We start from the raw sequence: 288358 nt of genomic DNA, 5'->3' as shown, positions 1-288358 counted from the left end.
ATTTTTCCACAGAATCATGTAAATAATTGCCATTATTTGATAATTTTGGTGAACAAATGCAGAATAATACAAGAGAGCAGCTTTAGTTGGATGTATTTTTATTACATTTTATTGTTGATTAGAGGTTGTTTTGTCTTATCTTTGTACAAGCTGCAATTTAAAATTCCATTTTAATTTGAAACAATTGCATGTTAATAACTACAATAACATTTTTGTCTTCAAAAATGAAAAATAAGAAAAAAGTTTTTAAAGTGGCAGAAGTCCTTTGTCCTGTTTTCTTTCGTATAATGTGAAAGAATGAAATGCTATTAATAAAACACGCCTTCTGTTAAATTGTTACAAATTTTTTCAAGTGTGTACTTCTTTAAGGAATAATAGTAACAAGATTTCAAATTTATTTATCTTTAATCGGGATCTTTTGTTAAAACATAATTCTGATTATAAATGCATTTTATCCTTAAATATCCTTAAATTGCCTGTAAATATAGATAAAATTTATGTTATGTTTTTTTTGTTTAGCACCTGCAATTCTTTTATTTTTTGCAATTCTTTGTCTTTTTCATTTTTTTCAAAATTTTTTCAAATAATTTAAATTATATTTATTTCTTATTGTTTAAGAATTCTTATTTAATATGCTGTAAATTACTTACTTATCCTCCTTTTTTCCTTAAATGTGCTGCAGTTTTTAAAATTGAATTAAAAATTTTGATTTGTGTGCATAGTTTCTCTTTCTACTTCATTAAAACTTTTTTTCCAAAGAGAATCGATTTCTTTTATCCGAAAACTCATTCTGTACAAAATAAGAGCTAAATTAAAATTGCAGAAAATAAAGAAAATTTGTTGTTTGACTTTTAACAATAGGAACAGCATGATTACTAATGTACACGCTTATACATGTAGTTTTGAATTTTTTTTTTAAAGAATTGCCATATATGTATACTTATTGTACATTTTAGTTTTATTTCAGTAATAAATATACAGTTATGATTGTAATTTTGAAACTCTTTTTCTTATTTGTTTTTGTTTTGCATTCTTTGTTCACCACTTGAAAATTTCATTTATTTTGTATTTAGTACAGAAATATTAGATCAATATGATTATTGTTTGCTTAATATTTAAGTTAAAGAAAATAAAATTTTTCACAGTGTGTTGAAAAAATACTCGTATATTTTAAAAAAATAAAGCGAGAACGAAAGGAAATGAAGCAGAAAAGCATCTGAGAATGAAACTGAGATACGAAAGTAATGGTATGGCAGTTCGTCTAATAAAATAGACTAATGGCAACTTCCAGTGAGCCCATGCTTTCGAATAAATGTCTTTATAAAACAATCTGATCTGTCTTTTTTGATTATAAAACGATAATGCTGTATATAGGATATGCTTATCGGCTCCTATTGCTAGATCTCAGAAAGTAAACTGATTTATGTAAACGTTAGCGGAATCCTAATTGATAGTTAGCACTAGAAAAAAGAGAATGTATATGCAAAGTTAAGGCATCCGGAAGGAATAAGAAATAACGAGAGACAATTTAGTTAAGGTGTTATGTTGGATTAATTACTGTGACACGTGGACGTCGAAAGTGATTATTGTACATGACATTTATTTTTGATATAGATATGTAAGATTAGATGACATACAACATCGCACAGTTTGCCGATCCACGGATATTTTGGGGCCGATTTATTACCACGAAGAATAGAGTCAAGAATGTAGAATACAACGCGAGGAGATTTGGGAACAGAATCACAATAGCATAGAATATGATCAAAATAATTCAAGAGGACGTATATAAAAACAGTGTTACAGAGCAAGAAGAGGTTCAACTACTTAGGCAGCCTCAAGGAATTGAAACGGTTTAAAAGAGAATCTCATAAGAACTGATGTAGGAAGTGTATTTTGAAGTTTTTCGATGGAACAGAGAGGCAATTCTTCATATTGTCTATTTGAATAAAAAATAATGAGAAAATTTTTATGCACCATTGTTGTTACACAAAAACATTTTTAGAAAATTTCACTTCAATTTCAAATGTATTGCCCTTGTTTTTTTTTTCCCCTAAATATCACCTGGATAATTTGTTACTCTTTAACAAAAATGATTGCAATATTTAAAATTAAAGATAAATCTTAAAAAAAAACCAAAATAAAAAAATTTTTTTCTTATTCAAAAGATTCAAAAAAAAATCTCGTGCATTTTTTCTTTGTTTGTGTTTGTTTCTTTTTGTGTCGTCGTTCTCTTGTGACTTTAAGAAATGTGTGTGTTTACTGACCTATAAAATAGCAAAAGGTAACAAATCTTAAATAAAAGATAAAGAAAAAAAATTATAATATTGAGAAGAGAGAATAAGGAACAGCAAAAAAAAAAGTCTCAAGGTCGGATTCAAAATATTAGGAAATTTCTTCTTAAAAGGTCTCTCTGCATCTATAGTAAAAGTATGGAAACAACAAGGCAAATTTTTTTTTTTTGGGTGAAACAACACTACACATTGATCTCGTGCCGTTTATGACTATGAATGCGGGGTGCCAAGATTAAGAAAACAAAAAAAAATTTCTTATATTTTTCTTTTGTATTTTTCCTGATTATTTTTATTTTTTTTATCAAAACAAAAAAATGCAAAGCAACTAAAATTAAAAGAAAAATTAAGAAAACAAAAAGTTCAAAATCGGATAAAAACAATGTCGACCAGCTGTTAATGCGCTGCTGTTATAATGTTTTAAATATTGTCGAAGAAAATAATAAGAAAAAATAACAGTAACAACAACAACAACGACAAATCACAAAAGCAATAAGAAATTGCTAACAGCAACAAAAGACCTAAAGTTGCAAAAAAAAAAAAAATTATAATATTTTTGTTGTTGTTGTTAATTTTTGAGTTCCCATTTTTCTCTCTTTTGACTAAATACTTTTAATATACCTGTTGATTTGTATAAATCGGATTTACCTGTGAACCGGAGTTTACCAAAAGAAAATTTGATGTTTAATTTGACATTTGCTCAATAAATTGGCTGTTGCACTGAAGTAACGTTTATAATGTTTTTGTGAATTAAATGTGAATATGGCTGTCATCGTGTTCTCGAAAGAGAATAATTTTGAATAAAAATGACAAAAGAGAGAGAGAGAGTATAGAAAATTTAAGACGGGTGAGGTCATTTGCTAAGTGCTTTTTATGACTTGAAAAACAATTAAAACTTCAAAGAATTGTAATTAGCGACCTTTGATTCCAAAACGCATGAATCAGTTAGGAAATTTAGTTTTGGGACTTTTTCAAAACCTGACTTTGTGACTCTTTAAGTTCAAAGAAAGTTAAAATTAAAATCCTTAAAAAAAGCCGACATAACATCGAAAAGTATCGGAAAGTTTTACAATTTTTTTTTAAGAAAAATTTTAGAAATCTGTTCTGTCAAAGCCTTAAGGTCGTGCTATCGTCGCAGATGCTAAAAATGTTCGGTAAATTCATTTTAAAAGCAGATGGAATTCATTGGAATTTGTAGGATTTTGTTTAAGTTAAAAAGTGTTTTGACTCGAGTTTCGGAAAAATGTATTCACCGGGAACATAAAATGATTTCTATGATAAATAAAAAGCCTTGTGGACTACTGGTTATGGGGTCAACTTTACGTGAAATTTTGTGACCGACGTCCTATAGTCATCCGTCCAACTAAATTTAGTGAAATCACACAACTGATACTCATATTATTCAAATTAACTCAAAAAGAATAACCGTTCTTACATACATACTGACATTTTATCAGTCGAATAAAGATTTATGAGAAAAAGGATATAATTTTCTTAGTCTTTCTTACAAAATTTTCCAGGAATTTTACAGATTTTTTTTATGTTTTTCTTTTGTTTTAAAATCAGTTTTTGTTAAGTTTTACCTAACAAGGTTAACTTTTTAGTAAAATTTGCATTCCCTTCTCTTAACTTCCCTTCGAATTTGAACAACTCTATATAAAAATCTTAAAAAAAAAAATGTTTTTAACTGACATGAACTGAATATGCCATCCCGCGAGGAATTATGATTTGTATATAAGTAGGTACATGCGATTTTTAAATTTGGGATGCAACAAAATAGTTACATAGATCTTTTTTTAGATGATGTTTTATTGTCGAAAAAAAAAAAAATACAAAAATTTATCATCAAGATGACCTTACAGGTGATGATGAAGTTAAATGTAAAATGTTTTACAAAAAATTAACAAAATTAAAAAAGAGAAAAAAAAAAATAGAAATTAAATTAACTTGTTAAGGTCAGACGACTAAATAGTTGACTTGTTGTTAAACAAGCTGTCATAAAAATTAACATGATGACTAAAAAGGTTCTTATTCTATGTATGTTTGTAAGTAATTTTTAGCACAATAAAATAATAAAAATAGACACGAGAGTTTATTCTTGTTTTAAACTTGGAAGAAGACCTAATTTAGAAAGTAAGAAAAACAAAAAGGGATGACTGACGGTGTGTTTGTGACAGTTGATATTTATACAATTGCCTTGTGTAATTGATTCGAAATATTTTATAAATTTATGCCATTTCCAGCATTGTTTTAGTCTTAATGAATAAATGTACGAGTATAATTTATGATTTTACTTGTGTAATAATTTATTTTTGTTTTTTTGTATCCTGCATGCTGCTAGGTACACACTGTTTAGATTTTAAAACATTTATTATTAAAACTTAAACAGTAGCATTTTTAAATTTCGGTGATTTTTGTATTATGATTTGTTGATAAAAGAGAGTTTATATTCAATTACTTGTATTGCTTTTAAGTCAAGTCACACTTACATATTGCAAATAATTGATATTTATTACGTTTTTAAAGAAGTTTTAAAGGTAATCAACAAAGAATCTGAGAAACATTTTACGATAGAAATTTTCGCAACAATATGTTAAAATATATCTGCTTTTCATATTTGTTTGACTCAAAGTAATATTTCAACTGCTGGACTGGGAAGCATCATGAATGCAATTATTGCGGTTTCATTAGAGTTTCTTTTTTTTCATTTTATTGCTCCCATTTAGGAGCATAAGTTTTCCACAAAGCGTCACCATCTTACTCTACTTTGGACTAACGCTTTATCCTGGGCCCATGTTTTTCCTACTTCTGCAATTTCTTTCAACACACTTCTCTTCCAAGTATTTCTTGGTCCCTCTACACTTCTTGATATCTGGGGGTTCCATTTTATTGCCAGTTTTGCTATGGAGTTTTCAGGTCTTCTTAAAATGTGGCCGATCCATCTGTATTTTCTTTTTTTAATTTCTTTCTCTATTGACTCCTGCTAGCATACTGTCCACGAGTTAATGTTTGATATTGTATTTGGCAAGAACACTCTACATATGCCAGAACACTCGCCTAGCCAGGTCTCTCTGCCATATAGCATGATGAACTTAACACAGGCATTGAAAACTCTAATTTTCCATAGGCTTGTAAATGCTATCCTGGCTTTGTTCAGCTTGTCTTCAATATCAACTTATGTGTCTCCATTCAAACTAAGTATGCTTCCCAAGTAATTGTTTTTCTCCACATTTTCTATTAGTGGGTTCTCCCTCTATTTGAAACATTGACATATTCGTAGAGTTAATTCGCAATATTCGTGTTTCATTTGGGTTGAACTTTCAATATTAATATAAAGAAAATACTATGACAGAGTAGTAAGAAAAATAAGTGGAAGGTTTTAATACTTCCAAGTGGGGTAACTTAAGAATAAATATGATTTGTCGCAATTTGTCGTAATATGTCGCAATTAGTAAATATCAATTGTTTGCAACTAATAACATAGTTTGGTCTGATTTATTTGTTGTCATAAACAACTAAATTACAGCTTGTTTGTGCTTGAGATTTATTCACTTAAGAAACTATTCCTTCCTCTACACAAAATCCTTACCTGCATTGTTATATCGTTACCTGCACATTTATTAACTGTCTTATATTCTTTACTTTATTTTTCATTATTTCTAATATCTTAGATATACATACATAGATAATAATTTTTTTCTCTGTAAATTAAAATTAATTATATGCTCGTTTAACCTATATAAATCATAATTTTTTATTTATAATAAAAACTTAATTAAATTTAAATTTGAGGAAGTAAATTGAGTAGAAAATATTATTTGGCATATTATGTGCTTAGTTGGCTAAGCAATAATTAAGAAAAATGCCACCCATTCAATAAACCTCTTGTATAAAATAAAATAATACAACGCTATACATACATTCGTGTATCAATATACTAAGAGTTTTATTCAGTACTTAGTTAAATACGAGTAAATATACTTACTATAAAAATATCAATAACTGTCATCTAATATAACAACCCTGATGTCACGAAAATATTGTTGTTTTTTCTGTTGTGAAATATTTGACTATTTTTAGTAATTTGATTTTATTTTGTTTTTTTATTTTATTTTCTTTCTCTATTTCTTTATTATTAAAATAACCAACACTTTATCATAATAATAGACACATAAAAAAACTTTTAGTGTCATGGTAGTCCAATGCAATCACTACTCTCTCAGAAGTGTTGTAAATTTTTAATTTTAAATTAAATTTTTGCTCAAGTTTACAATTCTGCACTTTGTATTGCTCTCAAAAATTTAGCTTTTTGCTTCGATTCCGTTATGATGACGAATAAATAGGTATAGAAAATCTTCTGTTACAGCAACAAAATGAGAACTGAAAGAGACTTTTTGTAGCTACTTGAGCATTACTTACAGAATTGGTTTCCGCTAGTTGCAATTAATATTGCAGATTGAGTTAACATACTTGTATTCACTATATCTTAGGGGAAGTCGACTGATTATATTTGATATTACTTGGAAGTAGCGAAGTAAGTGGTAAAAATGTAAACAATATGACGCAAGTGGGATGATAATAATTAAATAAAATAATTAAAAAATTTCTTACATATTCAATTATTTTTTTCACAATTTGCGAATTCACTTTTGCAAGTTTATAAATTTATCTTAAGAAATGAGAGTTGAAATCTTAAGAATTTTAAGAAATAAGAGAGCACTGAAGCCACAAATGCTCCATAGACTGTCAGTCATATAAAATCGCATAAGAGAAAACAAACGCAGTTATGTCGTTACCTCTTCGTTTACTTTTTTCAATAATGTAATCATGAAGGGAACTTGAATACACGCGTTTAGAAATTTTTAACAAAATTGAGTTATTGATTGTTCAACCAATTTCGGGAATTCAGTTTAGTATTTAAGGAATTAAGATTTTTCGGCAATTGGCAATCATTTAAAAAATATTTTGAAGCTATTTAATTTATTTCAAACGATTGATCAATTTAAATATAGATTAAATTACATTCCCTTTGAAAATTACAATTAATAACAATAAATGACAGATTTTAATACCTTTTATTTTTTTCTCACTAACCAAAATTAACTTTCGGAATATTATAACCGCTGTGAAAGAATATTGATCATTAATAATTTTGCCGTAAACATAAAAAAAAAATTTGTGATATGCATAAAAAACACAAACTTGTGTGTATGAATGTAACATTGTTCCGAAAGGATTTTTCAATATGCATAAGCATTTTGATTGATTATCGAAATCATATCAGTTAATCTTTGTTAATGGACCGCGCATAAAAATTTTTTACATGAATCTTGTATAATGCAAAAATTTCCGATTTCAGATGATTTCAGAACAACGTTAGTCAATTTCACTTGTACCGCCGCTTTTCTACAAAAAAAAATTTTTATAATATTTCAGTGTAATGGCAATAATATGCGAATAATGAGAAGGAAAACAAAAACAAGAAAAAAAAAATTATATAAAATTAAATTTGATATCAAAGATAAAAAAGTTCATTTTTTATGAGTAAATTTTTTTTTTTCATTCCTTGAATATTTTTTTTTGTTTTTTTGTATTTTATTGTAGTTTAATTAAAATATTTTGATGAAAAATCATGTTTGAAGTGAGCGTGCAGATTTTTGTTGTTTTTCTTATGATTTCTATGCTTTCTATAAGTTTATGTTTTATTATTGCTATTTTTTTTGATTATTATTTTATTAAAAGAATTATTTATTCATATAGATTTTAAAAAAAATTGAAAAATTAAGCAATTATACCTAGTTAATCTACATACCATTGTTGAATATTATGAACGGATCATTATCGTATATACAGCGATTTTGCGAAAGCGAAAATTGCCATAAGCAAAATATTGTACATAGTTGGTGGTATTGGCTGGCTGGTGTTACTATATTTTGGTATATTTATACCAGTACCCGATGCAAGGAAATATTATAAAATAATCATTCCGTTTGCAACACTAAAGTGATAACCAAAATTAACACGTCGGAACGTACGTTACATTAAAAATACCAACATGAAAAAAAAATAAATGTATTCAACTAAAACGAACACGTCATAGAAGAGTAGATAACTTGGTTAAGTTTTGAATTGTCATTTTAAATTAAGAGTTTATCAAGACACCCCAATACGATTTCATTTGTACTGAAGGGTACTTTAAAATAACAAATATACTGAAAGAAAGTATGAGGTAATCTAAAATTTTAAACAATGTGGACGCGTTTATTGTGGTCGGTATGACGAAATTTAATACAAAATGTCAAAACTTAGGTTCCAGACAAGTTTGGGAGTGGTCTTAACATTTTTATTTGGTTTAGCACTTGTATAAGATTTTGACATATGTATGTATGTTGTTTACCTCAGTTTTGAGTTTTGATTGATTTAAATATTTGGGTTATACCCGTCCTTCACTGTATTGAGAAATTTACCAACTTCCGACGATGATAACAACGCATTAAAGTAGGTATATCAAGACTTTATTTATTTCGATGATAATAGCGTTACCGTACAATATGAATTCTATTTTATTTGAATTTGATTGCTTTCTATATCTGTCATATAATCCATGTAACTTCAAAAATGACATACTCATATTTCGAAAACTCTATAAGCTACATACATAGATCAAATTTTGCATAAATAAGTTTAGTAATAGGGTAAATTATTATAGGGTAAATTTTGATTTGGGTTCTGTATGTTCTTCCAAATACCTGACTCAGTAGTGCTTATTTTTCGAACTTTCAGGAAACAAAGTACTTTTCGAAAAAAAAAATAATTGCGTTATAAATCATCTTATTTGATATCTGTGTTGAATAATAATGGAGTCAAGTCCCGGTATTTTTTGTGAAATTGATAGTCCACGTTCATAAGAGCAAGTTTAGTAAAAAGACTGCCATTTCAAAACCAATTGCTCATATTGCTCATATAGCTGTCACAAAACTCTCACATTTAACTGTCATTATAGTTATTGAGAAACATTCGCGCTGTTCACAGAATTGACACGGTCAACTCTATATTTTTTTCTTCTGTTGTTTCTTTTCATAATCGACTATCATTATAAAGGTTATAATATAAATTTTCAATTATGTTCCATAAGTCAAGTTATATAATAATATTAAAATAAAAAACAAGTACCTACATATAAAAATATCAATTTAAAAATATTATAAAAAAAAATTTAGAGCGAATGAATGAACCAACATTTTTTTGTGTATGTAGCAATGACGTGTTGTAATATGTGCAGTGCGGGTACACAGCGCACCTTACTTATTATTTTGTATCCAGTGCATATGAATATTTAATGTACTAACTTTTAAAATATAAATATATATATTTTTGTTAAATTAACGTAATATAACAATGTAGGTATGTATGGCAGTGTAAGTACAAAAGCACAATAAAACAAAAAACAAAATGGAAAAAAACGCTAAAATATCTTTTTAAAATGATCTTTTTAGCGATAATAAACGAAAAAGTTTGTTATAGGATTTGCTATTTTTATATTCATACACACATAGGTAAATAGGAAAATTAAATTACTATATAAAATATAACAGCAACAATAATAACAATATTAAAGTAAATTTTAAGTATTTTATTAATGTTTGTAAATTGTTAAAGTTTGTTTATGAATTTATTTATGTGTTGCCGTTTTGTATTTATTTATATATAGAATTTAATTTTATAAGTATATAAAAAAAAAGTTTTTGAAGCGTGGGAGTTATTTTTTTCGTTTTTTGTATTCCAAGTCATTTTATTATCTTTAAATCCTGCTCTATTCTATTCATTAAAAATGAAAATTATAGCAAATTTATATATAAGTACCTAAGCGTTATACTAGATGGCATAATGATAGATATACATACATGCATAAGTATGATTGTGTGTAAAGCAAATTAAATATTGAATTAGCCATTGAGATCGCGATCGCGCACAAACATTCTGTACTATAATATTATTTTTAGAAAAAATACCTAATTTTAAATTTTATCTATGAATGGAATTTTTAGAAACTCATTATTGTCATGTCGTAGACGTGAATATTGCCATTATGTAGGTATTTATGTAGATAAGTAGATATACATAAATGTTTAGTATTTAGTATGAGATAATTGTAAAGAGATAGTATAAAAGATATAGTTTGTAATCGCAGAATAACTTGCACATTTTGATATCGCATAGTAAAATGGTGATATTTTTTATTTTTCATTGCTTTTCATTTATGTTATTTGGATTTTGGACTTTTTTGAATGGCATAAGAATTTTCATTTTAATTTGATTATTATTGTTGTTATTGTTATATAGGGTTGACGTTGTGATAATTAAAAGTATATTGTTAATGAAATAGAACGTTAACAAGCACAAATAATTGCTATTTGGTTTGTTGAAGTGATTAGTGTTGCTTAGTGGTCATATATTAGTAAGTATGATTGTGTCCTTTTTCTTTCACTATCCGTGTATGTCATATAATTCTAGTTTTATATGAGATTGTAGCTTATTCATTCGAATATTTTAGTTCCTTTCAGGAATCTGTTAAATTTCTGATATTATTTATGAACAGAACCATCCAAGTAATCGGTTTGTGCCTTTCATGATACGTTTCTGTGACTTGTGCATTATCATACTGTTCTAATGCACCAGTCACAGTATGATAGTGTGACGAACATATACATGGTTGTGAATATAGTCCTATATTCACAACCAGATTTTAGAATATTTTTAGCAATTTGTCACCTGGCTACACGTTACTATTGTAGTACGGCAATATGGTATAACTTCCAAATATTGAGCACTTTTGGTTGAAAAACACCCCCCGAGGCGGGGAGTCGATGATATCCCATGTGTTTGAATGAAGCCACGTCAAAATTTCTCAGCGAAATTTTTCTTTGCATTGACCATGAAAAGAAAACTCGATAAAAAGGTTTTTACCGAAATCCAATCTAAGAATGCAACAGTCCGTGAGCATATAAGCTGTTCCTTTGAGAAATGATTCAAAAATATTTTTGCCGTTGCAAATTTTGCATTTCAGCATTAAATTTCGCTCAGTTTGACAATACAAATCGTCGTCACCAATATGAAATTCCGTGCGAAGTAAAGTTTCAGAAGAAAAAATTTAAAGAAAGCAAAAATTCAATTGACTAATATTTAAATTTTTGGGACTAATAATAATTCGCTAATTAATTCAAATATAATGCGTTTTAATTTTATAAATAGCCAAATTTTCCTAAAATTTTTCAAATGAATTTTCTTTGAAGTTAATGCTTTGTAAAATAATAAGGTTAACTTAAATAACTTTTATTAAGTTTGCTTGTCCTACAAGGTGTGTGTATTAACTAATCTGTAAACGTAAGTGCACAAGTATTGTTCTACTGCAAATGTTGAATTGTAAAGCGAGCTAGTAAAAAAATTTCAATTACTTTCAATTTTTACCACTACTCTTTATCTCTCTCTCTCTTTCCTTTTTCATCTTTCTGATTTCCATTTAAAAATTTAAAATCATGTAGATTTTGGTAATCTTTAACATTAATGAATTGTAAATGAAAATTGTAAAAATGAATTTAAAACAAATTTAAATTTGATTTTTCACTAAAGATATTACAAAAAAATATATGTATATATATTTTTTCAATTGAAGATTTTTCAATACGAAATCCCACATTTCTTATTCTCCCTCCTTTTTCCTCAAAGATTAAAATCGTTTTCATTGTAAAATGAATTTATGAAATGAAGATTATCTTTTGAAAGAAAGTTAAATTATGTTTGTAACTGTGCATAATTGTGTTCACATCAATTAAGTCAACTATTATACAAAAAGTAAACTATAAAGTATTATACAAATTGTTATATGAAATTAATTTTTTTTTTTTTTTTTGGAAAATTAAATAAAAATTTTCTTATCTTAGAAAAATTTTATTAAAAGTTTTCTTTTTTTAAATTCAAATAGAATTTAAGTGAGTACTTTATGTGTGTGTGGGATTTGTTTTTATTTTATACTATATAATTAATGTGACCATTTGCACATTTTTGTCAAAGTGTGTCCCCTTTCTTGGTTTATTAATTTTTTTTTAGAAGATTATAAATACACCCGTGAATTACAACTTTCCAAAAATATGTTTGTATAATTTTCGTAATTAAAGTTTACATTTTGTATTAAAAATAGCGTATAATAGAGTTGGATGCAAAGTATATTTTGCAGCCTTTAAAAATAAAACGTGAAATTGAAGAGTGTTAAGCAATTCAATTCTAGAATTCTAATGTGATGTGAAAACGGCAGCAATATAAAAAATGGTTTGAATTGAATTTCATTTTTAGTACCAGTTATGTTCTTAATAATGTATATTGTCACCATAATTTGAAATTAAAATGTTGTTGGGACATTTTTTCTACTAATTGTTTTCAAAATAAATTTTAAATAACAAAATGAATAACAAAAGAAGCCAAAATGAAGATTTTCTGATTTTCAGTAAAAGTTGGTACTTATGTGAGTATGAGTTCTACTACTGTTTTGACCGGATATAAATTGGTCACGATTAGTCCTTTAAAATCTCATTAAAGCATTTCTTTAAGATTTTCGGAGTTATTATATTTATTCAAGGAAGAGCTAATTATGCGTATTGCTGTTTGGACGGCATTTATTGAAAACGTATTTAGGATTCGGACTCGCACATTCACAATTTATTTACTCTCTTTTGGAAGTTGTGAACCCCAGTTGAAATTCAAATATTCTTAGAAAAAATTAGAATAACGTCGTTATAATATTGCGGAAATTTTCTCAATTAATAAAAGTATTTTCTCAATTCCCGAAAGGAAATTTTTTTTTAAATTTCCTTTTTCTTTCCGAAAATTTATATTTCCTCCTTTCAATTTTTTTTTTAATTTACGATGATAGTTTTAAGTTTTATGACACATTTATAATTAAAAATAAAAAATTTTGTGTTCCATAAAAATTTTCTTCTATCCCAATCAAGTTATGCACTTTAAAAATTTTACCAAGTTTTCGAGAGGAGTCCATTTTCCAAATGTGAAAGATAACAAAAATTTTTGATATTTTTTTTTTTATTTTTTATTATTTAATTAAAGTTACTATATTCTTTAAAATTCTTTAAACTTTTCTCTTTCCTTTAATTTTATTTAGAAAAAAATTAAATTTATAACAAAATCCTGATAAGAAACACGATTTCGCTTACAACATAAATTCAATATTTGAACTAGCTATGGTTAACTAACTAACTAGCTAGTTAAGCTATCAATATAGATGTATGTACAAGAGTATAATATGGGGGAAGCGTTATTATTGATTACAATGTGTATACATTCATACATACTTTGTATTAAGCAAGGATATAATCAAAAAAATGATCTTTATGGGAGCTCATCTTTATTAAAAAATAAAAAAAAATTCATTTTTCATTTTATCATTAACATTATTGTATGTATGTATGCATGTCTGTTGTATTTGTTTTTATAAATGTTCACTTAATCGCTCATACAAATAATTTCTTAACTTATATAATATAAAATATATTGTATTTCCGTTTATTATTAACAAAAAAAAAACAAAAACAAAAGTAATCAGAAAAAAAAAACTATAAAACTAATAGCGGCTGTCGGTCGATGTAACTCTATCAATAACGCCGGCAAATACCCTTATAATTTATATTATTATTATTATTAATATATGTATGTATACACGTCTGTAGTCAGCGCATGTGTATATAACAGTTGTAATAAAACATAATGTACACAGTCGAACTTGAATATTAAGGATTCTCTTAAAATTTTCTGAACGCATTCTAAAATCAAGTTAAAATGCAGCTCTTTTTGTTAAAAATTAATTTCTGTCTAAATTGCTATGTTCAAAAAACTCAAATTGACATTTCACCTAAATGACAAGGAACGACAATAATCACAGAAAACGAACATTTTGTCGGCAATTTGTCAACGACAACTAATTACTACAAGGAGGCGGGAAACAAGATATTTAACTGACCACTCAAATTTGTTCGGAAAATTTTTTTGAACCGCTTTTACACCACAACAATCAGTGGTTCAATCAAATATTCTATAAATTAAATTTAAATGGAAATTGTATGTACCTCCTTATCTCTGCTTCTAAACTGAAATGTTTGAATTACCCGCAAAGATCTCTTACAGATGGATTTTACTGTATATCTCCGCGTATATTTAAAAACCGCGTATACTTACATCTAGATGCGCGATTAATCCCGAGAAAAAGATAGCGCAGAAATGAAAAAAGAAAGAATAGAATTAAAAAAAAAATTAAATTGAACCGCGATAGATAAGTATTCGGATATTTTTTTTTACAGTTTCATCCTCTCAACCATATACAATAATAATGTAAAAAAAAAAAAGTAATAAAAAACCGCGGAAAAAAAAATTCCTTTTACAATCTTTTTTTAGCTCCTTCTTTATTATTATTACTTCGCTTGTTCATTTTTTTTTTATTGTATATTCTAGTTATAATTGTGTGTGCATTTGTAGCTGAAAAAGCAAACAATAATAATAAAAATAAAGAACAATAATAAATAGTTGCGGCTTCTTGTTATCAACTCCCTCCATATGAAACGGAGAATATTCATTTTACCATAAATCTCCTCTCTTTTATATTACATTTTTTTTTCCTCTTCTGCTTTTCTTTCTGAAATCTAACCAGATAAATCCTTCATTGTTATAAAAATATAAAAATAAAATATACTTATTAATAGTTGCACGCGGAATGAAAAATAATCTCTAGTTCTTCTAGTCTTTTAATATAAAAATAGATAGAAATTTATTATAAATGTAGAGAATCGAATTCGTATATCTTTTGATATCGCAATTAAAAAGGAACGCGAATTATAAACGAATTAACAAACAAACAAAAAGAGAAAAAAGTAGGAAAAAACAAAAAGAAAAGGAAAATATCAAAATAAATGAAAATGAAAAATTAAAAACAATTTCAAATATTACAGTTCAGTTCTACCGATTTGTAAAATATGACCACCTAACTGTTATACATATGTATATAGTTAGGCAAGCGCATCTCACTTACATTGTATAACAAATTGCTTTATGACCATAAAAAGAGAAAATATTTAATTATGATTTGAAAATTCTCAGACTTGCTTCATTTCTCATATTTTTTCGATTGAATAAATATTTGAGTCGTTCTGATACGTACCTCTTCATTCTCCTTCGTTACTGAAATGGAAAAAGCGCCGTATTGCCATAAGGAACTTCGAAAATATAAAATGCAAGATTGTCATTACTCATTATCTTATGTGAACAATTGCTCGGTTGCTCTTTTGTTGTTAAACTTATGATTACCATTTTTCTCTTGTTTTCAGTGACCTGTAATATGTTATAATTTTGTCGTTCAAAATTGAGGAGAACCTTTACATCAAACTGAAAAGTTAGGACTAGTTTTACGATGACAAATCTTTAGGTTTTTAAACCTGAAAGCAGTTGGCTTGGCCGAAAAAAGTTGAAAAGAAGTAAAAGATGCAAACTAGATTGTTCCATTGAAAATATGCTTTCCTGTGTAATGGAAGTTTTAAGACAAGTATGTACGGTTATATAGAAAAAATTGCCGAATACCGCCATATTTTGAGCAACTTTATATAACAATTACAAATTTTAAGTCAATCCAACTTTTAATGACTTTATGGGTTACTAATAGTTTATGGGCCAAAATAGTTTTTACAAAATAATCTTAAAATAATTGTTTGAACAAACATTTACCTTAAATTGCACAGCGCAATTATAGTCTTTCTTTTTATAAATACTTAACAATGCCAATATTAATTAGTAGTTATAGGAGGTTGATCATGTTCAATATTGACTTTGAAATTTTAGAAAGGAAAATGTTCTAAAAATTTGTTTTGAAAATTTCTTGAAAAAATATTTCAAATTTATTTTTTAAAAAAGAAAAATATTTATTGTTCTTGTAGTGAAAATTTTATGTTTCATAATAAATATTAAATGTAATCTTTAAGAAATATCAGAAATTTTTCATATTTCTCAGGAAAATATCAGAAAAAGTTCTCATTCAGAAATTATTATTTTACTCACTTTCTATTTGTAGCGCGGTAGTGTATTAAATTTCAGAAAAAATAGCAAAATGTCAAAATTATTGTTGTAATATTGTCAAAAAATCTGACATATTTTATATTTAGCACATTTTGACATTTGATTACTTTTAAAAAGTAATCAAAAATTTTGTTAAACAGAATTTTAATGCACAAAACTTTAGTAATTTTATATTTTGTTGTCCCGTTTCGCGATTTTAAAATGCTTCTGTTTTGAAAAAAAAATGTGCAATATAGAAAAACGCGAATTGTTTTCATAAAATTTGAAAAGCAAGAAGAAGCAGAAGAGCAAGAAAATAATCGCAATATCTTTTGATTTACGTGAGCATCTATTAAAACATTTACAATTACTTGTTTATACTTATTTAAGTACCAATTTATAAAAATTTTAATCATAGATCATAAGAAGTAGATTTTTAATTTATATTTTACGTTGACGATGTTTTTCAAACGCTCGCATACTAACAATTTTACATACTAACGAAGTGCAATTATATATTTTATTTTTTACCAAAATCATTCAGTAAAATAAGGGAGGTATTGTGATAGTATCAAATTTCAAATGTCGATTTTTCTTCGTAATAGGGAAACGAAAACAAGAGATGTAGTTTGCTCTTTTGGAGAGATTTCGTTCTGTCTATTTGTCTGAGTATTCGTGTATTCAACTCGATGGATGTGATTTTCTATGTGATTTCGTATGTCAGATTTCAACCAATTTTAATTAGACTACGGGCCAATTTTGTGATTTCTTATTATTTCGCCGAAAATAACGAACGGATTTTGTTGAAATTTTATTTACAACCTGACGTACAACCAGTACGACGTATCAAATAGGAAATCAGATTCCAGCAACTGCAGTTTTACAACGTATTTGCATTTTTGTCCATATATAGAGATATAATTAACCGACTTCGTTGCAATGTTTAGATTGTGTTTGGTTGAACAACGCATCAGTGAATTTTTTGTTATCATGATGTTAAGGCGCTGGCTTATAAATTTTTTAGAAAACTTGTACACTACAATGAATTTGCGGGAGTTTTCATCACAACCTCGTTCAACGGTTTCGTCAAATTATACATTCTAGTATAAGTTCATAGGGGTTTGTCAACAATATTTAGAAAATATTAATTGCGGTCGATTCTATGCTGTTCACATCCACATAAGACTTTTTTTTTAAATCTTTTAAATTGATTCTCTTATATTTTTCTTAAATAAAAAAAAAAAAATTTATTATCATTTTTATTTTATTGTAGAAGTAGAACTCGTTGCGTACGCGATTAAATTTCAAACTCTAGCGAAATTATTCAGAAGAGGAAAAGAAAAAATAGAAGACGAAAAATCAAGTAGAAAAAAAGCGCGTCTTCGTTTATTTTTGTTTTTGTGGTACCAAACCTATTCGATTTTTTTCTCTCCTTACATAACATGATTTCTATACGAAAGCTATTCTTGGGTACGAGAGAATGTGTGCTATATTTAAGACCATCATTGTTTTTTTTTTGTTCTTCAAACATTCTTTCTCATATTTTTTCAACTAATTTTTTTTTTTCGTTTTTTTTTGTTATCTTTTAACTGTGCGCGGCTATCTTAAAATCTAATTAATTAACTCGCGATGGGAATCTTTATAGGTTCTTTATTACATTATAGAGTATTTAATTCATTGATGATAAAGGCAGGCAGGCGCATGGTAAATGATCAGTATTAATTTGTGTATTATATTTAAAAAAAAAAATGTTAGGGAAATTAAAAACAAAAGAAGAAAAGCAAAAAAAAATGAAAGAGATCAATTCCAACTTAAAGTTCTAAAGTTAAAAAAATTTTTTTGTGAAAAAGATGTGGGTTGGTAGTGCCGAAACAAAACATTAGCCTAATATTGATAATCAAATGAACAACGATGAAAAAAAAAAAATAGGCAAAGAAAAGGACCAATGAATTACGAGTTGCGATATATGCGTAGTCTTACAGTCATATATTTAAATAACTTGAATATATTAGTATTAATATATGTGAATTAAGGTATAAAGTTTGAATTTAATAGAGTTGTTGCATCACGGGCAAAAAAAGCCGAAATTTATGAAGAATTAGAAAACCGAAGATGTGGCAACTTAGTTTCTTATAATTGGTAGGATCAGCTTATATAATAGTTTTTGATATATAACACTTTTGACGTATAACAGTTTTTGACATATAACAGTTTTTGATATATATAACAATTTTTGACATATAACAGTTTTTGATATATAACACTTTTCCAATATAAAAATGTTTCTGAAATCTTTTGTACTTTTATTTTTACAAAAGTAAGTTTTCTGTACGTTTTTCGCACAAATGAAATTATAATACTCTGAGAAGAGACATGCTTTAGAAGAGGTATTTTTTGCTGAGAATTTCGTGACTCTCTTTTTTAAAAACCCGGAAAATTTTTTTTCGAATTAATTTTTAATTTGAAATTTACCCAATTTTTTAAGTAATTATTAATATTTGTAATTTATTAAGGCAGTCTGTTAACCTTAACATTTTTCTCGTTTCTATGCTAATAAAAAAAAACTCAAAAAAAACAAAATTAAAAAATGGTCGCGCGCGTTTTGCTATTCCTAAAAAAAAAAAGACTTCGTAAAAAATTGAAAGAATTGTAGGAATAAAAACGAAAAATTCACAAAAAATATAACGAAAAAACTAAAAAGTATAATAAAGATAAAAAATTATGATAATGATACCTAATTAAGTTAAACAAAATGTAGGGAAAAAAATAAGAAGAAAAAGGCAAAAAGCAGAAATGATTAAAATAAACGCAGGCGAATTTGTTTACGAGAAAAGAAAAAAATCATTTTTTATTCGTTAAAAAATAGAAAGAGAAGAAAATAAAATTTTTATATCATTTTAATTTTAATTTTTTTTTTATTTTTAACATTTTGGGTTTGTTGCTTTAACATAGACCATAACAATCATCCAATAAATAGTGTAAAGTGATATTTTATTAACCCATTTAAAGATAAAGAGACAATTTTTGTTTTAAGTACCCTTCGTATGTACACTAAAGCATAAAGATAATTTGAAAGAGAGAAAAACATAGTATAACAATAATTTTTTTCTAATCTTAAAGGAGATCTCATTCACGATATTCAAAAAAAAAAACAAACTTTGGGGATTGTTTTAATCTTATAAGAGTAAGTATAGGAGAGTGAAATATAAATTGAATATTTACACAAACACACATACAAAATACATAGGTGTAGATTTGGATTATACATGTTGTATGCTTGCATGTAAATGTATGAATAAATTGGCGTATATTTATTATAAAGTTCATGTTAATGTTGTGATAACTTTTTAAGTCTCTATGAAAACAAATTGATATTTTTATCAATTGATTACCTATATGACATTTTTATCACAGTCACTTTTAATGATAAATTTTTTGAAAATTTATTTTTTTTAAAGATTTCTTTGGCAAACCAATGATTTTTTTTTTTTTAATTACAGTTTTTGATAATGGGAAATTATTTAAGAGATTATGTGTTATTTAAACGTATTTTGGAATTGAAATTGAAGAACAGAATTTGAAATTATTTATTGAGGGGGGACGTGTCCAATAGTGTATTGGTTTTAGCAATGGTTCATCAACTGTAGAGTCTTTGTTTCAAATCCGGGTCTAGTTAATAAAAAAAGTTATATTTAATACTTTATAGTTTAACATACAATATGAAAGTACAATATATCTAAATTATTTGATATTAATAGGGAAGTTCCTATCATTTTGTTTTGTCCTATTGTAACAATTTTTTCCACCAAGCACACACAGAAAAATATTTTGTCATTTTTAGTTACGGTAAACTTTCATAATTTTAACGTAGTTGTTTTAATTTAAATATAACTGTTGAAGTTTTATATAGAACTGTTACAATTTTAATATAACTGTTATAATTTTAATATAACTGTTATAATTTTAATATAACTGTTATAATTTTATAATAACTGTTATAATTTTAATATAACTGTTATAATTTTAATATACCTGTTATAATTTTAATGTAATTGTTGTGATTTGAATGTAACTGTTATAATTTTAATATAACTGTTATAATTTTAATATAACTTTTATAATTTTAATGTAACTGTTATAATTTTAATGTAACTGTTATAATTTCAATTAATGCTAAATTTTTTGAACGAGTTTCTTACTTGAGTCTTTTGAATAGAATAATTCTATTAATAATGACGTTCTACAACAAAATTTACTGTGTGTGGTTTACTGTGTTAGTCTCATCCTTCACAATAAATTAAAATATTATAAAATACCAAAATCACACCTTTTATATTGCCTATAATTATTATTGAATTCTGTGCACCTATCTCAAAAAATTTTGGACATCTGTTGGAACTAACATGATATATTGAATACCAAATGTTTTCCTATAATAAAAGTGTAGAAGATTTACTTTTAATACGAATTTTAATATTTGTTTAGTTGATTAAATATTGGGTATTTTATTAATTTCACTTCAAAATCCTTTTGCTTTCTTTTATTTATTCTACTACATCACAATTATTGTATTTATTCTACTAACCCATTGATAATATTCAAAAGGGAAACAATAAAATTCCACTCAAAAATTTTAAATACAATAAAAAAAAAGCAATATTTTGTCTGATGACCCCTTTAATTTTATATTCACACAATAAATTCAGTTATTTTAGCACAATAATTATAAAAATACTTAAAATTTATTTGAGAAAATCTATGATTACACTTATACAAACATTGTATTACAAATATATATTAAATGAGATTTTATTTTTTCAAATTTGTCTGGGAAATTTTTTTTATTTTGGAAAAGATTTTTGCATTTTTTAAATTTCCCATAAAATAAATGAAAAGTAAATTTTTTAGTGAAATTCAATGAAATTTTTTTTTACAATTCCTAAATGAAAGTGGACTGTAAAACCTTAATATATATATATATATATACGAGTATATATATGCTTATGGAGATACAAGGGGAAAACTCATTCAGCAGATCAGATTTATTGAGTATATAAGATCAGAAGGAAAGTTGAAATTTCGCTGAAGTTTTGCAATAATTTCTTTATAAAAAATAGTTTTCATTTTTATATCATTTAGAAAAATCGTATTGAACCTTATTCGAATTTCTTATTTTTTTTAAATAATTCAGGTACAGAGTATTCCAAATTCTCTGCCTGACATTTAAAAATATCAGAGGATTCCACTTATCTTATCACACTCATTTACACTCGAAATCACAAGCATTTTCAAATTTTCAATCACAATGATGAAAATAACTTCATTTCTAATATTTTTAGCACTCGTATTTCAGTATGCAATCAGGAGATTTTCATTTTTATTTGATACACTCTGTGTATTTTTCATTTTAGAATTTCATTTTGGGATTTAAATTCTCAGTTGTGATTGCATTGCTAGAACATTTTTTTTCCGGTATTGAAGATTATTAAATGCACATGTCTGTTTAATAGCTCCGGTCTTGGAACTTTTTATAATATTTTGAAAGAATTTAGATGACAAAAATTGAAGAAAAGAAATTTATTACATTACATAAGAATCTGTCAAAAGACAACTACTTACCATTTATGGCCTTTCGTGTAGGTTTTTTTATTTCGTCTTTTTAGATAACTTTTATTTTAACTTTTATTTCAAGAAGAAAAAAAGCATTTTTAACTTAATCATTTACTTATTTTGCCATCGGAATTTTCTTTTATGATGTTTTTTTTGAAAGAAATTTAAGATTAGAATTTATGACATTTTCACAAATAATATAATTAAGATTTCAAAATAGAAATGATATTGAATTTTTGCGGATTTTTTTTTTTATTGCATTTTCAACAAAAAAAAAAAAGTGAAATTTTTATGTGAAGGCATAAAATTTATATTTAAAAATAAAATTATATTTATCTCGAAAGTTCTTTTATAACATTCTGGACGCTCGATATCATAATTTTTCATACGACTTATGGCTGCAGTCTATCACGCTTACAGGATTTACAGGACAACTAGGCGTTCACACTTCCCCTATTGTAATATGTAAAAAAAAAGAAATTCGCCTCGTATACGCATTCTACAATATAATTTCAAGCAGTTATCTCCCTTTATCTTTAAGCTGACGCTTATCTTGTTCTTTTCCTCTATTCTCGAGTTTTCAATCTTTTCGGGTTATACATGGTATTACAATAGCATTTAGCTTACAATATAAATTTTTGAATTAAATGATTATAATAGTGCGTGCTATTTGGGAGTAAGCGCTTGTGTTGAATTTCCAGATTCATAGCCGTTATAAAAACAAGGAAAATATGATAAAAGTAATATAATTTAATATTATCCATCAAAAGCAATGTAATCTATTCAACCCTCTACTGGTAAAAATAGCATTTTTGACATTTTGAATTTTTACATTGTGACAAAATTTTCACTCTTGTTACATAACAAAATTTTAAACAGGATGACTGTCTCTTTATTATAATAAGATAATGGAACCTTAAACAATAAAATTATTTTATGATCACTTTTTGACATTTGAATGAAAATTTTTTTTTTATGTATTTCTCCTTTACATACTCCTGCACATAATGACAATAATTAAAAGTTATCGCATGCTTTATATCCCCTTTTGTTATATAAACGCGTATAAAATTATTACATAAACTATAACTATCAACCAGTATGACAAATAATATGAGTCAATTGAGTACGAAAAGACCATCCAAGTAAAACAAGAAAAACAATAAGAGCCAATAAACAACAATAATAAATTGGTATATGAAAGAGAAAAATACCACCTAATAAAAATACCACAAATTGAGGAGCAAAAAAATAATAAAAATAAAACTTATAAGAGGAGAGACCAAAAAAAAATGACAATATTAAAATTATTACTTAATAAATTTTCTAAATATAAAAATATTAAAAATAAAAAAAAAAACGCTCACATTATTCTCCGTTTTTTCTTCTCATTTAAAATATTTAACAAGGTTAAAATTTACAATTTATACACAGAGAAAATATTACGAATTGATACGCCTAACTTATGACTTAAAAAATGCGGACATTAAGAATATTGTGGTAAAATGCAGAACAACAAGGCAACACATAAAAAAATACAAAAAAAAAAAAATTTAGCAATAAAAAACAGTGATAAAACGGAAAAAGTCTGCACAAAATATATGAAAGAATGAAATATAATCTTTTGGTCAATATGTAGAGTGCGCGCTCATATAGGGCACATATTTAGTGAGGGTATCAAAATGTAATAACATCGCGCGCGTCGACATATTTTATGTGCTCATTGAAAATTTATAACTTTAAGATAAACATTAGAAGATAACGAAAATAAAAAAAAATAAAAGTAAGAAAAAATTTTCGGGGGGAGGGGGAAATTATTAAAAAAAGAAGTGTTTAAAAAAGAGAACTGTTTTGAATTTAATTCTTGTGTCGTTCTTGTTTCTTTGAAACAGAAGATGAAGAAAATGACTGAGAGGAAAAAAAAATTGAAAGAAATGTAAGAATTTTAGGATCAACAGTATTAAAGTATTGCAGTTTATCGAATAATTGATTTGCAAAGGAAACTAGCACATTTCTGTTAAAAAAATTCTTTTAAATAAATGTGGAACCGAACACTTTAAAAACTTCAAAAGTCGGGGGCTTAAACTCAATGCAATAAAATCTCAGCCATATATTGCCCATATGCTCTTATTATTGTATCTCGTTGCATACTTTTGGGCGAAATTGATGTCAAATGAGAATTTGATAACGATTAGAGCTTCTATTTTGCTTAGACATACAAATGTGATTGTAATTAAGCCGATTTCCGTGCTCCTCCAGTACAATTATTTGGAAATTAATAGAAGGTAGAAAAACTTAATTTGCTCACATAGTCAAATTTATTTGTTGACATCTATGTATAAGCGATTGAATTTCAATTTTCCCCAATATATTCTTTAGCAAAAATTTAAATAATCTAAAGTTTAAGGTGAGATTTCAATGTCAAAATCAAACATTTTTTGCATTTTTAAATTTTTCATAAAAATTTTGCGTTGGCAATGTAATAAGTTGTCAAAAATTGACATTTTTAGGACTTGGTGAGACGTACCGTAACTGGAATGGGTTGAAGTAATATGAAGTAAAATTTGTTGGCATAGAGAAATAATTTTTTCGCTAAACTTTAATTAACCATAAAATTTTAATTTCAGATGATATGTGTCGAAACGGACGAACGGATCGAAGTTCAGAGCAATTTCCCAAGACTTTTTTTTTTTAAATTGGATTAAACACACATTGAATACAAACTCATATGTGTATACGATCACAACATATAAAAATTGTTTTATTTTCAAAAGCGATAAATTCCAATTCATTGCACTTCCATTTTAATTTAATTTCTTCGATTGTTAATGTCTGTCCTCCTCTTCCTTGAATTATTGCGGTTTTATCTTTATTGTTTTTTTAATGTTTTTCTTTTTTTTTTTAATTTTATATACATACATTAATTTTTTTTTTTATATTTTTGCGATACATTTTAAATGAAACTGAATATGTTTTCAATTTTTTATTGCCAATTCGGAAATGAAATTTTGGGGATTGTTATGGTATTGAGAATTCGATCTTTATTTCGGTTCTTATTTCTTCATATTTAGTGTTTAATTGCGTAAATTTTTGAAAATCTGAAGATCAAATTTTTTTTATATCGAATTTTAAAACTCGTAATTATTCAATACTTCGCCAATTTGCATAAAATATAGGAAAAGATGTAAAAGCCATCTATAATTTTCTGTTGAAATTAGAAAAACAACTGTCAATTTTTCTGAGTGGTCAGAATTTTCGGTAGTTTTTCTTCAGTATTACCCAATTGAAAGTTGAATTGTAAATTGAATTCTTGACATGCTAAAATTTTTATTATTAGCAAATGTACTTTCAAACTTGCCATTGATGTTGGATACCAGAATGTTCCGTTGTTATCATATTATTAAACTAATTCCAACCAAGTTTTAATACTCCTATATTGTACATAAACTCACATTTCCTCTAATATTTCTTCCGAATTTCTGATATGCTCTATTATTTAGTTGGACAACGTAATTGTTAAACATAATCATTTCTTTACGTCGTTACATTTTATTGATTTTTTTGTTTCGTATTCCTACCAATAATCTCAACTCTTTCTTTCTCTCTTTTTCTTATTTGTACAATTATATGAGCTATCTCTCTCTTTAAAATAATAATATATTTATATTAATAAAAATTGATAAAAAGAAACAGAAAAAAAATTAATTCTTTCTTAAATACTTTGATAATTTAAGTGCTAATCACCTTCTCTTAACTTTAGTCGCACCAAATAAAGATAAAAACGACAAAATCCAAAAAACAAAAGTAAAATGATACGATGAAATAATCGCGAGACTTTGTCTTCATTTGATATAATCATAATTGTTATAAACTTGGTTTATACATGCATATGCATGCACAAATATACAGGTATATACTCGTTCATTCGAGAATATGTTGTGTGCGATTTAATCTTCCCTTGCGTTACGTTTCATTTCGATCATCGTCGTCGTCATCATCAGCGGTTCTAATATATTCTTCCGTTGTCTTTATTTTTTCATATTCTTTACTTTGTATATTTTTTTGTTGCTACTTTTGAAAAAATTGTATACAAGAATGGAAATTGTCTTGCATAGAGTGCTGCAGTGAAGTTAGACTTAGTTTTTAAGAACGTTAGTAAAAGGAATAGAAACTGAATAGAGAAATAAATTTTATTTGATTGAAAATGGAAAATATGCTAAAATTTTTGAATCATTTTATGAAGATTCATTTAATAAAAAAAATTTGACAATATATCGATTGTCAAGTTTTTGACAGATCATCACTGTAAGACAAAGTAGAGTTTAACTAAATAAGGCGGGCTAAAATTTTGTTGTATGAGAATTTCTCTCTTCGTTTTGCCTATATAAAATACTCTTAGTGGATAATACTCCCAATTTAAGGCGGCCCTCATCTTGTTCAACAGGAATAGCTGCACGCTGATTCCGCTAGATGGCTTTAAGTTTTTATAGGAAGTGATAGCCAAGTGTTTGCTTTTATTAGTGATTCGTTCAAAAGCTACTTTTAATTACTCTGGGAGCTGTTAGTGCTCTTAATCAAAGAACTATAATCCTATAGCAACTTCTTACGTTTTCGAAAATACGGTTAGAAAAAGCATAATTTTTCACGAAATTTTATTAATATCCAATTTATTCGATTTTGAGCAGATCACATTGTACGTATGTACTTATTCACACATTATACATGCATATAAATGTATATAGAAAAGGTAAAATGATTTCCCAATAAAAATTATGTTAAAGTAAATTAAAGAAATAACGAGCTTTAAGACAAAAAATAACCAAAAAGCGCTTAGAATACGAAACAGAGACACCAAAAACACAAAAAATTAATAACAAAAAAAAAACAGAGCAAAATTAATAAATTATTTCAAACAAGATTTGAGGTTAGGATTAAATCTACATCTTGTAATAAAATGAAATTGGAACGATGGAAAAACATTTGTTTCGTTTTCTTATTTTTCTTTTCTCTCTCCTTTTTGTTATTATTGTAGTTTTCTCTTCATTTTGAGTGAACAGTGATCAAAGACAAACACTTCCCTACTGATTATGATGACGTTGAATGCAATTCAAATGAATGTTGCTAAAAAGAGACACAGGGAAAAAAAAGGGATCAAAAATTTTTGTTGTTGTAATATTGAAAGGAATATTTGAATTAAATTAAGAAAAATTAAGAAAAACAAAATGAAAAGATAGAGAAAACGGAAGAACGGAAAAGATACGTAAGTAGGATGGAAATTATGTACGTACTAAAGAAATTATAACATATAAGAAATAAGAAACTCCTCAAAACCCATATAATTTTGAATGTTAACAACAGTGATGATTATTATATTTTACAGATATAACGAGGTAGGTAGGAAGGTAGACCAAAAAGGTAGATGATACTGTAAATTTCATTTATAATATGCTGGTACCTGTACTTCAATAAATTATGTTTCCCCTTTAGTTTTTGCTTATAAGAGAATTTTTGCATCATCCGTCAAGAAGAGCAAAAAAGAAACAAAGCACTTGTTAAAATTCGTACGTACTTGTTTTAATAAATTTTTCTTTGAAAACAAAAAAAAGAAACTGATAATCACAAAATGAATGAAAGAAAATTAAATTTTTTTTTTAAATGAAAAAATTTTCTGTTTAACAAAAAAGTAGGTTTGAAAAAATCCACTGATCATAAATTAAAAAATTTCAAGTTTTTTGAAAGTTTTTATTGAAATTTTTTTTATGTAAGGACAATGAAACTTAAATTTCTCTTAAGAATTTCAAATTCAGATTTCGGTTTAATTACTAACTATGTTATAGTGTGAGTTGAATTTAGTACAACTTGAGAGTAATCAGATAAGCCTGTAAGAAACATTACCTTAAAATATGAGCTTTTCTCAAATTTCTCTCAAAATTAAAAGGCACTCAAATATTTTTGACACTTTCTATAGATCAATTGTCTAATAGCGATATTAGAGCTCTTAAATTTAAATAAATCAAGTGATTAAATCACAATTACAGTTCTTGTAAAGGAATTGAATATTATATCATAACCTTTTTATAGTGACCGGAGTTTATTAACACATAAAAACCTTAATTTATTCATATAAAATAATTTAGGAAAAATAAGTAAACGCCTTATAAAATGGAACTATTTTACCGTTTATATAGATATCTAACACTTAATATTGAACACCTTATAACACCCTCTTTAATCTCCCAATTTTGATGTTAATAGCTTTATTACACAATTTTAAATTGCCATTATTCGATGACAAATTTAGTCATATTTAATTTATAGAAAAATCCAAATTTATTTTTTTAACTAGATATTTGATTTATGAGAAATTTAGTATTTTGACTCAAATTTATTGAGACTCAATTATCAAAAGGTGAAAATTTTAGAGTTGATCATGCTAACTATAGTATAATTAGGAGAATCAAACTAATTACGAAAATATTGTTGTGATTTTTCATAATAAAATTGGGGTTTGCCTAAAAATATGCAATTTATGCTTATTTTAAGAATTCATTTTATTGTGGACCGCTTTGTAAATAATAAAGGTATTATTATTAGACCACATTTCAACCAGCAGTTCTTCAACAAAAATACTTTTTTCCGGGTTACAGCAATCCTAAAAAATCTCATTTAACAAAATTTATGTTGATCTGTCGGCTCATATTTTGAACAAATTGAACAGGATGATTTTCAACTCTCAGATATCAATTTGATAAAATTATGATAAATTTTCGTGATGTTCTGTAGATATTTTGTGATTTTTGTGAATTAGTTTCGTAATGCAATTAAAATGCAACATGATCAGAATTGGGGCCTCATTTCTACATTCCCTTTTCTAAACTGAATATGTTGAAATTTAGTGTAATTGTATTTTAGTTCTGTTTGCAAACAGAACTAAATGATAACTTTCCCAGGAAAATTCATATTTTATAATTTGAAATAAGTGTAGAAATTTTGCATGTTGGAAAGTCAAATTAAAACTCATTCCTCGTTAATTCTCTCAATAATCCTTCCCGTCGTATTATAAGTGAATATTCAACATTATTGCTAAGTTACAAATCGGCTACAACATTCATCTTATGAAATAATAAAAAAGAATATTAAATTGCTATAATTGAAATAAAAAGAAAAAAATTTCTACTCATTTAAAATTTTATTAAATCGTTTAGTAATAAAATTTTTAATAGGATTACTTACATATGCATTTTAATTTAATATATACTTACATTATGCAACAATATACAATTTACATATAAATATATACCTACATCATATGTCCATTTAATATTAAAATGTACGCATAATATTATTCAGAGAACTAGACTCGACATAATTGACAATATGAATGATGCTATAAAATATGTTATGGGTTGACTTCTCATATTTAAATTAAATTAAGAAAAAAAAAATGCTAAAAGCTTTTGCATGTTTTCTACCATTTCTCACCAATAAAATTGGTTCATTTAAAAATAAAAAAGTCGAAAATAATGATCATGCAAGCATTTTTATAATGAGCAATATGCACGGTTTTCCTTACATACATTTCTTACTTGAATCCATGTGTTTGTGTGTGTGTTTGTATAATTTATTAATAAATGCAAATTAGTTGTGCATATATATGTGTATGTATGTGCAGTGGTAAAAGTTTTTACCATATTATGTCATGAATTGCAAAAAGTTGCTTGATTAGAAACTGTTTTTTTTAATATTCGCGAAAAGTCCTTCTAGGTGAATTTTGTGTATATGCTTGTAATTTGAATAAATTGCCATTTAGAGAATTTTAAATCAACTTAAAATCTGACACACCTTATATATTATATATTGTATGTAGATATGTGTGTGTTGTAAATTATTATTATTATCAGTCAATTATCAATATTAGATAAGTGACTTGGTTTATCTTATTCATTTTTTTTTCTTAATAATGTTGTGATAATTTTAATGTATTTGACATCGTTTTTAATATTTTTTATGATCGCATTTTGTTGAAATATGACATTTGACAGATTTAGTAGGTTAATAAAAGTGTTTACATGTTATGATGAATAAGAATAGTGAGAAATAAGAGTTATTAAATTGTTTTGAAATTTTAAATATAAAATTTAAACTATTTTATATAATAATTTGTAATAAGTGTTGCAGCATAGTGTTTAACATTTTTGTCAGTGACACTTTTAATAAAGAATTGTAAAACAATTTGTCTGTATGGAAAACAAAATAAAGTTGACATAAAATTTGGAATTCCGCCACTAAGCACCAAAACTGAAGTTCTTTTATCTCGAGGATAGTGTTTTTCATAAAAATTTTAGATGACAACTTTAATGTGTTAAGAGGATCCGAAGCTTAATATGGAACCTATCCAGCGGCTATTCAAATCCTGACTTTCCTCCCACAAAACTTTATAGATCCACTTGTGTCAACTGCTGGTCGTATGATGAAAAAAGCTGTTGAGGTTGGAGACAGTGCAAACATCTTGTTCCGCTTCAGAGATAAGGTTGTCTTTGAAAATATTAAGCAATACCTAGCCTATTTACACGATACAGTAGATAAGGTGTATCATGACCTTAAGACTATCATTTGTACAAAAAATTCCGTTGGGAGTGAAGGTCTCCTCTCTGATTAAAATGTTCTCTTAAAATTATGTCTAAAAGTATCTATAGAGACTTATCGTAATTTTATGAAAAGGATTTGTTGAACGATTCTTTCAAGAATGAAATAATACTTGATAACACTTGATCTGTATATAGAAAGGATTACGACTATAATTCTACAGGTCAGTCTAATGCCGGAAGAGTTTTAATCGTTATCAAGAGTAACTTAGTAAGTTAATACTTACCTGTTTATGCACTTAGGTGTGGCACACTTTTCTTCAAATTCTGATGAATCCTCTTACATTAATACAATGCACCACATTGAACGCACGTCGTTCTCAACAGCACCGACGCATTTTTCTCTCAATTTCTTAAGTGTTTCCATATTTGTTTAAACTTAAATGTCATCTAACGTGTCATGATAGTTAGATACGTCAATGTTGTCACTTAAAAACAACACTTTATAAATTTGAAAAGAACTTCACTTAAAAATTTAATTACAAAATAATTTTGTAATAAGACATTTAAGATTTATCACGCATATTTGAAAGCCGTGTATTTAAAATTTTTTATTTTAAAATAGAAAAGTAAATTTTTTTTTATTATGGTCGTTATTTTATATCAAATCTTTATTAATGTTTACATATTATGTGTCAATATGTATGTGCACACACGTATATATTTTAATAATGTACGTAAATATGTTACAAATCCTAAAATTTATTTCCTCAATTTAGACATAACTTCAAATTATCTTGGATAAACTGTTTGGATATTAAAATTATACTGGTATCGTGTATGTTTGTATGAATGTGTAAATAAATTTGCATCTCTATTAAAGAAAATTTAAGAACCGAAAAGTAACAAATACGAAACTCATTAATTTTACTTTCGAGATTTTTTATTTTTTATATTTTTCGTTTTAAATTTAAAATTCCAATTTATTTTAAACATTTTTGTTACTTTTTATATTTCGTATGGATATCAAAAAACCATTTATATTTTCATTTTATTTTTTTTTTCATTTTATTTTCATATTATTTCTATAAAAATTAACTCACCTTTTTATCTTTTAAATTTAAACTCTTTGATTATTATAATATTCTGTGTATTATAAGTACATACATATGTGATTTATCAGGGTCGGCTTTCATGATTGTATTTTAGGATTTTGTGCGAGGCAACATTTGCAGAATTTTCAGTCAGGTCAAGTAATTCATTTGCACAGTATCTGACTCAACTGTTCGTTAACAAAATGTTCTTTCACTTACTTTCGGTTTGAAATGACACATGGCTCATCAAAATTTCACCTTTCCCAAATAGAGAGACATGAGGGCTTGAATTGTGAACTATTTGCGAGATTTTTCTGACTCTGTAGTATTTAATAAATTTTAAATAGACAACACTGTTGAAAATTTTCAAAAGAAACCTATGGCTCCAGCTATGCCTGAATGCTGTTATGAAATTTATTCAAAGAAAACTTTTGTCTTCAAAATAATCACTTCATTTTAAACTCTTCTCATAATTGAATGCTTGCTTATAACAAAAATTTGCAATATAAACAAAATTGGGCGGCATTTCTGAAAAATTTGACATTTGTCAAAAAACAAAGTAGCGTCTAGTTTATAAAATCGCATACAGTGAAAACTGCAAGCGCAAAATGCAACTTCAAAACCATTTTCTATTTCTGTGCAGTTGTTGTCTGCCGTTTTTTATTAATTTTGATAGGAATGTTAAAATTTGACAGCTATCATCTTTGTAGGATTCAGTTTCTAGTAATTTTGAACTAGGGTTTCGATGTATTCAGTATTAGGGGTGGGTAATGAGCAAGTTAGAAGGTGCAAACTTTTGATTTGTTTAGAAGCTGTCGCTTGTATATTAAAAACTGTAAAACCCATCTCTGGATGTGATTGTGCATTATATGCTTGTTTATATGTTTGTATTTGTTTGAATCTTTAGGTTAAATATGAAGAAAAACATATCCGTATTTTTACAGTGTTCTCTACAGTTTTTTTTCTCTTTTTCGTTTTTATTTCAATTTTATTTTCTTTTCCGTTTTAATTTTCTTTTAACTGCGATATTTTTCTTTTTACCAACATCATCGCACATAATAAGGAAGGTTATGTGATGGCACTAAATTTCGTATGTCGAATTTTCGGTGGGACCGCAGTTCTCTATAATAGGGAAACGTAAATAAACTGTTTTTAGAGAGATGTCGGTTTGCCTCTGTTTCGGTCTCTTGGTCTGTCTGTCTGTCAATCTGCCGGTCAGTAAATGTACGCGTCTGCCTCCAGCTTAGCTAAATCAATTTTGATAAAATTTTATACGAGTTTATTTCGGCCTCATCACCTTTTGGGATTTGTCGTGCCCCGGGAACTGGACCTTTCTGCGGGCCGATTTTACCTCTTTTACGCATATGAACACAAATAATCAATCAATTTCCCAAAGTTTAGTGTTTAAATTCAGGGTGTTAAAAAAATTAACCTACAAATTTTTTTCGGAAAGCATGGCAAACCGAACTACGGGTCGATTTTACTTCTTTTTTACTATATCTGTGAAATTAATAATTGAAATTTCTTGGAATTTAATATTTGAGTTCTGGTTGTTAGCGAAACTAAGAGGCGAAATTTTCAGTCGGATATGTGCTTACCACATCAGATTTTTTGAGTTTGGGAATTTAATGTTTTCTTATTATTTTTCTTTCTATTCTTTTACTTACTTATATTTTTATAATTTTTTATTCCCGCGACGCTCATAACAACTTTAAATGGTATTACAATAATCGCGAAATGAGAGCTTATTTATACACACATGCATGTTATACGAAACATAATATGCACACATACGTGATTATGTAGTTATGGATACACAATAATATTTTTGTAATTTTTGGTTTTCTTTTTATCAAAAATATCAGGTAGTAAAGGTAGTAAAATGTAACATCTCCACTTTTTTTTTTTTATTTTTCTTGTTAAGTATTTTTAATTCTTGCAGTTTATCCAATATCCGTACATAACTTCTAAATACCCGTACTTACCTACCATGATTTCATTTAATTTTCTTCTCTTTTACTCGCATATATGTATGTATATGCATGTATGTTCATATGTGTATATTCATTTTATATTTTCATCTTGTATAAAATGTCGTTCATTCGTTTTACGTAATTCAATGATAATAACAATAATAATAATGTTAGTTATATGATAGTTATGATGATATTTATAATGACTGTAATGATGATGATTATAATATTGATATTGATAATTTACAAACGTTTACATTTATAGGATACAGGTACTTGTTGCACGTACATATAAAAATCTATACAAAAATATAAAACAAAAACAAAAAAAAAAAATTATAGGAAATAAAGAGTAAAAATTTTATAATCAGGGAGAAAAAAATTGAAAATTTTTTTTTTTGTTTTTAGCTTTTTAGTTTAAGTACACATTCATCGATCGATCGAAATTATCTACTAAATTCAGAAACAAATACGTACAATTAGTTGCCAATTTGTTGAAAATTCACCTACCAGTTCCTGAGACTAGGTCTGGTTTTGAATCCCAGTAAATTTTGTGTGACAATCGAAGAATTCGGTAACAGTTTTAAGAACTCGATTTCCTTGTTCCATCACTGAGATACCTTATACCCTTGTTAAGTTGAAAACAGAACCAAAACGATTTTCCGTGGCTGAAATGTCAAAATTCATATTGAATACCCATATTTAAATGGGACTATACAGAATCAAGCAAAATTACCGTCGCGAATTTAACCGCCAAGGTTAAAATAACCGGCATTCATCGCTTTTGTTCTGCTTTTACAATTGAATTTATTTGTATGCGTAGTCAAAAGGTTGTATAATGCTAAAAGAGGACTAATATTTTAAATTTTCGGTTCATTTAACTCTTTTTCACTACTAAAAATGAAAAGAATCGCTACTGAGTAGGGAACTCATTAATTTGACATTATTATGCATCAATAACTTCAAACCCATCTAATACAATAAAACATGAAACAAAATGTCAAAACAATTTCTTTCTACAATTTTTTGTTCCAATATTTTGAGTATGACAAGTTTTTCAAATTTAAAAAATAAGAACAAATTTTTTGTTTTAATTTTACACTCTCCAGTCTCGCAATAATCAAATATAACAATTTTTTTGTTTAAATGACATTTACTTGTGTCAAATCTAGACATTCCTACACATAATGACAGCTGGCAAAAAAAAAAGAACTGGTATGTTTACACTTACCGAAAATTTTTTGTGTACTGCGGTTAAATTTTTATTAGAGATAACGTTGAGCGCATGATAAAAATCTGCATAACTAAATGAACGTTCAAAATTGCAATCTAATCGTTAAAAATACGTAAAAGATTTTTCAGTTGATTGACGATTTTTGTTCTTTTTTGTTTTCTCTATACGAGATCGAACTTATTTTAGAAAAAGAAAAAAATAGTGAAAAAAAACAACAAAAATAAATTTTTTCTAAATCGCGAAAATAAAAAAAAAAGCGCATTTCATGTTAGCGATGCATACAAGTTTTTTTTACCTTTCATTTCAATGTTTTTAGTAGTTTTTACTTTTATTTTAACATTTCTATCTTAAGAATGACTAAACCATTTAACTACACTTTGTTTTCTTGTTGTTGTTGTGTATTTTTTTGTTGAAGTTTCTTTAACAACTTCTGTGACGTTCTAAGCTACTTTTGTTTCTTTTTTTTTTTCTTGTATAGCTTAATTCTTCACGTGTGTTTTTTATTTTCTTCTTATACCAAAGATTCAAGATTTGAGAAGCAGATAGGTCATTCACTTGTTAAAGATTCTGTTTGTAAAAAAAATTTTTTTTTCTTAATTTCGTTTTTTTCTCCATGTTTATTATTGTTGGTTTGGATTTGAAACATTGGTTCAATTTGATGGTTAAATCTGTTACTTTGTTTTTTTTTCTTCATTTTTGTTGGATTTTGGTCTAGAAATGAATGTAAGAACGAATGTAAGAAAGGTAAAGAAATGAAGCGAACAAACGATTGAATCATGGGTGATGAAGGCGACGGAAGGTTGCATCGTAAATTATGTATCATGTACAAGAAAATTGAACCTCCAAACATACATAAACTCATATAATATACATATACGTACATACATATATGTATGTTACATGTATTTAAAGAAATAATTTTTGTATGCATGTTTGTATGGGTATGCATGTTAATATGACAATCATTTTGGTTTAAGGAAATTAAAGAGATATGCAAGTATAGAAAGTGTTTAAAATTTATCTTTAGATATTATTTTTGGGCATATATACGAGTACATTATATAGCATTGGTATAGAGAGGAGATATTATATTGAATGAATAAAAAAAAAATATTCAAGACAAATAATAACATTCATTTGCCATAAATTTTGAATCACATTGAATTAATTTATGGAAAGACTATTCTTTTTTTGGCGAATATAAAAAAAAAATAATTTTACTTGTACTTTCTCTGAATTTAATTTTATGTATGAAATGTGATTAACACTAATTAATTAAAGTTTAAGGGTTCCTGTTTATTAAATTGTTATTATATTGCAGCGACACGAGACTGATTTTCTCTCACAACATATCGTATACTACACAAATTGTCAAATAATTTATTCTCCCTGTAACAGAAATGACATTTTGTTGTGGTATCAGTTTTGGTCAGTGAAAAAGGGTTAAAAACAACAAATATCTATTGATAGTATTGCAGATTAACTCATTGAAGAAGTCAATCTGTCAAATTGTGTTTTCACAATTCTACATTCATCGAATGAACGATTTGATTTACTGTCTTTTTCTAAACATTTGTTATCAAACCAACTTGCTTTTCAAGATCTACATTTGTACTGTAAAAAATGTAGCCTGTTAGCATATCATTCGGTATGGCCGTGTGACACTCTTTACAGCAACATTTTTTCCAAATGGGTAAAAAACAACTTTGCAAAAATATTTTATGCTTGTACTGTACATAATTTTTGACCGTATTACTGTAGGTATGTGATGATGCCTACGTACTTATATGCTTCATGATCTTTTGGAGATTTAAAAATTTTTGTGTTGCTTTTTGTTTCTTTTTTCTTAACTTTTATACAACATTTTTAAACATTAGCCCATTTAAAGTTATAAATTTTTTTTTTCATTTTTTTTTGGTTTTCTTTTTCTCTTTCTTGTTTTCTTGCATTTCTTTCGCTCTTCTTAATTTATCGTAAAAAGAACGTAATCTTGTTATTTAACCAATTGTGTGCCATGAGAATGACATTAATTTTAAATGGGTAATAAATTATGAAAATTTGTTATATTGAAAATTGAAAAATTAATAAAAAAAGAAAAAAAAAAATATTGATAATAAAAATTTATTTTCTCTTTCTTTTTATTTTTCTTTTTGTACTTATTTAATTCATGTTGTTCATTCTTATTTTAGGTTAGTAAAATTTCTACTATTGGGTAACTTCAAGAATTTTATTTGAGGATCATTAATTGTGCAATTTTATTTTGGAGAAAATATGTATATATAAATAAATCGAAATGCGTAAGTAGAGAAATTTTAGTACAAAAATTCATAGGTTACCATATTAAAATTTGTACTTAACAATTCGAAAATCCATTCGAAATGCTTACCAAATCATTAAGTAGTACACATATCAAACAATGTTGTCGGATTTAGTTTAATTTGTCAAAAAATCGGGAAAAACTTCGATGTGTAAATGCTCATTAAATTTGTTTATTAGGAGAAATACAATGCCATCCAATTCTTATCAAACAAAATTCATAAAACATGTTTGATGGGTCTATATTTCAAAATAATCAATTTTTTAAATTTTTTACAAAATGTTGCAATCAAATACATAATCTCGATAAATAAAAAATGTATTGGCTATTATAATGTTAATTTTATTATAATTCACAATTTCAAAGACATTTCAATTTAAATTTTTTCAAAACAATCAAACATGTTGTAATTTGTTGCATATCAAAATTGAATCTCTCAATTAAAATTTTTAGATCATGAAATGCAATTATTATAATAAATTATTGTATTAAACAAGAAATCGATAATATCAGAATTACAAGAAAATCAAATTTAATTATGTAACAATGCATAAATTTACTGTTCATCGTATTTTATATGTAGATGCGATAATAAAAATTGCAAAAAATTGAGATTGTTTCGATTTTCTATTGTTTTTTCATTCAATCATTCGTGATTTTCGATTCGACAATTCAGATTTTCTGTTCAATTCAATTATTATCGAAAAATTAAAAGGAAAAAATTGTATTTTTTTTTTAATTGATTACGTAAATATTTTGCTGTGTCAAACGAAACGTGTTCAACGTGATCATACATTATAGCTTTCAATATTACGGATTTCAAACATGGTTGTTTTTTTTTTTCAAACTTTCTGTATTTTTCTGTACGTTTATTTTGTTTGATATCTTATTGTGTATCTGTAATGAGAATTGCACCTAATAAATTTGTCGAAATTTTTCATTACATGTACACGCACACACGTAGTCACATATATAATACAACATTTATATAAAATATAGAGAAAAAAAATGAAAAAAGGAAGAAAAAAAATTTAAAATTGAGAATTAGAATTCGAATTTAAAGAAACAAAAAGAAAGCACAAACCACAAGAATAAGAAAGAATAGTTTATAAAATGATAAAAAATAAGAAAAAGAAGAAAAGATAAGCAAGGAAAAAAAATGAATAAAAAATTTTTAATATGTTCGATTGTAAAAAATTACTTTTTGATTAGACTGATCAAAAGGGTGAAAAATGAGAATGGTAGAAAAGAGAAAGAAGATGAAAAATAAAAATAATTTTATTTTTCTTCAACTCTTTTTCAATTCCAAAATGAATTCTATGATGCTTTTTTTTTGAAACTTTGAATTTATTGTTCTTCTAATAGAATTTTGGAAGACAATAAATCCCTTTTGTAGCTCTAAACAGTAAAAGAGTTCGTGAACAAAAATTCACTTACAAGACAAATTCAATTTTTTTTTTTTGTTTGATTGTACCAAAAATTCCAATATTTAATAGTCGTGTGGTTTTTTATTTTTCTTTTACGAAATTTTAATAAAAGTGGACAACAATGACGATCGTTGATGATGACGAACGACTTCACATTTAATTTCTTTTCATTTTTTGTTCGCATATACGTTTAATTTCCGATTTTATTGTAAAAATTTTTTTATTCAATACTAAAATAAATTCTATAACGGTACCTAAATAAAATTAATAATTGCCAAAATTATTTTGGTAATGTAACTATGTTGAAAACAAATTACCATGTTTTGTAAGAAAAATTCTATAAGGTTCTAATTCATATGTCTTAATACTAAAGAATCTTTACAATTTTAATACGCGCTGTTAGGAAAAATTTAAAATTTTAATGAGAAGTTTTGAGAGATAGAAAAATATTACGTTCTAAGAAAATTGATCGTTTTCTAGAATTATTAATTCTAGAAGCTGTTCAAATTTTAAAAATTCTATTGTATACCATCTAAGAGCAAAATCATGTTACGAGCGAAATGAACTCAATATAGTCGTAGATTTGAACGGCCATTTTGTGATTGTGCCCTTTACTCATATAAAATTTTACGTTAAAAGAGACAAGTGCCTGCCTAGGTTTTTATATTTGCGCTTACCAAAAAGTATAGAATTTTCAGAATTTCGAGCGGGTATAATAATTTACTAAGGGTTATCCGCTCACTAAGAGTTACGAATAACGAAGAAAGAGAGCGGATAACTCTTAGCGAAAGAGAGAGAGAGCTCCTATATCTCTTAAAGAGGTAGAGTATTAGGAAAAAATTAAATACGTATATTTTTTTTTTTAAAAAATTAGTTTTTTGCTCTAATATTTATTTGTGTATTAAATTTCAGCTTTCTATTTTGAAATGAATAACAATTAATAAGTTTCTAATTCAAGATTTGTAAGCTATACCTTTTTTTTCTTAATTGGGCTTCTAACAAAACGATCGTCAACCTAAATATCGACTGACATTTTTGATTTAATTGCATCTTACATAATGTTAACGGAAAAAATTTCCTTACACAAATCTGCTGTTCTTATATGCAACAGTCTCTTATTCTTAATGCGAATAGAAATTCACTACAATTAAGCAATTTAACAAATTCTAGCAGCACGTCTTTTACTGCATTTAAAGCACACCTCCATAATTAACTTCGTTCAACATTAAATGCTCTTGCAGATTTTAATTCTTAATCATTTATTGCAAATTGAAACCTAAGATTCATTTGGACACTAATTTTCTTTCGTCTCAATAGTTAAAATAATTGGAAAATGATCAAAATAATGAGACAAGCAAACGAGTCCAAAAAAAAAAAGTGTTATTTCCATTATTTTTTTTATTTTTTCTTCTGCTCTTGTTTTTTTTTTTTTGGAAATTTTTGTTGAATGATTGATTCCGACACCTAAAACGTGCCAAACGTACCATGCTATTAAATTCGGATTTATGTATTTTTTTTTTAAAGAGCTTTTTTTTTTATTACTTAAAAAGAAAAAAAAAATTTTTTTTCCTATTAATTTTTTTTTTTGTTTTTGATTTTCTAAAGCGTCGTGACAAAACGGGAAAAAGAAGCGCGTCGTTGTCGTCGTCATCGTCTCAAGAGATCATATTGAATTTTTTTTTTCTGAGAGAAAAAAAATTACAAAAGACAATAAAATAAAAACAAAAAAAAAAAATTTGTGTGAGATAAAGAAATTATTAAATGAAAAGCTATTGACGGCGCCCTAAGAATCGTGTTAAAAGTTAATAAAACATTTCATATACAAAAATACACACACACATACAATTAAAATAAAACAAAAAATTCCAAAATTTGGAATTTCATGCTATGGTCAAATAATAATATAAAAATCAAATGTTATACAAAAAAAATTAGTACAAAAAAAAAAGTTTTTTTTTGTCTTATTACCTAGTTTTAATACTTGTCCTACAATATAGTTTGGTTTCATTGCTACATGCTCATATGGGGGGTATTTAAATTTATAAAGAAGTAATAAAAATTTCTAGTAATAAAAATGAAAATTTCCTCAATTCAAATTAATAATGTGCTTGAATAAGCTAAAAATAATGATCTTTTGCTGAAAATTTTGTGCTGAAAAAAAAAACTCATTTACATGTTATCCAATTTGTAAGTCAGGATTTACACATCAAACTTTGTTGGTGGATTTAGTTTATGATTTAATTTTGATTTAAATTTGATGAAAGTTTGGCAGGTTTCAAAAATTCATGGATTTTAATGAATAGGAAAAAAAGAAAGTCATTCAATTTTCAGCAAACAAAATTCATGAACAATGTTTGATATCATAAAGCTCATACAAGAGATTTTTGTTACCTTTTGTATTAATAATTTGTTATAAGGCACCTATGTATTTTAAAAATGTAGATCAACCATAATCATATAACACTGAAACGACATCTACCATCAAATTATTTAATGTTTTTATATAACATATGTATGTTTTGATTATATGTATATGAAACTTTTTCCGTTTCCTATATTATTATTGTAAGGTAATTATTGCATTGAAAAGTACGTTTCTGCTTAGAATAACTGTGGGTGTTAATTATTTTATTAATTCTAAAAGATCTATAATCAGCAACAATTTTTACGCTACATTTACGCGCATTATATGTCCATTCGTAAGTTTTTTATAGTCTTCGATATTCTTAAATTTAATTGTTAAGATTACAAAACGAACCCTTGGTCGAACATTTTCTAATTTTCTCGGAACAAATTCTTTCATATCATTCTTATTTTCTATAATAATTTCGAATTTCTTCCTATCTACATATTTCAAGTTTCCCTTCGCAATTTTGAACTTTCTTTCTTCAATTTTGAGCTTCCTTCTCTCTATTTCGAGCAAAATAACTGTTTAGTCTATTATATTGTCTAACTTTGTATTCGAATATTCAAGACGTTCCTTTTATTCGTATTAATATAGCTTTACATTCTCGCAAGTCCCAAAAACGAGTAAGTTATGTTGAATTGAGGCCCTTATTTTATTTACAATTAAATGCAAAAAAGTTGAAATTGTTTGGATAGTATTTGAAGTTAATGTTGAAGTTCATTATAATTAAGTATTCAACCATTTTTAAATAGTGCGTCGATGTCCGATAGTGTTTCGACTTATTCTGCTATTCAGTTTGGTCTTCGAATAATATTTCTATAATTTCCTTTCATACAAACGGTTAATTCTCTCGGTTTGATTACTTTTAATACTCGTGTAATAAAATTGATGTGAACTGAAAATAATCAAAAATCACTGGTAAATAAATACGAAAAAAATTCAAATGTGCATTCAAAGATTTGTTCAAAATTGCTTTTGTCTTTTTTGCTTAAAAAAAAAAATCGAATAATAAAAAACTAACACTAAACATTAAACTATTTAAATTTTTGTCCATTTAAAGATGAAGATTTTCTTTTCTAAAAAAGGCAAAAAATAGTTAAAAAAAAATTTTTAATAGTTTTTTAAATGGCATAACAAGCATAAATAAGCATTAAAGAAAGTAGAAAAAAAAATCGAAAGAATTTTCAAGTTTTCCTGCACGACAAAATACTAAAGCTCACCATCATCTCATTTTTTTTGTTGTTGTTGTATTGTTTTTGTTTTGTTTGAATTCTTATTGTTTAAAAGTGTTGTTCGAACGTCATATTTATTGTTTGGTTGAAAATTTGGAATGTTTTCTTTGTTGCTATTATTACTATTATTGCTATTATTATTATTACTGTTGTAGTACTGCTATTCATGAATTTTATTGAATTATTTCGTTGCTTTTTCTTCCGCTCTACAAGAATTTTTGATATTCTCTTTTTTTTAATAATAGCTTTTACAATTCAACTCTTCTTCTCAATAGTATGTTGACTTGATTGTGTTGTGTTGATGTTGCTCATCTGAGTATCAATCTAAAAACAAATGTTGTTGTTAGTATAAAAAGTGTCATTCCATATAGTGCAGAAAATCTGAAAAGAAAGCATTAACACGAAAAAAATTTTATTTTTTTTTAAAACTCCCCTTGCTTCTCTTCTCTATCTGTAAGATGAATTTTCAGTAATTTTTTTGGTGAAAATTGAAAATGAAATTTGCATTATTGTATACTTAAGGTTTTTGTTTTTTTTTTTCGTGTAAAAATTTATGTTTTAAATGTCACTTAATAGATGGAGTTATGTTATTTTTTATTGTCAAAATTTTTTTTTTCTTCTCTTTTACATAATTTAGTTTGATTTTTTTTTTTTTTATTTTATATTTTTTCCGTTTTATTTTTTTTTTTTGTAAAAATTGGGTGTTAAATAGTATTATACTAATTTAAGAACTTGATGTTTATGATTTTGTTTTGGGAATTAAGAGATTTTTTTTTTAGTTTTTGTAGTTTTGTGTCAAAAAGCAATAATAAAAAAAGTACAGAAATTGAATATTTTTGAAATATTTTTTTTTGTTTTTTTTTTTGACATAAAAAATAACATACCATTAGAGTAGGTTTGGAATGTTTATGCCATAAAAGTAAATATGATTTTAATGTGAGCTTAAAGGGGAAAATTTCTGGCATATTAAAAATTTTTGTTTTTTGTTTTTTATAATATTACGTTACATTACTCTACTGTATATGAATAGCCGAACCGTACATTTTGTATATGAAAACTATGTGAAAAATTACTTATAATCAGAGACTATTTTAAAAAACCTATACTACATACGTTCATGTGCCGCTATATGTTCGCATTCACCATTCACAAACGTGTAATATTCATAAAATTTTAGGAAAAATAAATTTTTTTTAATATATCAATTTGAATGAAATGATATGAGATATTAATGTCTAATTTGTAAATTTATGAGATAAGAGGAAAAATATATTTATTCTTTTTCCAAAATTAAGATGGTGTTATTTTTCTTACATCATGAATAATAGGTGATCATTATATTTTTTCTTTAATATTTATTCTTTATCTTCTTCATTTTCAATTTGTATCAAAATTCAATCATTTGATATGGGATTTATTTTATTTATATACGTTAATTAATTTTAAATGAACAAAAGCTCATTTTATTTAATAATAATTATGAGAGAAAAATGAGTAGAAAAAGGTTTTGGGTTTGATGTTATTTTATAATATTAGGAATTATTTTATACTTTTAAATAGAATATTTTTGTCTTATTAATTGAGCACTTTAGAACTTTCTATTTATTAAATTTTTTAAATATATTCTATAAAATTCTATTAACAGATGCTTATATAGAAATTTTATTGGTGTTATCAGGGATTATGAATTATTTTCAAATGAAAAATTATTTTTAGATAAAATAAAATTTTTTTTTAAAGTTCAAAATGAAATTAATATTTGTGTCAAATTTATAGAAATACGAAAAATAAAAAAAAAATTACAAATTTTTCAATAGATCCAATAAATTCCCTAAGAGAGTGTTGAAAAATCCGTTAAATTACAGACCAGAAGCTGGTTAATATACCCTGGAAGCTACTAAAAACAACCCAAAGCTGCTGGAAAATTTCGGTTTACATAGTTGGGAAAATTGGAAGAGGAAACAGGACGTTTGATAGGAAGTGTGGAAGGAATTTCGGGGAGATTATGATTAACTGTAAAAGAATGGAATAATGAAATGAAATCATTTGACAATTTGCACGGATCATTTGATGAGATATTGTTGGCTGAGAGGGGCACGTGAGGAAATTATACTTGTTAAACAAATGCAATTTTCTGTTTTATACATAGGCGAGGTTTCAGTGCACCATCTCATGGAGCGCCCGTTCTACCACAGAAAAAGGAAAGAATTGCGATTAATTGAACTCCATTTGAATCATATTCTAATTTCGACTTGAATATGTCAAAGAGTCTCTTTAAGGGTCACAATTTATTAAGAGCCTCAGTAGATTTTTTCTTGAGCCGGTTCTGTTTAGTTATATATAATATAGTAATTTTACATTTCCAAATCTGTTGTAAGTAAAATGAATTTGTATCAGCGTTTTAATTCTTAATATAAAATTTATATTGCTTAACAGAACACAACGGAATCAAAGGTCTAAAAATAATGTGAATGTATTAATTGAAACGCGAAAGAAGAATAATAATTTTGAAAATTTCAAAATTTTTAATTCACAAAAAATTTCATTAATATTCGAAATTCAATTTAAGAAGATTCTACAAGATTTATGTATTTATTCTCATAAACATAACCTAAAAATTAAGAAAAATTAAAATACATTAACATAAGTAAATATTTGTAATTTCACAAATTCTGCATATGAACAATTCATAAAAATGAAATTTGATCACACGACATCTAATGTTTACTTTAGGAAACGTACTAACTAATTGTTCACTTAACAAAATAACAAATTTCTATGTTTACAATTTCATTTAATACGCCGATTTTTTCTAAATTTTTATTATTTTTTTTTTGTTAAATTAAATATTTGTTTTTAATAAAAACCGATTTTCTATTTAAAAAAGACTCATTTTTTTTTATATATTTTGTGTATTTAAGGAAAATAATACAAAGTTGTTAAAAAACCTTAAAAAAATATTTATAAACTTTTCTCATATTTCAAGTCTCTTATGTTGTTTACACACAGTGCTTATGCTGATTATGTGTTTTTTCATTATTGTTGGTTTGTTTGTTTGTTTGTTTACTCTTTCGTTCGTTTTAGCATATTAAAACACACCTTAAGATGCTCATTTTAAGTTTTTCTTTTTGAAATAACCAAAACCGAAATTTTAACTTTTAGAAATACAAAGTTTATTTTAATGGCCAAAACTCGAAAAAAGGCAATTTTTTTGTGTTTTATTCTTTGTCTTTTCTTTGATTTTTCAAAATGACCAAATAAACTATAAAATGCGCTCTAAATATTTTCGATTTTTATTATTTTCACGCAGCAGCTTTGCTTTTTTTTCTCCTTTAATTTTTTCTCGTTAAAAAATAAATACAAAGTATTTAGATTTTAGTTAATTTTTGTTTTCTTTTTAAATGATTGTAAGTTAAGTCAATACCAGAACCCATAAATACCTAAATTTAACTACCATTAAATTACATAAAAATACAAGAATAATATAAAAAAAAGCAAGAAAGTAACATACTTGTATTCACAAGGTATAAAAGACCGATTGTCATTTTAAAAATGTCTCGTTTTTTTTTTTTTGTTTTTCTTATTTTAATTTAAAATTATGCAAAAATAGAAATGTTTTTTTTTTTTATTTAAAGGGAACCAAAAAAAAAAAAACTTTAAAATCAAACTAACAAATAAAACACCAAGCCAAACTCTATTCACATTCAAATTCAATCCGTCCGTAAACATCATGACTAAGAAAGAAAATAATCAGAATTAAAAGGAAAGAAAGAGAAAATAGAAAAAAAAATTCACTAAAAATTTACTGTCAATATAATAAATTAAATTCAACTTAAATATATGTATGTATATGTAAGTATATGTATAAGAGTGTATATACATATATGTAAATTTACTTTTTACGACAAAACCATACAAGAATTCAGACGCACGAAAATCTTGTTGTGAAGTTTATACTCATATACAATGCAAATGTCATTTTTTTAAAGCTCATTTAGTTATTTAAATATTTTTTTTTTGTAATTTTTTATTTTGTTCGTAACTAAAGTTGATAATACACTGGCAGTGATTAGAATTTTTTTTATATGCCTTTGTACACACTGTTCGCGAAAGATTCCTCATAGATTCTCCCATAATACTCTGTTTATTGCTCATTTTTGTTGTGTCCAGATTTGTGCCCAGGGTGTGACCCCAGGTCATTTTTGGCCTTCTGTCCGCGTTTATGTCTGAAATTTATTGTGATTTCCGCGATTGTATGTCTATAAAATAGTTAAATATCCTTAATTTTGTTCCGTGTCCAAATCGAGTGATCTCAATGCCGACCAAACTCTTCTGAATGCTAAACCAATTCCATTCAAAAGGTTTTCTCCCGTGGTTTAACCTGCAGTCGTTTTACGTTCAAGTCAAAGGTAAATTAATCTTGTTATGTTTTCTACAGTATTGTGCTAATAGAAATTTGAAAATTGTAGAGTACGGCCTGACCTTTAAAGAATTACTAAATTGTTGTTTTATAAATTCTAACTGTAATAATTTGTGGCAATACACTATTAATATTCCATTCTACTGAAATGTATTGAACTCTTAAGAACATTATACTATACTGTTTTGCTAAAGGCAAAAAATAATAAAATTAAAAAAAATATAGAAAAAAAAACCATAATACAAATTTTAAATCTAAGTTGGTTATAATGGGCTAATAAAAATGATAATTTTGAACTCTTTTAAGCATTAAATTTAAGATTTTTAATGTGTCATTTTAGTAATTCTTTAGAAACATTGAATTCGAATATCCACTCCAAATCATTTCCACCTGCACTGCATTCGAAAAATAACAAAAGAAAAGAGCAATTCTTTTTTATTTATATTATAATTTTTATATTCTGGAAAAGAATTAAAATAAATTTTATTTTAATAAAATAATCAAAAAGAAAAAAAAATAAAATGAATAAAAATTTTTTAAGTTAAAGTTTTTTTTTTTAATTTAGAATCATGAAATTTTAAACTTTGCATGCATGCACAATAATTCTTTGTTTACTACCGTATATATGAAATGTGTCGTTTTGAAGTTGAAAGGCGTTATAATAATGTCAATTCGTTTTAAAACACTTATAAATAGCGATTGTTGATTATAGATTACTGAAAAGAGATATGTGATATGTGTAATATTCACAGAACTGTCACATTATAAACGTGACAGCGGCAAAATTCACTCTGCCATAAAATTTTTGCGGCTGAAGTTGAAAAACCTGCCCATTTCTTCTCAGACAATGCCAATATTTTATTTCTTCTCATCATGCGAAGATTTTGTTATGTTTTCGGAAGTGTCGGAATTGCGAATTTTTAGACGATGCAATAATAAAAATGTTAGAGCAATTAATACTGTTAGAACGTCAGTAACACTTTAATCAATGCTTATTAATTTTAAAAACGTGTTAAATAGTGCTCAAGAAATTCTCACCAATAAATCAAAAATTAGCGGGAACCGTCTAATAATACGTACCCAGATGTTGCGTTTTAGCTGTATTGTTTTCTACAAGACATCAAATTATTAATATGCGGCTTTAATAAACTCTCCTCATAACTTTGATATTAAATTCTTTTTCAATATCCTAAGATTAACAAAATCAAACCTTCTCAATCCTCGTTTCGTTTCTTGTTTTTTTTTTATAGCTTCTGAATAATTGATGAAATTCAAATTCATTCCTTATACCTTGTCGTTCTTTCTTTCCTTTTTTTTTTTTAAATTACTCAAAGGTAGAAAAAATCTAAAAAGAAAAGAGAGAAAAAAAAAGAGAAATAAATAAGAATTTATGGCGTTACTAAATGCATTCTAATTTACACATTTTATACCAGTTAAAATACTTGGACATTACTGTAATGACAAGTAAATTGTGGCGTATGTGAACGGCATTTTAATTTTTATTTAATAAAAAGAAGTTTAAATTGAAAGAGAGAAACACATGAATTAATTAGAATTAAAAAAAAAAAACACTCGATTTTTTTTCTATTATTATTAAAAATACAGTAAAATTTCTACTTTATAAGACAAACACTTTTTAAGTATAATTTTACACAACTACTTTACTTTTTCTTATTACAAAAATTTTATGAGAGAATTTTAATCAAGGTCTTTTGAAAAAAAAAAACTGGGTACGTCAATAGTGTTATTTTTAAAAAGATTTATTATTGAAAATGAATTTAATTTAGAGATCAATTATAGTTGTGTTCCAATATACCATATAATAAGAAAATGTGGATTATTTTATCGTTATATAATCACGAGGTGATAATTATATTTGTTGTTGTGGCGATTATTTTTTTAGAGATTTTTAAAATTGATTATAAGTGTAGTGGATCTCGTATAAATAATTATAATTTCAAGGTTTCTCATTGATTATATAGCCACATAGATTGCAAAAATATATTATTTGTGCAGCTAGTTTTAATATATCTACTTATAGTATATTTTTTTTACTGAATTTTAAATAAATTTTAAAATATAATTGTATTTTTTAGTAAGAAGATGCAAGAACAAACTGTTATAATATGCAATTATCGATGGTATATTAGACCGCTCAATGCCAATTGTATATTAGTCGATGATACGAATCTATACTGCAATTGTGTGTTTCGTTTGGAAACTGACTAATAATGTATTTGTTATGACATCTGTCACAAATTTGTGAGCTGTGTTAACTTTGTGTCATGAAATTTTACTGTAGCAGAGAAAGATTGATTTTCTCCAAAAATGTTAAAAAAAATTTTAAATGAGCAGGCTGAAATACACTTTTTTTGTTTTTGGTTTATTTTACGTATTTGACAGTTCTATTTTAAAATTTCGATAAAAGTATAAATTATTACGAAAACAGGATTTTTGCTTAAAATTTTACACACATATTTTTGAGTGAGTGATATTTTTGAGTGCAATTATATCCGTGATGTTACCTAAATGTTTCTGTTTCATGACACAAAACTGTTGATTTTGTATCAGTAATGACAAAGCTCTTTTAAAAAAAAGAGAAATCTTGTATACAACATTAGAATAAAATACGATATGGTTTTGATTATTCAATTTTCTGGCATTTTTCAATTTGTTCACAAAATTTTATATAAAAATTTTTATAAATTTTTGTTAATAAGATATCTTTTGTTTGCTATAATATTTGACAAGAAGATTATATTTAATTTGTATTAAAATAAATCTATTGAGCACGATATAACAGTTACGATATAAGATGAAAAAATTATTACAATTGTTATAAAATTCCGAAAAACAAGTAATATTTGACAATGTTATGATTTTAACATAAAAAATATTTATGTGCGTAATGTCGACAAAATCAAATTATTTATCACCAAAAAATAAAGAAGTACTTATCTATTGTGTTGGTAATGTGATCCATTTAATGGTATTTTTATATTGTTTTGAAAATTTTAATTTATAATTTTCAATTTGTAAAGTGATGAAATCATTTATATTATATTTTGATTATTAACAAATATATAATCTTGAATTTAAAACAGTTTGATTAACAATTTATTGAAATTCAATTCAAATCATTCACATATAAGTCCAATTATTACAAATTTCAGAGAAAAAAAAAAAATTGACATAAAATAAATAATTTATTGTTTTTGAAATTTAATATAGTCTACATAATAAAAGAAAAATTTAAAAGAAATTTACTTAATCCGACTTTTTGTGTACAAATTTATATTCTACTATTACAAAAAACTGTTATACAATTTTAAACAGTGTTAAATATCTTTAAAATATAGAAGATGTAGGCTGAAATTTTTCACCAATAAAATGTATGGAATGCCTATATACACGTAATATCTTTAATTTAAACACCTAATTTATTTTTACCTTCTATTTTAATATTAATTTAATTGAATCTAATGAGCTTAAATTTTTATTTTGTTGCAATATATGGAATATTTAACTTTTATATATGACCAGTGTAATTGATAGTTAACGACATCTACCACCAAATTCATGAAGTAGTTGAGTTATTACCAAGGCTGAAAATAAATTCATTATCTAAAAATAAAAAAAAATCAATATAACGAACCAAACTCTTATACTCACTCTAAAGTTTGCATTCCAAAGGAATATCAAATTTTTTTATTAATAAAAATTTCATTTTCTTATTGCATCTTTTACAATTTATTTGACATGTGCTTGGAAAATCTAGGTTTGAAAATCACTTCGCCCTTCATTATAAGAATAAACGGCTTTAACGGATGTGATAGCTGATTTGTCAAAATATCGGTACATTTTGAGTGCTATTGGAAGTCTACAGTGGCCCTCATTATATTACACGAACTGGAATTCTGTTAATACAAAATCCCGTTAAGGATCGATTTTGATGATAGTCCGATAACGATCGATCTATTAACGACTTCAATGTCGTGAAGAAACAAGATGTAACTATGTCGCTACAACTCATTGTCTTTATAAGTTCTGTCCAAGCAAAAGCTAAACCTGTATAGTATGAAAGAAAAATTAAGTTTAGTTAACTTTCACCTAGAATATTTTATTCAATCAAAACCTATTGTTATATTAATTGTCATAGTTCGGTGTATCACAAATAGAAAATTATAGTGTCGAAAATAAAAAATAAAATTCGAAATAGTCGATAAATATTTCTTGTTATTCACTTTATTACTATGTTAATCCAATAAAACATCATTTTCTAAAAAAATTTTTATCTAGTATTTGCAAACATTCCACTCATATTTAAAATTAATTAATTCATATTGAAATCAATGAACTATTCAAATTAATGAAATTCTTATTTTAAAAAAAAAAAAAACACATAAATTATTAAAGTTTGATTTATAATAGGTTTACTGTAACATTTTTATGTCATTTAAATGTCTTCGTTTTTGTATGTATGTATATAAGAGAACCGACAATAAAAATGATACCTACATAATAATAAATTTTTATTTATGTATGTATAATGTTGTATGTACTATTTTGAATTCTGATTGAAAAATATCAAAAAAAAAAATTCATAAAAAAATTTTTATATTCTTGTTTAATTCGCGTTTTGTGGGAATTTTTATACGCTTTTAATTAATACATTATTTTAATATTCCTATATTTATATTTAAAAAAAAATATTATAATAAATAAAGAATAACACGAAATTCTCAGATATTTTAATATTAAAATTTCACATTTTTTCTATTTTTATTTGATTTTCTATGTATCGTATGAATAAATACAATGAAACGCCAGCCAGGATGATTTATTCATCATAATATTTATTCATAAATCATATTATTGTATTGAAGACATAAAAATCCAATTATGTAGAAGTAGGTACTTCTATAAAAAATATTATTTTCTAAAGGAGAAAATAAAATATACCGATGACACAAATTTATTGATATCCTTCTCGTCAGTGCGTCTATGATGTTAAAATTTTCATGATTTTAGTTTAAACGCATTTTGATTTTATAATTGAGCTATAGTAAATTGTTCCTGTAATTCGTTTGTATTCAAGTTGTATCTATTTTAAATGTTGTCTATATGTGTTTACAAGAGTACATATGTGTAATTAATAATGTCTGTTTAAGGATTTGTATGAAAAGTAAAAGTATGGTTATTGATATATATTCAGTATAGGAAGGAAACTATAAATTGTGTTTCTGAGATTATGTTCTTGATTAAAAACGACCATTAGTTTGGGAGTTGTTGAATTGAATAAGATATATTGAAATTATAAATCGAGTTTTTTATATATACAAATAATAAATTTTTATGACTGCGAAATTTGACGACTATATAATTCGAGCAGTCAAATTTGCTTACTCAGTAAGTCAAGTAAACTTATCATATAAAACAGTTTAAGTGCGATAAACACATTTTTCGCAAGACTCGAAGTTTCAATTTTATGTAAGTAATTTGTAAGTGATGTTCGGGCGCCAGTATTTTTTTTTCCAATTCATTAAATGCAACAATAGTTTCAATAAATGCTTAAATTTAATGAGTACCTTTGATTATGCACTCACTTAACAAATCACATATATACTGTTTGGCGTTTCTCCGATGTTTCTGATATAGTGCATTTATTTGTGAATTGTAATACATTTAATTGTAAATTTTTATAAACACGAAATGTTATACTTATTTATGTCAATTATCTGATTAATAAAAAAATACAATTTAATCATTGTTTTTTCTACAAGTACGAAGCTTGAAGCTGGTTTTCAACAAGTAGTGATGAAGCTGATAACACTTGCGACTCGTTTGGTTTAAAATATTAAATTTTTGTTTTTGACATTTTTATTACCATGAAAATTCACCGACACTTTAATTATAGGTAGATAATTAGAATTAAATATTCTTTTATACGCTTCTCTATTACGATTTGTTTGTGATTTAATTAAAGCAATTTCTTCCATTTTGTTTATTTTGTTAATTTTCGAGAATCGAAATCATTTTTGTTTTCCTTTCTTTGTCCTTGCGTGCCCATCAAAACAATTTTATGTTTTACAATTATTATGTCATTCAGAAATCACTTTTATCAAATCATTTGAACTGATGGTTCACAAACAGACAAAGAGAGATTTTGTATAATTTTATTTGCCATCATAAAATCAATCTTTATATCGGATTTAGTATTCATAATATGTAAGAGTGTGTACATCATGTACACAATCGAGTAGCATGTCTTTAATTATCATAAAAACTTGATGAATAATTGGTTTATATTTAGCTGGACCCTTAGGCATTTCATCCTAGTTAGATTATATGATAGTCCAAAAAAATTAATTAAGATGCCATCGTCAAGGCAAAAATACTGGAATTATTTTCTGACATAATGAAAAATTACAATATTTTTATAATGAAATGAGTAACCTTTGACAAACGTAACCCTGCTTACATAATATTGTGATTAAGCAGAAAAGCAAAGAAAAATCATCATTTTTTTTAAGTATTTTAATTAAATTTTTATTTTTGTTTAATTTTTTTGTTTTAATTTTTGTTTTTTTGTTTCTTTTATGATATAATAAAATTTTTGTTTTGTTTTTTCGTTATTTTTTAATATAACAATTTTTTTTGTGTGTGTTTGTTCAAATTTTTTCTCTATATCCAAACTTTTTATAAAATAATATCAGTCACTATAAATGATTTACATAAATTCATTTAATTGTTTAAGATTTCCTTTGATTTTTTTTTTGTTTTAATAAATATTTACATAAAATATAATTTAAATTTATTATTTCTTCTTCTACTTAATATAAAAATTTTATAGACAACGTTTTTTTTTTAATTATAATAAATCTTATAATAAATTCATTTAATTTTTATTAATTTTTTTTTTTTAATTTTTTTTTGTATTTTTTATAATTTTATTAAATTAATTAAGACAAAAGAGTTTATGACTTCAGATAATATAAATTATTAATGTAAAAAGTGTGTATTTTAATTAGAAATTTCCTCAATAATTTTTCACATATCAAATTTGAATTCCAAATGAGTTTTTGTTTTATTTTCTATTAATATTTTTTTTTTGGTATTTTTACCATTGATTTGATTTTATTTGTTAAAGATATTATGTATTTAAAATGTAACAATAAATAATGGGTGATTTCTACTTTTATTTGTAACATCCCTGTCATTTTTGACGATTCTTTACTGTTGTTAATCGATTCAATTTGATTTTCAATGCTCTCAAGTTGTTATTACTTAACTGGCGCCTGAATAAGGGTCTCAAATAGCATTTAACTATTAATAATAGTGTTTTGGGTTCTGTTTCAAACTTTATACATATTTCTGTCGAAATCGTAGCCGAAAATCTGTCAAAATCTGAATTACATATATTCGCTGATTCGATGAATCGATTGATTTGGATCGATTAATTTACCGCACAAAAAAATACAATTAAATTTTTGAAAATTATCTGATGTTTTTCTTAAAATTTCAACAAACCCAATGCTTGGAAAATCACCTATTTTATTTGAAATAAAAATTTTTATTGCATATATATTGGCGTTCTATATATGGAATTTTAATCTTTTTTAAATGAAATTATGTATGTTAATATGGTGTTGAATATTTTGTATTAATGTTTCCTGTCTTTCGAATTGCACGTATACGAATATAAAATGCCTTATGCATAGGCACATCTATACATAATTATTATAAATGCTATATATTTTGAATTAAAATTTAGATTTTTATATAAAAGGGTATAGAGGTCAAATTATTGTATAATAATTTAATTAAAATGTAATAATTTATAAATGTGATCTACCTACTGATTTTGTCACTACTATATACGAATAAGTGTTTAATATAGTAGTAGCATTATGTAAATTTTTATAAATTTGAAATAAAAGAGAAAATAACATATATTTTTTTTTTCAAATTCGTGTATAACACACACAAAATTGTGCGTTATAGGAATATTTTAATTTTTATATAAAATAATTGGATATTTTTGATATGTCAAAGTTTTTAACATTAAAAAAATTATTCAAATATTAAATTTTGTGTTATAAGATTGAAATTAAGACACAAAATAAGTATGTTGGTAATGTAACAACTAACGAAATGTCAAAACCCCAATATGGTTTTGAAAAAAATGACGATCAATACTATCTAACAAAATTAATATTAATTGAATTGTACTGAAAATTTTGTATGTATTTCAGTGTTATTTAGAGCATTTTAATAAGTAAGATTCAAATGCTCATTTTTTAGTTTGACTTGTACTTAATTTGACATATTTTTTTATTTTGACGGTTGTATGTTCTTTTATAAAGTGATTGTGAACGTGCATAACAGACAAAATATCAAATTTGACATGAGGAATAATATTGAAGAATAATTTAATTTTTAAATTTTTTATTATTTTTATTTTTCTCTTACATTTTTGTTTTTCATTTAATATTTATTTACATTTTTTAAATTTTTAATTATCATTTTCATGAGTATTTTATGCAGAATTTTGTTATTTTTTTTGTAGTAAATAAACATTACTTATTTACAATTGAATTTAAGTTTAAATTTCATTCTTTTGTTTGTTTTTTGTTATTCTGTTTAATTTAAATTTAATTGCTAATTAAGTATTTTAGTATATTTATATAATTTTTATATCACAAATCTTATTTTTATTAATATTTTATTTACTATAGTTTATAGTGATTTTTAATTCTAGTTTTATGAAATTTTTTTTTTCAATAAACAAACAATTTAAAACATTTTTATTATTAATGTCAGTTTATAATGTCAATTAAATATATAGTAATTGTTGATTTAATTGTGAAATGAAGACTTCATATAAGTGTGATTTGAATCCTTCAATATTAATTGAAGGAAACGTAATAAATTTTTGACATATAAATAAAAATACAATGTCAAATTTTATAAAAATATAATATTTAATTTTGACAAATAAATTTTCACTTTAAAATAATCTTGAGTTCCATAATGCAATTATATGATTTTCAATTCAATTTAAAAATTAATTTTGACACCGAATATATTTAAAGTTATTTTACTTCCATATACAGCTTTGGAAAATCTATAAAATTACTAACTATTTTTAAAACCGGAACCCAAATACAAGCTATAATCGAAAATGCGAAATAATTGTTTTTCGGTAGCAAAAATAATTTAAAATAAATTTTAAACAAATGTCTAATATTATTACGTTGCATATACATACAGTTCACGTTACAATGAGTGAAATCATTTCGGAATGCAAATAAGCATAAGCAACCTCTCAAAACTTATGTAGGTAATTATTTTTTTTTATTTAAACATTAATAATGTGTTCAAAATATCTAATTGTTTTCACTAAAATAAATAAAAATTGAACTTCTATGCATGCATCTGTATAAAGGAGAAATAATTACATCAAATTTTAAATTGTAATTGACATTTCACTGACATTTATTTTGTCAAAAAAAAAAATCATTCACAGTTTGCTTTCTTTTTAATTTATTTTCTAAATAAGTGAAAATTGCCTACACTATGAATAATTTTTTTCTTGTTTAGATCGAAGGAATAACAAAAATTGTTTCAATTTGTTCTTTTTGTTTTCATAAATAAATCTTATGTGTCTTTTCTCTTTATTTACAAAATAGTTTACATTTAAAATAAATGTTTTTTCTTTTAATATTTACATAAATTAATTTTCCTACATTTTAAAAATATACAAAAATCGAATGAAAAAAAACAAAGAAAAAAATCACTTTTTTCTTTTTGTTTTTGAAAAAAGAAAATTGAAAAATTCAATATTCATTTTCATCTTAAACTTATACAATAGGAAGCTAGCGCCTAAAAAGTCTTTTGTTTTATTTCTTTTCTTATTGAAATTTACATAAATTCCTCCATTGTTATTATTTCTTTTTAAATAAGATTATAACGTATGAAAAATTGTAAAAATTTCTACAATAAATATTTTTCGTTTCTTTTCTTAAATTTTAATTTAATTCTATTTACATACCAAAGGAAAAAAAATTTTATGGATATAAGAAAATTTTAAAAATAAATTTTCCTAAAAATAATTTTCCCTTCGTTTTCACAAAAGAAAATAACAGAAATGTCCCCCGTTCTTTCTTTCTGGTATTCCTGTCTTTATAATTTTGTTTTTATATATGAATGGCAACTGTCCTGGGTGATGATCTTGTTGTATTATTTGTTGTCCCCCTATTTCCGCCTACTAAAAGAGGCTCTTGTTGTGGCTGCTGTTGTTGTTGTTGTTGTTGTTGTTGTGACTGTTGCTGATGCTGTTGTGATGAATGCTGTTGTTGTTGCTGCTGATGCTGCTGTTGTTGTTGATTTGTTGGATTATTTATATTACGATTAATACTACGACGTACTGATGCAGAAGGAACATTAATTAAATTTGATATAAGTGGTGGTCTATTTGTTATCGGTGGTACTGCTGGTGGTATAATTTGTCCTCCACCTCCTCCTAAATTACTATTTAATTGTGTTGTTGTATTGTTACATTGAACTGGACTAGTAACATGTTGTTGCGAATGTTGCATATGTAAATGATTATGATGTTGATGTACATTATGATGGTGATGTATATTGTTATGATGTTGATTTATATGTGAATGATGTTGTATCATTGGAAACATATTTAAACTATTATTTACATTTGGATTACAATTAATTGGTATACGTTCATGATTACTTTGTACATCGGGTAATGCAAAACGTAATTTCTCCCAAAATAATTTATCACCCCATTGCAAATATGTATTAGTTTTTAAATATAATCTTAAATCGGGATCTAAATCTTTTAATGGTGGTAATTCACCAATTAATATTACAATTAAACGACGTTTACGATCTCTTAATACTTGATGATGTGCTGTTTTAAATTCATAACGTGACCATTCGGTTTTTATAAAATTTTCCGATAATATCATTATTGTACGCCTTGAATTATCAATTGCATGTGTTAAAGTATCAGGTAATGAATAAACACCATTTATAGGAAAATCTCTATAATGTAAACATAATTTATAACGTAAATCACCGGTTTCTTCTAAAATTGGTGCCAATTCCTCTAAAACAAAATGTTCATCTTTATTACTATATGAAACGAATGCATCGAAAATTTTTTCTTTTTCATTTTTGTCAACATCCAAACTTGCATTATAAAATAAACGAATACCGAAACGTGAATGAAACCAAACACGCATTTCTTGTCGAAATATAAATATGAATAATATTCCAATAATAATTAATAGGAAACTACCTGCTATCATAAAAGGTATATATCCTTGAACTCCTCCTGTATACGGAGTTAAAATTAATTTTTTTCTTATGGTATTATTATAAAAATTCTCATTACCATAAAACATATTTTCATCGTTACCATCGTAGACAACATTGTTATTACCAATTATATTATTATCATGATCGTTACCATCTATGTTAACATTCAATTCATGCTTGCATATTAATGTTCTATGACTATTATTCCCAGTTGCATTTATCGTTTTTGGTGGATACAATAATGCATCTATCGGTTCAATTTTATTAACAATTGTTTGTAATTGTTTTGGATCTTCTGGAGTTAATGTTATTGTACAATAGATTTCTTTAATATCTTTAATATTATTTTTTATTTTACTATATTCTCGGAATATTGAAATAAATTTACAATCACATTGTAATGGATTACCAGCTAAATGTAAATCATTAATATATGGTGGTAGAAATTCCCATAATGTAAATTGATTCATTTCATTATTATCTAAACGTAATACTTTCAAATTATGTAAATTTGTGAATGCATAATTATTTATATATGAAATTTTATTATTTTGTAAATATAATTCTTTTAAATTTTCCAGACCATGAAATTCATTACCATTTAATTTTTGTAATTTATTTTCATTTAATTGTAATATTTCCAATTCTAATAGACCGTAAAATGTACGATTTAATATTGTTTCAATATGCGAATTATTTAAATATAAAAGTTTTAAACGTTTACGTCCCAAAAATATATGACTAGTTAATTCAGGAAACTTATTACCATCCAAATATAATTGTGTTGAATCCATTGGTATATGATTTGGTAATTGATTCGTATAACCAGATTTTGAACAATCTACAACATTTGTTGTCCATGTTTGATCATGAAAACATTTACATTTACTTGGACATTCCATTTTACAATCACATGTACTAAATTCACAGCATTGGCATAAGGCAAAACAATGTGATTCATATTTGCATAAAAATTCATTTGATTTTGTTTCAATCAATGGTACATGCATACGATCACGTTTATATGATAATTTACATTGTATATTCTGTAAATCCATTAATTTTGGTTGAGTTCTACTAGTATCACCAATATTTGATGTCTTTTGTAACCAATCTAAATTGCAATCACATTTAAATGGATTACCACCAATATAAAATTCAGGAATTTTTTTATCATCTTGTATTGGAGATAAACGTAATGCATTCGGTTCCAATGTTGTTAATTTATTACCAAATAAATCTACTCGTGTTAAATTGGTTTTCTTAAAGAATGTATACGGTTGTATTTTTGATATTAAATTATCATTTAAATATAATAATGAGACACTATTTGGTATTGATGTTGTTGTTATTTCGGTTAAACTATTTGAGCTAGCATCAAATGTACTTAAAGAAAGCTCCGATTCAATTTCAAAGTAATTTCCTAATTGGGATATTTTATTTGCATGTACATCAAGCCATTGTAAATTTGTTGGTATGGTTGAGTATTCAAATTTTTCTAAATTATTATCAGATATATTCAACCAAACTAAATTAGGTAATTCCAAAAATAATCCGTTTATTGACTCTATAAAATTACCATCTAAGCGTATCGCTTGTAATTGTTTATTTTTATCAAATGAACCCGGTTCAATGAATTTTATTTTGTTTTCTGATAAATTTAAAATTTGTAATGATTGCATTTTATCGAAATAACCTTTCTTAATACGTGTTATTTGATTTTCAGTTAATCGTAATCCATATAATTTTTCCATATATAAAAGACTTGTATTTTCAATAGTTGAAATAGTGTTTTCACCGATATCAAGCGTTTTTAACCATGGTACAAATTGTAAAGCAGTCGGTATACTTGCCAGTTTATTACCATTTATATGAAGATCTTGTAAACTAGAGCAGTTTTTAAATGCTAATAAACTTATAGTTGATATTTTATTGTAATCCAATGATAACACTAATATCCCATATAATCCACTGAAGGTAAAATCACTAATATGTGTGATACGATTATTTGATAAAGTTAAAGTATGAAGATTTGATAATTCTGAAAAAGTTTCTTCTGGTATATGATCTATGAAATTATCTTGTAATCGTAATACTTGTAAACTTCTTAAGCTTCTAAATATAAATGGTTCCAATTTATTTAATCGATTATTCGATAAATTTAAGAGCATTAAACGTTTTAATCCAAGAAATGTATGTGAATTAACCCATTGTGAAGTTAACTCATTATTTGATAGATCCAAAACTAAAAGTTCTGCCAAATCAACAAATAGGCCGGGTGCAATAACGTTCATACTATTATTTTGCAAATATATTTCCCGGATATATCTTGTTTCAGAAAATAAATCTGGTGGCAAATTTTGTAATTTGTTTTGACTTAAATCAACAAAACTGAGTGACATAAGACCTTCAAAAGCTCGATCAGCAATAAAATTTAATTCATTGTGTTTTAAATTAAGCCGTCTTAAGCGGCTCAAAGCTGACAAAATAGAAGTTTGTAAACTAGCAATTTTATTATAAGATAAATCAATTTCTAACATTGATTCACCGCATATTTTTGATTTTCGCATTGTATTAACATTTCTCGAACTGAAACGAAAATTTGTGATATCTTGAATTAAATTATTTGATATATTCAAATTATTAAGAATTTTTAATGGACAAAATACACCGTCTGGTATTGTCCAAATATTATTTTCGCTCAAATCCAATACTTGTAACTGACGGAAATCATTAAATACATTTGCTGACATTTCCATGTTCATTGATGACCAATCAGAATTATGAGTTTTTACAGTTAAATTTCTTAAGTCAGATAATCCACGGAATGAACCTTCAACCAAATTACCCAATTTACAATATTCGATTGTTAACGCACGTAATTCAACTAAATTTTTGAAGCTTCCCGGATTCAAACTACTTTGAAAAAACAGCGTATCGTTACATTCTAAACGTAAACGTACCGTGTTTTGCGGTTGTATAACACTAAAATTCGTATTTTCAAGTTCACTATTTATTGTTCGTAATTGACAAATTAGTGTTATATCTGTTTCAAAATCACCGGCCCAACGACATTCATCCGGCGCTTGATATAAAACGACTTTACTTAATGCGGCGCCGAGTACTGTCCACGCCACCGTTAAAATTATGGTTAAAACGGAATATTTTTTACCAGAAAACATTGTCGCTTTTTTTTATAACAGTTTCTTATGTTAAAATTTATTTTTTACTAAATTTATACTTATTTGTTTTTATGAAATTTTTAAAATATATTCCATTTGAATTATCGAAAAAATCGTGTTTTTTTTTTATTTTTATTAAAATAATATTTTTTCTCGATATTTTTACTTTTTATTTTCAAATCATTTTATAACTTTTTTCCTTATATTGCCACTTTATATTTTTCAAAATATTTTCAATTTTTTTCTTTTCAAATTTATTTAAAATATTTTTTCTTCATTTTAATATTTTTTTTAATTTATTTTTAAAGAAACTTTAATTTTCCAAAAAATTTTATATGGATAAAATTAATTTACAACCATTCTTATTATTTTATATGAATAATATTAAAGTATTAAGTTATCCATTAACTTAAAATGAAAATAAAAAAAAATTGTAATCCAATTTTGGTAGCGAGCGCATGCGTCCCATTCGAATGTTTCTCAGTGACTGAAGAAAATTATGGATGATCGCTCTTGAAATATACCGCAATACAACTGTAAAAATGAAGAAAAAAAAACATGGAGTTTGATCGATTTTGTTATTGCTACGTTTTTCTTAATGTTTTCTTCATCATTTCTCTCTTCGCTTTAAATAAAGTAACGAAAATTCATGAAATAGAGAGAGCATTTTTGGATTAATATTTTTTGAGTGTTTTTACCTGAAGTAAAAGGCATTAAAATTATTGCTGATGAAGAACGGAAGGTGCTACCGTTTTTATTCGGTTGTAGTTTCATTCAACTTCCCTTTGGAAATATAAATTATTATCCGCTTGTTGTATTGTTAAAAATTTAAAAAACGTGTTATGTAATATCTCATACGAATCATTTTCATCTTAATTTTTAAATTACGCAAAAAAATACTTTTTTATTTGAGAGTGTCATCTCTCACTTAACCAGTGAGAGATCATGCCATTCTTTTTTTTGAGCAAACAAGGACAGGAGACCACTGGAAATGTTAGATAATCCCTACGTAAATAAGCAGTTCATCCAAACCCATAAAACTGTTGGAAGTTATTTATACTACTCGCGGGTCTCAATGGTTTTCCTAAAGCAATTAATATGGGCATCTACAATGTTGAAGTGCAAGTAATAGTAAGCTTTTCATTTAGATACATATGTAGGAGTTTCAGAAACCCATATTTTATACACGAGTTTATGTTTTTACGATTTTATGTTTTAATTTTTCTAACCCTACCTTAACAACGTTACCGATTCTAGTTAAGTTTTTATTTGTTTTAATTTGGCTGTTGTTTTATAAAAATCTATAAAAATTTTGTTTCTCTTATGAAAATGACGTTGAAATCAATTGCTTTAATTTACAAAGTCGAAAGTATGTAAGTTGAAAATGCAAATTGAAAATCTAAAACCACAAAAATGGAAGAATTTTCAAAACTTCATTGCATCTATCCGTTTTGTGCTACACCTTTTAAGGTAGAACTTTTGATTGTTATAATTTGTAGTACTTGAACTTTTGTCAACTCCATATCCGGTCATGTGTAAACTCCCTTTTATTAAATTCAAACGACAACATTCGTACCTGTCCAGATAAATAGTAAATAAATGAATTAAAAAAACATAAAAGGAAAATATCAGAAGAGAGAATGAGAAAAAAAACTATGCTTAAGCAAAAAATGCTACGGGCTTAAACTTTGTTTTTTTTTATACAATATTGTTAATTAGAAATCTAACTCAGTTCTAAAAAACTTAATAATGAGAGAGAGAGAGAGCATTTTTTTTAAAGAGAATAATTACATTTTCACTTATACAAGCATAATTTACCATCGCGGTCATCAATGGTTGCACAAATTTGTTGCGTTTATTTTAAAAGAATTTTGATTAAAAAAAAAAAATTTTTTTTAACTAAAGACAACAGTTGTTAATTTTTAACCATGTTCTTTTTCTGTTATTGTGGTAGTATTTATACTCATTGGTTTTTATTTCATCTGTTGATAGTAAAAAAAAGTAAAATATAAATTACTAAATGAATAATATTGAGTGAGAGAGAGTAAATTTTATTAAGTTGTGCTGTTAAAATTGGAGAGAAAAAAAAAATAAACAAGAAATTTAAGTAAAGGAAAAAAAAAAGAGAACTAACTGAAGAATTTGTTTTTTATTTGTTGTTGTTGTTTTTGTTATTTTTATAACTGAGCAATTATTATATTTTTTACATATGTTTGTATATAACTTTAAAAAAATTAGGTGATTTTTTCCTTAACAATGCACAAAAGGGTTAAAGGTAAAAAGTTCTAAATTAAAATTTTCTGCAAAATTAAGGAAATTTTTTACTGAAATGTCAAAAAATTTAACAGATCACGTAACACATTCATTATTAAGGAACAGAAATCAATTGAAACTATTAAAAAGTTGTAAATTAGAAGGCCAATTTTCATTGTAGAGTGCAATGAACTTTCTATTAGTGACATGACAGCTGTCATTGATTGTAGTATATCCAAAGTGCCTGCACTTTAAGCTTATATATAGTATATCAAACATTATCAAATTACCTGTAATGATTCAAGAGCTGCTGAATAAAATAAAATAAACCAATTTTGGCCAAATATATATTTGCAAATGTTTAAGATCCGGAACGTATCACATGGTATCCTCTATTGTAATGCACCAATACATCTTATTTTGTGGACCGTATTATTGTTCCTTCTCTTCAAGCTTATACTAGTTTGAAATTTAAATCTAAGTACGAGTATGTATATATTTTAAAAAATTTTTGAACTAACCGATATTACGAATCCCGCGACCCCGAGTGGGTAATGATATTTGTTTGTGAATTCCCCTTAATTTCGAAACTTTTATGTGTACTTGTAAAATGTAGATAAAAAAAATTTTTATTAAGATTTTTAATTTTTGATAATTTAAACCTTCTCCGACCATCGTTTATCATAATCAGTTGCGCGATTCCTTACGTAGATTGGTAAGATACTTTTCACACACATAAAAAGAGTTATGAGGAGAATTTTTGTTATTATAGTTTTTGTTTTTTTTTTTTTGTCTACCGCCTTTGGGTATTTTTTCATAAATTTTATTTACTTCAATTTTAATACAACATTTGTTCTTTTACGTTAACGTTAACGTTGTTAAGTTACATACATGCATATGATATTGTTTGTTGTTATATTGTTATTGAAAAAAAGAAGAATGACGGCTGCAGTTGCTAAAAGCAGGTTGAGATTTTTTTCTCTTTTTTTTTTTTTCTTTTTTAATTTTTTAAAGTTGTTTTGAACGCTTATTGTTGTCAATTTTTTTGATTTTTAAGTTTTTCTTCTTGTATGTTTTATTTACAGATGATGGAAGTAGAGCTATCATACCTGTTAATAGGGTTTCTTAAAATTATTCTTGTTTTTTTTATTTTAAATAAAAAATTACCTTTTTTTATTAATCTCTCCTGGTTTAGAGCAATAACAACCCATGTGTATGTTATAATTTTTTATGTACTTTCAATGCAATTATTATACAAACGTGCATATTTGAGTTTTCACAAAAAAAAAAAATGAGATATGAAAACTCTTTCGGAATAAATCGTGTTCGTATTTAATTCAAAAATTATATTTTAGTGAGATTTTATTTTGAGATTTACAGAAAGAAAAGAAAGCAAAAAAAGAGAGTCGACTCGATGATATTAAGAAGTAAAAAATTTCTAATTTTTATTTTATTCTCAATTACAGTGAACGGGATCTTAATTGAGAGTATGAAAAAAAGTGCTCTGTCCGTGTACTTATTTAAGTTCTACTGTACTGTAAAGTTAAAGTAAACTTTATTGTGTCTCGTTATAATAAATTTTAAAAATTAAATTTTTTAATTTTTCCAAAAAAAAAAAATTGCATACACAATTTCCCGAATTAATTTCTTGTACCTAAATTCTCTCAATATTAAAATTATTACTGTTCACTAAATGTGTTGATTTGTATGCATGTATGTATGTATGTATGTATGTATGCATGTACGTAAGTAATAAACAAAATTGTTGATTAATTTTCTAAATTTTTTAAACAGCTGTTGCTTTTTTTAATTCATTTTTCTTTACAATTTTATTTGGTTTTTTGAAAAAATCATACACACATACTTACATGTACATATGTGCTTCTCTATTACATAATACGCACAAACACATATGAAGCGAAAAGAAAATGTTTCATGTTTAATTTTCATGTTTTCTTGATGAGTATAGAATTGAGAGTCGTCCCTCTTCAGAAAAACTTCTACAACAAAACCATTATGAATTGGTTTAGTACCTAGAATTTCATTTCATCAATAGATTAAGTATTCCGTTGGTTCTTTTTCTGTTTTTGTTTTTTTTTTTTAATCAACATTACAGCATTTTTGTTGCTGTTGTTGTAACTGCTCGCTGCTGCTGCTGTTGTTATTGCTCCCGTACTACTATGACTTGGTAAAAATATTGAAAATTTCTTTTTTTTTTTTATTCTAAGAAAAGAAAAGAAAAAACTATAAAAATTTTGAAACAAAAAAAAAACAAAATTAAAAACAGTAAAAGAATCTGTTATATAAAATTAAAAAACAAAAAAAAACAAAACTTAAGAATAAAGAAAAGCAAATCAGTTAACGAGGATAAGAAAAAGAAAGAAAAGAGAAATGTCGCAATAAAACATAAAGAATCTGTGGGAGAGTTTATGACCAATTTGGAGAGTTTTAATGATGCAAAAATATTATTAGGCGGAACATGTCATGAATATAAATTAGGAGAAAACTAGATGTAGTTAAATTTTAACTATAAAAAAATAAAAAAAGAACAGAATAAATTTTAAGAAAAATCTGAAAATAGAAGAAGAAGGAAAGAGCACAAAATTATTTTAGGTGAAATTATTATTGTGGGGTACGCGTTTTTTTTTTAAATTTATACATTTGATGGGTGGCATTTGATTTTGATTTGTTTATATAGTGTTGGCTATTGAGATTTTAATAAAATACTACTTATATTTTGTAGAAAATTTTTTATACTCGTGATTTTATAAATTACGTTACGTTTTACCCATTACGTTTTGTTAACACATGCGATTGTGTAGAAAATTAATTATTTTTAGATCAAATTTGCAAATTTTTCAATTATGAAGAAAATTATCTAATACTTAAATTCAGAAAAGCTTTAATTTTCTAAATCTGATCAAATATACTATAAATTTAATAAGAATATGCTCTCGTACGTATCAACTTTTGCGGCGCTACAGTATTGCGGTTGCGGTGATAAACCTTTGATGAAAATTATATTTAAACATTATACTCGTATGTACGTTTTTCTACAACAGTCCTTGCCCCTATATCCCCTTTCAATTGATTAAAATCAAAAAAATCTTAAATACCTATATCATTTTTTAATTTTAATTAAATTTTATTTGAAATTATTTTTAAAATTTAATTGTTTCACTTATACCATTCATTAAATTATACGAGTATATTTTATTCAAAAACCTTAGAATTAAGGGCAATTAAAGCAATCGAAGATCTTATTCCCGTTTTTTCAAATTTTATGCAATTGAATTAAAAATTTAATCTTATCTCTCAATATTAAGGTTAATTTTAAAAACCGAGATTGAAATATTTCCGCATACTTACCGCATACCTGTACAAACATAAAATATAATAACAAGCTTAATTGTATAATTAATTAATTTCTTTTAATGAATTTTTAAATTGAAAATCTCATAATGTTCAATTTAAATTTTAATTTTTTCGTTGATTGAAATTTTTTCCTATATAATTACAATAAAAATTTATTAATTTTAAAAATGTTAACGATTCATTTACTTTGGTATTTCATTTTAATTTAAATATCACGTAAATTCATAATTATATTCTTAAATCATTATTATCCTTTTCTGTTAAACATTAAGACCGTGTTAAATTACACACTTATTCAAAGTATTAAAGTTGTTTTCCACGTCTGTAATAGATCGCTCACAAAATGTTGGTAACCAACTATAAAATACCTAGTATTTTAGAATCAGAAATCAAAAAATTATAAGAGTTGTAAGTGAAAGAATAAAAATATTCAAAAACTGAGTTAACGGACGGAAGGGAATCAGAAAAATTAAAATATAAAAAAAAATACATTAATTTTTTTCCAACTTTTTGGAAAAAAAAAAAATAAACACAAAATGAAAATATCATAAAAATTTGTAAATTTTAAAAGTAAATCACGTTTCACAAATGTTTACTGGTTTTACAGTGATTTATTTAGAGTGATTTTATCGTTTTTATTTCGAAAAAAAAATTTTTTTTATGTGTATACCCATTTATGTGCTATTATTATATATATATACAAGTACATTTATATTGTATTGTTATGCTTATATGTTAAAATAAACACAAGCTTTATTTGAAGTGATTTTCCCGACTTACTTATTCGGCTTCGTATTAAAAATATTTTTAATGTTTTGTTTGAATTGATTTACGTGATTTTTCTTGCAAGATCACTGAAAAAATTTAAGCATAATTAAAAAATTCTAAATTTTAAAAATATGCAAACTATAGGCAAAATTTTAATTATACTACATTATTAGAACTGAGTGCGTTCAATATGTAAGATAGTGTAACACTCAAAAACTGCTATTCATTAAATTTACGAAGAGTTCGTATAAAATGAAGTGTTGTAAACGTGTAAAATCTAACCTGTAAATTAAATAGTTCAAATATTAGTTTTTCACAAAAAATGTAGAGCCATCTGTCAGAGAATTAATGAGAGTAATTTTTAGCTACTGCATACTGCTTTTTATATAGTAGATAATGTTATAGACGTTGAAGTGTTATACACATGCATTTTTATATGTTTGAAGTTTTAAATACTCAGGCTATAAGCATATTTAATCGGAATTCATTTCAGAACTTGACAAATACAAAATTTTGAATGACTTTTCCTACTGAATCATAATCAAAATGCAAAGCAATGCTTCAAAATTTAACAATATTATTTATGAAATATTATATAGTGAACTAACTATATTTTATATCTACTGTACAATCGTCCAGACAACAGATGCAAAACTTTTGACAGCCAATATATTTTAAAATTAGAAAATATACAGTGCTACTTTGTAGTTGAATCTTTATTTTTTCCTCTTCTCCCGATCTTAATCGAAAATGAAGCGTATTTTATTTTTTGCGGCTGTCAAATTTTGAAGTTCTTAAACCGAACGCATAATTTATTTAATTTTCATTCTCTACTATAATTAACAAATTTTTATTTAATTGCTTTTAAAATTTTTATTATTTGTGTTTGCGGACCCGATCACACAATTTTCTATTTATTATCGGGACAGTAACTATAATTAGTATTATACAAAATAATATTTATAACTTTTGTATTGTAGTAAATTTGCCGCAATTTCTGTTCAACTTACCGCTCAACTAACCAAATATTATACTTAGGTACACCGCTCTCAAAAAAAAAAAAAAAGAATACATTATAATTTTATGTAAATCACGTTATAGAAATAAAACGAAATTGTTTAAATAAAAGCGAGTATTAAAAATCATAAAAAATTTTTAAGTAGCTGTTAGAGTACTCCAATTTTGTGTTTTTCATAAAATTTACTTAGTATTGTGACTAGTATATAGAAGTAGTAAGTATAAAAGGTAAAAAAGAACAGAATAATAGAAGAAAAAAAGTGTATGAATGAATTTTAAAAATTTTTAATGTTTTTCTTGTTTTCTACCGTTTTTGGAATTTTAAAATTTGTAATTTTTTTTTATTTGGAATTTAAATTTGGTTTTTCTTCATTTTTGTGTATAAATTTTGTGTAAAATGATCACGTCAATTTCAAATTTCTTAGATCTTAAATCATGATCTGTTTGTATATTGGATGTTTTTAATTTGTTAATATTTTATTCATTTTATATTCTTGAATTTTCTTATTATTCTTCAAAAATAAAAAACATGAATTGAATATATTTTTTTTTAAAATGAATTGTGAAAGATTTATTTGTAAAAAAAATTACATAAACCTATTATGAAATTTAATTAAATCTTTTTTGAAAAATGACTGTGTAAAAGGTTTTGTTTAATTATTCACAAAATATTTTTATAATTGCACGAATTTAAAAAAAAAAAACATTAAGCAATTACAGAAAAATAAATTTTCATTATGCAATTTAGAATGTAAAATTGTTTTCAAATTGAACGCAAAACCTGATTTGCCAAAAAAATTTAGTTTGAAATTCTGGTAACACTATGATGCCACGTTCAGAAGTTATTAAATTAAGAAGACTTGCAATATTTTTCTAAATTTTCCAGAAATTTTTAAAATTTCGAATATAGTTAAAATATTACTATCAAAATTTGGCAGCACAAAAATTTCTAACTCAGCAGTTACCAAAAAGCTTTCAAAATGAAGTGACATCCGGGAATAATGTCAACGAATTTTAAAGAATAACACTCACAAATAATAATAGTGAGCAACTAAACAGTAGAAAACGTCAAAGATGACATCACCACATCAGGAATTTTCAAAATTGGAAGAAATAAAGGTGGGCATTGTTAAGTAGTGGAATAGATAGTTGGAATAGTTCGCCGATAGAGGAATAGTTGGCCAAATATTAATCGAATCATAAGCCGGCCAACTATAAAGCAAAACATCTGTCGACTAACTATCAGTCGAACATTTATAAGCCTCGAAAAGAGGGAATGTAAAATAATGAATGTAATGGAGTCGCATTGCACTATTCTAAGCACCAGGATTTGATCATAATATTTTGTTCAATAAAATTTCAATGTAAACTTTTTCAAAAGGATTAACATCCGAAAAACCTATGTAAATTTAAATCTAGCAAATCAGAATTATTTTTAGTTGAATCAGTCAATTGTTAAAAATAAAAATAAATTTATACACTAAAAGATAAAGCATAAGTATGAACGATCGTATAGAAGTGTTTCATCTTCACAAAAAAATTTTTAATTCAAATTCGTATATGTAGGTATGATTTATCTAAATGAATTCATAATGAAGTTCATAGTTCGCTAATTATAATATAAAATAGATTAATTATATGGATAATAAATTGCTTATTTCAACCAGGATTTTCTTCTTTTCAACAATTTCCGTTTTTCTTTTGTTTTCTAATTATCATTCAACTTGTATGTACATGTGCATGTGTAATAATAAAAGTCAACTATATACTGATTTTAAAAGAGACAGAAATTAGTTCATACAATATGTGTGTATGCATGTAGCAGGCATTAACATACTTCATTATTGTGCATTATTTAACAACACCGTCATGTATGTATTTAGTTTAGTTCACCCTCAGGAATTTGATTTCTACATGTTAGAATTGTTTTTTTTTTCTAAAAATTAATTAACTTCCAAAAATGACATAAGTGAAAATGAATTTCCGTATAGTAAAAGCTCCCCAACCCATTAAACACCCCATATACATGTATGACGTTTTACAAATACATGTGTGTCATAATATTCAAGATTATTTATGTGTATTATATAGGTATATTAATTACTTTTAAATATACTTACATTCATATTAGATATGTGTACAAGTTAATGTTCTGCGTATAAATATGTTTAAAATTAATTTACTCAAATTCACCTGCCAGATAATTTACCTTAATTAATTTGGTATAATTTATGACTTTTATGCCCTAAAAGCAAAAATAGTTTTTCGTTTAACAAAAAAAATTCATACTAAACAAAATTTTACAAAGGCTCATAAAAAAAAAAATACAAAAATAAAAAATCTTAGAAGAAAACAAAAACAGAATAGAATGACGTGAAGCATGACGGTTCAAAATGTCACAAATGAGATAAAGTTTGACTGGTTGGTTGAAGTTTTGAGTTATTTTGAGAGTTTTTTTTGTTCTGTTGTCCGTCTTCTCAACATTGTTTTTATTTTTAAGAACATTGTTTCAATTTTTTTGCTAAAGCTAGAGTAATTCAGAAAATTTTTTGATAAATGCGAAATAATTTCATCGCTTTTAGGCATTTAGGTTATTATTTTGGCCGCGTTTATTGACAAGCAAATTATTATTGTTCTCTCTTTTTCTATATCCAAAAAAAAAAAAAAATTTAATTGTGATTTCATTAAAAAAGGTAATTATTTAGAATTTCGTTTTTTATTTTTTGTTGTTATGCCATTTTTGTAAAATTATTCAATTTTGCTTTTTCATAGGAAATCAATTTTCAATAATTTAATTTTGAAATTTAAAAATGATCAATTACAGTGACTTTGTATATGGTTTGTTTAATAATTTAAACTAGAAAAAAGATTATTCATCGTTTTAGAACCATTATTATTACAATTTCAAAGTTATTAATAAAGTGGGGGAAAAAAATTAATTTACAAAAGAAATTTAATAATGAATTTTTAAATTATTTGTAGTACTGACAGCAATCAAGAACTGAAATAATTTAGTGTAAGAAATCGAATATAGAGTGTTAGAAATATTAATTGGTTTGCAACTTATTAAATTAATTTGCTAACAGCATGTATGAAAGAGAAGAATTAATAGAACAGCAAAAATCGAAATTTTGCAAAACTATTAAAAATCGACTAACTTCGATTTCGATTTTAGTAATTTGTTTCTTATAGAATTAATGATATCGCCGTAAATGCTATTAAATAATAATCTGAATAAAATTCGAAAAATAGAAATTTGATTTTTTCAAATTTTATTTCCAACTTAATAAATTTTGATTATATAATAAAAGTGAAAAAATAAATTTCGAAAATGACTGACTACGATTTTTCAAAAACTACTAATTCATGTGGTATTTAATTTTAATTCGTACAATTCTACTAGTCACCAGGCTTCTTTTTATTTAAAATAAATTTAATAAGAAGTCACATTAAAAATTTGACATTTCATTGAAAATAAATTCGCAATTTTCGAAAATATAAGCTTGTCTTTTTCTTATTGGACAAAGATATGACATAAATAGTATTTAGTGTGGTCTTTTTGACTTTAATATGAAGTATTCAGTGTGGACTTATTTATTACGTTATTACATGAAAATAACACATTGATTTCATTCAAAGGTCTATTATTATAAATTAAAAAAGATCATAAAGATTACACAAAATCGGTGTTTGAAAGAAGGTGAATTCATGACATATGCGCGCCTTCGATACGGTTTTAATCGTTAAATACATTGCTGGAATTACATTCTAGTGGCGATGGTATATTTGAAAATTACGAAAACCAAATCAATAATTAGGCATACAAGATATTCCTTTATTTAAGATATTCTTTTAAAACAGAAAATAAATATGAGTTCTGCCGTTCTACCATTTTTATAATGTTTCAAAATTAGTTCCCCTAGCATTAAATTTATTATATAATCATTTCTAATATTAATCTTAAATTTTAAATTTAAACTTCATGCCATCAACTACAGAAATGTGATCCATTTTTTATTTTTTAAAATCATGTCATAAATTTTCTATTGTACATACAAAGAACCATAAGCGCCTCCTTGTTCTAATGTCCTTTTTTATTTTTAATATCCATGTTTAATTTGTATAGATTTGTATTTCTACTTAATGTTAAAATTATTGTACTTATAAATAAAAATTTTATATTCATTTTCACAATATAGAACACTATACCATGCACAATCGCATGTCGCCAACTTAAAGAAAATATCGAAAAAAACACAATTTTTTTTAATGATTCTTTTCGCTTTAATTTTTATTAACGATTCTATTCATAATGTGTAACCAAAAACAAAATCCCAATCCCAATTCCAATCCCAATCCCATCATCTGGTAAACTAAAATGTTTTTTGTTATTTGATATCCTAGAGAAATAAAAAAATAAAAATAAAAATCTATCATAAATTATTAACAGAGTTTTTAACAAAACAAGACCAGAACCTTTTATTTTAAAATAAACACATGGTACAAACACACATCAATACTTACGAAATATTCACGAGTACATAAAGATAGGTGTATCCTTTAATTTTGACACTTACAAAGTTACTTTTAATATCATGTATCAAATATTTTACAAAGGATATAGATAAAAGAAAAAAATTAAATTAAAAGGAATGTTAGTTAAAAAACAAAATTAGAACTCGGCATTTTAAGTATAAGAGTCATTTAGAATGAAAACAACTATAAAATATTAGCTAGCCTTACTAAGGGATACTAGAGTGCTTAATTCAAATTTGAAATTTTAAAGTTGTTGAATAATATTGAATTTTAAAGAAAAATTTGATACCTATTTGGCAAGGTTTTGGCAAGAAGGCGCGGTAATTGTCGGTACTAGAGCCTGCCCTACGATGAAGAGTTATTGCAAAATGCACGTGATCTGGAATCTCGGTACGCAACAAAAGAATATGTGATATGAACTAAAAAATATGTGATATTGTCGCATGGTTCAATTTCAGAAACCTGCGACTCTTATATAAAACTTATTCTGGCCGCATACCGCTTACGTGTCGGGTAAATAAAATTTAATAACTTTTAATTCAAATACCTTTTATCCTTTTCACTATTACAAAAGAATTCATAATTTTATAACACTTTTTAACGAAACTATTTCGTACCGGCAATAATAAGCAAAAATAATAATAAAATAAAAACAACTTCATAATTTTCAGGGTTCAAATAATTAATATACGCACATATGGTGTACTATGTGTGGTGAACCACTTGATACACTCATTAATGCATGATTGTGTGCATGCACACATTAGATATTCTTGTTATCATGCCTATGCCTTTGAGTATATATAAGATACTATATATAGAGTATAGCATTATGTAAGTGTATAAAATGTGTTATATCCCTCTGTTGCGCGTAATATGGTAGAAAAGGTCCTTTTTTTTTCTTGATAATGTTATACAAATTTAAATAATTAAAAGAAAAATTTTTCGTTTTGGGTAAGGCCTCTTAACAAAATGTTACCTATATTATATTATAACTTATGGTGCATCTTTATTTTAAATTTATGTATACGTGTAAACAGATAATAAAGAGGAAACAATTATTGTTTAACGTAATTTTCCCGACCTGGTACATTTCGGCTGAATTCTGATGTGGTGCCAGTTCATTTTATCATAGATGATTTTCTCCTGTTAAAACAAGAATAATAACAATGTATTCATGTACGAGTATCAGAAAAAGTTTTTCTTCTTTGACATTTGAATGATTATGCAGCTGAAAACTGCCTTTTGAAAAATGCCAGCTGAAAAATCTTTTGCTTAATGGAGTTGCAACATCTACGATGCATCTTCATCTTATTACCTGTTCTCAAATTCTCACTATACTGAACCCAAATTTTAAATCATTGTATCACATGCTGCTGCATTTGTTTCATTGTGTGATCGGGAAAATTTAGATTTTAGGTCTTCGAGGGTTTTCAAGTGCCTTTTCTTTAACATAACATGAACCGTTTTAATGATGTAATCATTTTTATTTTGAAATTTTGTGGAATGTTATTCTTAGATTATATAGGTTTTATCCTTATTTTTCTCCTTTTTATATTAATTTTTGTTACAGTTATTATTGTTGCGCACTCTTCTCCTTCTTAACAATGAGTAGAGCGCGGCTGTTTATTATAAAATTTTTGTTTATGGAATGCAAAAAGGGTTCTCTTGTTTTTTTTTGTCTTATTCTTGTTGTTGTATTTTCAATGTTTTCTTTTTGTTATAATCGAAAATTGGAACGAACGTCAGGATTTTTAAAAAATCCTTAAATTTATTTAAGTGGCAGTTGATTGTTAAATTTTTGACAAGAAATCCAGAAAGAAAAAAATTTTATTTTAAAAATTTTCAAATTTTTTTTGAAGTGGATTTATTTGAAAATATTTTGAAAGTAAAAAGTTTCTCTCATTTCAAGTGATATAAGAGACACTTTAGATTTTTGTTGTTTTTTTGTGATTTCTAACATGGTTGCGCATAAGTTGTAACCCGTTTTTTAATATAAAAAGAAATCGTATAAGGATAATGTCCGTCCTTAAATAATCTTTGATGTAAAAATCAAACTATAAAAATATCGTAATAGATCTTTGTTATCTTAATTCCCCATTTAATATCGAAAAGATCTTAAAAACGATGATTTGAATTTAAAAATAATTTTTTTTCTTTACTTATTGGCGTAAGTTATTAATGGGTAGATCATACGAAATGAAAAATGTTACGGGAAATAAAGTAAAATATTTTATGAGAATTTTTTAAAATCAGAAAAGAGTTAAGTATAATGACGTAACGACAATTGCCGCTAACGTTCCGAAAAAAATTTCGGAACTAATGTTTTTTCGCAAGACCCAAAGTTCTGTGCCAAATCATACCATTAACAAATGCCGCATATTATACAAAGCTGATCAAAATGAATCGTCCAAACTTGAAATTAATTATTGGATTACTTACTGTACCTTCTAAGCCTGGGTAAAGAAGAGACGGTAGATCACCTACGGTGGAAATGTGAACCCGCTTAAGACTAACGAACTTCGAAAGGGCCTTTGTTGCGCCTTTTCAGTTAACACAACTCCGCGCAGATGCAATACTTAAATTCGTCCGGGGCCGAAAAGCCGAAATGAGATGAGGCCATCAAAACATCGTACGATCGCAAAATATCGTACGAGGCCAAGGTCATAAGGAAAGATAGGTCCCGGTTCTTCAGAAAAAAGAAGTGTGGGGTTTGTTATGAGGAGAGCTAGGATATTTACCGATTTTAGATAATGTTTTGAAGATTTGAAAATCGTGCAACGATTGCTATTGATGAGTTCGATTTTATTTGATCTTTGTTTTTTGCGTCAATAAAGTTTTTTCTAATGGAGTTAGAGAGATTACATTAGCATAGTATTATTGCAGATATTGGATTTATGCATTAGCAGCAAACTTCTAGGTTATTGTTATTTGAATGTGCAGTCGAATCAGTTGTTCAATGGTTGTCATCGAATCAGCAATTATGAGACAAACTAACTATTAAATATCGGATGCAATCAAAAATCGTTTTTCAGTTGGGCTTTCCAGAAATTTGCTATTAATCCCGATTCATCATTTCTCCTATTAAAATGACGTTGCTGCTTAATAAGTAACTATAGTTGTAGGCACATTACTTATTAATTAACAACTACATGTTGTATTGGTAATTCCATGTGCTAGTGTAATAGACACAATATCTATTTATTTATATATGTTCTTGTGATTTTGTGTTTCAAATAGTAGATTACATGTAGCTTTTCAAAGTAAACAATACTTAGTAATGATGTGGATTACAGTATAAAGCAATGTGAATACCATTTCGTCGGGAATTGCTTCATAATTTTGTAGCTCAGTTGGTAGAGCGTCCGCCTAGAAAGCGGTAGGTCACTGGTTCGAGTCCAGTTCAAGGAGAAATTTTCTGCCTTTAACTCGTTCCTTTGATTACGTGATGCATCTGTTCTGTAGTTGTATGAAGAAATTTCTATTAAGTTAATATAAACTTGTTGTAACTTTAACTATTTACAAGTACTCGTATTATCCGAAATTTACGCCTCTTAAAAATTTGATCTAACTTAAAGAAAGAGTAGTTCGACAGTATTGAGACAACAAAGTTACAGAAGAGTATTACTCTCATCTCGTTTTGTCGCTGAGTTAAAAATGAATTTTAAAATGTGAAAGTAACTTTACCCTTATTTTAAAAATAATTCCAATTTTTATAATGCCGGTCAGACTGATCCACACTTATTTTTATTAAAATAAAAAAAAATTTTTAATTTATAATAAGAAAAAATTCCTTTTTCTATGAAGCACGTAATTTTATATAAAAAAAAGAACTAAAAACAGAAAGTAAAACGCATTTAAAAAGGCGTTCAGTATACAAAAATACAATAATTGGCACGAACATTAATTGGAAGTATATAATAGCGTATAAGTAGTGTATAGGAGGACGGTTTTAAATTTATATGATAGGTTATGCGCCACATAATAAATTCCACACTCTCTCTCTATACTCTATTTAATTTATTTATTTATTTACAAAAAAAAACAAAACTGAATAAATGGTAAGAGGGTTGTTTGTGAATTGATTAAAGACCTATATAACATGCCAAATGTTTTGCATATGGGTTAATTGCTATATTGTATTTAATATTGCATTCTAAAAATATAAATTATAATAAATGAAAAGGGTGTGTAGGTTGAGAATTTTTTTTATTTATTCTAAAATTATATTTAAAGTTTTTTTTTGTTTTCCTTTGATTCACATCCAGATTTTAAGGATCCTTCTTCGTTTATTATCACAAATAGACTATATATAAATATACGGTTGGTTGCAATAAACCTCGTTTATTAAAATGAATAAGATTTTTTTTGTTTTTGTTATTTTAATAATCAAACTCTATAAAGTGATCCTTTTTAATTTATTCTGGTGCTACTTTATTCATATGCTAATTAAAGTGAACGATAATTGACGCAAATGTTTAAAATATTCGCTTTTATTATAAAATTAAAGATCATGGATTATTATTCGTTTATTACTTTTTATTTCGATTAAAATTTTATTTTAAGAGAAAACAAAAATGTTAATGAATTTCACGCAATATGGTGTAGAAGTAGCAGAAGCTATATAAATTTAAATGACTATAAGTTTCACTAAACGTTTTTCAAAATAAAATTCGTAATTTGTGGGTAGGTTATTAATCTTATATTTTACCGGAAGTTAAAATTTCGCTTTTCTATATTTCTGTTTTTACAATATAAGCTTGTAAAGTAGCATTTTATATATATATACGAAAAGTTAATTAGTTTCTTTTAAAAGTGTGTGATTATGAACGTTTATAAGCTGCCCAAAAAGATAAATTCATATATGTATGCCCTCAGGAGGAAAATTTAATTTGAAACCATAAAATTATAATATTCAATGTTGTAGCGATTAACCACAAATTTTTTAGTATATTTATATAAAGGTTATCCATTAATTTGGATAATTATTTTTAATACCATAATATTTTTTTGAAATAGAAATTAATATAAGTGTATAAGAGAAATTTAATACTAGTATAGAGTCATAGATTTTGAAAATTCCGTTTTATATTTGTTATAAAACGAAAATTTGTTGACGAAGTAGTGAAGGTGAAATTGTTTAGATAGAATCTATGACATATGTCTTATTTTACAATGATCGTATGACTGTTTACACGTTCTAAAAGGAAACTATCTTCAAACTGAAAATATATTGAAGAGAAAATGTGTTTGAAGAATCGGCATTCGGATAGATTTACGCTTTCCCCGATATTTTAAGAATTTTTTAATTACTTTTTTTTATATAAAATATAAAAGACACAAGCATTTTTAATTATTTTGAAAGTCAGGTAACTTCGAATTTGAAGACTTTATAGAGCTGACACCCCTAAACTGTGTCCGAATAATTGTATCGTAGAGCTCGATTTAACGTTTTTTCACATAAAAATATTTTTTTTTATAATATTTTGACGAGAAAAACGCATCTTCCGCCTTTTTAGGGTATTTCGTGCTTTTTCGGCTATTTCGGCCTTTTTCGGGCATTTCGGGCTAATTTTCAAAATACAACAGCTTTTTCTTCTTTTTTAAAAACCATGTCAGAAATTGGTATGACGGTTATAGATGGTGATTATACCCACATGTAATTTTATTAATTACACTTCTGTTAATTTTAATCTATTTTATATAAATTCGGTTATTATTTTAATTATAATTTTTACATCACAAATTTATTTATATTAAAATTAATTATTTATTAGAATTAGAATCGTAATAACTGGTGGCACTTCACGCTAAAATGTTGCACAAATAATGAGAAGGATAAGAACGAAGCATATAAGTAGAAATTAGCATAGGCAGTCGTATTAGCAGGGATGAAACAAGAATATGATTAGGATATTAATTACAATAATGATCACTAAATTATTCTCCTATGAGTAAAATACACAATTTAGTAACGAAGAATATCGAAAATAAGAATACTGTACAGATATCCAAATTTAAATGTTGTACGAATTCAGTGAGTGTTGATAAAGTGTGCGTATTTATGCACGATTTAGTGCAAATGTTATATGGTTGACCTAGTAATGTAAACTCTATGTGCGAACTATTTGGAATTTTTTAACAGTTTTTGGTCAACAACATCTCCTTATGAGTTATTCTAATGTTTGTTATTTTAATGTTAAAGTGTGTTCCAGTTAAATATTCACATCACTCATATTAAAAAAAAAGTATTATTATCTCCGAATACTAGAATAGTAATCGATAAATTTTATAATTTTGTACACCAGACTCTTTATTGCCAAAAATTTTTGTTTTTCTCAATTATTATTTTGTTGTTCACTTATATATAGAATAAACCTCATGTACACAACACACTAATAATATGATTCTTCACCATTGTTGCTATTTTCTATTTGCATTCATTGACATTATACTTTTACATTGTATACTTAACTACTTAACTACTTAACATTAGACTACTTGTTCTCACTGCCTTACTTAATATACAAAAAGAATAACCGAATCATTATAATTGAATGAAAGCATTTTTTGTTCTAGTTATACCACAAGAATGAATCTTAAAATTTTCAATTGTACAATAGGTGCACAAAAGGAAAATTTTTTTCATTTTTGAAAAATATTATGAAAACAGAAGCCGATTACAATGAAAATTTTTAATAATAAACAAAGAGAAAGGAAGTTTCTAAACCATCATATACAAAAAACTGCTAGCGGCATTCTAGAAAAGATACAAGAAAATAAAAATTACTCCAAATTTCTAAATTTATGGGATCATGTTCTGAAGCTGTTTTTTTTTTTTTTTTAAATGTCCAAAAAAAACAAAAAACTTAAACAAATTTTTATTGAAATTCAAAAATTTTATAATTTATGTTATGCACCTGTTTAGCCAAAAATGGTTTGAAAATTCCAAAATAAATGCTTTGTGTTTCTTTTCTTTTTTTTTTTCAATTACCTTTAGGTTAACTGCAATTTTTATTTCCAATTTCCTTAATATTTCTGATTTAAATTTCTAACCAATATTCAAAAAATTACAGTTAAATTGCATACCACCAATAAAGTAATAACAATTTTATTATTTTTTTTTTTTTGCCATAAAAATCATATTAAAAATTTTTATTTGAATGTTTGCTTTGTTTTTGTGTGTGTTTGATGTTCGAACAATGAATTTTATGTGTTTTGTGTTTTTTTTGGTGAATAATAAATTTATTGTTCCGTTAATAATGTTAAGAGCATGACATGGGGGAAAAGAAAGATGTGGGCGAAATGTAAAATATTACTTTGTGTCTCAAATTAAATACAAAAGTATTGCATATATTTTTATAGTTGAAAATTAAAGAAAATTTATTTTTGGATGTTTTATTCGAAAAATTGTTTAATTTTTCTGAATTTGTAGTTTTGTGTGTTTTAAATTACAAAGTAATAAACCTGAATTTTCCTTGACAATGTAAGAAATTCTTAGTACTTAAAAGTGACCAATTTTCCTTAATATTTTAGTAAACAGTAAAATGTCAATTTTAGATATAAGTAGTTCAAAAAGTACGATACATTCAATAAAGTCCCATATTACATGGCAACTAAACTCTTGTTAAAATATTTAATATTAGTTGTGTTGTGTTCAAAATGATTTTGTTCATTAAAATACTTCGTAGTTCCTTACGAAGAAAGGATGAATAGGAAAGCTAAAGTAATTGTAGCCATAAAGACGCCATAAAAGGAATTATAAAGTTCTTGTTTTAACACGGCGATAAAATTTCCCAATTTACGAACAAGTTCGGCTCTAATCTTACATCTATGCCAACAATAAATGTAAATTTTTCGTTCAATTCGTTAAATTTTAATTGTGTCTTTTTTGTTTAACGTATTCGGTTCAAAGAAGACATTTCAAGTTTGATATTTGACATTAAAATATGACATTTCAAATGTTTTCTTTTTCGGTTTGTTTTAATTTGAAATTTTCATTTTTGCCATTTATGTCGCTGCGGACGCTTAATACTCATATTAACGAGTAGATTATGGCTGTTAATAGTAAAAGTTGTATTGTTCAGAATAATGTCAAGTTACTTTTGTACAATTATAAAATATTGCACTTCAGTTACCATACTACATATACATCAAGTCGGAACAAAAAGAAAATTTAAAAAAACGCTACCATAATATTGAAAGGTTGTCAAGTTGAGACTGAAATTTCATGATTTTCTAATAAAAAGAGAAAAGACCTTTGAGATTCTTATCAAAATCTTTATGAAGCGGTTGCTGTTATCCTATAAAGTTGCGACTAAAATATTTTTCATATATTTCTTTATTTTTGCTGTGATTTAATTTTCTTGTTTTCCTGCAGTATAGAAAAAAAAAATTAATAAAATAAAAGTAAATGGTCTGTCCTAATTTTTCTCATTTTCCAATTTAAAATAGTTATAAAAACCAATTGAATATTAACTATTTTCTATATAGAATGGCTGTACATATATACATATGTATAAACATGAGTGTTTCTATTATGGAAACAACAATAAATAAATATATATTCTATTGCAACAATTGCTTATTGCAACACTTTCATCAAAAAGAAAAAAAATTGCATTAAAAATCTTTTTGAATATTGCAAAAATTTTATTATAGTTATGAAATAATCATTTTTGTTCTCTCTCTCTCTCTCTTATTGTTTGAGACCACATAAAGTTGGGCAGCTTATAATGTTAAGCATATATGATAACAAGGTACCAATAATGTACCTACATAAGTACACACATAGGCAAAATTCCAGCATAAAAATCAAACCATTTCAATTGTAAGAAAATGGTTAGAAAATATTTTTATGAGGCCATAAGAAAATAAGAACAACAACAACAAAACGAAAAGTTATAAAAATGGGGAGTAAAGGTAAAAATGTGAGAAAATTTATGAATCATTCAAGGCTGGAGTACTTGTGTCTTTTATTTTTTATCGAATTTAATTTTATTTTTTTTTATATGTCATTATTTTTAATTCAAATATTATTATTATTTTTTTTCTCCCTCAGTCTCTCTCCTTGCCTGTATGTGTCCCTCATTGTAGTTTCGTTTGATTAAAATCAAAATCTATTAAAAATATTTGGCGGAATAACGAACTGCAATGCAACGCAACGAAGTAATGTTTTCGTTGTTTTTGTCGTTTTTCTTTTTTCTGAAGTCTCATATAACACACCACACATTTTTTTATGGCGATAAAATTGTTGCTTTTCCTTTTTCTTTTTTTGATTATTGCAAAGGAATTTTAAGAAAAAAAATTTTTTTTTTTTTTGACCAAAATTTAATTTTTTGATTTTCCTCAAATTACTGTCAGTCCAATTTGTTTTTTGATTTGGAATTTTTAAATTTAAATTGTTGAATTACGGAAAATTTAGTATTTGTGGAACTCTAAAAATAATGAGAAAAAATATTTTAACAAATTTTAATTTTATTATTCGAATTCGTAATACGGTAAATATCTGTATGTAAATAACGTAAGAAACGTAACGTAAATTTTTATATGATAAAGAATTGTATAATCTATTTGCATTTATTTAAATATGAAACAACAAATTATAGATAAAGTCAAGAGAGTACAGTAATACCTGCCTAAGATGGAATGAAACGGGGCAAAAGAAAACTATTCTTTCTAAGACATTTTTACGTCTTAAACAAGTTCGTGACAAACCTTTGACATGTTGGTGACAGTAAAAAAAAATTTTTTATTTATTTCATTTGAAAATTGCACATAACGGAAACTAAAATTACTAATTGTTATGTAAGTACACTCCAGGCTGCATATAGATAAATACGTATAATGCATTGCATAGATGTCTATTTATAAATTTAATTTATCATTTCTAAATTATTTTGTTGAAGACCGAAACTTTTTAAATTAACTAATGAATCAACTGCATTACTATGCATCATGGTTGGTTCTTCAAAGTTATCTATATTATCTACTGCTTTATCAACTTCCATATCATCCATTCTGTATTCGCGGCAGGTCATCACTATCCTCATAGTATACACTTCTTTCTCCATATTTAAAAAGTCTGATTGGCTAAATATTAGCAAAATTCGTTTACACCATTACAATGGTACTATTGTTACAAACTTGGGGCAAAAATCAAAACAAATTTCTATTTTTAATAGTTATTCGATAAACGTTGAATTCGTGTTTGCAGTTCTAACAAAGATCTGCATTGGCAACAAGTTTTTGTAGGTTACTATACGAAAAGCATTCTGTTTTTATTGGTAGAACTGCAAAAAATTGACACCATCAAATTTTTTCTCGTTTTATATTTATAGCCCCAAATTATTAAAGAATTCATTATAGAGAGAGAGAGAGAGAGAGAGAGCAGTTTAGCGCTTTGTTGGCAACGCTGCTTTAGAAGTTCGATTGCTGTGCAGAACTGCAAACAAGAATTCAATCGAATACTGCTATTTTAAGTACTTTTAGTAAGTGATGGGCTAATTGGAATGCTCAATAAAATTTTAAGTGTCATTTCGGACAATTTTGAAATTGTTATAAAAATTTTTTTAACACAGTCGTTATTTAAATTTTATATTTTGTGTTTCTAACTATTATGTCCATAAAATTGTAAGCGTTTTTTTTTTTTGTTGCTGTTTTTGTTCTTATTTTTGTTATACTTACTTTATTTAAAAATTTTGTTTGTATGTTTTTTCTTTTCTCTTATATTTTATCATTATTTTTGTGCATTTGATTGTGTTTTGTTTTTCTGAAAAAGTTGCGAGAAAAAATATTTATTTTTATTATTTTTTATTTTTATATACAAAATAAGAATAAAATAAAAGGCATAAATAAATAAATTGTATAAAAGAAAAAAATAAAATAAAATAAAAGGTACGAAAAATAAATAAATTTTTTTTTTCTGTTTTTTTTTTTTATTATTTTTGAAAATGCGTTTTTCTTTAAACTTCACACCTTTATCTATATGGTGTCGTTTTTAGTTGCGACTCCCTACAACGATCATAAATTTCGCCGGCAATTTGAATTCAAATTTGTATTCTTCCTGTGCAGTGCTCATTCGTTCGTTCATACTATTAATCTCTATTCCATCTTAACATAGATAAGCATAGTTAAAAAAAAAACAAAAAAAAAAACAGTACTTTTTTTTTTTGTTGTTTTGTCTTTTTCTTACATATCGATGTATTTTTGTTGTATATGCGGTTACGTAATTTAAATTGTAAATATGTAGGCACGTACATACAATTTTTACATAAATATTATATTGAATATGCAAGTTGTTGTGTATACATTTGGCTACAAGAATATACGGTTGTGTATATCTCGGTTGTTTTTTGATTGTTGGTTAGTTAGTAAGTAAGTTGATTTGTTTTGGTTAGTTGGTTGGCTGCTTATAGTTTTTCGAGTTGATTCGAATTGAATAACTTAGTTGGATGTTAGCTAATTTTTTTTTTTTTGATAAAATGTTTGCAATGAATAACTTTTAAAATTTTGTTTGGAATTCTTATGTATAAGTATGTAAAATAGAATTTTTTTTTTTTAAAAACTCGCATAAGTCTAGTTTTTGTATACATGTATTTATTTTTAAGTTGTTGTTTTTGTGTTCTTATACTATACTTATTTTCTTAGCATAATATTATCTTTTAATGTTTTTCATCTTCTTCTTCTTCGTTTCGCCCTCACACTTCAATTTTTCATTCTTTTTCTCTATTATTTTTGAAATATCACGTATGTTAACGATTTATAATAAATTGTGGTAACACTATTTTTTTTTTTTTGTTATTTTCAGAATAAAAATTCTACTCTAATAAAAGTTATATTGTGTATCTTTAAGAAGAAGTACACTGTATAACAAACTACTTATGTATATAGGAACAAATAGATTCTCTTAAGATAGAAGAATAAATAAGTATGTAAGTTGAATATGTGAGGTACACAATAAATGGCATAAAAAGTGAATCTAAATGAAAATTCTATTGAAATTAAATTTGATATAGAAGAATATTGTAAGTAAAGGTTCTTTTTGATTCGAAACAAAAATAGTATAGAAATAGAAAAAACACCATATAAAATTATTTTTTATTTTTCTTTTTGTATTTTTTTTAAATTGATTCAAATTTACGCGGAAATAAAAAAATTTTTTTTTCGGGTAAATTCCATATATTGTATAGGTACTTTATAAATGTTTATTTTAAGAGAGAAGGTGTTAAAATTTTGTGCAAACGATTAGAAATACTAAATAAATAATTGTAATGTTTATGTAGGTTAATTCAAAGATATTTTTTAATACGTGTTTTCGAAAATTATTTGGATAAATCGGGTTGTATGTGACCGGGCAAATTGATATTTGGAAATAAAAATTTACGCATTGTGCATACAATAATGTGCATGAATAAACAAATATTTTATGAGTTTGTTACCAGATTTTAATAGATTTCTAATTTTGTTATTGAAAATTGCTTTCAAATTTTTAATTTTTCTATTATATGCAGTAGATCTAACATAGATCCTTTTAGATTTTCTATTTTGTAAGTATTTAGTTCAAATTCTCGCAAAATTAATCTTCTTCAGGAAGATCAGTAAAAAAAGAATTTATAATTAAAAATTATTTATGAAATTTTCAAAATGTCATCGGAAAACTCACATCATACTGGAAGAACTGCAGTTAATGTTGAAGATTCCTGTTGGAGTCGTAATTTTACTGCTATACATTACAATAGGCCTACAATTACTAGTAAACATTTGATGTAATTTTGCTATATTCAGAGTTTTGAAAGATTAAAGCCTCCCTGAACGTTTGGTATTACACTCAGTTTAGCCAGTTAGTTCTTTAAGAGCTTACCCAGTTCGCTGCAAAGGGAGTGACAATCCCGCACTGACAAAATTTAGTTAAATTTTACCGAAAATTTTAATTTTTACTGGTTATTGATGGAGATAATAAAGACCTGTATTTTTTGTTTACACTTCATAACAGCAACAGCAAAATCGTAGTAGTAGCAACAGCAAAAGAAGTAGTTTTAATCTATATAGCTACAGAATCTTTCCACAAGTTTTTTTCCATGTGCTATGCACATATTGTCAACAAACTGGCTATATTTTTTGAAAACATTGCCAATTATTTTGGAAATGCACCTCTATTAAAAATTTTGTTATATTTATAAGTATAAATTTCATATTTCAACCTGTATAAGATTAGAACTCTTTCTATTGTGAATTAATATGACAATTCTACTGTGAAACTTAATTATGACAGTTTTCGAAGATTTATTACCTTACTAAAGAACAATAATTTTTGCAAAATATGAGATCTTCTCATCAATTCCATCATGAGATCAAAATGTTTCCACCATTTTTTTTTAAAACAATCATTGAATTTTGAAATTCTCACCGATATTTCAAATAATTTCGATGTTTTTCAATCTGTTTATATAAAAAGTATGGGGTGCAAAGTACTGAAATACTGAAAATTTTCAAAATTTATTAATAAACTACACAATTAATATTTAAAGTTTCAGTTTTACTATATTTCAAACTTTTGCAGTATAATTTGCTAAAACTCACCACCATTACCTTCTGGGTAAATTTTCCCCTAGAAATAATAAACAATTTTACATTTAAAATTTTTTGATAAAATTTCTCATACCCTTACAAAATAAGTACTTATGAACTGAAAAATTTATTTCATTAATAATTTACAATTTAATTCCCTTGATCTTTTTTGTAATTTTTAACCCTTTAGAATTTGGTAAATAAAAAATTTTAAGTAACAATTTTTCTTTTGTCAATTTTATTTTTGTTTTTTTCTTTCAAAAATTTTTCCCTTTTATTTTTATTTCAATATAGTCACTTATTTCTCATCCATATATGAGAAGCGCGGTAACAAAAGATCCATTGCTTACATTCAACTCAATTTAACATATTCCAGAAAAGAAAAAGCAAATTTTAAGAAAAAAAAGTACAACTTTGAAAATTTGATAAAATTGAACAAAAAAAAAAAATTAAAGTAAAATAAATTGTAAATGTACGTAAAAACTGTAGAATCGCGATATAGACGAACAACAACAAAAAAAAAATAACCAACATTGAAAAAATGAAAACAACAACACAATTCGCGGTTGTTAAGTTTTTGTACATGAACCGCAGTTACAAGAACAGAAAAAAAAATAAAACAAACGACACACATACAAAAATTTTAGAATAAAAATTTAAAAAAAAATGTTCTAATTCATAAGGTTGTGACGGCCATGTGATCAAAATTTTTGTATCAAATACGCATGTGAGTAATTGTGAATTTCAGCGTATTGTAAAAAAATTCGGAGTACTTTAATTTTTTATTATTAAGAACTCTAAGCATACTTTTGAAATATCATATGTGATGCAGATGCCGTGGCACAGATCAAATCAAACATAGCCAATTTTTTCACCAAAATTTATAAAATTTTATATAAAAACTCTGGGTTTTTACAAAATTTTGTGTAAAATTTCCAAATAAAATCAACAAGTCTACTAAAAAAAAAAACAGCAATATTTTTTATATGACAAATGACGTATTAGACCATACGTCATTTTAATCAATATTATACTAATACTATATTTAGTGTAATATGTCAAATATGTGACATATATATGCGTGTATATATTGGAATATGAAATATCAAATTACACATAATCCCGGTGATGTAGGTGGCATTTTTACTCAATATTACTTATAGGTAGTAAATTGTTTTGTTCTGCAATTTTTTTTTGTTTAAAATCCAGGAGAATATCAAATTAACAGGTGATCCTTGGTCTGGAATAATCGAAAAAAAATAATGAACCACATAAAAATTGTATGTTTATAAAAAAAAAAAAATTTGTTTGAATGTTGCTGCAGTAACCGCAAGGTGCCAGTTTGTTTCAAGTTTTTTGTAACAAAGTAACCGGAAAAAAATACTTGTTGTATTTTGTAAACAATGTGGTGATAATTACTGTTATATATATTATGTAAATGTGATCAACGTACACACATGTACGATGATTGATAAATGATGAGAAGAAAAAATCAAAAAATGACATGAAAGAAAACTTTTATGTTTTTTGTTTTTATTTTTATGGAGGATAACATTCGTACTACTGTGATAAAAACCTGATTTCTACTGTATTTGCTTTTAGAATTTAAAAAAGGGAGAGTTATTGGATTAAAGGAAATAATATTCCATAAATTTCTTGTGTCTATAGTAGCTAGTACGACGGGAGTGACATCTAATCTCATTTAGTATAATTGTAAAAAGATGTCAATTTTTAATGGGGTTTCCATTTAAAATTTCCAAAATCAGTTTTTCATAAGCTTTAATAGAAATTCGAATAAATACCGAAAATTATTGTGTTACACACCAATGTAAATCTTATTTATACGGGACAGTGGTATTCCAAAATGCAGTGCAAGTGATAAGGTGTTGAAAAATTACCGTTCTGACATTCCGAAATGAATGTCAATATAAAATGTCCAACAATATGCAGGATACAATTCAACAACTAAATTCGAATTGCAGTTAGCATTATGTCATTTTGACAATTGTTTGTATAAAATTTATAACTGAACTTTTTTTGACAATCTCACATTGACAATCATCATTCACAATTCAATTATTCGATTTATATTGTAAAATCGCAACTTTTACAATTTTATCATTTCAAACAACTTGCGTTTTATGCAATTTCAAATTACGGAATATAAAAATTTTAAATTTAATAAAAAAAAAAAACAAGAAAAACAAAAAAAAAATATTTATATACATACGAACAAACAAACTTTTTTTTTTAATAGTTTTTTTTATTTTAACATTGCGCTCCAATGATCGCTGGTTATTGAGAGAAAATTTAACGAATGGAAAACAAAAAAACCGAACAGAATAACTACTTTAAAATAACAAAAAATAACAGAAATAATAACAGTAACAAACAAAAAATGAAAAATAAGAGAAAAACAAATGAATTGAAAGAAAAACAAGAGTAAGATAAATTTTTTATTTTCTCATTTTTTCTTTTCATTTTTTCAACATTATTCTTCGTGTCGCCGATGGTTGAAATTTAATTTTTCGTTTCGGTTTTTCTTATTTTAAATTTGAGTTGTGTTTTTTTTTTCTCATTTACCTTTAAATAAATCTACTATGGTCTTTTTTGTTTTTTTTTGTATATACTTTTAACTCTAAGTAGAAATTTTTGTATTAAACGCTCTGGTTCGCGTTTATTTTGTTACTTTGCTTTCCCTCAATAATTCTTTTTTACAATAATATTTTCCTTCCCGTAAGTTTGTTATGTGTGTGTGCGTGTGTGCAAATAAAATTATTTACCTACCGGAGTAACCTACCAGTATCGTTGTTTTATGTTTTTACTTCGTACTTATATGAAGTTCGTATGTTTTGAATGTTTGTGTTGTATTGTGTGTTGTGTGCTGGTAACAATTTTATTTTATTCAATATTTTTTTTCCTTTTTATTTGTTCTTACTTTTAATACTAACTAACTTAAAAGTCTTATACAAATCTTGTTGTTATTTTTTTGTTCTTTAGTTAGTTTGATTATATTTTCTCTCTTCTCTCTCTCTTATTTTTTTTCTTTAAACGAAATAATTTTTTTTCTCTTTCTTTCTTAAAAATTTATTTTTGTTAATTTTTCTTGGTTTTTTTTTTTTTATTAAATTTATAACTAGTTGTTGATAGGAATATTGATATGCCCATTTTGCATGGAAATTTAAATAATAATAACAAGCCTGCTAATTGTTTAACAATTTTAAGCTTGTTAAAGGTAACTACATGAAAAAATATGTTGGTAAAAAGGCAAACAGAAAAAATAAACAAAAACAGAAAGAAAGAAGAAGAAAATGCTAAACAAAAGTAGAAAATAAAGAAGTACACTACAAAAAAAGAAAAATCAGAAAAAAATAAAATTTCAAAGGAATCAAAGATGAAAAACAGAAGAAGAATCAGAAAAAAAAAATAACAGCCGAAAAACAGTAAAATTCGCATAGCAAGTTATAAAAACCAAAAAAAAAAAATATTGATGATGAAAAACAGTGAGTGGTGCGAAGATCTAAAAATTTTTTCGTATAGAATTTTAATTCTGAATTTTTTTTTTTTTTCTGTGTATATTTTTAGAAAAAATAATTTACATTTTAGGTCGTATATTTTAATCTTCAATTGTTTTTGATTATTTGTACATGTGAATACTTGTTAACAATATAAATATGTGTATGTATGTATGTATGTACCTCTAGAGTTCTTGTACATATCCATAATAAAGTACCATCATGTATAACATACGAGTATTTCCTAGGTATGCGCGCATATATTACAAGAAATAACAGAAAAAACAGAAAGCCAACAAACAAGCATAATAAGCAATGGTCATCGTCGTTGTCGATTTAAGAGGATGTTATTGAATTTATTTTTTCTGTTTTCCTTTTTCTCCTTGACTATTCAAATTAATCGAAATAAATAAATATCCTGTTTATTTAAAATCGAAAAAAAAAATATTTGTAAGTAATTTCTTTGCATAATTTTATATTGTGTAACATTAAAATAAAAAAGAAAAAAAACAATTCTTCCTGATTTAAGGTAAACATTAAATTGGTTTTTTTTTTATTTAAAAATTTTTTTTTATTCCTATTATTCAAAGGAAAAAAATACGGCCATTATTCAACCATTTCCATAAGAATAATTTCAATTAAAAAAAAAAAAATAAACACAAAATGACAGAAAAAGATAATAGAAGCAGAAAAACAAAAACAAAAACAAAAAATGCAGACTTAAGGCATTTTTGTGACAGCCAAAAATATTTTTTTTTGTATTCAGTTTTTGCACTTTGCAAAATTTTCCGAACATACGATTTTTAATAGCAGGTTGATTTTTTTTTTTTTACTGATCAAATTAATTACGTAAGTGGATTTAATTTGGAGCCAATTAAATATTTTTCTTTAATTATAAAATTTAATTTAAAATTTAAATGTTGATGAAAATTCTCTAAAGAATCCTGTGAAATTATTTCTTTTGCTTGTTTTTGTTTCAAATTGTTACTAATTGTAAGAAATGTGACGAACTTGAACAAAAGACTTAAATGAGAAACTTAAGTGAATTATTTATGGCCATCTATTATTATAAGCATATGACAATTCTGTGTTAATTTGATTTCCATTTGACTTCAGAAGAGCCCGGTTGAAAACAAAGCACCGATCGAAGAGCTTTACTTTTAAAGAGATGAAAGACACCACATCTTATCCGCTCCCAAGCAAAGACGACACAATTCCCCGTATACCTTGGTTATCCTTTTCAGGTAAATCATGAACAGACAATATCCAGTGAGTACTGCAACCGCCATCTACAAATATAGACGACTCAATCCTTATGTTACTGTAGTCACAAAATTTCTTTCCTTAGACTACTAACCTCGCCATCGAGGACCGTCGTCCTTGTCTATTTCAAAGCAAAACTCACGCCTAACATATGGGATTTCCGCTCCCCTAACGAGTAAGTTCATCAACTTTCTCTCTTTGCTTTCCGATTCAATATAAAGTCTTTTAATACACTCATGACCACATAAGTTAATGACGTGAGCTTTTGCCTGCAAAATCAATGCTAAGCGTCCGGGGGTAATTGATACTGATACCTCTTGAAATATTTACATCTTTGCTATACCTCCCAACAACGATTCTACTGTTCAGTTTCGACCCGTCGGTATACTAGTTTCGTTCTTATCGGTATACTAATTCTGCTCTTATCGGTATACTAGTTCTGATTGCTGTTTTTTGAGTACTATTCATTTATTATTACGACATCTGGAGCTTCTGTTTATAGGCTAACTCCCTGGCTTTTGGAAATAGTCTAATTTTCTGATCCAGAGACACGATCTATTTCTAACCTCCCCATTTTAATTTTGTGACAAAAAGGCGTATTTCAGATTCTGTTTAAAATTTTTCGCATTCCTTGATTTAATTTTTATTTAAATAACACTATCACACAGTAATTAAATTAAGAACAGGAAAAATTATGTTCTTCAGTTGCAATATATTAATAAAGTAATTGTATAAGTTGCTAGATGTCATGTTTACTATTATTTTTCTAATTTTTCTTGTATTAAAATAAACTATAATTAAAATCTATTTAAAATTTATTAAATTCTAATGTAAAATTACTGGTGAAATAAAAATGTTTTGCTCGCGTTTCTTCCCGCGTTCAGATTAAAAGTTTCCGAATTAGGTATGTAATAAATGCTTTAATTTGAAAATTTATCAATTTAGATTAAAGCAATGAAAAAAAAATATTGAATAATAATGAAAAATTGAACATGTTAAAAATTCCTAATAAAATGTTTTTCACTTTTAATAAAAAAAGAAAATATTTTATTTTTTTGTATTCTAGTATCACTGCGCTAAGAATTAATTTTTCTTGTTTTACATACACGTACACATAATAAAATAAATTTTAAAAAATTGTGAATATTACAGGATGGGCTATAAATAATAGAATAAATTTGATATTCTAGAATCTAGTTCATAGTAGAGCGGACAGATCAGTGAAGTGACGATTTACAAAAAATAAATATGTAGATGAATATTCCACAATTATTATGTAATATTTTTATTTTATTTTCCAGCTCAATTAAGGAAGTTAATTCAGAATTGACGTTATTCGTCAATTAGATCCAAAGATCTTTTCCAAAGGATTCGAGGCATTTCTTAATTGTCTTCTATATCAATTGATTTGCGATGTTATAACTCTTCATATTCGTCCTCTAGCATTTCAAAGAAAAATCATTTTCTTTCAACTTATCCTTTTCATTCAAACGAATTAATTTGTAAATAATAACAAAAATTTTAATATGACAGTTAGTTGACATTTTGACAGTGAAGATTTTTTTTGGATATGGTATTTCTTATTCATGTCGGTTAATATTTTCGGACTCCTGCGATAGCGAAACTTTATTTGAACGACTTTAAAAAGCCGAGTCGGTTAAAATTACCCTATTGTTTAGGCCAATAAGGGTTAAGTCTATAAGGGGTGCTAGAGGCTCCCATACATTTGCAATTTCTATATTGTCAATTTTGAATACTTCATTGTAGAGGTAGAGAATTGGAAATCTATTAAGCAAATCTATTGAGCCTTTCACAATTACACGGCTGTTTTGAATCGATTTTGAAAGACAAATCGATTTAATTACGATCGACTTCCTTAGTTGAGCCATTATTGTTTGCTTTGAGTAAACATTTTTTTTGCAGTTATTTTATGGTCCACCCTCTCTCTCTCTCTCTCTCTCTCTCTATTTATTTATGTTACGACTTACAAGAATAGTATAAATATTTAGGAAAAAAAAAGATAATAAAATAAAATTAAAAAAAAAAATTCAAATTTCAAAACAAAGAAATGAAAAATAAAATCTATAAAAGTTGGATATAGCGAGTAATAAAATAGAAAACGTGTAGACTTGCTCAATTCATACCAAAATACCATAAAAAAAAATGCGACAAAAATTGTATTTAATTTTTTTTTTTTGTTTCATTTTCATACCACCAACAATGCAAAAAGGGTGGAAGATAAATTATTCTTTAAATATAAAATGAAAATATAAAAATCGAATAATAACAATAATAATCTACTTTTTCGAATACAAGTAAGTTTTTGCCGATAATTTTTTGTTACACAACATAAGAAAAGGTGCTTTCGTTTCTAAAATTTATTCTGGGTACTGTGATGACTTGTGGTGTGCGCTGCGCGACTTTATATTTTTTCTTCTTTTCATTTTATTTGCATTGTTTTCATGTTTTTGTGTTTTTATTATTCTTTTTTTCGCGATATATTTCAGCAATTAATCAACGTTGTAATTATCTATCATCCTTTTAGATATTATTGTGAATATATATGTGTGTCCGTATTTGTACATTTATTTATACATAAATAAATAACATATTTGTATTTTAAAATTTTTTTTTTTTTTGCTTGTTAATTTCAAAACAAGAGCGCTAATTTTAGAGTTTAACGACGACGAAGATTGTTGTTACAATCTGGATTGGTTTGCTGTGTTTTTTTTTTTAACTCTTTGGTTGAATTTGATTTTTGTTCTTGTTTTGGCTTGTTAGCTGGTTGGCTGGTTGACTGTTTTCTTACATTATTTTGTTATTTAATCTTTAATTCTTAATTTATTTTATTTTTATTCAGAATTTTTTACTTTTTAAATATACTTTATTTTTATTGGAATAATTTTTCATTTATTAAAATTTTACAATTCTTAACTAATAAAAAGGCAAAAAAAAAAAAGAATGGTTTTATTATTCACCCATAGGGTATTTTTATACAATGACGTCTTTATCAATGACAGTTAAGTTGTAGAAAATGTTTGAAAAAAAACTTACATATATATTTTTAATTGTTACATTTTTTCTACATAGTTGAGTTGTGAAATTAATTATTAGAAATCTTTTTCTAACCAATAAATGTGTGCTGGCATACACATGATCTCGAGGTAAATACTTCAAGTTATTTGATGGGTCATTTTGTAAAATGATATGTAATTAAAAAGTCGGAAACTTCCATTAAAAATTCTTTTAAAAAGGTTGGATTCATTTTTGCATAAATTTAAAAAAAAAAAAAACACGAAAATTCATACTTTTCTGGTTCTGGTTTGTAGTATTAACATTTGTAGAATTTTGACATAACTGATGATTTGACAGCTTCTTGACGTTTTCTGTTTTTTCTCAATTTTTTATATTACAATATTTAAATATACCGCAAATTATTATTAAATTCTTGTAATTGACTTGGAATTTTATAATATAAGTTTTTAATTAATAAATTAATTAAAGTAATTGTTAACCCTTGACAAGTGCCGAAGGATCTTCAGCAAGACTTGAAATTTTCATGTTATATTTGCCATGCTGTTCGATAAATTTCAAAGTTGATGAACTCATTTATTTAAAAAAAAAAAGACATGAAACTTAGTAAAAAACATTATGCATATTTTTTTTATAAAACAAGTGTAGGGTTAAAAAAATTTATGAAAGATTTAAGAGAAAAACTTTTTTTTCTTCTAAAATCTTACCAATATGATTTTGAGAATTTTGAAATATTTTAAACTCAATTCTTATTTTCATATCCTGAATTGAATTTTGTGCAAATTTCTCCGTTAGAGACTGCCTTTAACTCGTTCCTTTGATTACGTCATCCATTTGTTCCGCTTTTTGGTTACATGCTTCGGAACAGATGGGTTCGGAGGTATGAAATACTCCTAACACTTCATACTTGTACATTTTATTCCGGCAGATGGCTCTTCATTTTTGTATTGAAAACAATTGTCAGATAAAAAATATTTCAGTTTATAGGTTATTTTTCGCAAACACTCCCAACTACCTCATGTCTTGGTTATAGCCCTTTTAAAGAATCACTTTAGCATTTTTCTCTCTCAAATAGAGAAGAAGTCCTCTCTCTCAATTATTATTTCATTTCAAATGAATATTTGAAATCATAATACGTCTGTCTGCAACAAAAAAATTCAAAAATTAACATTTTAATAATAATTGAAAATAAAAAAAAGAAAAACAAATGAAATAAGTTGCCTACAGCAGTATTGATTATGACGACGACGAATTGAGTTAGGTGTTTAGTAGTTGCATATTAAGTGCAACTTGAATTAAGACATCGTTTTCAGACTATCGATTGCCGTTTAAAAAAGAAAAAATTTTTATTTCGATTTTATTTTCCCGTTTTTGTTTTTCTGTTATCTTTCTCTTTTTAACCATCTTTTTTTTTTTAATTCTCTTTCTTATTAATTCTTTAAATATTTTATTTTTATTTTAATTTCTTTATTTATTTTGTTGTTGTTTTTTTTTTTGTACTTGGTGTAGCGTGTAAGCATGTGATTTGAGTTGCTTTTAATGAAAACATTGAACATCTTTTTCAATTAGAGAATTTGCCATTTTATTTTAAACTCATTGCTCTTCGTTGTTGTTGTTGTCGTTGTTATGTAAAATAATTATTAATTCATCATCATATTCAATAGTTATTCACATTCATACATACATTCATTTATATGTATAAATTAAAATGTTACAAGCTTCTGATTTTTTAAAAGAGAGAAAAAGAAAAAAATAATTAAAATTAATGGGAAAAAATTAAATAGAAAAATTTAAATTAAAAGAAAAAAATCGTTCATGTGTGGCTTTTGTTGCATTTTTTTTTTTATTATTGAAAAAATTTTTTTTTGATTAAGTTGTTTTGAATTTTTATAGAAAATTTAAAGAAACAAGAAAATCATTTAAAATATTTAAACGACTAGAACTATTTTGCAATTTTGTCATTTTAATGTAAAAATCTTAAACCTGTAGGTATTTTAAGTTTAATTTTAAGCAATTCAAATGAAATTTTATGTATTAATTTTTTAGGTATGGAAACATTCTAAAATTCTAAAAAACATTCTAAAAAACTAAATTTAAATATACGATGGAAAATATGGAAGACTATAAAGATTACATGAAGGCACTCACGGCTAAATCAATGAAGTAGCGCGAAAACACAAAGAATCTTCATTTGTAGTTATGCAGAAGATCATCTAAAATATTTGAGAATTTAAAATGGGAGATACCAGGGTGGCGATTAGTTTTTTTACTGAACATTGCCGACTTGCCTATTATATACACTTTTCTGTATAGATTTTGCCATGACTGAAAATATTGCAGTGAATTAAACGAAAATCGATTCGTACATCAAGAAGGGATATTTGTTATTACCTTTGAATTTGTTGGAATTTCAGTAAATCAAGGGCTGTAAATGAGGAATGGAAAGGTTTTATAACTGGTAGAACACGCATTAGGAAAATTTTTTAGCTAGCTGAACGTCATAATAGGCAAATACAATGGGTTTTGCTGTGGCTTGTTTTGTGGTCGCGCCCCCCCCCCCCCCCCCCGCACCGTCCCACAACTATAATGAGTATCTAACATAAGTTAATAGCAATATTACCACCATTCCAGCTCTAACCCGTTCTACTACTCAATTACTTTCAATTCATTTGTGAAAGTATTATAAATTCATATTTATAATTTAATTATTTCCATAATTTTTAAAATTTTTTCTAAACATAACGTGCGTATAAAGCGTCAAGCAACAAAAACAAAAACGCTTCCCATCTTCAACTTTATTTTTTATGAAATGTCATTAAAAAAATTTTTATTCTTGAACTTTTAATGGCAATCCAAAAAAAAAAAAACAAATATTTTTTCTACATAAAATTTAATTTTATAGAAGTCTGCCTTGTACTCTTTTAAAAAACCATAAATCGTTATTTTTTTTATAAATTGTTTTTCTTCTCTTTTGTAAAGTCTAGTAGATTTGAAACCTTTTTACCATAATTTTTTTTCCTATCGCGATTTAATAACATTAACGAATTCATACCTACCTGTAATTACCTGTTTACATCAATATAAATGCAATGGAATATTGTCAAAATTCATTAGATTGCTTCAAAATACAAAAACAAAAAAAAGAAAACTATTTTTCCAGTTTTTGAATTCTTACAGTTTTTGTTCTCTGTTTTTGTTTTTGCTTAATGTTTTGTGATATCTGAAAAACAATATTTTGACAAACGATCTGCTAACAAAAAACTTTACTCCATAATTCACAAGAGAATGCGCCTATGTCAAACTACTTTATGATCGACTAAATGGACATTTTTTCTCGTTAAAATATAAAGCAAAATAACAACAACAAAAAAAAAAACTTAAAGTCTAGTAAAAAAATATTCAAGTTAAAAATAGAACCACAACTTTAATTGCATACAATTCCAAAAAAAAGAGCAAAAACTATAAGACAGAATGACATTTTAACGACTGAAAGCTATACAATTACAAATAAAAGTTGACATGTGTTTCACTTTGAGTATATTTTTTCGAAAATTCACTATTCGAAAGAGTGTTCGAAAAATGAGCAATGGAATGGAATAAATGAATTTGAATACACATATTCTCTGAAAAGAGAACCTCTCCAATTTATCATCTCTATGTGGGACGACAATTGAGATTTTTGAGTGCAAGAAGCCGAGCTGCCAAATAAAAATTGCTTTAAATATTATAAATCTTTATTCTACTGCTATATGTCAGTGATCTGTCAAAAAAAAAATTTTTATTACTTGTTATGTGTGGGATTCGAATGTCTTTTTTAAATTCGAATATTTCTATTTTAAAATTTTTCATGAATTTTTCAATTTTTTAATCTGAAATATTGGGGTTAATAAAAATTTAGACGGAATATTTTTTTTTTAAGTTCATTTAATTTTAAAAAAATTTTTAACTACTATTTATTAATTTACTAAAGATATCATATCGCAGTTAACATTCAATTAAATTAACCAACATTTCGGAACATGAATCCATCGTGCGATGACAAAAATGAGAAAAAAAAAATTAAAATATTAACAGGAAAAAAACAAAAACTTGTAATAAAAAAACAAATTCTTTTTCATGAGAGGGCAGCGCCATCTTCATGTTAATGTCAAATTTAATCATAAAAATGAAAGAAAAACAGAAAAAACAAAAATGCAGACAACAACAATTTTTGATGCTTGATGGATTTTATGATTTAGGTTTACAGATTTTATTATAATTTTTGTTTTTTTTTTTTGTTATTTTTGTATATACATACATGGGCAGTTAACAGTTTTAAATTATGGTGCCTGTTGACGTTTAATGGTGATTGTGGATAGATAGTGGTGGAGAAAACTTTATTTATAAACTATTGCTATATTAGTGATATGCAATGCAGAAAAAAAAAATATTTCTTAAGCAAGTTGAATGGGTTTAAAAAGATCATAAAATATTTTTTTTTTTTTTAATGAAAAGATTCAAATTTGCGATAATTTCAAAGTGATTATGAGCGAATAATTTACGTTTATAATAATTTTTATGAAGTGTTACCATATAGTGCATACGGGTTCCCGGTTACAATGGGATCTCAGGGAATTAGAAGGCGGATGAGCTTGCGAGACATGGAACGACCCTCGGAATTCTACCTGAAAAGGAGAACCTGGGCATGCCTCTAAGCACTCACAGCTACGCAGTGCAGCGGTGGAATGTACCAATCACAGATGGGCGAATAGAACTACGTGTAACGCGTCAAGGAAGTTGTGGCCAAAGCTAGACTTGCGTCGCGGGATATTGGCGCGGTGATAGAGGTTTTAAGTGGACACTGTCTCATTGGCGATCATGCCAGGAAGATAGGCCGCCCCACAAACAATCCCTGTAGGAGTTGCTGTGACGAGGAGGAGGAGGAGGAAACGGTAACCCACCTGCTATGCTCGTGTTCGGCTTTGGCGATCTCCAGGGATCTGATATCTCTCCGACGGCGTTGGCGAACTCCAGGTGGAGGTTTCTGGGGTCCCACTTTTTTGGGCGAGCTACGGACCTAGCGAATGTAAATGCTAGGGATCTTGGCCGGTTTCTTAATTTAATACAATTCGGGGTTTCTGTACTTTAGTTTACACATTTTGTCTAAATTTTGTTAATAAACTTCAACTTCAAGGTATATGCTTCCAGAATTATGGGCACAATAATGTAAAAATTTACAATATTGTGTTTTATTGGAATTAAATATAAAATTTGATTTACACGAAGCAAGTTTTTTGAAAACAATACATTTTTTTCTTACAACTGCAAAATTGCCTAAAATAAGTTATTCACACGTGTTATCTTATGCCTGGTTAATTAACAATTGTCGAAATTTCTGATTTTTCAGTGTTGCCGTTTAGTATTTTTGCGATGTGACATGCGTAGTACTCCAATTTTTGATTAATGTTCACGAAAATTACGCTTCCACAAAATATGCCAGATTACGTCAAATCAAATTTTTATGTCAAATTATTAATTTTTTGAAATGCATTTTCGAAAATCATAGACTGTTCTTTGTATGCATATCCCAGAGTTAACAGAATCATTGTTTTATTTTTATTTAATTTTAATTTATTTTATTATTTAATAGCTCTTTTTCAAAAAAAAAAAATATGGAATTCTGGTATCATCAATTTCTTGTTATAATATTTAGCTACTGTTTTTTTTGCCTTTCCTTTTCTTTTACTCCTCTCTCTCTCTCTACTCCTCATTTGTTTTCATTTTCATTTTTTTTCAACTAATATTCATACAAACTGAAACATATCATGTTTTAATCATTATTAAGAGTTATTATTTATTTTTATTAACATTTTGATGAGTTCTTCTTCTTTTTATAATATATTTTGTATATATAGTAATACAAACAAACAAACATACAACAAAATTAAATCAAGAAGAAAAAAAATTATTAAATTGGAGATTGGAAGATGAGAGATCGAGTAGAAAATAAAAAATTATTTAAATAATTTCAATAATATTGGGTGTAATTAAGTGCATATTATGAGTTTAAAGTTTAAAAAACTACTCTGGACAACTAAAACATAAAAAACCAAAGAAAAAATTCCAGATTTATGATTAGATATGCATCGAATTTATGAATTTTTGTGCGTTCATTATTATTAGCAGGTATATGTAGATTATATTTAAAGGTATAGGCAATGATAAGGCCCATATCATCGACTATAAAATTATAAGTTTATTTAAGTTTTTTTTTTTGGCTCTTTTTTAATTTTAGATTTTGGATCCGTTTTAATTTTCATTGTGAATTCAAGAAGCTGTAAATTGCCTCAAGAGTAAATTCCAAATATTTTATTTTGTTTATTTTTTTTCTCTTGTTTTGGTTTTAAAAAAATTTTTGCCCCGTTTTATTATCCAAAAAGGTTCGTTTTTGTTTTTTTTTCTGGTAAAGTTTTGGAGGTCATATTTTGTTTTTTTTTTTTTAACTTTTATTTATAGGAATGTGTAATTCAGGGGTTTTTGCTTAATTTACATTCAGAGACAACATCAATTATAAGAATTTTATAGTCCGACCACAGAAAAAAATAAATAGAGTTGGTAATTAAAACCATCATTATTAGAGGCTATACCTTAAAAATTATCACCGTTATTTTTATTATATTAAAATATTTTGACCTTTTTTTTTGGAATTATAATTAATATAAAATCGATGTTACATAACTTCGATTGATTTTAACACTTTTTTTTCTTATATAAAGGTTCGCTTATTAATATTAAATAAATTAATTACAATCGAAAATAGGCAGTCCTAAAAAAGTTTGATGAAGAAATAGAGAATTTTGGAAAAGAAATTAAATTTTCAGATTTATTAAAAGATTATGTAATTGTGGCATTTGGAATAGTTCTGTCTGGAAAATTCATGATTCCGCCCCCGTACAACTTTTGATGTTTATCACGAAAAACTAAACAATTTTATTGTCTCGTCATACTTAATAACTTATACGGGGATGTAACATTCAATCCCAACTAAGCTCCAACATTTTTTAGCGATTTACCAATTCCAATTTTAGTCTATCATTACCGTGATAAAAAAATTTAAACCTTTGCTATTCACCAATTCTAGACATTTTTCGTTAATTGCTTCATTCAATTTGTCTAGTTGTTGATAGTAAATATCTGAATTGATCATTTAGTAGCATGTGAGCACTTCAAAATATACCACACCCTTCCAATCCCCTCAAACTGACAGCAAAATCCTGTTATGGTGAATATTAGCCTTTGATGTGATTTATAGTGATTCATTATATGTGATACCCTCGGTACCTTTCAATTCATATGCTTGTATGATCAACAGCACCATTTAGGGACACCTTATTCTAGATTCTAGATTCTAAGAGAACCGAGTGGGACAGGAGTAACCCCCCAAGCCACGGCAGCCATTTTTGACTTATTGTAGCCCCCCGACTCTCCCGTCTATAATATCCCCGTCCCAATCACAAAGCCGGAGATATCCCTAAGGGAGTTGGACAACAGTTCCCGAACACTTAGGGACCCATGTCCAAGACAATTGCGGCGCTGAACAGAAAGTGCCGAACAGTCGCAGAGAATGTGCACGGCGGTCTCATCGCCACCCCCACAAAATCTGCACAGGGGGGAGCCCGCCTTCCAAGCTATGCAGATGGTACTTCACTGGGCAGTGCCCTGGAAAGAAATTCGCAATAGTACGAACCCGACTCATCCCCAGCAACTCTGCGGTGAATCCGCTGGAGCACGCCGAAAGAAACACTTTCGCATCACGGCACCCTTTCGTGTCCCGCCAATGACGGCCGCATTCCGCCGCGAGCAGGCAGGCAAGCCTGGCCCCCACGGCGGAAGAAGGCAAACCGCAGAAAGGCAGCGGCTGCACAAAGTCAGCCCCAGATCCCCTCCGCGCCAGCTCATGGGCAACTTTGTTGCCCGTATGGCCACTATGGCCCGGCACCCAAATGAGCATCACTCTGTTCTCCTATGCCAATTCCATAAGTGCAGCAAGGCAGCTCCAGACCAGCTTGGATGTAGCCTGAGCTGAACGAAGCGCCAGCAGTGCAGCCCTGCTGTCTGAGAACACATAGATGGTGCGGTTTCTATACCCCCTTTCTAAATTGATTCTCAGACAGATCTCTATTGCATGTATTTCGGCCTGGAACACTGTGCAATACGGGTCAAGGGTTGCATATACACGCGTATCCGGGCGGACACCGTATACGCCCGAACCCACACCCGACTCCGTTTTGGACCCGTCCGCATACCACACGCTCGAACCCGACCTAAGCACCGGACCACCCCGATCCCACATCCATCGATGGGGAAACAGAACCCCGTACCTGTGGTCGAAGTTGTACCGCGGCAGACAGGTATCCGACATGGTTATTCTTAGAATCGGATCGCTCTCAACCAGCTTGCTTAGCAGGTAGCTTTTCCAGCTTGGCCCGCACACCCGCCTGCTGAGCCTTACGGCACCATACAATCGACGCATAGGTGGAAATGGGCCTAGCAGGGGCGATAAATCTATCTATATGGGTATTCCAAGAGAGACGATCATCCAGGGTTACTCCCAGATACTTCACCTCCGTAGAGTAACTGTTATGTTCACCAAACAGACTTGGGCTTGTTAATGTGTCCCTGCTTCTGCGTTTGGTGAAGGCGACTAAAGTGCTCTTGCTTGGATTTATATTTAACTCAACGCCTTTGCACCACTTTTCCACAACACGTTAATTTTGTTGTAGAAGATCAGAAATAGCGCTCTCAAATTTTCCCCGCACGACGAAGGCCACATCGTCGGCGTATCCCCAGACACGCGCCCCGGAGGACCTGAGAGCAGCGATTAGATCATCCACTACAATGGACCACAGGAGGGGCGAAAGAACCCCGCCCTGCGGACATCCTTTTGCAGCGGAGATGAAGAGTATATCGTCAGCTGTGCTGGACTTAATAATCCTATCCTGTAGCATCCGATTAACCCATCTGCTAGTTGTCGCATCAATCCCTCGTTTGTGCAACGACTCACAGATGACATGATATGAGGTGTTGTCAAAAGCTCCCTCTATATCAAGGAAGCAGCCAACTGCCACCTCCCGCACCTCCAGTGAGTTTTCGAGGACCCCACCAGACTCTGCAGAGCGAGTACAGTAGACCTTCCCGACTGATAGGCGTACTGAGATTCATGCAAGGGATTGCTTCCCAGTGCATCGTCCCGTATAAATGTATCAATCACTTTTTCCATTGCTTTCAATAGAAAAGAAGTAAGGCTGATTGGTCGCTTACCCACCTTCGGAATATACGTCACTTTAGCCACCCTTCATGCCTGAGGGATGTAACCCCACGCATAGCTGGCACGAAAAATTTCCAACAGTGCTCTGGCGATATGTTGGAAACTCTCTGCAAAAATGCAGGATATATCCCGTCATCAGCTGGAGATTTGAAGGGCCTGAAAGAGAAAACAGCCCATCTAATCCTGCCCATCGTGAAGACTAGACGGGATCGTTGCTAGTCATCCCTCCTGGGCCAGGATGCCCTCGGTTCAATGACCGCATTTGAGTGATTCCGAAGAATCTCCGAGTCAGGAAAGTGCGTTGACGCCATAAGCTCCAACGTCTGCTTTCCGTTCTCAGCCATGGAGCCATCAGGACGTTCCATTAGGCCCAACCCGCTAGCATACGTTTTGGAAAGCACCCTGTAAAGACGCGCACTGCTGGAGAGTTCATCAATGCCCTTGCAGAACGCCCTCCACGAGATTCTCTTCGCTTTCCTAATTTCTTTATTGTATTTTGTGAATGAGTGTTTACACTTCTCCCACGAACCCGACGCCTTGGCCTTATTGGGTACCTTTCTGGTCTTTAGCCTTGAAAGCTCTTCATTCCACCACGGGCACTTCCTATTGCTCCGCCTCGGCTTAGCGCGGCAGCTCCCTTTGATAGGCATTAGTAATAGACGCTGTCAGGGCCTCGCTGGCCAGTTCGATATCCATCACCGTTCTGACAGAAGCAGGAACGAATCCAATCCCATCCATGAGGAGCATTTCGAATTGACTCCAATCTGTGGATTGGGGTACCCGATATATTTCTTCTGCCAGGCCCCCGGAGACCTTGATATCAAACCTAATCTGCCTATGATCGGACATGGATGTCTCATTTGAGACATGCCATCCACCAACCCTACTGACGATAAATTTAGTGCAAAGGGTGATGTCAAGGACCTCTTCCCTAATTGCATTTATGAATGTCGGCCTATTGCCCTCATTCATAACCATTAATTTATTGCTATATATAAATTCAAGTAGGCACTCACCTCTTTTGTTTATATTGCTGCTTCCCCAGACGGTGTGGTGGGCATTGGCATCACTTCCTATTACAAGTCAGAAGTTCCTCCTTCCACAAAAGTCCACTAGATCCTTCAATTGCTTGTCCGGGTGGGCACAGTCCCCCGGGAGGTAGGATGAGCACACAATGAACTCTGTCCAGCCCCCGGAGGACTTCACCTTCACCAACGCAGCTATCTGATTCTTAGAATAGTAATCTGGAATGGGAAAATACGTTAGCCTTTTAATAAACAAAATGCAAGCCCTAGGCCTGTCCCCAATTCTATTATCATACAATAGCTCATCTGTTAGGCCCTTAACCTGATCCTTCACTATGTAAGGCTCTTGGATAAAGGCAATATCGAGGTGATCCTTCATAAATCTATGAGCTAGAACATCAGTAGATGCCCTAGCATGCTGTAGATTTATTTGGATGCACCTCACAGCCATATCATTTCCTCCGGCTCTTGTCTGTGGGCTTTTGCCCTTTAGACAAGGCTTTACATGAGCCTTACCTCCCATTGCCGCCTTTTTACATATCTTGGTGGGCGCCTGCCCTGCCACAGCCTCTTTTGCCGTCCCAGGTGCCACGCTAGCCCCTCCAACAGCAAATACCGAAGCAGTTCCGGGCTTCCCAATGGGGTTGAGCCCTTTTGGTTCACCCGGGACGCTTGTATTCGGCGTGCTGGTCGATGGTCCTTCCGTTTCCCTTGCCGCCATTTTCGGAGCGACTTCAGACTTTCCAATGAGTTTTGGCTCTTTTGATTGGCCTGAAATGCTCGTCGTTGTCGCGGTGGGCATTGGTTTTTTATTTTGTCCTGCCCTGCCGCCAGCACCTTGAGAGGATTTTCTTCCTTTAAACCGAACGGTAACACGAAAGAAATTCAGGAAAAGTCGGAACTCCGCTTTCCGTAGATCTTCCAATCCGGAATCATCCACGGAAAAAGTGATGGAGCAGCCCCCGTCCTTTTCCTTATCCATCCTCAGCACCCTCCAGGAACTTATCTTGAGGCCGGGATTTTGCTTCCCTACCCTACTTTGAAATTTGTCTCTGGAGAGACTGATGGTTGTCTCGTCCTTTGGAACGTAGGTGACGCAGACATGCTGTTTGGGTATGTCGTCGCTATCTAGTACCACGACGTCGCAACCGTCCCAAGGCTTTATCTTCCTGCAGATACCGGTTATCCACTCCCTGGTGTTTTGATTGTTGCATGTTACGGATATCCATCCGTCCCTTTGCAGCGCTGTAGTGAATTGTGGATGAGAGTCCACAACTTTATCCATTTCATCCATGATGGCTACTTTGATTTTCCCCATCTGAACTTCGGATAGCCTTTCCTCTGGACGCAGTCTATGAGTGATGGCCACCTTGACCTGTGCTACTGCATCCCGATAAGAAATCATTTTCGGGTTTTGTTGAGGAATGTTCCCAGGGACCCTTTCCTCAACACTGCCCTTCATCGACATCTTTTTTGAGGGCCCTGCATCAGGGGTGTTGCTTTCCGATCTTTCCCTCTTCTGGGGATGGTCGGCCACAACACCCGATCCGCAGGCCTTCAGCTTTTCCAGCCTTTCCTTCTCATATCTGCGAGCTTCCTCTGGGGATATGCCATCCCTGATGTAAGCCGCGATACACACCTTATTCTAAATTGCTTAACCATTATTCACCTGTGAATTTATTTTTCAAACAGTCGATTTTTTGTCAAAATACTTATTTATTAATTTAAAATTAGCAAAAACAAAATTATAATTTATATTTGCTGCCACCAATCTTAACGTAGTTCATTATGCGATCAATCATTTATAATTGCATTTAGAAAGTGTCTACACTTGATATGCAACTTTTTGCAATTATCCTTTTTGCTTTAATATAATTGTAACTTTGTAACAATTGGAACAAACAAGCTTTGATGTACGTGGAGTTGACATAAGCTCAAATATCTTTAAAAATTTTCCCAATCATTATTGAGAATTATAAAAGTGATCACATTTTGTACTTAATCAATTTATTTTAAAAAACCGAATTTTTCATTTTTCTGAATTAATCAGGCGATGAAATTCAATAAATTCCACAAAATTGGTTAAACAAAATCAATAATTCCAATTTTTTTTCTTTAGTTTTCCTTCACTAATCCTAAACTATATTCATTTTTTTGGTTTTTGCAATTTAATTCCAAAAATGATGCAAAATTATGCAATATATTTTGTGTACAAGTGTTTAGTGCCCGTTTAAAGGTAAAATTGAATTCTTTAGATGCATAAAAATATTTTCAATTGCTTACTGAATGTAATCATTTCACTACACTTGCTTTAAACTTTTTTAATAAACTCTGATTTGTTTTTTATTTCGCACGCTCATTTTGTTTCTTTTTTTTTGCAATGTTTGCCTGTTGCCTTTAAAGTAAGAAGTACCCAAATATGGTGCTTTGTAATTTTTATTTTTTCAATTCATTAAGCAATTCACTTGCATTTTTAATAATTGTTAGTAAATAAATAATGGAAGTATAAAAGTAGTTAAAATTACTTTATGACTATATTTGTAATATTGCAATTGTAAAAATTGCAATGAATTGTAAACATTGTTGTTGTTATTTCTCTAATTTAGTTTTTCAACATTATTTGTTACAAATTGCTATATAAAATGTTGAAGATTTGATTTAAAAAAACAAGTAATCTTGAAAATTTACTCATTTAATAGTAAAGTGCTTACATACGATTGGTGATAATTTCTGTAATTAACTGCTTCAGTATACTACAGTGTTCATTATACTGAAGTGATTTTATTCAGCTTGTATAACTTATAAGTAGCATAAGCAAACTAAAATAAAAATATTTTGTGTATAGTTGATCAAATTGTTAAAATTGTGTTAGATCTTATGATAATCACTTTCTTTTGAAATGACAGAATAGCAAAGTAACAAGCTTCCTGAGACCCGTTCATCTTGAGTTATACGCAAATTAATTTTCAGGTAATCGTTCAGTACCAGCTATATAAACTATGTATGTGATCAAGAAAAGTAGGAACTTGTGCATATAGACGCCTTGGTAGATGTTGAGAAGGACATTTTATGAGAGTTATCGGAGCAACTGTATATGATAAAGAGAAACTTTATACGTTCCCATTTACCTAAAATATCTCACGTCCTAAAAAATGTTTTACAGTATTGAAATTGCTCATGGCTACAAAAATTCATTTAGCCATCTAGAGTTAAAACCTTATGAGTTTCCTTTTGCGACTGGATGTTAGTGGCACTGATACCACAAAGTAAACACTCAATTTTTGTTTCAAGTACACTCTTCCCTTGTTCGGAGAAAATCAATCATTAATTGTTCGAGTTGTTCAACGATTTTGTGAGAGCATAGATTTTTCTTACATTTTGTAGCCGATTTGTTCTAATATTCATTGCTGCTTTTTTTGAAAAGCAAATCTAACCTATCCTGTGCGTAATCTTAAAATGATTTATTTGATAACGAAATTTCATATTATGATTCAAGCTCACCTGTACAAATTGTCAACTATTTTTGCTAAATTCCTCATACAGTTTCCTTATATTACGAATATTATAATATTATTCCCATTCCCGGTATTTAAATTTTATATAGTTCTTAAGTAATTCTTCCTTTCGAAGAAAATTGTAATTGTATTCCTGCTGATAATCTTCTTATAAACTGACAAATAACCCATATAACTTAAAAATTTCGAAAATTTTATTTAAAACCAAAGGGCGTTTTTCAAAATAAACTTTATTATTTTCATAAATTGCCCCCTTATAATACCAATGATTTATTCAAATATTTTCCAACAATATTTTTACATACGCATACAAAGTTACTCGTCTAAATCTTTTGAAATTCTTCCCTTCAAAGGTTTCTGTTTTCAATTCATAAATTTCAAATTAAAAAAAAAATTTAGATTCTAAGAGATTTGAGCAAAAAATATAAAATTTTAGTGTCGATTTTTTTTAATGCTATTAACAATTTTACGGTAGTAGAGAAAAAAATTGAAAGGTATAAAAATTTAGATCAAAAATTTTAATCCTACCCACAATGTCATCACATTATTTAATTTATTTTCATCACTCTACATACTGTCTACATATTATAATTATTTAGACATACCAAATGTTATGCTCTTTTTTTTTGTTCTCTCTCTGTATTCTTTGCAAAATCATATCTTTAGTTACAAATTAATTAACCCGTATCATACAACCATTTCAAATGTATATTGCTAACTAAATGATAATTTAACACAATAAACAAGAACCTACAATTTCCCTTTTTTTTTTTTTTTTTGAAAACTTAATTTTTTAAATTTCACCTGGTTCTGAGAAACTAATAACGATAATCATTACCTTCGATTGAAGTTGAAGAATTTTTGCATTTTGCTTTATTTGTTACCTTTATGCTCGTTGCTTCTTATTTCTTTTTTAATCCTATAATCTCTTGTATTTATTTTTTTGTTTGTTGGTTTGCTTTCTTCAATTTTGATTGCAAATTTCAGAAGCCAAAAATACTGGAAAAAGAATAAAATAAGGGAAAAACCAGAAAATTAAAAGAAATTTGCATTAACGAAAAAAAAAGCAAAGGAAAAACCTACACTAAAAAATTTGCATTTACCCACATATAAAAAAAAAAATAACAAAACAAGAGAGAAAAATAAAAATAAAAAGAGAAAAGAAAAATAAATCCCTTTTTAAAAGAATTCCTCCCAATTTGATTTTTATGCTTTTTTTGTTTCTCTGTGATTTTGATGAATTTCTACATAAGAAAACACAAGAATTTTAAAATTTATTTGCATTTTTAAATTATTTGTTTGCCTTTATAGTGTAGCATAGCATATAGCATTTACTGATCCTTTAATCTTTAATTTTTACAAGTTAAAAAAAAAATAAGAGAAAAATTTGAATAAAAACTCAGAAATTTGTTTATTTTTTTTTCTCTTCACAATTCACTTTTATTTATTTAAAAAAAAAAAACAAAAAAACATGTAAATCATCCAAAGTTCCGAGATAAAATGGCAATAAAAATAAGTATAAAAATTTATATAAATAAAATATATAAAAATAATTGTAATTCCGTCAAATAAATTGCATAAAATATGAAAAAACAAATCGTACAGAATCGGTGCAATAATCAAAAATAAACCCGAAATCTATAAGCAATAATAACTTTGAGTGACATTGACAAATGCATCTCTTTTCAAGACAATATCACTCTCACTTACTCTCAAGTCCATTATTCTCAAAATCGCAACTCAACAAAACAGTAATTTAGAAAAATTAAATTAGAGAGAATAATTTGGAAACAATTATTCCGTTCCGATCCGCTAGATGTCCTTAATATTTTTTTTTATTAAAAATAAAAGTAAAATTCTTCTCATTTAAAATTTGTAGGTTAGCTTTTTATTTCTATATCTAAAATGAAATTTATGGTCTATGTACGAATTACGTATGAAAGCGAAACTACTCTTTGTTGCTTCATTGTTACAGTGTTTGTGATTTAAACTTACGAAATATTTGCTGGCAACAAAATTGAAAGCTTATTGTCATTTACCATTGCCAAGGAACTTTTATTTCTATATTAATTTTTCTAAAAATACCGTTCGATTTTTATGACAGAGACAGTAGTTTTGCCATTTCTCTACAACAATATCAACTGTTCGGTTATTTGACAGAGAGAGCTAAAATTAACTATGACATATTCGATGATATTATTTTTAAACCAAAATATAGCTAAATTTTGAAAATATGCTAAAAATAGAAAAATAAATTTGATTTATACATTTATTTTTTTTTTGTGAAAATCCTAAAAGAAAAACCATTCGTTAGGCCTACATTGGCTTGAAACGATCAAAATCAAAAACTAACCACATATCAATGATTACACAGTCATAATGATGATCAACTTTAAGTTGAAAACGTGGACAATAGAAGGATTAAAAATTTATAAAAATAACCGTAATGTAGCGTGTTCCTTTTTTTGATTTTATTGTGAATTTTTTTTTTTTTAACTTTAACTCAATTTTAAATCTCTTTTTCTGTTTTCTTTTTTTTTTTCATTTCTTTTAAAATTCAACAATGAGAAAGAAATGTAAGAAAAGCAAAAACAGAAAAATAAAAAGTTGATCCCTATATCTTACAACAATAGGGATTAATTATTTTTATTCTACTTTTTATTTTCGAAAAAATAAAAAAAATTTTTAAAGAAGAATTCACAATGAATTCACAATTTTCAGAGAAAAAAAAAATATTTTTTTTTTTCTTTATTTTTGTCGCTCCTTCTTTATTCACTTGATGATTTTTATTGTTGTTGTTTTTGCGTTAGGTTGATGATGTGACTCCGATGACTGCCTTATGATTTGACAGATCTGCATTTTCTATTATTAGAATTTTTTTTCTACTTTTTCATTTTAATATAATAAAGGAGAAAACATTTTTTTTTGTGTTATTTTCTTTTTTTTCTATTTTTAATACAATTTTAATGTCTTTAGTTTTGATTGCAGCTTGAAACTGCAACATTCAAAAATGATAATAACAATCATAATAGTAAAATACAATTGTTTACAACAATAATAATCATAACAATAATGGTAACAATAATAATAATAACAAGAAAAAAAATGTTTGTCATAATAGTAACAATAATTTTTACAATCAAAACAAATTCTATTGTGTACGAAATTTTTATTTTATTGATTCATTTAAATGCAAATGTAAGTCACTTACATTTTATTTAGATAGCATTTTAATGATAATTTTCATGACAATTATGGGATACTATTTATATATAATTTAAATATTATGTTAATTTTGATTTACTTTTTTTTTTTTGCTGATTTACATATTATATACAAATTTTTAGAGAATTATAGAAATGTGAATTAATAAAAAATAATATAAAATTTATGATAAAAGTGAAATTTTGAAAAATAAATTCGAAACAAATAGATCGTGACTAAAATATGAAATATATATTTGTAGCATTAATGACTTATTTATAAAAAATGGAAAGGAAATTTTTATATTTAATAAGGAAGAAAGAGCTTGATTTTATCACTTATTCATAAATTGAGCATCTAAGATCAAAGAGTTACGTATCAAAAATAAGCACTGAATGAATAATTGAGTAAAGTGAGTATGATAACAAATAATAATTGTAAATAGTATCATACCATAAAGCTTTCAATATTACCATATTCAAGCTTTTAGTGTTACCGTATAATATTGCATTTCATCATGAAGCAGGATTACCTTTGATCTTTGGGGTCAGGCAGACATGCAAGTTTTTAATTTTGCACTTACTGCATGATTGTAGAATCGTTGCGCGCACATCTAACCAACAAAACTATTGGGTTAATTCAAATCGAACGTGTTTGATTGCTTAATTCCATGCGACCAAACCATTGTATGTGCGCGAGCTTGAATATAAACGAATGGAATACAAACAAGCAATTAAACGGTTGCAAAACTGTCAAGCACGCGATATCTTAGCACTGCATAAATGTCACAACAATCTTAATTTTGAATTTCAATCAAGTTTTATTTTCTATAAGTAAGAAGGGTTATTGGAGCCTCCATTCCCTTTGGAAAAAAAAGAGTTTCTCTTAAAAGAGTTTACGTCGTTTTATAATTTTCAAGAAAATAAATTTTTTCACAATAAAATAAAAGATTTCTCTGTTTCTTTCTCTATTTTCGTTCTTATTTTATTTGGTGTATAAATAATTTAAAAAAAAAATCAATTTAAAAAATCTTCTAGTCATATTTTTAATCTTTCATCTGGATCTTGTCAATATTTTTGACAGCAATGACTAACCACATTCCTTTCATATTTCGAAATATTTATTGTTCTTAAAGTGGTGTTGCTTTTCTTCACACTTTTCTTTAATAACAATAACATTATAAATAATAATAATAAAAATATTGATGAAAGGATTATTTTAAATATGCATTAAAAAAGAAAGAAAAATTCAAAAGAAAAATGATATCCTGGCGTTAGAATTTAATGAAAAAATGATTTGGGTATTAATTTAAAGAATAAGAGATGAAGATCGGTGTGTTTTTATTTTTAAATTTTGAATTTTTTTATAAATTTATTAATTATTCCATAGATTATGGTTATCTCTTTTGATCACATTAAAATATTTTTTACCGGCATTTAAAATCCATTGTAGTTCGAAAATTTTAATGAAAACCGAAAAAAATAGCAAAGACCTCCAGTATTGCGTACACATTCTTAGTGTATATTGTTCGAGATTTATAAAGTAATTTTTAAAGGGAAATCGAAAACACATTTGCAATTAATTCGAAAAAAACATTCGCTTGTACAACAATGGATCTACTTTTCGTCAAAGCACGTCTACTTTCAATTTCTTTAAATTATTTTACGATTTTATTCGAAACATAATTTTTCTTTTCTAAATCTTGTTTAATTGAAATCCTATTGAATGAAAATACTTCCTTAAATAACGAACACAAAAATTATATTTAAGAAATGAGCTTTAGTTTCAGATCAACAGTTTTAATAGAGTTTTTTCCAAATTTACGAGGACCACCAAAATTGCTAATAAAATGTATTTTTTCAAAATAAAATTTTTATTACTTTTCATTCTGCAATTTTTATTTTATTATGTCCGGCTCACTTAAAAATAAAAAGTCGATTTCTGAGAAAAAGCGCCATTTATATTTCAAGAATACCAAAAGAGTAAAACTATATTGCTATATTAGAGGAAATTTAACTGCTCCTCTCATAATTGGGGAATTCCGTTCTTATTTTCTTTATTTGTATATAACGGTACCTGTTAAAAATTAAATATGTAATCATAAAATTGTTAATATTCTTTAAAAAAAAAACCAGTAGGGAATTCACCTATATACGATAATAATTATAAACTTTATATGGCAGCATGTAAAAATTTAAAAAAATTCAAATAATTTTTATTATTTTCGAAATAAATTTGTACTTAATATTTTAACTACTTCTCTTACGATTATTATGCAATAATAATTTAATGACTAGACAATTATTTCTTTTTTTAATTTTTTCTCTAATTATATTTTAAAAACCTAATTACTTTATATAATATGCCTTAACTAAAAACCTTAGTAATATTAAATTTTTAATGATATCTTGTGCATTTATCTATGTAAAGTGCAATTGGCATTTTGAAAATTCCTTAGGCAATTGTACTAAATATTTGCTTGTAGATTTTATTTTACCCTTTTTTGTATTAAAATATGAAATTGTGTAATTAGAAGGAGAAAGGCATATATTTGAACATTTTCTTTGTTATTTAAGATTTTTAAATTAAAAATTAAATTTAATAAGACTTAATTTTTTGAAATAGTTAATATGTAGAAGTTTTAGTACATATATTATAAATTTGTTATGTAAAAATATTCATAGGTACTAGAATACATTTATTATAGTATATTATGTGATATAAGGAAATAATATTTAAAAATGTAATTCGAAATTTTATTTATATTAGATTTCCTTTTCCGGTATAACTGGGCTACATACATATATAACAGTAATTATTTTAGTACAAAAGCAATTAGAAATATATTTGAAAAATTACATTTTGAATTTAAATGGCAAAGGAATTTCAAATTAAAAAATAAAAACATTGAATCTTACACCTTAGTCAAACTAAATTTTTAAATAATGCCAGTATAACTATTTTTTTTTTTAAATATTTTTACTCGGTAGTATAGTGGTCAGTATCTCCATCTCTCTTTTAATTTTCGTCGATCATCATAAACTATTTATTGTTAATTAATATTTACCAAAAGAAGAAGAAAAAAACAATAATACTTAAAAATTAACAATTACACGACAACTCAATTAATTCTACTTAAATTTTTCACACCTGTCAAAATCCATTGAATTAATTAATTCTCATCAAAAATGATTTTTTCTCTTTTTGTTCTTTTTTATTGATACAGAAAAATAAATAAGAGAAAATTTTACCACACAAATAAAAATTATCAAATTAACAGTTAAATCTCTGTACTTCAATATCAATTACAATCAAAATGGAAAAAGTTAAAGAGTAAAAATAAAATGAGAAAAAAAAAACATAAAACAACACTAATTTTCTCTGATTTTTTTTTTCTCATTTTTGTCGTCTGAATTTTTTTCGTCTCTGCGTCATTGCTGACATTTCTGATGCGGTAAATTTTCTTCATGCCATCTGAATTGACATTAAAACTATAGCAAAGCAACTTTACTTACCTCTTTTGATTTGTTGTTTTTATTTTTTAATATATAATTGAGGTGATATGGTAATAAGATCTGAGATCTAAAAGAAATAAAATAGAAAAATTAGAATTGATATCATTAAATTCTAATAACATTTGACATGTTCTTTATAGATTTATTTTATTTAATCTTAAAAAAAAAAACCAACTGACACAGGAAAAATAGAAAATATTTTATTTTTTTTTCTTGTTGATTTTTGATTTAAAGATTAAAGTCTTATTTCTTTTTTTTTATCCGAAACATTTTATATTCTAACACACCCACCATCATTTTTTGGTTAACTTCGAAGATTTTTGGAAAATTTTTATTTTATTTATTACATAAAATGTTCTAAAACACTAATCGGCCTATCATCATGTTAATTTGGACCTGTCACCAAAATAGGCATATTATCCATCAACGTAAAAATTTATGATCAAATACTGTGTATGTATGTACATACATACGTACATCTTCCATGTATGTACCTGCATTATCGTTATATGTTTTCAATTTCCAAGTATTTTCAATAAGAGTTTTAAGTATATGAGCATAAGGTTAGGCACTTAATAATAATATAGGCACACATATAGATGATTTTATTATAATTTTGGGTGCTAAATTAATTCCCGTGAACAATTTTCAACAGAACATTAAAGATCATCAGAGCAGGTACTCTACTTGTTAAAAAAATAATAATAAAAATCAAAATCGATCTTAACAATTCTCATTCAAATTATTTTCGTTTTGTTATGTGATTTTTTTTCCTTCTTAATATTATGGTGGTAACTGGTAACTTATTGTAGGTTATATAAATTTTATAATTAGAAAAAAAAATACAAAAAAAAATTCAAGTGAAAAAATTTTAAGATTTAAAGGAATCTAAAATAATAAGAAGAGAAAATCTATTTAAAATGCATTAAAAGGAGAAAGAAGAAAAAAAATTAAAACAAAAAATTTCAATAAATTTAATTTTACGTTCTTTACACAATTTCATTCGAGTTTGTTTCTTTTTGTTGTTTTTCTTATTTTTTGTTCATTATGATTATAAATAAAGTTAAACCGTGTTTTATACGCCTTTATTATTATGTTTTTTATTATTTTTGTTGTATTTTCTTTTTTTTTATTTATAAAATTTAAATATGTTACTTGTTCATATATGAACTTTTTTTTTTAAAATGAATGCGTAGTAATTTGAGGTTGCCATCTCTTACGAGAAATTAAGATTGCATTTTATAAAAAAGGCAAGGCCTAATGTGAAATATAGAATTTGTGGCCTTTTAACAAAAACTGAATACTTAACGGTTTTTTTTTTTGAGTTTGTGTCAAATGTTGTAAATGAGCGAGGTGGTCAGATCGGCGTCATTTTCACTGATTTTATTAAGGCTTTTTATAGGATGCCTTATAGAATAATAAGTCTGAAATTAGCGGAAGTTGGATTCGGTATCTGTAGTTTAAAGTGAATTTAATTGTACTTGAAGGATAGGAAATATCTTCGCAGGGTAGCCATTTGATCTATTAGAACGTATCAACAAACGATATACCGAATTCTGCAGCTGACTATAGACTAAGTAGTTTTGTAGAGTGATTGTTTTTCGTTACAGGACGATTTGGACGGTCTCAATTTGTGGTCACACAGTAAGGGTTTAGAAATGAATGAGTTAAGTAATAGCAGTTCGTGTTGCTTTAAAAAAAACTAATAATACCAGAACTTTGAATTTATAAAAGGTGTTTTTCTTCCTTCCAATCTTAAAATTCTTTTTTAAGATTTAAATAAAATTTTATCTATTTTTTTTGATAATCCACATTTTGATAAACATATTAATTTCCAAACTGGCAATATTTCTTTTGTCATCCTCTCTAAGGATTCGGACTGCAAATATTAGGCATGTCTTCGCTTGTTTAAGCATATGAATCATTTTATGTAAAATGGTGATTGGAACGTTTTATTGTCTATTGTTTATGGATGTCGAATCTTTTAAAATTTTTTCAATGGGTGATACCAGAGCAGTCTCTAGACAGTTTTTGCAACGTATTCACATTATAGGTTTCCAATATTTTCTTATTTCAAGTGTTTTTACAAAAGAGTATTCGCCCACTGGAATTGTTATGAATTAGATGCTAATCTATTTTAAATTTTCATAACAAGTTGAGTTCTTTTATTGGGTCTGCAAGTATTATAAGTTGTAATTTTTTTTCATTTTTATCCAAACATAGCAATATTAAACTCCAATATAAATTTTATGATTCACATTTCTTGAGTCACAATATTTTCAAATTTAATAATCTTCTTGGTAACATAGAATGGTAACCCTTTTAATTGAATATGTAAACAATTTTTTTTTTTTACATTTTCTTAGTTACCTTGTTTCGATTTCATTTCTTATTACACAATTTTATTCCCGTTCAAGTATACATTCAGATTTATATCTTAGAAGGTAATTTGTCCTGTGTTTATGGTTCTAAACATACAATATCTTTGCTTTTCAATGCATACGCAAATATGTAGGGTTTTTTTTTCTATACTCGTAAGTTAAAGTGAATGTGTTGAATTTTATTGTTTGTAACATTTCTTATTTTGTTTTTTTTTTTTTGTTCGATTTATGGTTACACAATATAACACAATTTGAGGGCTATTTTTTATTCTCATTTTTTTTTAACTAAGTTTACCTTACTATTTATTTTGTATTATTAAAGGTCCATTCTTCAATCCTTTTCTAAAAAATTTAAGAAAATAAAAAAAAAGAGAAAAGAGAGAAATATTATAACGATTCATTCTGTTATACGAGATGTAATTATGTATATATATAAAACTCAGTCTATACAGTTACATTAAATTAATAAGGGGTATGGTAACGAAAAAAAACTTTGTTGAAACTTTCGATTGGGGCAACATTAAAATCGACATTATTAATTAAAATCGACAGTTATTGAAGAAATGTAAAAGATGTTACACAGAATTTGGTGTCTGAGTTGAATTTGGGTATTAATAAACATAATAAATAAGCACAAATTTTTCATATTTTGAAACTGTTTAAACTTAAAAGGGTTCAAATTTTGAGTTACGGCAAAGTTCTGGAAAAAACTTAAACAAATTAATTCTTATACCAAACCATCAATAGGTTAAGGTGGACCAATTAACCTGTTGAAAAATCATCCTTCATAGATTTCTCTCGATTCGACTGCACACCTTTTACAATTGGTAACTCCAACTTTTCTCAAGTCCTGTTCAGTATATTATCGTTCCATTTGAGCCTAGGACTGCCTTTGCTGCGCGTGTTCATAAGTGTAGCTCTCATTATTGATTTTAGTAGTCTTTCTTTCGACATTCTATACGCCCAGCCCACTTGATTTTCTTTTGACAAAGAATATAAGAAACAAATACTTCAAATTAGTTTCTAAGCTAAATTTATCACATAGTTTTCAAAATATATGAACAAAAGTGTGAAAAACTAAAATTTATTCTTAAATTTTCACTGAAAACATATACACTTTTCCGATTTAGTTGTATGTCGTGCAAAATCACACAAATGCAACACTAACCAAAGAACTTTGTATTGTGTATTGTACATTTAATACAGTTACAACAAAATTTTTCAGTGTTACTTGAAAATAACTTTTCGGAATTAATAACTTTTCGGAATTCGGAATAACTTTTCGGAATACATGAATAACTTTTCGGAATTAATAAATTTTAAAGAATAATTTTATATTTCACTCATATAGGAGGTACTTAAAAAATCTTATTCTAACTGAAATCAAGGAGTGTTGCTCATAATTCACCTTGTGTGCTTGCTTATTTTTAATATATGTACATGAATAATCCACCAAAAACTCTGGTGAATTTTTCTTTTTTTTTCTGATTCTAAATCGAAATAATAATGTCAATGTATAAGTTTAACACATTTGAGACTCTTTCATTTTTTTTTTAATTTATTTTTTTATTTTCATTCTGTTTTTTTTTTCAACTATTACGATTTTAAATTAGATATAAAAGTGTACAAAAGAAATAAAAATTTTTTTATAAGTTGAAAAATTCAACATGTAAATGGATCTCCCGTCGGATATACTGGTTAAGAAAAAATTTATTTCCTCTAGAAAATTACACAAAAAATGTTTTTTTTTTTTCTTTTTATTTTAATTTTTTTTTTTTAATTCATTTCGAATATTTTATCAATTTTAAATCAAACTTCATGTTAAAAAAAATTCTAAAGATCAAATTTTATTCTTTTTTTTTTTTATTTTATTCTTGAAATGTGTACGATACGATAAAGAAAAAAAAATTACTACCAGGATCGATATATGGTTCCAATAATGGTCACTTTTACTTACTTTATTACATATGCACATACATACGTACATAAATTGCAAGTGAGTTAAGCGAGCGAAATAAACTGTTGTTCAACATATTAAAGGGTTTGGTTTCACATGTGTACTATGAATGTAGATGTGTTTATGTTTTTTGTTATGTTTCATACATAAGTAGGTGTTTTTCGACATATGGTCAAGGAACATATTTTTTTTAGAACATATTTTTATGTATGTATGTATTTTAAAATTAAAATTCCTTTTCAAAAAAAAAAATTTAAAATTCCAATGTTAAATTATTTGTAACATTTGGGCTTTTTGGAAAAAAAATATTAGTTTTTTTAATTAAAAATTTTTTTTTTAAATCAAATGGAAGTTTATTATAATATCCGGGCTAACATCCGCCGCTATAGCTCTTTTCCTTTTAAAAAAAATATTTTCAGCAAAAAAAATCATAACTCTCTCTTAATCTCATATTCAGTAGCTATACGAGAGCGTGCTGCTCTTATGTCATTATATAATACGAAATGTCAAATATCTTTTTGCGATGTAGGTGGCATTTTTTGTATCATTAGAGTGTTCTTTAATAAAAATAAAACCGCGACTGGTAAATAAAAATTAATTACCAAAAACAAAAATAAATAAAAAATTGATTGCAAAAAATACTGCATCTGTCAAATAAGTGGCATTTTATTTTGCAGCTTTTACAATTTTTAAAATAATTTGTTTGTATTGTAAAATATGTAAATTTTAAAATTTCAAGAGAACCATTCGGAGACAAAAAGAGGACATTACCGCCGGGTCACCGCAGTCATTCGTGATTTATTTTGTTCGCCTCGTCCCCCCGCCCGCTCTATACGCCAGTAACATTTTACAACCGTTTCTGAATACTTAGAAAATTTCATCCAAAACAATGGCAACGGCGGATAGCTAGTAACAGGTAGTCATAAAGGTTAGTACGGCAATTAACTGTCCCTATAAAAACAACACCAGGGACTACACCTATATTCGATTTTCCCATCCTATGAAGGTGGTATTTTACTTGGTAGTGCCCCTATAGTAAAGAAATTCGCAATACTATGAATCCGGTTTCTATTTATGTCACCCACGGTAGAAGAAAGCAGTCAACAATGACACCGGTTGCACAAAGTCAGTTCCAGATCTTTAATCTGTTTCAAATTCAATTTACAAAATCAATCTGCCAAAACGTTGTGAAATGTTCAAGCAACTCATCATTTATGTTAAAAATTCGCCATATTATCTGATAATTATAATTTTATCTATGGATTTATTATCGATTTCATTGATTACTGATCTGAGTGTCTATTTAAATTCCATATAAATGTCTTCCAAACTCTAATATACATATATATTCACAATTTTTACATGTTATACCTAACACATTCTTTAAAATTCTAACTAATAAATTAAATAAAAACAAAAATTCTTTAAAATTCAATAAAAAAAAAAATAAAACTGAAATTTAATCAACATTTTCATGTAATTAACGTTTTTTTCATCCATGTTTTTCCAAAGAGAGAATAAACGAAAGGAAGAAATTCTTTGTAATTTATTTCAAAAAAAAAAATATATAAAATAGGGAATAGAGGAAATCATTAATTTTTAGTTAATTTCATTTTAATTAATTAAAACTCAAATTATAATAAAAATCAAGAAACACTAAAAAAAAATTTTAAATTTCAAATTTTTTTCGAATGAATCTAAAAAAGGTGTTGTAAATTAGTTTTAAAATTACATTTTATATACTATGCCCAAAGATTTTCAATATTATAATTTCTATGTCTATAATAATCAACATAAGTTCCTAGTTTTTAAAGATTTTTATGACCTTAAAATGAACATAAGTTAAACTATTGAATTTGAATAAAAAAATATTGAAAAAAAAAAGAGGGCTAAAGAGGAGATGAAAAAAAATCAAATGGAAATCCTTATTTACATAGAAATCAAATAAAATGGTGTAGTGTCTTTAAGATTAATTGATGAAATTCATTAGAAAAACACAAAATTAACTCTTTAACTATTATTTTTTATTTTTGCTTTCTTTATTTTTCTTATATTTTTATTAAGCTTGCGTATGCCTCAGAATGAAATTCTATAAATTTCGTTTAATATTTAAAAAATTTTGAAGAAATACCAGTATAGATGTACGGGCCTTGGGGTTTAACAACATTGTAAATAGTAAGAATATTGGATATTTTTTAAAACTCATTATCCAAAATGATATTCGATTTCAAAAAAATTTCTTAAAAAATTTTCATCTATAATTGAGAAGAACATTATAAAATCGAAAATTATAATATTTATGTGAATAAATACAAAAAAAAAAGCAAAAAAAAATTTGGGTAAAATACCCATTTGGTGCAATGATTTATGTTCTTTTCATTTTAATTTCAAAAAGTTCTGAACAGTTGTTTTAAGAATTTTTTGGTGCTTGAATTTTCGATTTCACCTTCAATTTTTTTTTTGTTTTAAACTTGAAATTCTCATATATACGAAATTAATGAATAATTTTAGGGATTTGTTTTTATTCTTTTTTTTCTCTTAAATTTTATTCAATGAATTTATTTTATTTTTATTGTTAATTTTGTCTTCCAAATTTGATCGTTTTTTTATTTGGCTGTGTTTCATTCATAACTAATTAGAAATGCTTATTAGTTATGTGGTTTTTTTCCAGCTTTCTTCTTCTTCTAAATTTGTTTAGGCTTAAATTAAATATAAAAAATATTTGAAAAAAGGAAATGCTTACATATACATGTTTGTGTGTATATTATTGTATAAGCACCATATATTAAATAATAATTTTGAAAAGGAGGAACTTTTGGGTGTGTTCAATCGGAGTTTGTTTTATTTTATATAAAAATTTTATTTTTTTATTTTTTTTGTTTACAAAATTTATGCGAAAAAAATAAATGGAAATGTTGTTCCAAACAATCCTAAGGTTAACTGTTACTGGCAAACAATATTTTAGTATTGATAAGACCAAGAGCTGATTAGATTGTAGATTGTAGATTTGTGCAACGGGGGCAACAATGCACCGCGACCACGTATAAGGGTCATTGTGCGCCCCCACCCGAGTGTGGGACATGCCCTACAACACACGCTCGAGACCCATCTCCTTATCATGTCGTCCCTAGGCTTCGATAGGAGCGGAACCTCCCCGACAAGACGACCCCGATTTCTCACACCGATTATTCCGGCTCCATTTCTCCCCAACCTGAAAATGGCAGCCTTCGCTGCCATCTCCACAACAAGGTGCAAGGGGGCTAGTCCCAAAATCACCTCCATTGCCGGCGTTGGACAAGTTCTCATAGCCCCTGTGATGCAGACGCATGCGAGCCTTGCCCATGCCACTGCTCCATAAGTTAGGAGCGGCACGACCATCATGGTATACAGCTTCCTCGTGACTTCGCCAAAGAAGCTTGAAATCAAACACCACTCCTAAGTATTTGACCTCCGATTTTCTCTCCTGAGAAGTCTGAGCCTGAGGATTAAGCCTGAGGCCCACTGTATCGCACCAGGTCCGGGCCACCCGTAATCCCCTTTGGACTATATCACAAAGAGTTCCCTCAAACTTACCTCTAGCGATGATGACTATATCATCGGCATAAGCCTGGACACCGATTCCCTGACGAAGCAGCTCATTAAGGAGTTCATCCACCACCAAACTCCACATTAGCGGGGACAGAACCCCACCCTGTCGACATCCCCTGGCCACGCGCATTCTTAGGGTGCTCTGCCCCACAGCAGTCTCTGCTACCCTCGTAGCCAACATATTGGACATCCATAGAGAGGTGCCATCATCCACGTCTCTACGCCTCAGGGCGCCCGCAATCGTCTCATGAAAGCTGATTAGATTTTTAACGATCTAGTATACTTGTTTTGTAAAAAATGGAAATTTATAAATTTGAGGCAAATTTCAAACTAATGGGTGCTGGTGTGACTCCACCTATCTCTGTGATCCCTGTTCGAGCGTTACTTCAATATTTGAATTGCGACTATCCTCATTTCTAATCTTGTCCTGCTGTTTGCCTGTGCGGATGGCTGAATATCGTTTATTAATTGCTTCCTTTTTTACTAGGAAGTTCAACGAAATTTTGCTCGAAATTCCTAAGTATGTAATGCTATTAGAAAAAGCCCGTAAAATTTTTCTTACGATTTACTATAATGGCAAACGCTTTCTAAATTATTTCTTATCTGTCAGTTTATCTGGCTACACCTCCAAACAATATTGACTGAATAACAAACAATTAAAGACGCCTCGATGAGATATACCTATGATATTGGTTTCATGTTAACTGTTATTAAAATCAATTTTCATAATTAATGGCAATAAAATCTTTACCTTTTATTTTCTTTTTTTTCTTGATTACCTTTCCATAACTTGCTTATAACGAAAAGCTAATTTGCAATATTATTTTTATACGCTACATAAATATAATCCTATTCCCTCAATCAAATTTGGAAGCTCCATTTATCATTATTTTAAATATTTAACTGCCGAACTCGACGAATATTATTGAAACCAACGCCGAATCAACGAAACCTTATCTTCATAACACACTACCAAATTTTAATTTTTACAAAAGTTATATAATTTTTTACATATTACTTATACATATACATATACATAGATCCTTTCGTAAGAATTCTTTTTAATTCAGGTATAAATTTCATCTGAATATTATAATAGGTTGGCAATATGTCATCTTTTTATTATTTTTAAAGGTTTTTAATTAAAAATAAATTATATTGTATAAAAAAAAAAATAACAATATTCTAAAATAAATAAACCAATTAATAAAATTTTGAGGTGGATTTAAAAAAAAAATATGATCCAAATTTATAAATTAAATATTATGATGTAGGTTCCTTACATACCTACATACTTACCTACAGATTGTGGAAGAAAATTAATTATAAATAAAATTATCTGTCTTTATATTTTTTGAAATTTTAATTTATCTAATTGGACGGGATTTGATATCTTTTTCTTGCGATTTGTTTAATATTGAAAAGAATTATGGCGTCTATAATCATAAATTTTTTGACTAAAATATAAGCTTGTTATCCAAGAAATGAATTGGTAGGCGAGATGTAATAAACAAAAAATTTACAAGAAATTTTTATGTTAATTGTAATTTTTGAAGGTTATAATTATTTTTACAAAGTCGAATGTGATTACCTAAATTGTCAGACGTTTTGAAATTGCAGCTGGCTAGTGTTGAATTTATATTACATGCATATTGTTACTGTTCAAAAATAGATACAAGTATGTATTTCAGCCTCCAGTGCTATAAAATCTTCGGTAGTTGTAAATGTATTCCGGGGCTAAATGGTTACGACACCTTTAACTGAAGGGTCTCAGGTTCAAGGTTCTTGGTTTCGATTCAGTATTGAATACCAACTAAAAAAAATAATACCATAAATATCAATAACCTTCAATAAATAAACGACATTACGAAAGTGGACTGCTCTATCCTTTTGTGGTTTGAAAAACTAGATAAGGAAACTAAAATGTGGAGGAATTAGCTTTGAGACGGCATGCGAACTTATGCAAAGACAACGACTCTGCGAGCGAAGGAAAATTGGGTAATAACGACAGATCTGGTGGCATTGAGCCGGAGGGAAATCAGTGTTGGCATTTTGATGGATACCGTTTATTGGGAATGATGGCAAAGAGGCTGAGAAATTCCTCATCGAATGTTTGCCGGGAATAACGAAGCATCGGAACAACACATGCTCTGCGACTGTCCCGCTCTAATGCGAAGGAAAAGACTGTTTTTGGAAGATATCGATTTATTGGATTGAAGAGGCTTTCGGGGTGCACATGATCTGCTACACTTGAAGGCCTGCTATTGAACTAGTGCTAAATGACAAAGTCAAATGAAATCAACAAAAATTCACGTTTCCTTCTTTAAGATCCAGTAGAGCTTCAGAACCTGAAACTTTTAAGTATCTATACAAGTTTCGCATTGAATTTCATACACGGCAACACTAATATTCTAAATTAACATTCATATAAAAATTTTACGATTATCGTATAATCTGACTTTATTTTTCAACTAATTGCTATCATTTAATACATAATATTAATTTATTTATCGTAAAAAGTCTTCAACAAATATACAAATGGCAGTAAATCACCTTAAATAAATTCTAATATCAAATGAAATTGAATAGATGACTCATAAATTTTGATATTAAACAAAAAATAGCCATTAAGTTATCGCAAAAGCTGTATCGTAAATATAATGACAGCTTTATCTTCATATATTAAAAATGAATTTTTACAGCTTGTTGAATAAATTGAGAAAAAAAAAATTATTGCAACCCAAATACATAATAAAAACTTTCAAATTAATTGTTAAAATTTATACGAATTAAGGTGACAATTTACAAAAAGAAAAAAAACTAGAAATAAAAAAAAAACACATTTAAGACAAAAACAAAAAAAAAATCTAATCATCACTTTTATCCGATCAAAATTTTTATTGATGAAAGCGATCTTAACGCTTTTCTTCAATCACATTTAAAAAAAATCGTGTGTGGTAAGACATTTTATACATACTTACATACATAACGTATATAGACTTGCTTTGAATTAAATTTCAAACAAAAATATAAAATTGAAATTAATTTTTCATTATGGTATTCTTTTCTATACTTTTAAAATACAAAGTTTTCTATTTTATAACCATAACAAATTGGAGAAATTTTCATGATACTTTGGAATTTTTATGTTATAAAGCGTTATGTTAAAGATGGTTTACATTGGTAAGAATGGATGAATGGTATGAAATAAAGTTTTCGTTTATTTTACTAAAATAATAAAAATTTGGAATTGCTTAAGCAGCAGTTCGAATATTAATAATCGAATCAAAAGTTGTAAATGATGAACGTAGTTAAGTTAAAAGTACGTAAATAAGGCTTAATTTTTCCAAAATTTCAGACCCTCATAATATCCGACTAATTGTACAGTAAAGTTGTATATAATTTATGGAGCAGGAGGGCGGGAAAAAGCATCAAGTTTGATTTCATCTTGAGACAAAATCAGTGAAGGGTTCTGTTATTATAGAATAGAATTCGGACTCTTTTTGAGGTAATATCGAATTTACCGAAATTACGAATCGAAAATTAGTTAAATTTGGTTTTTCAATTTTTCGGATCCGATGTCCGGGCTTAGATTCAACTGTTCAAACATAAAACAAGTTTTTATATGCAAAGAACTGTGTTTTAAAATATGGTACTCCGACCACGAGTTTAGATTTTTGAAGTTCGAAATGAGGTACGAAAAAATTAGAATTAACCGACATTATTTTGTTTTTTTTGTTTCAGACTTAGAACCCAGAATCCAAAAATTCTATATCATTAAAAATTTGGGCCGTAATTTCACTTCTATTTCAATAGTTCATCATAGCGAAAATTATTTCTGCGAGAGGAGAGAATTTGAGGAATAGGAAGAGGGGGGAGTGTTTTTAAAAACTGTAAAAAACATATTTATTCTAACATTTTCTAATAGCCATGAAGCTTGGAGTAGATGGGATCAAAAATTTTTTTACTAATACTTTTTCGGTTCTTTTTACATGAATTCTTGACTCTATTATACAACGTTGCAATACACAAGCACACACATATATGCATATATCTATATGAAAATGATATTCTAGGAATTTATTTAACAAAAAAAAGACAAAACAAAAAAGTGTAAAATAGGAGATAAAAAATGAAAAAACAAAAAAAAAAAACCGAATAAGACGAAAAATGGCTTTAATCAGCTCTAATAAATTTCTGTTGCTCATAAAATCCCCAAAAGGCTATAAATTAATTTAACAAAAATGCAAATTTAATTCATTTATCAACAGCTCCATAAAATATAGATGAAGATAATTCTCCATTTTGCTATTTTTTTTTTTTGTAATATTTTTTAAACAATTTATTTTAAAATAAATCGCTTACATCATAAAATTTAGCCAAAAGTATTAATTTTTGTTTTCGTACTTAAGTTTTGTTTTTTTTTTAGTTAAAATTTATTAATTCCAAAAATTTCTGACATTAAAAATTAATTTTATTTCCATGTTTCTTTATTATCTGTGTGCCTTTAACTTGCATTCTATTATCTGTTTCATAATATCAGTGTAACAAAAATATTTAAGTATGCAACTAAGTATTATTAGTTATTTGAATTCAATTACTGTATATTTGCACTTTTGTAAAAATGAATGTGTATTCAATAATGGATGGCCAACCAATTACTAATTTCATATTGAGAGCCAGAATATATGAACACTGTATTTCAAAATCAAAGATTCTTTAGCTTTAGTATTTTAAGAGTGTGCAATAGAACAGTGTAAACTTGACAGTTTTTTCAGAAATATGAAAAATGCGAGTAATAAGAAACTTAATTATTGTTAGTAATGAGAAATCATCAATGAAAACATATACAGAAATATACATATTTCATTTAAAATTGAAAACTGTTCAAAATTTTATCAAAAACAAGTGGCGAATTGCTCTAAAAACATCTCGTTACAATTTATATAGAGTCGAAAACAAGTATAAATTTTCCTGCTCTATACGATAAAATTAAGCAAACAAATAATCTAATGCGGTATTTAAATATAATCAAATCAATTACGGAAGTCTTTTTTTGCATAATATTATTAAAAACTGAAATCAATTTAAGAGTCAAATCGAGTTACAGTGTCATTTACTTGCTATTAATCAATGATCACATTAATCAAAAACGAACACCTTAAAATTTATTTATCAAAATTTATTTAATTATTTTTGCATTTTATGAGCTTTATTCCTGGAATTTTTGATTTTAATTAACATTAAATTGTTGGAGAAGGTCATTAAAAGTAGTAATAATTAATAATTAATTTGCCGGATCTTACACTATATAAGGTGTTATAAGTTTAAAAAAAATTTATTAGTGATACTCTTGTGTATAAAATTCTCAGTTCTCCCAATAAATATCAAAGTATCGAAGACATTTTTTACTTTTTTTTTTTACCTTTCGTATTCACAGTTCTTAATTTATTAGAATAGATCATAAATCTTATTATAAGGTCTCTTTTACATGGTATACCTTAGCTATTATATTATCCTACGTTCAACTAGGCAACTTATTATTTTAAATTGTTATTGGGTTTTTTTTCTACTTTTTGTGTTAGCTCTATTTAAAAATCGCCAATAAATTTTTAAGGCTCCTACTTACTCTTTGCATTATTTTATTTTTTTTATTGAATGATTTAATAATATTTTTTAAGAGAAAAATATTTACAACCTAACCTCAATTATGAATAATATTTTTTAAAAAATATTTTCTCTTTTTTTTTTTTCTGATTTTCTTTTAAAAAATTTGATTTTCATCTGATTTTTTTTCTTATTTTATTTTAACAGTTCGTAATGGATATTCATGCGTACCAATTGCATTAACTGAAGGTTTAGATATTCGCGTAAATACAGCGGTTAAAAAAATTAAATATTTTCCCGGAGGAGTTGAAATTACAACAGAAAATTTAAAGACAAATAATTCATCTGTAACATATAAAGGTATGTAATTTAGATTATGAAAGCAAAATATTTACAAATAAAAAAAAAAAAGAAATTTGTTATTAATTTATAAGAATTTTGATATAAAATAAAGTTAATAGTGGTAGCTCGACTTGTTTTGAAAAATTTGTATATGTATATATGAAGAGGTATACTATTCCATGCACGCGTCTATATCGCCATCTATTTTGAAAAATAAAAATTAATAATTTTATTTTGTTATTTAATTTATACTTCGTTTTTGCAGTTTGCAATGATTTCTCGGATAAAAATTTTTAGAAAATATTTTTTCCATTATTCGCGATTTTGAAGCCTTAATCTTATACCGAAATCGACTTAATTCAGCAATTTTGCATTGTAATAGCGTCTTTGATTGTTGTATTTATTTATTTCATCAAATCTAATATAATTAAACGACGGAAGAACATACGCGCATCACTTACATTGTATGTAAGTTTAGTTAAGTTTAACTAAAGATGTGGTACATCTGCCGTTCTTGCGATTTATGTTTAGTAGGCAAACTAATACGGTGTATACACTGATCTCCATTTATAATAATATTAAAAAATTTTGGACTTTCTAAAAGTTCCTTTCGTTCTTTGTATATCTATAACATTGATATAATGTTCAGTTAATGATAAACACAAGAAACTACCTTAAGATTCGTCCGTTCTCGGTCTCTATCATGTAAAAATATTTAAAATTTAAAGTTTTATCTACTTTTTCAATTAATTGAGTTGAATTTTTTTTATACCATGAAATTTTATATGCAAGAATAAACAAGTAACAAAACCCGCCCAATTTGAAATAATGGTGGAATTTCTGAACAGCTAAAAGTAACTTACCAAGGGCTACTATCGAACTGCTGATGCAAAACTGAAGGCAAATAATTTAAATGAAACATTGTTAACTTATATTTATGCTTCGTTTTTCTTACAAATACAAATGGTCATCTTCAACAGGTCTAATTATTTGGGTTTGTGTTTCATCTATAGCTCTTATGACCACTGGAAATTTTTATTTTTAATAAAAATTTTATTTTGCTTTCCTTTGTTCAGTTACTGACATTTTTAGTTTTATTTCTATTGGACATATATGTATTTTCTTCTGTAACACTGTACTCTTCTGTAATAACGTTGAATATTGTTTGTTGTGTAAGTGTTACGTCCATATCTTCCCCGATTCCAAGTCGGTAGCGTCCTTATACCAGAAATCATAGTGTTCCCGGTAGTTTAATAGTTTCCGGTACACACATTGACCGCCTTGATATCTTTGACTCGCTTTTGAGAGAATTCAAACCGTATAGAAAATTTTGTTTTGATAGCTGGTAATTTTTATTAAATCTAAAAAAGAAATTTATCAGAAATAAGCATTTATCGTTTTAAAAAGAAAAGTTGTACTTACATTTTTTGCATTTCTAAAATATTTGATTTGTCCCTTAATACCTTCCGTTTAATGGTAATGTAAAACCGATTTTGCTCCTTACTAACGCTACTGTTGAAGTAAATAAATTATTCAAACAAACTTGAATTGAACGAAAACAAAAAAATATGAAAATGGCAGCTGAACTTTCAAAATGTTTATGCAGTAACTAAAGTGACATCTCGAATTTGATAGGTGGTACCAATCAATTTCACATTCGAATGGTAGACACTATTTCACATTCGAATAGTACCCTGTCAAACAAGTAAAATTAAAAAATTTGCAATGTCCATAAACACCGGCACATCGAAAAGTTTAAGAATGAATGGCCCTCAACAAGTAATTTAGAAGGGTTAGACGATACATTTGCCAATGTAGTAATGTTATATATCCTTTAATGCAAGTATAAAAGTAGGGCACATGTATCGTATTAAGTCAGTATTCATTAAGAAGTTAAAAAGGTGAGACGAAGTAGAAAAATATCAAAATTAACATCGGAAAAAAATCAGTTGTTATAGCTTTGAATAAGGAAAGACTGTCATTACGAGAAGTTGGAAAAAAAATTAAAAAAGAGACAGGAATACTATTGCGCATTAATTTAAAAAAATATCAACTTACGGACAGTACAAACTGAACTGCAGGGTTTTGAAGACCGAGAAAAACATTAGTTGTAGCGGATAAATTTTTGGCTATAACAAGCTTAATAGACATATCACGTTAATAAAACTAAGAGCCGAAATGCAGTATGCATTTTGAAAATAAAATATCAACTCTTACAGTAGTAAACGACTTCACGAGCAAGAGCATACATTAGCATTACAGCGGTAGACGATTCCTAGAGCAAGGATATACATCACGCCGCTCTATATCATATTTATCCGTTCTATTTCTACTTTACTCCATGCTTTGGTGTGCTTTGGTTGATATATGAGCTAAATATGTCAGTTAAATCGTCAGCAAATACTTTCACTCTCCCTCCGCCGCTTTTTATATTCACCGTTCTTATATGTAGCTAACCGAATTTTTCGAAGTAGTTACTTTGTTTTTCAGCAATTTAATGTCGCTATCACAATTAATTAACTTCTATATTTATGTAAGATTAAAGGAAATTTTTATCGCTCTACGATTTCATCCGACCATCATCACACTATACGATATAATTACATTACGTCTTCTGATACATGTGTGCACAAAACTGTGAGCTTATTTTCACGAATGTTACCATTTTTATTTAAAATTATCAATTAATTACAGAATGTTGTACAAATGAATAACTTTATAAATAATATTTGAAAAATTTCAAGAAAAAAATAAAAGAAACTTACATAGACCCGCAATTTTTCACGAATCTTTTCATATGAACAAATATTACAAAATATCTACATACAATAAATTATTAGGTAATTTATAAATTCAGTATTTCTCACTCTCACTAGCTAAAAACTTAAAGAGCATGAAAAATATGTGTAAAATGTAATCGCGATATTTCATTTTTTTGTTTTTCAAAATTACAATAATTAAAAATATTTGTTTTCATCCTAAGTATGTTATTATCGTTGGTATTTCGTAAAAGATATCTCCAAACTGAAAATCACGCGATCTCAATATAGTTTGGCTTTGGATACTGTCAAGAAAATTGTTTTATTGTGAGAGGATTATGTATTTTTTTAGAAAGGTTAAAATATTTTCATATACCCTTAAAATGTTATGAATTTTTTTTTTGGTTATAGATGGTAAAATTTTATAGAAAATAAAAAGTGAGGTTATGAAATATGCAATCAGATTGATAAATGAGTTTAAGGTTAAAGAAAAAGAATAGTTTTGGGTTGAACTTTATTAATGCCAAAAAATATTTTTAAAATATTAATTTTTTCATGTTTAAATATAATTGTTACCTTAGTGGGTTGCTGTTAAAATTTTAGAAATTTCATTTTAACAACTGAAAGTACCCCCATTACTTTCTCATTTAAGTGATAACCGAGCATAAATTATTTTAAAAAATCAAGTTAAACAAAACTCCCACGGCGGCATTTTAAATCTTGCATTTGCTTTTACTTTATCAAATTAAAACAGAAAGTCCCAATGGAATAAATTAATTGCTAAGATCATTTATTATTAATGGCACATCCTTTAATTATTTTGAAATTTTTAGACGATTTAGATTTTAAATTTATGCTTTTAAAATAATATTTCAAGTCAATTAAATGCTTGTTTGTAATTAATATTTTTCTTTTTTTTTTTTTTAATAATTCTATAAATAATTATTAAATTTCATATTTATTTTTTTTTAAAAGTTTTCTAAATAAATTTCTTTTTTGATTTATAATTTACAGCTGATCTTGCCTTATGTACATTAACACTTGGTGTTCTTAAAGTAGCTACCTCATCAGCATCAACAAATCAAGCAAATACTGTTAAATTTGATCCACCATTACCAGAATGGAAACAAGCTGCCATACAACGTTTAGGTTTTGGTAATTTAAATAAAGTTGTCCTTTGTTTTGATCGTATATTTTGGGATCCAAATTCAAATCTATTTGGTCATGTTGGAACAACAACAGCAAGTCGAGGTATACACTTATAAAATTTCCTTTAATAATTTAATATTATTTTCTCGTTGTTTTTAATTAATAATTAAGAGGAAAATTTGAAATGAGAAGTATAAATAAATAATAATGATCATAAATGGGGGAAAGAGGCAAACTAGCAAAGGAATAAAAAACATTAAAATTAAAAAACACCCAAAAAAAAAAAAAAATTGGTTTTTTTTAGTTCTGTTGGAGAAAAAAAGGAAAGCAATATTTTAAACATCACAGTATTTAAAAATACAAAAAAAAAAACATTTAAAAAAAAAAAATTATAATAAAAAATTTGGGAACAACTTGACTTAAGTGCACTATTATGCTTTGCACATTTACGTACAATTAATCAAGTGAAACTTTAGTTATATCAGATTATCATAAGATACGATTTAATTCTTGAAATTTGACTATTGTGTAGTAAAATCAGTGCATGAACAGTATAAACCAGCCTGTTTCGCTCTTTTCAAAAGTGGAATCTAAGGGAGGCCAAACCTTGGAAGTGTTGAGTTATATTTAAACCAATTGCCGGAACTTAATTTTGAAATTTAATTTCGAACCAAATTACAATTTTCATGTTCAATTTTAAAGGATCAAATGTACACCGATCGAATATTTTCTTTTAAATGTTTAATCGATGTCGGCTAACCGATATTACGAAAAGCTTTTTACTCACACTCAACAAAAGTAATCTATAATGATATTGAATCGCGTGATCTAGCCTGATAATTTTCCAGTTTAAAACATGAAATAAATGATTCATCGAACAAATTTTAAATTTAAATATTTTGAGTATTAACAATTTAGAAATGTTGTTAGGGGCCAGTCCTATTAATATCAATGACAAACCAAAATTAGTTGATACAACTAAAATGCAATCCTTAATATTTGCAAGTCTGAATCCAAATTATTAAAGAACACCAACTGATTGTCATTCCACTATAAAATTCATTTTGTTTTAACTTTGAATTATTTAATACCTTAGCGTAAATGCTATAATACAAGTCAGCTTACAACAATATATACGCATTTAAGTGAATAAAAAGGATTAAATAAATCGAATTTTGCATTAATCCGCTAATGTATTAAAATTCCTTAAAATAATTTTTTATTTTCTTCATTTTTTTTGTAATTCTTCTTCTGGTTTTTTTTTTTTTTAAATTGTGTTGTTATTTTAAAATGATTTTGACCTAAGTTGCGTTGAATTAAGCCGAATTATACAATGAGTATAGCTAATCTGAGCTGAAAGCGCGGCACATTCATATGTAGATGTTTTTTATTCTCGTTGTATAATTTTTCTTTTCTTGTTTTGTTTTTCTTCTTTTTTTTTTTTTTTTGAAAGAATTATTGGCACTTAAATTATAGCTGGAATTTTATTAACGGCTTTTTAGCGCTCCTTTTTGGACTAAATAGTACGTATGAATACAAAAAAAAAGTAAAAGAGAAAATATAAAAAAAAAATTACCAGATATATAAAATGTTGGTTACTTTGTGTAATTCGCTACTCACTTCTCATTAAATTTGTTTAACTGAAAACGCGATGATTTTTCTTTTTTTTTTGCGTTTTGTTGTTGTTGTCTTACTTGTTGTTTGCTTTTTTATTACTCTCATACGATATGCTCTTCATGCTCATTGACTTTTAAGGTATTATAATTTTGTTTTTAAGTACCCTTACAATAATAAAAAGGAATATTGTATAAATAAAAAAAAATTATGAGATTATTTATATTTTGGGATTTTTAATAATCTACAATAATTATATATATACGTATGTACATATATGAAAATTCGAAAGGGGTGGGCTAAATTACACTCAATTCCAAAAAGTGTATTCTTGAACTGACCAATTAAAAAGGAACAGGAGAGAATTTTTTTGAGAAATTAAATAAAATTTAATTGAAATAAATTAAATTTTATTAATTTTTTGTATTAAGAGGGAAAATATTATAAATTTCCTTGAAAGAAGAAGGGAAATTTAACTAAATGAGAGAGGGGAGCCCCCTAAAAATTTAGCGAACTAATTTCATTTTTTTTAATTTTGTTTTTAAAAACGCTTTTAAAACGAACGCAGATCCCCAAATTGTAATAACATGGTTTTAATACAGAATTTGAAACATAGGACTGGTGCATAATATTGTAGATAACTTAGAACCAGTTTCTTGTGTCATTTACTAAGTAGGTGACTAGTCTGACGATATTTTTACCGCATGTTGTGTGTACATATTAAATTTTATTTAAATTAGTGGATTTGTTTTGTAATTTTCTTAAGTACGTGTACATAAATTTGTTGATTGCAACTGAAATTATCAAGAATTTAACAACTACTGTAAGTTTCAATTAAAATAAATAAAATGGAATTCATACATATTTTGAGTATTAATTCAGGTGTTTTGTTCCCAAATACAATTTTCTGTTTTTGGGATCACCAGATTTCGCATATATATGATCGACATTCTCGGTTCCAGAAAGAAAAAACTAATCATTTTTTGGAGTCAGGAAAACGTAAACTTGCTCTTCTTTAAGAAAATTTTAGAATTTTGATTGTCTGGTATTGTTAATTTATTGTTAACGACAATATTGAGTTGAAAAATTGTTGCTGCGCTGAACAAGCTAAAAAGAAAGATTAACAATAAAATTCTAGTATTATTCAATTCGGTCAATAATCTGTTTTTGAAATTACCTTAAAGCTAACTGGATCTATTTTAATTCTTTTATTATTTTTTTTTTATTTTATAATATGAAATTCGTTCGCGTTTTAAACGGACATAACATTTCAATCCTTTTGAAAGAAACTTTTATTGCAAAAACATTTTTATTGGAATTTTTTTTCTGTTTCTTATTTTGTTCTTCTCTTTTCTTAATTTTTATAAATTTATTTATTTATTTTGTTGTTATTGTTGCTTTATTTTTTTGCTAAAGCACTTTTGTATGTTCAAAAAGTCATCATTTAATTTTTTAACAAGGAGAAGAAAATTGTTTGGATTTTGTGTTGTTTTCCTTTTCATTTTGTTGTTCTTATTGTTTTTCTTTTGGTTTTTAAAGAATATATAAAATGAAAACGTTTTTCAATTCATTGTACTCTTGTTTTTTTTTTGAAAAGAGTTCAAAGATTTTAAATAATTTAAGTTTTTATAAATTTTGGCAAATTTGTTATAGAAAAATTTTCGGGGATCTTTTTAAATACGAATTTTCTTTTGTTTTATTTTTTTTTTATTTTTTGGTTTGGTTTTGACTCTTAAATGAAAAAAATTCCGCGTTCATGAATTTTTATTTTTATTATTTTTAATTTTGTTGTTTCATTTGAAATATAAATGAATAAATACAAATGCCAAAGGATGTTAAAAAAGAAATATTTTCTCCGTTTTATTCTTTTTTTTTTAATTTTAACAATAAAATACATTTTTTAATGAAATTTAAAGGTTAATGAACAATTATATTGGGGAAAAAAAAAAAATATAAAAATAATTTTGAATTTGGTTCACCTAATAAACTAAAATAATATTGGATTTGGATTTTGGATAAAAAAAAAAATTTAAATGGTTTTTGAATGGCGTATTGTCGGTGAATTTTGTTTATAATCTAATTTAATTTTCAAAGTTCTCGGCGATTTGAAAATTAAGGATTTGTAATGGTAAAATTGAGAATCATATATAGCTACAATCTTCTATGAGCGATATTGTTCCATATTGAGCGGGCTCCGTATTGAGCGGACTTCATATTGAGCGTGGTCCCTATTGAGCGGGCTACATATTGAGGGGGCTCCGTGTTGAGCGATATTATTTTAACATTTTATTAACATAAACTGGGCTTAATTGGTAATTAACGCAGTATGTACATTATGTGAGGCAAGAACGGCTGGATTTGGTATTAACTCTAACAAAACTGTTAGGAATATGTAGACAGATTTCTTATAGGAAAACGGAATGACGCGGAAAGAAGGCCTATAGTATACGAGAAAATTATAACGAAATTGCACATCTGTGATATCTACAGTGACGTCCAAACTGGTTTGCAGTTTAATCGCGTAAACCAGCCAACCAACCAATTTATATTATGCTGCAACAGAAAAAATAAAACTAGAGTTTCTATATTATATTGGTATATGGGTATATGCCTTATACATTGTGAATCTTAAATCTTATTTCATATATTTTAGAAAATTTAAAAAAAAAACTTTTTAATTTCCAATAGCATATTTTAAGCACGCGACATTTTCTTTTACTGTATACACGAATTTGAAAAATATTGTATTCAGGTGGACGTGCTCCGTTGATTGAATGTGAGATATTATGTTTGAAAATTCTCATACATGCATATTTATTAACTTTAAAGGATTCAATACAATAAACGATTACATTTTTACTTCTATTTTTTAATTTTTTTTTCCTCAGGAACTGAGGCTCTTAAGCTCGACCCATAAGATATTGTGAGTCCCATCCCCATCTTCATTAAACCGCAAACAAACAAACCGCAGTATGGCAGCGACATCAAGCCCAGAGGCCTGCCACAGGGCTATAAGACCACTGATCCCCCCGAGGTATCACAGTCATAGTTCAGCAACTGCCTCGCATTCACACAAGAAATGTTCCACCGTTTCGTAGATATAAATGGCAGACCCCGTCCCCCACCCTGCTCATTCCCTACAGGGCGGGGACGGGGTTTGCCTTTCAATTTTTCTTCTTAGTTTTAATTTTAATTTAGAATTTGAGTGAAATGTTTTCCTTTTAGTTAAGCCTCAAAGTTTATTCAGTTCAATAAAATCTCATCATCACCTCTTCACAATTAAAAGCCTATAATAATCAAGCCTTTAGAAATAGAATAAAGTCATAAAATGATCATTTTTGACAATAGGTCTTTAATCAATTTTCCGATCAAGAATTTATAAATTTCTTAACAGACGTCTTTTACAAAATTTCTTTTTTTCAGCTTACATTTCTACACTTTCATATACAAATTCATAAATTAATTGGAAATTAAGTAAAAGTTTTACATTTTAATTAAATTAACAATGAAAATTTCCAAAAAAAAAGTCTTTTATACTTTCGAAAGCACATTTAAAATGCAAATTTCCGCCCACATGCATGACAAAAATGAAACATGAAAAATTAATTTAACACGAATAGCAATTAATCTAGTTTAACACTTCCATTTTAGTCAAAAAAAACAAGAGCTATATTATAAGTGTATCAGTAATTAATTCACCAACTCGGTTTCTTTGATTTTCATAAACAAATTTTTAATTTTATTTTCAATACAATTGAATTTAATTTGAATAAAAATAATTTAAAACCATTTTTATTTAATTTTATTTGAAAAGGAAATTATTCTCTCTAATGATTTTTATATTTTTTAATATAATAAAAATCTGTTGACATAAAAAAAGAACAGTCAACAGATAAAAAACAAATTTAATTGATTTCCGTTTCCGGTATTTTCTTAAATGCCTCACATATGCTGAAGACATGTAAATGAAAATTCTGCCTAAAAAATGACAATAATATTTTTTTCATAGTTTTTTTTTTAAATTTACAAAAAAAAGAAGATATTCTTTTTATCGTAAGTATTTACGAGGGGTAAAAACATGATTTCTTCATTATCCTAAAATTGGGTTCTCTTTTTTTTTAAAATTCTAATAAAAATGAAATTTATATGAAAGTTTGGTTTACCCATACGCACTTATATATGTATATAAAAAAAATAAGTGTTCACTTTCAAAAGTGTGTCACCTATACTAATAATTCATTAGTCAATGAAGGGATCCTTTTATACTTTAATAGTTATAAAGTATAGAATTAAAGAGGAATGGGAGAGGGAGAAATTAACATACTTTTTTTTAAGAATCTCAAAAGAAATAGGAGAGAAAATTGGTTGTTCTTGTTAATTTTTTTTTAATATTTATAGATTTTTGAATGTGATGAAATAAATTTTGTGTCATTAATGAAAATTCTAATGAACTTTTCTAATATGTTAATAAAATGTTTGTTATAAGTGTAATGTTTTAAGAAATAAGTTTACTTGAACGACTAAATCAAAAATATTTGAACTACTTTTACTAGAAAGCGATCATAAGGTTTATTAACGTTGTTTCAATTATAATTTTCAACTACATACAGGAACTCATATGTAAAATAGCCAATTTTACACATCTAGACATTACATGAATAAATTATAGAAATATTTGTCGATTTTTACAGGATGTACAAGATTTAACAGTACTCCCGCAGTAGGATAATAGAACGACTCGAGACGATCAAGAAATAATTACTCACATTTTGCATTTTGAGCCCACCATCTTCCATATTAGCTATACTTTTGAGCCATTAACTGAATTTTTGGAATAATAACAAAATACGCAGAAAGGTCACCAAAACTTGGGTTATAAATAATTTGTTGCGAAAAAGCTTGTTTTTGTTGTTTTGTTTTTATCGGGCACACTGTAAGCCAAGGAACAATATGAGTACCAAAATAGCAGTACAACTATGTATATAACATCACAAAAGGGTTGATTATTTCTGCCTCTTAGATCCAGTTATTTTACCCCATTGCTGTAACATTGATGTTCTTGTCTATAAAAATGGTGCACTTTCCAGTACATATAAATTGTGTAGTTGCGAGGTTGTTAATATCTGAAGTTATTTATAAATTATAAATTCGGCATCATAGTTTTTGCAGAACTTTGATTAAGAGAGTGTTAGTGAGAGGCACATTAATTTTTTTTTTAATAATAAAACCAAGCACATAGCACCATTATCTCAAATATTAAAGCTCAATTTTAATATCTCATTAAAAATTTAACTTTTTCAATATTATACTGCTATTTTATTAAAATTCTAATTTATTTTAATATTTCGTGTAAAAATTTTAATTAATTAATTTTCTATATTTTATATCGGGTTTTATTATGTTTTTATTATCATAAAACAGATGTAAATTAGAAAGTTTAAAGGAGACAGCAAAAAAATAAAAATAGCCATAAAAAGAGAAAAAAATTATTTATTTTTTGACATTATGACATTTCAAGTGGAGAGTAGCGCTATCAACTATACACAATATTACCATAATAACAATTCTTTTTTTTTTTTTTTGTATAATAATAATTTGTAGAGAAAGAAAAGCGTTCAAATTTGGGACACAATAGGTACGTATACATGTATGTATGCGAGTATGTATATGTTTTATGTTATTGGACTTAATTCTAAATTCAATTGTTGAGATGATGAAGTTTGTTTGTTACGTCAAGTTTACAAATTATATTTTCTATTATCATAATTTTCCTTATTTGAATATTCACATACAAATATACAGCAGTCTTCTCCCACATTACAAGATTTTTTTTTTGTGTCGATTGATGCCCACATATAAACTTTATCTACATACATTGGTATATAAACTTCCATGTTTGAGACACCTGTCTTATCAATAATATTGTATTCATAATTTTTTTTTTTTACCTGTTTTCTTTCACTTTTTAATAAAGTTTTGAGTGAAAAAAAAGGTTATTGTTTTTTTTTTTAATTTTTTGACATTTTGGTACTAAATTTATTTATAGCTAACTAACAATAGTTTAATTCCATAAACAAGTTTCTTGGATTGGGATGGATGCGCTTATAAGAAAAAGATTATGATAACCTTTTTTTTTATATTTAATGTTTTTTTAATTCACAATAGACCCAAAAAAAAATAATGATGAAACATATGATTTTTATTATTATTTACGCTTGTTTTTCTTTCTTATTCAAAATATAAAATAAAGAAATTTTCTTTATTATTAAATTTATGAGATTAAAAGGGTAATTTTTTTCACTATTATATTTCATAAAGAAATTGTTTTTATTTATTAAAAATTATTTATTAGTTTATTATTTATAATTTTTTTTTTTTGTATAAAATGTAATCTTGAATTTACACGAGAAGTGGTTGAGTTTATAGCATGTTAAATCTATAATACTTGTTTGGATTATGTGCATTGATTTTATGTAGTACAAACTGTTAAATGGTTCTTTTTACTTTATTTAGGTACCCAAATTAGAGTTTTGCAGTAGAAGTGCATTTAAAGTAGTTAGCAACATTCAAATCACTTTCTTAGTCGTTTGTGGAAGCTATCACAATAACAAAGCACTTTTAAAAATTTTGTGAGCTCAGCTCAATTTTTTGAGTTTTCGGTAAGACGGACGGTGAGGTATATAGTGCAATAAGATTGAATTTCGACGCTGAACAATAATATGCATATAATGTCTCACGGCATATTTTATAAATAGCGCTTTAAACGAATGATAGAGCATTTTATAATATTTATGTTGTAATTTATATATTTTCGCTAAAAATATTTTACATTCGAACTTAAAATAGTAGTTTTGCAATTATTATAACATATTTCCACATAAACTTCATTTACATCAATAACTATAATAAAATAATTAGATAAAATTAATAAAAATTGTAATTAAAACAAATTACAATGTGACATATAGAGTTTATCGACATGTATGACATACCTATATATTTTATAAAAAGCACTGGAATAAAAACTAGTACAATTTGCATATTAAATGTTATACAGTTGATATTGTTATACTTGAATTAAAAATATATTATAATGTTAATCTATTGATTTAATAACTACAAAACTGATAATGACAACATGTCTATGCTTCCTTTAAAATGACAACAACTTGTTAGTTTCACCAAATTACCAGGAGAAATTCTATCTTATATCTTGAATTATTATAACATATTGGAAATCATGCAAATACGGGTATGAATCGAACACCTTGTATAAACATATAAAACTATTATTTTTATCAATTTAAGACACCTATAAACACGCAAATATCAAAAATCTTAAAATCTTTAAAAAAATTCAATAACATCAAATCGTTAATCAAAATAAAATCTATTAAATTTACGTCGATTTATGTCAAATTGTCAACGCATTATTTCAAATATACATAAGAAGAAAAATAGAGAAAACTGATGCAATCTATCGCATAAGATTACGAAACACAAGTGTTATATAAAATTTATGTTAGAATATTTTAAATATTTTATTCACCTGTCAACAGTAAAAATACACACAACATTATTTACATACTTTGTTAATTTATAGGCACATTTTTCAAATTTTAATTTTAACTTACGATACTTACATGAGATTGCTCTGAAATCAGATGCCATAATTTGCCTATATATGAAACTTCCTGCTTTCATATACGTTCATATAAAGTGCAATGTTTATCTTTTTATATGGAATCTCTTTAATTTTATTTTACTATAATTGTAATATATAAATGTATGTCGTATATATATACCACCTACTACATAGTTAATCATATTATAAAGAGAAGCAAGAAATGCAAGAAATTTGTGATAAATATGTGATAAATATGGTATGTGAATCGATTAGGTCACCACTTCATTAAAATATTTGCCTTATTTAATTTTTTTTTTTATTTTTCTATAATCACCGCACGAAGAAAATTCATCTTCATTTTTATAAAATGTTCGTATTATAAAAAAGAAAAGAAAGATTTTATTTTCGTTTTTAATGTTCGGTATAGAAAATTTCTAGTTCCACTCGTGAAATACGTATGTATACAATTGTGGAGTACAAAGATTATTTACGTTTGAATTTCAGTTATTGATTAAAAACCAATTGAAAGGCTTATACTTGCAGGCTTATGTCATGCCAGAATTCTAATAAATTTCTAGAATATTCTTCAATTTGCAATTTTGAAATTAGTTATAAATTAGAATAATCAGCAAATTTGTTTCAAATATCATTTTTGACATTTCGAGATTTATAGACGTTTGTCAAAAGTCTATATCTGACAGGTAATGGTGCAGTCTTTCGTTTTATTGTGAATCTTCATGCAATTTTTTTTTTTAATTTCATTAAATATTTTTTTCTCACTTCTCCTTATTTACAATATAATTAAAATTTGATAACTCAAAACTGTCTTAATTCACTATAATGCGCACGTATGTCTAATTATTGTCAATAAATACTTTTGACAACTTTGTAACAAATTATTAATAATGAATTAAAATAAAACGATTATGACCGAACCGTATTTAATAACCATCACCTACATTTACACCTAAATTTTAATCATTGATTAATAAGAATAATCATAAATCAATCAATATAATCAACATTTTACAAGCTGTGAAAAGAAAAAAGGTTAACACAGAAAACCAATTTATTTCCTATAAATAAAAAAAATTTCATAAAATTTTTGCAATAAAACACAAAAGACGCACTATAAAAAAAACCATACAATTTCTAACCATAAAAAATGGCCACCAGAGGGAGACTTTATACTTTATTTTCCATGTTTTTATATTATGGTTATTATTATTATTTTTTTGTTAATAGAATTTTAATTTTATGACATTTAATAAATTCTTAACATTTTTCATAATTCTCGTCCCATTCATATAATATGAAAAAAAAAAGAGTGAAGGAACGCGATAAAAATCTATTTAACGCATAGAATTTTTTTGTAAACAAAACACAAAAAAAAGAGAACAACAGGCACAAACCAGAGAATAATAATTATCATCACAGTAGCTGCTGCGGCTAATATGGTACGGGATGATGTTATTTTGTTTGCTGTTTTGCTACCAGCAATGGTGGTTTGTGTATAACTTTTCTTTTTTGCTTGTGTACATATATGATGTAGAGACGGGCAGTGTATTTATTGTATACCTTCTATGCAAATTTTAATATTTTGTCAGTTTGGTTGCTTGACTTTTTTTTGTTGTTGTCTTTTACCATATTTTTTTCCATTTTTAATCTTAACTTCAAATCAACCTGTTAATCTCACATCATCATTTTAAAAGCACCATATAATATTAAAACTAAAATAATCAAAAAACAGGCAATATTAAAACCGGCAAATTATGTATATGGCATATACATAGATAGATTGGAAATATTTAAAACAGTATGTATGTGTACATATGTGTATATGGTTGAAATGGCTGAACCCATACCGACGAGATGTTAATCTTAATCTCATTTATTTTTATATTTTATTAATTTTATTTTTTTTTGTCTCTCGATTTTTTTTTGTTTTGATATTTTTCTTGATTCTTCTTGATTTTTTCATGTTTATCGAATCACTATCATCATTATCATTTTGGTCCAGTTGATTACGAATGACCCATAATTTATTTAATTTTATGCTTATGTTATTAATTTAATAAAAAAAATATAAGCAAAATAATACAAGAGACAAGAGAAAAATCAAATGAAATTGTCTTATTAGAATAAAGAGGGTCCTTTCTACTTATATTACCTACATTATGTATATTGTTTACTTTTTTGTTTTAAGTCTCCAAAAGTCTGAAATTCGCGAATTTCCCTGCAAAATAAAAAAAAAAGCAAATGCACAAGAATGTGAAATGTTTGTATTTGCGTAAAGTAGAAGAAATATAGGTCCGATGTCGTATGTTAAAGATTGGTGCATTACTGTACATAACTTTAGTGAAATCGAAACGAAATTAGGGAAAGAAAATTTTTTTTTAAATTTTGTTAAATTATAAGGTATTAACAAAATTAAGGTTTTGAAAAAAGGACAGTTTTTAAATAATTTCTAAAAATTTGTGTGTGTATGTATGCGAGCATATTAATTAATGAAGTTCTAGATTTGCTGTACATCCGTCATAACCCCTAGATTTACCATCTGTTTATACCCTGCAATACTCTCCTTGGGTTTTCTTTAGAAGTGGGAATCAATCGTAAACTGAAAAAATTGGCGTAGAGTCGATCCTGACGTTTTATTATTCTGTAACTATACTTCGGATGAGTCAAAGCTCACGAAATCCTTGCCTTCGGTGGTTACCAGATGCTTCACTCAGATTTCCAACAATTTCACCTTTACTTTGCACCACAGATGATCTATCCTGGCAGAACAGACATCCAGGATGAGACACGTATTAGTCTTACCTGTTGAGTTGTAACTAGCTCTTAAGAATGAGAAGGAAAAAATAAGCAGGCCTGAAAGCCTTTTAACTCCTTCTCCCATCCCCAGAAGGTGACTGTACCAATGAACTTTCTTAACCTTAGATTTCCTATTCCACCTTATCGGGAAAGTTAAACCTACCAGATACTGCCGAATGGCTATATCAACCGACATTGCTCTCGAGTTCATCGATCTCACTCAACCTCCTCACCACGGCATGGTAGATGTTGCCCGAGTTATGACAAACAGTTATATAACAGTTAAATCGGAAAACCTTACAGTTAGACGAAGAGAAAACAAAATTAGAAAATTAATATAAAATACGAATTTGTTTTTTCTTTAAAATAAAAGTGCATTCTTTAAGCAAAATGTAATATGATATTTCTTAAATTTTACATTTAAAGTCTCGTGGATTTTTGTAGCCGTGTATGTATAAAAAAAGACTGCTTATTTTTTTTTTATACATAAATAAAGCAAAAAACTGCACATATACGTAAGTAAAAGAATTATGTGTTTCATGTTCTCCCATATTCTACATAATAAACTCAATAAACTAACGAAAACATAAAATATAATGCAATTTAAGGTTGCCTCTATAGTTTGTATAACATATTTGAAACTTACTCTCACATTACACTAAAAAAAAAAAACCGAAATCGGCAGAAAAAATTATAACAAAAAAAAAAATAAGAACAAGCCACAAAATATATAAATTTTTTTTTGAGAAGCTAAAATAAACTGAAATTTTATGTTAATTAATTAATTTAAATGACTTAAAATATAAAGAAACGAAAACTGAAATACACACACGTAAAATAATATTACGATATTAATGTCTCCCCTTCATTTACCGTCTCTCTTATAAAAAATTCTCATCATCCATATACGCGTATAACTTTTACGTAGAATTCCGTATATAATTTCATCACAAAAAAAAACACATATAACAAAGTTAGAAAAAAAAAGTTCTTCAACTGAAAGGAGAGGTTCGTATAATGTCACCATCATTCCAACTTCTTCCTTTATTTTTCAATTTTCTTCTTATTATTTTTTTTTTCTGTAAAAAGTAAGCTTGCTTACGCATTTTAATTCGTTATATGATCAGAGATACAAAAAATTACGAGATTTTCGTAAAACATAAAAACAGAAAAAAAAATTGTTTTTTTTTTTGTACAGGCTTTTGTACGCGGATTGAATATCCCATGAGATTAAATTTCCTAATTTTGAAAATCTTTAAAATGTAAATAATGCACTTGAGTAAGATCTACACAATATTTGTAAGTATATACGAGTATAAAAGGAAAAGTGAATAAAAGTAGGATTTAATTTTTTTGTATGTACTTTATATAGAGTACTACTCGTATATTATATGGTTGGTGCTCTTATAGAAAACATGATTAACATAAAATGTAAAAATATTAAAAAAAATTGTTGGTATTTATATACTCAAAGGATTAATAATTTATAAATTGACTTAGAAATAATTCGACCATGAAACACCAATAATAAAAACAAGGATATTTAATATGTATATGTGCATGTATGCATGTAGATCAATTAAAAAATTCAATTATTTGTTTTCTTAAAATCACAAATAAATAACAAGAATATTTGATTTTATTTATTAAAACAATAGTAAATAATTTAAGAGAACAACAGCGTCGAAGTGTAAGCATTGACGAAAGAGAGCACAAAAATTTGATTAGAAACAATTTAAGAATCTGAAAAATTTCTGGTTTTTTTAACAATAACAAAATTTTTTTTAACATTTTTAGCATTTCTCTGTCTACAATTTAGATTTATGTATATAATTTAATTATACTTAATTTAGTTAATTAATTATTTGCGAACAGTAATGTGCTAAGTGCAAATCCCACATAATATCAAAGATTCAATTTGATTTTTATATAGATTTAAATCTGTTTTCGGCCACAATTTCTCCGTCATATTAAACATTTAACTCCTGATTCATGTATCATCGCAGAATATTTCGCCACAACATTTTATAATTGCTAAAAGCCAAAATCCGCAATCCTTCTTTCGTATAGACAAAATTTATGGAATGATCACTTAAAGCTTAACAATACCATTAATATTTTGAAACCAAGACTAAATTAATACTTCAAACAATCTAATTTTCCCATTAAGATTATTGCTTAATACACTCTCAAATAGCTTTGTTGTTGGTTATGTGAACATAGTCAATTGAATTGTGTAACATTCTTCCACAATTTCTTTGAATTAATTTTAATACATTGTGTATGTGTCCTACTACACAACTTTTTATACATTTATTGAAGGCATATTACAAACTTGTATACTTTTTAATTAACCTTAATTTTCTGTTATAAAATTAAGATATGAAAAATTTTTTTTTTCCTTCACATATTGTCCCAGTCTTTCTGTTTAATTATGTAATTATTCTGTTTAATTATGTATAATAAAATGTAAATTATTTTAATTTCATTATCTATATAATTTGATAATTTTACTGTTCTCTACTGTTAAAAAATATTTCCAAAAAAATTTTTACTTTAAAAATGAAACCAGTTTTAATTAAGAATTTATTGTTCTACGCGTTTGCGTTCGCGCTATATAAAAGTAGCGTTTCTCATTGAAAAAAACAACAACAGAGAATACCAAATAGTGTTCCCACTCAATAAAAACAAAATGTATCCAATTTCGAGAAATAAATGTATCAAAAATGTATCCAGCCTCCTAAAGTAGAATTATTATACTAAATCGTCTTATTTTATACCAATAAACTTGTAAATAATATTAATTTGCTTTATTCAACAATGTGAGTTTCGTTATTTATAGTAAATTCTTTTTTTTAGAAATCACACAAAATTTTAAAATGTAGCCAATTTCGGCATTTTAGCAGATTTGAGTATCTTTGTATCCAAGCTAAATTTTAAAGCAAAAATGTATCCAAATGGATACAATTGTATCCAAGTGGGAACGCTGAGTCCAAACAAAATCCAAGCAAACAGAAATCTTCAATTTAATTTTAAAAGAAAGAAGAAAATGTAAAAATCTTTTGATTTCCATTTAATTTTTATTTTTAAATATTTTGAATTCGACAAAAAAATTTTTTTTTTTAAATCTTAAATATCTTTTTAAATTAGATTGGATGAGAATAAATTTTTTTTTTGAATTTTGTCGCCTGTTTTTCGTCGATTATGATACGAAGAACGATAGTATCAATTACAGAGCAATAAAATTGAAAAACAAAATTTAAATTTAATGAAAAGAGAGAGAGAAAGAGAAAAAAAATTTAAACACCTTTGTCATTTCGACAAGCCACCATACTTATATGCGAGAATAAGAGAAAACAACCAGAGCCTATTCACAATATTTTTTTTATAAAGAATCAAATTAAATTTTGAATAATTTTATTTATTATAAGAAAATGTAAATTTAAACAACCTTATTTATTTCAATAATAATAAATGTAAGTGAAAATATATGTATGAATGTATGTAAGTGTTTATATGGTGCATCCACATGCATTACAAATATAGGATATTTAAAAAAAAAAAAAAAATTTATTTTAAAAAAGGAATTATAAGAAAAAAAGAAACAAAATTAAAAGGCGAAAAATAAATATTCATTTACTTGTCAACATATTGTTCTTGACAAATTTTATTTATGACCAACCAAAAGGCTCGAGACTTTTATATATACTTAAATAAAACTATAATACAATAATATACAAACATATAAACATGAAGAGAATAATACAATAACAAATTTTAGGTACGCGTTGGATCAAAATTGAATTCACAATTTATTATAAGAAATGAAAATTATATAAAAGAGAATTTTTTTTTAAAATCGTATAACAGATTGGCTTATTTTACAAAATATAATCAATAATAATAATTTTATAATATAAATAAATAATTTGGATCTAAAACTTTGTATATTTGAATCTTTATATTATTAAATTTTTTGCATATTTATAGGGGTTTTGTGTAAGCATAAAATAGGTTGTGAGGTTACAGTCTCCAAAATAACATAATATGCATTTGTTAAATTTTGTAAAACTTAAGAAAATTAGAAATTTAATTAAATAAGGAATATGAAATTAAAATGCATTTTATTTGTATAAAATGAGACAACTCCAACAATAACTGTTCTTTCTAAGTCGTTCCTTGTCTATATCACGTAAAACAGATCAAATACTATATCCAACTAAAACTGTTATTGTATTACTTTAATAATCACGTAAAATAGTAAGAGAATCTTAGGTTAAACTCACAACACATAACACGTATTGCACGATGCACTATAATAATAGTGGCCACGTCTATACCATGCTCCTATTTTCTCCCACTTATTTATTCCTACTTCCTTCCCATTTATTTTTAGTTCTGCCAGGTGTACCTAAAATACATGATTAATATTTATTAAAATTCTTATTATTAGATAAATATGGTCTTGTATAGACAGACTATTTAAAACATTTAAAAGCATTTAATAAACCTAAAAACAAAAGTAAAAACATAAAAAAAAAAGAAACTCAAATTCTCCGCGACTGTATGAATATGTGTGATTACATTACATACACTTAACATTAAAAACGATCCCGATTTGTCTGTCACTTCCCAATGTCACAATGAAAGAAATACCATTAACTTTTGGTGCTGATGCAAACGCAAGTAGCAAAGAAAAAAAAAATATCTAAAAAAAAGGAATACAAAAAATAAAAATAAATAACAAAAAAGTAAAAGCAGAGGAAATGAAAATTCATCAGTTTTTACCATTCGCAGCTCACAATAAATTCGGTGTACGTCTGTGCTGTTAATCCTCCTAATCCTTTGTTTTGATATTGGGTTTAAAAATATATTTTGTTTTTTTTTTTTTTTAGAAGAACAATAATAATTTTGTTATTTTTGTTCTTCTTCTTTCTCTCTCTCTTTCTATATTTTATTGTTTCCTATTCTTTCTTTTTCTCTTGTGACTTTTTTCTTTTTCGCTTATTTCTTGAGTTTGAGACCAATTTATTAACCAAATATTTATATATATAGAGAAGAGGGGAAATATAAAATTCAATATTGTGTATAATTTTTATATTCAATTCCCATGTTCTGCTGATCAGAGATATTTAAATATTTTAATGTACATATTTATAAACATATTTATTTATTTATTTATTTATTTATATACATATAATATAAATATATTTATATAATGATGGATCAATAGGATTTAAATTAACAATGACAGATGGTTGAGTTTTGGTGGTGCTTATTGCGCGTTGCGTTTTATATCTTGTACTCTTACCATATAGTCTGCTGAGTGAGAAAAGATTTAAATCAGGTGATAAAGTTATCGGCATTTTTATTTAAAAAAAAAAAAGTACAAAAAAACAAAAGAATTAAAGTGAAAATATAAAAATTAAAAAAATGATTATTATTCATTCAAAATGATGCTCCCAATTGATTTATAACGTGTCTTTACTTTAATTATGATGAATTTAATGATTTTAAAATGTTTTTCTATTAAAAATAAATTTTTGGTTTTCTTTTAATGGAGTTTTTTAAGCCGCGTTATTTTAAAAATTAAAATAAAACATAAATTTGATACAAGTACATTTGTATATGTACATGACATTAATGTGACAGTGAGAATTTCACTGCGAGTGCTGATGCTGGCGTGACATTCATTCTAAACAAAAAGCGAATATGGTCCGAACGTAGATGATCAATTTTATAATTAGGCAATATTGTTTTAGCGTACGCCTTAAAATTAAATTATAAATGTGGTGTTAATTATAAAGCAGGTTGCTGTGTGAGCCCTATATGACTCACTGTTGAGTTTATAGTTGAGTTGCAGTTTTCACAACACATCCTGTAAATGACTTCATACTGCGTTTTATACTAATTGCCGATTGAGACATAATACAAACAGCCTTTAACTAATTTTTAAACCTCTGCATCATTTGTATATAACATTTTGTATAACATTTTACGTATTGCAATAAATTTGTATCATCTTCATTTCAACTTTCTTTTCCGTAATCCCATCATTTTTGATTTTCCCGGGAGCAAAAAATTCAAGCTCCTTTATATGTCCGACTGTTATGCTATTTGGTTGTTATACTACAAAATCCAGTAAAATTAAAATAGTAAAATACGCTCCAAGGGCAAACATGAAAATTTAAGACCAGAATTTAAAAGCTGCATTAAAGCCTCACTATAATTTCAAATTTTATACGAAAATATTGCAAAATTTAAATAAACTTCTTAAACAAATTTCTTGAAATGTAATTTTTGATTTAAAACAAAATTATTTGATTAAATTTTACATTTTATAAATTTTTCCATTCTATATTTCTATTTATGCAGTAATGTAAATATGAAGCATAAATTATTCTAATAAAAGAAATTATTAATTGTCGAGAACAACAACTGCACTGATTCACTTTAAAATCATCCTGTAAAATTATATTATTAAAAGGAATTACGAAAATAAATTTTATCCTTCGGTTAAAATAATTCCCTAGAGATGTTGGTATGGAAGACTTAAAGCCCCCTCTATAATATTGTTTTGAGTTCTTTGAATGCTTATGCACTAAAAAATTAAACGTCAAGAATCATTAAAAGTATCCATTTTAGACAAATGCAAAATAACACATAAAACTCTTGGTAATTGTATTTATTGTATAAATAATTTTACGGTAATAAAATTATGAGGCAATAAAAATTTGAAAACCAGGACTACCTCGATTAAAGGAAAATGTTAGAAATTCTATAGAAAATCATTCGTTCAAGTTAAATTTCCCATTAATGATTGAATAATCACATTGTATAAGTTCGCATCAGCTATCAAATTTGATATCACCTATACTATTTATATTCTATTTGCTAAAATTATCTATATTTTTATATTTTTCTTACATTAATCCACATACCCATTTTTCTCTTATAGGTGAACTCTTTTTATTTTGGAGTATATCACAATCACCAGTATTATTAGCTTTAGTAGCTGGTCAATCAGCAGCTATAATGGAAAGTGTATCTGATGATGTAATTGTTGGAAGATGTATTGCTGTATTGAAAGGAATTTTTGGTAATACTTCTGTACCACAACCAAAAGAGACTGTTGTCACAAGGTACACATTTAAATAATCTAAAACAAAAAATATAAAATAACTTAAATTACACATATTCAAAATGAATTTAAATATTTTTAAAAGATGGCGAGCCGATCCATGGGCCAGAGGTTCATATAGTTTTGTTTCAGTTGGCTCATCTGGAAGTGATTATGATTTGCTAGCAGCTCCAGTTACACCAAATGGTAGTGAAACAGAACCAACATTAGCATCAGAAGAAGATAGTAAAGAAATGCCAAGATTATTTTTTGCTGGTAATAAATTTAAAATACAATTTAGATCAATTTTCAATTTTAAACTTCAATATTGTTTTTGAAATTGTTTTGTTCTCAAATTTTCTAAATACTTATGTACATATGTTTCATTTTTAGGAGAACACACCATTAGAAATTATCCTGCAACTGTTCATGGGGCTTTTTTAAGTGGTCTTAGAGAAGCTGGACGTATTGCTGATTATTATCTTGGTTTTCCATCAAATTCTGAAAATAATTCTCCAAAAGAATAGTTTTAAATTAAAATATGGATTTTATTTTTAATTTTATCTGTAATAATAGTTTTATACCTACAAAACATTTAATTTAATGCGTAATATTATTATCTGATACCGTAATATTTGCATTTTGGAAATACGTTCATACATAAGTACTTACGACATTACGATATTATCGATATAAATGTATGTAATTTTAAGAAGTTTTCAATATATTTATAACAATTTTGTAATTTTCTTTTATAACCTATGTAATTTCATCACAATTACTTGTTCAACCGTATTTTTTATCAAAATTTACATAAATCGAAAATAGTACAAACTAATTCATTTGATAAACTACTAATAAAGATAATTTTTAAATAAAATTTTAATAAAATTGTAAACTTTCATTTTTCTTTTTTACCATATAAATTTCAAATATATTCCGTAATTCACAATAATTTATTTCAAATATAAAATAAGGTTTGTGTATATAATACTGGAAAATTTATGTTGTTCTAAATATTCACAATGTGCAAATGTAAAATTGGCATATCTTTGTCCAGAAAGTTCATACATTATTTCATTATTCAGTGATTTAAACGAAAATCGGTGTTTCATTTAATTTGACGAAAATTTTGTACAAAAATTTTGACGAAATAATACAAATAATTTTGAATGAGCTAAGAAAAAGTAAAGCTCACTCAGCACTGAACTTCAATTTCGAAAACATATCGAATTTTTTGGTCTACTGAAATCAATTGTCATTTTGGGTATCATTGTGAATTTCAAAATTAAAGAAAAATATACTTAAAAAAATTTTTTATGTTCCACTCTGCTTGATGTGGAATGTATATAGATATTATGAAGTATACACATAACCTAAAATTTTATATTGTTTTTAATTTGAGAACCTTTTATAGACTGGATCAATAGAATTACTTATATATTTTGTTTTATTTTAAATTAAGTGAATAGTTAACTTGAAATGGTATTTTTATCAATCGTTAATTTTGTCCGCAGTCGAGGGCCGGATGAGTTTTGGAGAAAAAGAAAGATTTTCAAAATGTCAGCGCATTTTGTTGGTCGACGAAGAAATTGTTATTCTGTTGCAATACGAAACGTTCACCATGCTCTAGTTTATGCAACAAAAGGCAGAAAATTAAAAAAAAGTGATATGTCAGAGGTTGATTCTTTTCAAAACCTTCAATAGAAAATAGTATTAATGAGATATTTATTTTAGTTATGGCAAACTAGGGTGGAATCCGGTTGCGCTCAGTATGGTGTGCCATACTGGACATTTAAAGAAGCTCTTTATCGTCAAGATATTTTATTAAACAAGTATGTATTTGAAATTTTTTAAATATATTAAAGGTAGATGACCTTATTTAAGGTAAATAATTTTAAATTTACCAGCTTACATTATAATTATTCATACTTAACTGGAAATCTTTCTAAACTATTCCATCGTAACACTAAATGCATTTTTCAATTAAACAATGTTTATCTTTTTCACAGGAAAACTTTATCCGATTTAGCAATTTGGGAACCAAAATCTTTCGAAGCCATTATTAATATTGCTAGGAATTATGCCTTAACAAATGATTTGCCTTTAACAAGAGGTTATTCCGCTATGGAACAAATATACAACTTGGAACCAGATAAAAAATAATGATCGTCTTCATTTGAAGATACATAAGTAAAATCCTGTATATTTATAATAGCAAATAAACACAAATTTAAAAATATCTAAAGTATTATTTATTGAAGAATAACTGTGTGAAGCTTCATACAATTGTAAAGTCTACGCTATTGTTTTACAAAAACAATATAAAATCTATTGTGTTTTCGATTAAATTTAAAAATCTATTCTAACTTAGCCAAAATATCCGACTCCTTAAACAAATAATATTCACTTTTATCTTCTAACTCCACCTAAAAAAAAAAAAATCAAATTTATTAAAATTATTTTTTTTTAATTTAGTAAAGGTTAAATTTTGAAGATAGAGATTATTGAAAAAAACTTAAAATATGTTTCATCATCCAAAAATTTTTGGAACGAAAACCAGATAAGAGTTTAACCACATGTTTGTAATACAAATTCATTTACATACATATTTTGTTTTAATTCTTACAACTCTTTTTTAATTAAATACTCCTGGTCATTTTTTTCTTCTTTTTTATTAATTGATAAGCTGTCTTTAATGACAGATAACCTCTATTAAATTTAACCTCAAGAATAAATCATACCTTAGTGCCACCGAATTCTGGTAATAAAACTTTGTCTCCCACACTTATTCCTATAGGAATGCTTGCTCCTTCCTATTAATAATAATTAAAATTAGATTGATTGTTATATAACTTAATTTTTTCATGTATGTACCTTATTTCTACCGCCCGGACCAACTGCTACTACTTGTCCTTGTAAAACTTTAGATTGTGCTTTTTCTGGAATAAGTATTCCACCTTTTGTGGCAGTAACAGGATCAAATCTCTTAACAAGTACTCTATCCAACAATGGGATCAATTTTCTAATTGAACTTGCCTAAAAAATTTAGCAATTAGTCTTGGATAAAAACATGAGATAAGAATATTCTCGAAAAACCGCATATCAATTTTAACAATTAAACATTAATTGTTTATTTAAAATAACTACTTTTTCTTATTATAAAAAAATTTGAGCTTAAAACATACCATTTTCTTAAATTATATATGTAATTTCCAAATGCAAAGCACAAAAATTAAATTAATATTTAAAAATTATTGTATCCTAAAGAGAACACGTGAAAAAATGGATTTAACCGAACTGACTATTCTGACAGCAATCCAATTGATAAGTGATTTTCAAAGTTTTTCATATATTCTTCTTGAACTATTTTCGAAATTTCGAAATTCAATTGACAAATGACAACTTTGTCATAACGAAAAAAACCAAATCTTATCGTATTAGATTTTGAAATTTTAATTAATGCTTTACCGTTATTTTTAAAAAATGTGTAAATAACTAATTTAAAACTAAGGATTAAGGTAAGACGTTCTTTATTTATTTACCAAAATAAAAAATTATGTATGTGTACATGGAAATTTAGGCCAGCAGAAAAGCAGTATTTCAGTACTATCTAGCGATTAGCCTCTATTTATCATGTAATACCATTTAAACGGTACTTCAAATTTCAAGAAAATTAAAGTTTTAAGGAAATAGAAATTGGACAGTCACGGGAAACTGTAAGTCGAAAGAATTTGGCAAATAGAGAAAGCATTACGTAGAGCATATACAACATATGCTCCAAGCTTATGATGCGAAAATGAATTTTTTTAAGAATTTTTGTTTATTTTTTTGTATTATTAGTTATATATGTATGTATCTACGCATGTACTTCATGTATGAATTCAGGGTAAAGAAAGCAATTCGGTAGAATTGTCTGGATTTTAAATCATTAGTGTGATTGCGGATTTTCACATTGGTGGCAGATTTGTTTATCCTTGTTAATTTTTCTCAGGCACTTATTAACGCTATAAGCCTACGACCGCACACATGCTTTGCGAAAGTGCTACATGGTTCCAGATCTCTGTATTATCTCTCATAACATCCTTGGCTTCAAAGGAAGAAATAAATAGATTTTAGATGTCAAACGACTACGAATTTATAAGAAAGTGGCTTAAATAAATAAGATAAAACGTTTGTTTAATGAATTTTTTATTTGAAACTCTTAATAAATACTTTAAATAACTTGTAATTTTTATTTTTGTTTTTATCTTTAAAAATATTTTATTATTAATTTTAGATTCTATTTTTTAACGTTACAAAAAGTAACATTTATTTAATAAAATAGATATATCCTAAGTATGATAAACTTTTTGTTACTTAATTTTTAATTTTTTAATTGTAATAAAAAAAAAGTCACTAAAAGTAATAATATATTTTATTACTAAATACTAATGTGATAAAGTTTTGATAAACAATTACAGCTTGCGAATTTTCCATTGGTAAATATATTACAAGATTCACTTTATGCGAAATTTTTATTCCCTCATACGTTTCATTCTAATAAAATGTGGAAAGATCAAATTGAAATTTAAACCACCCAAATTATGGGCTACCAAGTTTATAAACATTTACATAAATAATAAGCTTACAATGCAATTTTCCATACATATTTGAAATTTCAATTTAATAAAAATAACAAATTTGTTGAAAAATAAGTTAAAGGCTAAATTATAATATACTATTTATAAACTTTAAATATTTGATCTATAACATGCCGAAATTCGATCAAAACTTCACCTTTTCATTTTATTTGTGTCTACGGATTTGTAGTTTTTTTTTTCTTTTAAATTTCTACACTAACATTAAAAATTGCATTAACTTGAATTTAAACTTAAATTTAATTTTTCTTATAAAAATTAATAAATTCTAATTAAAGATTACAATAAAAATAAATTTGACACATTATTTTATAATTAGAGCTTCATTAAAAATACGAACAAAACTTGACAATATTATTTGTCATTTAGAGTTAACACCTAGTAAACCTTCGTCCATAATTTCATCTTCTGTTGATAAACATGGTGAATTGGTTATTCTTATGTTGGAGGCAACGGGTAATGCAGCTGAAACTGAAGAAGGCACTGGTGATTTTAATAAACGAACTGAAATTCCAGGTGTCCTGGCAAAACTTTGATTCATTTTGTCTAAAAGTTTTGTCGATGTAGTTGCAGATGCCGTCAACGGAGGGGAAGTTTTTTGCAAATTATTTACAAAAATATCTGAAAAATTTTGTTGCGGATTTGGTTTTCGTGTAATTTTTAAATCTTTTCTCATTAAATCTGATGGTATATGATTAAATTCTGACAGATTACTCGGTTTATCTAAATTTGTTTTCTTTTTGTCAATTTTCTGGAAAGTTATATTAGAAGCTGAATTATTCATAACATTATTTGGAAGATTCTTAACAGGATCCTGCCCATTGTTCCGTTTTGAAGAATTTTCTCCGGATACAGTAGCAGCGATATTTTGTGATGGGAGAGCAACAGGTAATGAATTGATCGTTGTAGTAGAAGTGGTAGAAGGTACGGTTACTTTTTGTGATAATTTTGGAATTTGGAAATTTGTGTCTAATGATTTTATAAAACCTTCCATTATATTTTTGTTGGATGAAAATTGTAGTAATTTCATTGTCGTCGAATCTTGTTGATCACTGATTGATCGATTGGAATTAGTGCTATTGTTAAAAGATTTATTTTTACTGCTATAAGTTTTTTCTTTACGTACTGAACTACTACTGCTACCTACACTACTTACTGAAGAATCGCTACTAAGGGAATTTGAGCTCAAGCTTTTTGATAGAAGATTAGACTTAGGAGTAGAATTGCCAGATGGCTTAGCAGTCAGACAATCTGAAGAGTTAGACTTAGATAGTCCCGTGTTTTTTGATTTAGGATTTTGTAATTTTTCTAATGATTTTTTTGATGCAGGTCCCGAACTTACTCCTGGTTTTAAACCAGTGTGCTTTTTAGGAGAACTACTACCAGGGTTGCTGTTGCTGCCTCCGCTAAGAATACCAAAATGTTTTTTGATGTTAGGCGAAGAATTACCACTTCTAGGTGAATCGGAAGGTTTGTCCCTTTTATAAGATGAATCTGTTTTAGTTTTATTTATTGTGAGCTTCATTCCATCTGAACTAGGTTTAATCATATATTCTGGATTGGATTTCGAATTTATTTCTTCAATATTAAGATTTGTCGGTTGCAAATGATGAGCTTCTTTGTGCATTTTTTCTAGTTTTTCTCCAATTTCATCCGTAACACAATTTTTCACTTGTTTATTCAGTTTGTCAATGACTGCTGTCAAAGAACTTTTTCGTATTCTGCTTTGCGGACTAGGAAATGAAGACATATAATCTGCGGAAGTTGTAAAATCAAAGACATCACTTTCTTCAATATCAAATATATCATATGGATTCTGTTGGTTTGTATCTGATATTTGTTGGTTAAGTTTAATTAAAGAAAAAGATTCCTTACTATCAGAAACATTTGTGGCACTTTTCAATGTGGTTAAACTTGGTTTACCAGATGTCAAATTATGTTTATTCTTCGGACTACCGCTGCTTGATCCAAATGACAAAGGGCTTTTAGAGTTAGAGCTGTTAGGATATGATTTTGTACTTATTTTTTTTGAAGATGAGGAAGAGCTATTCTGGTTATTGCTACTAGAACTTGGAATATTACTTAGAGATTGTTTCTTTTGAGAAGTACTTGTAGTTTTTGACGAGTCTGACAGTTTCCTATAAGTTGACGTATTTCCGTCTCCAGTAATTTCTATGATTTTAAGTTCTATATTATCATATGTCTTACTATTTGTTGAATGACTTGATGAGGACCCATCCTTTTTTCGTCTTTTCTTTTCTATCTTTAAGGAATCTTTCTCATCCACTTTTTTCTTTGTGCCGGTGGAGGTAGCTGCGGCAGTATTATTGCTATTCCCGCTTCCAGCGAGAGTTTGAAAAAGACTTTTGGAACTTTCAGAAATATTTGCTGAATTTTTTGTTTGAATCGGTGTAATAGAAATAGTGTTACTAACTGCATTATTTTTTATTGGTATTATTTCAATAACAGATTTTTTATCACTTTTAAGAGTGTTATTGCTATTGCTTCCTACTCCAGCTTTAACATTAACTAAATCAGTTGACTGAGAATTTGTAAGTACAGGGGTTATGCTAACAGTATTTTTACTGTCACTTCCACTTTGTTTTTTCCAAGACTCCGTTGATTGTACTTTTTCTGCTTTACTATTTGCGACATTATTACTACATCCGGAATTTTTGTTGCCAGAAGTACTAATTTTTTCAATAATTAAACTACTGTTATTCAAAGGCTTTGACACAGTGACTTTAGATACTGAATCATTCTCGCCCAAAGAGGTGTCACTGCCTGAAATTTTAAAATTTTGTGCATCTTTATTAAGTTTGAAAACTTTTTCGTCTACATCTGACGCTTTAATTTGATTATCACTCTTTGGGCTTTCACAAAAATCCTCCTTTTTGATATTTTCAGATTTTAAATGAAATTGATTTACTAATCCACTTGTAACATTACTTATATTCTTACTATTTGTCATTCCATCACCCATATTACTTAGATCATTAGAAACTAAATTTAAATTCGATCCTGAATTAATTGAATGAAAAAATTGCCTATTTTGTCCTTGAGAAAATGTAGAATTTGTGTCGGAAAAACCAGATCCACCACCATTTCTGCTTAATTTATTGCTTTGAAAATCATTTCCAATTAGATTGCCGCTGGGCCCTCTACTTATTTGCCCATTTAGATGATCCATTGCACCCGATAAAGATCCAGACTCAAAACTACTATTGTCCTGACTACTGCGATTAAAGCCTTTTATTTGTTCTTGGTTCCATAATTTTAATAAATATCTAATGGTAATTGGAATAGATAAAGATGTTTGCACAATTTTTGTAAGTCTTGCATTGGCAGATTCATAATTATTAGATAATGAATAAATTTGAACTTTAATATTTCCAATATCACTTAAATCGAACTCTACTGAGACCATACACTCATCATAAGGGTGTTGCAAAGCTACAGAAATCATGTATATTGACAATGCGTTAACTTCCAAAATTGTTGTTGATTCTAAATCTGAAATTTAAAAATAATCGCATCCAAAATATTATTGGTTACAATTTTTAACTTACTACATTGCTTATCTCCGGTTCGAATGCAACTCGATAATAGAGAGAAAAACAAAGCCTGATGTTTTAATGCTGTTAAAATTTTCGGTACCTGGGATGGTTCGGTATATGGAACATTTGTTATAACTGACCCCTGAAAACGAGCTTTTTAATATTTCTGTTTAAATTTGGTTTTGTACTAACCGTTATTTTTTTATTTTCGGTAAAATAATAACAATGATTTTGGTCAGGTAGTGTAACAAATAAACCTTTTGCAGTATTTTTAATAACTCCTTTAGATGCCACCTGGACGGCTAAACTCATCAAATATTGCGATTCTTCAGATTTTGTAGATACACCTATTATTGACATTAATGCATCGGACACAGGAAGTGGTTTGTTGAGTTTTAAAACAAATGTGGCTGGTAGTAAGGTTGAGTTATTTTGATTTAATGGCGAATATATCGGACAATTATTTTCTGATGAAAATGTCACACTTGGCAGTATTTGTAATTTATTTGTTGATGAAGCTTCTAAATTGACAGTCACACTCATTCCAATATCTTTGCCTTTCAAATATTCCAGTGTAAGTGGAATAATTGATTTTGTTTCTAGGTTTATTAAGTCATATGGTGAAATAAAATATATCAGTTTCATTGGATGACCACCACGACGTTTTTGTGCCAAACCGACTGGAGACTCAATAACTAAAGATGCAATATCTTTGTTATAGCTTTTCCATTTAAACAGATTGTATAAATCTATTTCCATTGCTTGTAAAGCCACAAAAGCTTTGCTTTTAACTTTTGGTTCAGCATTTAACTGATATATAGATGATAAACCTTCTAACTGATTTGTAAAATCAGCGAAGTCTCCATTTATAAGGCAAGTAACTAATTCACTACAAGATTGCTGCTCAATTTTACACTCGTGATGCACTTTCACATCCTTTAATTTACCATCATTAGGATCTAAAATTATTTCTAGAAAAAACATATCTGAATATATAAATAATCCTGCCGCATCTTCCATAAATTTTAAACCAAGTTGACGCGACAAACTATCTAAACGCTCGATTAAACCTTGTCGTGTAGTAACTTTAATGCAATGTTGCATGCTGTCAAGACATTTTTGTAAATTTGACTTCTCAACGGCATCTAAAGCATATCGTTTTTCCAGCATAGACATTCGCATGGCTTTTGATAATTCAGGAAAAGTTTTATGTTGCGCGCAGTGGGAACGTAAACGTTCCATTAAAAATTCTCTTTGCCATTGTTTATTTTTTTCATCTGGATGAGGATGTAGTGATCCATCAGAAGCTAAATATTTAACAAATTATTTAGCCTTTTAAAATAAACTTTAACAAAGTGTATTATCTTACCACTTATCTTAGTCGAATATGAACTCATTTGTATCCAAATATTGATTTATACAATATTTTATTTAAAGTAAATGGCTATATTTTATAGAGTCTGCCATCTTTGCTTCCGATTTTTTTCTTAATTTTGTTAGGTGCTTTTGACATCGCTGACAATTGACGGCCTGACAATTATTATGTGCTGCCGTTCAACAATATTTGAAGTTTTTATTCTGACAATTTGAAAGGGTCCAAGCGGAATATTTTCAAAGCATTTCGATGTAAAAATTTGTAAATTGAGTTTTTGTAAAAGAAATATAATGGGTATACTGGGACAAAATCTTTATCGTCTACCAAAACCAAATGAAAGTTTTGTAAGAAAACAAAAGCCTAGGAAGAAAAAAGAGCAAGTAAAATATATGTACAGGTTTTTGAAATTATAAAAAAAAATTATTTTAATTCAAGACTTTATTATATCAGTAAAATTTACGAAATAACATATACATATATATCATTTTTTATTACATGGTACAATATATTCTAAATTATGTTCTAAACTAAATACACACTTTTACTTAATACCGCGTTTCAACTCTAGTCGGAACTTACATTATAATTGTAAACTGCTGTGAAGATTTGACTAAAAATTTGTATGCTTACTTTGTTTAGTTTTCGATCCGCCAAAACTTGACTCGTAAGTTCAATTTGAGTATATAATGTACAGATTGAAATAATATTTTTTAAAATCGATATGAGTTTGGCATTAGCTAATAATCATTTTGTTTTGCCAATTGATTTACGTATATACAATAGATTTTCAAGTTAAACTAATAATGTTATCGGATTGATATGATTTGAAAATTTCAAGTCAAGTAGCGTTTATATGAGCTCGAAATCGGCTTAAAGTCGGCTTGAAGCTGCATGTAAACGCAATGTATGGAGAATAGTATTACACCAATAATTTTTTTGCTTATAGTTTTTGCAGTGACAGATCTTGTGATAACATTATCCTTCACAAGAAAATTATTGTTTTAAGAAACAAAGAAATTATTGTTAAAATAAAATTAAGTGAGAATGTAAAAATTTTTAAAATTTAATATAATGGATTCCAAGAAAATATTTGTGATAATTTTAAAAAATGCGACGAAGGATGTTTTTGTTAGAACGAGCATAATTGTAATAGTATTATTGTCAGTATTTATGAGTTTCGTTTTAGGGTAATCATTACAATTTTATTTTGTTAAATGTTATTAATTTCTTAATACTTTTAGTTGTAAAGTTGGTTTTCTAATTCTCATTTCTTTTGCAACTGGCTGTGCTGTTGCTGTTGCATTGATAGTTAAAAAGGAAAATATAAAAAAATTTGTTTTAAAACTCAAGCAGATATATCAGCAATCACAGCCCAAGGTTGGTAACGATTACTTGAATAAATGAAATAATTGCACTTAAAAAATTTATTTTTCAGTTGGATGGTACAAAAAATAGTTGTGATATTTGTAAAGCAAAGGATTGCAAAAGGCATATTACACAACAAAAAACGCAAAGGGAGCCTTGGTCAGAGATTTACATTGATTCAAATTTAGATGCAGCTATTGAAAGCGTAAATTATACTTTTACTTAAATTTCACTTTTTAATTTTATAGAACTCGCAAAAATTTTTAGTTTTACTCAAAGATAATTGGGAGTTTTATTCAGAGTTGGTTCGTTTTAGTAAGTTCCGATTCTGACTTCGTCAAGACATTAAAACAAGGGTTAAGACAAGCCACGGCGAACTTGATTGATAAGGTTAGTAAATTGGATGCCCCCTTGTTTATTACCCAGAAATTATTACCCATACTATTTCAACATACGGAAGTTATTACACAAATGTTGGAAGACGGTACTACTCTTGACAAGTTGCCAAATCAATTTGTTTTGAAAGATCAAAATATTCATCCAGCTGTTTGTTCAAGGCAATCTGAAAAAGATTATTTAAGAGCAGTAGCAAAATGTTTAATTCCAAAAATATTTCATAGTGAAAATTTCGACAGCAAGATATTTTTTAGTTTAATCCGTGAAATTTTAGCATGCTGGGTTTTATTGCCATTGATGGATGTACTATGCGATCCAAATCTATTAAATTTGATGGTTATTAATATAATAAGTAAAGGTCAAAACGAAAAATTAAAAGTCAGGGGCCCTGGAACTAAAGTTGAGTTTCTGAAGCATTTTGTTGAGGATAGTGAAGCTAATATTATCTTAAAAGATCCAAGCATATTAACAAATAGCGATAAATTATACGCTTTTATGCAGTATCTAAAAAAAATTGAAGTCGTTGATGCTTTAAGGTTTTATTTGGATGTTGGTAAATTTTAATAAAATTTTCTTAACCATATCTATACATAAAATTTTTGGAATTCAGAAAATTTGAATAAAGAGCTGCAAGACGCAAAAACAATATCTGATCCTGCAAAATTATCAGCTCTGTATCAGGAATCCGAAAAATTAATGAAAGACTATAGAAGTTTAGTAACCACTGACAAGCTGGCAGAATTGACTGAAGCCAAAACTTTGAGCGAAGCTCATGAAAATATAAAAAATTTACTAGAAGGTGAATGGAGAAAATCATTTAGCAAAACTCCAGAATATTTCAAATTAATATATGGATCTAGACAAATTGATTTCGCTGAGGATAGTAGGTGTGTATTAGCTTGAATCAAATTTGCTTAATTAATGTAATAGTTAATACTTCTATTTAAAGAAATATGGATCAAAACTGGGGTGTAGCAAGACTCCGTTCAAAAATTAAGGGAGCTTTTAAAGGAACCGTGGATGGTACCTCATTTGAAGCAACTGAAATTCCTACTGTATGGGATGCGCTGGCTGAACCTAACGTATTTATATTTATTGCATTTTATAAATTTTTATAAATTAAAAAAAAATGAAATTTTTATATACATATTTTTTATCAGCTTCCATCTTCGAGCACAGTTATTAATAGCAATTCAACTCAGAAATTAAAAAGAGAACGTGGTCAAAATTTAGATTCATTTCTATTGGTATTTCTACAGTCTCTGGAACAAAGGTAATAATTCTATACTTGTTTTGGAACTATATTTTGTAAGTAATTTTTAAAAGTACCGATGTGGGCGAAGATGTCATTAAAGTCAATGAAAAAAAATTAATTGGTAAGAGCCACTATTCTACAGGATTTAATCCTGTGTTTGGAAATTTATTTTGTTTAAACAAAGCCTCAAAAAATTTCCAAATGTCTTCGTATATTTCATTTGAAACAATTGGCCCTTCTAGATCACTTTTATATATAGGTAAATTTCAAATTAAATATAGTACATATTCTTTTACAATTTGATCTATTTCTAGTTAATAATTTATTGAGAACATCAAAAATTATTGTAAAATTCATATACTCAATGATAAAATTGTCACAAGATGCAATTGATTTTCTTATATACCATGGAATCAATAAATTAATCAGTTTAGGATTATATCAGCCACGTTTAGGTGCTTTAATAAGACTATTGGAAGAGCATATATTTGAAGATGAGCGTGTAGATGTAACACCAGAAGAACTATTAGAAAGACAAAGAAAAGCTAGAAAAATGCTGGAAAATCTGTTGAATGGATCTGGATATTTATTGGACATGTTGCAATCTCCTCCATTGAATAAGCATTTAATGTATTGTGCATTTGATTCTTTATTATCTGAGTTGTATCCAGAATTCAAGGGATAAATAAATTTTATGCATTTAGAATTAATTAAACTTTTTTATTGCTGATAATTTTTGAAATCCTTCACTTTAAGCTTGTTATAAGAAATTTTGTTTTAAGAAACGTAAAAGAGAGAGACAAAATATATAGGAGCGAAACTTTCAAAATGTAACTATGTGTAAGCCTCGTAGAATAAATCTCAGAAAATACATTTATTTTTTTTTTAAATGACATTTTATTAGAATACACTTATAATCATTATTATTACCATTATTATAATAATTTACAGAAGATTACAATACATTAAATAAAAATTTGTTAATATATTTTTTAATACATTTTTTAACTAATTATTTCATTTTAGTTATAAATATTGCATAAACACACTTTAATTTAAAAATTTCTCCATTAAAATTCAATTTTTATTTTTTTATTTTATTCTTGTTAAGTTCAAAATATTTAAATGACTTTGTTTGGTGTGTTAATAATTTTTTATTTTGCTTTATTTAATATTTACTAATTTAAATTCATATCGCATGGCCGTTTTTTTTTATGTAATATCTGATTAAATTTATCTAAAATTAATAAAATCATCACCGTCCTTAAGCATGAGTACAACAAGGATGAAATAGTGGTTTAACACCAGGTGTATTAGAATGTCTTGTACCTTAAATTATAATTATTCAAATAAAATTATTCCAATAATATTTAGATGAAGTATTTTTTGATCTGTTATTCTTACACATAAAACATTTGTAATCCTCATTTTCAGCCTTTTCCTTTATACTATTGGGATTGTCAATTTTTGGTATTTTTGAAACTGGTTCCTCAATAATCGGTGAATCACGAACATTTTCAGCTTCTTCAGAACTAGTAACCTGTGGTTCGGATTGCACATCATCGGGTGGTGTAACTGTTGTATGCCTATAAAAATATGACCAATAACTTTAAAATTACGATAAATTTTAAATTTAAATTGTATAAATAACTGTAAAAATTTAAATTTCGCAAAAAATATTTTTCTTAGTACCTGATTTCTTCGCTTCTTGTTGGTTTTGGCTTTATTATTGGTTTACTAATATCATCATCGACAATAATATCTTCATCACTATCATTATTATTTGATTGATCATAATTATTTTCTTCACATGAATCCGCCATATAAAGTGTTTGAGTAGTAGATGGTTGTTCTAACTTTGTTTTATCTGTATTCAGATTTACAATTTAAAAAACTTATATTTTTAGTTTGAGAAAAAAATGAAAAAACTTACCATGGTTGTATATATGATGTATGTCCCAAATATTATTTGAATTCGATACACAGTCTTCTCTTTCAACAGCTGCTGTTGTATAATTATTTTCAATTTTTCTATGTGGATTTGAATCAGATCCAGTTACACATTCACAATTTCCTTCAACATCAATTGTTTCAGATTGATTATCTTTCGATTGATTCTCTTCCTAATTGAATATTTAAAATAATTAATTTTCTTAGATTAAAAGGACATTATTAAAGAAATTCCTGTTATTTTTTATCTTACGTCATCTTTATCAGGATCCAAGGCAAATTTTCTTCTGCAAATTGGGCAGGATCGACAAAATAAATTTTCCATAAAAAATAAATCTTTTCCATGTTTACGTTTTCTTACTTTGATTTTAAAACGACCTTGTCGGTTTTGTTGTATTCGTTGGAAAGTCTATTTGAAAATTTGAATAAAATTTTTTTGAGAATAAGTTTTTAAATTTTAAAATAAATATTCAATTTTAATATATGTGTATGTATATAAATTAGAGCTTAAAATTTTACTTACTTCCCATCTGTTATGCTTAGATCTTATTAATTCATCATGACTTTGATATGGCTCATTACTAAAATGGGGTCTTTCAACTCCACTGCTCAGTTTATATAATCGATCTAATTCAGTTAAAAAATGTGAATTCCAATCATCTGATGATAACTGTATTCCACATACTGGACAGTGTTTACTTGGTTGCAAATGAAATTCTATAGGAAAGAGAAGAAAAGAAATTTATATTAGACCTTAAATAAGTTTATACTAGATCTAAATTTTTTTAAGAATATATATTTTAGACCCTATAAAGCTGTTTATTTCTCCATTTCTATAAAATACACATTAAAAAATATTAAATGCTTAATCTTGCGTACTTTATAAAATATTTAATTCATAAAAGCTTTCAACATAGTTTTAAATTAGTAATGAAACACTTTATTAATGTCAACATCATTTTTTGTATCAAAAGTTTTTTTGCAAGCTGTTAACATATTTATCCCCCATTACTTTAAGTATACACAAATTTTAGTTCGTATAATAATGTGGAAGTGCACAATACTTACAATAAAATTTTACCATTTAAAATAGCTGGCAAGAAAACATTATTTATATAAAAATTTATTGATTTAAACCAAAAATAGTAGAAAAGTCCATAAGAAATAGGGATTATTTTTAAAATACCGAAGAGGAGAAAACATGTTGTGTTTAGGCTTCAATTCTTGCATGCATGTATAAATGTAGAAATTATTTAAAGATTATAACTGTGATACATTAAATATTAAGACGCTTCTAGATCGCAATACATTTAGTAGAAGGTATGATATAAGTATTTGTCACTGGCATATACCAAATTAGAATTTTACAAGCAAATCAATTGTGTCGGAAATTAAGTGTAAAAGAAGAATCAAAGCGGTTAACGGTGAATGATTTCCGTTGTTAATATAGAACAACAAAAGAACGGGAAAATTGACTTTTCAGTATTTTGCATATATTGTCATACACACATCGGAATAGGAACAGAATATTATGCTATTCTATAACACCGTCGGTTAAATTCGCGGCGATAATTTCGCTTCATTCTGATGGCCAGTTCCATTTATATTCTCATATCCACTGTTGTACAGTTTTTGAAACTTACTTTAAACAAGCTTGGTTAGATATTAGATATTTGTATTTAAATTTGTACATATAAAATATATACGTATATATATTCCAATTATACCGTAATGTAAGTACACCGAAATCTCTTTAGTTAAAATGTACCATACAATTTTCTTTATGAAATTTTTCCAAATATAATAAAGTAATTATACGTACATTATGTATTTATAAGATATTAGCTACGATTCATGGATTTAGTTACGTATACTTTTTTTTAATAACTAATTTCCTTCTATCACAAAACCACAAAACTTTATCATTTTCCTTCCCCCTAATTGAATTACAATTCTTTGAAATTATATTCATTTATTTAATCTTATAAACATAATATAATTTTGTTAAAATGTTACCATTATTAAATTAGTTCAATTAAAATAAATTGAATCCTATAAAATCACTTATATCTATGTATGTACACAAGTATTTATTTTGTTTTCTCTAAATTTAACCCTTTTTTTGTGTCATTTTGAAGGATGTTTAATTATTTTGTAATTTTTAGTTTTACTTCTTCTTATGTGTGTTATTCTCCATCTCTTTTTCTTTGCGGTAATTGATCTTTAATAAAGGGTATACAATTGTAATTAGTAGAAATAAAGTGTAAAAATCAAAATACTATATACACATCACGTATATATTATGTACGTCAGCTCAATTCTATATAAGTATTCATATTGTTGAATAACATTAATATACAAATAAGTATGTATGTATATATCTTCTAAAGTACAATAATGTATTTTGTAAAATAATTAAGACCGCACATATAAACAGATTTATTTTTAAAAGGATTAACATTTAAACTTTTTATTTTATTTTTTCATTTTGAATTTTAGTTAAGAAAATATACAAAAAAAAAATTTGTTTCCGTCATCTTAATGGTATAAAATAATAATTTTTGTTTATAAAATGTGTTTTTATTTTTCTATTTAAGAAAAAAATTTTTTATAATTTTCTAAATTTGGAAAAATCAACAAATATTTTTTATAAAACAATAGAATTTTATTTCATGCTACTCTATAGCAATAAAATGAAATATAGGAATGAAACATGCATGAAAAGAAAAAATTATGTTTGACGAACTTTAGGATATTGGATATTTGCGTATACGGGCGTAAATTTACTATCAGGATAAAATTTACTGTTATTCTTATGGTATATCCTATCTAATGCCTTTTGTCGCAAGTCTCTAGCCCTTATAGAAGCACAAGTGCTTTTTCACACTTTGGAAGTAGCCTATGTATATTTATACATTGTATATTATAATATGTATTATAATGATTCACTTGTATATGAAATGTTATAACAACCCCTTTGTATGGAGCTGATGTATTTAAGTGTTATATACATAAGTGTTATACATATAAAGTGGAAAAGTGTTATACACGTAAAGTGTTATACGCATAAAGTGTTATACACATAAAGTGTTATACGCGTAAAGTGTTATACAAATGAATTGGTATTCAAATAAATTGTTAGACACATAAACTGTTATACACATAAAGTTTTATACTTTTATAGCGTTTTTATACGATTTACTTTTCAATACAACTCAATTAAAGTGATGTGAGTGAAATCAGAAATTTTGAATGTTTTTTTTTCTTTTGCAATAACGTAAATGTAGTTACAATAAAACAAAACCCAAAAAATAAAAATTCATATTTTTTGTTTAAACAATTATACTATATACATTCGTAACGTATGTATTAATTAATGTAGGCCTATACAAATAAACGTGTTTATATAAATGTGTGTATATATAAAAACAATTTAAAGAAAATTTTAAATTTGTGTCCATATGGATTCATTTGTGTGTATTTTTACAAGACGATTTAATGGTTAAATAAAAAACACATAAAAAGATGATTATTATTTCTAAAATTATTGAAGCTATCAAAACTATCTTTGTCTTTAAATATGCATAGTTTTACAATATTTTCCTTGAATCATCAGAAATGCCATCTCTTGTAGCAAATTTTATAATGATATCATTATTGAGTATTCAGGAGAAGAAAAAAAAAGAAAACAAAAGCAAAATTTTTTTTATTTATTTTCAGCTCCTTCCGACTTTTATTTTATTTTGGCTATTGTCTTTATATTAAACAATTTTTATTTTTTTTTTGGTATTATTATAGTATATACAAAGTGTAGAATATTTGCGGTTAATTTTTGGGATATTTAAATATAAGAAAATAAAATTTCATCTATACCTATACTCTTTCTTATAAATTTTTAAGATTTATATCAATGACAAAGAGTTATAAATTAAGTATGCCTGATGAACATTATGTTCTTGTATGTCTTCCACACTCTACGATTATGCACATACGCTTTATACTATGCCATTCTATATAGATATAGCCATTTATGTTCAGCGTTGTACAAATTGAATAAGTTAAGATGGCAAGAACTTTATGTGCTAAGATATCTTAATAAAATAAGATTATAGTTGTATAGAATTATGCATAATGGTCTTTAAAAGAATTTCATCCAAATATTTGTATATGGCATAAAATATTTAAAAATTTTCTTTTTTTTTTTTTCCTTCCTCATTTTCGTTTGGGTATAAAGTGTGAATTTTTTCATTTCTTTTTGATTTTATAATTTTTCTCATTATTATTTTATTCTTTTATATATTATAGATATATATATTAAAAAATTATGAATGAGCAAGAAAAAAAAAAGAAGGCCAATTTATTGATCTAAAGGGTTAAAAGAAAAACATTCTTTTTGTATACTTTGGCACTTTGTATAAACACAAATACGATAATATTAAGAGCACTCAGAAATCTTATTATAAATTGATTGTATGTATATGTTATTATATTAGGAAAATTTCTATGGTTCTTTTACATAATATTGATGCAATTAGTTTTATGTTATTTATTGGTATTTTATGGTATTATTTTTATTGTTTTTACTTGCTCTTTGAAAAGAATAAAATATTCTTGGGTTTATCGTTTTAGGAGTAAATTCTTTTAGTTTTTAGCTTCCAACTTTTAATAAAAAGAATTTTAGATATTTAAGGTTCAAAATATTTCTATATGGATGAATTTGTGTACGTACATATTATGTATATAAGAATGCATACTTGTGCAGGCGTCTATTTATTGAATTAGTATAGCTAATGAACAAAAAAAAAAGAAGTGATTTTTAATATGCAGTATTATGAATTTAAAATTGCATCAATAATATATTTATAAACCGTATAGTGCTTTGCAGGTTTTGAGATGTTTATAAGTTATTAATTCTATGTTTATGTTGAATTATCGGATTTGATGAAACGAATACTTTTAATCATGTACACTTTTTGTACTCTAAACAAATAAAAATTATTTTCAAGAGCAATAAACATTGAAATGACCAATAAAGATTGAAATATACAAAAATAACTATAAAATGTACAGATTCACAATAATTAAAATATAAATTTCAATTTGTCATTCAAATAAACATTTTTTTATGATTCCTATAGTTGAAGGATTAAATTAAAGTTTTGTTATTTTTTTAATATTAATGGGAAAATAATAAGACGATAATAGACAAATTATTTATGTTTGCATTAATTTAAGGATTGTTTGTTTATTCTTAAATTGAGATGCGGATGCGGTATGATTTTTTATTTTGAATCTTGTTGAACACGTGATGTGATTTAATGATGAATATGAAAATTTGAATATATATCCATACATATATGTATATGTATATACTTAAAATTTTGTAATAAATGTCATTTTAAGTAGTTTACATAAAAATTATAGTATGATTAAATTTTAATTTGAAAATAATTAAGATTGAAAGGTATTTTTTTTTTCTTTAACATAAATTTTTTAGAATCAATAAAATTTGTTAATATAGGATTGTAATAAGATCATAATTCTTAAATTAGGATTATAGAAATGATTAAAATTTATTTTAATGTAATTTTGTATAGAGGTGAAAAATGAAAATTAATGAATTAAGAAATTTACTATCAAATTTATTTGATTGCATTGAATTACTTAAAATTTTATAGGAATGGGGCTTTAAAAATTTAAAATTTATTTATGTATAATCTTTGTTTTAAAATTTATTGTATAATAAAATAAATTAAAATTTTAATGGAATCGGAAAAAGCATTTTCATAATAAATAAAAATTTTTTATTTCTCCCTATAAATATGCAATAATTCTTTTAAAAAATTCAACTCTATCACATATCAAATTTGGATATACAGTTATGTTGTATGTATGCAAATAAGAAATTTCAAATTTCACAAATTTCTTACTGAAATCTCTTCGTGTGTTTCCTTCATAATCCTTTATAAAAGAGATTATGCTAATTTTGTATAACACGATTTATTCCAAAAAGTTATTAAAATATGAAAACTTGTCTATTTGGAACACGATTTATTCAAAAAACGACAAAAAATATATATCCGTCTAGGACGTGATTGTATATGGAATTCGAACAAAATATGAAAATATACTTATCTATTTGAAATGCATATAGCTAATATGGAAAAATTATAAAATTCAAATATATTTTTACCCAAATCGGAGTTCATACAGGACTGAATTGAACTACAACCGAAAAAATGGAAATTTTATTGTAAACAAGTTACTTAATACCTGTGACACCTACAGAATAGATCTAGCTAATAATAGGTCGAGCTTCATTGTTGTACATTACAATCTACAATATTGTCACAGGGTGTTCATAAAATGTGAGACAAATTGGGGTATGCACTCTATATTTAAGTTCAATTTTAAAATTTTATGTTGTGTACAACATTATGTCCATTCAAAAAAAAATTTTTTTTTTTGTTTAAAAATTTCAAGAGCCATTGTTTTATAATTAAGTTAACTAGAACACAATTTTTTAAAAATTTTCACATTATTTAAACGCCTCTCTGTATAACAAAATTCTGGATGGTAATTTATTTTAATTTTACATTGTATTTATTTTGTTCATTTTTTTTTTACTTACGCCTAATGTCTTTTGGATCTGAATTATTACTTCTAGGACTACCACTTTTATCTTCATTGTATTCATTTGATTCTTCTAATGAATCTTGTGATGTACAAGCTGGACTTGTTGATGTTGTACGAAGTGATTCACAACTGTTGAAAAAATTCTAAATAAAATGAAAAAAAAAAAGCCCATAAAAGTAAATTAATACAAAAATGAAAAAATAAAACACAATATTGAATTGCTTTTTCATATAAAATTGAAAATTCAGAGTTGATAAACATCAAATCAATCAATCAAACAATTCACAATCGAAAATATTTTTTTTGTTGTTTTTTTTTTTAATTTTAAATTTAATACAAACTAAAACAAAAAACTAAATGTATTTATGTATTAAACAATGAAACTATATGTTTGTGCATATGTAAAAGAGAATATAATAATTCAATATATACACATACATACATTGAACAGAGTAAAACACGAATAAAAAAAAATATATAATAAATTTATAACAATAAAAATATTTTAAGTTCATACTTGATCGATTCCTATGTATTTTGGTGGTGAAAAAGCTGATGAAAATTGAAAATTTGATAACATAGACTTTGATACTAATCTGTCATTTGAAAAAAAGTTCCCAGCAGCTGCTGCACTGTTTGCTAATAATGTTGGATTGAATTGCAAAAATTGCGGTGGGAAATTACTTAAAAGATGACTTCCATAACCAGACATTAACGACATATTATGTAAATCTTTGGCATCTGGAAGCTAAAAGAAAAAAAAAATATACAAAAACAATAAGAAAATAAAATTACAAATATATGTACATATTATTAAATGTTATATGTGTTCATTGATAGCCTAATATTTATCATAAATTTTATAAATTATTTTTTGTAATTTTAATAAAAATTTGTAATTCTTAAAGTTTACATAAATTTTATTTGTAAAAGTAATTTATTTCTTTAAAAGTTATTTTCGTTTTCATATTTCATTCGTTTTGAAAAGTGAAGTTTTGAATTTTTTTTTAAAAGTGTCAAAATTGTCGCCTCTTGTTGTCTCTAAAATAGAAGCATGAAAAAGCTCAATTTTTAAAAAATACTCTCAGGTATATAGCCTGTTGAGAGCAAATCTATCTTGAGTCCATTGCTTTTAAAAATACTAAAGCAATACTCTTAAAAAAATTTTAAGAAATATCCTACCTTAGTTGCACGCTGAACGCGAGAGTGTGTACCTCCCTAATACACTATATGTATAATTCGGTATAAAAGTAATTCACGTGTAAAAATTATACAATATTTTATTTGAGTGAACATGGGATTGTCATCAGAAACTGCCTTTTATAAATTTGAATCGAAATTAAACTTCGACTTTAAATTTGTTCCGCTCAACAATTTGCAAATTGTGACTTACGATAGTATCGCACTAGACAGGGGACATGTAAGTTTGAATCTTAACCTACAAACTGGAATAATAATAATTTGACTTTTACTTTTCATACAAATATTTACAGAAATCTATTGCAATAAATAAGTGTCACTCACAATTATTCCTTCATATATATAGACTTGTGAGTTTTGGAAGAACGCAAACATCATAAGTGCATTCCTTTTTCAAGAACATTAGGCTTCAAACAATTAATGAGTAGTTGGAAAGACATTTTAAATGAAACGATGTTCTTTCTGGAAATCCCGTTATGTAAGAGTAAAATTTTAGTTGAGTACCTATTTGACATTTATTTTTAACATTAAAATTCAATGCCATCTACAGTAAAATATGTGAGTCAGCCTTTATATACATGTATACAATTTATAGAATTTTTTCAATTCAATTTTGACCCATTCTTTTTAATAATATCGAAGAAATTCCAGAATATTAATAAATGCAATATAATTTTATTTGTCAATATTATAGATAGACGATTAAAATTTATTTTATACGTTTTATTTTCTAATATTTACAAAATTATGTATATACAATGTGTGTTTAAAAATAACAATGTCGGTTTTCAATATAATATTAGAAAGTTAATTTTTGATTAATTTTACAAGTATGCATTAAATACATGCTTATACTTACGATCAATAATATATATGTATATGTATATAGAAATGTACTTCAATGTATGGTATGTATATTACATTATAATTTCCTTTTCTTAAATGTCACTAAATATCACTATCAAAATGTAAGAAGGTGACAGTTTGAAAAATAATTTTTTTTCTTTACATTTTAATTTTTTTTTTTTTGTATTTAAAATGCTTGTAATATACAAGTACTATTATTGTACTATTTGTATACAAAATATTGAAAATACTCCTATTTTTAACTTCAAAATGAAAATAAGAAATAAAAAATTTACAGAAAAAAAAAAACAAGACAGTAAAAATTTTCCAAAGAATTTCACATGAATGTTAAAAGGAAATTTTCATTGTCAGTTTTTAAAATTCATAGACAAAGAGATAATTTACGGACATTTTTACATTTTTCTGTCTTATTTTGTTTGTGTTCTTTTTCTCTATTTAAGAATTACAACAACACGATTTCCTCTATATATATAGAATCCTTTTTGGTTATCAAATATGTTTTTGTTTCTTTTTTCACTATTTATCATTATATTTTGGTTTTTAAAGTTGTGGATTACCCTCATCCATATAGATCTCTCTCCAATCCTTAAAAATTAACATGCTTAAATACAAGTAATTTTAATAATATAAACGGCCGAATGTGTGCAATACAACCATATATGTAAATGTATTTGTGTAATATAAGTAAGTTTTTGCTTTTTTTTTTTGATTTTCTATTTTGGAATTGTTTATCGGATAGAAAATTATTTTTATTTTTCAAAAATAAAGAGAATAGATCTCAAACGTTCTACATTTTTATGTAGATATTATAAATATACGAGTATTTTCCCATTTTTAGTCAAAAAATTTTACATATTTTGTCAAAGCATTTTTTATAATCTTTTTCATGAAATCTGAATTTTTGCGCTTGTCTTTTTTGTTCTTTTTCCATACGGTATACTTTGCCTTATCTTAAATATTATAGTGCATTTCCCCTTCTCCTTTCTCTTGTAAATTTTAAAAATATGTAAATCTACATAATATCGAATAGATTGTTGTATATGCCAAAAAAAAAAACAGAAACTATTCGAAAATCCCATTGTATAGTGAAAACAATTTAAAATTTTTATTGCTATTCAATTTTAAATTTATATACGTGTAATGCAAATTTCAAGTATAATTTTTTTTAAATATATAATATATATATATATACATACTGTATATAATAAATAAATAAACAAAATATAATATAACAGTTTAAAAGATTTAAAGTTAAATATGAAAAAAAAAAACATTAACAATAACTATAAAAATAATATCAGTAGAAAAACGAAAACCGAGAAAAAAAAAATTACATTTGAATACATAAAATTAACATTATGTAGCAACATATGTACAATGCACACTTCAAGTGACTAAACTTACAACTCTCTTCTTACTATTCAAATTGTTGCACTCTGTTTCTCTTTCTTCTTGTATTTGTTGTTTTTTTTTAATATTTAAATACTAAATATATCTTTAGCGATCAACTTGTACCTTCTCCCCTTGAGATTTGATACAAAAAGAAAAAAAAAACGAGTAGCTTTAGATGAAGTTTGTACATGTTTTTGGTTTTCAAATTGAAAAATGTTTAATTGCAATCATAAGGTATATAAAATAGATTGTAATCACGTGTTCACATTATTGCATATGATTTCAATTAAATTTTAATTATTAATTTTAATAAAGTTGTATAGTTCCGTGACTGTGTATATCACTAAAAAGATAACACATATGTACATCAATTGTTAGGTCTTTGAGATTTATATGAGTTTCAAACTCGCATAAATAAAACAATTATCTGCAATTACTAATTGTTCTTTTAATGTATTAAAAATTTTTTCAATTTAATTGTTATTTAAATTTTGCATAAGTGAAGCAGAATAAAATTTATATAAAAATTATGTTTTCATTTAAAATATTTTTTTAATTAAGATTGTACAAATTGATGTTAGAAAGGGGAATATAGTTAATTATCAGGTATATAGTTGTTAATTATAATTAGATTTAGTAAATTAAAATTGTACAAACGAACTATAAAATATTTCAATTTACTTCAATCTAATGCATTTTAATTGCACGAAATCCGCATTATAAAATTTTCAACTTTAAGTTTTTATAATTATACAAATGTTTAACGTATGTGTTAGAAATTAAACTATAGAATTAAATTATTTTTAAGATGCATACTCTTTGATATTTTATCAGCTATTAAGATGTATATTAATCTATTCTGTTTTTTACTTTCAGTGTTATAGACATGTGGTAAGTGTGGAAGGCAAACAAAGCAAGAAGGCAGGAAGAAATAGTAGTGTAAGCGCAAGAAAGTTATTGATTCTGCTTCAGATTTTATGTAATTTAATTTCGAACAGTTTATTCGAAATGCTTGAAAATATTCAATTTTAATACAGCGCGACAAGCCAGGAGAACCACAAATCAGGTTGAATGTAAAACAGAGAATTGTCGCCATAATAAAATGAGTAATGAATAATTCAAGCAAAGTCTTTATAAAATATTAAGGAACAATATGAGACGCAATATTTTCGTTCCAGCAAAAAAACACAGAAAATTGCATTAGTTGAGAAAAAATATCCGAAGCGATGGTTTTGATAGATAATTGTGTTTATTGTCTTCATAGACCTGTAAAATAATTAAAAATTTAAAACCGGCAAAAATGCAAACAATGTAAATATAAAAACATCCTCGGAGCAATGGCCTAGATAGGCAAATTGACGAAAAAATTTATTCTCAACATCATTGGAGAGTAAGGAAGGTAAGATAATTATATAGTTACATAAATACAATATGTTGGAATTATCTTATGTGTAAACACCTTACACAGAAGACCGACGAAAGAACGTCAAAGCAAATATTGTAAAGAATAACGTGGTGAATGTCGGAATGACGGTGGCGGTAAGAAGATACACAAATGCAAAAGCACCTGTTATGTGCAGTATTGAAATGTGTGTTCTAGCAAATAAAAAAATTACACGATAAAATAGAACATGAAAATCATGGTCTGACTGACAGTAATACAAACTGTAGTCCTTGCTTAAATTCTCCATGGCTCAAAGGTTTAGCAAATATGCATAGACGAAATAGTTCCCGCTATATTTTGTATTGTTCGGTTCCACTTCCATCTGCATTAAAAATTCTTGTCCATGTGGCTAAAAACAAAACAAAAATATTATAAACGAACGATTAGATTAAAAAATTTCATGATTTTTTCCTTCTTGCAACCATTCCATTCAGTGTAGAAAGATCAGCGGTTTATAAAACCTCTTTTTTTTTTTCTTGTTCTTTTATAAACTTAAAGAAACAATAGGGAACGTATCGATTTAAATATTATTATATATTCATAAGATAAATATCTTGGAATTGTTGATACTATTATATCCAGAGGAAAACATTGAAGATTCAAGAAGATCAATTTGTTTGAGTAATAAATCCATAAGTCTTTATAGTGTTCATAATTTTATATGTCGTCCAGATTATCATTTTTTTTTTTTTGCATTATTTTTTTATACTAAATTTAATTTTTACTTTTTTTTTGTTTTTTGAATTTATTTTAAGTATTTTCTTTAACTATTTCTACTAAAAGAAAATTTCTATATTAATTCAGTAGTTATAACAGTAGTCGAGCGAATATCACTTAGGTCACGCGGTAAGAAAAACAAAAATAATATATTCTTTTTGTTTTTTAATAGAAAAATTATAGATCGTTTAAAAACCTGAAAAATTCTAGGAAGTCAAGTTTGGTTTAAATATATATATATGAATAATTTAATAACAATTTTGGAATATCATGCAAATTTTATGAAGAAATAGTTTTATTGTTATGCGATATGTGCACCGAAAAGTTGAGTATTGAAAATTATAGCGAAAATATTATGAATTTTATTTTTCCATTCTCTTAAATTTTATATAACGCTGGTTCAATATATTAGAAGAAAGATGAAAATCGACTTATACATTGGTCCCGTATTGTGACTTTCTTTTTCAATAGAACGATTTGTAGGTTGAATAATATTATTGCTCTAAGGCAAGGCAATTCATTTAATTACAGCCGCGAAAGCTACATCGCAATACAAGCATTAAAATTATGTTTTGGCATTATTTCGATTATTAAATTTATTTTGAATTTATTCTGAAAGGTGCAGCATCCCGGCAAAAAAATTCATTATTCTTCATAAAATTTCTTTTGTAGATTTACATTAAAGAAAATTTCTGATGAATGGGTTTGTCTCAATGTGAAAATGTATTCACCCTAAACTGGTAGTAGAATAATAATTTCAAGAAAAAATATAACACTCAACAACATGTATTGTTTTATATCATAAACTCCTCAATGCTTTATAAAATATTTCGTTCATCATTAGTGAAAATATTCTATATAACACAATAAGGTATGCAGACAGTTAATTTTTCTCAATTTTTTCATAATGCATTTTTTGCAAAATTAAAAAAAAAAATTGAAGTCCAATTTAAAAGGGTTTTATCAAAATATTGTATATAATAATTTTTCTCGTATTTTAAAGAATACGCAATAATTTGTCTATTCAAAGTTTACTAACGTTAAGTGATTGTGTTGAAAAAATCACTGATCTGCTACAGATTTTCAAGAACAATACAAAAATATAGCCATTTAAATTGTCTCTCCAGTTTCAATTTGTTGTTTTATTTCAATTTTTTTATGTTTTAGTTTTGCCATTTATGATTTAAACAGTTTAAGTTTTGAGTTCGCTTTGTATAACAAGAAAATGATGATAAAATATGACAAAAGTATAAAATTTAAGGAAACAAAAAACAACAGAAAGAATTTCAACTTATATTTGAAATAAAATTTATTAAAAATTTTAAATGTTTTTCAAAATGTACTTTTATTAGATTTCTAATAATACAAGATATTCTAGAGAAATTTTAATATTACGGAAATTCTAAGTAAATTATTGTAGACAGTAGCCATATTTGCTTTAAAAGGTTTACATTATTATGTTTAAATAGGAACAAAAAAAAAATAAAAATAAAAATGTTAAAAATAGTATAAGAGATTCTTGTGATTAATAATTTAATTAAAATAAAACCTTGACTCAGAATTTCAATTTATGGAATAGGAAATTCTTAATCAAAACTCACCAATTGTTTAGGTACAAAAAGACTGCAAAATGAGGAATTCTGGAAATGAAACATGATTTGAATGTTAATTAATTAGAATTATTTTAATTGATTAATGTATGTTTGATGTAGGTATGTATACCTTTTTTTTTAAAGCTAAAGTTAATTTTCAATTTTATTTTTTTATAGGGCTATTTGTTCAGGATGTAAAAACCTTATAAATCTACAATACTTATTTAAATTTGTTAAGAAAAAAGTTGATGCAATCAAAAAATTCGTAGTAAATATTCTGACAATTGAGTTTTGATAAAATAAAAATGTCAATTTGATAAAAAAAAAAATAAAATCAAAAAATTGTAGCATAACGCCATCTATACTGTATGAAAAAGTAGTATCAGTGTTACTGATGGATTGATTAAAAGCCTTCAAGACCGTTGATCATACCATTTTACTAAAAAAATTCAAAGATATGGTATATAAGAATTGGCTTTTAAATGGCTCAATTCATATTTAAATAGTCGTTCGCAATTCACGAAAATTGGAGTAGTGCTCTGGGTCCTTTGCTCTTTAAAATATTTATGGACAATTTGGTTGACGTAAGAATTATGATGAAGTTATACTTTTCGCAGATGACGATTGCTTACGTTTCAAAAAAAATGAATTTTGAGATCAAAAAAATTGAATCATGGATGGAAACGTCAAAACCATTAACATAAAAAAAAAAACATAATATATGGTGATAAATACATCTTCACTTCTGTTGAATATCAAAATTTCTAAAGAATTGCTAGAGCAAGTGAATGAGTTTAAATATCTTGGAATTTGGATCGACTTCAAGTTAAAATGGAATATACACACACTCTTCACTCTGCAACAAACTCTAATCCATTGTTGCTGTTTTTAGTAAAATCTCGCTTTTATTGCCAGCAATTGTCAAAAAATGTATCTACAATGCACTTTTTTTATAGTCGCGTTAGCTATCTATGGTCTTAAAAAAATTTATGCGGTCTTAATACGTTCCTAAATGTATGCTATACGGTTAATAATAGTATCCCTAAAAGTATGCAAATTATTTTCATATTTTATGGCCTTAAATTGTAATTTTATAATTTAATGAATTTAATACACATCTCAAAAGACAAGCTGATTATGATGTGATCCCGTTCCCCTATAAAATTAGCATAGTTAATTTTGAAAATTCTTACAAAATTTTTACTATTCTGACATATAATTATGTCAAAATATAATTCTTAACACGTAAAGTCAAAAGTTTCAATAAAAAAAATTTTTAACAAGAATCTCTTCCATTAATACTTTAACGGATTTTCTTTTCAAAGAAAAAAAAAATATTTATTAACTTAAAAAGTTTTTTTCTTTCATTTTTATTTTTTATTATTATATTTTCGATATTTTTTCAAAAAATCGACCGCAATTCTTATTAAGAACTATTAAGTTTCTGATATTTTTTTTACTATTCTTGTTATTGTTGTTTTTCACAAGTTCATCGTCGTTGTTTTAAGAAAATTTCTTTATTCTCTATTTGCTCTTTTTTTTTTTTGTTCGCTTGTTTTGTTTCAAAATGTTCCATTGATGACAACAATAGTCATTGTAACTCAATGATCAAGAATAATATAAGAAGAACAACTAAAAAAAAGAAAAGAAGAAAGAGACAAAAAAAATTTTCTTTTTCTTATTTTTTTTTTTCTTTCGATGGAATTCTTTACTGTTTTTACTCCTTAATTTTTTTCTTGTGATGTTTTCGATTGATTTTTTCTTATCGCACAGGGCAATATTTTTCTTCTCATATCTTCCATATTTTTTCATATATATATAATATACGAGTATGTGTGTGTGTACTGTATTGTATATCTATACAAAATAATGTATAACATTGAATTCGTAATATAGTTGAGTGACACCATTGTGTTATAATTCGGAAATTACACCAAAATATTCTTGTTTATTGAATTCAATGAATTTTTTTTTTTGTCGATCGTGAAAAATTACCTTTTATATATTTAAAGTTATCAAAAATAAAAAAAAAAACATTTAATGGGAATAAATATGTACAAAATATTGAAACTTAAAATATTATTAGGGCTAAAGGGAGAACACAAAAGCAGAATAAAGCGGGTAAGCAGGAGCAAAAAAACTTACAGAGAGGAGACATTTTGTATGCGTAGATATATGTACACATATATATTTTAAGTATATGAAGACAAGTAATATCTATTTTTAGTAATTTTTGACAGGTGATTTTGTCAGGATTAATAACATATTTTTGTTGTTTATTCTTTACTTTTAACTTACTGACTATAAGTAAATAAGTAAGTAAGTAAGTAAGCGTGTATAATAAGAGAACAGCGATAATTTTGATCATTCCTCTTTCAAAATAAAGAAAAAACAAAAAAATTATGCGTTATTGTCTTTTGATCATAAAATTTTTCTCAAAAAAAAAAAAAATTTTTTTTTTTTTTGCGTCTTTGTCGTTTTGATCACATTTGACAATTTTAACGCATGTAAAAATTGTGCGTTTTAAAATCAATTTATATTCTATAAAAATTCACATTTTCCAATATTACGCTTTTTTGCTCTCACAACAATATTTCGGTATGATAAGAATGAAACAAAAATATTAAAAGTTGTTTTACTTCTGAAGGTACCATGTACTTGAAGCTTACACACGTATGGAGAGAAGCTTGCAAATGTATGGAGAGAAATAAAAAAAAAAACTGCTTATGATGATGAGACAATGTGTCGTCTTTTTTTTAGTTTTTGTGTTCCCATAAGTATATTTTTAAAAGTATTTTGTATAAATGTTAGTTTTATTGTATAAATGGACTTCAGGTAATAAAAAATTAAGAGATTTTTGATTTAAAAATTGAGCAATTTTCAATTTTCATACAATTTTTTTTTTTGTTTTGTTTTCGCGGCATATTTGTTTTAAATTTTTCTTATATTTTTTATTTTTATTGTATATTTTAGGAATTTATAAATAAAGGAGTTATTCAAGTAAATTATATACAGAATGGTGTCAAATTATCGATGATGATTTAAAGGAGTTAAAAGAAAACCAATGCCGTAGAATATGAAATGAAAAAAGAAATTCTTGTTTCGGAAGGAAACTGTGAAAAAAAAATTCATAAAATATTTTTTTTCTTAATTTAATTTTGTGTAAAAGTTTGCTCTTTTTTTTATTTAATAATATTTTTTAATGAAACAATTCAATTAAATTTTATATTAAATTCTGTATTGTATATTTGTATGACACTTTAGTGTATAGTGTTATATATATGTGTTATATATGAGTTGGATTTTATTATCACACTATCTCTTCACACATATTATACACACATTACCAGACTTTATTTTTAATTATAATTGAAATGAGCATACTGAATTTATTCATCAATATGGTATATTGGTTTATTGAAGATCTAATAAAAATAAAGCCTCATGAATTGGAAACTTCAAGTTTTCATTCGATAACCGTGTTAACTAAAGGTGAAAGTGAAATGTATTTAGTAAATACGAGAAACAAAAATTTAACAAATGTGAATCGAAAAAACGCTGTGCATTATGCCACATCAACTTCAATGAGTCTTTATATAAAATGGTATAACAGTTTTGACATTGAATTTAAATTACTTATAGTACTGTTCGTATAACACTATTTATTTTTTTATATTTCCATTTATTTCAAACATTTTAACAAAATTTATTATAAATTGTTAAGCTTGTGTAGGCGCGTTCCTTGTTTTTTTTAAATCTAAATTATTTTTATATTTAATTCAAAGACGTAATATTCTGTTTGCCGGTTCGTGCATACATCATCATCTTTTGGCGCTACAGCCTGGGGTAGGCTTTGGCCTTCTGCACGATTTGCCTCCAAGTAGTTCTATCTTGCGCTGCCGCTTTCCAATTGTCTATTCTCAGCGTTTGAACGTCATTTTCTACGTTGTCAAGCCATCTTGTTCTTGGTCTTCCTCTTGCTCGATTGAGGTACGGCCGGCTGTTAAATATTTTGTATTGCGCTCTATCACTGCTCATTCGCGCCACATGTCCTGCCCACCGTAGTCTCTGCGATTTTATAAATCTAACGATGTCTTCACCTTCTATTAGCTGCTCTAACTCATCATTACTTCGCCTTTCGTATTCACCATTTTCTAATCTTCTGGCTTTAAAAATTTTTCTTAATATTTTTCTTTCAAATATGCGCAGGCTCTGCATATCACTATTTTTCATTGACCATGTTTCACTGCTATATGTTACGACAGGACGTATAATTGTTTTATATATAATTAGCTTCGTGTGTCGTGATATTATGTTTGAATGTAATAATTTTTTGTTTGCGTGATAGCTTCTATTACCTGCTTGAATTCTGTCGTTTATCGTATAGTGCATATTATTGTCATTGCGAATTATAGTTCCCAGGTAGTTAAAACTTGTAACATTTTCGAAATTGTATTCGCCGATGGTTATATTTTGCAGCTGTTGCCTTGGTGCCCTAGACATTTCCAAATACTTGGTTTTGGCTTCGTTAATTTTAAGACCAACTTTTGATGTTTCTTTTTCAATAGCTATAAAAGTTTCGCATATTGCACTGACACTTCTTCCAATTATAACTATATCATCTGCATATGCCAATATTTGCGATGTTCTTATAAAAATATGGCCACCGGTATTAATTTTTGCTAAAGCATTCTGCAGAAGTAGGTTAAACATTAATGCGGACAGCGCGTCTCCTTGTCGTACTCCGGTTTCAATATTAAAGGCACCTGAGGTTTGCCCCTGCAATTGCACTTTTGCTTTTGAAAATTTTATAGTCATCATCATTAAATTTACTAACTTTTTCGGTATACCTTGTCTTTTTAGTGCCATTTCCAGTTGCTTTCGATCTATGCTATCAAATGCTTGTTTATAATCGATGAAGAGTATATGTAGATTTACATTATGCTCATAACATTTCTCCATGCTTTGTTTTAATAAAAATATTTGGTCTATTGTTGACCTATCGTTCCTGAATCCACATTGGTATTCATCGATTATTTCCTCTGCCAGCGGTTTTATTCGTTCATAAATTACATTTGATAGGACTTTTTACATAGTATTTAATAATGTAATACCTCGGTAATTATTGCAATCTGTTTTGTCACCCTTTTTGTGTATAGGACAAATTAAACCTGTGTTCCAATTTGAGGGAATATGTTCCTGCTGCCATATGTTACATATTAAATTATGTAGACTCCTTAGCAGAGTGTCTCCTCCCATTTTCAACAGCTCAGCTGTTACATTATCCTCACCAGGTGCCCTATTATTTTTCAGTTTAAAGATTGCAGTTTTAATTTCGTCAAGTGTTGGTAATGTATCTAACGGTTCTGCCGTCATTCTATCGTATTCATCATTTTGTTGGATTTCTTGTGGTATGTTCAATAATTCTTTGAAATACTCAACCCAACGCGACATTACCCCATTTTCGTCCGATATCATGTTGCCCGCCTTATCCTTGCAAACATTTAACCTTGGCTGATACCCATTTGTAATTTTCTTTACATTCCTATAAAATTTTCTTATATCGTTTCTGTTGTGCTCTTCTTGAATATTTTGAATTTTACTTTGTAGCATTTGTTTTTTCTTTTTCCTGCATATTTTAGTAGCGAGGATTCTCTTTTGTTTGTATTGTTCTCTATTTGCTCTAGTATTCCTTTGTAACATTTTCTTCCTTGCCTCGTTTTTAGTTTCGATTGCCGCCTTGCATTCTATATCAAACCACTCGCTATTGCGTTGTGATGGTATTTTACCCACTACTTCAGTTGCAGCTGTTATTATAGCTTTCTCGATGTTCTCTGCAACATTATCGATAGAATTTTGTTGGGTTCCCACATTGTGAGTCAAGTATTGTTTTATTTTTTCTTGATACTGTTCTTTGGTAGTGGGTTGTGTAAGTTTGGCTGTGTTCCATTTTGTTTTTCTTTTACCTCTTTGTTTTGTGACATTTGATATTCGCTGCCTCAAAATCACTTTAACGAGATAGTGGTCACTGTCGCAATTCGCACCTCGGCAAGACCTCACATCCATTATAGACGAAGCTTTTCGTGTTGTTATTAATACATGGTCAATTTGATTCACTACGCCACTACCTGGCATTTTCCATGTTCCTTTATAGATGTTTTTTCTCTCGAAAGAGGTGCTTTTAATTTTCATCGACATTTCATCTGCGAACTGGCATAACCGCTGACCATTATTGTTACAAAGTGCATACAATAATTAATATATTACGAGTATATGAAATGGTACCACAAAATTAGCTGGCGAGTAAGATCTCCTATTAGTGTGTTAATGATAATTTTGTTTAGAATGTTGGGTTATATGTCGACTTCCGCGGTCTTTTTTTCACAGTAGAGAAAAGGTCAATGAGACTAATTTAATCAATTCTATAAAATTACTATAATTTCACATTTAATTTCGTTTTTTAAATATTAATTTTTGATTTCTATTAATGTATACATTATAAATTAAATATAAAATAATTTTCATATTGCCATTAATATTAATTTTTAAAAGATAATTTCGATAGTTAATTTCAATTACAAATGAAAATAAATGAAAATTTAATTGAATAATTATTTTTAATAATTGATGTTTGCTCATATGTTTATGTGTGTTTTATTTCATTCACTACATATTCGTATATACACAAGAAGATTTTAAATTCATAAATTCATTTTATAAAAATTAAAGTGATAATTCCTATATGACAGTAAAATATTCTCACCTATAATCATTCAAAAAATACAAAATTTTAAAAAAAAAAAACATAGATAAATTTTGGTATGTTATTTTTTAAAATTGTAATTCCATGTCCGTCCGGTCCATTCGTTTTAAGATTTTAAACCGTCAAAAGCAATTTTATTATTTAATGAAATGAATTTACTGACATCACATTTATGTTTCATACAAAAAACCAGTAGCATTGAATCACATTGTTCACATTTCGTACCAAAAACAATCGTACATAAAATGACCATAACAGTCAAAAAGAAATAATGGAGAAAAAACGTGAAAAATAAAATGCTAGCCAAAAGGTAAAAGCAAAAAAAAAAAGAGAGACTGAAAAACACACTATTTTACACGATTTATGTTCGATTCAGATTTTCAAAACCTCAAAAAAAAAAATAAGTGAAAAAAAAATTTGAAAAGTCACTTTTTTTGGTATGCAGTTTTTGATGGTTGTTTTTCAATTTTTGTTTTTTTTTTGTTGTTAGCTTGAGTGTTTGTGCCTGAAATTTAAACGTTTTATATGGTTTTTTGTTTGTTTTTTATTTTAAATGGTTTTTATTAGAGAATTGAGAAGTTAAAGTCGAGATGGCTGTTGTTTTTAAGATGAAATGACCGTTTATGGAAGTTTTAGGTATTCAATTTTTTTGCTCTAGTATTTAACTTATAAGAACAGAATAAATTTTTGGGATATACATTTGGAGATCTTCCGTTAATAACGATTTTTGTTATAAATATTATAGGCTTTGAGGTATAGAAGTTGTGCCACAATTATAAAAATTATTGATTATTTTCCCTGTAGAGAGGGAAGGCAGTGAATCACATATTCTATGCGTAGTTATAGAGAATTATATCAGAAACAGCTTACATACATTTTAGTGAGCGTAAGAGTGTTATCGTGCCCTCCAAATTATGGGGTGTGGGATTTCGGCAGATTTTTGACTTTATTCGGTTTGTTTTTGGATGGCTCTTTTGTTGTGTGATTATATGTAATCAGTCTCAAATAGCTGCGGTATAATTCGGACAATCTAGTTGATCTCAGGTGAGTTAATTTTCACTGAATTTTTTTTTTTTTTTTTTAATGTTTTATTTATTTTTTTTTCTTTTTTTATAATAGTACAATTCAAAACAAAACTAAAGAATATTTTTTTTCTGTAATTATTAATTTAAATGTGCAATAGCCCAAGAGGCTCTCCCATTTATAAAAATATGTTTGTAATAGCTAATAATTATTTTTTTTTAATAAATTTAATTTACAAATTTTATTTACAAAATGTTAGAATTCGGATATTATTTATCTAGTGTTGCTAAAAAGTTTTCATAAAAAAGCAACTTTTATATTATGTTTAATAACTAAAATAAACTTACCCTAAACTTATACATATACTAGAATAAAATTACCTTATACCTAACTTACCCTAATTTCTCCAAAAATATGTTTCATTATAATTAATAAGTTTGTTTAAATTTGGAATATATTTGTCATATATAAAATATTCATTATTTTCTAAGCTAAGGTTATTTAAATCTAAAGGTATTTTTTTATTTGCTGCATTTCTAATGAAATGGTAAAGTATTGACTCAGGCGTTCTGTTCAGACCCGTGCAAGCTCTTAAACAGTTACGCTCAAACAATCTAAATTTTTCCAGTGTTGAAGCACTTATGGTAAACCAAACTGGACAACCATATGTAAGAATAGGTCTAATAAAGCTCACGTAGCAAATAATTTTCACTCTATTACAGAAAACCTTCGAGTAGAACAACTTAGCTAAACTCATAAATGACTTACTAGCTTTAGATAATTGATTCTGACAATGCGTATTAAACTTGTATAAATAGTGGTAATTAACCCCTAAGTATTTGAAGGATTTACAATTTTTTATATAAGTATTATCTGGAGCCTTTAACAAAACGTTTTTCCAATCCCTTCTAATTTTGGAGTTTGCCTTGTTTGTAGTATTTCTAAAAAGAACGGTTACACACTTACTGATTTTTAATTTCCAATCATAGCAGTATGAGACAAGCTTGTCAAACAGTTTTTGCAACATATATCGTGCAATATTTGGATCGTGATTAACTGAGTAAATTGCTAGGTCATCCGCGAAAGCTATACTGTGATTTAGCCCTAAACTGTTGTTTAAGGAATCCGGTAGTCCGCATGAAAATATATTAAATAAAATGGATGAGTTTACAGTGCCCTGCTGGAGACCGTTTAAAACTGCAAACTCTTTTGAGCACTTTCCTCTACTGGAAACTACTCTAAAAGTTTTATTGCGAATCATATTGTTTATTAATATGATCAGGTATAAGGGAAAACCATATTTTATCAATTTATATATTAGGCTATCCAACCAAACCGTGTCGAAGGCTTTTTCCAGGTCCACGAAACATGCCGCCACGCATCGTTGATATGCCAACAAATATCGGAAGATAATTTAGTCATTGCATGGATTGTACTATGCCTGTTTCTGAAGCCTCATTTCTGAATTTTCACTGAATTAATACTGAATACCCTATAGCATTACCGCCCACTAAATTGAATTCTTATACTTTAACAATGTTAAAAATTTTCTTTTTTTAAATTCTTATATTTATTGTTCATATACTCGTGGACTTCTAAATTGAATTTAATTTAAAGTTTAAACAGACTAAAATCTTTTTTTTTCTTTTCTTTGAATCAATTCCATCCCCATATAAAGGATAAAAATAAAGATATCAACATTTTAGAGTAATAAACAGACGCGAAATATTGCAGTATTTTGCTATGACATTTTTTTTTAACATATTTTTACAGTTTTTTTTTTTCGTTGTTTATTGTTATAAAATTATACGTCAAATATGACAGTTACATATACCAATAACATTAAAGGTGTTTTGTTTTATACTTAGATATAAGGATGGCAGGCGGTGGTTCAATGCTGCTGAAAAAATTTAGAAGAAAGACGAAGTGAAAACGGCATAAGAACAAAAAATAAATTATTTGTTTTTTTTAATATCATAATTTAATTTTATTACAATATGAAATATAAATGTATATGTAAGTGTGTGTAGTACGTAAACACGTAGATACATATGTGTGTAACATACTACACGTTTTTTAATAAAATTATATATAAAGTCCATAATAGTAGGTAATAAAATTGTAACAAAAATTAATGGTTTCAATCTTGATTTTTTCTTTTCTACATAATTTTTTAATTCACATTTTATTCTTATGTTCTTGTTTTTATAATAAGTTATGAATAACATAATATTAGAACAGTATAATTCACATTTTGTCAAGCGACCTTGTTCAAATTTTATTTTTTTTTTCAGAGTTTTAAGCGTTAATATTTGCCACATTCGACTATCGAGAAAGAAAAGATGAACATAAGCAACAACAGTCTTTTGATCAACAATGAATTGAATAAATATACTAACTCCGTTGTCAAATCAACGACCTAAAATACATTTTACTTACAGCATTTACAACAAGTTAGCATTATAGTTTACGATTTGTGTTTAAATTATATTTTAATTATAAGCTTATAAGATATGAAACTAAAAAATCTTATTTTTTAGCAAAGATTACATTAAAACTGATTGGTAAGCATAATACGAGATACCTGAAATTTGGAATATAACCTATTAGTCATATGCAGAGAAAGAATTAAAGTATAGTTTTGTACAAGTGAACTATATTAATAACGGCGTTACAACTGACACACGTCATTCGTTCACCGCATTCTAACCTATATGTTGAAATGATTGGCAATGACTGTCAAAATCGGCAAACTTTTTTTTTATGATAAATTTTTTGATTTTGTGTTATTTGAGGTTTGTTTTTTCGATGATTTGAAATTCAACGATGATGTATGAATATTACGAGGACAGTAATATTTCGTAAGTATTATCTTAGAAAAAAAAAGTGTTCACGTATGCAAAAATAAAAAATTTAATAAAAATATTTTAGGTGGAGCCATTTATTTATTTTAATTAATCACACACTAGTTATAATAGTAAATAACAACGAAATAATTTTGATTTTTAAATGTTAATTTTCTACAAATCGTCTGCCATCTGTCGAATGGAGTTCATTTTGACTATGCTGAAAGCAGCCAGCGATAGTGTAAAATTTATTTATTACTTGCAAAATTATGAATGGTTTAATATAAGATTTTTTAATATTAAGTGCTCAATTACTAGACTTACAAATTTATGTAAGAATCGAGTAACTCTTTTAAGATTTTTGAAAAATAATTATTTTGTACATACCACATTTTATTACTTAAGATATTTGTTACATATTAATAGTAACTACAAAAATAGTTTTTAAAAAAAAAACAGCATAAATGTAAAATAAATTCTCATATTACATCTAAACCATAATTGGAAATTTTTATCAAATGTATTTACTGCAAGTACGTTAAATTAAAACGTAATATGTCGATTTATTTACAGTATAAGTAACAATATACATAAACATAAACTAGTATGTACGTATATATAATGTGAATATATTACATTACTAAGAAGTTAAGCCTAAGTAAATTAGAGCCAATAAGAATAATATAAATTTAAAATGGTCATGTACACCTATAAAATTTCTATATTACGACTATAGGGTACTTATTGTATTAAAAAACTATAAAAATTAAATATTATTAAATTCATGTGTACATATGTATAAATATAACTTTATTTTTAATGAGCAAATACTTTATTTTGGAATTTTTATTTCTAAAAATTTCATTTTATTAAATTCCAATTAATGTTGTAAAACATAAAAATTAAAATGCATTATAGGTATTCGAAAAGGTGATGAAGAATTTTTATGATGAAATGAATTGAATGATATGTTTTTATAAAGATTTTAGTTTATAAATCTTTTTTAAAAATAAAAATTAATAAAACGAAAGTATTGATATTAAATTTAAGAAATTTAACCATATATATAGAATACTAGAAAAATTGTGAAAATTGGAAATTTATACATGGTACTTATGTGTGTACTGTAGAATAATATAAACAAAATTATAGCAATTACTGTATATCTATATGTATAATGTATCGTTGGTGCTTCTATAAAATTATAAAAAATTCAATATATCACTGCAAGGGGTGATGCTGCTCCTATATAATATATAATAAGACACAAGCTGAATACACAACAAAATATAGGCACTGCCAGAGACAGGACCACTTATTTCTTTCGAATGCAACGCGGAAAAAGTACAGCAGAGAAATTTTAAGATATTGGAGCCAGAATAAGAAAGCACAACACCATTGTGGGAGTAAAACAGAAAATTTCATAAAATTAAGCTTATGAAAATAAAAAGAAATGCAAATTTATAGAACATATCGTCGGTATTATGGAAGAGTCACGAAACTGTTTAAATCGAGAAAAACGCATATACACAAAAAAGTCAATTTTCAGAAACATGCAAAATTTACAACATTATTTTTCCGAAAATAATAACGTGGGTTTTTTATAAAGATAGTTTAGAAAATTCTGAATTTTTCTGTAATTATGTTTCAAAAATCTCAAAAAAGCAGTTTCGTGACTCTTCCATAATATCCACAACAGACAGTATAAGTGCAACACAGAAAAAAAAGTAAAATATTTGAAGAAAACAGAAACAGAATATGAGTTCCAAGACGAATCACAAGAACAAGAGAAAAATATGAATTTCAAATATCGCTCTTTGGCTGGAATTATCGGATGGTGGTGAGTCGTGTAGAAGGTATATTTTAGATAATAAACTCTTTTAATACAAATAAATTTTTTTTCCTGTACAAAAATATATAAAATTTAAATATTTGATTGACATTATGCGAAAAGTAAATTCAACTATTCTATTATGGTGATTTTTCAATTTTGTATCCTTCCATTTTTAATTAAAAATAATATTTTGCATTTCCTTGTAACATGATGCTATTAAAATTATTAATTAGATTAAATAATTGCTATTAATATATAAAATAAACACGAGTATATGGTATTTTGAAAAGAATTTTAAAATTTCAAACAAAAAAAAAACATTTGTTTCCTCCCTTGGATAACATTTTTATGTTCTACAGTTATGCAATATGTAAATTCCATAATTTCATATGCAATATTTTATCAAATTGGATAATATTTTCTTATACATATATAAACAATAAAATGTAAAAAAATACATTCTAACATTCAAAAAAAATATTTAAATTTAATTGAATAGAAAAATTAATAAAATCAACAATTCAGTATATGTGTGCTACGAGTATATACTTGGGTGTACACATATTATGTGGTTATATTTACACAATATTTATGCATATACGTCCATATATACATATGTATAATTATGAGTATATTATATACAGAATCAGATAAAAATGAAATTATATTTATTTTCGACATCAAAGAAATTACACATATATTAAAAAAATCTCCAATAATTTTAAACAAAAATTAGATACAATTTTTGTTTAAACAAAAATTTGTTTTTTTTTTTTTTGCTACATAGATATTTTTGCAATGTAGAAAAAATTTAATTTTTGATAAAAAATAACTCATGCGTGAGATAAATTTTACACCTGGTTGAGCAGAATTTTTTTTTCTTTCAGATTTTATATGTTATACATACTGTTATGTACAAGTATACTACAAAAAATATACCTATATTTTGCGGAAACATGTTATAGTAATTTAACTAAATTTAAGTGAAAAAAATTAGGATTACCAGTTGTTAAAAAATAAAAAATTTAAAATGTTGGATGACATATTTTTGTTCCGGTTTATGTGATGGGTATAGACAAAATTTAGTCATAAGAAATGAGTCAAAGCAGAAAAATTAAAAAAAAAAAAAAATTTCTCCAACTTCATTCGAACCGCAACCACCTACTTCTTTTTATACACTCTACCCGTAAAACTCTCTAACTAAACTACAGAACAAATTGATCATAAATGCAGTGCAGTTCTACAAATGCAGTGCGTTTTTGTATTTATACTGCAAAAAGTAGCGCGTTTTTGCTTGTAGAACTTGAAAAGAGCTTATCAGCAGCATTTGCAGCATTAAATTTGTGCTGTCATTAATAAGAAAAAAATATAACCTTAAATTTTAATAGTATGAAATAAGACCGCGTAATAACACCGCTTAAAAATTTTTAATTTCTTTAAAAAAATTTAACTTTGTTCAAAAATTTCCAATAAATTTCAATAGTTTCTTCTATAAAAAAACTTGCTAATTTTCAAAATTGTATAATGTCTGAAAGACTCGAGACTAGTGAGGACATGTAAGTACGTATCTACATTATCAAAATTAAATTTTTCAATAAATTTGAAATGGTTTTCTTATTATGTAGATTTGAGGATGAAGAAAATAGCATAAAAAGATTAAAAATAAATTAATAATATTAACATACCAACACCAAGGTTTAAAACTAAAATGACAAAATAAAATTGACATGTCAAAAACAGATGGTTGCAGTGGGACGTTTTTATTTTCAGAACTTTTTTTTTCAGTTTTTGAATTTTCTTTTGCAGAATAGCGCTGAAAACATAAGTACTACCTTTTAAGATCTGCAAACTTGAACTCAATCATTATATGCTATGGATTACTCTATAAGAATAATATTCCGATATTTTCATACCCCTGTAGCTCAGTTGGTAGGGCGCGTTATCTTTTGATCTGCATATTATATTTGAATAATTTTTGCATTTTTTTTATATTGAATTAATTATTGTACATATATTACTCTATCTCATTTCTTAAATTTATTACAAAACCTAAAAAAAAAATTTAAAATCTGGGAACTCTAATCAGTATAGTAAGAACAAACATCTAAATATAAAATATGTTATAAATCTCTTGTGTTACCCATATCATTTCTTCTTATAACATCAAAATGTTCTTTATATGTTATGATATACTCTTGGTGTATAACTACAATGTACAAGGGTATTTACAACCACTTATATGCAATATAAATATTGTCCAATGTAAAACACACTAAGTAAGGAAAAGCTCTGTTTTTCCTTTTTTTTTTTTGCAAAAATAAAAAAAAAGGAGATAAAATAAAATAAAAAATTTAAATTGCAAATTTTTGCACAATTTAGTTTTAAATCAAACATGAATTTAAAAATATACAAAAAAACTTGATGAATCTATGAGCATATGTAAAAATGAGTATACATGAGTAAAGGGTGTGTCAAAATTTATTCGACATTAAAAATACTAGAAAATTATCCAATTGGTTTGAATAATTAAATGCTTAATATTTACACAATATTATAAATTTTAATATGTAATATTGCAAATCTATATTTATACTCGTATAACGAAACGTGGCAATTAAATATAGAATTTTTTTTAAATTTTCTTTTAAGGTTTTGTTCACAAGGGAACACAGAAAATATTCGCGATATTCATTTTATGGCTATTTTAATTTGTGTTCTTTGTCCCATATATAATGTATGTTAAGAATTCATGAGCTATTAACACATGCAATTTATTATAACAAATTTATAAGTTGCCGAAATGCAGCCATATTTACGGCCCAGGATTCATATAATTTGTATACACCTTGAAATTTTGTATAAATAATGGAATTCTTTGTTATCTTCTTTTAAATAATTTCTTTAAGAATTGGAACACTTGATACCATCCCATATGTACATATTCCATATCTATATACGTATATGTAGTTTCTGCACAATATGATGATAAAAATCATGCACAAAATGTACATATGTATATGCAAAATAATATTATAACCATATAAATAAGAAAAATATCGCCTAACAAAAAGAAAATCAAATGAAAAATGTTACCGACATTATAGAATAACAGAATAAATTTTAAAATTGAAGAAATAAACTAATTTATACGTACATATATATGAGTCTATATATTTCTATATGTATATATACAAAATGTGAATAAAGGCAGATAATATCTCACATATGACTATCTAATAATATATATGTATATACAGTTATAAACATATAATTTTAAACATATAATTTTATGTTTGTAAATGTACTTACTATTTATCTAGAACCAAATAAATCCAATTTTAAACCCTTCAAAAAATTGTCTACCCACAAAATTTTCCCAAGTTTAAAAAGAGCGAAAAAAAAACAAACAAACAATACAAAACAATAAAAAACTAAACGATAATAACAATATACATAACATTAAATTTAACTGTAAATGTTAAAATATCTATTAACGGTATCTACCAAAATGTGATATACTATGTGGTATAGAGTTATATATTTCTCTCTATATATATAATCATAAATATATATGTGTTTATATATATATATATTCGCAAATATAAATGAATATTCAACACATTTATAATATCGTAATACAAATACAATGAAAAATATGAAAATATTATTTTTATTATTTATATATATACATACATACCTACACACATGTGTTTTTTTACTATACAATATAGAAAAGTGCCTTATGAAACAAAAAAAAAAAAAAAAAACAGGAACGTATGTTGTGAACACAACGACGACACAAGCAGTGGCATATTGATTTTCGTTATAAATGAGCTTTTAATTTGAGGTTTAAATTAAATAAGGACACAAAATTCGTCACACACTGTTTTTTGTTTTTTTTAGAGTCTGCTTGAATATGAATGCAAAATATATATAGATATGTGCGTGTATGTGTGTTGCATTTAATTTAAAAGTTAGTTTTGTTGAATAAATATTTTGATTTTAATATAGAAATTTTTTGCAGCATATTAAATTTCATAATTTCATAAACTTGCTATTGCATATTGTTTTTCAGAATTTTAGAGGACCTTTATGTGTTTTCGACCTTTATGTGAGAAAAATTTCATCGAAAATGTAAAATTATTTTTCAAGTTTGCAAAAATTTTCTTTTTCTTTTGAATATTTCTGCTGTTAATACAACAAACATTTTTTTGAAACAGCAAAATGTTAAATGAATTAATTGCTACAAAATATCCTTAATTTAAATTTTAAAGTTTTAATAACAAGCTGTTTGTTAAAATTATTAAATTTTCAATTAAAAACAAAGATAAAATACTAAAAATTGTTAATAATGAAAACATTTGAGAATAAAAAGCATTTAATTTTAGTATTCTTAGTTCATATATGAAAAAATGCAGAAAGAAAAAACAAAATTAAATATAAAAGAATGGAGTTTGCGCAAAAAAGAACCGTTATATTCATTTAATACCGTTATATCCGAAAATTTTAAGATAACAGAGAATTTTTTTTTTGTTTGAATTTTTTCTTATTTCATTTTTTTTATTTAAATTAACTTCTAGGAGCTGTTAAATTCCCTGGGATACTTTGCGTATCACAATAAAAACCACTACCATTACTACTACTATCACTACTGCTACTACTACTACTACTATTACTGTTGCTTTTTTGCATATTTTCAACGACATTCGTTATAGCTTCATTCAAATTCGGTGTTTCGTTTTTGTTTTTCCTTTTGTTTATTTAAAAATGTAGCAATTTTAAATAATATAATCTTTAAACTGTTAACAGTGTCTTTTGAATTTAAAAATTGTATATGGAAAGGAAATAAATAAAAAAAAAAGACAAAATTACCGTCTTTTAACTTTTTTTTTGAGAGTTTTATGTCTCTGTCTTTGTTTTTTATTGATTTTCCGAGCTATTAAGAATATCTTCAACCAAATGGACAATTGTAAAGATAATTGTGAAATGGATGGAGGGAAAAAAACAAACAAAAAAAAAGGAATAGAAATTTTTTTTCCTTATTGAAAAAAAACTGCTTTTTTCTGGTGCAAATGATTTTATTTTTTTTTTATTACAGCGATGAGTACATAAAAAAAAATTTTTTTTTTTATGGAAAAATTTTGTCTTTAGTTTTTTGTTTCATTAAAAAATTTAGAGGGTACTTATTATTATTGAGCTTTGGGTATGGAATAGAATTAAAAAAGTTTTTAGACGTTTTGAAAATTCTTTTAGAATAGAAAATTGAGAAATTAATATTACAATGCAGGTAAACAAGTTGGTGCTTGCCAAAATTGTTAGTACTCTAAGTTAACTTAATCTTAACTCAAAACTTTCGAATTTTTGTACTCGATAAACTTGGAAATAAATATCTCATTGGTGCTTGTATATATACATATTTTATATGTACATATGCAAACACTATAATATCAAAAATTAATTGTCTTCTATGTAGGCAACAATAATAACAATTTCTTTATATCTAAAACAGTTAACTGTTATCCTATCCCGACATTAACCTTAATATACATAATTAGCATAAAGCTGCGGCTGTTGAAAACTTGTCTTGATATTAGGCTTGTCGTCTGTTCTTGTGAATTTCTCTCCTAGATCTTTCTTTTACTTCTTTTATAAAATTTAATCCACTGAGATCTAAAACTAAAATCCGAATCCCTAGTTTACTTGTTTAATTCTTCATTTAAATCAGAGGTCGACAAAAATTTTCGGACGGCCGAGTTTGTTTGTGGTATGAACATTGCAGTAGTAAATTGGAGAATTGAAATAATGCTACAATTGCTAAATGAACCGTAGTACTCGTTAAGAAATGGGGACAATAAATTAATCCAGCATTAAAATAGGCTTCCCACTATGCGTCTGTTAGTAGTCTTTTTTTTTCGCCGAGATCTTTTCGGTTTATTTTTCTTAAAATTGTAATGTGTTTTGGCGAACAATTCAAAATGCTGTAGAGAACTGACTCCTGATTTCCGACTTCTGATTTAAATGCTTTTTCAAACTTGTTGTCGTTAGACCTATCAATTGTGAGGGATTTTAACCCAATCTAAAATGCACCTGGGTAGTCATAACTTCTTAAAACTAATCAAACAGACTAATCATTAGTTTTGCTCTATCGCATTTAAGTATATAAGTTCGCATATAAGTTCTAGTTTTTATGTCTGCATTCCGTAAAGGAAGATATCTAATGGCTGTCCAAACGTTTTAGGTATAAAAAGGTATATAGGCCTTTCTATTTTAATTGTCTCCTTTAAAAGTCGAGACGCCTCAATATTTACATGCTGTTCCAAACGTGCCTTCTGTTTCATATGTCACAGTAACTTATTTTATCGCCTATACACTGTTCGCACATACTATCAAGCATACCCTCCATATTACGAAGGGCCTTGTTCTAAAAAATTTGTATTTGTTGGATATTTGTTTGCTTGGCATAACCCAATAAATGTATATTTATAACCAACTTAGTGTTTTAGTAATATACATATAGGAGAAAATTACATAAAACTCGACGAGTATTATTCTATTTGAAGTCGAATCTTAATCGTCCGTAATATAAAACTATGATTTTTCAGAATTTATAGCTTACCTCTGAAAAATCATAGTTTTATATTTTTTTTATAATCATTTACATATATGTATACATGTATATATTTATTAACAGCCAGCCATTTTATAAAAATTTCAATTTATGTAAATTAAATTTAACAAAACAAAAAAAAAAATTGTTCAAGTTTTTTTATTCTAATTTTAATTTTGTTTTTTTTTTAAACAACTAGATCAAGCGGAGCAAAAAATAAACCAAAAAAAAGAAAAATTTTTTTTTTGATATTGTTAAAAATCATGTTGATGTCAGTTTTATAACTGTTAAACACCCACAACTTATTATGTACATATATTAAAATTTTTATTGTTACAATCATGTACCAACATTGTTATATGTGTGTAGTCATGTAGCCATATACAAATTTTATGTATAACGATACCTATAAGAAAATAATATTGAAAGCATAGGGAAATATTATCTAAGAAATTGGTATTTATATAGATTTGTATATACATTAATATATACATATACATACTTATATACATATATGTGTATGTTTATTAAAAACTATAAATTTTTTTCGTTGGCTGCACCTACCTATCCAATTTAATTTATAGACTTTTTGTTTTTCTTATGCTTATATTTTTTTTTATTTTGTTTGTTTGTTATATTGAATAGAACCCCGCCTCATGCTTTAATTTAAAAGAGAAACAAGACTAAAAAAATGTACATATATATGTATATATATAATCTAAATAAATGTAAAAAATTGTACAATATTTCTTTCTATATATGTATCTATATCTATGTAATTCTATACTATCTACACTACATTACAGAAATATATGTACATAGATTTTATAACCATCGAGTTATTCTTGCCATTTGTACACAATATCAAGTCAGTCCATATATAGAGAATTTCAGTTGTTTCGGTTTTTTGCTTTTCTTTTTGTTTAATATTATGTACACAATGTGTAGGGAATGTTTTATTAAAGCTAGACTATAAAATGAAAGAGAAAGAAAAAAAAAATACGATTTTCCATTAAATATAGGGAGAATGTGAGTGTGTGTGTGTGCATATAATATGGTAGGTATATTTATATATTATGTTCGGATATATTAACATTATATACATATATTTAAAAATTATAATTGTATTTGTGAGTTTGTCATTTTTATAGTTACTAAAAAAGTCTTTGTTTAAGATAAAGTAAGTATAAAAGAAAAAAAAAAAAAATTATAAAATATTTTTTTTTCTTTTATATTTTTTACTATTTATACTTTTTGCTACTCTCGGTTTCGGATCACTTCGGTTCTTATATTTAAATATGTATGCATGTGTGAGTGGAAAATTAATTACTATATACAACAATGTAGGTGTATTCTAACATTATTAAAAACACAAAAAGAAAAAAAATGAAAGAAAATGGAAGATGTACTTACATAAATATGTACATACATCAAGTATATCGTATATGCATATACACGTATGTATGAATGTACATAAATAATTTGAAAAACTAGAAAGGAAAATTGTTTATTTCTTTGAAATTTATGAACCTATAATAAAGGAAAAATAATTTACAAAAGAACTTATTTTAATTTTTTTTTTCTTTGGTATTAAGATTGAAAAGTCTTACAGTTGATTATTTTCTTAAGAAATCATTTTTTTTTTATTTTTTTGGAAAATTATTCATAATTTGTATATATGAGAATATTTACATACATACGAGTATATGTATGCTTATGGATAAACAGCGATAAGTAAACAATTACATACGTTATTTAAAAATTTATCGTATACTTGCGTCATAATGCGTATAACACATGTGATCATTATTGTTATAAATGAATGTTATGTATAATGCTTGAGTATAAACTAAATTTAAAATTAGAAATTTTTTTTTTTGGAAAGAATAATAATATTAATGTACAAAAGATTATAATGTTAGTATTTAAATTTTATTTTTAAAAATTTTCTTAGAAAATTTTAAAATTTCAAAAAGTTTTTTTTAATATTTCTGGAAAAAAACAAAAAAAAATTTATTGCATAAATTTTTTATATTTAAAAATGTTTCCCAAGTAAATTTTTTATTTAATAATTTTTTGATCTAATTTAGGTCATTAAAATAAAGTATATTAAAATAAAGAACAAAAATTTAATTTTAAATTAGAATATTTTATCAGTAACTTCAGATTCCCCACCAAGATCGGTAGAACCAGAAGTCTGAGTAGATGGAAACAAATCACTGATTTCCTCGAAATTGAAATCGCTCCTCGGCAAAGTCTCTTTTCCCCGGATAATTCCAAGTTTTTTAACGCCTTTCAAAAAAGGCTTATTATCATTACCCGACCTGGTTCTCGGTCCCCTGCTACTTTCGCTATTCTTAAATGACTTAACGGTTGTCTTAGATACTCGGTTCGCCATCATTTTGCGGATGATTTTCAGCTCTGGTTGCGTGGCCCATCGCACGAGCATTAGTCAATCAATGTCGAAAAATGTCAGATTATGGTTATCTTGAATAGGCCCATTGATACAGCCAGCATGGCTTGCATGGTCCTATCTTTGAAGAGAACTTACATTGACTTCTCTGGAAGGGTACGCACAATTTTGATGCCATCTTTAATAGTGGTTTTTATTTATCATATTCATTTATCATTTTAATTTAATTATCATATTCAGTTGGATGAATGTGGTTGGTTCGAAGGTTTCTATTTTTTTGAATATTCTTTGGAAATTTGCCAATTTTCTGACTAAAGAAAACAGGGTTATAATTCACTGGTTACCGTTTCTATCTTATATTGTGATATTGTCCTTTCTTATGGGTGTTAACGAACTGATTAAACTGAGAGTAATTTTCAATACCTGTACTAGGTTTGCAGCTGAAAACCATTTTTTGAGATTTTGTGCTCAAAATGGCACCTCTTCATATTGACTGTATCTAACCCAGCATTTACACGTACAAGTTACTTGCAAGAAAGTTGCAATACATACAAAAATTTTACTAACACATTGAAATATTTCTACTTGCTTGTTTACTTGCAGTTCAACTTGCAAGAAAATTTTGCTGCCAGTAATTTGAGGAAGTAATTTGACATATTAAGAAAATCACAAAAAAAAAATTGTTGTTTTGATTTTTTTTTTTTTTTTAATTTAAAATTTTTGAATTTTGTTTTGAAAAAATTAAACTTAGCAAGCTTATGGTTTCTAAAATTTATAAACAATTATATATATTGCTAGTTGTTTTCTTCTCAAAGACATTTTCAAAAATTAACTTGCTAAACGCCTACGTCATAATAGCAAGTAATTTGACATTTCGAAAAACTAATTGAGAATTAATATTATACAAACTTGCTTGCAAGTAACTTGTATGTGTAAATGCTGGGTAAATTAATTTAATTATACTTTTTATATATCGTTTTTAGAATAATTAATATTTGCGACAGTTTTTATGAAGTTACACTAATTATTTTACAAAATAGTTGATAATTTATTTGTTACAATAATATTGACAATTAATTTACACAATTTGTTAATTAAGGAAAATTGATAATTAAAGAAATTTTATTCAAAATATTGACAAAATACAAATTTAAAAATAAAATTTAATTCATTTTATTATTTTTAATATTTAAATTTTAAAATATTTACAAAAGTCATTTTCGTGTGTTTTTCAACTACTCCTAGATTTTTTTTGAAAAATAAGAATAACAATAGGTGCAGCGTAAGTAGTGCAAAGTAAGCATATGCAATGAGCTCAAGAAATTAGGGGCGTACTTATTATATGCAATATTCAATGTTTGTTGCATATTGTTCACTGTTTGGAAAGCGGTAGGGCACACTTTTTGAGAACCGCGTAGTGCGTCGAACAGCTCAGAACCGAGCCTGAATAGGTGCATTCCCACTAATAAAACTAATTAGTATCTTAATCACTTATGATGATAAAATTTCAAAATCACTATAGCTCATCTCCGATTATTAATGCCTCTACAACACAAGGAATGTATTTTTGGTGAAAAAAAAAAACTATTTAATATAAAACAAAATTTTTAATCTAAAGTTACAATTTCTAAATTTGAATATCAGAAAATAAATAGCTACCCATTCCAAAATTTTAAGCAAAAAATGTGATTAAAATTAAATTAATATGATTTGATCAAAAGATAAATATGGTCGTGTGGTTATAAGATTATCACAATTAATCATTGAATATAATGTTACACATTATATTTTCATCTGCTGGCGTCTATACTGAACTAAAATAAATTGATGATTCATCAATTATAAGATTTTTTTTTATATTTGAACTTAATTATATAAATAGCGTAAAATTCACGCAAATTATATGATATGACAAAATTAACACACTTAATTTTAAAAATTAATCTTAAGCAAATAAAAAATAAATGTTTTAAATAAATTTAAATTTTATAAACTATAACCCTATTAATAAAAAAATATTATTTTAAATATAAATTTTTTTGTATATTTATTCGCAATCACTCTTAATGTGTGGTCTATCGAAAGCAAATAAAAAATTTATTTTGCATACGTTAGACTCCCACATGAAATTTTATTAAAATTTCAATATTTTTTTTTTAAATATTTCCTTGAAATTTGTGTTTGTTTTTCTCTTTTCTACGAATCTTTAATTTTAATATTATTTCTACAAGTATAAAACAGTTTTTATAAGTTCTTATTATCAAATCCACTTATACTTCCATTTTATTAAGTTAAATATAAAATTTTATTTTATTATTACACTTTCTTGAAAATTTTAAATTATAAAAAATAAATCGCTTGTTATATTATTGTATAAATGTCCACCTATGCGTAAAATTTATTATATGGGAAGTTTATAAAATTTTTAAATTTCATAAATTTCTTAAGAAAATAAATGAACTTTATATTAAAACTAAAAAAAAATAACAAAAATTGTCCTTATTTTTGGGGAGAAATAGGGTGGTGGATTTTACTGTATTGTATAAAGAATAAAATGGAATATATTAAATGTTGCCCATAATATGATATTTAAGTATAATCAAGCTACTTGACTCAAACAGCGCTTATGTAGTTTTAGAACCGAATTTTATAATCAGATAATTTATAAAAATCCGGAGTTCATGAATCCGGCGAAAAATTTATTCAATATTGCATATATTATCGGTTAATATACTAAAAAAATAAATTATGATGTCAGTCTAAAATGAGTAGAAAATTAATTACTATAATATTATATAGAGCACAATAACCCGAAAAATATTAAAAATCTATTTCAAAATAATTAATAATTTTAAAATATTTAAGTTATCAACTAACATGAACCGCCCAACATCTTAATACGCCGTAAGAAATCGTTAAAACTATTGAAATCCGCCACGACATCTTGTGAAAAAGTTTTCTAAAGAATAAGTACACTTTTAAATATAAATGACAATGCGGCACGCGGTTTTCAAATATTCCACCTTAAGCATTTCCATTTATTACATTATAAAATATGATCGAATTTCGTGCAAAACCAATCAATTAATTTTTTAGTTCTAGCGTTTTGAATCAGCGAACTTCAAACCACATGTAGTAGCCGGCTGACTGTTTCTGTAGTTTATATTTAAATGAATAATACGAATTTTTTTTGAGAATCGCATGCCGCACGTATTTATAGGAATTATACTTAGCGAAAAACTAACAGTAAGACGTAGCGAATAGTTACACCTAGCGTAAGCTCAGCTAGACCAGAGAGAAACAATCAAAATGGAAAAAAAAATTGATTTTTTAGTAAACAAAATAAAAGTTTTGTACATCTGTTCCTAATAAGCAGCCAAAATTTATTTAACGTACACCTGTCAAAATATATGTGGTACCTTACACATTTTTGAGAAATAACAAAATGAAGAGTGTTTTCGATACAGCCAACTTAAACTTGACTTTCATGACAGGATTTGTACGAATACATAAGTCAAATAAAATGAAATTTCTATTGGTTTAGAAATATTTAAAATTTGCATATATTTAGGAAACTTTATCATATTCTCTTAGGAGCTCAATGCATTTTATTTACAATAGTATGTAATAAGTTGAAAACTATCTTGAATGATCTAAAGTAGGGCTTAAAAAATAACTTTATTTATTTTGGAATATAAATTGGATTCCGAGTATTAATATGCGTATATTACATCTATCAAATTCCATCAATAATTTTATATTAAGTGTAAGACTCAATTCTGATATTATGACGTTGTGGAACCCAAAAACCAAATAAAATTTTCCCATAACATATAAAGAGTTTCCCATATAATGATGACGATAAAATAAAATCATATGAGGTGGAAAAACATCAATAAATATCGTTTTCAATGAATATATTTTCCTATATATAAAAATAAAGTTTAAGGCTTTGTAAAAATATTTTTGACAAAGGGATTTTTTTCCTTTCAAATTATAAAGAGATCAAAGTGACAATTTAAGTTTAATTCAAAAATGAATTAACAGAACAAAATTCTTGTTGTTTTTGAAAATTCAATAAAAATAGCTTTAAAAAATTTCCCAATTTTTGATATAAAAAAAAATTCAAACTTAAGTTATACTTGAATAACAGTTTGGAGAAAATTCAAAATATTAAAAGCGTAAAAAATTTTAAATTTTTATTAAACTAAATTATTGATCACAAATAATTTTAAAACTAAATTAAATAATAATATTGAACCTGTGTATAACACAATAAGTTCCGCATATTATGTGTACGTGCCAATTTACATTTTATTTGAACAGTTATTAAAAAAAAATTTTGTTATTTATTGTTATACTTAATTTGAATTATTATAACAGAAAAAAAAAATAAACATAAAGTTCAAATTATAATAACTATCCACTTTACATTATTGTATTTTATTGGTAAAGGATGTGGTATAGTATAAAATGGAAATTATACCAAAAAAAAAAATAATCTTTCACAGTTGTAACCAAAAATTCACCAACAGAGACAACGTTTTTGAATAAATTGAAAGTTTTTTATAACCACAAACAATAATATATAAATTACAAAATATTTTAATAATTTTTATGTTAAAATAAACAGTTTTTAAATTATTAAAAAAATATGTATTTTAAAAAATTGAATATCAGTCTGTACTGCTTTGTATGAAAATATGCTACTGTATTACAATTTGCTCAATGCTTCGACATCATATCCAATAAAAATTTAGGGAAATACCTATAATAAATATATAACACGTCTTCAGAAGAGATTACAGAACAAAGAAATTAAAAAGCGTTTTGGATACCATTGCAAAACTATAGCGTATTGTATTAGAACAAAATACGCTATAGAATCCAAAAATTCTAATAATTCAAGTCCAATTAATATGCTAACAAAAAAATTAACAACAATACGGAAAACGTACTTAACAAAGAAGTTCACAACCATATGCGACTAGAATTGTTTTGTTCGCAAAACGTTTCTGAGGTCATCACTCAATTTATAAGACAGCTAGCAGTTTTTCTATAGTTAAGACTATTAATTGTTCGCTTGCATAGATTTATCCATTTTAGATTTTTTTGTACATTTTTTAACCATGTTATCTAAAATTTTAGATAACATGGTTAAAATCTCTACATGAGCTATTATGAGCCGTCTTAATATAAATAAATAAATATTAAATATGGAAAAGCTTAAGCAATATTGTTGCAATTTCATTAATTAAATTAGATTAAATTACATAATTTTGTCATACTATAATCAGCTGTAATTTATTATAGAATTAATCGTTCCATAATTTATATGCAAGAATATGGCCAACATATTCCATAAAAAAACAGTTTTTTAGTGAGCTATGGAACATTTCTTCGCTTTTCAAGTAAAAGTTAAAAATTAGTTCTTGTATTTTTTCTCAAAGATTGTGAAAAATATTTAAAATAATCTCACTTGATTTGTACCAAACTTGCAATTTTGCCACCTCGTCTTCTTAATAAGTTTTTATTTAAAATACATGAAATTTTACCATTTTTTTTGTATTTATGTATATGTATACATATATAAATTATTATATTTACAATTCTAATAACAAAAAGCCGAATATATAGTTAATGTATATAGAAAATCTACTATCAAAAAATTCAATAACTACTATAATATTATAATAAACTTGAAATAAATTAGATTATAACAATATGTTCAAAAATTAAATTTGTAGTTTAGAATATAAGTACCTATTACAAAACAAATAATTTCTAAACATTTCTAATTTAATTGTCTGATTTTTGATATTCTTTTTTTTCCAAAATTTATACAGACAATACATATTCATATATTTGAAAATAACTACATAAATTTAAAATAATAAAATATATGAAAAACAAAAAAAAAATTTAGTTTAGATAAAAGTAAAGCTGCCACTAATCCACACTGATATTGGCGATAACACAAAAAAAAAAAAAAATAGAAAAAAAGTCATCAATAACATCCCTGGGATATCGAAATTTCGGTTTAGTATTTTTATTTTTTCCCCATATCCATGCTTACATGCGTATATTATATGCATGTGTGTATAGTATAATAATTATAACAGCAGCTATTTATACAATGAAAACCACATATCATTGTAGTAAATTATTTTTTTTTCTGTAGCTGTTGCAAAAAAATTTTTTTTGGTAAGAAAAAATGATAATGATAAACCAACAATGAAATCACTGCAACGAATACAAACATAAGCATACGACCACAATATAGATATTTCTCATTTCTCTAATATACAGTAGAAATTCGTTATAACGACGTATACTCAATCTATCATTAGATCGTAGACGTAACCATTGAATACGCAACATATTTCCGTTATAACCGGTACGCAAGTAATAAAAAATCATGATATCGTACTGAAGTAACTGACAGTATATTATTTATTTTCTATACATTATATACCGAAATTCGACACTATGTCATTTATGTTAAGTTATACTATGTGCATTATATAAGTTCGTGAGAATGTATTTTTTTTTTTTTTTTATTTATTTTCAAAAATCTCAAGTGAGCAAAAGCAGAGTGTTATAATTTAATATTTTATGATACAAATTACAATTTACAATTTTAATAGTTAGTACATAGAATTATTGTATATTGTGGAAATCGAGAAGCTAGTAAAAAGGTTGGTTTTATTTCAATCTATAAATAAATCTATCTTTTTTTTAAAAAACGAAGGGCTTGCAGTATGAAGCCACGATGGTAACTTGTTGAACTCACATATTGCTTTGTTATAGATATTACTTGAACCTGTTTTAATCGTCCTTAAGTTTGAAGCGTATCTAGTGTTGTAACTGTGTGTTTCCGTTCCTTGTAAAAAATTTGTGCTTGAAATTAGTAAACCATTTCGAACTTTTGTATATATGATCAACTTGTGCTATTTTAATCTGACGTTGAATTGCATTTATATTATATTCTTTGTAGAGGTAAGTAGAGCTTGTCCTTTTATTTAGATTATATAAATTTTTTATTGCCTTGTTTTGCAAAGTTTGAAGTTTTTTTAAATTTTGTAGTGAGCTCACTCCCCAGATCAATAATTCATATGTTATGTTAGAATGAAACAGGCTGTAATAAATTGATCTTTTTATCTTATTTGGGACCAGACTTGATATCCTTTTTGATGCCCCCGTTACTTTTCTACACTTTACAGCAATTTCATCCACATGTTGATTCCAATTTAGATCTTTGTCAATTATAAGACCCAAATATTTGTAATGGTTTACACTGTCAATTCTAATATTGTTGAATCTTATGTTTAGTTTTTCTTTATGTTGTGTTCTTAATAGTAGATATTTAGTTTTCGAAACATTAATAGTCAATTTAAATTCATTGATTTTCTTCAGTACTTCCACATTGTCTGCATTTATCTTATTTTGTATATTACTATAATTTATGTCGCTATAAACTATCGCCAAGTCATCAGCATACATATATATCTGTCCATTAATATTCATATTTGCTATTTCGTTTACATAAATCAAAAATAATGTGGGTCTTAGGGAGCTGCCTTGTACCACGCCGTATTTAACCGGTTTCGTATTGCTCCTAGTTTTTTCCATTTCAGAATATTGCATTCTATCTTTTAAGTAATTTTCAAACCATTTGTATGCCGCGCCAACTATTTCAATACTATTCAGTACTTCAAGTAAAATTTTTTTGTCCACTGTATCAAACGCTTTGGAGAAATTTTATGGATGAATTTAAAATTTTTAAAAAATTAACGACCTTTCCATTGGTATACCTTAAAGAATGTGAACATGAATCTAATTACACATTCACTTTCATATATAGGTTCCGATTTTGTTGATTACATTTTGTCAGTTACAGTTCTGTTAATAACATTAAATTTCGGCAAATTCTCTATATATTTATGCTGTCTTAAATAAAGTTGCAGTTCAGTTGATAGAAATTTTCTTGGAAACCGGTTCAGTTGAACTTGAAATACAGGATTTTAATAAACTGACCGGAACTGATTGCTAAACAATGTCGTATTGCTCTTCGAAGATCAAGTAGAAACTTTTCTTAATAAACTAAAATTTTTTTGTTTCTGTGTATTATAACCGATATATACGATATAATCGATATCTACTGTAAACATATATGTTTACATAATATGTATAGACTCATATACCTAATTATAAATATGTTTATGCATATGGTATCCCTATTAAATGACCATATATTAAAAGTATAAATGCTTCAAATGTAGAATTTTTAATGAATGATTGTATATCAATACATTATTATAATTACACATATTTAGGTATATAATTGTACTGGTACCTATATACTCGTGCAATCGTATATGTACATTATTGTCATGTAGAGTTTTATAAAAGGTGATTTTTATCGTTAACAACCAAAATGTCAACACTATATACCATTATTGTTCGTGACTGAATTAATAAATCAAAATAATAAGGAGCAAAATACCATCATTGAATAAGTATAGAGCAAAAACAAAGAACAGCAAGAAAAAGCAGAAATGTCCCCAAACTATATATTATATACTTTTGTTATATTTATAACAAAATGCAGTATTACTAATTTGTAAAATAAAATAAAATAAAAAGAAAAAATAATTCACACTAACAATTTGTATAAAAATCGTTTAAATAATAAATTAAATATTCATGTTTGGCATTTATTTATATATGTATACATACATATATGGTATTTATATTATACTTACATACAAAAATATTCAAAATATTTTACAACATTAAATATTACAAATTAATGTACAACAAATTTATCATAATATTATTTATATTTGAATTTTTTTCCTATAATATGTCAATTATTATTATACAATACATATGTACTCGTATACGAGTACCCTATAAAATATACCGTAATTTATACGAACATAGCATATGTATAATATAGCGGGTACGAAAATTTTATTATATTAAATTTCAAATGGAGTGCAATGTTGCATAAAATTGTCACTTTGTGGCATAGATATACCTAACAATGTATAACAAATAAAAGATGCATATCTCTTAATTTTAACAAATAAAGTACATAATTGTTTACCAATTGGGTTGCCACCCTCTCTTGTTTCACGATTTTGTTTTTCATTCCTATTTATTGAAGTATGTATATAGTGTATAAGGGAAATGAGAAATATTTTTTTTTATTTTTCCTTTTTTTAAATTTGAATTATAAAAAAAAATTGTAGTTAAATAAATTTATTCAAAATTAAAAAAAATATACTTTCGTGTTTTGTTTGGAATTGTTATAAACTTTTATTAATTTTTATTAATTTTTCGAAAAGAGAATGAAAGAAGGAAAAATTTTATAAAACTATTTAGACGTCGGCTGTTTTATGCAACTGAATTTTTGTATTATGACAAATTGCTAGTATAATAAAAGTTTATGCCAACACAATTGAAAAAATTACGCGTCATCTGGCGGAAAAATATTTACTTTCAATATGTTTGCGCACAAATATAGCATGAAATATTTGATTGCTCGATATGCTTACTTTCATAAAATTTTACCATAAAGCGATTGCGGAGTGCAGTCAATAATATTTTAATACAACATTAATAAGCAAAAAAATCATGTAGAAAAATATTATATTAATTATTTGCCAAAATATTTGTAAAGTCATCATGCAGCTAGAAAATTAAAATTGAAAGCAAGTGTTAAAAGAGACGTTCAAATACCGCCACAGTCCAATATAATATTAACCTGTGTTAAAAAGCTGACTGATTTCGGAAGAAAGAGTGGGATCCTGAAAATTGCTTAAAACAAAGTACGCAGTACGCAGAATAAAATAACACTAAAAAATAAAATAAAGTCAAATTTAATACAATCAATATACAGCAGAAACAGAATAAACAAAGTGCATACCTTACTGATTGCCTAATTTTCTTCTTCCAATGTCGCTACAGTTCGGGTTGAACTTTGGTCTTCTGTATAATCAATCTCCAGCTATCACAATTCTTTGTGAAAGTTTTCCAAATTTATGACTCCTAATTTTGCTGCAAAACTTTCAATATTATCTTTCCATCGTTCTTCAGGGTCTTCCTCTGTTTGTTTTACTTGCATGATTTTACTTTGTGATCTATCCGCGTCCATTCTTATTATGTTTCCTGCCCATCTTAAACTTTGCGACTTACTTAATTTTATTATATCTTCATCTTTAATTAAGTCATTTAGCTCTTCATTTGTTCTTCTTCTATATTCTACTGATTGCCTTATATTATAGTGAAATAAAAATGGACATCTTTTTAAAGGATTGTAACACTATTTGTCAACCAGCTGAAAAATATCAATCTAATTTATATAAAAGCAATTTTAAAATTACTCATATTATATTTAACTTACTCTGATACTCCTGTATATTTTTCACTTATTTAAAGTTTTCATAGTAAGATAAAATTTTATAAATTATTTTATTATTTTACATTATATTTCATACATACCCTCCTTTAAACAAATATAAAATATTGATAACTTGGCAACTCATTATCGTATACAATATAAATCATGATAAGTGTATGTATTTCATAATGGTCATTTAATATAATATGACATATATTGCCAATATTATTACGTAAACGATTATTTTACAAAGATTACGGATATCTTAGATGTCATCTCTTTAAGTATAAATCCTTATATTATACTCTCATTTATTTTTGCCAATATTTTCTTATAACACAACTAATACTTATAAAATCCAATATATAAAATACAATAATCACTTCATCAAAAATGTGGATCATGTCCTGTGACTTTCATGTCCTTTTTATAAAATATAAGCAACAAAAAAATAAGATATATAAGATTTTATCCATATAGAAGAGTGACTATAATAAGTTATCTAAATTGATGTATCACAATAGTTATACATTATTTTCAAAAAAATTAAAGGTCAATATTGTGTTAGTTTTTTTGTGTCTTTATACACTTAGTTTTACTATTATAACATTCTAAATAGATAAAACAGAAGAAAAGAAAAAAAAATGTGGTAAACCTATAGATTTAATCCAAAAAAATTTAATACCATACACACATTTTTCTATATCGTACTTATATACTCAGACTTTGAAGAACTTCCGACAATTTTCAACACTATTTCAAATTATATATGTACATACGTATGTGCTCGTGTAAATAGATAAATAGTATCTATATAAAATAAAGAGACAACATTATTCATAAAATATAAAATTAATATATGAAAATAATTTTTATTAAGAGATTATTCTAAATAATTAAATTAAATTTCTGTAAGAGAATTCAAACACACACACAAATGTAATTGAATGAAACTGTAATGTTGGTGATATCAACAATCAGAGTTAAATAACACCTTATGAGTGTCTATCTATAGTATACTATATACCAATTTTATGAGTTTTTTCTTTCTTTTATACTTCTGTTAGTGGTTTTTTCACCTGACATTCCTTTGGGTTTATAACATTATCATTATTATAAGTATAAAATATAATAGAAAGTTTTCATAATATTGCTGTTCATTTAACATAGGTAAAGTTATTCTATAAATGTACGACTTGGTATAATCGTTCCACATATCATATATTAAACAGTTACAATTCTCTACAGGAGTTAAATAGTTAAATGTAAGTTATACGTAACACGTTCACAGCATGGATTTTATTGCATAAATTATATTTACTATATGGTCACAAAGAATTATTATCCCAAAATACTTATATTTATTAAGTATACTATATGTTATATGGTATCTTTATATAACTGTATAATGTTTACTTACAATAGTGCATATATATAAGTAGTTATTAAATTGTCATATTATAAGTAAAATATGGTTAAAAATTATAATTGATATTATTCTTGAAAATTTCGTTTAAATGAAAATTTTTATTAATTGCTAAATATTAAATAGTGTTATACTAGGACACTAGGTATATAAGCTGCAGAATTTCATGTTATTTCCTTTGATATTTTCTCATATCATATTAAAATATTATTTTTATTATAGCTTATATTCTTTTTTAAAAAAATCCCGTAGAACTTTCATTTTAATTTTCATTAACAATTTTCAATTTAACATTAAAATTAAACAACAAAATAATTACAGCAAAATTTCACGAAAGACACGAAAAAAAAGAGAATGAGTAGCTCCAACTGAGCAAAACTACATTACCTCTAGATAGGAATATATAGTATTTTTTCTATATATTTTTTCTATATATAGCTTTCGGAGTTATTAAAGCAAATCTTTTGCAAATATTAAATACCTACTGCAGTTCGGAAAGTACAGAACGGAGATATTATAGGTGGAAGCGTGGGATGGCTACAATAAGTCAGGAATGGCTGCGGTAACTTAGGGGGTTCTCCTGCCCCACTCGGTTCCCTTAAAAATCTACAATCTACTACAGTTTCATACCTTGTTTTACACCCAAATGTTTTCAAAATTTCATTATTGAAGAAAGTTCTAATGATAAAATTGCTTATTGCTTATGTATAGAAATTTTTGATTCCTTGAAAATTTTGTTTATATGTTTTTTTATTTATACACACCAAATCACATAACACTAAATTTATTCTCTAATATTACTTTATTACACAGATTTTAAATTTCCAATTTAATGAATACATTTCTCGGTAAACAACATTTAAAATATATACAATCATTATAATGGCATATACATGGTTATATTTGTTATACTTAACGTATATAATTTTTTTTTATCAAATTTTTATAATCAAAAACAACATTATTCGCATATATGTACAGAATATATATAAAGCACATTTGCTTCCCATGATTATGTTTTAAATAAATTTAACATAAATTATCAAATTTCTTTTAAACGATTTATTTTAAATAAATATTCACCAAAATTATACAATAAACACATGAAAAGCAAAAAAAAAAAAAAACCAAAATATTTAGATTCGATCAAGGAAGAAATATTTTCTCATAATTGAACAAATAAATTTGATTTTTCCGTAGATTTTCTTCATAACTTTAGTATGTGAAAATGTATAAAACAGTAAAACGTTTACCTCCGCATGCTTTATAGATATTATGCGAATATGGCAAAAAAATTTAATTTTACTCTTACCCTTTCCAGTATTATATAAACATCCTCTTAAAAAATTATGAGCATTATTGTTTTAAAATTTGGTACATAATGTTGAAATTTGTTTACTCTTTATAAGACGTTCGATTAATTATTTTAGAACGTATATGGGGCTATAATATCCATCAATTGAAAAATTAATTTGAGAACAAAAAAATGGGAAGGCGAAAAGTCGAGGAATAGAGGAGTAGGATGATTTCGAAAAACCGGAGCTAAAGAGTAGTAGTCGATCAAGAGTCGGAGTAAAGAGTCGGAGTCGAAGAGTGATAGTCGAAAAATCGGAGTTGAAGTTAATGAGCCGGAAACGACAAGTCAAAGTAGAAAAGTGGGAACTGAAGAATAAAAGTTAAAGAGTTGTAGTCGAAGAATCAAAGTTAAAAGGCTGAGTCGATGAGCCGGAAATGATAAATCAAAATAGAAGAGTCGGAGTCGAAGAATTAAAGTAAAAGAGTCGGAGTCAAAGAGTCAGAGTCACAAAATCAAAGTTGAAGAGTCAGAGTTTGTGAATCGGAGTTGGTGAGACGGAAATGATAAATCTAAATAGAAGAGTCGCAGTCAAAGAATTAAAGTTGAAGAGTCAGAGTCAAAGAGTCAGAGTCACAAAGTCAAAGTTGAAGAGTCGGAGTTTGTGAATCAGTGTTGGTGAGCTGCAAATGATAAATTAAAATAGAAGAGTCGGAGTCGAATAATCAAAGTTAAAGAATTGGAGTTGAAGAGTCCGAGTCGAAGAATCTAAGTTGAAATGTCGTATTTGATGAATCGGAAGTGAAAAATCTAAATGATAAAGTATGATAGATATGACGAAAACATTAAAAAATCTTACTTAACTATAGGCAGACTCCGAGTTTTTAGGTTATCTTGTTACCTGCAATTGGGATCGGAATTGGAAATCAGAATTTGAAAATTTTAATTTCTGAATTCGTGCCAAGTTAGAGTTTGCGTCTCATCCCAGTCAAATATAATCAAAAACGGTTATTTAAATGGAAGTGAGGACTCATACATTATTGTCATATTTGAAAACCCAATACAAATTGAAAAAAAACATTGAATTTAAAAAAAATATCTTATGTTTGACGAGACCCGAATTTAGTTCTCTTTAAAGTTCTTCATATTTTTTATTGTTATTTTTTTTAAAATCCTTTCAATTTTTTCACAATACACAATGTGTGCACTGTGTGCATATTATAGAACATAAAATAATATTATATATATATGTAAATTTATTATCATATCACATATAACATCTATATATATATATTACACACATATTATAATTTGCACAATATTTGAAAGTCATCATTATCCTCATCATCTTTATAATACCTACAAAAAAAAAAAAAAAAAAAACAATCTTTAGTTCTTAATCAGAAAAGATGATCCCCCCAATTTATAGATGAATAATGTACATATACACATACCTACGTATATATAAAAGCCGAAAAGAAGTGTAATCCAATTTAAATGAAAATTTGTATGCGAAAATACCAGAACATAAAAAAAAAATAGAAGAAAAGAAAAACAAGAATCGAAGGAAAAATGAGCAAAAGTATGGCAAGTTGAAAAAAAAAGAACAAAAACAAAGAAGAAATAGAAGAGCAAATAACATAAAAATTATCAACAATTTAACAAGGACAACAAGAGTGACAACAATAAAAAAAAATTAAAAAACGAAAATTGTCTAAATAAATATACAAACAATATATATATATATATATATATATATATACAAATTAAATAGATATAACTATACACATATACAATAGTATATATACGTATTTCTCTCTATTCATTCATTCTTAATAAGTATTATATACAAACATAAAAACAGCAAAAAAAAAACAAACAAAAATACACCAGTAAAGCCTATATTGGAATTATCCTGTCAATAAGGATGTTAAATTTAACACATATACGTTACAGAGCAAAAGACAGCACAGTAAAAAAAAAATAAAGTTAGAAAAAGGATCATCTGTTAAATAAACACCATATAATACTGTTATATACCTTCTATATATATACCCTTGTATTCCTTTAACATGTATATATGTATGCATATATAAATTTGTACACACATACTCGTATATGAATAATATCGAATATTATTTTTATATCCTTCCAAAAAAGAAAAATTTGTTTTTGTTTGCTAATATTAAAAGTATACTAAAACTTATTATTGTATAAATTTATATATATAAAAACATTTTACATACACATGTACGAATATACCAAATAAAAAATAAAACATTTAACATAGACACAATCAGTGTAATATTGCAAATAATATATACGGGTGCAGATGATAATGATAAACACTTATAAAATCACATCCTTTTATAAATACCTACTTAATTTTATATTTAAATATAGGAACACATATGTAGTGTATAACATGTTTAAAAAAATGAAACAATTACTTTGTTATATTATCCTTTTCTTCAATATTTTTGCAATACACACGTACACACACAATACACAATTGCTGCATTTTTGTTATATATGAAAGAAAATCATAACCAAACGAAATGATTGTATTAGAATCAATGGTTTTAATTTTTTTTTTTCATGTTCCCATTGCTTCCAATATAAATCCATTTCAAAAAAAGAACAAAACAAAATAAGAAAGTCAAAATTATGATAATATAAAATTTAAATAAGAAATTGATCCTTTTACACTTCTTCCCCTAAAATCATTTTTTTTGTCCTTGTTTTCTTATTTTTATAACTAATTTTTTAGCATAGAAATCTAAAACTTTTGACACGGCTTTTCACTGAATTCCACAGGGATGAAGGAAAAAAAAATTTTTTTTTTTTTTTGATTTTTTCTTTGTTTTTATATTTTCACTAGGATTTTCATCTCATTATTATCATTGGATTTTTACTTTGATGGTGAAAATCTTTGCATATCATTGACTTTAATAAAAAAAAAACAAAAAATAAGAACAAGAGGAAAAACGAAAATGATTTTTTTACATTTTTTCTGTTTTTCTTGTTTTTTTTTTCTGTTGAATTTAAAATTTATATCTTTACAAATTAATAAAAGAAACGTGGTAATTATATATGATTAGGTTATTTTTGATGTGAGTACGTTTGTAAGGGAATAATTGCTAAGAAAATTAGGGAAAATTAAGCAATTAAAGAAATTTTTTTAAATTTTCAAGTGTACACTTAATGCAAAGCGGAATAATTTTATTGAATGTATAGACCTTAAATTTGCGAGAACTTCAAACCGTAGTTATTTCAGAATTCTATTCCAGAATTTGTAATTATAAAACTTAAAGATATTTGGATCTTTAACAATTGATTGATTACAAAACGAATTTAACAATTCCAGTAATATTGCTAGAATATGGAGCTGAACTTGTAGCGGTTCAAACTTTTCATTTCAGATTTACTTGGAAAATACAAGCGATAGATGTTTTTTTAATTTAAATTAAATGAATAATAAAATTCATCAGTTGGCACTTTCAGAAATCACTGAAATCCTATAAATATTACAAGAACAATTTCGAATCGATTGCTGTTTTTTTTGCAGATTTTGCTGCGCAGATGAGGGAATGGCAGAATGTTTTCTCTGCAATTACAGTGATTTGAAGCAAAAGTATACTTTTCCTAAAATACTTGAAACTGGGAGTTATTGATATATATTGAAAAACCACTTAAATTTGAGTGATATACCAAAATGAGATTTTATGGTTTGCAAACTGTAATGTTCAACGAGTTTAGTGCTACGTTATAATATCAAATGTAATCAACTCTTAGTATATTAATAATTAAATGTTATAAAGCAAAATTTATTCGGTTTTAGCGAAATTTATGAGACAGGTAAAAATTCTGTTCAAAGACGTACATTTTATGATGGATAAGAAATGAAATTTAAGAGAAAATTAAAATTGCATACCAATAGGCGAATTTAGTTTACAAGTATATTAAACAATATTCATTCAGAACGAATTGAGAATGATGTTCGAAATGAAGTAATAAAGGATATTATTTGGGCTTTATTTGTGAGTATACATATATAATACTCTTAACTATACCGCTGAATATTTGGAAATAGTTCTTAAATTTGAGGTCGTACATTATTATACCCGCATATTTGTAGGTACTCTGCTCTTCAGAATTACACGTATCAACTACTTCGCTTGGAAACAGGTATATTTTACACACAGAGTTCTATAGTTATTTAGATCGCCTTTTTGTGAACCAAATTGATTGCCATTGGTTTTTCCCATTAAAAATATCAAAACAATTGTAAATCAAAGCCAGAAATTTATTTTAAATAGAATTTCGTTGCATAACTTTTTTATTCACGAAGCCTAATTTGAACTATATTGATGGGGTGTTCTATGATTATTCAGTTCTATTGCATTTTTCGACATAAAATTAATATTTTTCTATTGTTTTCGATAATTTTCAAAATTTTTCAATTAAGCTAACGAAATCAAATTGAATAATGTGGGTAAAAAGTATATAAAATATAATTTTCTCTTATTCTAAGTCAATTACTTTTTTTTATTGGTCTCACTTGTCAAGAAATTGTAATAAATACATATTATATGTATGTATGAGTGAATATATACATTTTTGTCGAAAATTAATATTCAAATCTTTTGTATAACTATTCAAAATTTTCTAATTTATAATAAATATAACAAAAAATATAACAATTTTTTCTTTATATTTTTACGCACTCGATTAATATTGTCACATCTTTTTTATTTGATTTACCTACTAAATACTAATAATTTTATGTATGTACACATGTATGTGGGAAGATACATATTATATATATATATATATATAGGTAGTTATGATTAATAGCATAAGTTTCTTAAATCACAATTGACCCCTTGTTATAATTTCGTTATATGTTCCTCGCTATTTATAAAAATGTTTTACACTTGTTATACGGTTATAATATCCTTGCGGTTGTTATTTTCATAATCTCCCCTTATATTTTTTTCCTACTCTATACTTAAATGTTATATTATATTAGTAGTACGCGTGTATATGGGTTTATGTGTTTACTCATCATATATAATATTAGAGTAAGAATAATGCGTTTATATATAATAACTTATAAATTGCAAACATCTGAGATCTAAGAATTAATAAAAACAAGAATATTTCATGTATAAATATGTATATATAAAGTTTTAAGGGGAAAAATACATAGATGGAGGAAAATTATAGAAGAAGCAATGAAAATCATTTTTTTTTTTCAACTTTTTTATTTTTATAATTTTTTTTGCTATATTTGTTTTTTTGTTTGTGTTCATAATTCTTTTAAGAAAATAATTTCAAGTCATTGGAATTTCTTTTAATATTAAAATTAATATAACATTAATTTATTATAATAATGCAATAATATACTATATTTGTATATATGCTGATATGTATACAGATTACAAAATAAATAGGAAAGTGACAGGAATTATGATTTGTAAACAAATATTGTAGAAGACGTAAGAACTTCATCATTGATCCCTGCAATATTTGAAGGTAGAAATTGGTATATAAAATTGTGAATTTTTTGCGCTACAAATTATTTTGTGAATTTCTTAAATTTTAAATTTAATTTTTACAATAAAACTATTCTACAGCTATTCCTTATTTTTATTCAGTTGGAATATAGTAAATTTAAATAAGAAATTGAAACTGAGATTTCCGTCATATTATGCTGGTGTATAATAAAAGGTGTTATATACTTGTTTGAAGAAGTAGTTTGGTAGCATCAAACTTTTAGAAATTGTTTATTTTCTACCTGGAACGGAATATTGTAATAGAACGAATAGAGACAACGGGTTCGGATGACTACCATGCAACTCCAAAAAGATTATATTATCACCTGGTAAACGTCCCGAACGTTTACAAAATAAAACGTAATGAAATGCCCATTAACTGTAGAACAGGAGAATGACGTAGCCAAAGAAACAAATCAAGACAAAAAAATTAAAAACTTTTCTCCCCGAAATGGAGTTAAATCATCTACGGCTTTCTAGGCGGTTGATCTACCAACTAAGCTAGGGTATAAAGACAACAAATTTGTTTTTTTACTTTTAATCAATTTCCGCCCAAAAATTATTATAAACAATAAATATTCACATACAATAAGGGAGGTTATGTGATGGAACCAAATTTCGACTGTCGAGTTTTCGGAGGGAATGCACTAATCCATATTAAGGAAACGCAAATAAACTATTTTTAGGCAGATACTGGTCTGTCGATGTTTCGGTCTGTGTGTGCGTGTGTGTATCTCAAGTTTGGCCGAACCGATTTTGATGATATTTTATATCTGAGTTTATTTCGGCTACTTCACAGATTAATCAATTTTTGGGATATGTCAGAACACAGGAACTGGACCTTTCTGCTGTACAGTCAATTTTACAATTTTTATCATATCTGCCGATCGAACTGATGAAATTTCTTGAAATTTGGTATTTAAGTTCTGTTTGTTACCGAAACTAAATGGGCAACTTTCAATGGAATTCAGGTGGAATAAAGCGAAGTTCTAGTATATGAGTCAAATTTACACTTTTCTAAGTATTTTAACTAAAAGCTTGCCAACTTCCTCAAAATTGAAAGGAATATGTTCAAAAGGTATTTTCATAAACTTCTGTAACACTTTCAGTACCTATTGCAGTCGGCTATGTGCTGATCACATCCGATTTTTTTAATATGTTTGCCCTTGTAAATTTTACTTTTTACAGTTTTTAATAACCACATAAATTCACCACATAAATCGAGTATACAATTTTTCTTAAATTCCCTGTATCTAAATTCTGAACATTTTGTTGTATATACCCTTTCGTTTAAGAAATTATTACAAAAAAAAAACAAAAAAAAAAACCGAGTCACAATAATATAAGCTAAATTGAAAATATTTTTATAACATTATTACAAATGTGAAATGAAAACAAATAATTTTACCAATTTTCATACTTTTTTATACACCCATTCATTCTATTTATTTTATATTTGCTTTCATAATTTTTAACATAAATCTAACTAAAGTAAAATTTAATATAGTATAATATGCACATAATATATATATATATATATATATAAGGCCCAGCATATCGCCGTGATATTACCATCGCACTGTGAAAAGCAAAAACTCTTCTTTTGCCAAATAAAGCATGCACATATCCCTAACTCTGTACACTATAATAATCGTATGTATACTCTGTTTGTATGCACAGTGTAAAGCAATCAACAGCACAAAAATTTTGTTACGTACAACTTATAACCAGTTAAGTGTATAAATGATGTGAAATTTTATCTACTACCCTAACGCCTATAATTTTTAATAAAAAAAAACAAAAACAAAAACGCACCCAAAAAGGAAAATTGTTTTTCTTTTTCATTATATTTTTTTTTGCGTTTCCATTGTTGCGAAAATTTATTAAAAAACCACAAAATTTGTTTTTGAAAGGGTGCGTGCAAAAAAATTGTTATTTTTTTTTTCTTCTCATCTTTTTTTTTTTATTTTATCCTTGGTTTTTTTATTTTGCTGCCTTTAACAATCCGACCTTCGAAAATTTCCACAAGAATCAGTCAAAATAGAGAATGAAAATGAGAAAACAAAACCAGAGAACAAAAAAATACAAAAAAAAAAAAATTAATAATTGAATATTAAAATTCCAAGATGAAAAGGAAATTAAAAAGAAAATCTAAGAAAAGTGGAGAAATTTAAATTTATATCATTGCCATAATAAGAAGGCCAGATGATGTCCTTTTTTTCTTGTTTTATTTCTTTTCTTGATTCCTTTAACAAACCATAAAAGAAAATTAAAATTTTTCATTAAATGAGAAAAAAAAAAAACAATTATTTTTTTTTTATTTCTTCTTTTAATTAAATTAACCATTATTTTATCGTTAAGTAAGTGTGATATTATCTTTGAAGTTTATTGCTGAATTAAAATTCAAATAAAATTATTTTTGCCTACGTAATTTTATAAAATTCTATTCTCTAAGATTCCACGTAATTTTATAAGATTATTGAGACTATAAAATGATCTTCAAGTTGAATACTAAAATTTTTAACATCATCTTAAAAATATTTTAAGAATACAGATCACAAAATGTTGTCACTAAAGAAAAAAAATTGCGATGCACTCATCATGTCTGGATAGACGATATAATTTTGATAATCTCAAAAGTTCCATAACTGTTATAACAATCTTATAACTTGCATATGAGTTCACGTATTTCAAAAACAACATAAAACAATTCAGTATAGAGCCATCTGTTACGGTTATTATAAAACTTTTTCAATTTTATTCACTTGTGTTATAAAGTGTGTAACTATACACTATTATTTTACTTTGCTCATGAGAATCTTGAACATATCATTTATAATTTTTCTTGTAAAATAGAAATAAATTTTACCACAGAATATGGAAACAACAAGATGAAAACTGCATACATAAATATTTTTAGTTTTTCCGAAACATTTTGTGGAAAATGGAAAATAAAAGCTTAAATTGGCTTACATTCTCTTGAAATTTTTCTATAATTGAAATCAGCAAAGTCACTTTGAATCGTCATTATTGCACTCTAAGAGAATTGCATACAACTTACCTGTTACTAACGAGGCATTTGTTTTTACAATTTAATTTTAGTTTATATTTTGTGAACTTGCCAATAAATTGTAAGTAATTTATAAAAGAGAATTAATACCAAATGGTGAAGTAATATAATAATTTGACAAAAAAAAACTAATACAAAAGATTGCGGTTTTTTTGTGTAAAAGCATTAATTTTGTTCCCATTTTTGTGTGACTGTGTGCGATATGTGAATAATGTTATCTTCTACCTGTAAAATTGCAATTATATAGACCGTTAATATTTAGAAATCACGAATTATGTTGCTTAAAACCGGGAAAATTCACAAACCAAAAAAGTCTTAATCTTATTTGCGATATGTAATCATAAAATGCAAAATTTTGCCTGAAAATATGCAATATTCAATGAAAACAAAGTTTTTAACAATTTTAATCAATTATTTCACTACCCTACTTACAATATTCAATTTATTCTATGTTTCAAATTCGTAAAAGCATATTTTATAGTCAACAAAAAAAAATATTCCATAGTGCGATCAAATTTTCCCAATTGAGTACATTTTAAATTTAATATTTTTTTATTGTATCACTGACGTCACTGTTAAAAAGTGCATTTATTCACTGTTTCGTCGCTTTTAAGTTAAACTATTTGATGTATATCTACATATATTTTTTTTTCTGGTTCGTTCACAATTGGTCGCTTAACACGTTCACTACCGGAGCGAGAAGAAAAGCTTGTACCACAGACAATGAAATTTTTCTTATGAAATGACTATAAATAGCATTGGATTTTAAAATATTATATTTATAGCGCATTAGAATAAAAAAATGTTATTATCTTCAGACCATAAGAACACTTTGCAGTTATTTCATTGTCCTATAACCTATTCAATCTGTGTTTTTGCCACAAAAATAGTGCAACACCGTAGCAAAAACTGATAAGATAGTCACGCCACACATTTGCGACGCCGCTCTGAAAATCAAAGACCGATGCGTCGCATATATGCGACACTGGTAGCGAACGTTTTTAAGTTAACCTGATTGGATTTTTTTGTTTATAACACTTTGTTTGACATTTTTTTATGTTCTGATTGTAGTAGTACAGTGTATAATTTAATAATAAAATGACGTTTTGAAAACATTTTTCACAATAAAGTTGAAAATTAGCTTGGACTTTTTTAGAGAAACTGCAACAAAACTAAAAAGAATGTCTTTTTGACACAAGGTACATCAGTTCATTACGAAACAGACTGCTGGAACCTATATATCTTAAGTGCCGAGAATTCTTTGAGAGACTGAATGAAATTTATAACAGAATGAAATTTAGTTAGAGAACAGAATAATTGAAGCTCTTTATTTTCTGGTTTGGAAAATTACCGACGAAACAAAAGAAATATTTTTTTTTTAAATTAATTTAAAAAATTTTTAATAATAATGTATTTTATTTTAGAATATGCTCTACCAGCAGATAAAGAGAGAACCATGTAATTTTTGAGCTAGTTTGAGATGCCGATACTAAAACCAATTGAGAAACTGTGCGGTTTAGACTAAAATAATATATTTGTTTTTAAATTTAATTGAAAAGCTAAATACTTTCAATACCAACTTATATGTATTTATATATATATTATACATACATTATTCTTATATATAGTTTATATGTATATCAAATATGATTTTCAAATTAATTTTCTAACAATATGTTACGGTGGTCTTAATGAGAGATCATTTAAAAATATGAAACAATATGTTGTCATTTTCAAACAAATTTATTCAAATAACACACACATGTACAATGTTATACTGAATATAATATCATTTTTTAAAAGTTTCGCCCCTATTTGCACCAAATAACTCTATATGTATATATATATAAATTATTTATTTATTAAAAATTAAATTCATAAAAATAAATTTTGTATATTTTTTATATATATACACAAATATATAGATTCTTACCCTATGTTGAATGGGCCTTTGATTTCTTAAAACTTCATGTAATCCAGAAGCTGCCTCCGATAGAACAACCAATGCCTCATTTGACATTGGATTTTGTGTAAATGTAGCATTTTCCATATTTTTTTTTTTTCTTTTATTATACAGTTTAGTTTTAGATAATATTTTTTTTTTAAAATATTTTGAATAATAATTATAAATAATAATTAAATTTTATTTTTATTATTATTACTGTTATAATTTATGCATGTAGTTATATGTATGTGTAGTTAATATTAAATATTTTTATTATTTTTTTTTATTTAATTTTAATAATTTAATTTATTTAATAATTATTGCACTGAATTCCGTTAATTATATATGTATACTATATAAAAAAAAAAGAAAAAAAATTCCTGTAACAATTTACTGTTATACAATTATTTCTAATATCTGCACACATAAGTATATATATATTTATATTTATAGATAGGCGTAATGAACAATATCATAATATAATCGTAAGTGGGAGAGGATGTCAAAGTGCCATTGTTGTCAATTTTTTTTAAAATTTAAGTGTTTACTACACCCGGGGGTATTTGTCAATTTACACTGTAAAAACAACGGTGAAAGAACAAAGAAATGTTTCCAAAAATAAAATTTATAAAACAAATTTTATTTAAAAAAATCCAATATATTTTATTGATATAACAGTTAATACATCTAATCATAATATGTTCCATAGAATTCAGTGTTTGCACATTGTATTTACGGTATATAGTAGTTAATAATAACAGTATATGTTTGTTTGTAATATCAAAAATAATAAACGTAACTTAATAATTTTACTAGCCTAAAAAAAAAATTATTCTCTTTCTACTTTTTGTTTTTTATTATTTTTTATTATTTATAAAAAAAAAACAACACAAACAAGAAAACTGAACTAACAAAAACACAAATAGATCAAAAAGCACAATCAAATTAAAAAAAAAAATATAGATCTGTGGAAAATACACCTGGACAACGCGTATTTTATCTTAAAAGACTCGACAACAACTGAATCAAATTTTTTAAAAAAATTTTCTTATTATTTTTTTTTTCTTCCCCATACAAATATATATAAAAATATATTGTTAATCTATACAAAATGATTCGTTTAAAAATATTCGCTACCGCACCCAAATTTTTAACCAATCAAATTCAATTACACTCAATTGGATCAGAAAATCCAGTAAGATGAAAGCATTTTCATATAAAATTGGATTGGCTTTAAAAATGAAGGAAAATAAAATATTTTTTTAAGTAATTTTAACCAATCGGATAACATTATAACATTAACATTACAGTAATAACATGAAAATTGTGTTTTTGTATAAATTTCTATAAAATTTTATTCTTACATAAGTATGTGTGTATGAAGAGAACAAATACGTAGACATAAAAATTTTATCTGCCACTGTTAAAAATTTTTTTTTCATAATTTTATTTTGTATTAAAATAATGTCTGTAATTATATTATTGTGAATGTTAAAAAAAAAAAATAAAATGTAATAAAAGGAATACTGTTAAAAATTATCTGTTAAATCTCAAATAAAATGTAATGTTAAATTACTGATAACAAATGAATTACGGTAGTGTTAAAATGTAAAGGATATTTCTTGTGCTGTTATTCTATATATATACGTACATGTCAAAGGATATAACAGTTGTTTTGCTTTTCAAGTGTGTTAAAGAGCTCGTTTAAAAAAAAAAATAAAATAAAAAAAAAACAAGGGGTTGAAGGGTTTTAAAACAAATTTCAGTGAAAGATGCTGTTAACATATTTTCAGAATTTTTTGATTTCATTTAGAAAAGATGTTAAGAGATTTTTTCCCTTTTTGTTTTTGTTTTAGTGTTTGTTCTTAATTTTGTTTGAATATAATTTTATTGTACGAAAGGAAAGTTTTGTATTGCGCACACAAAAAATATTTTGTGCACAAAAAATTTTTAACTCGGAAAAAACGTGTAGAATTTTTAGTTGATTTTTTGTGCACAAAAAAATATTCATGAACAAATTTTATTTTTCTTATATTGTGAAAAATTGATTTTACTGAAGAAAGAAGGTGTTAATTTTAATTTAAATTTAGAAAATTTTGAAATGATGAAATTTGATTTTGTAAAATATTTTAAATATAAATAAAAATTAAATTTGTTATATTCTGTTATACTGTTCTGCATATATTAAGTTTTAAGTAAAAATAAAGTTTTCTGAACTGTATGTATACTGTGAATATTAATTTTATGGAAGATGTTATAGCATTAATATTAGTGAAATTAAATCTTTAAATTAAAAATTTGTCCCTGTTCTTTTCTTAAATATTACATTATTAAATATAGAGAATTGCTATGTATCATTTTTAGTACAAAATATGCGTCGTATACTTTTCCGAAGTTTTAATTTTTAAATGGAAAATTTAAAATGGCCGCATATTCTAACATATTAAAATGTTAAGAATTACGAGTATATTTTATAAACGCACCCTTATATACCATTTACAAAATTATAAATAAAGAAAATTAATATTTGTGTTGCACATTCTTTTGTTATACATTCTACTTGTTATACATCCAATCTCTTAGGTTACTATTTAAGGTAACCTAAGTGAATACACATTGCTGGTGAAAGTATAATTTCAGAATATTGGCCGAGAAAAGTTGTTCGGATTGAGTAGTATTTGATGCACGAATCTATATTAAGTACTCTAGGCAAGATACTAAGAATCTACACGTAGAGTGTACAATAGATATTCTAAATTGCACTTCATTATCACCATAATGGATCTAGAAGTTTTATATAGAGTAGAATCAAAACTCTAATATTTAAATGGTACAAGACAATTCGAAAACAAATGAAAATTAACAATGGGTTGAATATTAGCGAATCCGAAAAAGCTAGTTTGATCCCAGCTAGTTCTGAATTAAAATCCGGTTCGGTTTAATTAAATTGAAATTAAAATTTTATATTGTCGCTTATTATGGTAAGCCCTAATTATATTTTGGTCTTAAATGAAATAAACGCTGATTTGAGTATAAAATCTTCTTCCAAATAAGTCAAAAAACAATTTTGCCAAATACACAAATTCCTTGCAATCACCTTGATAATTTCAAAAAAAAAATTTTTTTTTTGTACAAATAATTTTTTTTTAACTTATAATTTTTTCAAAGTAGGAAAATTTTTTTTTTTTATCAAACAATTTTATATTCTCAAAAGATAAAGAGATGTACTTAAGAGAAGAGTATAAATAACAAAAAAAAAAATAAAAATAAAAAAAAATTTACTATAAGAATCAAACCATCAACCCCATATTATCAATATTAAGAATGGTCTGTTGAATTGATGATTCCTACATAAATATAATATATATATATATATAGAGATTCTTGATGGCGATGAAAAATATTATAGAGGCACAAAATATATGTATGTATATGAATGTAAGCGCTGTATCAGAGAGTATATAATATAAGAGTTCAAAGTGAAAACAAGTCAAGGGCGATTAAATTAATTTCGTGATTTTTTTTTTTGGTTTTTTTTTTTCATGTTCCTTCAATAATTTTTAAGTTTCTACTCAGTCGCTTGTAAATAAGAGGAGTACACAGTATTAAGAGTATAAGGCAAATGAAAAAAAAAAATCCAAAAAAAAAACGGAATAGGTAAAGAAAGGACATACACACAGGTTTCGTCGTAGAAGAGCTTTGAAGTAGAAATTGTATATTTTTTTTTTTTTTTTTTTTTTTTTTTTTTCCTTTGTTCACTCCTAGAAGGAGCATAGGGCTAGTGCATGATTTCTCATGCACTAGTTTCATAGCGTCATAGGGTTTTAACTAGGTAGGTGACTAGCCTACCGTAGTTTTTATTTATATATTAATTATTTGAGGTTATTAATATTTACTATTTATTTTTCTTAGTTTTTTTTTTTTAATATCGATATTAGGAATATTTGAAAATTACTTGTATAATATTTTTATTAGTATTGTATATTAAGTTATAATAATATTGAATATAATTTTTATAGTGACCTGACCGGGGTTTGAACCCGAGACCCTTCGGTTAAAGGACCGGTGCCATAACCACTGCACCAATGGTCAGATGAAATTGTATATACCTTTTCGTATATATATATATATATATATAAAATTCTTGTTACGTTATTGTGAGGGTTTTGGATTTTTTTCTTTTTCTGCTTCTTTTCGGTATCTTTTTCTCCTAATAAACGTCTATGAATTTCATTTTTTTTTTTTGTTTCAATTTTATTTCACTTTAATTTTTTATTTTTTTTTATTTTGCTTTATACCGTTTTGCTCTTTTAAGTGTTAACCACTGTGACAACAAGAAGGATAAAAAAATTATTTTTTCACAGGATATTTATAGCGCTATCTGTGAACATTGCTATATACACGCATAAATATATACAGGTACATACCTACTTATAAAATATATTTTACGAGGATTTCATTATATTAACGGTTAGTAGATGATTTGGTTTTTTTTGTTTTTTGGTTTGTTTCTTGCTTCTTCTGATGTATTTTTAGGGTTTTTTTTTCTTCATTTTATAATATTATGAACGGAAAATTATATAAAGACTTAAAAAACGGATGTTATTGCTTGTTTAATGTAATTTAAAGGTTATGGATATGAAAAAGCCTTTAAACTAGATGAAATCAAAAAAAAAAAAACCATAAAGAATAAAAAAAGCAAGGCACAGTATGCTTTTAGCAATATAAAAATATTCTATTTCTAGTTGAAAATTTGTCATCAAGGTACAGAAAAACACAAATATAAAAGATTGAGCAATAGTATAGCCACTGAGGTATTATCATTATTAAGCATCACCATCATCATCATCATCATCATCATTTTAGCAATATCATAAAATAATTTTTATCATCATCAACACTATGTAATGATTATTAAAGAATACTTAGTTTTTGTATGTTGGTAGGTAATTTTATAGAAGATAAATTTTATTAGTGTCATTACGTAACTTGTGTACATTTATAAATGTTACAATTTTATAATGGTTTTTTTCTATAATGGTAAAAAAAAAATATATTTATGTAGGTATATAATATTATATTATATAAGTAGGTGTATGTAGAATGATGATTGTAATAATATTGTGATGATGTTAACATAAATGATAATATGAGGGTGTTTTGTTATTATTATACAAATTATATAATTTAATATATTGTATTATATATATGTACTATATATTTACAATTATAGAAATTGGTTGAATTTTTATATATCTATTTGAATGTATGTATATGCACAATATGCAACTTAAATTTATTGATATGAGCTTTTTAAATGGAATTTTTTTATTTAAAATTAATTTCATTTTATTGTATTCGTTTATTTTATTTCACATAATCATAGTTATACTCGTAAGTATATATTGTAGATATATTGCTGTAATTTTATAATAATTATTGTAACAGTCAAAATATAAATAGAGAGCTTAAAAAAATTTTGGTTCACAATTGTTTAATTCTAATTGACTTTTTTCCTTCTGTTTTTTTAACATTTCCTCTATTATACTTAATTCCGAATTCCTATAATGAAATAAGATTACATTTCAATTCGTATTGTATATATTAGGTATATATCATATACAGAGCCGGATTTTTACTATTGCCAAAATTTATTATAATCCGTAAAATCTTTGAATTAATCTTTACCTAATCTTTATTACTGTATTCTCAGTACTGAAATGGTTTGGAATAAATATGTAGTTTACAATATAATTGATAATTTCTTCAGGTTTTCTTTGTCAAACTAGAAATACGATGGCAATTTAATACATATTAATCCATATACAGTACAAATAATAAAAATAATTTCTATTGTATGTAATAAGATAGTATAAAATAAAATGGAAGGACTTTAATATGCAGCATTTTATTATTTTTTACACAATTGAATTTTCGCAAGTACTGTGTAAATATTGTCAGCAAAAACGTTTCAATGGATGTATAATAGCTACCTATTATTTTTTTCTTATTCCTTTGCATGTACAGGTGGTTTATAAAATTAAACAATTATTTTGGTTCTAAATTTTCCAAAAAAAAATTTTTTTTTTTTTATTTTTATTTAATTTAATACTTGTTTTAAAACTAAAGGACTTACATAATAAAAATTTTTGAATTTTAAAATATTTCTACTTTAAGTTCATTTTTCATTTAATTTTCACGGATTAATGAATCTGATACAAATATTTTTTAGATTAACTACGCACAGATTATATTTCTTTATTAAAATGTCATTTAATTTATAAAACGAATTATGTATCTTTTTATTGTTTCCACTCATTTGAAATTTGTGTTTATTTGGAATGAAAATTTTCTATTTTATCTTTTTTTTTTTTTGCTTTTTTCCTTGTGTTGAAAATTTTAATACATATTACAATTATAATAATATGAAATTTTATATTAAAGCAAAAAATATATCAATATGTAATGTGTTAATACAAATTTGATTTTTGTTAAAATATTTAAACTAATTTTTTAAAATTAAATTGTGAAATAATATATATTATAAATCTTTATAAATTAATGCGAAAATTCCCTTAAAAACTGAAAATATATGCATACAATTACATATAACAACATATTATCAATATATTATAATTAATTCAATTTTAAAGTAAATTATAATTTCAATTAGATGAATTAGTATTTGCGTTAGGGAAATTGTTAGATGTATTCTGCCCTGGTACTGAAAATGTTGGTCTAAATGAAGAAAAATTGCCTGCCGGACCTCCAACAAAAGCAGGTAATGTTGAACCTTGAAAACCAGCTGGAAATTGTGGCATTGTTTGCACTGAAAAAATTAATCAAATTCAAATAATTTATATAAAATATATATAACAAAAATTTTTACATAACAAACCAGGATTGTGTGCATTTCCAGCTGTAGCTGCTAATCTAGACAATATAGATCTTTCTGACATTTGTAAACGCTGGGCAACTGGTGGAATTCTCGCTAATGTAGCTGGTAATCTTGATACATCACTTTTCATATCAGATAGGAGTTCTTCTAATTGATTAAGGACTTTGTGTAAAACAGCATTAGCAGGTTTATTCCCAGCTAAAGATTCCTTACTTAAATGTTGATGAGATTCAGCTAAGCATTCAACTTCAGCAAATCTAGCATTCAATGACATAGCAGGATGATTTGGATCTTGTGACAAATTCAAATATGCTGCGCGCCTTAACTGCTCTTCTATAACTAAGGCTTGTTCTAACAGTTTAAACCGCCTTGCGAGAAATTTATTTTTGATTTCAAGAAAATTGCCTTTACCAACATCCATTTTAAACGGCTCATTTATTATAGCAAATCTTATGTCATTCTGAATATCTTGCCAACGACCGTACCCATGTGTAACAATTCCAGCTAAAAGCCAATAATCGTGACGGCGGTGCCATATTTCGTATTCTCTGCCAGGAACCGCAGCTTTTTCTTCGTTAAGCCAAAGTGTATGAAGTTCAGTAAAACCACCATCAGCAATATTGAACATAAAATTCCTTTTATGTACTTCCAAAGTTTCTTCAGTTTTTACATCTTTGCGCTCTTTGGGTTTTTCGATTTCTCCATCGTCTTTTATTATAACAACATCGTCGTCATCATCTTGATCAACCGGTACGGGAAAAGTTTTTTCTGATTTATTTGCATCCATATTAGAATCTTTTACATCTTTTTTATCGTCTTCAGTTTTCGCTTTGCTTGCCTCAGAATCTCTCACCTCTTTTTTTAAAGAGAGTGGTTCGTTCGAATTTATTTCATTCTCCTCTTTAGATCTATCTTTATTAGATTTTTCGAGTTCTGACTTTTCGTCTTTAATAGCAAAATTTTCAGTCTTAACAACATCAGTAGTTTTATCAGGATCGTCTTGAACAGTTTTATCATCTTCTTTTTCAGATTGTGGAGCTGGACTTGCTGCTGCACTTGTCGATGGTGTCACAACGGTACTTGGTGTTGTACTTTTTTCGCCACCTAAATTTAGTAAATTTAAAAAATAGACATGAAGAAAAATATATACTTAAAATAAGAAAAAAGTATACGCTTACTTTCGTTAGAGTTATTATGATTTTGATTTTGATTTGATCTCACGGGTTCACAAGGTTTTCTTATAAGTTCTGGCATACTGTAATATCCATTTATGTGCTCAAATTCTTGCACCTTTTTTCTTATTAAAGACATAACACCAATACGAGTTAAAACATGTTGCCTGCTTAAACCTTCTCTAGGAACACCATCCGCATACGTCTCGGAATTGTCAGCTCCAGGCTCACAAAGGTGTCGCATGAATAACGAAACGTAGGCCTTAAAATTTCTTTCCGATTTTCCTCTTAAATCACGAACTAACCATTGTGAATTAAAAGCATCCTGTGGTGGCATACCGTAGCGCATTATAGCGTTCAGGAAACTCTTGCGTTGTCGGGCATTAAATCCTAAGATTTCAATATTACCTCCAACCCTAGCTAAGAGTGGTGGAAGTGGTCGATCGCGGTCTTCTCTTCTTTCCAATCGACGTTTTGCACGACGACTTATATCGCCATTCTCATTACGCTCATCGAAATCATCATCTTCACCTTCTTGATCTGATCCAGAATAATCGGAATTATAATCTGATACATTTTCCTGCCAATTTGCGTCATCTCTAGACTCAGTAGTAACCACGCCACCGTCTGTATAATTCACCTGCTTACGGACACGTTTACCTTTGCCAAGGGTTCTACCAACATCTTCTTGATGTTGTTCGTAATGGTGGCGTAATAATTTGACCCAATAAGCAGGATCAGAGTTTTCGGCTTCTTGCTTAATAACTTCAGTCTCTTCTTCTTGATTTTCTTCTTTTGTAGCATATGAGGCAACCTGGTTAAAATATTTTATAAAAATAAAGTTTTTAAACTATTAGATCAATATGTAATAAGCAGCTTTTTACCTTGAAAGATGACAAATATTCATTTGCCCAGCTTTCTTTTTCCTCTATTCCTCTATTGGAACGATCTAAAAGTTCAGCCACCGCCTTATCATCATAATGTATAGCTTCATCTTCTTTTTGATCTTCTTTGAAAAGTTCTTCAGTACCAAATCTTAAAATATCGTCTAACTCTTGTTTTGTGAAATTGGCACCTTTGCCTCCTATTCCTGGTCGAACAACCAAATGTGTTAACATCATTTTCCGTTTAGCTACTTGAGTAACTCTCTCTTCAACTGAGTTACGAGTAACAAAACGATAAATCATTACTTTATTGGCTTGACCAATTCGATGAGCTCTAGAAAATGCTTGAATATCGTTATGAGGATTCCAATCTGAATCATAAATTATAACAGTATCCGCTGTGGCTAAATTAATTCCTAAACCGCCAGCTCGAGTACTTAAAAGAAATGCAAATTGAGGAGCTCCAGGTGCATTGAAGCGATCGATGGCTTCTTGTCGTAAATTTCCTGTAATTGATCCATCGATTCTTTCATATTTATATCCCTCACCCTCCAGAAAATCTTCTAAAATATCCAACATTTTCGTCATTTGAGAGAAAATTAAAACACGATGACCGGTTTCTTTGAGTTGTTTAAGCATTTTAGCTAAAAGTATTAATTTTCCAGAGGCTTTCGTCATCGCCTGTAGTTCGTATCCTCCACCAGATGTCAGCGGGGCTTCTTCTGAAGCAGCTGGAAACAGGTATGGGTGATTGCAACATTTTTTAAGGTCCATCATTATGTTAATGAGCGAGCAGGAGTTCCCACCAGACTTGGAGTTGAGAGCTTCAAAATTTCTTGTTAATATATATTTATAAAATTTCTTTTGCATAGGCGACAATTCTACGCGAACTATGAATTCCGATTTTGAAGGCATATTTTTTAACACATCAGCTTTCAAACGACGCAGCATGTGTGGTCCTAACATATCATGCAATCTCTTCACTTGTTCCTCTTTTGCAACATCTGCAAATTCACTCTGAAAAGCTTGGAGGTCATTGAATTTTTCGCGATTCAAAAAGTTTAATAAGTGGAAAAGTTCCTCCAAGTTATTTTGCAGTGGTGTACCAGTTAACAGTAATTTGTAAGCGATACTGTAACTGTTCAACACTCTGAAAAATTTACTCTGGTTACTTTTTAATCTATGTGCCTCATCAACTACAAGTACAGCCCAATCTATTGACCCTAAACAAGCTGAGTCCATTGAAACTAATTCATAACTCGTCAGCAAAACATGAAATTTTATTGTATTAGATCTGATACGCGAGGCTTTGCCACCAGCTCTAACAGCGTTTTCTTCAAAAGATAATTCATTCTCTCTTATCACAATTCTTGATTCCTTCAATCCAACGTAAGTAATCACATAAAATTCTGGTGCCCATGTTTCGAATTCTCTTTCCCAATTAATAATTGTTGATAATGGAACCGCTACCAAAAACGGCCCTTTACAATGCCCTTCTTTGTAAAGAGAATAAAGGAACGTAACTGTCTGTATTGTTTTTCCAAGACCCATTTCGTCTGCCAAAATAGTATCTATATTATTAGCCCATGAATATCGTAACCAATTTAATCCCTCCATTTGATATTGATGCAACTGCATACCGGTCTCGTCTAAATATTTTGGTTGAACTTCTAATTTTTTTGACAAATTAGTGACTGGTTTTTCTGGAGGTGGAGTAAATCGTTTTATTGTTCTGTCTTCATCCTCATCTTTATTTTTTGATTTGCGACCTTTTTTTCCTTTCCGACGTATATTTGCCTCATTTAGGCAAGCTGCTCTTAGATCGTGATAATATTCAATGGCATTTTTTAAGCCAGGAATATCTTCAGTTTCTTCCTCCCAAGTAGCCATATCATATCCCAATTCTCGCCATTTGACAAGATAAACGTTGCTACCTAAAATTAAAAGCAAAATTCAGTTTTAATATATTATTTCAAATATAAATTTACCATCTCTTGCTGTTCTATGATTAATAACACGATGTACAATTAGCCATTCTGGTTTGACTCCATATCGATAATAATTTTCTTCCAAGTACGTTTCATCGCAAAGTTTGCTATCACCTTCTCCTCCAAGGGTTTTGTGTTTTTGGATTCGCAAATATCTATTGTCAGCTTCATCAAGAGATTCTTCAAATTTAGGGGGTTCCTCCATGTCAAATTTGCGAACAAACATTCTTAACATGAGTGAATGATGTACGTCAAGTTGCAATTCTGAAACCCATTCACAGTTCCAATAAGAACGATCTTTCATTTTTACAAAATATTCTCTTTCTCTCGGAGGTTTTTTCTTTGATGAGCCCTCACCTCCTTTAGATTCTTTCCATCGCCATGTTAAAATTTTAACCGCTTTACCAGATAAAGGCGGGCAACTGCAGCGTGGACAACGCCAGTCGCCGTCTGGTATAGTATCAAGAGGAGGATTTAAACAAAATGTGTGATAGGCTGATGGGCAAGAGTCACAACATAAAAGTTCACCACCATCCTTACATACTCTGCAAAATTCCTGATGCTCATCGTCGTCATCAGCCTCCATAGGACCTTCAGCTTCGCACTGTGGACATGACCACTTACCTTCAGGTGCCTCTTCAAGTTCAGGCTCTAGGCAAACTAAATGATAAGCACGGGGGCAAGTATCGCAAAGAATAATTTCACCACCTTGCTGACAAACTTCGCAGTAATCTTGGTGTTCAATATCTTCTGGTTCAATTTTGCTTTTATTAGTTTTCTTCTTACGTTTGTATTTATTGCCAATTTTAGTTTTGGCTTTTTTGACAACAGCAGGAGCTTCTGTTGAATTTTCATCACTTTTTGTGTTTGCTTCCCTAGCACTTTCTTCTGATTTTTGAAGCATTTTTTCAAATTCTAAATCAGAGTCTCGTTCAGATGCACTAGCCTCTTGATCATCGTCAGAACTGTTTCTTCTGCGTTTAGCTCCAAATTTTATTTTTAAAGTTGGTATTCTACCAGAACCTTTCCTTCCTTTTTTTCCTCTACCTCTTTTCTTTCTTGATACCCTTTGTTCTGGTTCTGGCTCTCTTTCAGGTTCTGGCTCCTCTTCCTCACCTTCTTCTTCTTCATCGGACTAAAATAACATAATGCATAAATAAGTTTTTTAGAATTTATGTACCTAGTCCGTTTTAAAATTGCTTACCTTAGAAGATCTTGATTTAGCAGTTTTATTCTGCTCATTTTCTTCTTTTCCAAATTCGTCATCCTCTTCTTCTTTTCCTGCAGAATTCTCCAAATTGGGGTTATCTTCTGTGAATTCACGCCACTTAGCGGCAACAAGCATCATCAATTTTGGCATTGGTACCTTTGGATTTTCTTTTTGTAGAATAGGACGAACATGCTGTTGAAACAATTTGTATGAAGTTAAGCTTTGATATTCACTTTCAGTAAAATCAATTGAAACATCATTAAGTCCAAAAGCCGAACAAACATCCTCTACACCAGGCATGCCTAAGAAAAGGAAAATATATATCCAATTAATACAAAATATTATTTGATGATTATATTGCGCTAACCCGCATTTGAAGAATCTTTTGAATCTTTAGCAGGTTCCTGATCTTTTTTTCTTCTGCTTTTTCTGGAGTAGGAGCTACCTTCACCTTCTTCCGCATGAAAGTCGCTTTCTTCTTCAGAATCATTCTTCTTTCTTCTCTTTTTTTTACGAGTTTTTTCTTTGTCATTTTTTCCACGACGTCTTTTATTTTTCTTTCGTTTCTTATTTTCATCTGGCTCGTAATCATCATCGTCATCATCCTGCTGCAAAATTTATAAGAGAGCAACATTAAGCATACTTTGCTTTAAAACAAATTCTTTACTTACATTTACTTTAAGAGGGGTCTCATCAGAATCAGCAGAAACTTCAGCAGATCCTGCAGGTTGTTCATCTTGGAATTCCTTTCCTGTAGTATAAAAAATATATACATATAAATAAACCACATTATATACATATATTTGAACCAGATTTCGTTGCAATTTTTTTTTCTTTAGAAACTTTTGCTTTCAAATAACTGCCCTTAAAGGTAAAAGATACTCTTTTTTTTTCATTGGAAATATACTTAAATGAAATTCGATAAATTTTTTTTATTGAAGCAGAATAATTTTTGGGCTAAAAATGGCGACTAAATTTTAGAACTCCTTTCATATTTCTTCCCCCTTAACCCCTTAAAATTACAATTTTAAAACTTAATTTTATACAACCTATTTGGAATTTTTTGCATTCAATTTGAAAAATTAGAAGGATGGACTTATTCAAATGTTTTCAAATAAATAACATTCCAGAATAAAGATCAAAATTATTATTTATAAAAATACTTTTTCGCCCCCTTTTCCTATCTTATTAAACAAGAAAGCTAAATGTCACTATATCAAAGACTATTTTTTACCTTGAAAAGAATCATCGTTCTCATCATCTGTAGCCATAGTTCTTCTTTATTGTTCAACTAATTAAATGAACGCAAACTAATGAAATAGATAAATATTCAATTTTATTTATTTATAATTTTTACAATTATTTCACACTGATATCAATGCCGCTTTTTTATCAATGGCGGCTACAAATAAAAAATTTACGGAGAGTTTAATGTCTTTTTGTCTGTAACAGTGTTACCGTCTTTGCAAATTTCGAAATATATAGAGCCATCTGTATCCGTCATGATGACTGGTAAACGAAAAAAATTTTATATTTTTATCGATAGAGTATTTTTACATCCATAGCAAGCTAATTGGTTATTTTTATATAGTATTCATTATGCAACCTTGGTTCAATATTGAGTTAAAACTTGCCAGTTTTAGCACATTTAGAATACGAGTATTCAAAATGGCTTTTGTAAAATGCTCTCATATTGTGAAAACTGCGTTAACTGAAAAAAGTATCGTTCTTTACTGTATATTATTTATAAAAATATTGACGAAGTATTTTACATTACTTCAAAATCGTTTGTAATGAAAGTTTTTATATTAGTGTCGGTTATAAATAAAAAATTAAATAAATAAAAAATATTTAATACCAATATTTTAACGTTGAGAAAATAGAAAACTATTTAGAAACTTAGGTGTTTTCACGGTAGAGAATGAAATTTTAACATTATATTATTGAAAAATAAGAAATTTTGACTCGTAAATGTGTTTTTTTCTTAATAGAAATCAATATTTAATTTTTTTTTGACAGGTTGCGTTAGTTTTGACTTGTGCATACTTTACTCTCTTTAGTATAACTGAGTCATTTTTAATCAAGTTATTTATTTCAAATAATTTTCATAGAACAACCAGCTTGAATTTAACCGCCGGCGATAAAATAACTTAAAATCCTTCTTTACAAGAAGGTGGTTTTTTTTCGACTTCATCTTTTTGATTTTACAATTCCGCTCTTATTCTAGGTTATCAACGGAATTTGTCCGCCGTTGCCGTTCACCACTTTAGTTCTATTTTTACAATAATTGTAATGTATTCTTTAAGTTTTATCTCCTGAAGGGATTCTTATGGTTTCCGTTAATTCTTGTGATTATTTAAAAAGAAATTATTTTTGATAACACAAACAAGGTGTAGCATTAAAAATGTAGATATTATTTAGACTTGACGTGTGAAAAACAATTGTATGTAAAATCGGAAAGTCTCCAGTGGTATTGAAATGACATGTTTTTATTTTGAAAGTTTTATACACAATTATAATTATTTAGTCAAATTTATTACAAATATTTGCAAAAGAGCATTTAGATACTATATTATTGCTGTAATAGAAAAATGTGCAAATATTGAATTTATTTTTAAATTAAGTTAAATCAAATCAATATGCTTTGCTTTGAAGGGAAATTAAGTTTAGTTTGTTTTTCTGTTACTGCCATTACAATATTTACTTTACTAGCACCACAATTATTTTTTCAAATAGTTCCAAATAAATACAATGCTATATTTTGGGGACCGGCTTTTTATTATGCTCTCATCAATATGATTTTGAGATATAAATTAAAAGGAGATTCATATCAAGTAGGTTCATTTAATTTTTTATTAATTGTCATATATTTTTTTTACAAGTACCTATTTAAGATATATTATGTATTTTAGATTGGAATACGTGCATCATTTTTAGGATTTACTTTTACAGTTAGTGCCCTAATTTTGTGCTATGCTCCTTTTCAATATAAAAGTTTTGGAATATATGGAATGACTATGTCATTATTCCATTACACAGAATTCTTAACGTTAGCTTGGTCAAACCCAGAAAATTTATCAGTTAGTAGCTTCATTTTAAATCATTCAGTTCAGTATGCTATTGCTGCCATTTCAAGTTGGATAGAATTCATAGTAGAAATATATTTTTGGCCGAATATGAAATGTTATTGGATATTATGGGTTATCGGTTTCACTATATGCTTTATTGGTGAATTTCTAAGAAAATTGGCTATGATAACAGCAAAACGCAATTTTACTCATTTGGTAAACATGGAAATTCGGTGTTTTTATTTATTTGCTTATAAACCATTATTTTATCTATTTGAAGGTACAATTTGAGAAAAGAAAAGGCCATAAATTAATTACACATGGTATATACAGGATTATGAGACACCCATCATATGTAGGATGGTTCTGGTGGTCAATTGGCACTCAGGTTGTAATATAAATTCAGCACTCATATAAACTTATTAAATTTCTTATGAATTTAGATAATATTATGCAATCCTATTTGCACCATACTTTATACAATTGTAAGTTGGAAATTTTTCAGTGAGAGAATTTATATAGAAGAAATAACATTAATAAACTTTTTCGGAAAACAATATTTCGATTATCAAAAGAAGGTTGGCATAGGAATACCATTTATTAAAGGATATCAACTGGAATAAATTTTTAAAATGAAAAAAAAAAATTGTATTTTGTACTAAATTTTTTTATTTTATATATCTACATTATGTATTATAAATTTGTAAAAATGTATTCCAAAATAATTTTTTAATAGAAGATTGTATATAAATTCCATTTTTTATACTAGAAATCGAATTAATTTTAATATTTTAAATGGATTAAAAATTCTGTTAAAATAAAATATATATAATGCAGTTATTTATCAAGTTATTAAAATGAATTAATGCTAGTCTTTGTAGTAACTTATAAAGTACCTATTTAAAATTTTACTAATTTAAGCTAATAAAATATAAGTTTCTTGTGAAAAATATCATTATAAATAACTTAAAAAACTTTTTAAGCTAATTGTAAAATAAAATTGCACAAATTACTTATTAATTAATGAAATTTGAAGAAAAGAATAAAATAAAATTTTTCTAAGTTCAGTATGTATGTATAAAAGTTATTACATATAAAATAATTCAAAAGTATTAAATCTAGAAGATACAAGTAAAATTTTTCCTTCGTCCATGGTCCCTTGATTCGAAAACATTTATTAAAAACTTAAAATTGGAATATGTTTTCAAGAGAAAATAACTTTTAACACTTTTAAACTTCAAAAATTTAATAATGAAAATTAAATGTGATTTAGTAATTAATGGTAAAAAACAAGTTTTTCTAAGATTTGCCTTTTACTGAATCTTTAATATTGAATTTAGGAATACGATCCTTTTTAGATAATATTTTCGTTGATATATCTTCAGTGTTAATATTACTTATAAGACCATTAATTCGACGATCAATAATCCCAAGAAATAATTTTGCATTGTGAACGGATATAAAATGTTTAGCACTTAAAACATTTAATATCGGGATATCTTCACATTGAATTAACCTATCAAAATAAATAAGAATAATTATTTTCAACAGTTTTGAATGTAATTATTAAAAAATTTACTTAAATAAATCTTCAATTCCCTCCAATAATAAATTAAGTTCATTATCAATAGTTTGTCTTCTGTTAGTAGATTCTTCATAATCTTTTTGAAACGAATTTTTCATATTAGTTAAATAATCTACAGCTTCAGTTTTTTTCTTTTGAGCAATTTCAATACTTTCAGCCTTTTGTTTTTCTATTTGAATGTTTTAAAAAAAAAAAAATGTGTTAGTTAAATATAATAAAAACTATGTATACATATTAAATTATGTTGAAATAAACCAACCTATGTCTTCATTCAAAGTCATAACAGTCTCATTCAAAGTTTCTACTTCATAACTTAATTCGTTAACATAATTAAAGAGTGCAAAATTTTCTTCTTCTTGTGTAGTAAATTGTGAGGCTACTTTATCAAGATTATCTTCTTTACATGTTTCCTACAATAAACTTAAACTTAAAAACTAATAAAATAAATACTTTTAAGTTAAAATTTCACCTTTATACAAGATATTAATTCATTATAATTTTCTAATTGTTTTTCGAATTCCTCTCTTAACTGAATTTTCTTTTGAATTTCACGTTCTTCTAAATCAGAATTTATTCGTTTTTGGCCTTTAATATTATAAAATTGTTGGAGTTTGTCATCGTGTTCTAATTTTCGTTGAACTTCACGCATTTCCTACAATTTTAAATTATAATTTCCTATAATTTTAAATTATAATTTTATTACTTGTATGTGAAGCATTTTATCAGTTTCATTTCGATCCTTCAATGCTTGTAATTTTGTGCAAAGCTCTTCTCTTTGGTCAAAAGCTAAAGTTGATTGATCAACTAGTTCCATTATATATTTTTTACCTTGATTAAATTGTGTAACCATTGACTGCCACATTACATTAAAGTGAGAACTATAATTATAGTGTTAGATTATAAATTTATTACTAAAAAATTATAGTCACATTAATATTTAGATACCGATCTTGTAAAATATGATTGATTGATTCTCTTAATTTAAATATTTCTGTTAATACATCACTGCTTTTTTTATTTACAACATCCAAACGATTTTCAAGTTTAACAACATTTTTTTTAACTTTTTTAATTGTTTCCTTATAAATACTGTCCGTAACTTCATTCTTTCGTAAAGATTCAATTTCCTTTTCAAGCTGAAATATAAGATGCTAAGGAAATTACATATGTTGAATTAAATATTTCATTTATCTTACCTTTCTAATATGCCCATTTAATTCTTTTATGGAAAATTTTTCATTTTTCAATTTTTTTTGTTCTTCCGCTAAAACATCATAAATTTTCAATAAGCGCATTTCTTCCTGTAAACGTTTTTTAATAATTAACACTTGACTTATTTTTCATTTAGGATATAAGGTAAGAGATTTTGTTAATATTAAATAAATTTTTTAAGAGTATGTAGCCTCTACTAATATCTACCAAGCCGCTACTTAATATCTACATTTTGTTCTAAATCAAATTGATCTAGCAAAAACGGTTTTTCGAAAAAAATTTGATGTTTAATAATTAAGAAAAGTAAACTCAATAAAATTATAATTTTTATAATAAATTGTCTTTATGTTATAGAAGGATTTGGAACTTCGTCAACAAATTACTTGATTTTCTTTTTTTGAATGAACACCATCTTCAATGAAATGAATTTCAGTTTTGATATTTTCATGTTCTTTTTGCAGCAGTTTTATTAGCTTTTCCTGTTTAATAAGTAGTGTTTTCTTATCTTCCAATAAGCTTTTTAATTCTAAATTTAATTTTCGCAACTAAAAATATTTTTTAAAATTATTTTAATAAATTATTCACAATGAGGAAAATTAATGTGTACTTGTTGTTGCAGTCGTAATAATTCATTTTCGGCCAATTGGTCAAGTTCTGCTTGCTCCGTAGCCATGTCTTTCTACAGTTTTTGATTTCACTCAAATCAAAACAAAAATTTCAATTAATTTCTTTTAGTATTTTTTAGTAAGAGAAAATTAAATAAAATAATCCAACGAATTTTACAGAATTAAATTTACAATGTCCACACATTTTCATTAATTGTCTTGTTTGTTAGAAGAAACTTTGTTTTTTTATTTTAGAAGTTGTCTTAGTGATGGAATTCGTTACTAACTCATTTTCATTAGTTATAGATTATAATCATCATGCTGTTTTGTTAAATAATTAATGTTTATTGAAGGTATGGTAGTTAATTCTTATATACATATAAACTAGATTTTTTTGATATGGGGGCAGAAATTAAATAGTGTGATATTAATGATTTCGTTACTTAATATATTTATATGATTACAATTTTAGAAATTTAATTTTCTTTTACTATTTCATTACAATAATTAAATCAAATACTGAAAGTAAAGAAAGAATTATACTATCAATATTTTATATAAAAACAAAACTCGCAAGATTTTTGTAAAAAAAATTCAGCGTATTTTATTAAAAAACAATATTTTGTAAACATATCCTAAAACAGTAACAAATAAAAAACACTTTTAATCCTTCTTGGAATTTTCGAATGCAATGTTATATACTTCATCGTAGTGTGATACAAAATGAACATCAATATCTGACACAATGTATTTTGCAAGCTCTGTGTAATCTCTTTTATTTTCGCTGGGTAGAATAATTGTATTAACACCACTTCGTTTTGCCTGAAAAAAAAAATACAAAGATAAATTTAATAATTATGTAATTGCATTTTTCTAGAATTTAAGTTTTAAATGGAGTAAAATATACCGCAATTATTTTTTCTTTGATTCCTCCTACAGGTAACACCTTTCCCTTAAGTGAAACTTCCCCTGTCATTGCAATATCGGGTCGTAGTGGTTTATTTGTTGCTAAACTCAACAAGGCCGTTACTATTGTTATACCAGCACTTGGTCCGTCTTTTGGTGTTGCACCTTCCGGCACATGTAAATGAATATGCCCGGTATTTAAGAAATTATTTTTGGGATCAATTGAATTTAGGAAATTTCTTGCCACCGTTAATGATATTTGTGCAGATTCTTTCATAACATCTCCTAAGTTTCCAGTTACAAAAATTGAGCCATCACTTTCTTTTTTATCTGCTTTTGTATCTGGTATACGACGTTTTTCAGTTTCAATATATAATGTTGATCCACCCATAGAAGTCCAAGCCAATCCCATAGCGACACCAGGTGGCGTTTTTTCATACATTCGTTCGTTGGAGAACCTGGGTTTTCCCAAGTAATCAGATAACGAGTCAGAAGTGATTATTGCGTTTTCAATTTCTTTGTTCACAATCTTATAAGCTACCTTCCGTACCAACTAAAAAAATTGTGGTAATTATTATGTGTTTAACAATGATTAAAATATATTACTTTTTCAATATGCTTCATCAAATTTCTTACTCCTGATTCCCTACAATATAATTTAATTAAACTAGTTAAGGCTTCATCTTCTACTGTAACTTGTTCTTTGGTAAGACCGGAATCTTTGAGGGCATGAGGAAGAAGATATTGATTCCCTATAGCTAGTTTTTCTTCAGCCACATATCCTAATATTTTTTATGAATTTAAAACAACTATAGTAGAAAATGAAAATAAAGGCTTTACCTGACATTTCAATCAATTCCATTCGATCTCTTAATGGTTCAGGAATCGTATCAATAACATTAGCCGTGCATATGAAAAGAACATGTGATAAATCCACAGGTACATCTAAATAATGATCTAAGAAGTTTGCGTTTTGCTCAGGATCTAATAGTTCTAACAATGCAGAGCTCGGATCGCCTTGATAACCCCTTTAAAATATTTTTGAAACTTCTTGATACTCTGTTTTACGACAATATACTTTTAAAACTTACTTTCCTATTTTGTCTACTTCGTCAATTAAAACGAGAGGATTCTCAGTTTGTGTCTTTTTTAAACATTGTATAATTTTGCCAGGCATTGCTCCTATATAAGTTCTACGGTGACCTTTGATTTCAGCGACGTCGGTCATACCACCGACACTAAATCGAAAGTATTCTCGATTAAGAGCTCTTGCTATTGATTTAGCTAAAAATATAAATTATTATGTTTTTTAAATTTCTAAATAACTTTTTAAGTCTAATCTTTTATACCTATACTGGTTTTACCAACACCGGGAGGACCATGAAAACATAAAATTTTGCCTTGTGTGGATCCCTTCAGTTGGCTGATTGCTATAAATTCTAAAATTCGCTTTTTAATACTTTCCATTCCATAATGATCTTCATCCAATATTTTTGTTGCATCAGCAAGATTTAAATTTTCTGTACTTGTCACGCCCCAGGGTAGTGTTGTAAGCCAGTCCAAGTAATTTCGAGTAACACTGAAAATATAAAATTATATAAGTGCATGCATATGTAATATATATGTAAAGAAAAAATGTTTTTAAAAATTTTCTTACTTAAATTCTGAACTGTGGCTTTCTAAGAAATTTAATTTGTTCAATTCTTCATCAATAACAGTCATAACAGCCGCTGGCACAGTTTTAGCTTTCAATTTTTCCCTATATTTTTCACCCAATGCATCTTTATCTTCTTTTTCAATGCCCAATTCTTTTTTTATAACTTTCAATTGTTCTTGTAAAATATATTTCCGATGCTGTTGCTTCACTTTTTCTTCAACTTCTCGGCCGATTTTCTGTTGAAGTTTTGACAATTCCAATTCTTTTTTTAGAAGATTTAATGATAAATATAATCGCTTTGAAATCTAAAAATAAATTATGAAACAAAGTTAAATAGAACAAATATGTTTTTGTGATTACGCAATACATACATCTGTTTCATCCATAATACCCTGCAGCTCATTGGGTTCTGCTGCAGAAAGAGATGCACCTAAGTCAGCCAAATACACTGGATTATCTATTATTCGTTGATTTTGATGAAGCATTTGTTGCAAACTTTCTCGATATAAAGGATTCAGAGATATGATATCACGTATTGTTTTGATAACTTCTTGAGTCAAAGCCTTGATTTCTTCGTTTTGTTTGAACGGAATATGTTTTACATTTTCAACTTCTACCATTAATACCGGCTGTTCTGTAGGTTTTTGTTCCTCAAGATTTTTTGGCTCTAATGTAATTTTGGGTTTAATGTGGTTGTTCCGTCGTACCTTCCTTCTTGATGATCTCTTTTCATCTGAATCTTCAGCTGATGTATATAGATTAATATTAAAAACAGGAAATTTGATTTTAACCTCTGTAGTATCGTGTATATGAAATTTGATAAATACAGAGATTGACTTCATGATGTGTTTAATATAATAAAACTAAATTGTATATTAGAAAAAATTTGGTAAAACATAAATTCGGAATATATGTATAGCTAGATAGGTAATAATGTATTGGTTTATTCTTTAATAATTTAATTTTCATAATTTACACAATTTTATCGTAGGTACAATAATACCTAGAAAGTTGCATGTTTTAGATGAATTTCCAAATTTATGCATGAGAAATGAATTAACTCGAAGGAAGTGTAATTTATATTTAATGAATTATATTATATTTCAATTTTTTAATCATTCATTATTGCCATACCATATTAAGTGAAGAATTTAAAAAACTTTAAATTTTAAAAAGATATTCGTAACATACTAGAAATACCTACGTTTTTCTTCAGGAGCTATATCTTCTATAAGTTGTTTCAAGACCTTAATTCTACGATGAGCTGTAACTACTAAACGCAGTCTATCTCCTAAATCTTGCATTTCTTGAACTTGTGCGAATGTTCCGGTACTATATACATCACTAATTGATTTTACTAATTCTTCTTCCGAATCACTATCTTTTTTCAAAAACAACCCTATATACGGTTGATTTAATTTGACTTTTCTTCTAATTACGTCTATAAGTAAAGGATTTGTAACCTAAAAACTTGAATCATAATAATTTTTAAAATAAAATATTTATTAATTTTACTTCAATAATTTTCATGAATCTTGGAAAGACGGGTGTTCTTCGAATAGCTACTAAAGGTAAATGTGGCCAAACTTCTGGAATAGCAACAGTTGCAGGAACTTGCCCTTGATTTTCTCCTTCATTTATAGGTTGTTCATCATCTGGTTCCTTTTTGGTGCTAAATGCTCTTATATGATACGGAGCAATTGAGGCAATATTGTATCGTGAATTAAAACTTTGAATATTCCATTTTGATTTAACATTGTTGATTAAACATCTATTAGTGCATTTTCTTGGAGTTAATAATAAACTATTTTTTGAATTAAGTAAGCGGATGCCTCTTAGAAGCAAACTCATATTTTTATATTTTCTATTTTATGATGAAATAATATACTAAAATAAAATTCACAAAAACAAAAGAAACTAAGTTACAATGTCCTTGCTAAATTAAATAACTTTCGAACAAAATATTTTGGGGGTTATGTTGTTTTTTTTTTGTACAGTATGTGAAGTTTTTGACATTCAACGGTGTAAAGTGGTTTTTAGAGACATCTAGGGGTAAGACTAATAATCTACGTGATAATACAGTTTTCCATATTTGTCGTAAAATGTCACTACTGATGATTTTTTTGTTCATATTTTTAATTTATCAGCCCTCATTAAAATTTTTTTTTTTGAAATAAAATTAAATTGATAAAATTGACGAATTGGATTTAAATTTTTTTCCAATAAAGCGTAAAGCTGGTAATGGTATTTGAATTTTCTTTTGAACTGAATATAGGTACTTTCTTTTGAACAGTATAAGTGGATTATCATAGCTTCAGAAGATTCTTTTTGAAATTTTTTCTCAATTGGATCTATTAAATTTAATGTGAGTATGAATTTTGATTTATAAGAAAAAACTTGTTAAAAAACTTCATCATTTTTATTTTAGTTTCAAAAATACAAGGTTTTCTAAAAAAATTGAATAATTTTAATAATTTATAAAGCTTATCGAATGTTTTTTTTTTACACAATGTACAAATTTGTAAAATTTATATTATCATTAGATCAATCAATCTTATTTTATTTTACTAAATTAGTTAAAATATTTTGTATTTACTGCAATATGAAACTATAAAAATTTTTAAATATTAATGGAACAGTTTCATCAGATATGAAATTTCTTTCAGGTTTGCTAGACTTAAAAATATTTACTGATGGAGGCTGTATTATATTAATCGTCCGATTGGAGTAATTTAAGAATCTTTTTAAATCTAAAGGTGACTCATAATGTGTATATGAAGTAATTACGATTGGACAAAATGCTTTTGCTGCTTCTTTAATTGTTAATGGCCATGTATCCATATCTTGGAATCCAGTTGACCTATGTAGTCCAGGATTGTAAAATGATACTAAAAAAAAGAACGAAAAATTAAATAGTAAGTAAACAATTTAATGTTAGAAACTCAAACAGATAAGTATTGCGATTCTCTTACTCAAATTAGGTTTAGTATATGATTTTTCTGCACAAAATTCATGATATAACATTTTCTCAAACTGAAGTGTAACTGTCCGATTACTTTTCTTACATAATTTACATAATCTAAATACAAAATAAATAAGTACATATAGATGTTCATATAAATTTATGTATTAGGTAGGTACTTACTGTAGTTTGACTAAATTATTTGAAAACTGATGTTTATAATTAAGTTCCGGTCCTACGAATTGCAGTGTGAGATGTTTTAAATTTGGTAGAAGATGTAGAAAAAATGATTCCCATTTATTTAACAAATCAAGCTCAAATTCAATTTCGGCACCTATACGACGTATGAGAACAAAATTATTGGAGGCAAAATATTGTAACTATTCAAAATATAAATAAGAAACAATACGTGATATTAGATTAAAAATATTAAATAGGTTAAAATTAAGAATTAAAGTCGATACAATTTTCCTAGAAAGGCGGTCTTTAGTTATAAACTAAGTTATACCTATAAAAAAAACAAAATTTTTTCCGAATTTGAAATCAACCAATACTAGCGAGGATTACAAACAAGAAACCAAAAATTAAAATAATTTACCTATAATATGAATAACTAATTCTTCTTGATTTAGTTTTGTCGTCAATTTTAATGCATACCATGAAGTTAAAGGTCCAGATGCTGCTAAAGTAAGCATTGAATTTGAAGTTTCTTCAATGATATCTAAAAATAATCATATTTTTAACTTAAAGAATTTTAAGTTCGAATTTTAGTGCAATCTGTTTATTTTGTAACCCAGTTTTCTAATAACACATTTTATGTATAATTAGTTCTTACCTAAATTTAAAGCTTTAAATATTTTTCCCATTGTTGGATTTGAAAATTTGCTTTCATTTTCGCTTAATATTTTTGTTGGAAATTTAGGTACGATTATCCCGTTTTTTTCTTGAACAATATGAATTTTTTTCAATAGGGAATAAAAATTACACCATATAAAATGAGATTTGTTAAAATGTTCTAGTTTGCTTCTACAAAATGCAATCTAACAAAAATATACAATAATTAAATTTATTTGCTGATTAAATGATTTCTTAATTATATGTATGAACTTACTTCTCCGCAATAATCACAATTTTTTAAGTTTTCATTTCGGCACTCCCTGCATTTATTGGCTCCACATAATTTAGGGAATAAAATTGCTTCTTTTTCATAAGGTGTTATTTGATTATTAAGCATTGCTTGACACATATTTAGTGTAACTACGCGATATGTTCGAAATTCATCATATGTTAAATTTGATGTACCACTATATAAATGTCCTCCTAAAATAAAAATGGAAAAGGAAAAGTTCTGTGAATAAAATTCTATGTTTAAGATTACAAAGGATATGGAAATTTGTATGAAGCATCAATATTTACTGGTATTAAGGTAAATAATAAGCAGCACTTTTTTGATAAAACTTTCAACTGAAAAAATAAGGTTCGAAATTATTCTTTCGCGTATATCTTATAGCTTACTAAAGTTACGTCAACTGTTTGGCTATTGCATGCATTGCCTATTGCATATCATATAACTGATCTAATTTTCAAAAAATCACTTTTTGAATGAAATTGAATCTTTAGTGCAGTAGTTCTTGTATGTAACAATTTCGTAAAACAATGATGAAATACCGGAAATTTGTACAATAATGTATATTTTCGGTGCTTCTGGAAATGTGCAATTAAACAGGTTTTAGAATTTGCTGAACATTTCAGAAATTGCAAAAAATATGATTATATGTATAATATAATTTTGAAGGGATTGAAAACTTAATCCAACTATCTACATATTCATATGTTCTGTTTGTCCTCTAATAAATTCAATATTAGAGCATGCTAAAACATATTTGGGTAAATTTAACCGTGTATGTTTCTCCTACGCATTAATTTCTTTTATAAGAACGAATAAAACACAATAAATTCTTCATGTTTAATATTCTTATAAAATGAACAAAAAAAAAAAAATAAAGACATCGCATCGCACTCATTTCAAAAATAATGTTTTCTTAGACTTATTAAATTGGTATTTGATTTTATTTCAAATATTTTACAAATAGTATAAGATAAAAATCTGTTCTTCTTTCAAATAAATTTTTTCTAATTTAATTTTCTGCGGTTTTTTTGTTTTGTTTTCGTTAATAAATTAAATTTTATTGAACATTTTTCTTTAGACATTTTTTTCGCCAATTAGATTTTCATTCATTATTCTTAAAGCATATAAGACTCATATTTGTTTTGTTTTTTTCTTTTAGCTTTGACCATGCAAACAAAAATTTGTCATTTTGGGGTAACATGGAACTGTATTCATATAGCATAATTTGCAATATACTTAATATTTTGAGACCATCAAAAATTTTTATTCGAATTTCTATACTCTGCTTGCCGGTTCCGATTTAGAATGGTTAATTTGAAGGAATTGAAATCATCGAATGTCGCGTGGTTATTAATTTTTGAATATGTATAATTCATTAATAAAAATGGTTTAAGCTAAAATATTAATGCATTTAGGTTTCAAATTTGATTATAAAAAAACACATGTCTATTTATGTTATACCCGTAATGATAATGATCATATATCGTCAGAGAAAAATTGATATAAAATTATTTGGCGATAAGCCAATAATTTGCATCGAATTGAATGCGATATTCAGAATATATACGCATATTTTATATATGTATATTTGTATATAAAATAAGAAGAAAATATCCCAACTTTTCTTAAATATATTTCTTTTTAAATTGAAATAAACATAGAGCAACGACATAATAAATTCAATTTTCAGCATCTAGACAAAATTCTATATTTATATACATTGAACATTTTAAAATTTAAATATTAAATAATATATTTTAAGTGAATTATAAAATGCCTATGTAATAATTTTGTTTTTTTATATTTAAGTTTTGCAAAAATAATTTTGTGTACACTAATCTTTGTGGAATAATTATAAAATATGGTAGTATAATAATTGTAATCTAAGTTACATTTTCATAATTCCAAAATCATGAGGATTAAGAGAATTTTGTATTCTATATTTATATTCTATGACTAAAATTATATTAGGAATTTAATCTCTTTATTAAGTTATTACTATTTTATTTTTGTTATTACATTTAACGAATTAAAAGTACTATAATAATGCGTAGCATATTTATTAATAATCTTACGTTCATTAGCAATTTTCAAAGATGCTGTTACTGGCTATAGTTTTGATATTTTAAAGATACTGCTTTGCAGTCTAAGAAATTCTTTTTGAACATAATACACAGTAATCAAGTACATATTAAAGTTTGACTGCATTTTAATTAACACAAATTGTTTTACGGGATATGCAAATTTTTGTAAAAATTAACACGAGTTTTTAATATATTGCTTATAATGTAAGAACATATACATATTATTATGTATATAACATACACATGTAAGCAAAATGTACAAATTTTAAAAAAAGAATTTTAAATATTTTAAAATTGGAAAAATTTAATTAGTGGAATAGAATATTCGCGCTAAAAAATCATTAACATATTATTTTGGTTTGATTTGAGTTGTGACACATTAATGTGTCGATAATGATTCTGTACATTTTGTATAAGTGATCTTGCATCTGCATTCTATATATGTGCCTATATTAATATGTATTTCAAATCTTGTAACCCATAAAATTAATTGGCCCTCAAGTCTACGGGAAAAACAAGAAATATGTAGTATAAAAGAGGAAAATGAAATTAAAAAATAAGGAAATATAAGTAATGTATTTTAATAAATATAATTTATCTAAATGATATTATGGTTCATTAGGCTTCAAAATGCTCTTGGTAATGGTTTGATATATTGTTTATACAATTTGGTATTTTTTTTTTTTAATTTTTTTTTTCAGAAGAAGATTTATAGGTAAAATAATTAGATATTTTTATTTAATTTTATAATATAAAATTTGATTTATTTATTATTAATATTGACATTGATTTTATTCATATTTATGTATACACATACATATGTACACATTTAATAAACGTGTATATTGATTTTTGAAATAAAAAATTGTTATTTTGGAATTGTTATGCATTTGAATTGCATTTGAAATTTTAGAAAATTTTAGAACAGGATCTGAATTGTCGCAAAATTCTATTTCCTTTTTTTTATTTGAAAAAATAATACAAAATAATTAATAATTTAAGTCTTACATTTCTTTAGGGACACAAATCAAAATTATATTTGTTTTTGCATTGAAGTCAAGTTGTAGGCTATTTTGATATTTAGAAAATTATGACTAAAAAGTGTATTTAATTTGCCTGAAATTCATGATATTTTATTGTTAAGTTTAAATGTATATATTTAAAAAATAAGAGAAATCTACACATCTAACCAGTTATAAAAATTTAAGTTCAAAATTTAATGCAAATTTTTGAATACACTTTTTCGTAATTTTTATTTACACAATATTCAGTAGAGCATTGCATTTTTTTAATGGAAACTCTAAAATTATGGAATTTGTGCCGGTTTATAAAGATATTTAGGCTAAATCATATGGCAAAATATGTAACATTGAGCGTATACCTTCTGTACTTGCATAATTTATTCAGCAATTCAAATTGTATATCAGCTGAAGAGATTAGTTGACATTAGATCTGCATTTTTGTATACGCATAGATTATTGATTTCCTGTATAATCATTGTAATTACAATATTGTTCACAAATTATTTTCCATTACCTCTTTTATTAGCAATTTCTTGTATAACATCACAGAATTCTTGGTGTTCATAATCAGCTTTAGCATGCTCCTTTGAGCAATAATATATTATTTTACATTTATCACAATTAAAATTGATTGGAGTAACGCGACAAAGCTAAAAAGAAAAAAAAAATGTTGAAATTTTTTTCATTAATACTTGTTACATAATTAATCTTTTTTAGATATTTAATAATATTTTATGGGAAAACTTGTTTTATCGTGTGTACCACATACATTACAAACAGATGAAAAATAATATTTTCTTCCTTTAATTGTTGGAATTCCAAGAATAATTTCATTTTTATCATTTTTTTCACATTCAATTGTATTTTTTAATTTTTTATTTAATTTTTCTGTTTTATTAATCTTATTAATTTTCATTTTTGTAAATTAAATTTTTATTTTCTTTTAATTATAAAATTTAAGTTTTCATTAAATTTTTAAATTATTTCAACTAAATCAAAATATTTTAGTTCACAAAATGTATTTTTAATGAATTTTACTATTGTCTTCTTTATACTAAATTATAAAAGTAAAGGAAAAAAAATAATTTGGCATATGGCCATTAAAAATTAATCGAATTAATTATGATGAACCGCGTTCTTTTACTATACGTCCGCAGATAGAAAAGTTTCTTTCTAAATGACACTTGAAATTTGTATTTTTATATTTTGTACATTGAAAAGCCAAAGTAATTTTAAAGAAGGAAAATTTTAAAAGATTCGGAAATTGATGGCATAGTATTAAAATATTTTACGAGGTTTTATTATAATTTATTTAAGATCTAATTCTTTGTCAATTTATTCAGAAATAAATGAAATTCGGATATCAAATATGCAAAATTACTTAATTAGAATATAAAATTTAGCTAAATGGGTGCTGATTTTTGTAATGGTACCTGTTAAATTACAGTTATTTTCATGTCAAAATTAATTTATACGGCATAATTCAGAATTTTCAAAAAAGTCTTAAGGCAATAAGGTAATAAAATTTGTCATGACTAAATTACTTTGGCAATAGGTTTTTGTTCTTTCCCGATCTCCATAGGTATTTTATTAGCACATTATAATGCACAAATTCAGCTTGTATGAATTGTAGTTGCTGAATAATGGATTTCTACAATATTAAATTCAGGATTATGTGTACAAATGTATTTCTCAATATTCTTCAATAAAGAATTTTAGTTCATAAATAAATTCATTATATTCTATAACTGTAAGAAATTTTATAAATTTTTAAATACCTAAATTCCTCTATTCTAAAATTTGGACTCGCTTTTATTTAAATTTTACATTAATTTTTATGTTTTTTTAAAATATACGACGTTTTTTGCAGCGAAATGCTATTGTTATATTAATTGTTGTTCATAAAAGCTTTCTAGCTTTAAAATTTTTAATTTTAGAACAACATAATTTGTCGTTTTTTATTCTTAAATTTATTGTATGAGAAACAGAATTCTATGTTTTGGAAAATAAAAAAAAAAAGAGATTAATTATAAAAAGAAATGTCTTTTCATAATACAGGGAGTGCGTCAAGTAGACAATATGAAAAAATAATAAAAATAAATTTTATTTTAAAATAAACTAAAAAGCTATTAGAACAAATAAATTAATGTGCAGAAATAAAAATTGTTCTAAACATGAAATGCTTAAACTTTTATGCAATGTAAGCTTTAACAAAAAAATATAAAAAAAAGAGCAAATAAACATCAGCTATATTTGGAGATTAACGCTTAGATGCTGTCAGATGCAATGAATTCAGCTTAAGCTTTGAAAACCTTCAATCGTTTATTTATTATTCAGGTTTAATTTTGATTCCCCATTTTCCATCAAAATGCAAATTTGCGTCAATTTGACTTCCCTATTAGTGCTACTTAATTGCTGAATAAAGCAAATCGTAAACGTAGATTGATAATGGGGAAGATGGCCACTTTCGAATTTTTTTTTGTTATATTATATAATAAAAAAAAATTTTAATTTTTTGAATATTATTCAGAAATTTTTCATTATATTTTTTATTTATTATACAATTTTTATTTAATAATTGCACATTCAATTTCTAATTTCAAGTATTTATATTGTATTTGTGTATGAATATTGTATATCCTTTTTCACATAATATTATATATATATATATATATTATTGTATATTAAATTTTAAATTATATACTAATTTTATATGGCTGTACAAGTGTAATAAATCTTGACTACAAAATTGTGGTAATACTGCTCTAATACACAATTCAGCTTATGAGTTGCAATTGCTGAATTGTATATTAGTAGCGTATTGTTACAATTTTGAAATCTGGAAATCTATCTTAATTAATTATTATGTATAACTATGCATTTAATATAATTTTTTCAAATTTCATTTTTCTAAATAACAATTTTAGATTAGATTTTTTTTTTTACAAATTTTTTTAATACCTACTTATTTACATTAAAGAATAAAGTAAAATTAAAGAATAATTAAAAATGAAGTTTAAGTTTTATATAGTGTATATCTATGTATCTTGGTTCAGTTTTTGCGAAACAAATGCGTCTCTTTTTAATTTAAAAAAATAGAGTTGTTAAATTACAATAAAAATTCTTCTAAATTAAACCTACTTTATATACTAATTTGCTTATATTAACTTTAACACATAATAAATTTATTGTGCATTAAAAACAGATTCAGGATAATAACTAGGCGCATTGAACATTCTTGGAAAATTTACATGATCCAGTTGATTCATTGGTAATACTGACATAATGTCCCTGAAAATAATAAACATATAAAATATTTTAGTAAGATTTTTAAAATAAATAGTAAATAAATAAAAAAACAATTAAGTAATATATTTAATGACTTCTAAGTACTACTTAAACTCTAAAGTACTACTAAATAATTCAGCAACTGTAACTCATAAGCTGAATTGTACAAAACTACCATATTGTTGCAATTTTGAAGCCCAAAATTGCTAGAACTTATCATTAGTTTATGTAAGTTTAAAGAGGCCGTTAAATTTTTAAGCAATCTTTTTCGTAGTCAAGGGAGTCGAACTGAATGCCAAATCTTACGTTAGCTTGACTTATTAAGCAATAATATATTGATTGCCGAATAAAGAAAGACGCAGATTCGTATTTATTTAGGTCTTAATCTAGTAATCTAGTCCAGCTAATCGTAAATCTAAAAAAATTAATAAAAATTAACGGGGCTAACTAACATCTACAAAACTGATAGCCCATTTCGTATCATGTAGGAAGGGCCCGTTTTTCTCTCACAATTCCAAATTTTCACTTAACGGTATATGTTTAACACTATTTCTATAAGTTAACTTGAATTTTTTGATTGATTAACGAACAAAACTTGGTAATTTTTTATTGATGGAATGCCCAAAAATGTGTTTTTCTTTTGCAATTTTAAAAATAGAAATATAAAAAAATCAATTTAAAAAAAAAGAGCAAGTATAAACTCCTTTGAATAATTTTTTTTTTTAATTTTAATTTGCTGCCTTTTAAGATTTAAATATGTAGCTCTAAATCCTATAAAATTCCAAGATATACAAGAGAAAAAACAATTGCTTTGTAAACATGTGTACGTAAATAATTAGATGAAATTTGATCCACTTGTGCTCTCACACTTCATAGATCCCTAAAAACAATAGGAGGTCCACGTGCGTGTCGCTCTTTCTGAAATATTATATTCTATGAGAAATGGTATATGGTTTTCATTTGAAAAAGTATTTATAAAGTATGTATACATTTAATGAACATATTTTATATTCTTCTATATACAGTAAAATTTAATTATAAAGAACAGTCAAATTTTTCAAGTTGAAAAAATTAAATGTTATACTGCAAAAACCAATTGTTTACCAATATTGTTGAATAGAATTATTCGAATATATTTTACTGTTTCTCAAACAATGTATAAATAAATAAAAGCTTGCTATTTGTTTCAGCCATGTTGACAGTCCGAATAATAGTGAGCTTGAACATTACTTTAAAGTTATTATATAGTATTTGAAAAAATATTAATGGTATATACAAGAAGAATTTCTCATTTAGGGATCTATCCATTGGTTGAAGAGAGGACCCTTGTAGATTATTTTCTTAAGGGTTGCGACAGTGAAATTTCTTGTTTGCATCGACCATCTAGTATTAACTGCTGTTTTGAAAAATAATATTAATTGTGTATTTGGTGATATTTTGGACGACATATTTAAAAACTGGTGTAAAATATAATTTTGTCATGGCGATTTGAAAATCCCCTGTTATAAACCAGTTTTATCTTATATTTGAAAAGTATTGAATTTTAATATCGTAAAGTTCCTGTATTCCGTGAAGAATTTTAGTAAAATATTTGGCAATTACAACATAAGAATTTTAATTGATTAGGATGTTTTTGCAAATTCTTGTAAATAGGTAACTCTGAAAATAGTGTATGTATGCAGTTTTCCTATCACTGCTGTTGAAATTGAGCTGTAATAATTAAGAAACCGAAAGTTTTAATACTTCTATAAATGAATGACAGCCAGTAACAGCAGCATGACAGTATATTAACATATTTTTTAATATATGTACTTGTTGTTTTATGTTTAGGTCTTATATATTTCCCTAATTTTTCTTTATTTCGAATGGATTTATGAGATTTTATTTTTCGTTTCCCAAACAATATGTTCTGGACCATTTAATTTTCTTAGAAAATAATTTAAATGTTTTATTCATGCTTGTTGTCCAAAAATAGTTGCGTTTCGGTCAACCCAATGTTACTCAATAAATTTTATGATTTTTGTAAAAAAAAACAAAAAAATTTCATAAAAAATTTACAATTGGTAGTTCTTAAGTAAAAAATAAGAAAAAATTAAGAAAAGAACAAGTTGATTTTTTTTACTGTAAAAAAAATGTTAAAAAAGTCACGTTTTGTTCCTAAACATTAAAAATTGCATGGGCCACTACTGAAAAAATGAAGAAATAAAAATTATGGATAAGTAAGGATTTGGCAAAATTAAAAAAAAAAAAGAAAATAGCCGCATTGCGTACAAGAAATTTTTTTGTTATTTCTGTTTTAAAATTTCTAATTTTTATGGAATAAGTAATTAAAATTTTATTTTGTATAATTTTTTTTCATTTTTATGAACTTACGGTCTCTGTTGTGGTGTTCGATCTCTTTGTCGTCGATTCTTAAACCAATTCGATACTTGTGTTAATGTTAAACCAGTTTTTTTTGCTAATGTTTTCTTTTCATCTGGTGTCGGATATCGATTTGTTGTATAACAATCTTTTAAAGCATTTCGACTTCTTTCTTTAAAACAATAAACTGTTTCTTCACCATCCCATATTGTTTTCGGTAATGGATATTTTTTTCTTAATCTATATTTATCAACAGCACCTAATGGTCTACCACGAACTTTTTCTGCTTCTTTATAATGTGCTTTAAACCATAGATTTTGTAATTCTGTATGATATTTCATTGAAAATGTATGTGATTCTAATAAATTGTAAAGTTCATGAAATAAACCACGATGATAAGCAACTATAGCACGAGCTCTGTAAATTTAATTTAGAAAAAAAAAAATATTATTTAAGAGTATAGAGTTATCAAAACAAAATAAACAATATTCGGTATATTTCAAATAAAAATTGAAAAAAAAAAAATGTGCTCATTAAAACTTTGCCTGTCCGTTCGTCTATCGGCTGTTTGTTTTATTTGTTTTTAAGCTATACATTGCTCTACATTCTACATATATAATTTCAAGTCTCAGAATTGACTTGATTTATTTGTTATATATGGTCGGTTTTTGATACATTTTTAAAGAAAATTTTCCCTTATACGGTAACGCTGATAAAACTCTATAGAAATATTGATAAACATTTTATTATGTAAAAACAATTTATATCTTGTCCCCCCTCCTATCGCTCAAATTTTGTAAGCTGTCAATTTTCGGTCAACTCTTTATTTGACACTATAAGCTCTATTAAACTTTTATTAAAGTAAAATATAACAATAATCTCTTTTATGGAATTGTATTGCCATAAAAGCAATATGCGTTAACTATATCAACTGCATATGTTGTAACAGCAATGCAATTCCGGCTATAAAAATTCTTGTTCTAAATTCTCCTAAATTTATGCAAATTTATATAGTAAAAAAAGAGAAATATTTCAATATAACTGACCAATATGTTATATATCTGATTTTATATACTAGTACAAACACTCAATTCAAACTATTCACAGGAAATGTGCTATTTTACAAGCCATAAAAGCGCGATCGGTTACATTTTTTGTTTATTTTGATATTAGCAAACTAATATTTACCTTAAAATACTTTCATTTGTTCTTAATAATTCATTATTTGGTAAACTCCATAAAAATGTAGCTAATTTTTCTACATCACCTTTCTGTTGAAGTGCTTCGCACATGCATTGAACCTGAAATTAAATAAAATTTTAGAACTCATTTGGATTTTTATATTATAATTACCATTTACATATTTATATAACATTGTTTTTACATACCTGATCAGGACTAAACATATTTAAACATTTTCTACCGATATCAAAATTAATTGTTGAGTTTTGTAAATTATTTAAAAATTGATGATTATTTGCTGTTCTATTTGTAATTTCTTGCATAATACTACCAGGTGATTTACAGTTATTATTTATATGATTATTATTAATGACTGATGTATTATTGTTATTATTATTATTATTACTATTATTTTGATTATTTCCATTTAAATTTGTTTGATTATGATTATTATTATCATTTATATCATTTTTAATATCACCAACATAATTAATATGATGTTGATGAATATCTGATGATGATGTTGGACTTGATTTATCAAAATCATTTCCATTAATATCATTTGATTGATGCTGATGTTGGTGATTATGTAGATTATTATTATTATTACTAGTATTGTTGTTATTGTTATTGTTATTATTATTGTTATTGTTTATGTTATGTTGATGATGTTGACTATTAAATTTTCTTTCGAATTCATTATTATTTTCAATATTATTCGAAAATGTTTGAAGTTTTTCAGAAAAAAATAATGTTTTACATGAAATATTTCCTCGATAAACTGAAATGAAATAAAATGTAAAAAGAAAATGTAAAAAAAAAATATATATTTTTAATATTTTTTATTTGATTTGTTTATACAAAAAGCACCTATTAATTTTTTGTACATATATGGTGTAGGATTAATTTCAAATTAAAAGTGCATGTTTACTTTTTGATAGTTTTTTTCTGATTAAGTTCTGCAATATTTTGTATTTACTAAAAGGCTGTTTCAAATAGAGAACTCAGAATTGGAGTGGTTTAAAGCAAAATACAAAATTGTTTGAGATTTTACAATTAATTTGATTACAGGTAGGATAAATTTAGCTGGATTTGAAAGTATAATCACTATATTTATCAGTAGATGAGATATTGATCCGATTTTGGTTAGTATGTTTTTATATTATTAATTCTTTCCAATGATTCTAAAAATTCACAAATCATATGTGTTTGTATATTTGTGTGATTAATCATATATTTTTTAGTTCTAAGGTCTAAGTATATAGATTGTAAGAAAAATTCCTGATTAAAACCTATTTTAAGCAAGTACTTTATATACAAATATCAAAATTTTCAGGTTAAATTCTCGACATGGCCCAGACGTTTGAAGTTCGTCACGAAGATTTGTTATTATTTCAATGTAAGAGATTAATACATTTACAATTCGTGGGGATTATTTGAATCATATTAACTAAAAGATTTTTTCAAATTAAGCTAGACCAGAAATCTCTTGTAACTGATCAGTTAAGGGATGCAACTGTGGCTTCATTTGTTGACGATAAAGCTATATTGGCAGTTGGACCTAATGTTCAAATATATACATAAATATTACAAGAACCAATTAAGTAATAATGCAAGTAAATTGACGAATAAATGGAAAATAAAGCTAAATGAAAGTAAATCTGTACATGTAAATTTCCCAAGCTAAAAACTAGTAAACCACAATTAAATTTGAGTGATATTAGAGTAACCCTCCGAAATAGAACAGTATATCTAGGAATGACTTTGAATTTCAAATCCATAGATTGAAGGAACACGTCAAGAAGCAAAAAATAGAATTAGAAAACAAATATAGAGAAAAGTATTGAATCCTAGGTCGAAGGTCTAAACTGACAATGTACAACAAAGGCAGCTATGGAATGTGCCAAGCAAACATTTGTCAAACAAATTTTATATCAATTTAATTTTTTTATTTTTTTGAAAGAATTTCATATTCTAAAAAATTTGTTTTGCTTATGCAAACTCTCGAAGTACAAACTACACATTTTACTCTTGAAAATCTAATATTTCAAAAATGTACGACAGTGTTCTATAGATGCATGTTAATTGACACCTTTTTTTTTAATTATTTTCAAACTTTATGTTAAAGCGCATTCTTCATAAAATGAATCATAAGTCAATTTCTCTTCTTGTAACCAAAAAATTTTGCAAATTAAATAATTTTTATAATTTATATAATTAAATTACAATAAATGAAAATACTTTAAATATTATAGATTTTCAATATTTTTCTTTAAGACACCTACAATAAAGAAGTGTTCAATTAAAACTTGAAATATAATGCTTCAGTTCAATAAAATTAAAAATATTGAATTTCATTAGACAGTTTTTTTTTCTGATCTAAAAATCCACAATGTTTTCATCATTCCAAATTTTAAAAATCTTTTACTCTTTTATTTTTTAAATTAATTCAATGTTAACACGTTAATTAATGAGTCACTTTTAATTGTATACGTAATTTAAAATAAAAAATGCGTTTTTTCTTTTTAATATTAAAGCTGATTGGCAAAAAAATTTTAAATATAATTGTATAATTTTGGTTTCATAATTGAATTATAATACAATTAATATTAAATAAAATCATTTCGGTAAATATACATTTACACAAATGAAAATTTTTGTTGATTCGAAAATGAACAGTATGTTATTTATTATGAGAACTATAACACGGATTTAGTTATGAATAGAAGAGAGGCTTTATAACTTTACAAAAATGAAAGCCTTAAAATCTTAATTCTTTATAATAGAAATTTAAAGGTTTCTTTTAAGAGATTTTACTTAAATATTTCATATTAGATTACTGTAGGTTTTTATTGCTTATTATAAACTTATAGATCAAATTGTTATCAAATTCATATTAGGCTCATATTTTCTTAAAATTTCATGAAAAAATTCTTTGTATCAGAGTTCACATCTCTTGATAGTACATTGATTATATTTAAGCAAATTATAAGTTACTTAATATTAAATTTTTTCTTGCGTTTAGGAACATATTGTGTTTAAAATTTGAATTCAGTGTCACATTAAATCGAAAATTTTTCTAAAGCGCCTATCGAAGTAAGTGTATGTCCTTACGGACTCAAACAATACAGAATATTGACCAGTTTACTATGCAGAATATGCATTTTTATAACACGTTTTGTATAACTTCAATAAAATCAATCTGATGAGTTGGTTTTTGAGCGACATTATTAAAAAAAGAAATAAGTCTGCACTTTGTGAAGTAAGTACATACGTGTATACTAAAAGTATTTCTCAACTATTATCCCTATGGAGGCAAAGAACACATATTCCATAACAATTTTAATATTTAATATTTAAATTACAAATTATGTATGTTACACTAAATTTGTATAATTTGAATTAGTTAAAAAATTTCATTAAAAATTAATTATTATTTTACCATTATTATTTAAAATAAATGTTTGATTAGCTGTTGAATACGGTGATATTCCTTGATTTATTGATGTTGTATCCGATCCTGTACCACCGGAACTCGTTGAATCTAAATCACCTCCAATAGAAGGTGATAAAGTTGTATCCATTTTATTGATAATAATTTTGATGATTTTTTTTTAAACTTAATTTTATAAATTATTTGATTTTAAATTTTTATTTAAATTATGCAAAATATTTTATTTTTTACTTAGCACTTTATTTCAATTTTAAATACTCAATTAAATATTAATAATGCTTTTAATTTAATTATATGTATAACAGTTTCGATGATTATATGCACAATATTCTTCACACTTATTATTCGAAAAATATTCCTTTTTTGTTTTTTAATTACTCTTATTAAAATTTTGCACAGTTTTATTAAAACACAAAAATACTTAATTATGACCATACAAATTTGTTTATTTTTTAAATAAATTTCAATTTTTTATTAATAAAAAAAAAATGTTAGTGCATTACTGGCGGCGATTTTTTAATGCATATAAATAAATTTCCTTTTGTCTAAACTCAATTGAAATCCGATCAGAACTTTACGGACATTCGATAAGAACTAAATTCGAAAAAAAAAAAATTATGAAGAAAAACCTTGACAAAACAAAAAAAAAAAAAAATGTACTTGCTGTTCTTTTTTTTCTCTTGTTGTTTTTTTTTGTTTTTTTTTTGTTTGACCAATTTGTTTGTTTGTTTATTTTAAAAAATTAATACCTATATATATATATAAATATCTGCATATATGTTTATGTATAATAAAAATTTTGAGTATTATATTATATAGCAACGGTAAGATTTATTTAGGATCATGTGCAGACAATCACACATTCACAAGTCATAGCTCATTATAGCGCCTTACTTTACAACTACAATGAAAGTTCTATTTACATTTTATATTGAAATGCATACTTGCATATAGAAAAAGAAATTGAGTTAATGCGTTTTTGAAATATTGTGAAAAAAACGCTCAATTTGAGTGAAAAAACAGTGCCTTTCTGAAAAATGAAATTAAAATTTTAATATCATTTTTAATTTTTATATAATTATTATTTAAATATTTCTATCAATAATTATTATTTAATAAAAGCACTCAAAAACTCAAAATTCCACTCAAAATACTTGTTTGATTGTATTAGTGCACACTTATGAATTTATTTTATTGCTTTGATATCCTTTTTTATTGCGTGTTTGGGTAAAATTTCACCCAAATGTTTTTATAAATAGAAAGGTGTGTCCTTATTTTTGGTAGCCATTTTTATTTTCTTATTTGAAAATAGATTTTTTTTTATTAATAATTTTATTATTATTATAATTATGTGTATATGCATATAATGTATATAGAAAGAGCACATTTATTTCTCATAAAAGGAGAAAAAAAAAGTTTTCAAGGACTTTTTTAAAAATAATATAAAAAAAGAACAATTTCAAGCATCCGGCAAGGACATTCGTAGCAATTAGATTACATTTTTTTTCTTATCTTAAAGTAATTACAGGATTTAAGTGAATTTTTTCGATATTGTATGTTTAATAGTAAAATCGGTGTCAGCTAGTACATGTGTGTATGTCCCTACATTCGTATATGTATGCATAATTAAGTATCTCATGAGAATAAGGTTTTGAAAATATCAGATTGAAAATAATTTGATTCAAATATTCACAGAATAGAATAATTTGATGTTCAAACTTTTGAAAATAAAATTGATTGAAATATTGTGTAACTCAAAAAATTTGTTTTCCAATTAAATATAGCAATATTTGCAGCAATTTTTCCTTCTTCACAAGAGAGCGGATGAGATATTTTTGCCTTATAAAATTTTATTGTTTAAGAAATTTTATTAAATTTTTCATTTATCGCCTCTAGAGTGTGATTTATCTCTTTTTTTAATGAATTGATTTATAGGTAATTTCTTTTATTTGCGATTATTGTCAAAATTAATGAATAAGGTTGAATTCATGTTGGCATATCTTACTTAGAACTGTTTTTAGAAGTAAAGCTGATTCCCTTCAGTTTTTTAATTTTCTACTGTAGAATACCGCTAACAGAAGTAAACTTAAGTTTTAAGATGTGCCAACATGAACTTAACCTAATTTTAGGATATTATCAATGGAACGATTTATTACATAAGTAATAAGATCTTTTATATCCCTCTTTTAGTTTGGTAATACTACTGATCTGTATGTAGCTAAATAATGGAATCATATTACATTTATTATTTAATTTTGAAAAATCTATAATGTGTGCGCTTTATGCCATTATTTCAGTAACCCATTTGGCACATAATAAGTGCCAGCAACCGTATTATTGGATAATATTTTATTTGTTTTAAAATATTCTTGAAAAATATTAAACAAATCTAAATATTTTGATTATAATTAATTAAATACTATTCTAACTTGTATTTTGATTTGAATTGCGCGTGGCTTCAAAATTTATTTTTTTTGTAAATTAAATTTTATTTTCAAATTTTTGATACCTGCGCTATCATTTCGCCATTTGTTTTTCTGTCCTATTGCAATTTTTGAATGAAACATCAAAAAAATTTTCCCACACTTTAAAAATATGTCAACTTTTCATTTTCGAAAATAATAATAAGAAAATATTTTTTTAATATTTTTATTTCTTTTACTTTTTATTTTTTATTATAATTTTATTGCAATCATTTAAAGCATATACAAATAATAACACAAATATATGAAAGACGGGTATCAAATTCCACCTGAACAGCGTAAATTATATGAAATGTCTTTGAAAAAAAATTGGTATATTTTTGTATATATGTACATATGTACATGCATGTGTGTATAGTATATGAATATATGCAATACAAACTCGTGCATTCATAAGTTTAAGCGCAATTTCATTATTTTATACGGTAAATAAGTGTTTTTTTTTTAGTTTAAAAAAAAAATTAGAGGAACAAAAATGCATTGTAGTTGCAATTGATTTTTTTTATTTTTGTTTTTAACATTGTAAAGTACCATAAAGTAGCGAATTTTAATTAATGAATTGAAATTGCTATAATTGTTGTTTATTGTATTTTGTATAGATATAAAAATTAAGATCATACAAAATTTTAAAAGAATATTGACGTAGATAAAAAATGAGTGAATGCCTAAAATCAAAGATTTTATTTTTTAATTCACATTATCCATAAGTTTTAAGAATGAATAAATTTTTTATTAAAAAATTCTGTACGTTTGCAAAAATATTATGCTTTAAATCTGCTAAATATGCAATTATTCTATGCATAGTATGTAAAGTAGACGATACGATTTTTATTTGATACAATCACTTAGAAAGTTTCTAAGAGATTTTGAGAAGAGAAATATTTAATTTGTCACAATATGTGTAAGGATTTAAAATCTTAAAATTGGATTTTTAAATAGCTTTATGTGTTTATCGACCTATTGGCTTGTTTCCTATTGTTGAAACGTTTATTTTATGAACGGGTTTCTGCATGTATTAGATTTGCAGATTGGCAGGAGTCGACCTAAGACCAAGTCAGTGTAGTCATAAGAACTAATTGTAACACCTCATTTATAGAGCGCTTTCTATAGGCTTATAATTCCTGTGTAGTTACACAGTCAAGTAAGCGCGCGCTATCTCGTACAAGCCCGAAAGTGTCACTACTCTAGAAAGTCAATCGCCTCCTTTCCAATGCCTCGCAAAAGCAGAGAATTCTGCTCAGTCAAATAACCGATACCATGCTAAAATCTATACACAAACGGTTAATAGGCTATTTTAATTTATACAAGCGATAACCTAATCTGCTACTCCCAATGAGGAGGTGAAAGTCTTCCTTGCTCTTCTGGAAGGTGGACAAGAAAGGAAGGACTTTGCCTGTCTTTTTTCCAACACCCGATCCAAACCTACTTGCTTCCGCTGTTTCCCCCCACACACTCCTCTCTTTCCGCTTCGCTCCTTCTTACAAACTTTTTTGTGACTCCTCGACGGTCCACAGAGAGGCTCTGCCCCAATAAAAATATTCGGCGTTTCATATTTTGCTTAAGCACCCATCTTTTCATTACCGTATGTACCAGCACATGTGCTGAGACACACGATTAAAAAACTTTATTCCTCCTAACAAGTTCCACTGGCGCCTGTTGACATTCCCACTCCAAATTCGATTTGATTTAATAAGAATTAAGTGCTCGAATCACCGTGGTTTTTTTACTGTGGTTTTTATCACTGTGGTTTTTTTTAACACATTCCTTATGAGAATGTTTTCACGTATGCAAAGGTCCAAGGAAAAAACCGTGCTTTTTAGAGTTGGATCCTTCGATATGTCATTCGATCTCTTACTTGTCTCTCCTTCATGAATATTGGTGTTGCAGTGAACGTCCTAAAATGGATACTGCGTATACTAGTGTTTGAGAAAGTTTGGCTTAGAATGTTTATAAAAACCCCCTGCAAATGTCGTAATGCAATCTATATTGTTGAAAAAGATTGCGAACATGTCTACAATTTTTATTCGTTAACTTTCTTTATGATCGATTCTAACGGATTTTTTAAAGCCTAAAATTTATAAACTAATATAGTTGTACGAAAATTCATTCAAAATTTGTTTCCAAACACAGCAAGTTTCTATGATGCTAGAGTATTTTAATATATCGAAGTTTTTCATATGATAGACGCCGAATTCTACTTTTATCCAACAATATTTCTTTTCATTTTTCACCCTTATATGTACAATTAATATCTTGTTAAAAAAATTGAACTATATTTCATTATTTGTCATCATTTGAAATTCTTTCACTTTTTGTTATATGCGCAAACAATAAAAATTACAAAACTTATTGCAAACATGACATAACAATTACCACAATAGAAAGTGACAGTCTTCTTAGGATTTGAATGGAAATTGAAAACACAATAATAATAAAAAACATTTCGCACATACATTGTGTAAATTGTGTATATCCTTCTTGCCCTTCACAAATAGATTATTTTGCAATATTTAGAGGAGTTTTCAGGAGAGGATCCTTTAAGGTTATTATCCCTACTTTTTTTTTTCTTTTTATTCTCAGACATGAAAATAAAAGGTAAAATGTTTTTAAAAATAAGAAATATTTTTTAAATACACATACTTACGTGCCTATATAATCACATTTAATCATTTTAACCATAACTATATTTGAACAGAATAATAAATGAGGGTAAATATAGTGCTTACAAGCAATTACACAATGTATTAAGTGTTATTATGCTGCGGATTGAAAAATATTGAATTGATGACACAATTGAATAAAACATACAGAAAATTATACTTACGCATACACTCGATTTTATGATCTTTTCTATTTTATGAATTTATGACACTAGAAATAGAGAAGCAGAAGCCTTTTTCTTTTCAAAATTTATAACAATAATCATAGATTTTAATATTAAGAAGGATATTTTTGTTATTTTCTTTTATAGGTGTGAGAGTTCGTAATAATGGAATATTATTAATAGAATATTAGAATATTATTAGATAAGGAAAACAAAATTATCGTAAAATCAATTGCCTTTTAATTTAATTTAACAAAAAAAATTAATAAAAAAGTTAACGTTACCATTCGTATAACTGTATTCGGTTTTCTTGCCGAAGCTTGTTAGCCATAATTTTCTTCAATTCTAACGAAAAACAACAATATCTATATTCTCCCAATATTTTCCGGAATTGCTGATACAACTAAAATAAAAATTTTGGTTGTCAAGACCAAGTATATTCCCAAAAATTTTAAATTTTTATTCAAAATGTTTGATTAAGAGTTCGAAGCAGTGCAAGAGTTATTCTTAACTTATTTTAAAAAAATTCTTGCGGTCTTAGCACACGTGCTGAACTTATTTTTTAACGTTCGCTTAATTATAATTTTTTTGCAATGAGTTCAAATCTAATTAATTCATAAAATAATTTGACATTTAATGTCATTTTTGACATTTGGACTGACAGACAACAAATTTCATAAAAATGTTTTCCTATTACTGCATCAATTCTTTTTTGCGTATAACAATATAGTAAATATTTATCACTGCAATAGTTATTACTTAATGTTGAACTCAACGGGAACTCTGCTTGAGGGAGAATCTATTGAATAGTAAACTCTCTTTTATAACATTTTTGAATAGTACATATTGTATACTATTGTATAAGGTTTGTGTTGTAAACGTTTTATAATGATAGAATAATTGAAAACCAAACAATTTATGTGCCTGCCTAAAAATATATACACTGCAGATTTTTTTCTGTTTATTCATTTTGATACTGTAATTCAACATATTATTTTCAAATGATCTGATTAGTTTGTATAAAAATTATTTTCCACAATATTAAGCAAATGAACATCCAAGATAGAAAACTTTTAAAAATCAGTTGGATATTATTTAAATATTAATATATTATGTATTAAATTATAATAGCACATAATTAGAGTTATTGAAAGGTGATTGCAAGAGGAGTGCAGAAAATATTTTAAAATTCAAAATGTGCTTTGAAGTGGTTTCATATGATAGTGAAGAAGAATTTTAAAGTCGATTGCGAATTCCATTCTTATTAGTGAAAAATAAATATAAAAATTTTCTAAAAATACAAAATAATTTTATGTCAATTACAAATTTGAAATATTTTTAAATCGTGTTGTTAAATGTTAATTAGCGTGATATTTTGAAAATAAAAAAAAATTACGGTTGAATAAAATTAATAATTGCGGCATAAGAACTTTTGCCTTTTATTTCATTTGCCTCCTAAAAAATTGTGGAATTGTGTTCTTAATTTATGAAACGGGCAAACTTTTTGTGATGTTTTTTAAATCTGTGAAACTTGCAAAAAAAAATTCTTTTGTGCGATCATTATTCTATGTGTGTTGTTATCATGCGTTTTGGCACTACAGCAAGGATAAGTGAATTTGGGTGCGTTTGAAAATTCAAATTGTAGTCATGTGATTGTCAAAAGGTCTACATACATATGTATAGTGGCATAACTGCGTAAACGTACATTTTAAATTTATTAGTCATTATGTGAAATAAAATCTTTCTTTACTATTTAATTAAAATAAGTCATAATTTTAATATTGTGTTAAATTACAAGGCATATCCTTTTTTTCTCTTATATAGCCTCTAATAAGCGCCCACAACATTAATATTCTTATATATGTAGCACAGAATTCTAAAATTAAGATAATTATATACGTAAATGCGTGAAATTATTTAAGGACAATATGACATAAGAATAAAGGAAAAAAAAACAAGTAATCAAACATTAATTTTATTCCCCGAAAATCCAATATAACCTCACTTTATTAATATTTTTAAATTTTAATTCAATCCCTTGGAGTGCTATTTAAAAAACAACAGGGAAGAATATAAGAATGCTGTATATAAAAAAAAGGAATAAATATTGGTTTTAAATTGTTGCATTATGATGCGTACTGAAAATATTGCTGATACACAAAATTCGATTCGTGTTACGGTAACAGTGTAGATGTGTTTTTAAATTAGAAATTGGGATTTGGTGGAATTAAACAAACACTCACGGGTTCTATTCGTGGAACTAATAATGTAGATTTCAAGCTATCGATTCTACATGAGTTGACAGTTTCAAATACGGTTGCACTTTTTTGGGTACGGCCTTCATAAGAGTGAAAGAACCTTTCAACAAAGTTATTATGTGCGGATGAGAACGGGATCCATTTAATAATAAACATTCTGACACAGTGAACAAGTACATTCATGCTATCGGTGATCACAGATCACCTTAAGCTGTTTTTGCGGTGCGGTACTTCACATCTTATGCACTTGCGATGACTTAGCTTAGGAAAAGGCTTCTAAATCTCGATACACCATTGGCCACGGTGATATATTGATTTAGATATCGGGCATCAAAGTTTAATCTATACAATCAGCAATCTATTACTCTTATATTTACTTTTGCCGTAACATTATATATGTATATATGTACTATGTTCGTATGCGTTAACATATTGAGGGTTCTTTTTTGTATACATATTAAAAATTTAACTGCATCATTACTTGCTTTCTAAATCTATCATATATATTGTGGATGTAAAACAAATGAACATATTTACGTGTAGCAAGTCCTGATGTAAAAAAACACCAAAATTATCATAAGTATCCTGTTTGTTATATAAATCAAAAATGATACACCGTTAAATAATAATAAAAAACATAAAGGGTGTACTAATTTTAGTGTTATATTGGAAAGGTTATGTTGTTCTTTGTAAGTGGTATTAAATCTAATTTTTTAGTGACAATTTGATGTATTTGTACTTTTGTACATAAAATTTGACAGATTTTTTGCTTGATTAGTTTGATTTTAAAAATATTATAAATTTAAACGTATGTAAGTGTATTACTTAACTGAATCTCATAATTTATAATGTGCATTAATATTATGTGTATATTGGTTATAAATTTGGTTTTTTACTTATAATTATTAAATGTAATTCTTAAATATTAACACAATTTGAAAGCAATGCTGTGCAGGTTACCCTTGGCAATACGACGGTTGGGACTAACCCTCCAAGGATTCGGTTATTATTATCAGGGGAAAATATGGAAAAGTGCTGTCGGATTTCCTACTGACGGCTTGCGATCTTCACTAGGGGAAAAAATTGAACGGGCTGCGGTCGGTATTGCTTTTTAGACAGGAGTGTTTGCTTCTCTGGCAGGGTTAAGTTTCTAGAAGTCACGTTTGATAAAGCACTTGCGAGGAATTCACATCTTGACACTGAGATTGGAAGGCCCCGGTTTTTGACCTTGCAGACATTCCGAGATGTCTCTGTGTCCTAAAATCATGGACTGAATGTAACAGTAACTGTCGATTGTTCGTTCAGTTTTTACACATACTTCTGTGGTCTTGTGTAGGAATACGTCCCACAAGACAACTTAGGATAAGTTCTCAAGACTACAGATAATCGATGTTTGAATATCACTTGTGCAATGGCAACGACGCCGATGTTTGAATATCACTTGTGCAATGGCAACGACGCCGATGTTTGGAATTGAGGACCTGTTATCTTGTCTCCAATGTATCTTGAGGTTAGCATAGTATGGCTGCGCAGAGAATCGCTGGTCTTGATATTCAGGAATGTGGCCGGCTGGCAAACGATCTAGATCATACTCTGGGTATGCCCTTGTAAATGTGTAGGCTAAGATTTAACTTCGACAAACCCTTCAAGGTGATGTTTCCCAGTAAGGAAAACTGGAAGAGGAAAGAACAGAATGTGCGAAAATCGAATGGTATGTGGACGCATCCAAAACTGGAGTAAGGATTGGATCAGGCGTCTTTGGGTTGAAAGTCTTAGCCTATCCAGAAGCTTGGGGCCGTTTTCCAACGTAAAAAAGTTCATGAACAAAACCATTAACTTGAATATTCTTAGATAGTCAGGCGGCGATTCAGGTTCTTGACTCTTACCAAATCAAATCGTATTTGGTGTGAGAATGTCTGCAGGTCCTAGTGGAACTTATAGGAGGAATAAGATTACCCTAAATGGTACATGTATATGTATTTATGAATGCTCTTGCGAGGTCGGGAGCGACGATAGCTTTCTTGAAAATTTTGGTACACACTAGGTATTTTTCATACCTTAAAAATGACGAGATCTCCCAAAATGAACAGCTCCTGTAACAACTGGGTTAAAAACTTAACGTAGAACTAGTGAAATCAAGCACTATGCCAGCGGATACTGCAGTTGCAACAGAAGTTTCGAAAACTAAGGCAATTTCAATCGGTATCTAAATACGGATACATATCCTATGGTACTATGTGTATTTTACTATTTATTATAACGGAGAAAAAAAGAACAAAAAATTCAAGTTTGTTTTTTGAATTTTACCCTTCAGATTTACCACCAAATAATCTCTGGAGATTAAAGTAGAGGAGGCAAGTTTTGTTTTTTGTTTTTTGAAGGGGGTGCGAAATTAACTTGTATTTCCTTAGTGTTAACAGTTTTATTAAATATAATGATAAGATCATTTTACAATTAAATTTGAACATTTCATTGAAAAAAACAACTGCGTTGTTTTTCAGAAAATTATACAACTTTTATTTGATTACAGATTTCATACTTTTCTCTTTTTTTTTCAAATTATTGAAAAATATGCCAATATGTTCAAAAATATTGGTTATGAATTTATTAATATAGTATATAAGAATGAGGATATCAAGTAGCTAATCAAGGTATATATAGAATCACTTAAATTAATTCTCATTACATTGATTAAAATTGATTTATGTTTCCTTTATAACTTAAAATATTTCTTATTCGGAAGTTCAATCATATTAGAATTAGTGAAATCTTTTAACCCCTTTTTAAGAGTTCACCTGTTTTCATGGTTACACATGTATTTAGTTTTGTTGTAACTTTTATAAGAACATTATTCTGGATGACTGCATTTGAAATTTCCATTGTATACATCAGTTATAAATCTGGAACACATGCTATAGATTAGTATAATTAAAAAATAGACTGTGGTTCATTTTATAAAATAATTTTAGTTTATGTATTCAATTTTTGTTTTGTTTTAGAAATACTTTATTTTTAGTTAATTAATTTAATTGACCAATGATGATATTAAATTTCAAAAATAATTATTGCTTTGCATACTATAGTTTTGTAAAATTTTAGGATAGCTATTTCAAATGTTGATATTTGATATTTTGCTCTTTTATTAAATAATTTAATTGAAATAATTGCATTCCTTTGAGAACGGATTTAGTTAAAATTTTATATGTACGAATAGAAAATTATTTTGGTTTATGGTTTTTGATTTTTAAATGTTATTGGTTCTGAATGTGTTTTTGATATGAAAATATTTAAGTTAAAAAGTATATGTTTTATTAGAAACTATTTATGATAAAAATTTATTGATGTTCAAAATGCCAACAATAATAGACTTATCATCACCAAATAACAACAGCAGATTATGTTTTAATTCTGTAAGAACTTCAGATTTCTTTAGATTTATGCATTCGTCGTTTCAATGTCTATGTGCATTGGGTAAATTAAATTCGCTGCTTTCAATTTTTATATCCGCTTACGACCGAATATTTTGAAGAATAATTTTGTAATTTTACCATTATCAACTCCGTTTATAATGCTAAGAGATAGAAATCTGAAGTATATGGTCACTTAAATATAATCTTGTCCCATCTATCTATAATAAATCTAAGGGGATTGTGAAAATTTATCTTCTCGCCATGAATCTTTTAACTTGGATTAGACTATATATAAAATCATTTGTTATAATGTCATATAACATACGTACAGATATCACAGAGTTGACATGATCAACTGCACATTTTTCATCACTTTTACTATAAAATTTGTAAATTTAGAATAATGTGATTTGCAATAAAACAAAAAACATAGGATTAAAAAATATTCTTCTACCTTCTACAACTATATGTATACCGGTTTATAAAATTAGGGTAAAATTTTAATCCTTAAAATAATTGCAGAAAACTAGATCAAGTCTATAATAATCGATTTTCTTATGAAAATTATTTTATCAGCAAATTTTTGATGATATTTTTAAACTATTCTTAAAATTCACTATATTAAAAATGCAATATGGTATTTAGAACTACATTTGTATGTCCCTTTGTATAAAATATTTAATCGTAGGAAAAAATCTTTAGTAAAATTTTTTTTTGTAAACTTTCATTTTTTATCAAAAATCTGTTTCCTCTTAGTCCTGTATATAAATTGACCATAAAGGTATATATTTGTAGTAATTCAGTAGTCCCAGCCTTTATTTATATCTATAGTGTTATTTATTAGAGTGTTGGCAAAGAATTTTAAGAAGAAAAAAGATGATGAGGATGTTTATTGTGTATTTTAACAGATTAATCGGATGAAATCCTTAAGATAACATTATTTTGAATTCTCCTTTCCAATTTTATTAATTATCATAGTTTCCAATCAATTTATTTATAATTATTTTATTAGGCTAGAAAAAAAAATTTATTAGATTAAAAAGAAAAATTCATAACCTAGAAAAAATAATTTCTAAGCGGTTAGATGATGAATACTTTCCCGCATTAAATTTTAATTTTATAATTTATTTAAAAAATTTTAAACTTTCTTAATTTGTACAGATATTTTCTGAAAAGTAATGAAAAATTATACTGGTGGAAAGTTTTACTTAAAATGATAAATTTTTTGGTGTAAACTGTTAAATACAAAAATGATTAGTCAAGGTTTACACTATCAAACTTTGTTCATAGGTTTTGTTGAATTTGATGATTAAAATTTGATGAAAGCTTCATATGTAAACGTTCGTGAATTTTTTTTTGACGGAAGAAATAGAACGCCATCTAACTCGAATCAATTAAAATTCATAATCATTCGCAATCATTAACGAAATGCTAGATAATTGTTCTTTTGTCTAAATTTTTTATGAATTGTCAAGGATGTTATCAGTACCTTAATTTTAAATTAACTACAATTAATTAAAAAATTGTACAAAAAAAAGAAGCTCCCTTATGTGCAAATAAATTTTTTGCTTTATGGAACAAATTTTTTTAAAGAAACCCATGTAAATTTTTGCATTTTCTAAAAGATTCTTGAAATTTGAATACTTTCCATAAAAAAAAAGGTGACAAAATCAAAGATAATCGTTGTGACAAAATTCTTTCTCATTGTCACACAAACAAATCCTAATTTTTATTTTATATTAAAAACATAATGAAAATATGTGAGAAAAGTGAGTGTGACAAAATACTTTAAATTTACTAAATTCTTTGATCCTTTTATGCTTTAGTTTTAATATTGTCCTTATCTAAAGTACATTTTTACTTTTTTTTTAATTTCAAATTACATTTTTGATGATGGCAAATTATTTTTTTTTTGCTGGGATTTACTGAATTGTTTTTATTTTATTTCTTTTTCCATATTATTTTATTTATTCTGTTTTGTTATTCTACTTACGACGACGACGATTTGGTGTCAAATTAGATTTGATGCGTAATTTGATTCCAGGTGGAAACAATGATAATTTTAAATGATGAAAATGATGGGAACTGATGAATCAGTGCAATAAAAAGAAGAAGAAATATTCGTCTGCTTGTAGTTTTAATATTTAATTTTTATTTAGCGTTTGTATGCACATATGTGTATATGTATTTAATGTAAATTAATAATGTAACAAATGGCAGTTCACAATATTATGTTTGCGCTGTACGAGTGAATAAATTGAATTATTGAAAAAAGTTTTTTTCCTGAATGAAATAGTCAGAATAGTTTATATTTTTTAACGCATTTATTGTATGATTGCTTTTACTTATTTGCCGGTAAGAATGTTTAGGAAGGAACGAACTCATATGAATATTCACTTCAGATTCAGGCAGAATTTTACACCGAAAAATTTAATAACATGTAGTTGGAAAATACATTTTAACACAGTTGGACGCTGTGTATACATAATGTAAATAGCCGGAGGATACCGAAAAAAATTCTGAATCAGCAAGCTTAGCCAACAGTTTCTACATGTACAAATAAAAATTAAGTTTAAATATCCGCAGTTAGCTTGAGTCTTCTTGATGGTGAGCTTATATACTGGGAATCGAAAAAGAAGTAATTAAATGAAAGTGGCAATTTGACGAATGATGATAACAAATTGGCCTTTTTAATTGACAAATTCATGAAACAAGTTTCTGAAAACTGTTTTTCAGCGAGCTATTTACCCACAAATAGTATATGAACATATGTATATCTGTTCTAGTTGTAAGGCACTAGGGACAATTTTTAATTTAGTTTACGTTGAAATCAATTTTTTATTTTTTATAAGGTTTCTATAATTTAAGGATAAATTTTTCGTAAAGTACACATCTACGGTATGTTCTGTTCCTATGTGCTTAATTTAAATTTTTTCAATTCTAAACTCCTTAAATTTTATTGCTTCAAAACAAATACTATAAGAAGACGAAATATGTATGTATGAATACAATAATAAAAGTTCGCATAAATCCTACTCAATGCATAAGTATTTTAAATTTTCTTATATAAGAAGAAAAAACTCAAAAATTGAGTGATTTTCAAACACTTGTGGTAGTTAATTTAAAAGGATAAAATGGATACATACATATTTATCTACATATACATACAGATATTTTCAAGAACGGGCGTGTCTTAAGTTTTAAAATTTTATATATAACTGGCTTTTAATATTTTATTTTAATTTGAGTATCTTACGGGATTTGATCGAGTTCAAGTTACTTCAATAATTTGTACTTTTTTTTACATTTACAACCCAGAAAGGGTTCCAATTATGAACTTTATCGTGCCCGTACTCATAGCACATTAGATATTCATATTATGGCGAAACGGTTTTAGTGACTCAAACCTTTGCTTACCGTACTCCGGCTTATAAAGATTGTTATCAAAGTTTTTTTATATAATGCATCCACTTCTAGTGCAGATAAGTTCTGCTCTCCTTTAGCCTTCACTATTGGATGTTTTAGTCTATTTGATTATCCGCAATTGTATTGTAAACTAGGAAAGAGATTAAGAGATTACGAGTGCGTATGAAACCTACTTGATAATAGATAGGGTACCTAGTTGAACTTATTTAGCATTCGTCCGATTTAGCTCAATATCTCCATAACTTTCGAAATAATACAATATGTATGTATATCAATAACACTCCTTCTTCCTTTTCGTTTCTTATTTTATTTTGTTTTATAATTCGAATTAGCTTTGTAGGAATACAACTTCGAAAAATTTAATATTGGAATATTTTGTGCACGAACCAATTATTTTAATGTTCAGATATTTATCGGATGATGTCGCTGTGTATTTATGTATTAACGACAACTGATGACAGTCAATACTCGAAAGTCAAAATTATGTCAAAATATTTTAGTAAAACAAGAAAAGAAAATAAATTCTAATAAAAAATTATTTTGATAAGATATTTAATTACTTTTTGTTAAAGTAAGAAAAATTTAGATGTAAAAATTTCTTTAAATGCATTATTTTTTGTTGAAAAAATATTCCTAGCATTTAAAACTAATCAATTTATAGAAGAAGTGTAAGCTTGAATTTAGTTTAGTTCTTTTCATCTACATCAAGTAGGACATTTTGGTTTTCATTTTTAGTTTTATAGAAAAATTACTTTAAATGTGGTGGAATCGTTTACCAAATAATATTGTATACACTGCAACTGCTATTTACTTTAAAGGTTTGTTTATTTAAGTAATCTTGAAATATGTTTTGTTTGTCCTTAAAGTAGTTGAACATTAGAGATATAATAGCAACATTTATGTATGGATGTATGTACTTATGTAAATTTTCAGAAGCACAAGACACCGGCTGTCACCCACTTGGTTATTAAATTTACTCATTGACTCTATTATATTAAATTTTCAATGCTTAAACAAGATTATTATAAAGCACTTTAGTTTTCTGTTTAAATATTTAGCTATATCGAGTTTTTATATTTTATATTGTAATTAAAAAATTTTTACATATTATTTTGTAGCTCAAAAAATTAAGTCTGTTGGATTTCGAGGAATTCATAGCTCTATAGAAACTATAAAAGCTCGCAATATGGATATTCAAATTATTCCAGCTTTAGAAGATAATTATATGTATTTGGTAAATTTAAAACAATAAAATTTTATTTAAATACAATTTAATTAGGTAGGTACGTACTTTCTTTTAGGTAATTGATAAAGATACAAAAGATGCCGCTATCGTTGATCCAGTTGATCCAGAAGCAGTTTTAAAATCTGTTGCTCAAAATAATGTAAATTTACGTTACGTAATGACAACCCATCATCATTGGGATCATGCTGGGGGAAATGAGAAATTGGTTAAAAGTTTTAATGGACCAAAATTAACCGTTTTTGGTGGAGATGATCGTATTGGTGCTTTAACGAACAAAGTGAAACAAGATGATACATTTAAAATTGGAAATTTAAGTGTTAAATGTTTATTCACCCCCTGTCATACTACTGGGCATATTTGTTATTACATTGAATCAACAGAGGGTGATAAGGTTGTTTTTACTGGTGATACATTATTTCAAGGTGGTTGTGGTAGATTTTTCGAAGGTACAGCTGAACAAATGTATTCGGCTTTAATTGAAAAATTAGGATCATTGCCAGATGAAACAAAAGTATTTTGTGGGCATGAGTATACTTTACAGAATTTGGTAAATAAATAAAGCTTGAAAGAAAACGTGATGTATTTTAAATGATGTATTTTAAAATTTTAATTTTAGGCATATAGCCGACATGTTGAACCAGACAATCAAGCAACATTGAATCGTATCGAATGGGCTAAATTGCGTCGTGCTGAAAAATCACCAACTGTGCCTTCGACAATAGCTGAAGAAAAATCTTGGAATCCATTTATGAGAGTTCATGAAAATTCTGTTCAAAAACATGCAAAAGAAGTTGATCCAATAAGCACAATGCGTAGTCTACGTAAAGAAAAAGATACGTTTAAAGCTTGATTTTAATTTTTGAAAATCTTTATGTATTTAATTTGTTATTTTTTAAAATTGTATTGGGATAAAAGCGCAAATAAAAAATTTTTCTTCTTCTGTGAAATTTTTTAACTTCTTAATTTATTATGAAATTTTAAAGATTCAAAGCAGGAAATTTTATATATGCATCCTTAATTAAAAAAAAAATTAAATCCTTAATTTGGGATTTTTGACTGAATCTACGTAAATTTTAATTTGTTCTCGTGTGTTATAATAAAGAACTTATCTGAGTATGTAATTTAAATGCAAGTTTTGCAGAATTTTGTTTAATATTTAATTTAGAGACATGTCTAATACCTGGATATGTATAGATCTATATATGTAGGTACATACCTACAGTTCCTTGTTTTAAAAATGCATACTATATATGTAGTAAGTCAATAAAATATGTATTTGTTTTTTTTTCTTTATTATTTATTAATATATATTTAATATTATATTGATAATTACATTGGCTTTACAAATACTTTACAATAACATTAATTTGTTTATCTTTAATATTATTGATATTAATATAATTTTTTATGTTATATATTGCATGCACATATTTCTTTTTTTATAATATTCGTACTTATGTACATATGCGTATATAATATGTTTGTTGTATCATGTACGACTTGATTCGAAATAATAAATTTATGTATTAGAAAAAATTTGAAATTAATTTAAAATAATTTTTAGAAATACAAAATTTTCATGATATATTTTGTGTCGTAGTAGCGGGTAGGAATTACGTTTAATAAATTTATAATATTTTTAGAAAATTCTTAAAATTCTCACTTACTCTTTTGAATCGTATATCAAACATAGTAATATTACATATTTTATATCCACATACATAATTTTGTTATTTTAGTAAAATATTTATATAAAAAATAAAATAAAATTTTGTGTTTATTTAAAAAAAAATTCTTATAATTTTTTTCCTTTGTAGATTAAGAATAATCAGAGATCATTTAAAGAATATAAAAAAACATTACAATTTTTTTAAGAATTTTAAATAATTGTTACGTGTGTCTTACATAATATTACAAGAGGTTTGAAGACAATAAATAAATTAATCTCTTATTAGATTTTTGTTTGTCTTCATTTTGTCTTTTTTTTTTTTAAATTATTAAATTTTATTAAAATATCAATTTATTATTAAAATTTAGAGAAAAGTTTTTTTTAAAAATATTACTGCATACAATACAAACGTTACAGATACAATATGAAATGATTAATTTTTTTTTTATCTTTACAAATATAATATAATTAATAATAATAATTCAATAAAACAAATTCACATTACTTAATAATTATAATTATAAGCCAGGCTCTAATTACATAAATTTTTGGCTAAAATTTCTAACTTAAATTTTGATTTTTTTTTTAAATAACATACAATATTTTTTTTTTCCATAAAGTTTTATTAATTTTTTTTTTGTTAATTAATATAATATTATAAATTTAATTTATTGATTAATCTTAATTTTTAATAATATAATAAGTTTTAATACTTTCAATTAAAGATTTTTCTTGTATTTTTTTTAAAATTTACAACAAAATTTTCTAAATTTTTTATATAATTATATAGCATTGATGGTGTTATTTATTCACTCTTAATAATTAATATTTTTAATTACTCTTAATTTTTATGCCAGGAACCACTATAAATAAGTTATATGTATGATTATTCATTTGATGTTTAATATGGTAAGTGGTTTTATTATGGTGATGCTGTTAGGGGTTATTTTTTATTCTCTTATTTTGTAGGCTAATTCAATAATTAATTTTTATTTTCAAATAAACTTATATAATATGTAAAATTATGCATATATATATTTATAATTTTTTAATTTTACATTTAATTATATACATTAAATTGAAACTACTTGTACATATATATAAAGCAATTAGCGCCCGATATATACTATAGAATTTGATATTGTAGGCAAAAACTGGACGTGTTATGGATAAAAAGTTATAATAGGAGACGATTAAGAATTTCATAAATATTAAAAATTTTTGCAATATAAATGGAATTTGATTAGATTGTTATAGTATTCTTGAATAATTCTAAATATTTTATGTAATTGTATGTACTAGGTATATAGAAAATATTAAAAGTACTTTATGAATTAAAGTAGTTCGGGTTTAAACACCGAAAATCATGTTACTGCAATTATTTTCGAAAACAAATTGAAAGTTTTATTAATTTTTAGTTTCAACTGGTGCATTTTATTGAAAATCTTTAAATATTTGCTATTGCAGAAAAAAAAATATTTCATTATGAAATCACGTCTCCCTTATTTATATCTAAGGGTGTTGATGTTTTCATCAAAAAACCCTCTTAAATTATTTAAATAAAAAAATGTCTGATTGCATTTTCTAAGAATAATTGTTTTACAAATAAATATATGTAATTCATTTTTATTATTATTTATATTTGATTTATAAAATTATATAAGAATTTTTCTAATTTTTCATAATAAGCATTAAAACGTTTATACTAATAAATTTTCTTAAATTATTAAAATATTAATTTCGTTATGGTGGATTCGTTTTTTTTTTCTATATTTTTTAAATTGATTTTGTATAGAATATAATTTTTAATTCGGTGTATTTTTATAATTATATTATATAATACCATTTTGTTTTATTTAAATACTTGGAGATTTGGATTATTTCAATTTCGTTTAATTTATAAGATTTATTTATATATATAGTTATATGGTGTGTCGATAATATTAATTTTGAAATTAAATATTTAAATTATTTTAGTTATTCATAAATATAGTAAATAGCTGAAAAAGCAACATTAAAATTATTATAATCTATTTATTTTGTATAGAAATTAAATTTTTTATTTAAATGAGTAAAAAATAAGTGATTTTCCTAATATACATATTAATATAGTTGAATATTATTAAAATAATAATAAAAAAAAATTAACACGATATTAAAACTTTTAGCATAAATTTTAACTATACATATAAAATATTTACTTAATCTATATAATTATAAACAAATTAATATCATAATAAAATTATTATTTTATAAAATATTTTGATATTTAATGATAAACTTAAATATGCATGAAATTAAAATTAAATTTTTAAATTATATGAATATTTAATTATGTAGCTGATAAATAATTGTTTTTTTTTTTCTAAAATATATCGTTATATAATATGGTTCATCTCTTTAATGCAAGTTTAATGTTATTGAAAGGACAAAGAGAAACCTTTTTAATGAAGGTTCCCATGTAGAAAAATCAAACACTTTTTACTTTTATTCCCAAATTATTAAAGCAGCTTTTAAAGAAAATGCTGTAGTTAAGGTTAGAACTGCAAAGCTTTAAAAGCTCTACATTTAATTTATACATGAAGCTTTAAAAACTTTGCAGTTCTAAGCTTAAGAATTGCATTTTGTAAAACACCATTTGCTTTGCAACAAAGAAATTTTTCATTTAAATTGAATAATATTTTTCCTAAATTGATAACTGCTTATACGGGCTTGTACATTAGAATTCAGAACTTTTAGTATTTTTTTTTTAAATTTTTCCAGTAAGTTTCCAATTTCTCTCCCACGGTTTTTACAATTTATAATCTAAAATAAAGAATCAATTGTATTAGTACAAATAATAAATTCATCAGAATCTACAGTAATAATTTAAAAGATAAATTTAGTTTAATATGTGGAAATGTTCTTTTTCAGGCTGTAATATATTACAAACGTATATAACATTCTAAGCTATACCAAGTTATTTGTATGGCCGTAAAGGAGACTCAGCACAATTTCAGCACTTTTGTATGAAGAGTTAGAGTTTTAATTGATAACTGATGAGAATATATTGGTGAAATATACACTCATAACTAAAAGTATTGTTTCGCTTGCAAATCATTGTCAATTATTTTCTCAGGGGTGGGTTTTATTATAATATTGATATACCTAAAATGAATCGGTTCACTGAAAAAATTTAGGTATATATGAATATGTGTCGTTCTTATATATTATAAATTATTTAAATAAAATTATTAATAAAGTAAATTTTTTGTTTTGTTCAATTGAAATAATAAAAAGTAATTTATAATAATAATTTGAAATAATTTTTTTTTGACGATATCACAATAATAATAATAATAACAAAAAAATTTAGTTATTCTCTTTCTTTTTTTGTTTTCGATTTTCATAAAAAAGTTATAATACATAAGTCTTAAATAATATAAAAAGTTGAAAAAAATATTTTAATATGTGTACAAATATCTTAACTAAAACTAATCGATTAATAATATTATGTTCGATTTATAATGTATTACCGTATTTGCCTAAAGAGTAACATAAATCCTATTATAATTATGTGTGTGCCAAAATTGACATTCTTTTGACATTTACTTTTCACTATACGTCATTTTTTTAACAATATTTTTCTGTTCTAAAGTAATACATATTTTAATTTAAATGTGATTTTAATTAATTTTTTTGTAAAATATTTATATAAAAGAAAAATAACCTAAAATTTAAAATAAACTATAAATAATAAAAATTATTTAATTTTTTTCTTAATTTTTAATTATTATTTAATATTATCAATGTATTCAATTTATTTACTTTTCCCTTTTAAATTTTCCAAAACTGTATTTTAATGTTAAGAAATTTGAAAAATAAAAAAATGATAAATGTTTTATTTTAAGGTCACTTGTGATTTATACATATCGATTCATCGATTTTAAAGTCCGATATATTGAAATTATCGGTAAAATCTTAAGTTAGTAAGCCATCAATATTAAAATATCAAGTAAACTTCATAAACAAAAGACTGAATTAGTCTACTTTGCGTTAGTTTTGCATTTAGGAAGGTGCTCTCTTATTTTCGTGCCAGCTTCTTAATATAGATTTATTGCTTTGTTATGTATTTAAGCCGAACTCAAATCGAAATATCTGTAAATTTAAGGATTGCTGACTTTCACATGAAATTTTTAGTTTGACTCAAATATGACGAAACATTGAATTCAACTTATAGTATTAAATGATGTGGTGAATTATTTAGAGGTGTTTTTATAAATGTATCCGATAAAATTTATGTTACTGGTGTATTTTCAAATTCTTAGTATTCCAAAATTCTTTTGATTAGAAAGCTACATCCCTTGATAATCACACTTTAGAACTGATGTATCGATATGAATGCGAGGTTATTTTGAAGATATGTTATTAATTGTTTTTATATTTTGAAAGAAAAATTATTATTGCTTTTGAAATGGGCATGAAAAATTTTAATTAGAATGAACAGACGGAACAAAATAGTTGAAATAATTAATAATTTTTTCAAATTTGAAACTTATTATACAATTTTGTAAAATAAAATATTGGAACACATATGAACTATAATAATAATCTAATGGTGAATATTTTAAAATAAAAAAATTTACATGAAAATAATTAAATATAGAGAATTTTAATTTAAAGAAAAATAAAACAAAATATTCCTAAATATGTAAACATAAATTTGTTCTTAAAAGTAAAAGTATATTGATCATCCATCTTGTTTACATATATCAATTTGAAGATGAATTTGAGTGTTGACTATTATGATGATTATGATGGTTATGATGATGATGATGATGATGATTTCCATTAGTGTTAGGACCATTTTCAATATGATTTTGACTTGAATTCGAATCACCATTCGGAATTGATAAATAATTATTTTTCTTTCCTTTCCTTAATGCTTTTATATAAAGAACAAATACAATGATGATAGCAAGTAAAAGTGCAACAATTGCAACCATTAATAAAGGAACAATATTATCTTGAATAAAATTTGATATTCTTTTGCTTGGTTCTAAATCAGATGAAGAAGTTGGACATGAAGTTACTGTTGATATAGTTGTTAATTCAGTTGTTGTTGTTGTTATTATATCTTCCATTTTAACTGTTGTAATTGGTATTTCAGATGTAGATGATGTTGTTGTTGTTGTTGCTTTTAAATTATCATCATCACAAATTGGACAACATTCACCTGGTAATTTTCTTTGTATTTTACAATTATACATTGCACTACATTGTACTGTAAAACATCTACGAACACCATTTTCACATTCACAATCTGTACAATCATCTTCTTTCCATGTTTCACCTTCCTTAAATAGTTTACGTTCCAATGTATTATCCGAATAACAATTTGATTCAATATAACTATGTTGATTGGGTTGTGGACAAATTTCATGACAGAATTTTATACCATGTATACATTGACACATACGACATTTGCTAGGCCAAAATATTTTTTCAGTTTTCATGTATAAAGAACAATCAGGTTCAGAATCAACACATACATATTCTGGACAACATTGTCCCGGATGACTTGCATTACCTGGTTTTGTTTGTACAAGAATTTGTTTTGTATCGACGCATACGGGTCGTTGACAATCATTACGACAAATACATGTTGGTATTTTTTTCGGGCAACATTCTTTAAAAACTGACATATGATTGTCTGAAGATACTGATGTAGTTGATGAGCTTAACGCCCGTTTTGATCTTAATTCGGATATTGTATCAGATGTTTCTGGGAATGAAATAGAACGTTTCCATTTTTGATTGTAATAGCGACGGAAGTATTCATCAAAATTACGATAATCTCCGGGAACTATTTTAATTGATTCACGATGATGATATCTAAGACTCCTTTTTTTCAATTGTCTTTCTTCTGGTGGTTCAGTTGTTCTATTTTTTTTGCGATTACGTTTTGGTTTTGGTGTTGTAGTGCTTGTAGTAGTAGATGTTGAAGTTATTGCAGAATCTGTATTATTAAGATTTTCAAGTGATTTTGATACCATTTCTCCATTAGTTTCCAAATCTTCTTCATTATCAAGAGATGATAGCTTTTCAATAGGCAGTGATGAATCAGTTTCACTATGCTTTGTAATCATATTCTCGTCGGGCTCCTCTTCAGATTCCATAATTGTTGATAATGGAGGCGGTACTGTGGTGGTTGTTGTAGTTGTTGTTGTAGTACTTGTTGAAGTTGTTGTTGCTAATGTTGTAGTAACAGTAGTAGTGGGTAAAGTAGTTTCTGGTACCATTGTTAAGATACTATCAGTCGGACAATTTTCCATTACGTCTGGTGGTGGGCATACAACTTTTCTGCAATCAATTTTTTCTGAAAATAAAAAAGGAAAGAGAGAGAGAGTTAATAAATAGTATAAATTGTGCGAATTTAAATTGTCGGATTGCGGTTTTATATTTTCAGAATTTATAAATAGAAATAGTGAATTGAAATTTAGTGTAAACATAAAATAAGAAACTAAATTTCAAAATTATTTCGTTTCCTTGCAACATCGTCGGAAATGAGTGTTCACAAGAATTCTTCGTCTCTCTCGTACCAATAGTAAGTGAATCTATTAAAAATTTTATTTTCTCATGTTTGGTTTAATATTCTCTTTTGATATTTTACTAGATTTTACATTTAAATGCAAAACCTAATTTACTATTAAACGCGTGTTGTTGACACTTTTTGTTTAACTTTTAAT

At 26.3% G+C, this 288358-nt stretch overlaps 15 protein-coding genes across 19 annotated transcripts; 5 read left to right on the top strand and 10 right to left on the bottom strand.

The window, feature by feature from the left end:
* Positions 1-56479: 56479 nt before the first annotated feature.
* On the bottom strand, positions 56480-61262 carry LOC129613452 (toll-like receptor Tollo). Its single transcript, XM_055527526.1, has one exon. It carries the CDS (start codon positions 61219-61221, stop codon positions 56896-56898), a length of 4326 nt encoding a protein of 1441 aa, XP_055383501.1. The 5' UTR covers positions 61222-61262; the 3' UTR covers positions 56480-56895.
* A 24553-nt stretch (positions 61263-85815) lies between these two features.
* On the top strand, positions 85816-152694 carry LOC129613582 (possible lysine-specific histone demethylase 1-like). Its single transcript, XM_055527712.1, has 6 exons — positions 85816-85882; positions 128857-129009; positions 132765-133001; positions 151913-152096; positions 152181-152350; positions 152468-152694. The coding sequence occupies exons 1-6, from the start codon at positions 85816-85818 to the stop codon at positions 152599-152601; spliced, it is 945 nt and encodes a 314-aa protein (XP_055383687.1). The 3' UTR covers positions 152602-152694.
* Positions 152695-153469: 775 nt separating this feature from the next.
* LOC129613457 (39S ribosomal protein L20, mitochondrial) lies at positions 153470-154310 on the top strand. The gene is made up of 3 exons (XM_055527533.1): positions 153470-153754; positions 153812-153909; positions 154087-154310. Exons 1-3 carry the CDS (start codon positions 153557-153559, stop codon positions 154238-154240), a joined length of 450 nt encoding a protein of 149 aa, XP_055383508.1. The 5' UTR covers positions 153470-153556; the 3' UTR covers positions 154241-154310.
* LOC129613458 (10 kDa heat shock protein, mitochondrial) lies at positions 154307-155399 on the bottom strand. The gene is made up of 4 exons (XM_055527534.1): positions 155263-155399; positions 154952-155113; positions 154819-154890; positions 154307-154503 (listed from the first exon to the last, which is right to left on the bottom strand). The coding sequence occupies exons 1-4, from the start codon at positions 155263-155265 to the stop codon at positions 154435-154437; spliced, it is 306 nt and encodes a 101-aa protein (XP_055383509.1). The 5' UTR covers positions 155266-155399; the 3' UTR covers positions 154307-154434.
* A 987-nt stretch (positions 155400-156386) lies between these two features.
* LOC129613456 (mediator of RNA polymerase II transcription subunit 1) lies at positions 156387-161779 on the bottom strand. Its single transcript, XM_055527532.1, has 4 exons — positions 161641-161779; positions 160464-161578; positions 160284-160413; positions 156387-160227 (listed from the first exon to the last, which is right to left on the bottom strand). Exons 1-4 carry the CDS (start codon positions 161666-161668, stop codon positions 157076-157078), a joined length of 4425 nt encoding a protein of 1474 aa, XP_055383507.1. The 5' UTR covers positions 161669-161779; the 3' UTR covers positions 156387-157075.
* An 852-nt stretch (positions 161780-162631) lies between these two features.
* On the top strand, positions 162632-165371 carry LOC129613526 (sorting nexin-14-like). The gene is made up of 9 exons (XM_055527633.1): positions 162632-162833; positions 162888-163023; positions 163082-163216; positions 163279-163960; positions 164018-164294; positions 164357-164489; positions 164568-164680; positions 164734-164921; positions 164977-165371. Exons 1-9 carry the CDS (start codon positions 162718-162720, stop codon positions 165345-165347), a joined length of 2151 nt encoding a protein of 716 aa, XP_055383608.1. The 5' UTR covers positions 162632-162717; the 3' UTR covers positions 165348-165371.
* A 409-nt stretch (positions 165372-165780) lies between these two features.
* On the bottom strand, positions 165781-225905 carry LOC129613532 (protein Teyrha-meyrha). Of its 2 annotated transcripts, XM_055527639.1 has the most exons (10): positions 225636-225905; positions 180470-180508; positions 173766-173996; positions 173244-173391; positions 167136-167329; positions 166866-167021; positions 166596-166785; positions 166355-166529; positions 166067-166248; positions 165781-165991 (listed from the first exon to the last, which is right to left on the bottom strand). In XM_055527639.1, the coding sequence occupies exons 1-10, from the start codon at positions 225750-225752 to the stop codon at positions 165927-165929; spliced, it is 1497 nt and encodes a 498-aa protein (XP_055383614.1). In that variant the 5' UTR covers positions 225753-225905; the 3' UTR covers positions 165781-165926. The 2 variants fall into 2 exon arrangements, with proteins under 2 accessions (XP_055383614.1, XP_055383615.1); XM_055527640.1 differs by lacking the exon at positions 180470-180508.
* Positions 225906-231704: 5799 nt separating this feature from the next.
* LOC129613461 (chromodomain-helicase-DNA-binding protein Mi-2 homolog) lies at positions 231705-239243 on the bottom strand. Of its 2 annotated transcripts, none has more exons than XM_055527541.1 (9): positions 239034-239243; positions 238471-238550; positions 238167-238407; positions 237794-238101; positions 236590-237724; positions 234602-236535; positions 233724-234531; positions 232537-233649; positions 231705-232476 (listed from the first exon to the last, which is right to left on the bottom strand). In XM_055527541.1, the coding sequence occupies exons 1-9, from the start codon at positions 239068-239070 to the stop codon at positions 232313-232315; spliced, it is 5820 nt and encodes a 1939-aa protein (XP_055383516.1). In that variant the 5' UTR covers positions 239071-239243; the 3' UTR covers positions 231705-232312. The 2 variants fall into 2 exon arrangements, with proteins under 2 accessions (XP_055383516.1, XP_055383518.1); XM_055527543.1 differs by having other exon boundaries at positions 232546-233649.
* A 1099-nt stretch (positions 239244-240342) lies between these two features.
* On the top strand, positions 240343-241684 carry LOC129613558 (protein-S-isoprenylcysteine O-methyltransferase). The gene is made up of 4 exons (XM_055527672.1): positions 240343-240633; positions 240712-241083; positions 241148-241255; positions 241311-241684. Exons 1-4 carry the CDS (start codon positions 240439-240441, stop codon positions 241488-241490), a joined length of 855 nt encoding a protein of 284 aa, XP_055383647.1. The 5' UTR covers positions 240343-240438; the 3' UTR covers positions 241491-241684.
* Positions 241685-242166: 482 nt separating this feature from the next.
* LOC129613581 (coiled-coil domain-containing protein 63) lies at positions 242167-244337 on the bottom strand. The gene is made up of 9 exons (XM_055527711.1): positions 244272-244337; positions 244048-244209; positions 243649-243753; positions 243398-243588; positions 243156-243330; positions 242922-243104; positions 242712-242862; positions 242447-242621; positions 242167-242383 (listed from the first exon to the last, which is right to left on the bottom strand). The coding sequence occupies exons 1-9, from the start codon at positions 244335-244337 to the stop codon at positions 242167-242169; spliced, it is 1425 nt and encodes a 474-aa protein (XP_055383686.1).
* A 510-nt stretch (positions 244338-244847) lies between these two features.
* Positions 244848-248773, bottom strand: LOC129613483 (lon protease homolog, mitochondrial). 2 transcript variants are annotated; one of them, XM_055527576.1, is made up of 10 exons: positions 248348-248773; positions 248037-248295; positions 247204-247625; positions 246833-247137; positions 246525-246754; positions 246267-246459; positions 246016-246203; positions 245782-245957; positions 245177-245728; positions 244848-245091 (listed from the first exon to the last, which is right to left on the bottom strand). In XM_055527576.1, exons 1-10 carry the CDS (start codon positions 248681-248683, stop codon positions 244933-244935), a joined length of 2820 nt encoding a protein of 939 aa, XP_055383551.1. In that variant the 5' UTR covers positions 248684-248773; the 3' UTR covers positions 244848-244932. The 2 variants fall into 2 exon arrangements, with proteins under 2 accessions (XP_055383551.1, XP_055383552.1); XM_055527577.1 differs by having other exon boundaries at positions 247204-247577.
* Positions 248774-249376: 603 nt separating this feature from the next.
* Positions 249377-254800, bottom strand: LOC129613580 (uncharacterized). Its single transcript, XM_055527710.1, has 8 exons — positions 254792-254800; positions 254544-254679; positions 250906-251114; positions 250630-250834; positions 250393-250515; positions 249978-250128; positions 249805-249911; positions 249377-249720 (listed from the first exon to the last, which is right to left on the bottom strand). Exons 1-8 carry the CDS (start codon positions 254798-254800, stop codon positions 249425-249427), a joined length of 1236 nt encoding a protein of 411 aa, XP_055383685.1. The 3' UTR covers positions 249377-249424.
* Positions 254801-257071: 2271 nt separating this feature from the next.
* On the bottom strand, positions 257072-264544 carry LOC129613535 (protein sine oculis). The gene is made up of 5 exons (XM_055527642.1): positions 264303-264544; positions 261067-261641; positions 260867-260979; positions 259691-260095; positions 257072-257320 (listed from the first exon to the last, which is right to left on the bottom strand). Exons 1-5 carry the CDS (start codon positions 264442-264444, stop codon positions 257215-257217), a joined length of 1341 nt encoding a protein of 446 aa, XP_055383617.1. The 5' UTR covers positions 264445-264544; the 3' UTR covers positions 257072-257214.
* A 14656-nt stretch (positions 264545-279200) lies between these two features.
* Positions 279201-280891, top strand: LOC129613530 (hydroxyacylglutathione hydrolase, mitochondrial). Of its 2 annotated transcripts, none has more exons than XM_055527637.1 (4): positions 279201-279286; positions 279834-279949; positions 280017-280508; positions 280578-280891. In XM_055527637.1, exons 2-4 carry the CDS (start codon positions 279902-279904, stop codon positions 280809-280811), a joined length of 774 nt encoding a protein of 257 aa, XP_055383612.1. In that variant the 5' UTR covers positions 279201-279286; positions 279834-279901; the 3' UTR covers positions 280812-280891. The 2 variants fall into 2 exon arrangements, with proteins under 2 accessions (XP_055383612.1, XP_055383611.1); XM_055527636.1 differs by lacking the exon at positions 279201-279286 and adding an exon at positions 279359-279533.
* A 5349-nt stretch (positions 280892-286240) lies between these two features.
* LOC129613552 (uncharacterized) lies at positions 286241-287969 on the bottom strand. The gene has a single exon (XM_055527666.1). It carries the CDS (start codon positions 287942-287944, stop codon positions 286382-286384), a length of 1563 nt encoding a protein of 520 aa, XP_055383641.1. The 5' UTR covers positions 287945-287969; the 3' UTR covers positions 286241-286381.
* Positions 287970-288358: the final 389 nt, after the last annotated feature.

Source organism: Condylostylus longicornis, unplaced genomic scaffold (genome assembly GCF_029603195.1).
Source record: "Condylostylus longicornis isolate FDR11 unplaced genomic scaffold, ASM2960319v2 ptg000084l, whole genome shotgun sequence".
In the NCBI taxonomy this organism is placed as follows: Eukaryota; Metazoa; Arthropoda; class Insecta; order Diptera; family Dolichopodidae; genus Condylostylus; species Condylostylus longicornis.
The sequence above is the reverse complement of the archived record's forward strand: the minus strand, read 5'-3'. Positions and strand labels throughout refer to the sequence as shown.

What these genes read in the sequence shown, in the direction of transcription:
- LOC129613457 (XM_055527533.1), top strand. Translation starts at nt 153,557, where the DNA reads ATGGTATTTTTATCAATCGTTAATTTTGTCCGCAGTCGAGGGCCGGAT. An exon ending in AAAAAAGTGATATGTCAGAG is followed by an intron (nt 153,755 to 153,811) that starts GTTGATTCTTTT and finishes TATTTATTTTAG; the next exon opens with TTATGGCAAACTAGGGTGGA. An exon ending in CAAGATATTTTATTAAACAA is followed by an intron (nt 153,910 to 154,086) that starts GTATGTATTTGA and finishes TCTTTTTCACAG; the next exon opens with GAAAACTTTATCCGATTTAG.
- LOC129613483 (XM_055527576.1), bottom strand. Translation starts at nt 248,683, where the DNA reads ATGAGTTTGCTTCTAAGAGGCATCCGCTTACTTAATTCAAAAAATAGT. An exon ending in TATAGCTCCTGAAGAAAAAC is followed by an intron (nt 247,626 to 248,036) that starts GTAGGTATTTCT and finishes ACGATACTACAG; the next exon opens with AGGTTAAAATCAAATTTCCT. An exon ending in GGAATTGATTGAAATGTCAG is followed by an intron (nt 245,958 to 246,015) that starts GTAAAGCCTTTA and finishes AAAAAATATTAG; the next exon opens with GATATGTGGCTGAAGAAAAA.
- LOC129613530 (XM_055527636.1), top strand. Translation starts at nt 279,473, where the DNA reads ATGTGGTGGAATCGTTTACCAAATAATATTGTATACACTGCAACTGCT. An exon ending in AAGATAATTATATGTATTTG is followed by an intron (nt 279,950 to 280,016) that starts GTAAATTTAAAA and finishes ACTTTCTTTTAG; the next exon opens with GTAATTGATAAAGATACAAA. An exon ending in AGTATACTTTACAGAATTTG is followed by an intron (nt 280,509 to 280,577) that starts GTAAATAAATAA and finishes TTTTAATTTTAG; the next exon opens with GCATATAGCCGACATGTTGA.
- LOC129613558 (XM_055527672.1), top strand. Translation starts at nt 240,439, where the DNA reads ATGCTTTGCTTTGAAGGGAAATTAAGTTTAGTTTGTTTTTCTGTTACT. An exon ending in TAAAAGGAGATTCATATCAA is followed by an intron (nt 240,634 to 240,711) that starts GTAGGTTCATTT and finishes TATGTATTTTAG; the next exon opens with ATTGGAATACGTGCATCATT. An exon ending in GGTGGTCAATTGGCACTCAG is followed by an intron (nt 241,256 to 241,310) that starts GTTGTAATATAA and finishes TTATGAATTTAG; the next exon opens with ATAATATTATGCAATCCTAT.
- LOC129613452 (XM_055527526.1), bottom strand. Translation starts at nt 61,221, where the DNA reads ATGTTTTCTGGTAAAAAATATTCCGTTTTAACCATAATTTTAACGGTG.
- LOC129613456 (XM_055527532.1), bottom strand. Translation starts at nt 161,668, where the DNA reads ATGAGTTCATATTCGACTAAGATAAGTG. An exon ending in ATATTCGACTAAGATAAGTG is followed by an intron (nt 161,579 to 161,640) that starts GTAAGATAATAC and finishes TTAAATATTTAG; the next exon opens with CTTCTGATGGATCACTACAT. An exon ending in AACCGGAGATAAGCAATGTA is followed by an intron (nt 160,228 to 160,283) that starts GTAAGTTAAAAA and finishes TTTAAATTTCAG; the next exon opens with ATTTAGAATCAACAACAATT.
- LOC129613580 (XM_055527710.1), bottom strand. An exon ending in AGAAATTGCTAATAAAAGAG is followed by an intron (nt 251,115 to 254,543) that starts GTAATGGAAAAT and finishes TTTTTATTTTAG; the next exon opens with GAGGACATTTATATAGTGGT. An exon ending in AATAATTTAGTCAAACTACA is followed by an intron (nt 249,912 to 249,977) that starts GTAAGTACCTAC and finishes TTTTGTATTTAG; the next exon opens with ATTATGTAAATTATGTAAGA.
- LOC129613535 (XM_055527642.1), bottom strand. Translation starts at nt 264,444, where the DNA reads ATGGATACAACTTTATCACCTTCTATTGGAGGTGATTTAGATTCAACG. An exon ending in ATTTATTTTAAATAATAATG is followed by an intron (nt 261,642 to 264,302) that starts GTAAAATAATAA and finishes ATTTCATTTCAG; the next exon opens with TTTATCGAGGAAATATTTCA. An exon ending in CGAACACCACAACAGAGACC is followed by an intron (nt 257,321 to 259,690) that starts GTAAGTTCATAA and finishes TATTATTTTCAG; the next exon opens with GGACATTATGTCAGTATTAC.
- LOC129613582 (XM_055527712.1), top strand. Translation starts at nt 85,816, where the DNA reads ATGTCATCGGAAAACTCACATCATACTGGAAGAACTGCAGTTAATGTT. An exon ending in AACAACAACAGCAAGTCGAG is followed by an intron (nt 133,002 to 151,912) that starts GTATACACTTAT and finishes TTTCTCTTATAG; the next exon opens with GTGAACTCTTTTTATTTTGG. An exon ending in AAAGAGACTGTTGTCACAAG is followed by an intron (nt 152,097 to 152,180) that starts GTACACATTTAA and finishes TATTTTTAAAAG; the next exon opens with ATGGCGAGCCGATCCATGGG.
- LOC129613458 (XM_055527534.1), bottom strand. An exon ending in GTCCGGGCGGTAGAAATAAG is followed by an intron (nt 154,891 to 154,951) that starts GTACATACATGA and finishes TATTATTAATAG; the next exon opens with GAAGGAGCAAGCATTCCTAT. An exon ending in CAGAATTCGGTGGCACTAAG is followed by an intron (nt 154,504 to 154,818) that starts GTATGATTTATT and finishes TTTTTTTTTTAG; the next exon opens with GTGGAGTTAGAAGATAAAAG.
- LOC129613581 (XM_055527711.1), bottom strand. Translation starts at nt 244,337, where the DNA reads ATGGCTACGGAGCAAGCAGAACTTGACCAATTGGCCGAAAATGAATTA. An exon ending in AATCATATTTTACAAGATCG is followed by an intron (nt 243,331 to 243,397) that starts GTATCTAAATAT and finishes CTATAATTATAG; the next exon opens with TTCTCACTTTAATGTAATGT. An exon ending in GGAATTGAAGATTTATTTAA is followed by an intron (nt 242,384 to 242,446) that starts GTAAATTTTTTA and finishes TTATTTTGATAG; the next exon opens with GTTAATTCAATGTGAAGATA.
- LOC129613461 (XM_055527541.1), bottom strand. Translation starts at nt 239,070, where the DNA reads ATGGCTACAGATGATGAGAACGATGATTCTTTTCAAG. An exon ending in AGACCCCTCTTAAAGTAAAT is followed by an intron (nt 238,408 to 238,470) that starts GTAAGTAAAGAA and finishes TAAATTTTGCAG; the next exon opens with CAGGATGATGACGATGATGA. An exon ending in ACACAATCCTGGTTTGTTAT is followed by an intron (nt 232,477 to 232,536) that starts GTAAAAATTTTT and finishes TAATTTTTTCAG; the next exon opens with TGCAAACAATGCCACAATTT.
- LOC129613532 (XM_055527639.1), bottom strand. Translation starts at nt 225,752, where the DNA reads ATGGAAAATGCTACATTTACACAAAATCCAATGTCAAATGAGGCATTG. An exon ending in ACAAGAAGCGAAGAAATCAG is followed by an intron (nt 166,249 to 166,354) that starts GTACTAAGAAAA and finishes ATATTTTTATAG; the next exon opens with GCATACAACAGTTACACCAC. An exon ending in GGATTACAAATGTTTTATGT is followed by an intron (nt 165,992 to 166,066) that starts GTAAGAATAACA and finishes TTATAATTTAAG; the next exon opens with GTACAAGACATTCTAATACA.
- LOC129613552 (XM_055527666.1), bottom strand. Translation starts at nt 287,944, where the DNA reads ATGGAAAATTGTCCGACTGATAGTATCTTAACAATGGTACCAGAAACT.
- LOC129613526 (XM_055527633.1), top strand. Translation starts at nt 162,718, where the DNA reads ATGGATTCCAAGAAAATATTTGTGATAATTTTAAAAAATGCGACGAAG. An exon ending in CTACAGTCTCTGGAACAAAG is followed by an intron (nt 164,681 to 164,733) that starts GTAATAATTCTA and finishes AATTTTTAAAAG; the next exon opens with TACCGATGTGGGCGAAGATG. An exon ending in TAGATCACTTTTATATATAG is followed by an intron (nt 164,922 to 164,976) that starts GTAAATTTCAAA and finishes ATCTATTTCTAG; the next exon opens with TTAATAATTTATTGAGAACA.